At 40.1% G+C, this 288,358-nt stretch overlaps 1 protein-coding gene and 2 pseudogenes across 2 annotated transcripts; 2 read left to right on the forward strand and 1 right to left on the reverse strand.

Moving 5' to 3' along the window:
• Positions 1-65,968: 65,968 nt before the first annotated feature.
• On the forward strand, positions 65,969-220,590 carry EFHC2 (EF-hand domain containing 2). Its single transcript, XM_089904599.1, is given in 17 exon segments — positions 65,969-67,315; positions 99,604-99,776; positions 110,273-110,496; positions 113,365-113,616; positions 115,771-115,884; positions 116,270-116,415; positions 121,482-121,656; positions 122,470-122,630; positions 130,956-130,983; positions 130,985-131,099; positions 133,964-134,160; positions 136,787-136,917; positions 171,340-171,345; positions 187,480-187,671; positions 189,394-189,486; positions 201,062-201,167; positions 219,204-220,590. Coding segments are annotated over 17 exon segments (2,409 nt in total). The 5' UTR covers positions 65,969-67,121; the 3' UTR covers positions 219,306-220,590.
• Positions 85,067-89,792, reverse strand: LOC111165575 (3'-5' RNA nuclease TATDN2 pseudogene; annotated as a pseudogene).
• Positions 213,428-220,590, forward strand: LOC111165586 (protein FAM3C pseudogene; annotated as a pseudogene). The gene is made up of 2 exons (XR_016391379.1): positions 213,428-214,933; positions 219,204-220,590. The product of XR_016391379.1 is annotated as a protein FAM3C pseudogene (transcript).
• Positions 220,591-288,358: the final 67,768 nt, after the last annotated feature.

Raw genomic sequence — 288,358 nt, forward strand, 5'->3', positions numbered from 1 at the left:
CATTGCTGTAGATCCAGTACCTAGATCAGTCTCTGATATATGGTCAAAATTCAATATGTATTTGTTGAATGATTTCTATTATGTGTAGGAAAAGTAAGATTTGCATGATTTACAACTGTAACTGGAAGAGTGAGATCATCCTTTTTCTTCCTACTGGACTGAGAATGGGGTCAAAGGCAACCATTGGTTAAGAAGGTAAATAAATCTTTCCAACTGACTGTTTCAAAAGTTTTGATCAGGCCCTTGTGTAAGTAATCTGGGAAGCAGCCACCAAGATGAGCCACCAAGGACTCATCAACAGGGTAGGCAGACACTTTTGTTTGCTCCTCTTCTCTTCAGAGAGCAGCAGATGAATGGAGAAGTTGAGGGTCAAGAAAGTGACTAAGTATTAGTATTACTACTGAAGGGGAACAGAATTTGCTACCCCAAACTATGCCTCTTTGGCATAAGGATTATCTTGAGCTGATTATTTTTAAGAAAGAGAAGACATAGGAGAAAATCTGAAAACCAAGTAGAAACTAACCTCTGAAAGAGACATTTACATTTATAAGGGAAATCACCATTTGTCAAGGTGTCTCCATCTTTGTACCAGGAAGAGAGGGATGACTAAATCTCTAGAACGCTTATCAATGGAGAAGGCAAGGACCTAAATCTGCATAACAACCTTATCCTTGTTAACTGTGCTTTTCCTGATAACCTCCCACAGGCTTGTTAAAGATAGTAAGGAAGACTCTTCAACAGGGACCACTGCTTGCCGGTTTTCAGTAGGGGTGAGAGATTGGGCTCCAATCTGAATACAATTGGTCAAGTGGAGATTTATAGCCAAGGAGCAGGGTGGGGGTCTGTGGATAGAAAATTACTAGGAGGAAGCATGGGGTAAAGGAGGATTCTGGCTAAATTGACTTGAAAGGATTCCTGCCTTCAGAAAGGCCAGAGGGATAAGATATTGAAGGTGGGGGATGAGGCATTTGGTCAGATATCAAGAGTGAGGATTTTTGCTAAGCTGACCCAGCAGGATTCTTGCTAACACTGAACTAAGTAGGCCAAGGACAGAACCGAAGGTTGGGGCCTAGTTGAGAAGAGGACTCAGGGGAGCCTGACTCAAGTTTGGTTAAGGAGAGGGTCTTGGTCAGAAGTAGGCTGACATGTTGGGGGTTACATACAACTTGGTACAATTTTCATATAGCTTCTCATGCCAAAAAGAAGGATAATCTATTGTCTCTAATTTAAGTGCAACTAAATGCTTTAACTAGAATGAAGGTTTGCTTTAAGAAATGTGCTAAGTCTGTCTTTATGTGTAATTCAAATCTATGTCTAAGTGACTCATTCCTGGTGAAAACGGAGAGCAGCTGTTGGTGATGATGGTGATGATGATGGTGTTTCCTGTGCTTGGAAGCTATTTTTAAAAATATCCCCAACTTCCATTTTTCTCTCTTCTTAGATAATTACTCCCCATTTCTAAAGTTTAGTCCTTTCTTTAAAATCTTGGGCCTTTGAATTCTAGTAAAGTGTGTTGACCCTTTAGGTTAAAGTTTCTTTTTCAAGGAAGTTACACAAAGATTCAATTGCTTGTCTGAAAATTGTTAAAGGGGTTAAACAGTCTTTTTGCCTTTTATGTCCAATTTCAGGTTCCTATCTTATTGAGAGCAACCTCATTGTTTTGTCTATTTATTTATTTTTTCCCCCAAAATATTAACATTCTATTTGAGGAGCTTTTAGGACAGTCTCCTGGAATATGGGGTCGGGATAAGGATGAAGCAATTGAGGCACTTAGGCCCTAAGTGGTTAAATATGGTTTTGACTAGAGGCCTGGAGATGAAATAGAAAAACTCTTGGGTTCCCTCCTGCTTTGTAGACCATCACTGACCTATTCTTTTGAACCGGGAAGTGTTCACATTAAACGATGTTGACTCTGGGGAAAAAAAGAGTTGCTTCTTGAAGAATACAGGGCCTGCAAATATTAAAGGAACATTTTCTCTCACAGGGATTGTGGCCAACACAGATCTCTCCAGTGGAAAATGAATTAACTCAGAGCATCAGTCCCCTAATTAGAAGAGCTAAAGCAATGGTCCTCAAGAGACGGAGGTATGGAAAAAATCACCCAGGGAACTACACATATCACTTCTCCCCCTTTCTCTACCCCCTGGAATCTGATGGGGGTGTGCATGTCAGGATGGCCCAGGTGGTTTTGACAAGTTTCCCAGGCAACACAGAGGGGCAACTCTCTCTCACCCAGCTGGGAATCACTGGGCAAAAGAGACCCAATGTTATTTATGAAAGTTTGAAATACACATTATTGACTCTACTTCTAGGAACCTATTACTCAGAAATACTTGTATGCTCGTTCAAAGATAAATACACAAGGATGGAAATTACAGCACATTTTAATAGCAATGATAGTAATAATAAAAATAATAATAGCAACAACAACTTGAAAGTCCATCAGTAGGGGACTGGTTAAATGTATGATTTAGCCATACTATGAAATTATATGCCTTGGTGAGAAAGAACAAGGTAGTTCCTCATGTGCTAACATGGAGTCATCTCCAAGGAATACATCTGGGTGGAGAAAGCAAGCTGTACAACAATAGGTATAATGTGATATTTTTAAAAACAAAACAAACAAAGAACAACCAACTCATACGCATACCTGTTAAAGTGTATTAAAAAAATTCCGAAAAGAGACATGCAAATTCTTAACACTGGTTACTTATGAAGATGGGAGTAGAATAGGGTAGGATTTCCAGGGTTTTTTTTATTTTTTTGCGGTACGCGGGCTCTCACTGTTGTGGCCTCTCCCGTTGTGGAGCACAGGCTCCGGACGCGCAGGCTCAGCAGCCATGGCTCACGGGCCCAGCCGCTCCGCGGCATGTGGGATCTTCGCGGACCGGGGTACGAACCCGTGTCCCCTGCATCGGCAGGCGGACTCTCAACCACTGCACCACCAGGGAAGCCCGATATTCTGTTTTGATGACAAGACACCTAAGTCACTTTTCTAAAAAGTGAGATTTCCTTTTCTCTCTTTTGCACTTGGCAAGTCCTTGCTCAGCCTTCAAGATTTAGTTCAAATGTCACCTCCTTAGTGTAGCTTCTAAATTCCTCCAGGCTAAGTGGGTCATTCCTTTGTCAGTTTGCACATTGTATTTTGTGCTCACTGCTTCCATAGATTGATTGGCTTACATTAAGATTGTTTACCTCTCTCTCCTGAACTTTGAGGTTCAGGACTAGGTCAAACCATCCACCAATTCCCAGACCACACCTTAGCATATTACAAAAAGCAGGTACCCAGAAACCGTTTGTCCCATAATATTAAATGAATCACTAGGCATCTATTTGATTCATAGATGAAGTTAAATATATTTATGTTTGCAGGACCTTTCATTCACTGAGGTACTCTGAGATATAACTGAGATCTCGGTTTTGAAAATTTCTGAAAAGTATATTTTATAGCACTACATTACTCATTATTATGAATCATCATCATCGAGAGTTCATATTATTATAAAATATACAAGTCCTGGCATTTTGAAAATGTGACGTTAAGAATCACTGTTCTAGCTCTTGCTGGAGCCAGTATGGAGCCAGACACTATCTCATTACACAGTATTTCATCTTTTAAGAAACTGACCAAATATAATCACAGAGGAAGTGACAAGTGGCTAACAGTTGTACTAATTCAAATATCAAATATCAAATTCAGATAACAAGAAAGCAATATTGGCCAGTGGTGCTGGTCTCTTAAAGATGAGCGAGGACCTCCTACTTCCCCAATACAATGACCTTTGCTCCTCAAACCGCAGGGTCTGAAGCTGATGCCTTCCTGTTTCTGGAGACTCTGTCTTTCCTTGCTTTCTAGGGCACCACAATCTGTTACCTACCTTCCAGTTCTTCTGTCCTTTCTCTACTTTCCTCTCTGGCTTTCCATCCCCCTCCTACCCCTTAAGTGTGCTCACCCACTCATATTCTATCCATGGGTCTCTTTTCTTTCTGTTCCCTCACTTGAAGCATAAGATAGTTAACAATTACGAAGCATCTGCTATTCAATTTAAGCCTCAAACTATTATATAGGTAGTATGATTATCCCCATTTTAAAGATGAGGAAGCTGAGGCACAAAGAGATTTAGTAAGTAGTCCACGATCACATAGCTCACCAGGGGAAGAGGCTGGGATTGAAATCAGACAGCCTGCTTCCAGAGTCCAGACTCTTGACCACTCCATCACTCTTTTTTAATTTTTTTAAAACTTTTTATTGGAGTATAGCTGTTTATATTGTTGTGTTAGTTTCAGGTGTACAGCGAAGTGATTCAGTTATATATATACCTATAGCCACTCTTTTTTAGATTCTTTTCCCATATAGGTCATTACGGAGTATTGAGTAGACTTCCCTGTGCTATACAGTAGGTCCTTATTAGTTATCTATTTTATATACAGTAGTGTCCATCACTCTTTTTAGAAAGCATCTACAAAGCAAGACCCTTAGGTTCAGGGACTGGAAACAAGTGCAGTAGAGTGCTGAGTCTGGAAGAACTGAGGATTGACTGTTTTCTTGTGAGTTCCTCAAAGGGATCTCAAAGTCAGTTTACTTAAAACAGATACCATTTGCTCTGAAGCTGTGAGACCAGGCAACTGAAAAAATCTTGGTAACACTGACCCCAAACTCACTACCTTTATGACTTTCCTATCTCTGGAACTGATACTACCATAATGGTGGAGACTGCACCAATGAGATACTTTTCTGTGACTGTATCAGTCCAAAGTGATCTCCTCCCTCGTCATTTACCCCTGGTGTGACGTAAACATCACAACCACTGTGTATTGCACAGTGCTGGGCACGTTGTCATCTTTTGTGAAAAGTATTTGCAGAACGAATGAACACATTTCTACCAGATTGTAAGTTCCAGAAAAGTAGGAGCAGTGACTCTCCTACATTGTATTCTGTAGGGAAGTACAGAATCTCACTAAGTAATCCTTCAATTAGGTGTATCTGTTAAATTCCATTGATTGGAATCAACCTTTTCAGATGGGCACATTTGAATGCAGTGGAAAGCTTATTTCAGGATTTAAGAAATAGTTGCATCACTTTTAAGGAGCTTATTAAATTCTAAAAAGAGCCAATTTAAAAGCCTTTTTATTGAACCAAGAGCGAAAGTAATGAAAACCAATTTTGCAAAGTTAAAAAAAAAGTGAAGCTCTTAATAATAATTGTTTTTGAGCTCCCCATTGCTTAACTCAATACATTTGTTTCTGAGTAAAACTTTTCTTTCCTCTTGGGAACTCCTTAACCAGTCCCAAAGTTACACAGTAATTGAAGTTGTTAACTACTCTGCCAAATGCAGATCATCTGCCTGGGAGTCTGAATCACTTTTAAAAGCTCACTAATACTGCTTGTGGTGTGGAAACATTCATGGATGGTTCAGAAAATTCCTGCAGATTCACTTCAGGTTTTTTTCTCAAGTTAAATTAAAGTATTATTAAATTTCATATGTTTTATTAGATCTAACATGTCTAGTCCAACTGTATTCTTATTAAATTATTTCAGAGTATCTGGACTGTTATATTCTCTGTCTCCATCATTGGATCTGTAGATGCTGGATCTTGCCAGGGACTCTGGGGGATTTGCAGCTTTCTTCTTTGTACTTTGATATATTCCTTGACCATTTTTTTTTATAAAGAGCATTTCTCATTTTTATAAAATCAATATGTCATTACTTGATTTAAAAATTTTACTTTCTGTGTTTCAGGTTCAGTTCAGACAATAAAGGTCTATCGAGCTTCTACTGTATGCTAAGATGCATATGGGTCAGATGGGGTTTCTTCCCTTACGGAGCTTTCAGCTCAGTTGGAGAAAGAAAAACATATATGGACAAAAGCATGTATGCTGCTGGTCTGTGCAGGAGACTATGGGAATGGAGGAGTTCTCTTGGAAGAGAGAGCCTGGGTATGACAAGGACAAGTAGTAACTGACCAGGAGGCTGGGGGCAGGAAGGGCAGAGGCCTAGAGATAAGAGAACCCTCTTACACTGCTGGTGTATGGAAAACAGTGTGGAGGTTCCTCCAAAAATTAAAACTGGAGTTGCCATATGATCCAGCAATCCCACTCCTGGGCGTATATCCAGACAAAACTGCAATTCAAAAAGATACATGCACCCCTACATTCATAGCAGCACTATTCACAATAGCCAAAACATGGAAGCAACCTAAATGTCCATCAACAGAGGAATGGATAAAGAAGATGTGGTACATATATACAATGGAATACTGCTTAGCCATAAAAAGAATGAAATAATGCGATTTGCAGTAACATGGATGGACTTAGAGATTATCATACTAAGTGAAGTATGTCAGAAAGAGAAAGACAAATACCATACCATATCACTTCTATGTGGAATCTAAAATATGACACAAATGAACATATCTACAAGACAAAAACAAACTCACAGATATAGAGAACAGACTTGTGGTTGACAAGGGGGAGATGGGGTGGGGGAGGGAAGGATTGGGGAAAAAAAAAGAAACATTGGGGTTTTTGTGTCTTGCTGCAAGCCTCACTTGAGACCAGCTCAAGAAAAGCTTCCTTCCTATTCTACGACTTTACACACATCCAGGCTTTATATATGTCCCCTAGTGGTGAATTTTAAAGAATATCTACTGTCTAATATTGTCAGAAATGGAAACACAGGTCTTTTTCTGTACATTTAGATACACTGCATGTACAAGCATCTTCCCTTAGCCTCACAGCTGTCTTACTTCGTGGCTTTATCAACTTACCTTGAGCTTTTGTTTTATTGAGTTCCTCTAAAGCCTAAAATATCCTTTGGGAATTTTCTTCTCTTCCTTGTCATGGTGTATCATTTGTTCAATATGTTGCTAGGTTCAATTTTCTAAGATTTTATTTAGGATTTTAGCAACTATGTTCATAAGTGAGATTCACCCATAGTTTTTTCTTGCTCTCTCCTCCTTTCCCTTCCTCCTTTCCTCTTTCCCTTCTTTCTTTCCTAGCACTCTTTTTGTCTGATATCAGTATTAGGGTTTTGCTAGTTAGCATAACAGAAGGAGAGTTGGAAACAATATTTTTAGAAGTTCTTGATCAGTGTAACGAGGAGAACATCTGTTCTTTGAAGGGTTAAGAGACATCGTCCATTAAACCCCCTGGGCCTGGTGGCTTTTTAGCAGTAATCTTGGATTGTCTTATTTATTTCTTCCAAGGTTATTGATTTATTCATGTTTTCCACTTTTAATTTTTGAAATTATCATACCGTAACTTTGACTTTTTCATTTGATGTGTGGTTCTGTGAATTTTAAAACATGTAGATTTGTGTTACCCTTACCACAGTCAGCATATAGAGCAGTTGCAACGTCCCAAAACTTTCTCGTGCTCCCCTTTATAGTCATACTCTGCCCCACCTCTAACCCCTGGCAACCACAGATCTGTTTTCCATCACTACAGTTTTGTCTTTTCAAGAAAGTCATATAAATGCAATCATACAGTATGGATCCTTATGTCAGATTTCCTTTACTTAGCAGAATGCGTTTGAGATTTATCCACGGTGTTGCTTGTATTGGTAGTTCATTTTTATAGCTGAGTAGTATTCAATTCTATGGAAGTATCACAGTTTGTTTATCCATTCTCTCATTGAAGGACATTTGTGTTGTTTCCAGTTCTGGGCTATTACAGCTAAAACAGTTATAAATATTTGCACACAAATTTTTTAATGCACACTGTTTTTGAGCATATAAGTTTATTTCTTTAGGGTAAATACCCAGGAGAGGGATTTTTGGGTCACATGATAAGTGTATGTTTAATTTTATAAGAAACTGCTAAACCACTTTCCAGAGCAGCTATACCATTTTGCATTCCCACCAACAATGTATGAGAGTTCCAGCATCACTCATTTTTGTTCACTTGACTTGTTTTTAACTGTATTTCTCTATAATGTTGATGGTGGCTTGTTTTTTGTTTTTTGGGTTTTTTTTTTTTTTGATGGTGGCGTGTTAACTGCATATATTTGCAGTTTTCATGGTGAGCTTTTGTGGCTGAAATTTATTTATATTTATTTGGATTGCGATCTGTTGTTTTTCCTGTAACTAAGCATTCATGTCTCTCAAGCACTGTGGAGAATCATTAGTCATTATCCCTTTCAAGGTTGTTTTTTTCCACATTTTCTTTAATTTCTCTTTCTGGAACTCTATTATGTATATGTTGGACTCTCTATTAAGTATATGTTGAACTCTATTAAGTATATGTTGGATGCTTTTCTACATGCCTCTTTCTTTGTCCCTCATTCATATTTTCCAGCTCTTAATCTCTTTGTGTTGCATTCTGGGAAATATCCCAAGAAATGTCTTTCAAGTCACCAGTCCTCTCTTCAAATATATCTAATTCCTTAAAATGCCCACTGAGGTTTTAATTTTAGCGATAACATTTATCATTTCTAGAATTCATATTGCAATTATTCCTTATCCTTTTTGGTAGTATACTGTCCTTTTCTCAAATTTGTATCTTTTTATTTTAAAAATAACTTTAACACATGTATTTTACAGTGTTTATTTGTGATATGCTTCTCAGATATGCTCTGTTTCCTTGTTTTCTTGTGCCTATGATTCTCTCACTTAGAGAAGAAAAGAAAGAAAAAAAGAAAGAAAGGGTACCTCTACTTAGAAGGGAAATAGATCAAAGTAATGAGTAAAGTGATGCGAAGTTTGGTAACTGGGAGGCAAGGGAGAGATTAGCTTCTCCTAAGAAATGGAGGACTTTTATAAAAACATCAGGAAGAAGAACATTTCTTTAGAGTTTCAACAAATATGTTTACGTGCCTAAATACTACTTTCTCAGTCTCTGCTCTTCCTGTTTCTAATACAAAATTAAAAATAAAGTGGCACTTATTGAGCACCCATTATATGGCTGCTACAATACTAAGTACTTTACATACAGTTTCATGTAATTCTCATGACCATCTATTTTACAGATGAGATACTGCCACACAGAGAAGTTAAGCGGTTTTCCCTGAGGTCACCCAGCTAGTAAGTAGCAGAGGTGGGATTTGAACACGTCTTTCTCTAATTCTTGTCACTTCTATCAAGTCACTTAACTTTGTTAAGATAATAGCAGTAGTAAAGGGGTCTGTTTTCCAAGATTTATTCTTCAGTTCTCTTCTTTGCATCATTTGTAATCTCCTATCAGATAACTCATTTTCAGTTTTCACAGCTATCTCTATGTAGTGTACTCCCAATTATTCTGTCCTTGGTACTAACATCTCCTTTAAACTCCCTAACCACTAATATCAAAGAAGTGGAACTGGATATTGCCTAATGGATAGCAAGAGGTGCACCTGTATAGCAGTTAAGCGCAAAGGCCTTGGCTGTGGAGAGCTGGGATTTGAATTCCACTTCTATCACTTGTCAGCTGAGAAACTTGGACAAGTTGCTCAAAGTCTCTGTGCCTATATTCTCATTTATAAAAAGAGAACGAGGTAAGTTTGCTATTATGTCTCAGACATATAATTTCTACCTCCCCCTGAAAGCATAACTTCCCTTTCTCGCCACCCCTTAGATGTAGGCACTTTCTTGTCTCATTGCCCCTAGAGCCCTTCCATGAAGTGTTTTGAATCTAGCCCTTTCTTTACAGTTCCTGGTCACCACACTTTACCCCATCTTTGAATTACTTTAAGACCCCCTCCCCTGTTTTTGCTTTGCTCTCAGGTTTTTCTCTTTTAATTCATCCAGTCTTTTCTCCATATAATATACCTTGAATATTTCCTGCAAGTCTATGATTCTTTGTTATTAAAATTTTTTCTGTTTTCTTTTTTTTTTTTTCTGATAGTGAATTGCAAAAAATCCAACTCCTATACAACAGAGAAAATTAAAGACAGCCAAACTTTCCCTAGGACATAACCACTGTTAATTTGGCGCACATTTTACTTAATATTATATATAACCATTATTAAAATCAGCGGCGTATTTTATTTAATATTATACATAACCACCATTAACATTTTGGTGCTTATTTCCACTATTAAAAATTTGTGCATATTCTATGTAATATTTTACACAGCCACTATTAATATTTTGGTACATATCTTAATTAATATTGTGTATAAGGGTTTTCAACATTATCACTTGACCGTATATGTTTTTGACATATTGTCATGGCAGTGTTATAGATGTATATCATTATTTTTAAAAAATTTGTCTTTATTAAATATTGATTGAACACAAAACACTATTTATAAAGCATGTGTAAGGTATAAAGGATTTTCATATGATGAACACTCATGTTCACATCACTCTGTTTAAGAAATAAAACATTATCGTCACCTTTGAATTCCTGTTCCCTTCCTACTCAATTGTAGCTCTTATCATGTATTTCCACTTATCGTATTCTTACTTTTCATTCTAGTTTGCATATATGTTTGTATAGCTAAACAATATATTGTTTGCTTTTGTGTGTTTTTGAAATTGATATAAATAGATCATTCTGTATGTTGTCTTCTGCAGCTTGGTTTTTTTCCCCCTCCACTTTATGTCTCTTTCGGGATTGTGACTGGAATGACATTAAGGAGAATTGATATCTTCATGATATTGAATCTTCCAGCCCATGAATGTAATATATTTCTCCATTTATTTAGATCTTCTTTAATGTCTTTCAATGTAGTTTATCATTTTCTCCCTAAATGTTTTGCTTATCTTCTGTTAGCTTTATTCCTAGATAGATATTACTTTTTGATTTATTCTAAATGGTCTTTTTAAAAGTTAGTTTTCTAGCTGTTTGTTGTTGGTAGACAGAAGTGCAATTGATTTTTTAAAAAATGAAACTGCTTATTTAACATCTGGAAACAGGAAAAAACATTTATTGTTTATGAATACATACAGCTGTAGTGAAATTCTATAAATTTGGTTGGAAAGATGGATGGAAACTTCAGGATAGTGTTATTTGGAGAGGCAGAGGGAATGGGATTAAGGAGAGGCAGAAAGAGGACATTAATGGTATCCATAACATTTTATTTCTTTGTGAAGCAAATATGGCTAAATATTAAGATTTGTTAAGGCTGCATAGCAGGTATATGAGTGATTATTTTATTATTCTTTGTACCTTTTTGAAATAGGTCATAATTTTTAAAAATGAGATACACAATATTAATTATATGCTCAAAATAAATCACTTTCATGATGGATGACCTCAGAATCCATTAATTCTATTGATTATTCTAAACTGGATCTTGTAGAGTGGGGGCTGTTTACTGAACCCAGGCTCCAGATGTGATTGTTTTTTTGTGCTCTATAATTAAACAAATGAACCAGCAATGAAATGCCAGAGATTTTACATAAGAATCTGGATTTCTGAATTCTCTTAAAACGTTAGAAAATCTGACAACACTATATTTTCATGAGGTAATTGTCAATTAGATACGAATAAGTAGTGGCTGCCTGTTTGTTTATTGACTGTTTATTACGAAAAATTTCCAACATTTTCAAAGATAGAGAGAAGGGCACAATGAGCTCCCAGACACCCATTGTTGAAATTCAACAGTTATTGACTCATGGACAATTTTGTTATATCTATTTGTGCTGATCTCCCGATCCCAGGGTTATTTTGAAGCAAATCCCAGACATTGTATCATTTCATCCATAAGTACTTTAGTATTTATCTCTAAAAGATAAGTACCTTCAGAAGGCGTAACCATGATTTTATTGTCATACCTAAAACATTTAACAGTAATTCCTAATATAACCAAATATCCAATCAATATTCAAAATTTCCCCATCTTCTCAACTTTATTTTACTGTTTGTCCAAGTAAGAATGCAAATAAGGCCCTTACACTGCGTGGGTTTGATATATTTCTTAAATCTCTGGGATCTTGTAGTGAGACTTAGATCAACGCTGTTCAATAAAGTTTTCTGTGATAACCCAAAATGTTCTATATCTGTGTACTCAATGTGATAGCACTTGAAGTGTGACTAGTGCAACTGAGGAAATGAATTTTTAATTTTATTTAATTTTAATGAATTAAAAATATTTTCTTATAGCTTTATTGAAAGAAAATTCACATACCACAAAGTTCACCTTTTAAAGTGTACAATTCAGTGGCTTTTAATATATTTACAAGTAGTACATTGATCATCATTTATTCTAGAACATTTATGTCATCCCTAAAAGAAACCCATTAGCAATCACTTCCCATTTCTCCTGCCCCCAGCCCCCAGCAACCACTGACCTACAGCCTTTCTCTATGGATTTGCCTATTTGGATATTTCATATGAGGAACTTATACAATATATAGCCTTTGGTATATTGCATTTTTCACTTCACATAATGTTTTCAAGGTTGATCAACTGATACATTAGTATGAATCAGTTAATTTATATAATTTTATGGCCAAATAATGCTCCATTGTATGCATATACCATAGTTTGCCTATCCATTCATCAATTGATGGACACTTGGGTTATTTCCACTTTTTAACTCTTATGAATAATGTTACTATAAACATTCATGTACAAGTTTTTGTGTGGACATATGTTTTCAATTCTACTGAGCATATACCTAAAGATGGAATTTCTGGGTCATATGGTAACTCTGTGTTTAACTTTTATAGAAACTGTCAAATGGTTTTCCGAAGCAGATGCAATATTTTACATCCCATTAGGAATGTATGCAGGTTCCAAATTCTCCACATCTGCACCAATACTTATTATTGTCCATCTTTTTGAGTATAACCAATCTAGTGGGTGTGAAGTAGTGTCTCATTGTGGTTTTGATGTCCATTTCCCAAACGACTAATGATATTGAACATCTTCTCATATGTTTACTGGCCATTTGTATATCTTCTTTGGAGAAATGTCTATTCAAATCCTTTGTCCATTTTAAAATTGGGTCACTTGTCTTTTTTGTTGACTTGTACGAGTTCTTTATAAATTCTAGATACAAGTCCCTTAGAAGATATGTGATTTCAGATATTTTCTCCCTTGCTGTGAGTTCTCTTTTCATTTCTTGATGGTGTCCTCTGAAGCATGAAAGTTTTTAAATTTGATGAAATCAATTTGTCCATTTTTCTTTTGTTGCTTGTGCTTTAGGTGTCATACCAAGAAAATCATTGCCTAAACTAAGTTCAAGATTTACTTCTATATTTTCTTCCAAGAGTTTTACAGTTTTAGCTCTTACATATAGGTCTCTGGTCCATTTCAACTTAATTTTTGTTTATGGTATGATGACCGTGTATTGGTGTGTAGCAGGAGTACAAATTCATTCTTAGGATATGGATATGCAGTTGTTGCAGCACTATTTGTTGAAAAGATTATTCTTTCCCCCACTGAATTATCTTGGCACCCTTGTCAAAAATCAATTGACTGTAAATGCAAGAGTTTACTTCTGGACTGTCAATTTTATTCCATTGATCTGTATGTGACCTTTATACCAGTAACACACTGCCTTGATTATGGTAGCTCTGTAGTAAGTTTTGAAACTGGGAAGCACAAATCCTCCAACTTTGTTCTTTTTCAAGACAGTTTTAACTATTTTGGGTCCCTCACGTTTCCATGTGAATTTTCAGATCAGGTTTTCTGCAAAACAGCATTTTAAATCATGATAGTGATTGCATTAAATTTTTAGATCAATATGAAAAACATTGCGATCTTACCAATATTAAGTCTCCCAATCCATGAAATGGATATCTTTCCATTTTTTTTAGGTATTTTTTTAGTTTCTTTCACTGATGTTTTGTAGTTTTCATGTACGAGTGTTTTAGTTTTGGCTAAATTGATTCCTTAGTATTTTATTCTTTTCGATGCTATTGTAAATATTAATTTAGCTTTCAAATTGTTCATTGTTAATGTACAGAAATACAATTTATTTCTATGTATTGGTCATGTATCCCTGAGAGCATTGTTGAACAGAGTGGCAAGAGTGAACATTCTTGTCTTGTTTCTGATCTTAGGAAGAGTATCCTATATTTCACTATCAGATGTGATGTTACCTGTGTGTGTGTGTTTTAATTTTATTTTTGTTGTTGTTGTTTTTTTTTGGTGTGTAAGGCTTTTATTAGGTTGAGGAAGTTCCCTCCTATTCTCAGTTTGTTGAGTGTTTTTATCAAAACACAGTGTTGGATTTTGTCAAATGCTTTTTCTGTGTCTATTGAGATGATCATGTGGTTTTTGTCCTTCATTCTATTAATATGATATATTACATCAATTAATTTTTGGATGCTAAACCAACTCTGCATTCTTGGAATAAATCCCACTTGGTCATGGTGTATACTCTTTTTTATATATAGCTGGATCTCACTTGCTAGTATTTTGTTGAGGATTTCTGTATCTCTGTTCTTAAGGGGTATTCATAACTTTTCTTTTCTTGTGATACTAGCCTAATAGAATGAGTTAGGGAGTGCTCCCTTCTCGTCTATATTTTGGAAGAGTTTGTGAAGGTTGGTGCTAATTCTTCTTTTAAATGCTCAGGATGAGGACTTGAAATGTGGATGTAACCCAAGTGAGCACAAAATAATGAAGAGAATCAATTTTCAGGAGCTCAGAGGAATGGGGCAGTGATATTTATGAGGACATCAGGACAAGGGAGGCTTGAGAGGCAAGGCTTCAATGGAGGAGAAAAGGAAGTTCCAGCAGAAATACTGTCAAAGGCACTCCCTCCTGCTGCCAAGGGCTCTTGTATCCTGTCAAAAGGCTCTAGATTGCAGGATGACCTCATTCCTCAAAAGAAATTCTCCAACCAGGCAAATATTTCCTTGCTCATAGGCTAGTTTGGGCTTGCTCAGAAGTGTTAGCTCTGCTGGCCTCCCCTGCGCTTTCTTCATCCACGGGTGTGTGTAACATAGATTCTTTGAACATCAATAACAGCGCTTCCCAGCACTGGTCCTGACATGTCCCAAAGTGTTTTCAGTTATTTCCAGGGGTGTCTTGCAATTCTCAGAACTAGTTTACTTTCAATTTACTTTAAAGAGAGATACACACCATTTCAGATGTTCCTTTGTGGTAGATGTGTCAGAGCAGAAGGAATGGGAAGATAGGTGTCATGGAAGGAAAACAAAGCAAGAAGAAAAGTTGCAAGTTGCAGAAGACTGAGAATCTCCGATCTGGGGTATTTAGAAGTGTTCACTCTGTCCTAATCACTGATTAATCCCAATGTTTGGAAGCGGTCCTGGCACATCAGAGTAGATGCTCAATATTTGCTAAATGGAAAACGATTGAATCAATGAATGTAACACTGTGTGTGAAGTATCTACAGCAGTACAAAAGTGGAGGTATCAGTGTGCTCAAAGGAGATAGCATGTGTGAACAGCCAGGGCAATAGATGTGTGTGGCGGACTCAGGCCCTAGATTTTTCGGACAGCTCTAATTTATTTTGTTCTGTTACTCCCTTAAGAAAGTCATTCTTATTAGAACTGCTTTTCTGTTTGGAAAATATCCTCCTTGTAGAAGGCAGAGGCCTTCTGTGTGTGGAGTGTGTGAGTTGTGACATATTGAAGAGGACACTGGACTTGGAATCAGAAGGTGGGAGTCCCAGCTCTACTACTTGCCCCATAGATGGGATGACCAGAAACATTTATAAACACACAAGGGAGCAATCTGCCACAAAGAAGAGTCAGCCAACACAGGAAAGAGGGAAGGTGAACATCAGAGGGTAGAATTGTTGGTTAAGGACCCTAAACTAAGTATTTTAAAAGTGATTAAAGAGAAAATAAGCAAGAGAAATTATAAGAGCAGGATCCCACTTAAAAGAAAGAACGTATAGACTTAAAAAGAACAAGGGAAACTTCTAGGAATAAAAGTATATTTATTGAAATGAAAATTTCAATGTATTGGCTATAACCACTTTTAAAACATTTAATATTATTTGGTAAAACTGAAGACATTCAATTGTCTTAAAGAAGTTATAAGTACAGAAATAAACCCTAGAACAAAAACACAAGCCTCCTTGAACACCAAGAGAATTTATAAATTACAATAGCAAAGAAAACACATCATGAGGAAAAAGAAGCAGTAAACGTACATAGTTTATATGGTGATTACAATATAAAATAATATATCAGAGTTGAGATTAAAAAAATATGTCCTATCAAGAAGTGTGAATGGGCTTAACTCACCTACTAAAAGAAAAATATTTTCAGTATGGCTCACCAAGCAAGACCCAAATATGTGGTGCATGCAGATACATTCAAATCAAAATGAGTCAGACAGGCTAAAAATCAAGGCATGGGCAAATGAGAATAACAAATAAGTGGGGACTGTGAGATCAAGGATATCAAACAAATTAGAATTCAGGCCAAAAATAATTAAATGTGACAAAAAAGCGTATCTTATTCCAATTTCACAGTGTAGGTATAACAGTTATGAAAACCTATGCACCAAGTCTCTAAAAATCTTTAAAAAGCAGAAACTATAGATGCAATGTGATACAGATAGAAACAGATTGCTAATAGGAGACTTTAATAGGTCATTCCTAGTGCAGAGCAGATCAAGTGGCAGAAATATAAGTAAGGATACAGAAGAAGTAAACAACATAATCAATAAAATAGATCTCATTTACATATAACGAACTTTAGAACTGAATAATAGGGAGTACGCCTTCCTTCTCAGCTGTGCATAGCATAGTTACAAAAATCCATGAAATATTAGGTCACAAAGAAATCGACAATAAGTTTTATACAATGGAAATATTACAAACAATACTTTATTATCACAGTGAAATAGAACTAAATTGAAAAATTTTTTCCATCTAGAAATTTAAAAGTCTTCTATTAAACAACTGGAGTGAAATGGAAAATGCAAGCCAACATTACAGAATATCTTTAAAAACAAAGAAACGAGTATGAAAACACTACATATCAGACACTATTGGATACATTTAAAGTAGAACTCAGAGGAAAAATTCATACACTTAAACACTTAAATCAACAAAAATGAATGAATTATATCAACTTAAAAAGTGAGAGAAAGAACAACAAATGAGCCACAAGAAAGGACAAAGAAGAAAAAAATAAAGGTAAAAGCAGAAAAATAATGAAGATTAGGAATAGAAAACAGTAGGTCAGAGTAATAAATCAAAATTCTGGTTCTTTGAAAAAAGTAACAAAATATATAAACCACTAGCTAAATTAATCAAATGGAAAAGGGAGAAACACAACTACAAAATAAGAAAGACAAAGGAGAAACAGACAAGGATGGAGCAAAAATCTGAGCGAGAGCTACAAATGGGAAAAGAATGAACCAGACTTTTTTTCAAATGAGTAACATAATCACTCTAAACAGGGAGGAGAGGACAAGAGTCGGGAAACACACCCAACTCATTTTGGAACACAGTATTTTGACTAAATACATTAAGACTAAAGAAAAAAACCCTGAAAACATATACTGAACTTTAGTTAGTAGGTTTGTTTTCACAATGACATGAGTTAGCTATTCTGAAACTGCTTTGGGAGTCTTTTAGTATTGAGCAAATAAGTAAATATTTTGAGGGTAACTGGAATCAGATTTCTTACAGTTTGAGAAGGGCATTATAGATGTGGAAAGGGGAACTCGACCACATACTCTATTGTGTTGACTGAAATTGGACATATCAGTATAAACTCAAGGGTTTTGCTATGTCTTTATATCTATCTATCTATCTATCCGAAGACAGAAATGGAAAGAGACATAGCTATCAGTGCCTATCTATGTCTACCTATACTATAGATATCTTGAATATCTTGTAGTGAGAGTACAAGGAAGCACTTGAAAAATGGTAGGGAAAATCAAAAGAACAGAGGAGTCAGCTTAGAGGGACTCCCACTGACCAAATGTAGGACCATTTTAACATCAAAATAAATAATAATAGTAACAGATTATAATGCACGGAATAAAACAAGAGTCTGTAGACCATTCTGATGTAAATGAATGAATAAATAAATAAATGGAGAGAAATGAAAGTTCTTCCTTGTAGAAGAATGCCAACTAATATATGTAGAAAGAATGGTAGAGTTAAGAAATCATCCTTTGGCAATCACAGTGGTAATAAATGATTTGGGCAAAATCATCATTGATGCTAGTAGTTTAATGAGGAACTTGGTATTTACATAGTTCCAAACGATCACCTCGCAGAATTCTTATTAATAAGAAAGGCAAAAAAAAGTCACTACAGTGGAGAAACTTGGCATGCACCACTTAACCAGTGATCAAAGTTAACTTCAGTATTGATGGTTAAAATACACGTTATGTACCTGCTCCTTTGATGAATGAGAAGGACACAGCGTTCCTCTTGTGGTGTTCCTGCTAAAATGCCATGAACAAAAAGACAGTAATTTACTCAGGAGAAAACACTGGTCAAACCGAAACTGAAGAACATTCTACCAAATAATGTTCTTATTTTTGTTGAAGAAGCCTATTCTCTTCAACAATATAAAGGTCAGGAAAGACAAAGAAAGATGGAAGAACTGTTCCAGATCAAAGGAGAATAAAGAGATGTGACAACTAATTTGTGATGTTAGATGAGATTCTGGACCAGATTTTTTAAACTAATTTTTTTGCTAAAAAGAACGTTTTGGGGACAATTGACAAAATTTGAATTAAATATTTTAGATTAGGAAATAGTACTCAATTAATACCAATTTTCTGATTTTGATTATTGTACTCCAGTTATGTAAGAGAATGCCCTTGTTATTAGGAAATATACACTGTAGTATTTAGGGGTAAAGGGACATGATGTCTGGTATTTACTCTAAAAGGGAAAATTTGTATATACAGAAGGAATGATAAAACACAAATGGTAAAATATAAAACAATTGGGGGAATCTGGGTGAAGGGCAAACAGGAGTTCTTTGTATTATTCTTGCTACTTTTCTATTAGTTTGAAATTATTTCAATTTAAAAAGTAAGAAAAAAGAAACATTTAAAAATATTTGTAAGAACATGTAGGAGAATAATTTTCTTCTATAGGATTTTTTGAATTTACATACAAAGCACAAGCCATAATGGGAAAGAATGATCCAAGTAAAATGACATTCATGTACAATAAAGAAATCTATAAATGGAGAAGACAAACCACAAATGATGAGAAGATATTTGCTATGCCTAAGATTAGTATCCAGAATATATATTAAAAATTACAAATGATCAAATAGAGAAATCAGCAAAGGATAGGAATGGATGAGTCACAGAAGAGGGTAACAAGCCTGTGAAAGGATGACCAACTGCACTAGGAATTAGGGAGAAACAAATTAAAATAACAATGGCATACCATTTCACATTTATTCAGATGATTGTTCAAAAGTATACAATTTGATAATACCTATTGTTGAAAGGATGAAGGTGAAAGGGGAACTTTCTTAATTGGTTCAAAGATTCTGGAGATCTAGTACAGATGAAGGTGTGAACAATTCTACCTTTAGGTATATAGCCTAGATAATCTCCAAAGAAACAGGAGAGGGTTGTTCTTTGCAGCATTGTTGATAACTACTGAAAAATTGGAAACAACCTCATCGTCATCAACAGATGACATCAACAGATGACAACAGAGGCATCAGTGATTTGTGGTATAATCATACAATTTGTTTAAAATGAATGAAATAGATCTACATGTGTTAACATGTAGAAATCTCAAAACCAAAATCTTAGGTGAAAAAAGCAGGTAGCAGAAATTTATAGTGTAGGGCTTCCCTGGCGGTGCAGTGGTTAAGAATCCACCTGCCAATGCAGGGGACACGGGTTCGAGCCCTGGTCCGGGAAGATCCCACATGCCGCAGAGCAACTAAGCCCGTGAGCCACAACTACTGAGCCTGCGCTCTAGAGCCAGGGATCCACAACTACTGAGCCCATGTGCCACAACTACTGAAGCTCGCACGCCTAGAGCCTGTGCTCTGCAACAAGAGAAGCCACTGCAATGAGAAGCCCGCGCACCGCAACGAAGAGTAGCCCCCACTAGCCGCAACTAGAGAAAGCCCACGCGTAGCAACGAAGACCCAACACAGCCAAAGATAAATAAATAAAATAAATAAATTTTAAAAAAGAAATTTATAGTGTAAAATTTATAAACATAGAAAACCAATAATGTATGCTTTCAATGAATAAAAAAGGAGATAGAGTCCCTGCCCTGGAAGAACTTGGGGGCATTTGAAGAGAGTCAAGTAAAACCATGATTACAATGCAGTACCACAAAAGCCACCATTAGAATGGGCACCTAATACAGATGGGGAAGTTGGAGAGGGTGGAGGAAGTTTTCCCAGAAATGACGAAGTCTTCCACACCTCTCTCCCACACTTAACCAAGTCCTGAAAGACAAGAAGGGGTTACCCAGGTTAAAGGTAGGAAGGAAGGGTGTTTTCTAGCAGATAGTAACATTTGCAAAATCTCAGAGGGGAGAAACTGCAGAGCCCGGTTTGGAAACTGCCAGTGGTTTCTCGGAGCTGGAGTAGAGGAGCGGGGCAAAGAAAGGGGTGGAGGGAGTTCGTGGGCGCCTCCTGACATAGGCTCTGACTGGGCTAAGGAGCTGGCCTGCCTCGTGAAGGATAGAAGAATATTGAAGCAGAAGAGTTAACAGGTGCATCATGAATTATATAAGAGGATGGCTCTGGAGGCAAGATTATTTAGTTGTTTTCTTTGTTGTTGTTTGCTTGTTTTAAAAGAAAACCAGACAAGAAATAATGGGGTCTCGATTGAGACAGAAGGGGTGGTGGCTGAGAGATACCCAGCATGTCCAAACAGTAGAGCAGGACTCAGGGAGGGATTAGCTGTAGGCGTGGGGAGAGGAGCTTCTGGCTTGGGCATCTTGGGTGCATGATGGACTGACAGAGGTTGCATTTTGTGCCAACTCACGCGGCCCCTGGCCACTATGATTGCACCAGGAACGAGCATCTTACAAATGTTTAGTTCAAATATAAAAAGATACAGAGAAAGGACGGAGGATGGTGGTTACCGCTGAATGGGTTTTCTCCGGTGCTGGTGATCGCGCGGGTGGGGGTGGGGAGACAGATGAGGGTATGTGTGGCTTTGGATTCATCTGGAACGTTTTAATTACAAAATTAAAGCTGATGTAAATGTAACATTCACTGGTGTTACATTTCTGTGAGCACCCGGGTGTCATCTTATTTTCTGCACTTTTCTGTGTGTTTGAACTAAATTTAATAACCAAAAGGCAAGAAATGTGCAAGCAACAGAGGAGCTTCAGTACATGAAAGGCTTTGAGCCCTATCCAAGGGTTAAACCAGCGAGCCCCGGGGGCGGGGAATGGTGCGGTCGTCAGCCTTTGTGTTTGCACAATGTGTGTAGAGAGAAAAGCCTCGGGAGACCCGTACCCGGCTGAGTGGGTGGGGTGGGCGGGGGGGAGGTGCGGGCGGGGAGCTTTTCCCCTAGCCCCGCCCCGGCCCCGCCCCGAGCTCCCGGCCTGTCGAAGCCCCTTCTCCTTTCGTGAGACCTATTTCGGTCTCGAGGTAACGTGGGGTCGGGGGGTCAAACAGCGCGGCTGCAGGGTGGCAGCTGCCTGCCGGCCCCTCTTCTCGGCCCCTTCACCCTCGGACGCTCAGAGCCATGGCGCTGCCGCTGCTGCCGGGCCACAGCTTCAACCGCAACGTGAGTAGTGAGGGCGCCCGAGGTCAGAGGTCCCGGCCAGAGTCTGGGGTCCAGGTGTGGACACTCCCCCGGCCCCTACTGGAGGCCTCGTGACGCTGCTTCGCCTTCTGTGGACTGGGCGCAGCTTGGACCAAAATTTGTAGGCTGGTGGAACCCTTACTCTCTACCTCCCCTTCCCCCTCTCCCCAACTGCATCTGGATACTTTTCCTGCGTTAGATACAGAAGTAGAGTCCTTATAGGTGTTAGGACCCTCGAAGGTAGCCGATGGTAGGTTAATGATGATAATCATCGTTGAGCGTTGAAGGTGTGCCAGGAGCTGTGCTTTAATCACCTTACACAGCATTAGATGTTCCCAGCAGCCCTTTGTAGTAGCTACTATTTTTAATTCCCATTTTGCAGCGGAGGAAACTGAGGCACAGAGTGATGAGTCAGTCACTCACTGGCCAGAGCTACTCAATCTCAGTGGTGAAGCTGGGTTCCCTCCAGGCAACCAGTCTCCACAGCCCAGGAGCCTAATCACGATCCTTAATACCCTTTGTGAAAGAGTTTGCTATTAGAGTGAAGAAACCTGGCACTCTCAAGGCTGGTAGGGGGCAGATAAGGGTTCCACCTGCCTTTAAAGTTTGATCCTAAACTTTATAGTGAACGATCCAAAGTTGGAGGAGTTCTTTCTTCATTTAGAATTGGGAATGGTTCATTTCAAAACAAGATGAAAGTACCAAACGACACAACACAACAACATTAAAAACCCTGAGCATGCAAGAACTTTTGCCAGTAAATAGCATCTTATTTAAACCACAGCAGAAAAATGATTCAGGTTTTTGTTTGCACTGGTCACTACTCTTTACTTGGGTTTTCCATTAGTGTCTGTAGGAAGTAGGTAAGTAATACACTGATGGGAGGGAACTTGCTGGAGCCACTCAAGGTATTTGTGTAAACCTCTGTTAAGTTTAGAAAGCAGGCAGCAGATTGAAGCATTCGACTTTATGGATCCTGAACAGTGTCTGCATCCAAGTTGTTGGCCCTAAAGTACCACTTATCTTTATAGCTTCAGGCCACTGCATTCTGACCCCCACAGGTTAGCTGGCCAGTTCAACTTGTTTCTTGAACACTGGTTTGTGCATTTCTTGGCTGATGTGTAGAGGCTGGCCTTCCAACCTAACGTTGCCCTTTGGTAAGATTAAGCTCACACAGATTAAGTAAGACCCCTGAAAGGCAGGGCATGAAAAAAGATTCCAGAAGTAAAGAAGCATGCTGTGTAAAAGTAATCAAAATTGAATGTAGAGCCCACAGCTTTGGGCCTAGCAACACTTCAGATCCACAGCTCTCACATGCAGTGATTAAGGGTGGGAAGGAAGAACAGTGGTTGAATGAGATATTTTAAAATCTGCAAGGCTGCACTGAGTGTACTTTTGCTTTTTTAAAAAATTGTGAAGTATAACACATATACAGAAAAGTGCACAATGGATGATCACAGAATGAACATCAAAATAGAAAATATTACCAGGACTCCCAAAGCATCAACGTTGACTAGGGTTGCCGGATTTACCAAGTAAAAATACATGTCCCAAATATTGCATGGGACCTACATATATTAAAAGATTCTTTGTTGTTTATCTGAAATTCAAATTTAACTGAGCAGCTTGTATTTTACATGGCAACCCCACCTATGACCCTTTCTGGTCTTTACCCCTTCTCTATTCTCCAAAGGCAACCCCTCTCCTGGCTGCTACCACTATAGTTCGGTTTGGCTTGCTTTTGAAATTTCTATCAATGCAAATGTCCGGTTTTTATTCTTTTGTGACTGGCTTTTTTTTTTTTTTTTAAGCTCAACATTGTTTGTGGGATTTGTTCATGTGGCTGTCTTTAGAGATAGTTTGTATGTTTTCATTGCTCTAGAGTATTCCACTGTATGACATCATTTATATACACATTTTACTCTTGATAGAGATTTGGTTTGTTTGGGGTTATTAAGAATACTTTGCTGTGACTATTCCTGTTCATGTCTCTCAGTACAATTGCCAGATCAAATGGTATTCTTTTTTTTTTTTTAGTAAAGTTCTTTTTTTAATTTTTAATTTTTCAAATGGCATTCTTATGTTCAGCTTTGGTGGATGCTGTCACAGCGCTTATACCAATTTAAATTCCCACCAGCATTTTATGTTCCTGTTGCTCCATAGCCTTTCTAACACTTGATATTGTTAGTCTCTTAAATTTTAGTTGTTTTGGTCAGTGGGCGTAGTGTGACTCTGTCGTTTTAATCCACGATTCTCTGATTCCTAACGAAATTGAGCACATTTCACACATTTATTGGTCATTTGGATATTCTCTTTTGTGTGGTGTCTATTTGTCGTTTGTCTAATCTCTGGTGGGTTGCCTGCCCTTTTCTTAGTGATTTGTAGGAGTTCTACATAGATTTTGGACATGACTCCTTTGTCAGATATTTGTGTTGTAAGTGTCTTTTAGTCTGTGGTTGGCCTTTTTACTCTCTTAATGATGTTTTTGATGAAGAATTTTTCCTTTAAATTAGTGCTTTTGGTTTCCTATTTAAGAAATAGTTCCTTACACCAAGTTCATGATGATATTTTCCTGTGTCATCTGGAAATTTCGTTGTTTTTACCTTTCATGTTTAGATCTATAATCTAACTAGAATACATTTTCGTGTGTGTGTATGAAAAGAGGTAGAGGGGTCAGGTTGTATTTTTCCCCATGTGGATATTCAGTTAACCCAGAACCATTTGTTAAAGAACACAATTCTGAGTAAATTTTGAAGAGCTTTACTGGCTTTATTCAGTGATTAATGAATCAGGCAGATGGAAAGGAGCTCTTAAGAGCTATACAAGGCAAGAGATTTTGTAGGGAAGTTGTACTAGGCAAAAAATCGGATTGGTTATTGTAAGGTTACTTTCCTTATAGGGAATGGCAGGGGTTTCTCAGGCAGATTACCTAACTAATGCTGATCAGGAGATTCATGGTTGATTGGTTTAAGATTCTATTTCTGGGAGAGCTGAAACTGTAACTAAGTTGAATTTCAGTTTGGTAACATGGGGCTTAGCATAAGCAACTCCATTTGGGTTCTGTTGTCCTTAATACATTTTTTAGAAATGGCCACCTTTTCTCCACTTCTCTGCAGAGCTACTTTTGTCATAAGTCAAGTATCCAAAATATGTGTGGGTCTGCTTCTAGACTTGTGAGTGTATTTAAAAAAATATTTATTTACTTCATGCCTCAGACCAATAGGAGGGTGTGTGTGTGTGAGAACTAGAGAATGACAGTATACTTATTAGATACCTTGGGCTGTCATTCAACAAATCGGTATTTATATACTGAGTGTCCTAGTATGTGCCCAAAGCAGGTGGCTGCATTAAAAAAAATTGTTACACTAGCCTTGGGGCTAAAGGTGCTATGTGTTGCCAAAAAATTGATATTTTTAAAACCTTGCACTTAAAAGATTGGATGTTCTCTGGCACAGAATGGTCAGAGTCAGTAAAGCCAAATCTGGCCTTTCTATCCCCGCCTCCCTCCTGCCTATTACAGAGCTTTGTCTGCTTAATTAAATTATTGAGAGAAAAACCTTGGCCTCCTGGAGATAGCATAATTACTGGCTGTTTGGGTTTAAAATTATAACACAAGCTAACTAACTTTTACGCTTTTTCTTAGAAATTAAAAAAAGAACTTGCTCCCCCCCTTAATTAGCTGCTGGTAGTCAGTCAGGAGCGATAGATTGGTTTCTGTCCACAGCTAGGTGATGTGCAACCTCTCCTTCTATATCTGAAATACAAGAAGTATTGTGCTTTCTAAAATATAAGCATTTGTATCACTGATGACGTTAAAATTATTCTGATGTGAATTAATTGCAAACCTTAGGGAAAGATCACAATTCCAGACCCGAAGTATCTTTTTTCCAAGAATTTACATGCTGGATTTGTATTGAGCTAAGAGAATCTCAGGCATATTGTCAAGAATGATAGGATATTAAAGTTAAAAGGGACACTTCCAGCCAAAGCTGAAAATCCTTTCTACAGCATTTTAGACAGATGGTTGTGTAGCTGATCCTGAATGTCTCTAATGAATAATGAGGAGCACACTTTCTGTTTTTTATGAAGCTACCTCGCCACCATCTTAGGAGGGTTTGTCGTAAATAGTCCATCCTCTAATTTATAGTGAAGCAACTGTTTCCTTAAGAAGAAAAAGAAATTTTTTGAATTCACAACAGTAAAATAAAACATATTTAGAAACTGTCTCTCTTACAGAAATACCTTGAAATTTATTTTTATCTAGATTAATATAAGCCTATATATTAATGTAGGAAAAATCACTCTTTGGGAAATTTACCAGCAATTTAAATGATAAACAACTGAGAGAGAAAAACTGTGAGTAATACATAGTACACATATTGATTTCATTGTGTGGTGTTAGCTAAGCCAATTTAAGTTTAGCTCAGTGACAAATATAATCGTAAAACAATCACTTTATTCACAAGGTAGAGGGTTTTCCAGCCTAAAATTCTGCCGGCAGATTCCTGACTATGTTCTTAGTGGTCAATTCCATGGCCTTAAAATAACCTGCATCAGGTCCAAAGCCCTTAACCTGAGACCCCAGGCCATTAGAGTTTGTCACTCATTTTGTGAGATCAATTTAATGAATCATGACCAGGATTTAGGAAAAAGAAAAAGGAAAAGAAAAAAAAAAACAGAATACGGTAGAATAGAATAAAAGAATCAGTGTATTATGCTTGGGAAGAGTAAGTATTGTTTCATGAACTTTTGTTTCTGTCACGTGTGTACGTGAACTGGGTTGCGCTAAAATCTGTTTGTTATTGTGGCAGTCAGCGTTTGAAAAACACTCTCGTTAGAGCCATCTCCACCAATTCTTGCCTCTGATTTAAATTCTGATCTTCAACATCCTTCAAGGCCAAGTCTAGTCTCTTACCCTTCAGGAAGTCTCAACTGATCCTAGTCAGCCTTTCTCAGTGTTTTTTTGTTTTTGTTTTTTATTAAGGTACAATTCACATAACATAAAGTCAACCATTAACCATTTCAAAGTGTACAATTCAGTGGCATTTAGTACATTCACAGTGTTTTGCAGCTGTCACCTCTATCTAACTAGTTCCAACATATTTTCATCATCCCACAATCTTTTTACCCCAGAGGAAACTTTGAAATGATTTTCAGGTCTTGGGGAACTCCTGCATAAAGATGATTTCTATAGCCCATGGTACCTTAGCATGATCCATGAGCTGTAGATGTAGTGATCCAATAATAATTGTCTTTTTGAGTAAAGAGTAATAGTTTTCTGTGGATTTGTTGATTTCAGCAAATTAATTAACCTAGTCTGTGTGGTTTCCTTTTCTCACAAGGGATCTCAACTCTAACACCAGTGGGAGTGTACTAGGGGAAACGTCAAGGGTTTCTTTCTTGTTGTATTGTAAAATTTCCTACTTGATTTCTCCTCTTTTCTCCTTATTCAAGTAGGCCTAAAAATCCTCTCAGAGTTTCTACTGTAGAGGGTGCCGTAAGGTATGAAATGTGGTATAATGGTATGAGCAAGAGTAGTTTTCTCCCTTATTTAAAACAAAAAATGACTTTTAGCCAGGTTTTCTTGAGAAACAAACAGGTAGTTAAGCTTAGCTTTCCTTTGTTTCCTTTTCATACATTAAAAAAATTCATAAGGCAGCATCATACATTTCTGTTAAATAACTGTTTTAATCCAAGGTGGGATTTACTTTTTCAAAAAGTAGGTTCAGTTGATTTAATTTAAATTAAGGTTATAAATTCATTTTAATTAATGCTGTTTACAACATGAAAATATAGACAGTGTTAAATAAGCAAAGCTACTAAAATCATATTGACAAAGCAATATGAATAAAAATAGAGCCTAAGACACAATTTTATGTGAGACCTAAAAATTAAGGTTTTTTTACTGACTGGCATGATCAGGCTCAAATATAGGCAGTTATACAATCATTATAATCTTAATCTCCTTGTAGACCTATATACACAAGAATATGATTTTTTAAACTAAAAATAAAGAATAAAAATTAGCTCTTCAGTGTGAAACCGATGCTTGTATTTTGCCACATAGACACGTAATTCTGAGTCAAATTTGAGATAAGCACTCACAGATTTCATTTTCAACTGAAATGAGAAGATTTCTCACCTTTCTCTTGATACTTGTTAAACAAGGAAAGCTTTGCTTATATATGTGAGAAGTTGAAAACTGCAGCAAAATGCTCACTGCTTTCCTATGAATGGCAGGATCCTTGATTTTCATGTAAATTTGGAACTGGCCATAGGTGTATGTTTAATTTTATAAGAAATTGCTGAACAGTCTTCCAAAGTGGCTGTACCATTTTGCGTTTTCACCAGCAACAAATGAGAGTTCCTGTTCTTCCGGATTCTTGAGAGCATTTGGCATGGGCAGTGTTTTGGATTCTAGCCAATCTCATAGGTGTATAGTGGTAACTCATCCTGATTTAAACTTTTGTTTCCCTAATGGCTTAGGAATGATGTTGAACATCTTTTCATGTGCTTATTTGCCATCCGTATATCCTCTTTGGTGAAATGTCTGTTTGTGTCTTTTGCCCATCTTTAATTGAGTTGTTTCCTTACTGTTGAGTTTTGAGAGTTCTTTATATATTCCGGATACAAGTCCGTTGTTGGATATGTGGTTTACAAATATTCTCTCCCAGTCTGTGGCTTGAAGTTTCATTCTCTTAAAACAAGGCTAGAAAATGTGTGTACATTTTTAAAGATAAAACACCACATGAATCCACACTGATATTTGAAATGCTAAGTAAGGATTATAGGAATTTTATTTAACTTCTTTGATTCTTTACTTATCTTTTACTTACATTGAAAATCTTGATTCATAAGGACATTAACATAATTACTTGCTTTATCCTACCATAAATAAAAATATATATCCATATAATAGTTTTTGAGTAATAATAACGTTATTATTAACAATTTGAGTTTTGAAAATAGGTTAAGATTTCTTTGTATTTCTTATTGTTTTTAGGATTTATCCCCCTAGGAATGTATGGTCAAATTATTGGGTTTTAATTTCATTTAAGTATGGTTAAGTCACCAACTCAATACCCAGTTAGGTTGATTGTTGCATTTTGCTTTTCATTTTTAACTTAAAATTTTTTGTTTTATTATAATGTAAAAGTAAAACATTTCTGTGGTTTCAAAGTCAAATTTACAAAGTGAGGTGCATTCAGACAAGTCCTAGCTTTTCTCCCTGTCCCTTCAGTCTTGTTCCCTCCCTCACTCACTCTAGAAGTAACATTAAAAAAAAAAACTGTTTAGCTTGGGTTATCCTTCCTTTTTTGGTTTTGTTTTTTAAAATAGCAAATTCTTAACTATATTTACATGGCCTCTTATTAAATAAATGATAGCATACTCTACGTATTCTCTTGCACCTTCCATTTTTCATTTTAACAGGTATATCTTGGAGATTTCTTAATAGTCGTATGCAGAGCTATACTCATTCCATTGGAATGTGTATTCCGTTTGTAGCTACATAGTACTCCATTGTGTGGACATACCATAGTTTGTTTAACTCATCCCCTCTTGATGTATAGTTTTATCATTTCCAGGCTTTTGCTATTATAAATAATGCTGAAATAAATAGCCAAAGTTGTGCTTCAGAAGAAACCATCAAAAAACTGAAAAGGCAACTACAGTTATTTTACAGGGCGAAAATAGTTGCAAAGCATATATATGATGACGGATTTATATCCAGTATATATAAAGAACTCTAAAAACTCAACAATAAAGAGATAAATAATCCAGTTAAAAATGGGCAAAAGATCTGAGTAGGCATTACTCCAAAGACGCTCAAATATCCAATAAACACATGAAAAGATGCTCAATATCATTAGTCATTAGAGAGATGGAAATTAAAACCACAATGAGACATTACTTCACACTCACTAGAATGGCTATAACAAAACAGACAATACCAAGTGTTGCCAAGGATGTGTAGTATTTGAAACCCTCTCATGTTGCTGGTAGGAATGTATAATAGTGCTGCTGCTATGGAAAAGTCTGCAGTTCCACGAAAGTTTAAACATAGAGTTACTATATGATACAGCACTCCTAGGTATAGACCCAAGAGAAAAGAAAACATATGTCCACAAAAAATGTGTACATAACAGCATTATTCATATTCATTATTCATCATTCATATTCATTCATATTCATATTCATTATTCATCATTCATTATTCAATATTCATATTCATTATTCATTATTCATAATAGCCAAAAAGTAGAAACAACCCAAATGTCCATCAGCTGGCGAATGGACAAACAAAATGTGGTATATCAATACAATGGAATATTATTTAGCCAGAACAAGGAATGAAATATTGATACATACCACAACATAGATGAACCTCAAAAACATTATACCACAAGCGATATGCAAAAGACTATATATTGTATGATCCCATTTATGTGAAATGTACAGAATAGGCAAATCTATAGTGACGGAAAGATTAATCGTTGCCTAGACCTGTGTGGGGGAAGGGAGGAAGTGGAGAGCGACTGCTAATGGGTATGGGGTTTCTTTTTGGGATGATGAAAGTGTTCTGAAATTAGATTATGGTGAAGATTGTGCAACTTTGTAATCATAGTAAACTCCTTTGTATTGTATATTTTAAATGATTGAAATTTATGATAGACACAGTTTGCTTCTACATCTTGACTATTGTAAATAATGCTGCTATGAACATTAGGGTGCATGTATCTTTTTGAATTAGTGTTTTCATTTTCTTTGGCTCTATACTCAGTTAAGGGACTAATATCCAAAATACATAAACAGCTCGTGTAACTCAATATCAAAAAAACAAATAACCCAATTTAAAAATGGGCAGAATAGACATAAATAGACATTTTTCCAAAGAGGACATACAGATGGCCAACAGGCACATGAAAAATATGCTAAACATTGCTGATCATCAGAGAAATGCAAGTCAAAACTACAATGAGATATCACCTCACACCTCTTAGAATGCTATCATCAAATAGAACACAAGTAACAAATGTTGGCAAGGATATGGAGAAAAGGGAACCCTTTGTACACTCTTGGTGGGAATGTAAGCCACTATGGAAAACAGTACGGAGGTTCCTCAAAAAAACTAAAATTAGAACTACCATATGATATATAAATTATACCTCAGTGAAACTGTTAAAAAAATAAATAGCCAAAGAAAGGAGTTGGTGGTGGGGAATTGCTGGACAAACAATAGGTGTTTACTGTGCCAGATCACAGGATGGTTTTGATTTAGTTTTCTGTTACTTGTTCCTGGTAACTATTGAAATGTCCTTGAAATCCCATGATTTAAGACTGGGCCACTTTTTTTTTTTTTTTTTTTTTTTGCGGTACGCGGGCCTCTCACTGTTGTGGCCTCTCCAGTTGCGGAGCACAGGCTCCGGACGCGCAGGCTCAGCGGCCATGGCTCACGGGCCCAGCTGCTCCACGGTACGTGGGATCTTCCCGGACCGGGGCATGAACCCGTGTCCCCTGCATCGGCAGGCGGACTCCCAACCACTGCGCCACCAGGGAAGCCCGGGCCACTTTTTTTTTTTTTTTTTTTGGCAGTACGCGGGCCTCTCACTGTTTGTGGCCTCTCCCGTTGAGGAGCACAGGCTCTGGACGCGCAGGCTCAGCGGCCATGGCTCATGGTCCCAGCCGCTCTGCGGCATGTGGGATCTTCCCGGACCGGGGCACGAACCCGTGTCCCCTGCATCGGCAGGCGGACTCTCAACCACTGTGCCACCAGAGAAGCCCTGGGCCACTTCTTGAAGCTGCTATTCATAACTTTGGAAATGACATAAAACTCCATTGCTATTCCTAAATGTTAATTTGCATTTCAGAAATTAGAGTCACTTTGCCTATTCAGGGATCAAACACCTAACTTTGGTCATTTTTGTATTCTGTCCTGAACTTTATAGCTATGTCACTTAGGACACTCAGAATCTTTTTCTCTCTCCATTTTGCCATCTTCAGAATGTTGGCTTTACTTTCTTAGGCTTGTGACCTCATGGTTGCAAGATGGTTGCCTCAGTTCCGGACATCACAACTTCTTACAACAGTGTTCAAGACAAGCAGGAAGGAGGGGTGGGGGAAGGCTCTTATATCAGAAAACAAAATGTTTCTCAGTCCCCCATTAGGTTTCTACCCTACACCTTATTGGCTAAACTTGTCACATGGCTATCCTTTGCTACAAGGGACATTGGGAGCTTGATTTTTCACCATCTATTTTTGGAGCTGGGAAAGAGAAAAGGGAGCAATTAATGGCTGCTGGGAGCCAGGAAACTTTGTTTGCCACACCAGCCACAGACTCAAACCTGTGAGTCTAGATGCTCTCCTCAGCCTTAGCATCCCTTTCTTTAAAACTTTTTAGTGTTTTTTTTTTTTTGTCCCACATTTGCCAGATGGTGGAGATTTTTTTTAAAATTTACTTTATTTATTTATTTTTTACATCTTTCTTGGAGTATAATTGCTTTACAATGGTTTTGTTAGTTTCTGCTATATAACAAAGTGAATCAGTTATACATATACATATGTTCCCATATCTCTTACCTTTTGCGACTCCCTCCCTCCCACCCTCCCTATCCCACCCCTCCAGGTGATCACAAAGCACCGAGCTGATCTCCCAGTGCTATGCGACTGCTTCCCACTAGCTATCTACCTTACGTTTGGTAGTGTATATATGTCCATGCCTCTCCCTCGCTTTGTCACAGCTTACCCTTCCTGCTCCCCATATCCTCAAGTCCATTCTCTAGTAGGTCTGTGTCTTTATTCCTGTCTTACCCCTAGGTTCTTCATGACATTTTTTTTTCTTAAATTCCATATATATGTGTTAGCATTCGATATTTGTCTCTCTCTTTCTGACTTACTTCACTCAGTATGACACACTCTAGGTCTATCCACCTCATTACAAATAGCTCCATTTCGTTTCTTTTTATGGCTGAGTAATATTCCATTGTATATATGTGCCACATCTTCTTTATCCATTCATCCGATGATGGACACTTAGGTTGTTTCCATCTCCGGGCTATTGTAAATAGAGCTGCAATGAATATTTTGGTACATGACTCTTTTTGAATTATGGTTTTCTCAGGGTATATGCCCAGTAGTGGGATTGCTGGGTCATATGGTAGTTCTATTTGTAGTTTTTTAAGGAACCTCCATACTGTTCTCCACAGTGGCTGTATCAATTTACATTCCGGCCAACAGTGCAAGAGGGTTCCCTTTTCTCCACACCCTCTCCAGCATTTATTGTTTCTAGATTTTTTGATGATGGCCATTCTGACTGGTGTGAGATGATATCTCATTGTAGTTTTGATTTGCATTTCTCTAATGATTAGTGATGTTGAGCATTCTTTCATGTGTTTGTTGGCAGTCTGTATATCTTCTTTGGAGAAATGTCTATTTAGGTCTTCTGCCCATTTTTGGATTGGGTTGTTTGTTTTTTTGTTATTAAGCTGCATGAGCTGCTTATAAATTTTGGAAATTAATCCTTTGTCAGTTGCTTCATTTGCAAATATTTTCTCCCATTCTGAGGGTTGTCTTTTGGTCTTGTTTATGGTTTCCTTTGCTGTGCAAAAGCTTTGAAGTTTCATTAGGTCCCATTTGTTTATTTTTGTTTTTATTTCCATTTCTCTAGGAGGTGGGTCAAAAAGGATCTTGTTGTGATTTATGTCATAGAGTGTTCTGCCTATGTTTTCCTCTAAGAGTTTGATAGTTTCTGGCCTTACATTGAGGTCTTTAATCCATTTTGAGCTTATTTTTGTGTATGGTGTTAGGGAGTGATCTAATCTCATACTTTTACATGAACCTGTCCAGTTTTCCCAGCACCGCTTATTGAAGAGGCTGTCCTTTCTCCACTGTACATTCCTGCCTCCTTTATCAAAGATAAGGTGACCATAGGTGTGTGGGTTTATCTCTGGGCTTTCTATCCTGTTCCCTTGATCTATCTTTCTGTTTTTGTGCCACTACCATACTGTCTTGATTACTGTAGCTTTGTAGTATAGTCTGAAGTCAGGGAGCCTGATTCCTCCAGCTCCATTTTTCGTTCTCAAGATTGCTTTGGCTATTCAGGGTCTTCTGTGTTTCCATACAAATTGTGAAATCTTTTGTTCTAGTTCTGTGAAAAATGCCAGTGGTAGTTTGATAGGGATTGCATTGAATCTGTAGATTGCTTTGGGTAGTAGAGTCACTTTCACAATGTTGATTCTTCCAATCCAAGAACATGGTATATCTCTCCATCTATTTGTATCATCTTTAATTTCGTTCATCAGTGTCTTATAATTTTCTGCATACAGGTCTTTTGTCTCCTTAGGTAGGTTTATTCCTAGATATTTTATTCTTTTTGTTGCAATGGTAAATGGGAGTGTTTTCTTGATTTCACTTTCAGATTTTTCATCATTAGTGTACAGGAATGCCAGACATTTCTGTGCATTAATTTTGTATCCTGCTACTTTACCACATTCATTGATTAGCTCTAGTAGTTTTCTGGTAGCATCTTTAGGATTCTCTATGTATAGTATCATGTCATCTGCAAACAGTGACAGCTTTACTTCTTCTTTTCCGATTTGGATTCCTTTTATTTCCTTTTCTTCTCTGGTTGCTGTGGCTAAAACTTCCAAAACTATGTTGAATACGAGTGGTGAGAGTGGGCAACCTTGTCTTGTTCCTGATCTTAGTGGAAATGCTTTCAGTTTTTCACCATTGAGGACGATGTTGGCTGTGGGTTTTTCATATATGGCCTTTGTTATGTCGAGGAAAGTTCCCTCTATGCCTACTTTCTGCAGGGTTTTTATCATAAATGGGTGTTGAATTTTGTCGAAAGCTTTCTCTGCATCTATTGAGATGATCATATGGTTTTTCTCCTTCAATTTGTTAATATGGTTTATCACATTGATTGACTTGCGTATATTGAAGAATCCTTGCATTCCTGGAATAAACCCCACTTGATCATGGTGTATGATCCTTTTAATGTGCTGTTGGATTCTGTTTGCTAGTATTTTGTTGAGGATTTTTGCATCTATGTTCATCAGTGATATTGGCCTGTAGTTTTCTTTCTTTGTGACATCCTTGTCTGGTTTTGGCATCAGGGTGATGGTGGCCTCGTAGAGTGAGTTTGGGAGTGTTCCTCCCTCTGCTATATTTTGGAAGAGTTTGAGAAGGATAGGTGTTAGCTCTTCTCTAAATGTTTGGTAGAATGCGCCTGTGAAGCCATCTGGTCCTGGGCTTTTGTTTGTTGGAAGATTTTTAATCAGAGTTTCAATTTCAGTGCTTGTGATTGGTCTGTTCATATTTTCTATTTCTTCCTGATTCAGTCTTGGCAGGTTGTGCATTTCTAAGAATTTGTCCATTTCTCCCAGGTTGTCCATTTTAGTGGCATAGAGTTGCTTGTAGTAATTTCTCATGATCATTTGTATTTGTGCAGTGTCAGTTGTTACTTCTCCTTTTTCATTTCTAATTCTATTGATTTGAGTCTTTTCCCTTTTTTTCTTGATGAGTCTGGCTAATGGTTTATCTGTTTTGTTTATCTTCTCAAAGAACCAGCTTTTAGTTTTATTGATCTTTGCTATCATTTCCTTCATTTCTTTTTCATTTATTTCTGATCTGATTTTTATGATTTCTTTCTTCTGGTAACGTTGGGATTTTTTTGTTCTTCTTTCTGTAATTGCTTTAGGTGCAAGGTTAGGTTGTTTATTCGAGATGTTTCCTGTTTCTAAAGGTGGGCTTGTATTGCTATAAACTTCTCTCTTAGAACTGCTTTTGCTGCATCCCGTAGATTTTGGGTAGTCGTGTCTCCATTGTCATTTGTTTCTAGGTATTTTTTTATTTCCTCTTTGATTTCTTCAGTGTTCACTTCATTATTAAGTAGTGTATTGTTTAGCCTCCACGTGTTTGTATTTTTTACAGATCTTTTCCTGTAATTGATATCTAGTGTCATAGTGTTGTGGTCGGAAAAGATACTTGATACAATTTCAATTTTCTTAAATTTACCAAGGCTTGATTTGTGACCCAAGATATGATCTATCCTGGAGAATGTTCCATGAGCACTAGAGAAAAATGTGTATTGTGTTGTTTTTGGATGGAATGTCCTATAAATATCAATTAAGTCCATCTTGTTTAATGTATCATGTAAAGCTTGTGTTTCCTTATTTATTTTCATTTTGGATGATCTGTCCATTGGTGAAAGTAGGGTGATAAAGTCCCCTACTATGAATGTGTTACTGTCGATTTCCCCTTTTATGGCTGTTAGTATTTGCCTTATGTACTGAGGTGCTCCTATGTTGGGTGCATAAGTATTTACAATTGTTGTATCTTCTTCTTTAATCGATCCCTTGATCATTATGTAGTGTCCTTCTTTGCCTCTTCTAATAGTCTTTATTTTTAAGTCTATTTTGTCTGATATGAGAATTGCTTCTCCAGCTTTCTTTTGGTTTCCATTTGCATGAAATATCTTTTTCCATCCCCTGCCTTTCAGTCTGTATGTGTCTCTAGGTCTGAAGTGGGTCTCTTCTAGACAGCAAATATATGGGTCTTGTTTTTGTATCCATTCAGCCAATCTGTGTCTTTTGGTGTGAGCATTTAGTCCATTTACATTTAAGGTAATTATTGATATGTATGTTCCTATTCCCATTTTCTTAATTGTTTTGAGTTCGTTATTGTGTAGGTCTTTTCCTTCTCTTGTGTTTCTTGCCTAGAGAAGTTCCTTTAGCAGTTGTTGTAGAGCTGGTTTGGTGGTGCTAAACTCTCTCAGGTTTTGCTTGTCTGTAAAGGTTTTAATTTCTCCATCAAATCTGAATGAGATCCTTGCTGGGTAGAGTAATCTTGGTTGCAGGTTTTTCTCCTTCATCACTTTAAATATGTCCTGCCAGTCCCTTGTGGCTTGCAGAGTTTCTGCTGAAAGATCAGCTGTTAACCTTATGGGGATTCCCTTGTGTGTTACTTGTTTTTTTCTTGCTGCTTTTAATATGTTTTCTTTGTATTTAATTTTTGACAGTTTGATTAATATGTGTCTTGGCGTATTTCTCCTTGGATTTATCCTGTATGGGCCTCTCTGTGCTTCCTGGACTTGATTAACTATTTCCTTTCCCATATTAGGGAAGTTTTCAAGTATAATCTCTTCAAATATTTTCTCAGTCCCTTTCTTTTTCTCTTCTTCTTCTGGAACCCCTATAATTCGAATGTTGGTGCGTTTAATGTTGTCCCAGAGGTCTCTGAGACTGTCCTCCGTTCTTTTCATTCTTTTTTCTTTTTTCTGCTCTGCAGTAGTTATTTCCACTATTTTATCTTCCAGGTCACTTATCCGTTCTTCTGCCTCAGTTATTCTGCTATCGATCCCATCTAGAGTATTTTTAATTTCATTTATTGTGTTGTTCATCGTTGTTTGTTTCATCTTTAGTTTTTCTAGGTCCTTGTTAAATGTTTCTTGCATTTTGTCTATTCTTTTGCCAAGATTTTGGATCATCTTTACTATCATTATTCTGAATTCTTTTTCAGGTAGACTGCCTATTTCCTCTTCATTTGTTAGGTCTGGTGGGTTTTTATCTTGCTCCTTCTTCTGCTGTGTGTTTTCCTGTCTTCTCATTTTGCTTATCTTACTGTTTGGGGTCTCCTTTTTGCAGGCTGCAGGTTCGAAGTTCCCGTTCTTTTTGGTGTCTGTCCCCTGTGGCTAAGGTTGGTTCAGTGGGTTGTGTAGGCTTCCTGGTGGAGGGGACTAGTGCCTGTGTTCTGGTGGATGAGGCTGGATCTTGTCTTTCTGGTGAGCAGGTCCACGTCTGGTGGTGTGTTTTGGGGTGTCTGTGGACTTATTATGATTTTAGGCAGCCTCTCTGCTAACGGGTGGGGTAGTGTTCCTGTCTTGCTAGTTGTTTGGCATAGGATGTCCAGCACTGTAGCTTGCTGGTCGTTGAGTGAAGCTGGGTGCTGGTGTTGAGATGGAGATCTCTGGGAGATTTTTGCCATTTGATATTATGTGGAGCTGGGAGGTCTCTTGTGGACCAGTGTCCTGAAGTTGGCTCTCCCACCTCAGAGGCAGAGCACTGACTCCTGGCTGCAGCACCAAGAGCCTTTCATCCACACGGCTCAGAATAAAAGGGAGAAAAAGTAGAAAGAAAGAATTAGTAGAAGAAAGAAGGAAGGAAGGAAGGAAGGAAGGAAGGAAGGAAGGAAGGAAGAAAGGAGGGAGGGAGGGAGGGAGGAAGGAGGGAAGGAAGGAAACAAAGAAGGAAAGAAGATAAAGTAAAATAAAGTTATTAAAATAAAAAATGATTATTAAGAGAAAAAATAAAATAAAAAAAAAACGGACGGATAGAACCCTAGGACAAATGGTGGAAGCAAAGCCATACAAACAAAATCTCACACAGAAGCATACACATACACACTCACAAAAAGAGGAAAAGGAGAAAAAATCATAAATCTTGCTCTCAAAGTCCACTTCCTCAATTTGGGATGATCCGTTGTCTATTCATGTATTACACAGATGCAGCGTGCATCAAGTTGATTGTGGAGCTTTAATCTGGTGCTTTTGAGGCTGCTGGGAGAGATTTCCCTTTCTCTTCTTTGTTCTCACAGCTCCCAGGGGCTCAGCTTTGGATTTGGCCCCGCCTCTGCGTGTAGGTCGCCGGATGGCGTCTGTTCTTCGCTCAGACGGGGCAGGGTTAAAGGAGCCGCTGATTCGGGGATTCTGGCTCACTCAGGCCGGGGTGGAGGGAGGGGCGCGGAGTGCTGGGTGAGCCTTAGGCGGCAGAGGCTGGCGTGACGTTGCACCAGCCTGAGGCGTGCCGTGCGTTCTCCTGGGGGAGTTGTTCCTGGATCCCGGGACCCTGGCAGTGGCGGGCTGCACAAGCTCCCCGGAAGGGGGTTGTGGACAGTGACCTGTGCTCGCACACAGGCTTCTTGGTGGCGGCAGCAGCAGCCTTAGCGCCTCATGCCTGTCTCTGGGGTCCATGCTTTTAGCCGCGGCTCGCGCCTGTCTCTGGAGCTCCTTTAAGCGACACTCTTAATCCCCTCTCCTCGCGCACCAGGAAACAAAGAGGGAAGAAAAAGTCTCTTACCTCTTCAGCAGGTCCATACTTTTCTCCGGACTCCCTCCGGGCCAGCCGTGGCGCACTAATCCCCTCAGGCTGTGTTCACGCCGCCAACCACAGTCCTCTCCCAGCGCTCCTACCGAAGCCCGAGCCTCAGCTCCCAGCCCTGCCCGCGCCGGCCGGTGAGCAGACAAGCCTCTCGGACTGGTGAGTGCCGGTCGGCCCTGATCCTCTGTGCGGGAATCTCCCCGCTTTGCCCTCCGCACCCCTGTTGCTGTGCTCTCCTCCACGGCTCCGAAGCTTCCCCCTCCGCCACCCGCAGTCTCCGCCCGTGAAGGGGCTTTCTAGTGTGTGGAAACCTTTCCTCCTTGACGACTCCCTCCCACTGGTGCGGGTCCCGTCCCTATTCTTTTGTCTCTGTTTACTCTTTTTTCTTTTGCCCTACCCAGGTACGTGGGGAGAGTCTTGCCGTTTGGGAGGTCTGAGGTTTTTTACTGGCGTTCAGTAGGTGTTCTGTAGGAGCTGTTGCACGTGTAGATGTATTTCTGGTGTATCTGTGGGGAGGAAGGTGATCTCCGTGTCTTACTCTTCTGCCATCTTGGAAATTCTCCTGTGTATTTTAATTATACAAGTAAAACGAGTATATTATCATTGTAAAAATTCAAACAGTACCATTCTTTCTTAACAATCTTCTTTTTCATAATGGAAAGCAAACCTAACACTCCAGTTAAACCATAAGCTCACTGTCTGTCCTTTGAATATATTTTGGACTTTTCCACTCAACTATTTGTTTACTTGCCCCCTTCCCCAACAGCATTCTCATACCTCTTTCTCTTCCCATCCAGATCCTAGTCTTCCCTCGAAACCTGGCTCTAATTCCCCCTCCTCATTAAAGCCTTCCCTGATCATTTCAGCAGGAGCCATCTCTCTGGCTCCATAACCCTGAATACTCATATTGTCCAGACCACTCATTTACTGGCTTATTGGCTGTGTTGTGTTTTTCATTCTTTATGTGTGGTTGTAACATTCCTCAGCTGACTGGGAAACTAGGATTGATGCCCTTTGGGTTGCCCTTCCTTACCCAGGGCAGGCCGTGAATAGGTGCCTGTCGATTGCCCCTGTCTACCTGTAGCAGCCATGCCTAGAAACTAGCGGTGATAGACACAGTTTGGGAGAATCATCTTTGGAATGCTACTCACTAGTGTTTTCCACCACCCCTGCAGGAAAAAATATTTATTTTAGCAAGAGTGAATATAAAGGAGGAAGAAAGGCATTTGCTTTTGTGACTTAAATCGGCGATAAGCCTCTCAGGATACGTGGTTTATACAAAGCAGCCAGGACAGCCTGAAGATGTCACCATGCAAGTTGTGACTCAAAGCCTCTCTGTGGCCTGTTGTGCCATGCAGTGGGAAGCTTCTCTTTTCCTTGTTGGCATCCAGTTTGGCTTTTTCTGGAGGCAGCAGATTTTTCTCTGTGCATTCATCAGGCAGGACCCTTTAGCAGACCAGTCTCCCAAGAACAGGATTCCAGATACGCACTAGTGCAAATGTAAAGGGACTTCTTGGGTCATTTCCTGAGTTTATCCTGTTCCTACAGTTGTAGAAAGGGCAGAGCCAGCTTTGTGTGTGTGTGTGGGGGGGGGTTCCGCAAAGCAAAAAGAAGGGAGAGGTAGGCATTTTCACTCCCTCATTAACCAGGCCCCAGGATGCCGGAATTTGACCTGGGAACTCCACTGTGACAAAGTGACAAGCTTGGCCAGTTGAAGGCCAAATTCTTTGCTTTCCTAACTATGTATTTGGCATTCCAAAGAAGAGAATGGTAACAAACTGCTAGAGTTTGGGGGGAGACCAGGTCAGTTCACATGGCTTAATGGTTAACTTAGACCACCTTTTCTTCTTCACTTGTGTTTGATAATTGAAACAGAGATGTTTGTTTTGTCATTTATAGGACTATCTTCCATCTCATTTCTGTGAGACTTCAGTCATTCATTGCTCATCTGTATTCATGTTCATACTTAATACCTTATAAAAGGCACCTGAGTAGAACCTCTCCTAGTTACTGAGGAAAGTAAACCCTCTCTTTCCTTTTATTGTTAATTGAAATTTTTATGGAGATACTTGTACATTTACATGCAGCTATAAGAAATAATACAGAGAGAGATCCTGTGTACCCTTTACCCACCTTCCCATTGGTAACATTGCAAAACTATAGTATAATAGTGCAACCAGGATATTAACATTAATGTAACATACTGATCAGATTTTCCCAGTTTTACCTGTACTCATTTGCGTGTGTGCATTTCGTCTATACAGTTCATTACATGTGTAGGTTACTGTGACCACCATGACAGTAAAGATATGAAACAGTCCCATTATCACAAGGATCCCTCCTGTTGCCCTTTTATAACCACACTTACCTCCTTCCCATCAACCTCTGCACCTCCCCCCACCCCATCTTGCCGTTCCTCACCACATCCTAATTCCTGTTCTCTATATCTAAAATTTTATTACTTTGAAAATATTATATAAATGGAATCATAAAGTATGTACCGCTTGGGATTTTTTTTTCACTTGGCATAATTCTCTGGAGATTTATCCAGGTAGTTGTGTTTATCAGTTGTTCATTTTATCACTGAGTAGTATTCTGTGTATGTACCACAGTTTCTTTAACCATTTACCTGTTAAAGGATATCTGGGATATTTCCAGCGTTTGGTTGTTAAGAATAAAGCTGCTAACAAAAATTCATGTACAGGTTTTGGTGTGGACATGTGTTTTCATTTTCTGGGATAGATGCCCAAGAGTGCAATTGCTGGATTTTAAGATAATTGCATGTTTAGTTTTATTAAAAAAACTACCAAACTGTTTTTTTTTAAACATCTTTATTGGAGTATAATTGCTTTACAATGGTGTGTTAGTTTCTGCTTTACAACAAAATGAACCAGTTATATATATACATATGTTCCCGTATCTCTTGCCTCTTGCGTCTCCCTCCTCCCACCCTCCCTATCCCACCCCTCCAGGTGATCACAAAGCACTGAGCTGATCTCCCTGTGCTATGCGGCTGCTTCCCACTCGCTATCTACCTTACGTTTGGTAGTGTATATATGTCCATGCCTCTCTCTCACTTTGTCACTGCTTACCCTACCCCTCCCCATATCCTCAAGTCCATTCTCTAGTAGGTCTGTGTCTTCATTCCTGTCTTACCCCAGGTTCTTCATGACATTTTTTTTTCTTAAATTCCATATATATGTGTTAGCATTCGATATTTGTCTCTCTCTTTCTGACTTACTTCACCCTGTATGACAAACTCTAGGTCTATCCACCTCATTACAAATAGCTCCATTTCGTTTCTTTTTACGGCTGAGTAATATTCCATTGTATATATGTGCCACATCTTCTTTATCCATTCATCCGATGATGGACACTTAGGTTGTTTCCATCTCCGGGCTATTGTAAATAGAGCTGCAATGAACCGTTTGGCACATGACTCTTTTTGAATTATGGTTTTCTCAGGGTATATGCCCAGTAGTGGGATTGCTGGGTCATATGGTAGTTCTATTTGTAGTTTTTTAAGGAACCTCCATACTGTTCTCCATAGTGGCTGTACCAAATCACATTCCCACCAGCAGTGCAAGAGTGTTCCCTTTTCTGCACACCCACTCTAGCATTTATTGTTTCTAGATTTTTTGATGATGGCCATTCTGACTGGTGTGAGATGATATCTCATTGTAGTTTTGATTTGCATTTCTCTAATGATGAATGATGTTGAGCTTTCTTTCACGTGTTGGTTGGCAGTCTGTATATCTTCTTTGGAGAAATGTCTATTTAGGTCTTCTGCCCATTTTTGGATGGGGTTGTTTGTTTTTTTGTTATTAAGCTGCATGTGCTACTTATAAATTTTGGAAATTAATCCTTTGTCAGCTGCTTCATTTGCAAATATTTTCTCCCATTCTGAGGGTTGTCTTTTGGTCTTGTTTATGGTTTCCTTTGCTGTGCAAAAGCTTTGAAGTTTCATTAGGTCCCATTTGTTTATTTTTGTTTTTATTTCCATTTCTCTAGGAGGTGGGTCAAAAAGAATCTTGCTGTGATTTATGTCATAGTGTTCTGCCTATGTTTTCCTCTTAGAGTTTGATAGTTTCTGGCCTTACATTTAGGTCTTTAATCCATTTTGAGCTTATTTTTGTGTATGGTGTTAGGGAGTGATCTAATCTCATACTTTTACATGTACCTGTCCAGTTTTCCCAGCACCACTTATTGAAGAGGCTGTCCTTTCTCCACTGTACATTCCTGCCGCCTTTATCAAAGATAAGGTGACCATATGCGCGTGGGTTTATCTCTAGGCTTTCTATCCTGTTCCCTTGATCTATCTTTCTGTTTTTGTGCCACTACCATACTGTCTTGATTACTGTAGCTTTGTAGTATAGTCTGAAGTCAGGGAGCCTGATTCCTCCAGCTCCATTTTTCGTTCTCAAGATTGCTTTGGCTATTCGGGGTCTTCTGTGTTTCCATACAAATTGTGAAATCTTTTGTTCTAGTTCTGTGAAAAATGCCAGTGGTAGTTTGATAGGGATTGCATTGAATCTGTAGATTGCTTTGGGTAGTAGAGTCACTTTCACAATGTTGATTCTTCCAATCCAAGAACATGGTATATCTCTCCATCTATTTGTATCATCTTTAATTTCGTTCATCAGTGTCTTATAATTTTCTGCATACAGGTCTTTTGTCTCCTTAGGTAGGTTTATTCCTAGATATTTTATTCTTTTTGTTGCAATGGTAAATGGGAGTGTTTTCTTGATTTCACTTTCAGATTTTTCATCATTAGTGTACAGGAATGCCAGACATTTCTGTGCATTAATTTTGTATCCTGCTACTTTACCACATTCATTGATTAGCTCTAGTAGTTTTCTGGTAGCATCTTTAGGATTCTCTATGTATAGTATCATGTCATCTGCAGACAGTGACAGCTTTACTTCTTCTTTTCCGATTTGGATTCCTTTTATTTCCTTTTCTTCTCTGATTGCTGTGGCTAAAACTTCCAAAACTATGTTGAATACGAGTGGTGAGAGTGGGCAACCTTGCCTTGGTCCTGATCTTAGTGGAAATGCTTTCAGTTTTTCACCATTGAGGACGATGTTGGCTGTGGGTTTGTCACATATGGCCTTTGTTATGTTGAGGAAAGTTCCCTCTATGCCTACTTTCTGCAGGGTTTTTATCATAAATGGGTGTTGAATTGTGTCAAAAGCTTTCTCTGCATCTATTGAGATGATCATATGGTTTTTCTCCTTCAATTTGTTAATATGGTGTATCACGTTGATTGATTTGCGTATATTGAAGAATCCTTGCATTCCTGGAATAAACCCCACTTGATCATGGTGTATGATCCTTTTAATGTGCTGTTGGATTCTGTTTGCTAGTATTTTGTTGAGGATTTTTGCATCTATGTTCATCAGTGATATTGGCCTGTAGTTTTCTTTCTTTGTGACATCCTTGTCTGGTTTTGGCATCAGGGTGATGGTGGCCTCGTAGAGTGAGTTTGGGAGTGTTCCTCCCTCTGCTATATTTTGGAAGAGTTTGAGAAGGATAGGTGTTAGCTCTTCTCTAAATGTTTGGTAGAATGCGCCTGTGAAGCCATCTGGTCCTGGGCTTTTGTTTGTTGGAAGATTTTTAATCAGAGTTTCAATTTCAGTGCTTGTGATTGGTCTGTTCATATTTTCTATTTCTTCCTGATTCAGTCTTGGCAGGTTGTGCATTTCTAAGAATTTGTCCATTTCTCCCAGGTTGTCCATTTTATTGGCATAGACTTGCTTGTAGTAATCTCTCATGATCTTTTGTATTTCTGTAGTGTCAGTTGTTACTTCTCCTTTTTCATTTCTAATTCTATTGATTTGAGTCGTCTCCTTTTTTTTCTTGATGAGTCTGGCTAATGGTTTATCTGTTTTGTTTATCTTCTCAAAGAACCAGCTTTTAGTTTTATTGATCTTTGCTATCATTTCCTTCATTTCTTTTTCATTTATTTCTGATCTGATTTTTATGATTTCTTTCCTTCTGCTAACTTTGGGGTTTTTTGTTCTTGTTTCTCTAATTGCTTTCGGTGCAAGGTTAGGTTGTTTATTCGAGATGTTTCCTGTTTCTAAAGGTGGGCTTGTATTGCTATAAACTTCCCTCTTAGAACTGCTTTTGGTGCATCCCATAGGTTTTGGGTCATCGTGTCTCCATTGTCATTTGTTTCTAGGTATTTTTTTATTTCCTCTTTGATTTCTTCAGTGGACACTTCATTATTAAGTAGTGTATTGTTTAGCCTCCATGTGTTTGTATTTTTTACAGATCTTTTCCTGTAATTGATATCTAGTTTCATAGCGTTGTGGTCGGAAAAGATACTTGATACAATTTCAATTTTCTTAAATTTACCAAGGCTTGATTTGTGACCCAAGATATGATCTATCCTGGAGAATGTTCCATGAGCACTGGAGAAAAATGTGTATTGTGTTGTTTTTGGATGGAATGTCCTATAAATATCAATTAAGTCTATCTTGTTTAATGTATCATTTAAAGCTTGTGTTTCCTTATTTATTTTCATTTTGGATGATCTGTCCATTGGTGAAAGTGGGGTGTTAAAGTCCCCTACTATGAATGTGTTACTGTCAATTTCCCCTTTTATGGCTGTTAGTATTTGCCTTATGTATTGAGATGCTCCTATGTTGGGTGCATAAATATTTACAATTGTTATATCTTCTCCTTGGATCGATCCCTTGATCATTATGTAGTGTCCTTCTTTGTCTCTTGTCATAGTCTTTAAAGTCTATTTTGTGTGATATGAGAATTGCTACTCCAGCTTTCTTTTGGTTTCCATTTGCATAAAATATCTTTTTCCATCCCCTTACTTTCAGTCTGTATGTGTCTCTAGGTCTGAAGTGGGTCTCTTCTAGACAGCAAATATATGGGTCTTGTTTCTGTATCCATTCAGCCAATCTATGTCTTTTGGTGGGAGCATTTAGTCCATTTACATTTAAGGTAATTATTGATATGTATGTTCCTATTCCCATTTTCTTAATTGTTTTGGGTCTGTTATTGTAGGTCTTTTCCTTCTCTTGTGTTTCTTGCCTAGAGAAGTTTCTTTAGCAGTTGTTGTGGAGCTGGTTTGGTGGTGCTGAACTCTCTCAGATTTTGCTTGTCTGTAAAGGTTTTAATTTCTCCATCAAATCTGAATGAGATCCTTGCTGGGTAGAGTAATCTTGGTTGCAGGTTTTTCTCCTTCATCACTTTAAATATGTCCTGCCAGTCCCTTGTGGCTTGCAGAGTTTCTGCTGAAAGATCAGCTGTTAACCTTATGGGGATTCCCTTGTGTGTTATTTGTTGGTTTTCCCTTGCTGCTTTTAATATGTTTTCTTTGTATTTAATTTTTGAGTTTGATTAATATGTGTCGTGGTGTATTTCTCCTTGGATTTATCCTGTATGGGCCTCTCTGTGCTTCCTGGACTTGATTAACTGTTTCCTTTCCCATATTAGGGAAGTTTTCAACTATAATCTCTTCAAATATTTTGTCAGTCCCTTTCTTTTTCTCTTCTTCTTCTGGAACCCCTATAATTCGAATGTTGGTGCGTTTAATGTTGTCCCAGAGGTCTCTGAGACTGTCCTCCGTTCTTTTCATTCTTTTTTCTTTATTCTGCTCTGCAGTAGTTATTTCCACTATTTTATCTTCCAGGTCACTTATCCGTTCTTCTGCCTCAGTTATTCTGCTATGGATCCCATCTAGAGTATTTTTCATTTCATTTATTGTGTTGTTTATCATTGCTTGTTTCATCTTTAGTTCTTCTAGGTCCTTGTTAAATGTTTCTTGCATTTTGTCTATTCTTTTGCCAAGATTTTGGATCATCTTTACTATCATTATTCTGAATTCCTTTTCAGGTAGACTGCCTATTTCCTCTTCATTTGTTAGGTCTGGTGGGTTTTTATCTTGCTCCTTCTTCTGCTGTGTGTTTTCCTGTCTTCTCATTTTGCTTATCTTACTGTTTGGGGTCTCCTTTTTGCAGGCTGCAGGTTCGAAGTTCACGTTCTTTTTGGTGTCTGTCCCCTGTGGCTAAGGTTGGTTCAGTGGGTTGTGTAGGCTTCCTGGTGGAGGGGACTAGTGCCTGTGTTCTGGTGGATGAGGCTGGATCTTGTCTTTCTGGTGAGCAGGTCCACGTCTGGTGGTGTGTTTTGGGGTGTCTGTGGACTTATTACGATTTTAGGCAGCCTCTCTGCTAATTGGTGGGGTTGTGTTCCTGTCTTGCTAGTTGTTTGGCATAGGATGTCCAGCACTGTAGCTTGCTGGTCGTTGAGTGAAGCTGGGTGCTGGTGTTGAGATGGAGATCTCTGGGAGATTTTCTCCGTTTGATATTATGTGGAGCTGGGAGGTCTCTTGTGGACCAGTGTCCTGAAGTTGGCTCTCCCACCTCAGAGGCAGAGCACTGACTCCTGGCTGCAGCACCAAGAGCCTTTCATCCACACGGCTCAGAATAAAAGGGAGAAAAAGTAGAAAGAAGGAATTAGTAGAAGTAGAAAGAAGGAAAGAACGAAAGAGAGAAAGAAAGAAAGGAGGGGGGGAGGGAGGGAGCGAGGGAGGAAGGAAGGAAGGAGGGAAGGAAGGAAAAAAGAAAGGAAGAAGATAAAGTAAAATAAAATAAAGATAAAATATAATAAAATTATTAAAATAAAATAATTATTGAGAAAAAAAATTTTTTTAAATGGACAGATAGAGTCCTATGACAAGTGGTGGAAGCAAAGCTATACAGACAAAATCTCACAGAGAAGCATACACATACACACTCACAAAAAGAGGAAAAGGGGAAAAAATCATAAATCTTGCTCTCATAGTCCACCTCCTCAATTTGGGATGATTCCTTGTCTATTCATGTATTCCACAGATGCAGGGTACATCAAGCTGATTGTGGAGCTTTAATCCGCTGCTTCTGAGGCTGCTGGGAGAGATTTCCCTTTCTCTTCTTTGTTCTCACAGCTCCCGGGGTTCAGCTTTGAATTTGGCCCCGCCTCTGCGTGTAGGTCGCCGGAGGGCGTCTGTTCTTCCCTCAGACAGGACGGCGTTAAAGGAGCCGCTGATTTGGGGGCTCTGGCTCACTCAGGCCGGGGATGAGGGAGGGGCCCGGCGTGCGGGGCGGGCCTGCGGCGGCAGAGGCCGGCGTGACGTTGCACCAGCCTGAGGCGTGCCGTGCGTTCTCCCGGGGAAGTTGTCCCTGGATCCCGGGACCCTGGCCGTGGCGGGCTGCACAGGCTTCCCGGAAGCGGGGTGTGGACAGTGACCTGTGCTGGCTGACAGGCTTCTTGGTGGCGGCAGCAGCAGCCTTAGCGCCTCATGCCTGTCTCTGGGGTCCGCGCTTTTAGCCGCGGCTCGCGCCCGTCTCTGGAATTCCTTTAACCAGTGCTCTGAATCCCCTCCAGGTACGTGGGGGGTTTCTTGCCTTTTGGGAGGTCTGAGTTCTTAGGCCAGCGTTCAATAGGTGTTCTGTAGTTGTTCCACGTGTAGATGTATTTCTGGTGTATCTGTGGGGAAGAAGGTGATCTCCGCGTCTTACTCTTCCGCCATCTTCTCGGAAGCCTCCACTTATGCTGTCCGATTTTACCCCAGGCTAATGAGCAGGTTCTCTGCACTCTCGTTGCTCTTCAGAGATTTTAGGGGAAACAGCTATCCTCTGACCTCTGGCGTGAGTCCCCGGGAAAGAAATGGGAATTAGAATGTCATCAGACTTTTCAACACCAGGGAAAGCTTGAAGATAATAGAAGAAAGTCCATAAAATTCTGGGTGAAAATAGTTTTCAACTTCCCAAACTATTTTTGAGAGCAAATGTACCATTTTACAGTCCCAGCAACAGTGTATGAGTGATCTAGCTTCTCTGCATCCTAGTCAGCATTTAGTGTTGTCACTATTTTTCATTTTAGCTGTCTGATAGGTGTGTAATGATATCTTATTGTGGGTTTAGTTGTTACCTCTGTGATGGCTAATGAGTTGAGTATCTTTTCATGTGCTTATTTGCCATCTGCATATCCACCTTAGTGAAATGTCTTTTTATGGCTTTTGCCTGTTTCTAATTGGGTTGTTTTTTTAACTGTTGAGTTTTGAGAATTCTTTATACATTCTAGATACTAGCCCTTTGTCTAAGATGTGGTTTGCACATATTTTCTTCCATTCTGTAGCTTTTCATTTTGTCCTGTTAACTGTCTTCTGTGGAACAAAAAAATTTCAAATTTTGATGAGCTCCAACTTATCAATCTTTTTCCTTTTATGGATCATGCTTTGATACTAAGTCTCTGCTCAGCCCTAGATCCTGAAGAATTTTTCCTGTCTTTTTTCCTAAAGTTTTGTAGTTTTACACTTTCCGTTCAAGTTTGTGATCTGTTTTGAGTTAATTTTTGTATAAAGTGTGAGCTTTAGGTCAGGGCTCATTTGATTTTGCCTATGGATATTCAATTACTCCAGCACCATTTGTTGAAAAGAGTATCTTTCCTCCACTGAATTGCTTTTACACCTTCGGAAAAAATCATTTGAGCATATTTGTGTGGGTTTCTTTCCGTGTTCTCTATTCTGTTCCATTGGTCTATGTCTATCCCTCTGCCAATGCCACACTGCTTTTATTACTGTAGTAATAAAGTAAACCTTAATATCAGGTATAGTGATTTTTCCCACTTTATTTTTCTTTGTCAAGATTCTTCTTTGTCTAGGGCCTGCACCTTTCCATATGAATTTTAGAATAAGTTCATCTAAGTCTACAAATAACTTCGCTGGAATTTTGATAGGAGTTGTATTAAACCTTAGATCGATTAGTGGAGCATTGGCATCTTTACTATGTCGAGTCTTCCAATTCATGAACATGATATGTCTCTCCATTTCTTTAGGTCATCTTTGATTTTTTTCATCAGCATTTTGTAATTTTCAGCTCACAGATCCTGTACATGCTTTGTGTTTTGTTTTCTTTGGAGTGATTGTAAATGACATTATGTTTTAAATTTCAGTTTCCTGTGTTCATTGTTAGTATATAGAAGTGTGATTGATTTTTTATGTTGATCTTGTATCCTGTGGCCCTGATGAACTCAATATTAGTTTTAAGAATTTTGGGGGTGAATTCTGTGGGATTTTTAAAATATAGACAATCTTGTCACCTACAAATAGAGACAGTTATATTTCTTCCATTCCAGTCTGTATCCCTTTTACTTGTTTTTCTTGCCTTATTGCAGTGGGTAGAACTTCTCGTAATATGTTGAATAAGAGTATTGAAAGCAGATATTTTTGCCTTGTTCCTGATCTTAGGGGAAGTACATTTAGTCTTTTCTATTAAGTATGATGTGAGCTGTAGGTTTCTTGTAGATGCTTATTATCAAGTAATTCCCCTCTGTTCCTAACTTGCTGAGAGTTTTTTAAAAAATCTTGAATGGGTGTTGGATTTTGTCAAATGTGTTTACCTGTATCAATTGATATGGTCATTTGAATTTTCTTCTTTACTTGTTGATATGGTGGATTACATTGATTGCTTTTTGAATGTTGATCCAGCCTTGCATAATAAATCCCCCTTGGTCATAGTATATAATTCTTTGTACACATAGCTGGACTTAAATTGCTAGTTTTTTGGTGGAGGATTTTTGCATCTATGTTCATGAGAGATACTGGTCTGTAGTTTTCTTTGATTGAACTGTGTTATCTAGTTTTGGTACCAAGATAATACTGACTTAATGAAATGAAGTAGGAAGAGTTCTTTCCTGTTTTATTTTCTGGAAGAGATTGCATAAAATTGGTGTTAATTCTTGTTTAAATATTTGGTGAAATTCTCCAGTAAAGCCAGCTGGGCATAGGAGTTTCTTTTTGGATTTTAGTTAAAAATCCAGGCTCTTTAAAAGTTATAGGACTATTTAGATTATTTCATCTTGATTGAGTTTTGTTAGTTTGTGGTTTTGAGAAATTTATCAATTTTTTTCTAAGTGTTTGAATTTACATATGTAACATTGGTCAAAATGTTCCCTCATTATCTTTTTAATGGCTCTAGGATCTGTGAGGATAACCCCTGTTTCATTTCTGGTATTGGTGATTTGTATCTTATCTCTTTAAAAATTTTTTTCAGTCTTGCTAGAGATTTGTCAATTTTATTGATATATTTTTTGAAGAACAAGCTTTGTATTTGATTTTCTCTGTTGTTTTCATCAATTTCATTGATTTCTGCTCTAATTTTTGTTATTTCCTTATTTATGCTTGCTTTTAGGGTATTTTACTCATCTTTTTCTAATTTCTTGAAGTAGGAACTTAGGCTATTGATTTGAGATCTTTCCTCATTTCTAATATAATTATTTAATGTTATAAATTTCCCTCTCAACACTGCTTTAGCTGCATTCCACATATTTTGGTATGTTGTATTTTCATTCTTTCAGTTATATCTGTTTTTAAAAGTTCCTTCTGCAATTTCCTCTTTGACCCATAGACTATTTAGAAGTGTGTTGTTTAATTTCCAAGCATTTGGAGATTTTCCTGCTATCTTTCTGTTATTGATTTCTAGTTTCATTCCATTATCAAAAGAATATAATCTATATGATTTTCATTCTTTTAAATTTGTTGACATTTCTTTTATGGCCCTGAATATGGTCTGTCTTGGTGAATGTTTCATGCACACTAGAAAAGAGTTTGTATTCTGCCGTTGTTGGGTGGAGTGTTGTATATATATTAATTAGGTTCTGTTGGTTGCTGAGAGGATTGTAGAAGTCCCCAACTATAATTGTGGGTTTGTCTATTTCTCCTTTTAGCTCTGTTGGTTTTGCTTCATATATTTTGAGGTTCTGTTGTTTTGGTTTTGCTTCATATATTTTGAGGTTCTGTTGTTTTGTGCATACACATTTTTTTAAAATGAATTTAATTATTTATTTATTTTTGGCTGCATTGGGTCTTCATTGCTGCGTGTGGGCTTTCTCTAGTTGCGGTGAGCGGGGGCTACTCTTCGTTGTGGTGCACAGGCTTCTTATTGCAGTGGCTTCTCTTGTTGCAGAGCACGGGCTCTAGGCACACAGGCTTCAGTAGTTGTGGCGTGTGGGCTCAGTAGTTGTGGCGCATGGGCTTAGTTGCTCCACAGCATGTGGGATCTTCCCGGACCAGGGCTTGAACCCGTGTCTTCTGCATTGGCAGGTGGGTTCTTAACCAGTGGGCCACCAGGGAAGTCCTGTGCATACACATTTAAGTTTGTTGTGTCTTCCTGGTGGATTGATTCTTTTATCATTATGTAATGTCCCTCTTTTCTCTAGTAATTTTCTTTGCTCTGAAGTCTAGGTTATCAGATCCTGATATAGCCATTCTTGCTTTTTTAAAATTAGTGTTTCCCTGGTGTATTTTTTTCCATCCTTTTACTTCCAACTGACCTATATATTGAATTTGAAATGAGTTTCCTGTGTACAGCATGTAGTTTGTCATGCTTTTAAAATCTACTCTGCAAATCTCTATCTTTTGATTAATGTATTTATATCATTTACATTTAAGGTGATTGATTTGTTAATGCTTATGTCAGATATATTATTATCTGTTTTCTGTTTCTTTGTTTCTCTTTTTTTACCTTCCTGTGGGTTACTGGGACTTTTTTTAGGATTCTATTTTGATTTATTTATAGTGTTTTTGAGTATATCTCTTAGTATAATTTTCATAGTGGTTGTTCTGGATATTGCAGTATATATGTGCAACTTATATAGACTTTGGTCTATTGCTATCAGTGTTTTACCACTTCAAATGAAGTATGGAAACCTCACTTTCATTTAGGTACCTTTAATGTTTCCCACTTTTAAATATCATTGTCATGAGTATCAGATTATAATTTTTGTTTTAATCCTTGATCTTGTGGCATCACGGACTGTTGATGCAGATGTTCAGATTCCAGTCCTAAAACACACCCAGCACAATTACACAGTCACCACCCCCTCCTACCATTGGGCTTCCATCATCCACTTACCTCACAGCTATGGGAAAAGGCTGCCTCTGTCCCTGAAAGTCTTTAGCAATTCATGAAGTATAGTTGGAAGCTGTGCTGCCCCTCTATCTCACCCCTCCACTCTGACCCAAGATTTTTTAATCCATAGGTCTTACCCTGAGTGGCCCATGGTTCCTAAAGCCCACAGAGGGAGGGAGAGGGAGGTCAGATGTGCCTGTTGTACTGTGTTGCAGGTGCTTTGTTTCTTGGTGCCACTTCCTTTGACCATCAACTTGCATCAGATGCTAGTATAGCCAGTATGTTATTACAGGAGTGCTGAACTTGGGTGTTACAAGGAGCTTACTTCAGCCTACATACTCCCAATGCGCGTGTATGTGCACACACACACACACTCATGAACCTCCATCCCATGAACAACTCTCTGGTTTTACCTTGACGTAGACTTTCCTCCATAATATTCATAAGGCAGGTATTGGGACAGATCATGAACTTGTGGTTTCGTACTGCTCATGTGTATACAACTCACAGCTGCCTTTAGCTTTTCTATTCTTCTGGTCTTATCAGTAGAATCAGTTGTCCCTCTCCATAAATTCTAGAATTAATCTCAAACATATCCCTTAAGTCAGTGAAGGTAATAAACTTTACTAATATTTGTTGTGCTCAAAGTTTGAGAAGATATTTATTTTTCTCAATGTATAAAGAAAATTACACTTTAGATAGGTCACTTAATAATCTTATTCTGTTTTTTAAAAAAGGCATTAAAGGGCTTCCCTGGTGGCACAGTGGTTGAGAGTCCGCCTGCCGATTCAGGGGACGCGGGTTCGTGCCCCAGTCTGGGAAGATCCCACATGCCGCAGAGAGGCTGGGCCCGTGAGCCATGGCCGCTGAGCCTGCGCGTCCGGAGCCTGTGCTCCGCAACGGGAGAGGCCACAACAGTGAGAGGCCCGTGTACCGCAAAAAAAAAAAAAAAAAAAAAAAAAAGGCATTAAAGCACAGCTTTTAAAGACTAAATGCATTAATTTGTAATGCTTTATACTGCAAGTAATGGAATACCTGACCAATAGAGGCTTAAACAAGCAGGGATTTATTTTTTTTAACCAAGCAGGAAGTCTGGAGGTAGGTGGCTGCTGGCATACATTTAAAGGCTCAACTTTGAGCCAGCATCTCTGCAATCCTCCTCACCTTCCTGCCATGATCCCAGGGTGGCCGCTGCAGCTCCAGGCATTATGTATACATCTCAAGGCAAGAAAAGGTGAGCTAGGGGCAGCATCACCTGCAGTTGTCCCGTGGCTCAGGAGGACAAAAGCCTTTTCTAGAATCCCAGAACAGAATTCTGAAAAGGAGGCTGAGGAAACAAGTGGAGTATTTAGCCTTTTCTAGCTTCTAAATGTAGACCAGCAAGAGAGAAGGAATTTGGAAATGGATGTACTAATCAGCTACAATGAGCCAGTGATGTTAACTGACTTTGGGGAACGTCTTTAGAATTCTTTTGATTGGTACTTTGAGTTGAATTATTTAGAGGAAAAAAACAGGACAGTGTTTTCTGAGGAAGGGGCTGCACATCTTTCTAGATCTTATCGATTTAATTTTATTTTTTACTCTACTGATTTTTTTTTTTTTTTTTGCGGTACGCGGGCTTCTCACTGTTGTGGCCTCTCCCGTTGCGGAGCACAGGCTGCGGACACGCAGGCTTAGCGGCCATGGCTCACGGGCCCAGTCGCTTCGCGGGATGTGGCATCTTCCCGGACCAGGGCACGAACCCGTGTCCCCTGCATCGGCAGGCGGACTCTCAACCACTGCACCACCAGGGAAGCCCCCTACTCTACTGATTTAAATACATTATTAATATATAAAACCAATCTTGTTATATTGACTTGAATGGCTAAGATTCATGAGCACAGCATTTTTTCAAGTTAGGTTTGGAAAGAGAGGAAAATTAGCTTAGAAATGTTGGAAGTTTTCTTTGACATGACTTTTTATTTTTACATTTAGGGTTTCTTTTTGAGTGATTTAGCTTTATTAATAAGTAATGATAGCTTTCATGTTCTTATGGTCCTAAGCTCTACCCAAGGCAATTTTGTTGTTATTTTCTCTGGGAGGTTCACGGTATTTGCTGAATGACTTCTTTTTCTCTATAAAAGTACAGAAAAGAAGAAAAGAGAAAATGAATTTCTGAAATAAATATGCTATGAAGGGAGAGAAAAAAACCTGTTCATGGAGCAGAAGCAAACTAGTCTCAAACCTGATCAGGCAGGAATATCTAAGAGTGATAGTTTTAGATGATTCATAATTTCCATAAGCCGCAAAAAGTAGTTAGAAAAGTGTTGTTAATATATAGTAAAATATTAAATATTAACTGGCTTTCTTCAGGCCCCAAAGTTTTAGTAACTTCTGGTGACTATAAAAGGGTATCTACAGTACTCTCTAATACCTGTTCTGCTCTTAAGGGATTGAGCCCAGGTCCAATTATCTGATCTGTTTCCTCTCTTCCATGTCATGGTGGTCATTCTCATTATTATGTTTGTCAAAAGCAAAAGTAGTAATTCTACCCTGATGACTTAAACAAGAGGAGATCTATTCCTTTTCTCTAAGAGAGCTCAGACAATGCAAGGCCTAATGCCTAAGGGCTCAGGCACTGAGTTTTCATCCTGGTTTCACTATAGTAGTTGACTGATCTTGGACAAATTATGTAAACTCTGTTCCTGAGTATCCCCATCTATAAAATGGGGATAATGATAAAGCATACTCAGAGATTTGCTCTGAAAATTAAAAGAATTTAGTGCTTCTCAAGTACTTAGCGCACTGCTACACATGTCAACTTTTATGGCTATGATAATGATATTCACATCTGCAAAGGTAGGCTTCTAGCTAATGGTGGCCCTAATGAGCTATCAGGTTCTTACCAAGCACCTTATTCTTCTTGCCTTTGTCATGTGGTTGTCAAGCATCTGGGCTTTGGACGCAGTCTAAATAGAAACAAAGAGACTGATGTGCTGAAGCTCTAAAAGAGAGATTATAAATGGATAAACAACTCCTGATACTGATGACTATAACCTGCTTCTCAGTTTGGGTTAGCTTTACGGTTTCTGTAGTCGCCCTGGCAACTTACTGATTATTTATTAATCAATCTAGTCATGTGATAAAATTGCTCTTCCAGTCTTTAGCAACAAGGAAGGGATGGTGGTACCAGCTATTAATTTGATGTGAAACATCAAGGAGAGTCCGGATTTGGCTGCTGCCTTTCCAGTAGTGGTGCCGTAAGTGGGATGGGACCCAAGGAGTTGAGATAGCAAGGAACACTGGATCTGTGGATAGTATGTTCCTGATTTTATCATTTGCTAAGACATTTGCCTAATTTCTTTGGACTGAGACTGAGCACCATTTCACAGTTACTAGGGCAAAGGGCAGGGTGACATGTGATCCTAAGAGATTATAATGGCAAATCTCAAGTGTGTGTGTGTGTGTGTGTGTGTGTGTGTGTGTGTGTGTATTGGGAGGGGCAAACATTTGAAACAGGTGCCCTATGGGCTTTTACATCATACCAAACAAATCCTCAAGCAATTAGTTTCTGAGGTATAGAATTTTGAATTGAAATTTCAAGTTAGAAATGGAATTTTGTATGCTATGCTGGTGAGAATAACAATAGAAATTGACATTACTGAACTTTAAAGAAGCATATGTGTATTGTTGATTTTGGGGGTTTGAATGTGTTACACAAACCAAGAGTTTTGGGAAGGATTTAGTAATAGTTCTTTTCATGTTAAAAAAATATTTAAGAATTTGGTCTGGCTGATTTGATTTTATTTAGCAAAAGAATTGGAAATATTTAACAAGTATCCAGCTAATACTCTGCATAGAGAAATTGCTCATCAATTTAGCAGGAACTTGATCGAACTACCTTCTGAATTTTACACATTGTGGTTTCTCTTCAATTTTCATAGCATTGATAGATCTTATGTTTAAAGAAAAAGGCCCCATTGTACGGTATACTTAGTCATTGTCACTAGCTGGACAAAAATGTACTGACAAGAGTTCATAGCAGTTGTGTATGTGTATGGTTGGTGGGGGAGAATCCCTTTACTTCTTCCAGTCCCTTCTCTTTCCCTTGCTGCTGTGAGGGTGACCAGGAAAGGGAAGGCCATCCTTGCTGAGGGCTCTTCAAGTTCAGTCCACTGTTTTAGTTTCAGAAATTTCAGAAGTGAGAAATTCAGCCAGTGCTGTTATGGCCATGCTTGGGAGCTGTAGCAATATATAGGCTAAGGAGCCAGGTGCAAGAAGTACTTCGTCCCCCTTATTGCTTTTTCTGCTCTCCTCCCTACCCCTTCCAAAGTGGAAGTGAGGCTGGCATGAAACTTGCAAGTCACCTCCCACCATTCTTCCTTTCTTTTTTTTTTTTTTTTTTTGCGGTACACGGGCCTCTCACTGTTGTGGTCTCTCCCATTGCGGAGCACAGGCTCCAGACGCACAGGCTCCATGGCCATGGCTCATGGGCCCAGCCGCTCCGCGGCATGTGGGATCTTCCCGGACCGGGGCACGAACCCATGTCCCCTGCATCGGCAGGCAGACTCTCAACCACTGCACCACCAGGGAAGCCCATTCTTCCTTTCTTAACACATCCAATCACAGATGTTGGTTTCTTTACCTGCTGTCTACTGTAGCAGTGCTACTCCAAGTATGGTGTTTGTTTGTGACATTGGGAGCCTTTAGAAACTTATATAGCAATATGACCTTGCCATGATATCCAAGGGTGTGATTTAGTGGGCTTGTAAGTTTTTATGTCTTTGTTTCAGTTTTTTATAATGAATTTTATTGTATCTTATAAAAGTGTGGGTCTGAAATGATTTGGGAAAAGAAACAATCAAACTTGCCCTTCCTCAATAATAGTTTGCATGTCCTTGTCCTATAGGATGTCCCTTCCTTCCCATTCCCATTGTCTTCACACTTGTGCAGGCCTTTCTCACCTTGTGCCTGCTCAGCTGCACTAGCAGCTTGCCTCGTCTGCCTACTTCTCACCTCTCATTCAAATCCATCATTTTTTTAATGCGAGGTGCGAAGAGGTGAATTAATTATATTCCTCCATTTATGGCCCAATATCATCATTGATCTGTGCAAGATCTCTCTCTTATTTTATGTGTTTTTGTTCCTCATCATTCCCAACCCCTAGTCTCATTCCCTTTCCACTTTATACAGGCTTCCATACAGATGTCTTTGATGTGCATTCTTGAATCTGCATGTGTTCTTAAAAAATATGTAGCATTATTTTTTGTTTTTAAAAGATGTATAAATGATATTGTATGCTACAGATACCATTTTTCACCCAATGATATGTTTTAAGGATCTGTTTTGCTATATGTACATCTGGTGCTATATGTCCTCCCCAAATCCATATATAGAAGCCCTAACCCTGCAGCGTGATGGTATTTGGAGATGGGACCTTAGGAGGTCATTAGGTTTAGATGAGGTCATGACGGTGGGGCTCCCATGATGAAATTCATGCCCTTATGAAAAGGACACCAGAGAGCTTGCTCGCTCTCTCACTGCCCTGTGAGGACACAGTGAGAAATTGGCAGTCTGCAAACCAAGAATAGAACCCTCACTGGGCAACTGAATTGGCCTGGCCAGCACCTTTATCTTGAACTGTGAGAACTGTGAGAAATCAGTTTATGTTGTTTCAGCCTCCTAGTCTATGATATTTTGTTACGGCAGCCTAAGCTAATACATCTGGTTTATTGCTTCAAAGCAGTGAAGTGAAGTGAAGTGAAAATCCACCATAGAGTACTTATCCATTAAACCATATATATATGTATTTTTTTTACATCTTTATTGGAGTATAATTGCTTTACAATGGTGTGTTAGTTTCTGCTTTATAACAAAGTGAATCAGTTATACATATACATATATTCCCGTATCTCTTCCCTCTTGCATCTCCCTCCCTCCCACCCTCCCTATCCCACCCCTCCAGGCGGTCACAAAGCACAAAGCACCGAGCTAATCTCCCTGTGCTATGCGGCTGCTTCCCACTAGCTATCTACCTTACGTTTCGTAGTGTATGTATGTCCATGCCTCTCTCTTGCTTTGTTACATCTTACCCTTCCCGCTCCCCATATCCTCAAGTCCATTCTCTAGTAGGTCTGTGTCTTTATTCCTGTCTTACCCCTAGGTTCTTCATGACATATTTTTTTCTTAAATTCCATATATATGTGTTAGCATACGGTATTTGTCTTTCTCTTTCTGACTTACTTCACTCTGGATGACAGACTCTAGGTCTATCCACTTCATTACAAATAGCTCCATTTCGTTTCTTTTTATGGCTGAGTAATATTCCATTGTATATATGTGCCACATCTTCTTTATCCGTTCGTCCGATGATGGACACTTAGGTTGTTTCCATCTCCGGGCTATTGTAAATAGAGCTGCAGTGAACATTTTGGTACATGATTCCTTTTGCATTATGGTTTTCTCAGGGTATATGCCCAGTAGTGGGATTGCTGGGTCATATGGTGGTTCTTTTTGTAGTTGTTTAAGGAACCTCCATACTGTTCTCCACAGTGGCTGTACCAATTCACATTCCCACCAGCAGTGCAGGAGTGTTCCCTTTTGTCCACACCCTCTCCAGCATTTATTGTTTCTAGATTTTTTGATGATGGCCATTCTGACTGGTCTGAGATGATATTTCATTGTAGTTTTGATTTGCATTTCCCTAATGATTAATGATGTTGAGCATTCTTTCATGTGTTTTTTTGTTATTGAGCTGCATGAGCTGCTTATAAATTTTGGAAATTAATCCTTTGTCAGTTGCTTCATTTGCAAATATTTTCTCCCATTCTGAGGGTTGTCTTTTGGTCTTGGTTATGGTTTCCTTTGCTGTGCAAAAGCTTTGAAGTTTCATTAGGTCCCATTTGTTTATTTTTGTTTTTATTTCCATTTCTCTAGGAAGTGGGTCAAAAAGGATCTTGCTGTGATGTATGTCATAGAGTGTTCTGCCTATGTTTTCCTCTAAGAGTTTGATAGTTTCTGGCCTTACATTTAGGTCTTTAATCCATTTTGAGCTTATTTTTGTGTATGGTGTTAGGGAGTGATCTAATCTCATACTTTTACATGTACCTGTCCAGTTTTCCCAGCACCACTTATTGAAGAGGCTGTCCTTTCTCCACTGTACATTCCTGCCTCCTTTATCAAAGATAAGGTGACCATATATGCGTGGGTTTATCTCTAGGCTTTCTATCCTGTTCCCTTGATCTATCTTTCTGTTTTTGTGCCAGTACCATACTGTCTTGATTACTGTAGCTTTGTAATATAGTCTGAAGTCAGGGAGCCTGATTCCTCCAGCTCCATTTTTCGTTCTCAAGATTGCTTTGGCTATTCGGGGTCTTTTGTGTTTCCATACAAATTGTGAAATCTTTTGTTCTAGTTCTGTGAAAAATGCCAGTGGTAGTTTGATAGGGATTGCATTGAATCTGTAGATTGCTTTGGGTAGTAGAGTCATTTTCACAATGTTGATTCTTCCAATCCAAGAACATGGTATATCTCTCCATCTATTTGTATCATCTTTAATTTCGTTCATCAGTGTCTTATAATTTTCTGCATATGGGTGTTTTGTCTCCTTAGGTAGGTTTATTCCTAGATATTTTATTCTTTTTGTTGCAGTGGTAAATGGGAGTGTTTTCTTGATTTCACTTTCAGATTTTTCATCATTAGTGTATAGGAATGCAAGAGATTTCTGTGCATTAATTTTGTATCCTGCTACTTTACCACATTCATTGATTAGCTCTAGTAGTTTTCTGGTAGCATCTTTAGGATTCTCTATGTATGGTATCATGTCATCTGCAAACAGTGACGGCTTTACTTCTTTTCCGATTTGGATTCCTTTTATTTCCTTTTCTTCTCTGATTGCTGTGGCTAAAACTTCCAGAACTATGTTGAATAAGAGCGGTGATAGTGGGCAACCTTGTCTTGGTCCTGATCTTAGTGGAAATGCTTTCAGTTTTTCACCATTGAGGACGATGTTGGCTGTGGGTTTGTCACATATGGCCTTTATTATGTTGAGGAAAGTTCCCTCTATGCCTACTTTCTGCAGGGTTTTTATCATAAATGGGTGTTGAATTTTGTCAAAAGCTTTCTCTGCATCTATTGAGATGATCATATGGTTTTTCTCCTTGAATTTGTTAATATGGTGTATCACGTTGATTGATTTGCGTATATTGAAGAATCCTTGCATTCTTGGAATAACCCCACTTGATCATGGTGTATGATCCTTTTAATGCGCCGTTGGATTCTGTTTGCTAGTATTTTGTTGAGGATTTTTGCATCTATGTTCATCAGTGATATTGGCCTGTAGTTTTCTTTCTTTGTGACATCCTTGTCTGGTTTTGGTATCAAGGTGATGGTGGCCTCGTAGAATGAGTTTGGGAGTGTTCCTCCCTCTGCTATATTTTGGAAGAGTTTGAGAAGGATAGGTGTTAGCTCTTCTCTAAATGTTTGATAGAATGCACCTGTGAAGCTATCTGGTCCTGGGCTTTTGTTTGTTGGAAGATTTTTTAATCACAGTTTCAATTTCAGTGCTTGTGATTGGTCTGTTTATATTTTCTATTTCTTCCTGATTCAGTCTTGGCAGGTTGTGCATTTCTAAGAATTTGTCCATTTCTTCCAGGTTGTCCTTTTTAGTGGCATAGAGTTGCTTGTAGTAATCTCTCATGATCTTTTGTATTTCTGCAGTGTTAGTTGTTACTTCTCCTTTTTCATTTCTAATTCTATTGATTTGAGTCTTCTTTTTTTTCTTGATGAGTCTGGCTAATGGTTTATCAATTTTGTTTTGTTTATCTTCTCAAAGAACCAGCTTTTAGTTTTATTGATCTTTGCTATCGTTTCCTTCATTTCTTTTTCATTTATTTCTGATCTGATTTTTATGATTTATTTCCTTCTGCTAACTTTGGGGTATTTTTGTTCTTCTTTCTCTAATTGCTTTAGGTGCAAGGTTTGTTTGTTTATTCGAGATGTTTCCTGTTTCTAAAGGTGGGCTTGTATTGCTATAAACTTCCCTCTTAGAACTGCTTTTGCTGCATCCCATAGGTTTTGGGATACATACACAGAAGCATACATATACACAGTCACAAAAAGAGGAAAAGGGGAAAAAATCATAAATCTTGCTCTCAGAGTCCACCTCCTCAATTTGAGATGATTCGTTGTCTATTCATGTGTTCCACAGATTCAGGGTACCTCAAGTTGATTGTGAAGCTTTAATCCACTGCTTCTGAGGCTGCTGGGAGAGATTTCCCTTTCTCTTCTTTGTTCGCACAGCTCCCGGGGCTCAGCTTTGGATTTGGCCCCGCCTTTGCATGTAGGTCGCCGGAGGGCGTCTGTTCTTCGCTCAGACAGTATGGGTTTAAAGGAGCAGCTGCTTCGGGGGCTCTGGCTCACTCAGGCCGGGGGGAGGGAGGGGCACGGAGTGCAGGGTGGGCCTGCGGCGGCAGAGGTCGGCATGACGTTGCACCAGCCTGAGACGCGCCGTGCGTTCTCCCGGGCAAGTTGTCCCTGGATCCTGGGACCCTGGCAGTGGCGGGCTGCACAGGCTCCCCTGAAGGGGGGCGTGGACAGTGACCCGTGCTTGCACACTGTCCTCTTGGAGGCGGCAGCAACAGGCCTAGCATCCCATGCCCGTCTCTGGGGTCCGCGCTTTTAGCCGCAGCTTGCACCCGTCTCTGGAGCTCCTCCAAGCAGCGCCCTCAATCCCCTCCCCATGCGCACCAGGAAACCAAGAGGGAAGAAAAAGTCTCTTCCTTCTTCGGCAGCTCTAGACCCTTCCCCCGACTCCCTCCCAGCCAGCCGCAGTGCACTAACCCCCTGGAGGCTGTGTTCACGCCGCCAGCCCTAGTCCTCTCCAGGCGCTCCAACTGAATCCCAAGCCCCAGCTTCCAGCCCCGCCCGCCCTGGCAGGCGAGCAGACAAGCGTCTCGGGCTGGTGAGTGCGGGTCGGCACCGATCCTCTGTGCGGGAATCTCTCCGCTTTGCCTTCCGCACCCCGGTTGCTGTGCTCTCCCCCGAGGCCCCGAAGCTCCCCCCCTTCACCACCCGCAGTCTCCGCCCACGAAGGGGCTTCCTAGTGTGTGGAATCCTTTCCTCCTTCACAGCTCCCTCCCACTGGTGCAGGTCCCATCCCTATTCTTTTGTCTCTGTTTATTCTTTTTTCTTTTGCCCTACCCAGGTACGTGGGGAGTTTCTTGCCTTTTGGGAGGTCTGAGGTCTTCTGCCAGCATTCAGTAGGTGTTCTGTAGGAGTTAGTTGTTCCACGTGTAGATGTATTTCTGGTGTATCTGTGGGGAGGAAGGTGATCTCCGCGTCTTACTCTTCCTCCATCTTCCCATAAGCCCCTAAACCATATTTTCTTATCCATTTCCTCCACATGAATATCTAGCTTGCCTGCCTCCAACTTTCCCAAAATATTGGGTTGGCCAAAAAGTTCATTTGGGTTTTTCCACAATGTTACAGAAAAACCTGAATGAAATTTTTGGCCAACCCAATACCATTGCACATTCTCATATATGTCCATTTACTGGCTACTGTGAGAATTTCTCTGAGATACATATCCAGGAGTGGGATTCGTGAATCATAGGGAATACACATCCTTAGTTTTGCCAAGTAGTACCACATTGCTTTCCAGAATGGCAGTTAACTCTCCCATCAGCAAAACATTAGGGTTCCTATTTCCCTCCTCTCCTGTCTAATTCATCCCATTCCTCCAGGCCCAAGGCAGTATCCAACTACCTGCAGGACCTCAACACTACTTCTTCAGCCCATCAGTTTATGGCTCTAGGTAGATAAACTTACCAGAGCTTAGGGTCAATGAGCTTAGATTCAGATGCAGGCTCCACTAGTTACCATATAACCGTGGGTGTGCTAGCCTACTTGTCTCTGCCTTGGTTTCCTCATTGGTAAAATGGCAGTGATAATGCATATCAAATAGATTTGTGATGGTAAAATCAGGTAATGTATATAAAGCCCTTAGTAAAGGGTCTAGGTCATAGTAACTGGTCGAAAATGGTAGCTGTACTGCTTCCTAGTTGTTTTATATATATCTAAATCTTGGCTCATCAGCAAGAGAGTGGGTTTCCTCTTCAAGGCAGGGGTGGACTTTTATGCTTGTTTTATAGTAGCATATCTGGGGACTTCCCTGGTGGCGCAGTTCTTAAGAATCTGCCTGCCAATGCAGGGGACACGGGTTCGAGCCCTGGTCCGGGAAGATCCCACATGCCGTGGAGCAACTAAGCCCGTGCACCACAACTACTGAGCCTGTGCTCTAGAGCCCGTGAGCCACAACGACTGAGCCCACGTGCCACAACTACTGAGCCCACGTGCCACAACTACTAACCACTGCCTCTAGCTTTCCTCCCACAGCCTTCAAGCTGGGCTGTTCCTCTGCCCAGGGCAGCTGTAGTGGCCCCGGCTCTCCTGGGCAAGGCTGCTCAGGCTCTTCCCCATTCTTCCAGGCTGTCTTCACTATAAGAGGAAAGGAGGTCTTGTCTTTTCCTCTTAATATTGAGTATTTAATTTTTAGTTTTATTGAGGTGTAATTGACATATAACATTATATGAGTTGCAGGTGTGCAATGTAATGATTCGATAGTTGTATATATTGCAAAATGATCACAGTAAGTCTAGTTAGGTCCACCACCACACATAGTTACAAGTTTTTTTTTTCTGGTGATGAGAACTTTTCAGATTTACTCTCTTAGCCACTTTCAAATATACAGTAATTATTACCTATAGTCACCATGCTGTGCATTACATCCCGAGGACTTACTTATTTTATAACTGGAAGTTTGTACCTTTTGATCCCCTTCACCCATTTTGCCCACTCCCCACCCTCCACCTCTGACAACCACCAATCTGTTTTCTGTATCTATGAGCTTGCTTTCTGGAATTTTTTAATTTGATTTTTTTTTTAAGATTCCACATATAAGTGAGATCGTATGATATTTGTCTTTTTCTGTCTGTCTTATTTCACTTAGCATAATGCCCTCGAGGTCCGTCCATGTTGTGGCAGGATTTCATTTTTTTATGGCTGAATAATATCCATTGTATATACATATATACACCACATTTTCTTTATTCATTCATCGTCAGTGGCCACTTAGGTTGTTTCTGTGTTTTGGCTATTGTAAAGAATGCTGCAGATGGACATGTGGTACACATATCATTTCAAATTAGTGTTTCAGTTTTCTTTGGGTAAATACCCAGAAGTGGAATTGCTGAGTCATATGGTAGTTCTATTTTTAATTGTTTAAAGAACTTCCATACACACCAATTTATATTCCCACCAACAGTGCACAAGGATTCCCTTTTCTCCACATCCTTGCCAACACTTGTTATTTCTTATCTTTTTGACAGTAACCATCCCAACAGGTGTGTGGTGATAATCTCATTGTGGGTTTGCTTTGCATTTCCCTGATGACTAGTGATGTTGAGCATCTTTTCATGTACCTGTTGGCCATTTGTATGTCTTCTTTGGAAAAACGTGTATTCAGATCCTCTGTCCATTTTTTAATCACACTTTTTTTTTGCCATTGAGTTGTATGAGTTCTTTATATATTTTGGATATTAACTCGTTATCAGATATATTATTTGCAAATATTTTACCTCATTTCATAGGTTGCCTTGAAACAAAGTATTTTCAAACGTCCTTTCAGAATTCCTGCCAATGCGTCATGCTTTGCAGGAGGCTATCGCTCTGGCGTATATAATCCTGGCAAAGTATAAAGTTCAAGAAGCAAATTCAGGATACTGGTTACCTCTGGAGAGGGAGGCAAGGGGCATGAACTCTGAGAGAGGGCTTTATTTGTTTCTTTTTTTAATATTTTAATTTCATTGGAGTGTAGTTGATTTACAATGTTGTGTTAGTTTCAGGTATACAGCAAAGTGGTTCAGATTCTTTTCTCATATAGGTTATCACAGAATATTGAGTAGAGTTCCCTGTGCTATTTATACAGTAGGTCCTTGTTGGTTATCTGTCTTATATATAGTAGTATTTGTATGTTCATCTACAAGTATCATATATCACTCATATGTGGAATTTAATTTAAAAAAGATACAAATGAACTTATTTACAAAACAGAAACAGACACAGATATCGAAATCCGGAGCTTGGGATAAGAGAGTGCTTTAATTGTATCTGAAATGTTTTATATTTTATACAGGGCTGTGGTGTACATGGATGTTCATGATATGATATGCATATGATACAACAAATATCATATATCATAATAAATGTATACGATCTTTATTGTATCATATATCATATATTACCTTAGATATTATATTAACTTGAATATGCTGCTTATTTACATGCTTATATTATCCATAAATAATACTGTATTTTTGAATGTTTTCAGACTTTATGTAAGTGAAATGATCAAATTTTGTGTGCCTTTCTACTACCTTTTTTTTGCTTGACATTTTTTTGAGATTTGTCCGTATTGATGCATATAATTTTAGACCTCTGTATTAATATTAATTGAGGTATCTTTTTTGCTATTGATGGACATTTAGATTGTTTCCTATTTTTCACTCTTACCAACACTGCTGTAACAAATAATCTGATCTATAGCTCCCCATGCACGGTGCAAAAGATATTTAGAGGCTTTCCTGGTGGCACAGTGGTTGAGAGTCCGCCTGCCGATGCGGGGGACACGGGTTCGTGCCCCGGTCCGGGAAGATCCCACATGCCGCGGAGCGGCTGGGCCCGTGAGCCATGGCCTCTGAGCCTGCGCGTCCGGAGCCTGTGCTCAGCAACGGGAGAGGCCACAGCAGTGAGAGGCCCGCATACCGCAAAAAAAAAAAAAAAAAAAATTTAGGAGTGGACTTGCTAGGCCTCAGGGCATATACACCTTTCACTTTGCTAGGTATTGCCATGTCTTTCCTCAGAGGGATTTTTCTGTTTTACTTTCCTACTAGCAGTGCCTGCATGTTGGTGTTGGCCCACATTTTGCCAATCCTTGGTAGCATTATCTAGGCTTTGCCCTCTCTGCCCAGATCCTCAGAAAAGATGGGAGGGGAGTGGAGAAGAGGGAGAGCAAGGTTCTACAATTAGGAGGAGAATGTCAGCTCTGACGAATTTCCTGTGACATTTACTTTAATGAGGAAAAGATTATATTCTCTGTTTTGATGAAAATAATATTTAGACTTCTGTGGGAAAACTGTTACATTTTTACTCTGAAGTAGAGGAGTTTTTTTTTTTTTCCTGTTTACATTCTTGGCAAATAAGTAGAATAGACCAATTAGCAAGCTAATGTCCTAAATGTTCACTTACAGTAATAATTTTTAAATGTTTTAAAGTAGCATGGAGCATTGGGTTTATTCTTATTGCTTTTCAAGGTTTTGAATTTGTTAAAATGAATTGAATTTAAAATGAGACACAACTTTATGATGAAGATTGATCATAATTATTTGCCACTCTCATTTGCATTTTGTAATGGGAACATAAATGATGGGAAATGTGTTTACCTTTTCAAACAAATAAGAAAAGTCACAAAGAGTAACTTTGGCCATTTTATGTTGTCTCTTGTGTTCACAGATGGGAAAAGAGAAATTCCACAAATCTCAACATTGGGGCTTTTGCAACAATGTTAGGATGCTGGTGAGTGAAGATAAACCAGGAACAGGTGGAGAACTGCTTCTCGGACAAAAGATAAAGCCAAAACATAGTGTATTTCCTAAAGGAATGGGAACTGATTCACCATCCTGGGTGGCTTTTGATAAACAGGGTAAGTCACATGACACTGGGAGAAATGCAGTCTTAAAATGTTACATGTACTAAATATTAAGTAGATGTGAGAAAATAAGAGTCCTCAATGTAAATGTATATGTTCATCTGAAATGACACATTCTAGAACAAAAGTACCCTAAACAAAGAAAACTTATCCCTGCTCCTGTTTCTGACTAGGTACATTGGCTGCAGGATGCTTAATGTTCATCACCTTTCTTGGCTAGTGTTATCAACCTTTCTCTCATCTCCTGCCCTGGACAGGATAATGTCCTTCTACAGACTAAGAGTCTGGTCAGACTGCCACTTTTGCTTAGTGATTGCCATTAACTAAAGACTTTTGTTTGATTCTGAATGTGCCATTGAATACAACGGGAAAATGCCTTCTCTTCTTTTCTCCATACTAATTATGGTTCCTCATCCCTGAGGACCATAGGGTGACATGGCATGAATTGTAGAAGTGAAGGAAAGAGGTGCCATTATTAGAGAAGAGTCTGAACATTTTAGTGATATGTGTTTGTATACATAACACATGCACGTATACTGGCATATTGACAGTTGTAGAAGGCGATCCTTTTGAGTATCTTAAAAAGAGACTAAGATCAAAGGGAAAAAACCCAAGGTGACCAGTTATTTTCCACAAGGCAGCTATATGGATATGCTCTGTTTATCACACAACCTTGTATCACGGCCCCATGGTCTGTTCTCCAAAAAAGAACTTGTTATTAGATTATTTAGGTCCTGTAATCAAAAAATAACTCAGGACTAAAGAATTCAAACTGTAGTATGCTAAGTTTACCAGGAAGTTTTTAGCAGCCTTAGCATGGATTGGTTGGCAATACTTTGATTCCAATTAAAATGTCTTCAAATTTGGTAGAAGTGACATATCCCATGTCATCTGAGTTAGGGTCAATCAATTAGAGCACATATTTCTTTTGAAGCCCCACTCTGACACTTATGGAGATCTAACAGACCACGGGAAAGCTTCTTTCCTCGGAAACCATCTCTACTTTGAACGTGGACCAATATTTTTCTTTTTTTTGATTATTTTCAGTACCTGGCTTAGTGCTGGACCCAGAGTTCAGAAGCAATCTCTGGGCTGACTGACTTGGGTAGATCATGCATGACTTCCTGTTAACATCAATCTTATAGGTGTTTGCACATCATCACTCTAGAATATTTAATTTTCAAGGGTCAAACAAAAGATTCTATTTTTACTTCTTGTGTCAAAAAGAGGGTATTGACAATAGCGTAATCCACCACGGAATAATGTAGGCCACCATATATTAAACTATTCTCTTGCATTTAAAGTTGAAAATTCATTTTATTTCATGTTTTTCTCAGTATTTAATATGTGCCTTTCGAGCCTATTTTATAGCCCTTTAATTACTTATAAAATTATATAGAATATTTCATGAAGTTGGAATAATTTTAGCTTTAAACTACTTGAGAAAATGAAGAGCTTGCTCATTTCAGGCCTAACTAAATGCGACATAATTCTTTCAGTTATTTTGTTGGTCAACTTCAATTAAATATTCATTGAGCTTTAAATGAGACACTAAGACTATGAAATATTTACGTGCTCTGATGAGATTGTGAACTTCAGATTGGATCCTGGTTAATACCCAGAGCAAATTATAAAGCACTTTCTGCATTTGTGGTTCAACAAAACAAGTCAACACCTGTTAATCATTTTTCTTGAAAATGAGACACTTTCAACTCGTTGCCAGTTTTTCCAACAGCTTTTAATCGTAACAATATACCTAGGGTTCCATTCTCAAACAATACAAAGTAGAAATAAAGGCAGTTCTTTGGAAAGTGCATCAAAATTAATATTTGCAGTAGATGCTCTTGGTGCCCACCCAGACCCGTGATAGGGGTGGGGCACCCCTCCCCAACAGCTGTAGCAAGTGCTTTGGCAAACAACTCACACCTGTAACCCTCCATGGAGTGTTGCTCTTGGCCAATGGGCATTGCATCACCCAGAGAGGTAACCTGGGAGGTTACACTGGCCCCCTCATCACAGGACCGGGTAGCAAATGGCTGACTGATTTGTCAAGGGTAAAAGGCTGAGCTTCTTTAAGGTGAGACAACTCTGTGTTGTGATGTAGGCTCGTAGCCCCTTGTGGCATTAAGCCTCGGCAAAGCTTCATGTGAGAATGCATCCTCGCTTGGATCATTTCTCTTCCTTTGGCTGTTCCCCTCACTCCCTTACAGGTTTCTCCCAAGGGTACGCCCTTAATAAATCACATGCACCTAAATCCCTGTTTTAGGTTCTGCTTCTATGGAGCCCAACCTAAGACAATGTTCCAGTTTCTATCCATAATTCTAAAAGTGACCATCAAAATGCTCTGCTCAGGCAGACCATCAAATTACAAGCAGAAAAGATGCTATTTGCAGTCACGCAGAAGAGCCAGCATTTATCATCCTGCCTGGCCCTCATGGCAGACATTTCTAGCTATTTATCTTTTCTTCACTCTCCCCTTCATTCTCATGGAGAGAACACTAGTTTTATTCAGGCTGGAGACGTGCCCACTTACAGGTGTTCACCTCCCCCAGGCTCCCTGCAGCTAGGGCTGGCCACTTGGCTCACTTCTAGCCAATGATATGTGAGTTAAGGTTTATTGGGTGGGGCTCCTGGGAAAGGTATTTTTCTAATTAAAGGAGTCAGGCTCAGCTGGTATGTTTTTCCTGCCCTTCGCCCTGCCTTGTTTTCCTCTCTGGAACTAGGACATAATTCCTTGGGGGCACATCAGCCATCTTGTGACTGCAGCAGAGATACAGGGAATCTAGGGCCCCGATGGCATCATGCAGCCACTGTTTCAGGCCTGGGCTGTGTCTCTCCGGACTTGTTAAATGAGAAAAATCAGCCCCTATTTCAGAGGTTCTCAACCCAGGGAGGCGTCTAGAAATGTGTGGAGGTGTTTTAAGTTGTCGCAATGACGGGAAGCAGCACTGGACTAGGATAAAGCAAGTGAGGCACTTGTCTTGGGTACAGAATTTAAGGGGCACCCCAAAACTCAGTAACCCGCCAGATAATATTTTAATGAAATCTCTTAAAAATTAATGCAAAAAATTCAGGTTGAATAAAATGCCAGCATGTTATAATAAAGACAGGATCAGTAACTGTCATGCTGAGCCATACTGGAGCCTGAGGCAAAAAGAAAAGTCAGTAGCACTGATTCCATATTTGTTTAACATGGTGGTATTTTGTTCATTATGGATTTCTGGCATTAGTTTTGATGTTTTAAATTGCCTCGCCCTAGGGCCAGACCTGACCCAGAGGTGCTGCTGCTATTTGAGTAGCTGGGGGCCAGCCTTGTATTTTACATCCTGCACCGTGGGGAGGGCAACCCCCCACCGGGCAGAGTATTCTGCCTAAAATGCCAGTACTGCTCCCATTGAGAAACACAGTCCTAACTTGCTTAAAACCCTTGGCAGTGGGAGGAGTTATGCAAATAGCCAAACATAATTTTGCCTGATACTGCACCTACTGCCCAAAGACTAGTTATTTCGTTGAATTCATTTAAATACAAGCAAGCACATATTCATTCAACCAGTTAGTTCCAGTCATCATCCCAGCACCTCTATCAGGAAGAAGCAAACGTGGATGATTGTTCTCATTTTATAAATGAGGAATCATTGGCAAGAAGTGGGGCAGGGGCAGGGTTCTGATTGTGGCTTATTCACCTTATGCATCTGAGCCTGAGTTTCCTTGACCCTGACGTGGGGCTTGGCTAGCTGGTTGCTAATACCCCTTTACCTCTAGCAGTTTGCCTAAGTCTTGAGTCTCAGTCTGTGGCATGTAGTCTATGACTACAGGGAAATTCATCCTAGAACTGAGCCCAGACCCTGAATCTCCTGGCCTGGGGCTCTTTCTAATTACATCAGGCACCTACTGCTTCATTGTTGATTGAAGTTGGGCACTTGGTAGTTTATAATGTGCCGCCGTTGCTATCGTTACCTGCTTTTATAAAAAAGTCAGACTAGTTAGAAATACTCAAATGACTGAATGTTTTTTCATGACTTTTATCTGGATGTTAAGCATCATTTACATAGACTCTACAATTATACACTCATTTCTCTTCATTTGTCAATGGCTCCTAGTTAGCCTAATTTGTTGGCTGATTTGCAAATGACTCTATTATAGTAGTAAGTGGCAGGATAAAGGTTGATCCTATGGGGTATTATGCATGCATTTAGAAATATTTCATTTTTTCCATCTACTGTATACATAATAATTATAATCAAAACTACTGACCACAGAATTAGAATTTTAATAACTGCATTCATTGACATTGAGTTTATGATGAGCTGATTATTTAGTACTGTTTGGATCTCTATGCTTTGAACAATATGAAAACAAAAATTTAAAGTATAATTTGATCTCTTGGGTCACCTTGATGTATTTTTTTAATTGAACAAGTTGGTTTATTATTCCTTGCAGTGAGGGAAAACATATACCCTGAGTAACTGTGGGATGTCTAAGTAAGCAGGTGTTAGAAAAGACTTACCATAAGATTTGGGCTTGTGTTAGGTAATTTTGGAGAGGATCGAAGGAAGTGAGGCCTTGCTCTGGATTGGGTGCTCTCAGGAAGCGGGGGTACTTCTATGACTGTGTATCTTTTTTAAAAATTGAAGTATAGTTGCTGTACAATATTATGTAAGTTACAGGTGTACAATATAGTGAGTCACAATTTTTAAAGGTTGTATTCCATCCATTTACAGTTATTATAAAATATTGGCTATATTCCCTATGTTGTACAATATATTCTGGCAGCTTATTTTATACCTAATAGTTTGTGCCTCTTAGTCCCCTACTCCCAGTGCCCCTCCCCCCTTCCGTCTCCCCACTGGTAACCACTAGTTTGTTCTCTATATCTGTGAGTCTGCTTCTTTTTTGTAATAGTCACTAGTTTATTGTGTTTTTTAGATTCCACCTATAAGTGATATCATACAGTGTTTGTCTTTCTCTGTCTGACTTACCTTACTTAGCATAATGCCCTCCAAGTTCATCCATGTTGCTGCAAATGGCAAAAATTTTCATTCTTTTTTATGGCTGAGTAGTATTACATTGTGTGTGTGTGTGTGTGTGTGTGTGTGTACACACCACTTCTTCTTTATCCATTTATCTGCTGATGGACACTTAGGTTGCTTCCATAGCTTGGCAATTGTAAATAATGCCACTGTGAACATTGGGGTGCGTGTAACTTTTCGAATTAGTGGTTTTGGGTTTTTTTCAGATACATATTCAGGAGTGGAATTGCTGGGTCCTATGGTAGTTCTGTTTTTAGTTTTTGAGAACCCTCCATACTATTTCCACAGTGGCTGCACCAGTTTACATTCCCACCAAAAGTATACGAGGGTTCCCTTTTCTCCACACCCTCACCAACACTTGTTATTTGTTGTCTTTGTGATAGTAGCCATTCTGATAGATTTGAGTTGATGTCTTATTGTGGTTTTGCATTACCCTGATGATTAGTGACGTTGAGCATCTTTTCATGTGCCTGTTGGCCATCTGCATTCCTCTTTGGAAAAATGTCTATTCAGTTCTTCTGCCCATTTTTTATGACTGTGTATCTTAATAAATCTCATTTATGGGGACAGCAGACTAGAGTGAGGCTACATCTGTAATTGGGAGATAAGCAGCCGTCACTCCCATGAGCTAGGACAGGAGGATATTTGGCATTTTGTGGCTTGGACAATGTTTATGTTCTGTCTGTGTTTAGATGTAGCTATGGAGTGGTCTGTTTTTTTGGTCTTGATCCACTGTGGTCACAGAGCAGCCTTGTCTGAGGATGGTATTTTCTGGAAGTGTTCATGTTCAGTGGGAGAACACCAAGGCTTTGCTGTGGCTGCCAGACCAGCCTGTAGCAGCACCAAGGCCAGCTGATAGTGCCAGGCTGGCTCCTGCATGTCAGGGGCTGCTTTTCTCCTTACCCAATACCAGCCAAAATTTTTAGTTTTCCCACAGGGGATCAAGGAGCGATCAAGTAGGCTAGAATTTTGAATTGGCAAAGAACAATACATGACTACAGATCCTTGAAGTTTTGCCTAAAGCCAATTAGGAATGTTACAAAATATAATCAGCGTATATAAAAATAAAATACAATTAAAAATTTAAAAATAACTAGAAAATGTGTCAGATACTATACCTTTAAACCATACCCAAAAGGTCAAATGAAAAATTTCCATAGGTTTATGTGACTGTCAGATTATCTGAAACCTGTTAGAATCATTTCATAAAAGACACCGATATGTATAATTATAACACAATGTGCTTGTAATACATTGCCGTTTAAGTCCCATGTTTTAGGTCACAGTTACATAACCTTTAGCTACTGAGCTTTAAAGATGAAATCAAAAGGCTTGCCTGGGGCTGCCCTGTGGCGCAGTGGTTGAGAGCCCGCCTGCCGATGCGGGGGACGCGGGTTCGTGCCCCGGTCCGGGAGGATCCCACATGCCGCGGAGCGGCTGGGCCCGTGAGCCATGGCCGCTGAGCCTGCGCGTCCGGAGCCTGTGCTCCGCAACGGGAGAGGCCACAGCGGTGAGATGCCCGCGTACCGCAAAAAAACAAAACAAAAGGCTTGCCTGAAATCAAACATGTCATACCCCAAATTCTCAACTGTATATTCTGCATCTATTTCTAAAACACAAAATTACCTTCTTTAAATTTATGTTAAACTGATAAAGTTTCTAATTTCATCATGCATTATGGCTTTCTCTAATCTTTTGAAATTCAGAAGGCGTTTAATAAAAACTCCCAAATCTGGAATAAATGTTTTTCGAATAAAAAGAATGAGGTTCATAAATGAGTCTCTGACTGAAGAAGAGAGAGTTCTTCCTCCCCTCTTTTCTAAAACCTAGAGTGTGGTTACCAGGCAAAATTTTAAGACCCTCCCCTCAGGGTTATACTTTTTATCAGTAAGTAGGCCTGTGGCTTATTCTCATTAGCCCAAAGTTAAAATTGTCTTTTTGAGCTTAAACCTGAGTAGATACCACTACACACCCATTAGAATGGCTATAACTTAAAAAGACTGACAATACCAAGTGCTGACAAGGATGTTAAGAAACTGAAACTTCTGTATATTCCTGGAAGGAATGTAAAATGGTACTGCCATTTTGGAAGACAGTTTGGGAGTTTCTTAAATAGTTAAATATATGCTAACACATGACTCAGTTAATTCCACTCCTACATATATTTCTAAGAGAAATTAAAACATATGTTCACACAAAAACTTGTATGTGAATGATTATAGCATCATTATTCATAATAGCCAAAAACAGGGAACAACCCAAATGTCCATCAACTGATGAATGGATGAACAAAATGTGGTATAGCCATACAATGGAAACTATTTGCCAATAAAAAGAAACTACTGGTATATAGTACAATACGGATAAACCTCAGAAACATACTAAGTAAAAGAAAGCAGACACAGAAGGCTTCATATTGTATGATTCCATCTATCTGAAATTCTAAAAAAGGCAAATATATCAGAGAAAGCAGATCAGTAGTTGCCTGGGGTTGGCAGTGGGAGAGGGAATGTTTTGGGGGGGATAGAAGTGTTCTAAACTGGATTGTGGTGATGATCACACAGGTCTATAAATTTATGAAAAGTCATTGAACTGTATACTGACAAGAGGTGAGTTTATGGCATATAAATTACAGTTTAATATATTAGTCTAGGACTGCCATAACAAAATACCATAGACTGGGTGCCTTGAACCACAGAAATTTATTTTCTCATAGTTCTGGGTGTTAGAAGTCCAAGATCACGGTGCTGGCAGGGTTGGTTTCTCTTAAGGCCTCTCTCCTGGGGTTGCAGATGGCCGCCCTCTTGCTGCCTCTTCACATGGCTATTCTCTGTACATACTGATTTTTTTTTTTTTGAACACAAAAATCTTTGTCATGTATAACATTTTAGATCACAAATTAGGAACTGATGGTTACTGTTTGATTTGTTGACTTATATTTTAGGCTGATTTATATTTTGATCTGAATTTTTAATCTATACAGTAATGTTTATTTATTAAAAACTACTTCCCTCTCTGAATTCAGACCAGCCACAGGTTTATTGGAAACATTTAAAAGATTATTTACCTTCCTGAATTTTGTATTTTCAGGATTCTACCCTATAGTAAGCTCACCCTTTTTTAACACTGATGGTGGGTGATGGTACAAATACTGACTATATAATCTATGTTCTTTTTTAAAAAAATATTTTTGAAATAATTTTGTACTTATAGGAAATCACAAAAATGGCACAAGACAGTTCCTGTGTCTCTTTTCCCAGCTTTCCCCAACAACAGCATCTTATACAATTATAGTACATTATCAAAACCAGGAAATTGACATTAGTATAATACTAAACTTGCAGACCTTAATTGAATTTCACCAGTTTTTACATGCACTCATATTTCCCCTTTAGTTTCTAGTTCTGTGAAATTTTATCACAGGTACGGATTCATGTAACCACCACCACAATCAGGACACAGAAAACTGTATTCCTCTAGGATTTTGTTGTTTGAGTCTTTATTTTAATCAACTTTACTGAGGTATAACTTGTATATGATAAAATGTACCCATTTTAAGCATACAGTCCCATGAGTTCTAACAAATGTATACACAGGTAACCACACCCCAGACACCATATAGAACATCTCTTCCACCCTAGACAGTTCCCTCATGCCCCCTTCCATTCAGCCCTCCTCCATGGCTCTGACTTGCATCACTATAGTTTTGCCTATTCTTGAACTTCATATAAATGGAATCTTATAGTGTGTCTTCTCTGGAGTCTGGCTCACTGTTTGGGATTTAAGATTTGAGACACAGCTTTATGCTGTGTATGTATATAAAGAAAGTGCAGCCAATTCATATGTAATAATTCACCATGGCAGATTTCTGCGTTACTTTTATAATTGTTTTTCATTCTCTGGATTGATATTCCTTTATTTTTAAACATGCTGGTTTTTATTTTTTTCAAATAAATTGCTCTCCTAACTCCCTTCAGAGGTTTAAAAACATTTAGCATTGTTAATTTCTAAATTTAAACATGTTAGAATTGTTCATATCCTTCTACTTATTTTAATTATGGTCCTCTATTTAAATACCTATTCTGAGTATGAAATTCATTGTGGTGTTTAGTGTGGTAATAGTTCTTTTAATAAAGAGGATTCATCAGGGACACATGTCATTATCATAAACCTTTTATCAGAGGTACAAATAATTGAGGGCGCATGGCTGTTCATTCTAGGACATCAGAAATGGGGAGGTGGCAGGGAGGGCATGAATTCCACATTATTGAAAGGGGGACAGAAATACTTATCTCCATTCTTTTTTCAGTGTTGTCCCATTTCCTTTTCTTATATCCCATCTCTCAACCTCCTTAATCTTTCCCCTTCCATTCTTTTGACCTCTTTCTCTATTTCTTTTTCTCTCTTATTGGACGTCGTCTGTCTCTTCATCCTCATTCTCTTTCCTTTCATGCATTTTTATTCGTCTTCCATAAAGTGTGCCCTATTTAACTTTCTTCCCTTTGCCCACTTTGTCTTCCTCTGTCCCAGGCCTTGCAATTGCTGACTTCTCTTCTTAGGAAAGTAGAATTATCACCATCATCACCATCATCATTATTGCCAGGGTCTTTTCCTTTCCCTTTCCCTGTAGGATTGAACCCAGGGTATGTATGTCTCCCCAAATGGAGCATTGTTTGAATGAACTCTGTGTACATTGGTTGGGGTATCCCTTGGGAACATGGTCCTCCTGCAACACCCCTGTAATAGGAGGCTCTCTGGTGTAGGGGAGAGGGCAAGGGTTTCAGTCAGACAGATGGGTTCAAAACCTGGATTTACCATTTATTACCTATTTCATCTGGGCTATGTTTTTAACCTCTCTTGGTCTTAATTCCCTCATCTGTCAAGTAAGAGTAACAAACCTATCTTAGAATTGCCGTGAGCATCAGATGGACAATGCACATCAAGTGCCCAGCTCATCGCATGTAGTCCTGAAGAATTAACTCTCCTCCTTTGTTTAAGGCCTGGCTTATTTTCTTACGTGGGGTAGGGAGGACGGTGTTCCTAGGGGAAGTGAAGCATAAGCTCGGACTATCCCAGTCATCACCTGTGCTGCGGAATTCTTGCATTTTTCTTTGGCACAAATTCTGCCATATTCCAGAAGAATCCGTTTGGAGATGCCACCATTGAGACCAGTGAATTCTAAAAAGTAGCCATTAAGCTATCGATGCATTGCTCTTTCCAGTTGTTCCCCAGTGTTCCATTTATTCTGTGGGTATTAAGGTAGTTTAAAAAGTCTTCTGTTGTTTAATAAGAGAGTTTGTCATGTGTCTTCTATTTTAGCAAATTCACTTAATGGTCTTTTAGGGGAAAGGTGATAAATAACTACATTTATTATTGTTTTACTTTTTCACTATTCTGAACTAATAGCAGTCAGTAATAGACTACTACAATTGTATTTACATTCCGATTATTCTAAACTCAAAGATTTTACACCATTGTCAACTAGGTTCTAGAAACTTCATGTAGGCCCTTTTGTGTTTAATCAAAATTTTACTTCCTTCGTAGTCTACTCTGTTGTTTCCCTCCTTTTTAGCCTAAAATATAAAATCTGTTTTTGAGTGTATTTTATTCTGTCTCTCGTTCTACTTGTTGATTTTTTTCATCTGGTGTTTCAGGGCATTTATTTATTTTTTTATTTTAAACTTTTTATTGAAATATAGTTGATTTATAATATTGTATTAGTTTCAGGTATATAACATAGGGATTCAATACTTTTATAGATTGAATTGCCATTTCAAGTTACTATAAAATAAATAATGGCTATATTTCCCTGTGCTATATAATATATCCTAGTTGCTTATTTATTTTATAGATAGGTGTTTGTATCTCTTAAAACCTACCCTTATCTTGCCCCCGCCCCCCACTGGTAACCAGTAGTTTGTTCTCTATATCTGTGAGTCTGTTTGTGATATTAATTCATTTTATTTTTTAGATTCCACATATCAGTGATAACATACGGTATTTGTCTTTTTTTGGACTTACTTCACTAAGCCTCATACCCTCTAGGTCTATCCACATTGTTGCAAATGGCAACATTATGGCTGAGTAGTATTCCATTGTGTGTCTGTATATATCACATCTTCTTTATCCATTCATATGTTGATAAACACTTGGATTGCTTCCATATTTTGGCTATTGTAAATAATTCTACTGTTAACATTGGGGTGCATGTATCTTTTTGAATTAGTGTTTTTGTTTTTTATCAGATACATACCCAGGAGTGGAATTTCTGGATCATGTGATAGTTCTATTTTTAGTTTTTAGGTTTTTGAGGAACCTCCTTAATTTCTTCCATAGTGGCTGCTCCAATTTACACTCCCACCAGCAGTGTACAAGGGTTCCCCTTTCTCTGCATCCTTGCCAACATTTGTTATTTGTAGACTTTTTTGATGATAGCCATTCTGACAGGTATGAGGTGATGTCTCATTGTGGTTTTGGTTTGCATTTCTCTGATGATTATCAGAGCATTTATTTTGACATTTGTGTTTGAATTTCAAAAATAAAGCTGTTTTTCAATTCTGGTCTAGTTGGCTTTTACAGTCAGCTTTATTAATTGAAGCTTTGGTTCTTACTGATATGTAATGGGGATAATATTATTAATGTGTGTTCCCAGCTTTGTCCTTTTCCCCACACCCTGCCTGCTGAACAAAAATTTGTCTTTGCTCATTCCACTCCCCTGCCACCCCGCTCCATCCTCTAAGGATTCTTCTGAGTTTTTCAGTAAGATTCTCAGGCTTTGGGGGATGCAGAAAAGGGAGAAGGGCTGGAAAGAGCTGGGGGGAGGAGAGAGAGAGGGAGAGAGATGTCTTAGTGCTGATGGTGAGGAAATGTGAGACTGACAAGACTTGAAAAAGAGAGGAAAGGCATTTTTGTGAGAAGTGGAGATGTGGAGCATGAATTGGATCACCTTTAGAGTTTCTTCAGGGAGCTAAGGTGAGACAGAGTTTTCAATTGCTGTTGGTTGCCCAGCCTTTTCTTGGACTGTATTACCATGCTGGGCCTGGTCCACATTGGCTCATTATTTGAGTTACATCTAAATGTTAAGTCACTAAATTATATATTTTTGTTTATATTTAAACAAGTAAGAGAGCCACCATTACCCTCTGTCACTGATCAGCTGACCCCGGTCCTCTCTTGTTTCCCTCTGAAATCTCCCTTTCATCAGTCTCCTTTTGAAGGCCACTGCTGCTATCCTATTTCATATCTTTCATCCAGAGAGTAGCCTCTTCAGCGCCATCCCTGCCTTCAGTCTGATTCCCCTTTCAACTGCCCACTCTGCTACAGGGTTAACTTTCTAAAATATTTAGAATCCTTTGACTTAGCTTTGCATGGCCTGGGGACCACCTGTCTTTTGGCTCTTGTACCTTACTCATCTCATCTCCTCTGCCACCCCTTCCCCACTCAGCCCTCAGCCACACAAAATGACTCACAGGACCCCACATACCATATATTACCATGCTCTTGTAACTTTGTACATGCTGTTCCCTCCACAGAGAATGCCCTTACCCACCTGTCCACGCATGCAGTTCTTCTTTCATCTCTCAGCCTTGAAGGCTCATTTCACTTGTCACCTCCACTGTGATGCGTTCTTCTTGATGCTCTCTCAGGTGGTTCGCACTTCCCCCTCCTACTGGAGCATTTTCAAACCCCTGTTAGAATCGCCCTGTTACTCTTCTCTGTGTCCTTCACTGAGCTGGAGTGTGGTGGGGATTTTGTGGCAGTTCAGGACATAATGCTTAACCTCTGAAGGTGGCCTCTGAAGCTAGGCAGTGTGAGTTCTAACCCCAGCTGTCCTATTCTCTTATCTCGAGACCTTGGGTAAATTATTTAACTTCCTAAACCTTGACTTCTGTAAAACAAGGATCACGATATTACCTATTTTAGAGCTGTGTTGTGAGGAGTAAAGGAGATAGAGTGTAAAAGAACTTAACACATTGCCTGACCCATTATAACTACTTAATCAGAGTTGGCTATTTTCATTTATCTTTGAATTCTCAGAGCCTAGCACAGTGCCTGACACATCACAGGTGCTCAGCGATGAATGGCTTTGTAGGAATATTATTTTGTCTCTCCTAATGACTTTATCTCCAGCGCATTACAATTATTTGGTGGTACCATTCCCTGTTTTGCAATTATTTGCATACAGTCTAATCTCCCTTACTTGACTGTGTAATCCTTGTAGCTGGAGAGATTGTTTTATTGAATGCTGTACGCTCCGCATAGAGCTTTGAACTTAGCAGGTGCTCTGTAACTGGGTTGGTCTATGTTACTTTGCTTTTGATACAGGAGCCTTTCCATATGAAGTATCCATTTTGTGATCTCAGCTGTTGATGCACTTGTGGGAAGTAAGTGACATACTTTGAAACCAGTAGGACAATCTAATGTACAGGGGAATCCAGTTTATTGAGTAATTATTAGAAGTATAGAATAGATTCTTTCGATTGGAGGAGAACATAAAAGGCATCTTATCTAAGCATCTTTCTTCTTACTCTTTTGGGAGGAATCCAGCCTTTTAAAGTACATAATATCTCCAAATGATGGCAAGAAAGAGTGTTTTTGCCTCAGGTCCCATTATTATTCCCTCTGAAAAAATATATATAAAATACTTGGTAAATTATATATATATATATATATATATATATATATATATATATATTTACCAAATATTTTTCTTTGTCTTTTATATTGTAGGTGCTGTTTTTCTTTTGTATCTTTAATATTGAATATTTGAATATTCATTTTTCTCTATTCAGTTTATGAAACCCCATGACTAGAAATGGGATTTGTGTTGGATAGGGTTACCCCCTTCTTCTCAACCTAATTATTTTTCCAGGAAGACTTATTTTTAAGCAGTGGGTCTGAACCTCTTCTCTTAGTAATATCAAGTGTTTTTAAATTGCTTTGCCCAATAGATTCCATAAGGATGTGAAAAGACAATTTTAGATGTGGTTTTGACAGTATTTTTAAGCTTCTAGCTTTGCATCCTACACTGATTTATATATTATTCAGTATTTTTATACATTCATTTTCTCTCCAAAGTGCTGTTATATATACATAATTTTCTTAATCCTTTAAATAGTGCTGCACTGTCCTGTGGTGAGCAAGTGTTGATTTTCTAATTTTTGCTAAAAGGTTAACCAGGGAACAAAGACTTTAAGTGGTTTGCACCAGTTATATGGTTAATTAGTGATACAGCTACAAGAATAATATTCGAGCGTTCTAGTCACATCTTTTTCCCCTTTTATAAACCATAAAATCAGGTCTTAAGAAGAAGCAGACAAGTAAAAATAAATTTGATGAATGCTTATACTGTCCATATAGGTTAGGTGCATTTCATCTTAAACCCACCCTAGATTTAGTCATGAAAATTGGAGCATAAATTATAAATGGATTCATGATGATAATATTTTTATAATACGAAAAATTTCTGGAAATCATCTTTCTATAGTTTGTATTTTTTGTCATTTTTTTATTGAATTTACCTTTATTGACCATCTCTTATGTTCAACAAGCTAAATGAGATTCAGATTTGTATAACTTGAATTTTCTAAAATGATATGCCTATTTAAACACAGTATCCATAGGAACATAAATTTATCAAAAAAAAGTGAGGAAAAGAGAATTTGGAGTGAGATTATAACTTAGGCACTGATACTTAGATGAACCTCTCCACCTTCACAATCCCAATTAAATGACTTCAAAATTTTTAAATACGGAGAAACCATAATAGTGTTGGAGGCCAGGGAGGAGGTCCATCTTCTTGTTGCAAACTGTGAAGAATTTCCACTAGATACAGTGCAGATGAAATCATATTGAAGAATTATACCAAAACCAACATGCAATTTCACTTCCTAAGAAAGTGACAAGAATTGAGTTGGGGGGTTAGGACAACCTGTAGGGGCTTCCACTTGGCTTACTTTCACAGCTATTGATGGATTAAGAGTGTCACTAGGAGGCCCAGGAATAGTCACACTGAGGGAAAAAGCAGACCCTGCATTAGGGCGTTTCTCTGATGCGACAGGCAATGCACACGAAGGACTGGTTATATTCGCTCTGTTCCCGGAGTGGAGGTCAGGTCAATTTATAAAATTTTTGTGTGGAAAAATCTGAAGTTTTTCCTTAAGGGGACTCTCCATGGCCCCAATTCCCCCCCTGCTTCCCTTAACATGCTGTATATGAATTTCTATCAACCAGCTTCCCACTGAGAGGAGGAATCAGAACATTGGAATGGACGCTGAAGGAAGGAAAGAAGACCTGCCCACCCTATTTTTAGAAAAACATCAGCCTGGATAGACTGCTCTTTGTTCAAGAATGAACAAAGAAACCCAACAGAAGGTTTCTGAAAAGGCTCTGCAGTGTAAATGGAGGAGAACATAGTATTTAAGAGGCAGAGGAAAAACAATATTTATTTTAAAAATACGCCTTCTATAGGAAAATGAATATTTTTGATAATGATTTGCTTTGTGCTTTCTATTGAGTGCAAAGAAGTATACAAAACAAAGTAAGCATTTAAAGCAAACTGAAGTGAAGTCTAGAAGGAGAAAAGAGAATACGTTTAAAATATTGTTGAATGAGACTGTAGGTGAAAAGGAAAGGGAACTTGCTGAAGGAGGAAGAAATGTGAGGAAACTAAAAAGCATTATATGTAGTAAAATTAAAAAAAAAAGAAACTGGAGAAAATGAGATGAGTAATGGAAAAGGCAAACTTGAGAAATTCTCCCAGAATGCAGAGGAAAAGGTCAGATATGAGAGCTTGAGATAGGTAATGAAAGGTTGGACAGAGGATGGAGCTCTTATAATATATAGACAATTGTTCCTAAAGAATTAGAAGCTAGATTAAAAGCAACCAAATCAGTTAAGCATGCCATAAAAAAACAATAAAAACAAAACCAACTTTCTGGACTATAAAAACACACAGATCTACAGATCAAATGCTTACCATGTACCAGAGAAAACAACAAAAAAAGAGACCAATAATTAGATATAGTCTGGCGTTTTTTATGTTAATGTCAAGGATAAAACAAATTAATTACCTAGCATCCTGAGAGAAAAAGTAGTTTAACCCCCAAAGAAGGAGAAGTTGACATCAGAATTCTCTGCAGTCTTAAATGCCAGAAGACAGGGAAGCAATGTCTATAACTTTTAGGGGAGAATGTTTGTGACCCACAAATTCTAGACTCAGCCAAGGTGGTATTAGTGAAAGCCACAGAAGGATGTTCTCAGATATATGATTTCTCACAAATATGCCATCCACATACTTTTCCTGAGAAAGTTGCTTGAACATGTACTCCAGCCAGTTGTAAAGCAAATTAAACAGTTCAACCATGAGGGAAGTCATGAAATAAAAGGGTTAGTGGTGAGCAATGGAAACAAACTTATAAGTAATTATGAAATATAAATAAAGTTGAAAACAGTGTAAACATTTTAAACGTTTATTGGAAGATAAAAGCACAATAAATAATAATAAAATGACAAATGCAAGATAGGGATATAAAAAGAAAAAATACAGTATTTTTCGCCATTCAAGGGAGTTGTTCCAATAGATGTTAATTTTTTGCTATTCACACTTGAACTGACAATTCTTTACAAATTAAAAGTAACAATGAATAGAGTTGAAATCTCTCTCAATCAATGGGGAAAAAGGCTTCTTATATCATCTTTCTCTAGGACCTGTAAATATTCCTTCTTTAACTCTGCTTAATAAACATATATACTTTGTGTTTTTAACTACATTAAAAAAGAAAAAAGACTTTTAAAGTAAAAATACACCAGAACATGAAAATTGTATATAGATTGGTGGCGGGATTTTGTGGCACATAAATCTTCAGTGAGTATGGGCATGAAAATATAATCATTTTTTTAAAGTATATATAATTTGGCATAATGAAAATACGAATTTCTTAAAAGTGTACACAATTTGACACTGAATCACAATTATGTTAAGGAAAGACATTAACAAAACAGTGGGTTCTAGGTAGTAGAAATATCCAACACTTCTTTCTGTTCCTATTTTCATATTTTTGTAATGCATATGTATTAATTTTTATAGTGAGAAAATGAACTTCATTAAAACAAAAAGTCCTATAGATACAGCAGAGTTATAAGTAAGGCAGATTTATAATATTGAATGCTTTGTTCTTTCCCCTCCAAATTAAAAATAAACCAAGCATTTAATTAAGGCACTAGAAAAAGCATAACACAAAAAATTACATCCGAGAACTGAAGGAAAAAATTAATAAATTTAAAAGCAGAATTTTGTAAATCAGTAAACAGAATAGATTTGAACAAGAAGTCAAAGAGTTGAGTCTTAAAAACAACAGAATTAACAAACTTCTAGCTTATTTACTCAGGAAAGCAAACAAAAATACACAAAATAATGTATTTAAATCACAAATTCATAGGAAATAAAATGCACTGCTTATGCTAATTATAAAGTGAAGTGAATATTATAGTAAATATTAAGTAGCAAAGTTGACTCAAGGAGTACAACACTGGAATTGGCCAATAACTAGGGAAATATTAGAGAAAACCTCCAAAGAGCTACTCCAGTTGTTAAAGTGATTGTCTCTAAGTAGTAGGATTGTGGACTTTTCCCCCCACTTTGTGCTCTTTGGTAGTCTCAAAGCCGCATAGCACAGGGAGATCAGCTCCGTGCTCTGTGACTGCCTAGAGGGGTGGGATAGGGAGGGTGGGAGGGAGGGAGGGACATCTGGATCACGAGTTGTTTTTTTGTTTGTTTTTGTGGGTTTTTTGTGTTTTTTTGGTGTTTTTTTTTTTGTGGTTTCTTTGGTTCTTGTTTTTTGTGTTTTTTTTCTTTTTGTTTTTTACTAGTAACATGAATAGATGAAACAAGTGTTCTTTACTGTATTCAAGAAATAAGTAAAGGAAGATTGTGAGTTTTGACTTAGGCCACTCTGGATGTACTACACTCAGAAAATATATTGCTCACTCCCTTTCCTAAAGAAATAAAGCTGAATTATGGCAAGGTTCTCTCCTGCACGTTAGAAACACTGCAGAGTGTGGTCTGTGCATTTGCCATCAAAATTGTAGAGGGAGAGGAGCAGGTAAGGAACATATTTTCTCCATATAAGAAGGAGATCATTTTTTTTTTGGAAAGGAAACTTACTTTAATTATAATATGTGTATATCCTGTTTATCTTGTTGATTGTGTGCTTACAAAAGCAACCGTTCATTCACACCCATTTTTAAAATGCTCACTTGGTAATGTCACTTTGCTAGAATCAGATGAATAACATTGTGTTCTCCACAGATCTTATGTTGTGAGAAAGGAATGTGATGAGTGGAGATATGCACAAAATGTGATAAGGGCATCACAACAGCAAGAGTGTGACTAAGGTCGTGTTTCCAAAGAACTTGAGCTCATTGAATTGTACCTCAAGTTAATCAAATTAATCTAGAAGTAACTTTGAGAAACACCTTCTTGGGTATTTGTGGCTCACATTAGCATATCACAGGAAATGTGAAATGAAAAAAATATCTGAGGAACTTTGTACAACTCATCATTTACCAAAAGTGTGTGCCCATGGAACCCTCTTCCCTAAAATTGTTTATCACAAGCTCAGGGCTCCAGTGGGTTGAGGGACACACTGTGAACAATGTCTATTTAAAGTGTACATTAAATGGAAAAAAACCTTCCTAACTCAAAACATTAGCTTAATTTTTGAACGTCTTCTGTCTTGAAAAATATAATCAAGTTGCACCTTTAACACTGCATCAGCTTCTTTTGTTCTACTAAGGAAAGTGAAGCACTTCAGCTACAGCTTTCTTCTTCTCAAAAGACTGGATTCCCAACAAAGGGGAAATCTATGCTATACTCAGTGTTATTTATAGGAAATATGAACTGTCAAGTTCCTGGTAGAGCTTGATCTTTTTCATTTATTTCTTTTATTATGGATGACATCTACCGGCAGAATATAGGTGGCCTTTCAACCTTGCCTTGCCTTGTAAATTAAAGAGGAATGCTAGAACTAGGATGGCTTATTACTCTAGTCTCTTACTAATATCTGCCACCTCGCCCAAATACTATCATTAACTGCCAGGTGTTAACGAAGTTAGTTATTCATTCATATGTTAATCCAAGAAATCTTTGCTGAGTGCCTGCTCTGTTCCAGGCACTCTTCTAACATCGGGTGTATGTACAGTGTGAACGAGACTAACAAGCTTGGAAACTTACAATATAGTGGGGAAGATAACCAATGAACACATATCTATTAACAACACAATCTCAGACAGGGCTAAGTGCTAGGATTAAATCAAAATAGTAAGTCCAGGATTTTTTTTCCTCCCAGGTGAGGTGAACACTTACAGATTGGTGGTCAGGGAGGGCTTCTCTGTGGAGGAGACTTCTGAGCTGAGAACCAGATGGTGAGGAGCCAGCTGATTTTTCTGGATCCTCATAAATAGGCACAAAGGAAACTAGAGAAGTCTGAAGTATGCTGGGCCTCTTTTCATTGATTTAGTTTTCAAGAGTAAAAGAGATTTTCCATTTTAAAAATGGAATTTCTCATCCAGTAATCGGACTCCTAGACTTAGGTGTGTGCCTTGGATGGCAAAGCTAAATTTCCTAACTCAAATGTTTTCCTTAAAATGTGGGTTCATTTTAATTACTCAAGGAGGAAGGCTGTTTGCCAAATGGGCAGCTGAAGCTCTTCTCTGTTTCTGCCCTTGTGGAGAATGGTATTTCTAAATGATATACATTTGGGCCTTGTTAAGAATCAGAGCAATTTGAATGAAGAGTTGCTATTACTAGTATGCTAGTTATCTGAAGAGCTTTGGAATTATCCAAGTGTGGGGAGGGAGTTCAGTTCAGATTCAAAACTGATCTCCTCAGTGGTTGTAAAATTCAACCGATTTGGCTCCCATCAATTCTAAGGTCCCCCACAGCCCTCCCTGGCACCTTATGACTATTAACTAATTTTTATCTAAATTGATTTCCTCTTAGACGAAATGCTACTGTTGGTTTATCTTTAGAAATAAGAAATTGCAAGTTGAACAGTCACTGAATTTACAAATTTAACAACAACCCATATGGACTATAGAATTCCTATAATAACAAATACATTTTGGGAATAAACGGAACAAATCACCTAGCTCACTTCTAAAATTCAACATTCCTTGCTTTGTTTTTTTTTTAAAGACAAGTAGGTGGGTGACTTTAGTCACCAACTGCTCAGAAACACAGGCTGCAGAGAACAGGGATTTGGATTAGCAAACCAGAACCTTATGGAACTCTTTCTTCTCTACTGACTACCCTGGCACAACTGGGCTGGAAGGAAACCCCTAATAACATCAAGGGCAGTTCCCCTTAGTCTTCCTCCCATCCCACTGCACCCCACCCTACCAGCCGGAAGCAGAAGTCTTATGAAGAAGTTTTGTGGAGAACATCCTGTCCTGGTTTCTTCTGTTCCAGTGGGCTTGCCAGACACATCCTTGACCTGGGACACAGGCGGAGTTCAAACCAAGTCTATGTTGTCAGCCTGCTGGTCTCCCTTTTCTGGAAGACTCCTGACTGTGCCCTCTCTGCTTAAATATTGTAGAGGCGACTAGTGTTCTCTCGTAAGGTGGCCAAGGTGTGGGAGAGTGGCTGACCTTTGATTCTGGCAATCTCTCGAACCGTGTGCAGGGCCAGGCCTGGGTGGGCAAATGGGCAAAGGCTTTTGGGAACCCCACGAGGGAAGAAGTAGGGAGCATCGGTTTCCACGACGATTCTCTCCAGTGGGATCTTTCTCACAGCATCATGGACCTCCCAGGCAGAAGGGTAAGTCAGGACTCCAGTGAAGCCCACAGACATGTTGGGGAAGTAGTCCAGAAGGGGCTCGATGACTGCGTAACTGCCAATGAAGCAATGCCAATGGATCTTGTAGTCAGAGGGCACAATTTTTTTCAGGATGCCCATCAGATCTTTCTCAGCTTCTCGGCAGTGGATCAGCACGGGCTTGTTTAGAGTCACGGCCAGCTGCAGCTGTCTCTCAAATATCTTGTGCTGCTGTGGGACAGGTGTGCTGCACTTGTGGGAGTAATCCAAGCCGATTTCTCCATATGCTACAGCCTTGGGGTGCCGTAAGGCTTGCACAATATCTGCTTCGTAACTCATACGGTAGTAACGTGCAAAATGGGGGTGACAGCCAAAGGCCCCCCAGACCAGATCCTCTTTCAACAGCTCCACCCATATACCATCCTTCAGTGTGCGAGGATCACAGAAATCAGAGATGCAGCCGTGAAATTCCTTAGGGAAGGAGCTGCTATAAACTTCTCTGAACTTGTTAAACGTCCCTGTGAAAGACAGCCTGGAATAGAGCATGTCCAGGTGACAATGGGTATCAATGAAACCCTCCTGTAGGCTTTTTTTCCAGTGGCTCCTTGGCAGGGAATGAGATGCATGTCCTCCCCAAGAACGTGATGGTGTCTCCTCTTGGAGATGGTGTCTCCTCTCCTTCATCCTGGCTTCTGAACTTCTGGAGAAATGAAATGAATGAGAATTCGGAGACTGATCTTCTTCTGATGACTTCAGTTCTCTGGACCAGGTTGGCGAGTACACTGGAAAATTGAAGGTATAACCACTCAAGAAACTCTGGCTGCTCTTCCCAGCCTGGGATATGTTGCTGCTGCTGCTGCCGCCGCCCATGAAGAGAGAGCAAGGAGGCTTGGGACTACTGGGCCAGTAGCTGGCAGAATCATGCCAAGGACCACTATACAAATTAGGCCAGTAGGTGACAGGCTCAGCTGTGAAGGTTGGAGGCCTTGAAATTCTTGCGGCACTGAGTGAGATTGGCTCCTCCTGAGGGAATCTGAAGGCAGAAATCTCATCCACGTCAGACCAGCCACCTCCTGAAGAAGGGTGCTCAGTTACCATACTCTTATCTTGATGCTTTTGGATTTGTGAATGACAGTCAGGTCTGCCTAGAAATTTTAGGGCTGGAGAGCTGCCTTCAAAAATGAGTGCCCTTGGGTCACCAAGTGGCTTCTCACGATGTACCATCATTCTCCTGTCACAGAAGTCGCTGATGTCTATCTTCTCTCTGACCTCTGAGGCAGACACTATTCTTTGAGGAGCAGAGAAGGGGACATCTGTGGCTGATCTTCCTCCAGAGCTGGGCTGCTGTCTTGTGCTCCAATTTGTATTAGTGGCAGCCTCTCCTTCTGCCATCAATGTTCCCAGCATGCCCCGGATCGCCTTCACATATATCATTGAAGAGCCTTGGTCTTGCTGTCTACCCCAGCTTCTCTGGCCCTTGTCTGCTTCCTCAGTCTCATTATTCTGACCCTCAGCTATGGCTGCGAATTCAGGGTTTACGGAGCTATAGAAACTATGTTTGGAATTACCCGTAAGGTTGTAGACATCCTTTGAAGAAGCCATTTCTTCTAGAACGGGGCTGGCAAAGCACAAAGGGGATGGCGCTGAGGCGATTCCACGGACGAGAGGAACCCGGAGTGCTCCAAATCAGGTAGTCTTTGGAGGCTGCTCCACCCACACACGAACCTGAGGAATGGGAAGAGTATAAAGAGAAGTAAGATGAGGAGGTGGAATTTCCCTGACAGGATGAACCCCAGGAAACCTCGGCTTGAAGGCCACAAGGACCTCCTTCTGAGCTTTCAGGCACCCGGGCGGCTAGGCTCCCCTGAACGTAATGCAGAGCCCTAAGCTGGCTGGCTGGAGGAGGCCACGTCACTAGGCTCCCAGAGGCATCCGCGTTTGCTGGGGGATCCTTGTGGTCCTTCACCTTGCGCCGCTCCCACCCCCGCGGCTTAGGGAACTTACTCCTTTCTTTCACTCGCCCATCACAGTTCTCCGTGTTCAGAGATGTCAAAGTCCTTCCACTGAGTTTGTGATCTCAAAACTATTCGGAAAAGTCACAAAGATCCAGGATCGACTGAAGGCTTGGCTCCGCCTCGAAGCCCTCAGCGAGCTCCCGAGAAAAATGGCGGCAACTTTTTTTTTTTACACAGTTACTTCCGGGGCGTCAAGGCACTTCTGGGGCGTCAAGGCACTTCTGGGATTAGAAAGCGTTTCTATTTGGTTTGGAATGCAAGGCCCTTGTGCGATGTCAGAGCCCTCGAAAAGGCTGCAAGGTAATTTAGGGACCCCACACAGGGGCCCCTGAGCTGGGCTGCTGGCCTAGAGGTCCAGGCTGCCGAGGGAGTACAGGAGGGCGGGGCTGAACCCAGCGCTGGAGGAGGTGGGGGGAGGGCACAGCTCCTTCCACCCCCCTGCCCTGGCCACCGGAAGTACTCCCGCCACACAGGGTGCTCGCCCCCATTCTTCTACCTCAGGTCTGTTCCCTCCTCTCCACAGCTGTCCCTCGCACCCGCTCGCCCCTGCCTCGTGTGCATCGCAGCCAGCCCGCTACTGGAGTTGCCGCCATTGCTTGCTTTTTGTTACTGCCCCCCGCCCCTCGTGTGCGTCGCAGCCAGCCCGTCTCTGGAGTTGCCGCCATTGCTTGCTTTTTGTTACTGCCCCCCGCCCCTCGTGTGCGTCGCAGCCAGCCCGTCACTGGAGTTGCCGCCATTGCTTGCTTTTTGTTACTTTCCCCCCACCCCCCCACCAGTGTTTTTGAAAAGCATAATTATGGTTTATAAAGCATAGTTTAAATATACATGGTTTTGAAAACATAGTTGTAGTATGTTACCATTTTCAGTCCTGTGGTTTTTTTTCACTCAACATTTGTGCATATCCTAAGCATTTCTCTTATTGCTGCATCGTTTTAAAAATCATACTACTGCCTTCATAATATGCCATAGAATACATACATGTGCCATAATTCACCAGATCCTTCCTGTCTTGTTAGATCTTTATTTTACCCCACTCTAATTTTTTTGTGTAATAAAAAAAATGCTGCAAAGAACATCTTTGCACATATGTTTCTCCATATTTTGGTTTGTTTCTTTGGGCTGCGTGCCCAGAAATGGAGTTCCTGAGAAGGAGTATAGGAATTTTAAAATGGCTCCTCAGAGCCTCACACTACCTCAGAAGAACTGCAATAATTTGAAATACCATGGGTAATGAATAACCTACCAGGCTCATTTAATAGGAGAAACAAACAAAACCGGCACCTCACTGTTATTTTAATTTGTACTTACCTGATACTTTTTTAGAGTGAATATTTTCCTTTTTTAAATTGAACCTCTCCTGCATTTTAAGTTCTGTTTTTATTTCTTTTTTAAGATCCTTTAAGAATTAATTAAAATTTTTTTATAAATTAAGCTTTTGTCATATGTTCTAAATTCCTTATTTGTATGTTGCTTGTTTTTATATTTTAGCCTATTGAAGTTATAACTTGTTTTTGTAGTTAAATTTTAATATTTTCTTTCATAATTTTGTCTTTTTCTCTTAAATCTGGAATGGTCATCCTCCCTTTCAGGGCTTTGCCACATATATAATTTTTTTGGAGGCTAAAAGGGATTGATTTGTTATATTTAAGCTGATAATCCATCTGGTATTTATTTTGGGTTATAATTTATTTTAGGTGGAGATATACATTGATGGTTTTCCAAGTTAGTACTTTTTTCACTTGCTGACATGATTCCGCTTTCATCATGTGTTAAATTCCTATATGTAATATAGCGTATTTCCAGACTATTCTTTTCCACACACTAGTGTGTCTCTTATTACTCTGGTTTTGCACTGTTTTAATAATTGAAGCATAATAGTAAGTAAGGTATAAAATCTAGGACAGTTAGGTCTTCTACATTACTCTTAATTTTCATAATTATCTTTAATAGTCTGACTGTTTATCAGATGAAATTAGAATTATTTTTTCAAGTCCTTCCAAAACATCAATGAAATATCCATTTGAAATATGTTATTTTAGTCTGCTTATCCAGAATATACTTTGCCTGTCCTATTATTTGTCAAGTTTTCATATATCTTCTAGTAAATACTTTTAGAGTTTTATCTGGGTCACAGAGTTTTCATTAAAACTATTTTTAAGTGTTTTGTAATTTTTTATTCTATTGTGAACATACCTTTTTCTTCCACTGTATTTTCAGGTGGTTATTGCTAGTACATAAGAATATTTTTGATTCAGTTGTGGTTATGCTGAAATCTTTTATTTATTCTTAGTTTTTCAGCGTTTCCCTATGCCATTATTTTGTCTATCTATAATGATAGCTTTTGTCTCTTTCTTGCTAATATTTTTACTTCTTACGTTGTCCAGAACTCCTAAAAAATATTAAATCATGATGTTGGTAGGGGCATTTTTGTTCTGTTCCTGATTGTAGCAGACACATAGTTCAATTACATATAATACTGGATATGTAGGCTGTTGTTTTAAAGCAGATGCTTTTTTATCCTGTTAAGGAATTACTCTTGAATTTTAAAACGTATGTGGTAGGAAACAGTTTGAGATCATTATATATTTGCTCTTACTTCCTAATTTAGAAACATCTTTGCATCTGTGAGGAAAATGCTGCTTTTTGTGTAGTTTGCTTATGACTGTTATGGACTCTTGAATTTCGTTTGCTTGTATTTTAGTTAGGATCTTTGCTCTATAAATCATAAATAGTGAAATTGCTCTGGAACAGTAGTTCTCAACCTAGGCTTGCACATTGTAATCACTTGGGGAGCTTTAAAATCACTGATACCTGAGCCTGACCTGAGGGATTCTGATTTCATTGTGTGTGGGTGTGTATAGGTGTGGATGTGGCCCAAACATCACGATTTTATAAAGCTCTACAGGTGATTCTAATGTGAAGCCAGGGTGAAAACTATTGCTCCATAGTTTTCTTTTTTTTTTTGATACCTTGTGTATTAGGCATTGGAATTCACCTTTATAGCTTTCCATCTTTTTTGGTATCCTGGGGGAGTTATATAAAGTGGTGCTTTTCTTTTCCTTGAAAGCTTGAAAGAATCTATTAGTAAATCATCCTGGTTGGAGCCTTTGTTGGGGCAATACTTTGGTAATTTTTTTACTTCTTACTTGGTTATTAGTTTATTCATTGTGTTTTGATACTTCACAGTTGTTACAGAAAATCACTTATTTAATTGTGGTTTTAAAATTTATGTTCATAAAAGCTTGAATAATTTATTATAATAAGATAATTTACATCTTATAATTTATTACATCTCTATGTCGTGCACTATCTCGTTTCTGATTTTGTTTATTTACATTCTTTGATTATCTTTGCTAGTGCAGGGGAGCAAAATTTGCCACCCCAAATAGTGTCTCTTAGACATGTGGATTATCCTGAGCTGAAAACAGTCAAGGCCCAAAAGACTAAGGAAGAGCCTTTGACTTTCTCCCTAACTGCCTAAAAGAATTTAGATACAGGACCTGTTCCATGAAGGGAGACGGGGAGGAACCTAGCAAAGTGTCGGTTAAAATTCCTGTCTTTCTCCCATTGCTTCTGTATGGCCCAGCAAACGTTTGTTTACCAAACATTTGCTTTTTTTCATCTTCTTGTGAATTGCCTTCCTCCCCTTTGAAGTCGCAACCCCTACCCACTTCCCCTTCTCTCAGATGGCATATAAGCTTCAATTGCCTAACTTGTCTTTGGGCTTCATATTCTTATGGAGCCCCTATACTACATAATGAAATTTGGTTTTTCTGCTGTTAATCTGTCTCACGTCAGTTTAATTCAGTTAGACCAGTCAGAAGAACCTAGAAGGGTAGAGGAAAGTTTTTTCCCTCCCCAATGCTAGACTCTTACTTATTTTATTTATTAATAAAAACTCTTGAATTTATTTATTGCAGTTGTTTTTCTCCTTTCAAATTTATCTATTTGTGCTTTTATCCTTTTTGCTTTAGACTTGTTTTCCTTATGACAAATTTTTGCACTTTCAAAACTTTTTGTTCAATCCATTGCTCACTGTGACTGCATTTCAGAATTACTTGTGGAGCTTTAAAAAAAATACTAATGCCCCTCTTAACTGCCTCCAAGATTCCTGTTTAATTTATTTAGGCTTGGGTATGTTTTTTTTTGTTTTTTAAGTTCCTAATGTGAAGCCGAGAAGGCTGAGAATCACTGAGTTAGTACATTTACCTGTGTCGGCTGTCTTTAACTCTAAATTCTCATATGTTATAATCTAAATCCAGTAATTTACCCAAGAGTACAGATTTGCTTGTATCTTATAGGTTTGTACCTCTTTAAATTTTATTAAATTCTCTACTTATTTTTTGTATTTTAAAATTTGCTCTCCTCACAATAACTATTAGGGGTGACAATATTTGTTTATAGTTACATGATACATTTTTAGTTGTATTGTTTGTGATTGATGGCTATGATTTCTGTAGTTTAAATTTATTAAAAAATTTTTTGTGTGTGTGAATTAGCCTATGTAGGGAAGGAAAGTAATTTTCCTTTTACCCTTCTAGGTTTTTGGCTGAGATGCCCCCTGTAATGAAAGACAGCTTAACAGGAGAAAAACAAACAAGTTTAATAGCATGTTTACCTCCTGTATACATGGGAGATACCAGGAAAACTGAGTAACTTTCCCAAATATCCCAAGCCACCACCTTAAATACTAGTTCCAGCTAAAGGCAAAAGATGTTCGGGGTATGGGGAGCCAGTTATGGGAGGTTATCAGGCAAAGCACAATAAAGGTCGGTACAGTTATGCAGATTTAAGTTCATGCTTTCTCCATTGATGCATTTCTAGAGATATAGTTATTTTCCTTTTTCTGGCACAGAGAGGGAGAAACCCTTACCAATGGAGATTTCCATTAAAAATGTAAAAGTCTCTTACAAAAGGATAACTTTTACTCACATTTCAGAGCTTCTCCTTTCTCAGCTGTTTCTTAAAAATGATCAGCTCAAGATAATTCTTATACCAAAGAAGCATATTTTGGGGTGTTATATTGTGCTGCCCTTCACATATGATAATAATTCTGAGATTCCATAGTCATAAGAGAAACCATTGATTTAATAACACCTTGGGGACTTCCCTGGCAGTCCAGTGGTTAAGACTTCGCCTTCCAATGCAGGGGGTGCAGGTTCGTTCCCTGGTCGGGGAGCTAAGATCCCACATGCCTCATGGCCAGAAAACCAAAACATAAAACAGAAGCAGTATTGTAACAAATTCAATAAAGAGTTTAAAAGTGGTTCACATCAAAAAACAATAATAATAACATCTTTTTCCAGAAGAATAAACAACACTGCATTAAATGTACACAAATTTTTATTGTCTACTAACTAACCTATGATAGCATGCATTTATCCTTACTATTATGTACCTTCTTCTTTAGTACCTCGCAATTTAAATCTGAGCCTTTTTCATTAAATAGAACATAAACATTTTAAACTTAGACTTATGATGTTGATCTCTTCATAAAATGTTGAGCTTTATTGAACATTACTGGTGCTTCTTTCTTTCCTAACAGCTTCTCTAGGAATTCAGCTGTAAGCTTTTGACACTCAGATGTTTGGTTCCTGAGTAATAGTCTTTATGACTCATGCATTGGTCATACCAGCTTCACGATCTTTTAAAATTCTGTGATTTATTCTGAGAGATTAGACTTTTGTTTTTGCCTTATGATTGCATTGCCTAGCACATGATGGACAATCTTCTAGCGTTTTTATGTCAATGCTACATCAGACAGTAACATTTTGAAAACATTTTAAGTGAAAATTAGGATTCCAAATTGATGTTACAATCCAGCTATTTGGGATATGCAGTGCAAAGCAGAGAACTCAGTTGACGTGAAAACAGAACTAACTCCTTCCCCACAAGGCTAAATTTACACCTTACATCAAGTTACATCTATGTTCCTCGTTAAAATGCATTCCTGACTGCTTTGAGTTTCTTTTGGCTTTACATGTAAGAAGAATCTGATTTCAGAAATATTAACATTAATTTTTTTCCATTATATGAGGAAATATCACATATCTAGTATTTAAAGCTAATTGATTTCAGATTTTATATCCTCTTGGCTAGCATCAAAAATCTGAATGCCTTGGGGATCAGGCAGGTAACCTCATATAATACAGGGCTTGTAGAGGCCTGTGGGGAATGGAAGATCACACAACCTGCCAAATGACATTTACATTCCGTTTTCAAGAAAATTACAGCCAATTACATCCTTTAGGACCTTATTTATCTAGTCTCTGCTTGACATCATAAATTATGATGAAACCTTGTATCATAATTATGTTTCTATAAATTTTCATTTCTCTCAGTTTTTATTTTGGATTGTTCTCTCTGGATTCTCTGGTACATCAAGTTCCATTGCAATTAGGTCTTTCACCTTTGTGAGATCACTTTTAATCTACTTGGTATCTCTTCCCTCAAATGCCATTTTGCTACATTTTACAGTTTCCTCTCCCTCTTCTTTTTCTATCTTTCCATCTCTACTGCTCTGACTTGCTCTCTACCTTTCACGCTGGAGTTCATCAGCCCTGTATTCTCAGGGGACCAGAACATGAAATATCAGTCTGTCCCTCGTCTAGAAATATTGAAGTCCAACCTAAAATTATGTCTTTCTTTTTATTTCCACTGAGCATCGTTTATTCTCTTTCAGTGCATCATTTGCTTGATAAATATTTAATGATTATATGCTTGACAATATTGTCAGCTGATCTCTGGCCGTTTGGTCATGCACAAATTTATACCAGTAGCATTCACTACATAGAGGTAGGTGGGGTATGAACAGTCTCTCTACACTTTCCTACCCAATTACAAAGAAAAAAAATTCCAGATTGAATATTACTGTAGGAGCAGAAAACTTTTCCCTTCTTCCCTTTTAGATTCTTTCTCTGGAGTAATAGTTAAATTGACATAATACAGATTAATGGACGAAAAGGAAAATTTGTACATATCGGAGCCCCATAAAAATATGAGACTCTTTGGCAGTCGGGTACTTGAGGCTTATATACCATCCTGAGCTAAGTAGACGGGGGGGTAGAGGTCTGGGGCTTCAAAGATCATTCACAGGAAAATGAGAAGAGCAAGTGTTTGGTAAACAAATGTTTGCCGTGCCATGCTGGATAAGGCTTTCTGATATAAATAAGTTTTCTCTGGTAATAGCTCTCTTCCTGGTGCAGGTTTCGTGTCTAAGTTCTTTTAGGCAGTTAAGGGAGAGGTAAAAAGTTCTTCCTGGGTCTGCTGGGCTCTGTCTTCAGCTCAAAATAATCCACATTCTAAAGTGGCACCTTCTAGGGTGGCATATTTTCCTCTTCCTCACTACCTCTACTGAAAGCTTGATGGAACCCCAGCTCTCTTGTCCTTTTAGGTGTTCCAACAACATCTTTTTCCCCCCTACTTTAAAAAAATTGAGACAGTATTCATATAACATAACGTTTACTATTTTAGTGTTCAATATAATTCGGCATCCCACATCTTTTTTTAAAAATTGAGGTAAAATTTACACAACAAAATTAACCCTTAGGCATTTTAAAGCGTGCAGTTCAGTGGCATCTAATATGTTCACAGTGTTGTACAACCATCACCTCTATTTAGTTCCAAGACATTTTCATCACCCCAGAAGGAAACCCTGTACCCATCCAACAGCATCTTACCGGAAATGTTCACTAAACACAAATATGACAACATTCTGGTAGTGAGTTTAGCTAACTTTCTAACTGGAATCAGGCCGGATAAATTCCCCAAGAAAGCAGCTGAGCATAGGACCGTTTTGGAATGAAGACAAAGGTGCCATTTTGAAGGTATAGGTCTCTGGGCTCACTAGATTCCTAGAACCTGTTCTGGTAAAGACAGTGGCTGGTCAATATTTGTAACTTATCCATTCATTTTGAATACAGTTATTTCACTAGCTAAAACTCATTTCTAATATTCTTTTTTTTTTTTTTTTTTTTTTTTGCGGTACGCAGGCCTCTCACTGTTGTAGCCTCTCCCGTTGCGGAGCACAGGCTCCGGACGCGCAGGCTCAGCAGCCATGGCTCACGGGCCCAGCCGCTCCGCGGCACGTGGGATCTTCCCAGACCGGGGCACGAACCCGTGTCCCCTGCATCGGCAGGCGGACTCTCAACCACTGCGCCACCAAGGAAGCCCTAATTACCATATTCTTTATGGTAATTAGCAAAACCTCTTCTGTTGATCAGAGATAAACTACTGAGGCATTTTGTCAGCCACTTCTGAAGCATGGGCTTCCGATAGAAATTTGCCAAACAATCCTGGAGCATATATTCCTAATTAGGGTAACTGACCACCCCTAGAGGTTAGATTGTGCCTAACAGCCTCACTCACATATATATTGTCTATGTTGAATTAACTTGATGTTACAACAGATGTACAGTTAACTTTTGCAACTTTAATTATAAAAATTGAACAAAAATGAGAGCAAAGGAAGTATTAGAATGGAGCTCTGAAGGAGCCTGTGCCCCAGGCCAAGCTTGAAATGGTAGCCTGAATCTACTGTTCCTTCAATTGTCCTCAATTACCATGTCTTTCTTAGTGTGTGTAAGCAGGTCGTTGTGTTGAGAGTGATTCTAATGGTGAAAGGTATGTATGATTCATACAACATGGCACCTAAACCTAAGGAAGCTATTTCAACTGCTCTTCAACTGAAGAGGCAGTCAGTCTTCTGCTTCAACATGGGAGAAAAACAGGCTGTGTTGTACTTCCTGAGAGGCACAGTTTTCCAAAGTAGTTAAGGATTTTTCAAGGGTAGTTTTTACTCTCTCTGATTTTTACTATAACTACTTTAGAATCCACCTCTCCTACCCATGTCTACCCCCCACCCGCACCCCGACACACACAATAAGATGAGGCTGGGTCTAGCATTGAGCTAGGCTCTTTGAGGTTCCTGAAGAAGTGTAGGGTGGGGTCTCCAGTGCATTGGAAGAATTTCAGCTCCGCCTGTTTGAATTGCCTCAAGGCAAGCAATCAGCAGGACCAGAGATGAAAATAATTTTATCCTAGAACCAAGGTAGCTTTGTGGTATTTTTAATGAGAAAAAAATGACAAAACTTATATTCGTCTTGTGGGAAAGAATATTATTTTGTCTGTAACACATACATATGGAATCCCACTGTGAAATTCCAAAGACAGACGCTAGTTCAATTTATGGTGGAGCTGAATGATGGATTTATTGCTTGAATATCATTTCCTCATTCTAACCAGACAGTGATGAAAATATAAAATAATCTTTATATACTGTAACCTAGAGTGTATATCCATTCTCATAGCTGATGTGTAGAATGTCTTCTTGCAAAAATTTCCTCAAATTTTTTCTTTACGTTAACAAAAACTATACAGGCAGTAGCTTTATTGATTTTAAGTTCGCTGAATTTTTTTCATTTCTTAGTTTCTAATTATGATTCCAACAGGTATTACCTTTTGATGCCTATTTAGAAGATGAAGTGCCTGATAAAATTCAAGAAAACTATAGAATAAGATGCTATAAACTCTACTTCTACCTTGAAGATGACACAATTCAAGTTAATGAACCAGCATTGAAAAATAACGGACTGCCTCAAAGTATCTATTTAAAGCAGAGTTATGGTTCTTTCACTTCTAACTACTGCCTTTATATACTTTCTCTCGCTTTTTAAAAGACCCCATGCTACTGCGTAGGTATCTAACTTGTTGGCAATGGTGAATGTAAACATGCTGATAGCTTGTAGTTATTGATGCTGACTTACCAGCTTTCTACCCTCCTCACCTCAACACTGGCCATTTCACTCACTGTTCTGTGTTATCCCTGTATCTTTCACATGCTGCTCTAGTATGAGCAAACTCTCCTGTGTCTTTGACTTTTTTCTTCAAACTCTTTTTTGTCTTTTTGCTATGACCACATTACTTCCTTCATAACACCCTCAGGGGTAGAGGGAAGACTGGTCTCCACTGCCACTTCCAGATTGGGCTTCTCTCTCCTTTCTTGAATTCACTGCTGTTTTCTTCAACCACTCTCTCTTCATCTTCATACCTGTTAACTACAGACTTTCATAGTGCTTCAAGAGAAGGCCATTGCTCCTTCGCCCCACGTATGCCAGTCATCTTTACCCATACTGCACTTCAGCCAGACAAGAGTTAGCTCTGCAACGTGGCCAGTGGAGAAGCTAATCCTAGGTTGCATTAGTAGAAGCATGGCAGAGGTCAAGGGAGGTAATCGATTTCTTCTGTGTGTGCTGTAAGTCCTTTACTTTGGACAATGCCAAGTTCCGGATGCCTTCAAGGGACAGCAACCATGTTGGTGAAAGGACTGAAAATTTATCATGTGTAAGGGAGAATAGTGAAAAGGGATATTTGTCTGTAAAGGGAAGATTCAGATGTGCCTGATAAATGTCTTAAGGAATCTAAAGGGCTGTCACGTGGGAGAGGGGTGACCTAATTTTCTGTATCCTCAAGGACAGGACCTAGGGGGTCAGAACTCAGGTCAGTAAGAGGAATAATTTTTTGGCAGAGAGGTTCACATACTTAGGACAAGGTACAAGTGGGTGGAAGGACCACCCTGCCTGAATCCTGGGGTAGGCAATGGTCCTCTCTCTCTTTTTCCGTTGCATCAGGCTTTTCTGACAATAGTATTGTTTGGAGACCAGAGTTAAAGTTCAAGGAAGACCACAGACAGAAGGGACCTTAGGCTAATGGCACACACTTACTCTGTTGGAAAGATGTAGGGACAAGTGGGCCTGGCCACAGCTGTAGCTTGCCAGTCGGCCTGCTGAATAGTCATGGGTTTTATTTGTGTTTCTTGGGCAAAGGACACATGGGGCTAGAATGGGTGTCACCAATCAATGAGTGGCCAAATTAAGGCCTCATGAATATTGAGTATCCATGAATATTTAGTGCCTCTTGTATATTTAGTGTATCATGAATATTCAGAGCCCAGGTACCTCATGTATATTTAATACATACTGAAAAGTAGTTGTCTCTTGGTCCTTCCATCCCTTTCATTCTGTGTTTAACATATACATGCTCTACTTACTATCAAATTATCGTTATTTAACACATCTTATGATTTTCTGCCTATGTTGAATAAACTTTTTGCTTACTAAATACTTATCTGGGCCCAGTGCCTCCATATTGATATACCACAATGGGTTCCATGGGGGAGAAACAGAGAAGTTTTAGGACCATAGGCCTCTGAGCATAATGTTATGACGAGTCAGTATGCGAAGGACTTCCTTCAGTGCTCATGAGATTGAGATTGTTCTTAGAGCAAGGCTTCGTTATGTCTGGATGATTAATTTGGAGCCAGTCAGCATTGTCATGAAGTGTTTGTTGAGTGTCTACTCCATGCTAGGCACTGTGCTGGGTTTTGGGAAAATGGACAAAAGGAATGACTCATTATATCCCTATCTCATGGAGCTTGTAGGCAAGCAGGTTGGAGAGGAAAGGGAGCAAGGTGACTAGTCCAGGAGTTTTGCAGTTGTTCAGGGTAGAAGTGCTGAGTATCCAAACCAGGACAATGATGGTAGGAAGAGGACATAGGGGAAAGATTGTAGACACATTTGATTGGCAGTTAATAGGCCTTGACCAGCGATTAAATATAGAGAGTGAGGAAGGGGAATATCTAATGATAAGGTACCTACTTTATCATTATCTCATTTAATCACCCCAGTGACCATCTACAGTAGGTTATCATCAGCTTTTACAGAAAGGAAACAGGCTTAGAGAAGTAATTTGCTCCATCTGAATCTTAACCGCTTGTCTCAGAGCTCATGCTGTGGTTGAGAGGATGGTGATGCGTTAGTAGAGCCCAGGAACATGGAGCAAGGAGTGGCATTGGAGTTGGAGCTGGGGTGTGTTTGGGTCATGAGGCTTTTAAAGTTGTGTTGGAACATCTGTATGGTGTTGCCCACAAGGCAGGTAGAGCCTTAGGATGTGTTCTCAGGAAAAAAGTCGACACTGGAGTTGTGGATTGGGAATCAGGGGTGCCCAGATCATGAGCAGAATCAGGCTATTGTACCACGTTGGGAGAGAGCCACTGTTGAGGTGGTGGAAAGAGGAAGAAGATTTGATTTAGTGTTGTGCTTGGTTTTACTGGTGGGAGGAGCAGGTGAGGATTGGTATGGGGAGGCAGTATGAACTGTCCTCATGATTCTTTGTGTTCCAGCTGATACAATATCTACTCCCTGGCTTTTATTTGGAGAATTTGTGGCTTAATGATAAATCTTTTAGGAAATATGGAAATGCTTTGATATTTAAGGAAAGATTTTCACTTTTAAAGTTGGAACTTTAAAGTTAAAGTTAAAAACTTTTAAAGTTGGAAATGTGATATTTTATTTTGTAGAGGGACAAGAGGTCTTTATACTTTTTAAAAAAGTTTTTATTGGAGTCTAGTTGATTTACAATGTTGTGTTAGTTTCAGGTATACAGCAAAGTGAATCAGTTATACATATACATATATCCACTCTTTTGTAGATTCTTTTCCCATGTAGGTCATTATGGAGTATTGAGTAGAGTTCCATGTGCTGTCCTTATTAGTTATCTCTTTTATATATAGTAGTGTGTATATGTCAATCCCAATCTCCCAATTTATCCCTTCCCCCCCTTTCCCCGCTGCTAACCATAAGATTGTTTTCTATATCTGTGACTCTATTTCTGTTTTGTAAATAAGTTCATTTGTACCATTTTTTAAGATTCCACATATAAGCAGTATCATATGATATTTGTAGGTCTTTATACTCTTTAGGGTCATTTTAAACATACATAATGCAGTTTTTAAATATTGACAGTAATGTATTAGAAAATGTTTAAAGAATTATTTCAAAACATTAAGAAAATTGACAACTTTTAATTTCTATGAACATCTGTTTTGCCTAAGTGCATTTGTTTAGGTAAGTGACATTACTGCTTTAGCAAAAAAATATTTTTTTATACATTTTCACTTAAATGCTTTACTCTGATATTCCCTAACTAAGCTTTGCTTATTTTTTGTTTTGTTTTGTTTTGTTTTTTTGCGGTACGCGGGCCTCTCACTGTTGTGGCCTCTCCCGTTGCGGAGCACAGGCTCCGGATGCGCAGGCTCAGCGGCCATGGCTCACGGGCCCAGCCGCTCCGCGGCACGTGGCATCTTCCCAGACCGGGGCACGAACCCACGTCCCCTGCATCGGCAGGCGGACTCTCAACCACTGCGCCACCAGGGAAGCCCGGCTTTGCTTATTTTTTGATTACCTTCCCCACATGACATCAGATTTACACAAGTGATGGACTGGAGGTCATACGACATCCTGAACCTGCATTAGTGACTTGCATTATGTTTTTATTTTTATTACTTTTAAGGCAAAAGTTCATATTCCTGTAGCTCACTGGCCCCTGTCCAGTGAATCTTAGTTTTATTAAACTCCAAGAAGAAAAATGAAATACCTCCTCTATGAGGATCTTGGAAAGGCTTTTATTAAGACTTCTTGATTCTTTCAGCCTCTTGATTTCAAATCTCACATAGGCAGATTCCAAAGGCAGATTGAAGATAGTTATAATGATTTACTTGAAAATAATTTTTATGTAAGTAGGAGGGAATGTTATTCATAAAGACTCAGGGGGAAAAAAACCTTAGGAGAAGACAATTTTAAAGTCTCTTTTGAAATTTTCAGAATTTCTGATGGGCTCACTCTGATCCGGACATTTCCTTGAGTGAGACACAGCTCAGGGGGTATGTACAGAATACATTAGTAATCACGATATGTAATGAGACTGAATTTGTCAGCAGAGTGGAGATACTTGGCAGGCTCTAGCAGTTCCTGTGGAAAGCAAACACAAATAACCACTCTACCATCAAGTTTTGTTTAGAGAGAAACCGGTCCCTCTTGAAATATTAATTAATTAATTAATATGATGAGTCTTGTTAAGGAAGGTCTGTTAGGACAGAGGAAACTTTGGAAGTTCATTGAAATGCCTTCTTCAGGCTTTCCTAAATTAAACGATTGGGAAAAAAGAAATGAGCTTACTGAGCCAGGGGCTCAGACCTCATTGGGATGGGGACACTCAGTTGTGTCTTGAGTGGCCTGGGACTGCTTTTCATGTGCCTGTGGGCCCTCAGAAGGGGTTAGGGGTCACATTTAGGTGCTGGGCACTGATGGCACTCCTGTTACTTCCATAGGGTTTTGATATTTTCCCAATGAACTGGAAGGTCGGGTGCACCTGTTTTTTGTTTTTTTTTTTTTTGTAGAGCTGACCATTCAGAAATTAGTGCACCTGGATGAATTATAGCCTCCCTTCTTAGTTGCCTCTCCTATCATGTAATTTTTTTAGGGAGGGGGAGTTTGGAATAAGCCAGAAATAAAAGAGGCATCCCTTAGCGTGGTGCCAAAATAGGCATTCAGTTCTGTGTAGCTTCTCATCAGAACAACATATTCACGAATCCTTGTTGGCAGAGAGATATATGTGTGTGAAAAGTCAAGTCACTGATGTATGTCGAGGCTTGCTTTCATTTCTTGCCAGGACATCATTCTCTTTTGGGTTAGATGTGTTATATTCATAGAATTTGTTGCTGTTCTACTGGAATATAGTTAAAACGATGTTATGCCAAGCCAGGAATGTCAGAGGTTAATCCTAGTAGTTTTACCTCCGATTGTCTAACAGAACAACTGTTTGTCAAATGCTGCCAAGTCCCAACTAAGCTATACTAAAGAAAGGATAGCCGTTAGAAACATGCCATGATTTTCTGGTAAGGTCTGTACCAGTTGTTCTCAGTGGAGAGCAATCATCAGAATCTCCTGGCCCACCCGCAGAATTTCTGATTCTGTAGGCCTGGGGTCAAGAAATGGCTTCTGGGACTTCCCTGGCAGTCCAGTGGTTAAGACTCCATGCTCCCAATGCAGGGGGCCTGGATTTGATCCCTGGTCAGGGAACTAAGATCCCACATGCTGCGAGGTGCGGCCAAACAAAAAAAAAAAAAAAGGAAGGAAGGAAGAAAAAGAAATGGCTTCTACTTGATTTTCAGTGCATCCTTGGTTAAGAATACTGATCTCCACTAGTGACTTGTTTTGGCCCCTCAACGGGGTAGTATTTCATATATATATAAAATCACAAAATAGAAGTCATTTATTTATATTGGGCATATGCTATATCTAATAAGTATGCATCCCATAAAGTGGAATTGTGGGATGGTAGTAGAGTTACCAGATAAAATACAGGATACCTGGTTAAATTTGAAGTTCTTAGTATAACTGTGCCCCAAATATGACATGGGACATACTTATACTAAAAATTATTCATTGTTTATCTGGAATTCAAATTTAACCAGGCATCTCGCTTTTCAGTTCGGTAAATCTGGCAACCCCAGAGGGTGGACTTTGCGGAGAGAACTGTCGCTGAATGGAGCAGAGTGGAGTATAGGAGTGGAGGTAAGTCACTGTGAAGATAGGTGCTTGGTGCATGATGGCTGCTCAGTAAATTTGATGAAGAAAGGAAGAAGGAGGGAGGGAGGGAGGAAAAAAGGAAAGGAATATGACAGACAATGTCCATAACACAGTGTAGTCATCATGAATGCTATGAGGTACTTTGAGGGATCAGAGGAAGAAATGCCAGTATCCATTAGAGAATAAGGCATTTGAGTGGTACCTCAAAAGTTCCTCCAGATAAAGTTGGAAGAGGTAGGCACATTAGTCAAAAGGAACAGCATGAGGTAAAGAGGTAGGAAAGTGGTGAGGCGAGGAGTTGGGAGGTACTGGGAGCAGATCATAGAGTGTATAAGGAAAACTAGGCAAGAAGGTGGTAGTGCAAGAGCAAGAGGACAGAATACCCAACAGGCTGTCATTTGGGACTCATTCAGTGGGTAGGGGGAGATGCATAGGATTATTGTTTCTTACTGTGATCAGAGATATGGAATTCAAAAATTTTTATTCTTTTGCTGCAAGGCAAGTGTCAAGTTAGCTATATTTAAAAAGTTATTCTCATTAAATCAAACTCCACAAAGATGACATTTTATAAAAATAGAAATGGAATAGTAATTTTAGTGAAGGAATTATAGTGAGCATAAGAGGAAAAGATACTCTATCATGGCTGATCACAGTGAATGGTCTTAGTATTTTTAGGATACACATGATGACAAGTGGCAATTCCACTCGTATATTCATTCACCTAAGAAATACCTGCCTCTAGACTTGGATGTACCCTAGGTCTGCAGTGTTACTAAAATGAACTAAACATACTTAAGATAGAAGTAAGAGGTTGGAGTCTTAATTCTTGAAGGTGAATTCCTAAAAACTAAATTTAGTGGTATGAGCAAAGATCTAAAGCAATTCCGAACTGAATGAAATGAAAACGCATTAAACATAAATGGATATATCATCATTTTGATCTAAACCACAGGGGAGTGTTAGAAAGTTAAAGCTTGCAGAGTATAATCAGATAACAGGGCCTTTAAAAAGAAAGAGAGATGAGAAATATGAAGATAAAGAAGAGCTTAAAAGCAGACACCTGATGCCTGGACATCTGCCCAAATTGTCTTTATGGACCAATTAAGAAGATAAATATCTGAACATTTCAAGGGCAGATATAGTGCTCTTGTTATTGTTTCTCCATTTTGTAATGTTATTTTTATTTATATATCTTGATGGTCTTGGGTGCTCTTCAATGTGTGCCAGAGACATGGCATCCTGCATATTTCTTTGATATTCCAGAACAAACTTCTGCTGGTAGAGTTTCTGCCACTTATCATGGAAAACTATAAGCATACAAATACCAATAAAGAGACATTTTAATTCCCAAAGGGCACAGTTGAGAGGTCCCACAGATGTATTTTTGAAAACTCTCATGTGTAACTACATTTCAAATGCCCACGTTACTTTTCTGATTAACATGGGATTGTGACTTTGGATTTCTCGTTATTAAAATTTTCTTGTTTAGTGTTAGACCTGCCTTCTCTTTCCAATCCATGAATGGTCAGGACTCTCTTCTGTTACCACAAAGAACTTCCCTGGCCTCTTCTGAGAACCATCTAGTGAGAGGAGTGTGGGACCTAAGATAAGGAAGAGTGTGGACGTTGCAGATATGCAGGCTCCTGGGGGGGGGCGGGGACAGGTGACAGTGGTGTTGACCCTGGTGGGGGATTGCTGCCGCTGGCAAGTGGGCCCTCTCCAGAAATTTACTCTTAGAGAAGAGAGAGGCTGTTCTTTTGGAAGAGCAGCTCCATCATCTCTGTTTCACGGTATCTGGCCGCTCTTCTCCCCATTTCTATCCTGTTTTGCCTAAGACACTCCCTCCCCTCCTTCACTTAAGTAATTTGTGGCTGTCATACAGTGAGATACAGTTCAGTGCAAACTGTGGAAAGTAATGGTATTTACTTAGAGCTTGAAAACCCCAGGTTCGAGATCTTTTTCTGCTATTTGTGAGTGCATGACCTTGGGCACGTCACTTAACCATCCTGAGCTTTGGTTTTCTCATCCATAAACTGAATATTTGTATTTCATGCATTATCTGCCTGGTGGGATTATTGAAGATTAAATGAGAAAAATATATGAAAGCATATCCTAGGGCTATGATGATGATTACTATTTAAAAGCTCAGTGGGTGGGCCAGTTCTTCCCACCTAGAAAAATATAGGATTTCTATTTGAAGTCTTACTGAACAGAAATCAGCACTAATTTGCTTATTTGAATTTTTATAGTGAAGTACAAATGCAAGATAGATGGAATTCCTAAAGAAGCTCTTGGCTGTTGAATAAATTTCATATATTTTAAAAACTGTCACAATATAAGTTTTTTTATTTTTTATTTTTTTTGCCATATGTGGGCCTCTCACTGTTGTGGCCTCTCCCGTTGCGGAGCACAGGCTCCGGACGCGCAGGCTCAGCGGCCATGGCTCACGGGCCCAGCTGCTCCGCGGCACGTGGGATCCTCCCGGACCCGGGCACGAACCCGTGTCCCCTGCATCGGCAGGTGGACCCCCCCAACCACTGCGCCACCAGGGAAGCCCAATATAAGTATTTTTAACGAGATATATAATGGTTCGTGAAAAATACCTGAAATGCCCATGCTTTTATGGGTGTTTAGTATGCAATTTGTTCTAAATGTCTCATCTTGAATGATTAAATAATTTGCATACTGTTTTCAGTGGCATGAATTAAGGGCTAATTGAAGTATAATTTTTTGCCGTAAAGTTATATCATCTTTTATGTAGTACATTTTAAAATATTCTAGGCCAGTTCTAATTTTATAGTTTTATTATTTTACTTTAATGTACCGAGTAATTAAAAATTGCTACAAAGAAAAGAAGATGAAAAGGATTTTAGTTAATTTCCCCTCAACAGAGTGAAAAGATGATTAGTAGAATAATGGAACAGAGCTCAACACAGTTCCTGGCACATAAAGATATTCATTAACTATTCCTTAATGAATAAGGAATGAATAATTTCGAAGTATTTCTAGACTTTGGGAAAAGGCACCATTCTCAGTGTTATACAAAATGTGAAGAAGATTGCTTGACATCTTTATACTAAAATGCCTCCATACACAGGTCACACAAGCCAATTTTTCTTGAACCATTAGACCCTCAGTTTGCTCTGCTTGTCTTTTCTCCTTTTGTCTTTGCTCCTGGAGTAGATTCTCAGGCTTAAGTCAGTTTACAGAGGTTGAGAGACAATTCTCCACAGGTATCTTGCATTTCTGTGGATCTTGCAAGCAGAGACACTGTCTGCTCTTTGTTCTGGATTATCTTTTCAAGGATGTTTATATAGCACACAGCTTTGGAAGACAAAGATAGTCTCTCCTTCTGGAGCAAAGTGCAGGTTTGCTCACAGCCTTGGAACATAGAGGTGGTGTCTCCCTCTAGAACAAAAGGCAGACATGTTTACTGTCCAGTCCAACAAAGTTCATTTCTCCCTCTGAGACAAAAGGGAGGGATGCTTATTGCCCTTATAATAGATTCAGGTTCTCTCATCTCAGGGTTTCTGTCCTATAATGTGTAACCTACTGCATGTGCAGAAGTTACCTGGCCCTTGTTGTGTCACCCTGTGGGAATCGGGGCTCAGGAAACTGGTACAAAAATGCTGATGTTCTGGGTACTGTTATTACTGTGAGTAATAAACTGCCCTTTGTCTCTAACCAAAGCATCTCATGTCTTCTGCCAGCATCCATGAAATTGTGGCAGGCTAACTTGCTAGCTTGAAAGTAGGATAAACTCTCAAACCCTAAACACTTCTTGACAACAGGTTTCAGCAGTGCTTGGGTAAGTTGGCTGGTATGGTGTGGTGTAGTTGGTACCTTCATCTAGTTAGCGAGCCTTTTTACCTCCAGTGGCTAATTGCCATTTGGGTGTACTTGGCAACCCTGAGTCCATATTCTAAAGAGGAGAAGTGAATGGGCATCATAGGGTTGGAAGTAGAAGAGGGGATGGGATCCAGAACCTTTAGCCCAGAGCACTGGTTAAAACTATGAAGCCTGTGATAACTCTCACTTTGGGGGAGTGGATGGGTGGTGGTGGACAGAGTCTATAGAGGAAGAAGGTGGGAGAAGAGGTTGGTAGAGGGAAGAAGATTCCAAGAAGCTTCAAAGCAGCATAAAGTTATTCATGCTTATAGAAGCTGTAAATCATGGTGTCGGCATCTACCACAGTGAAGCTCATTAGATTACTTTTTTCAACCAAGAGTGTGCATTTTTGTGAGTACTCTGCTTTGGGGTCTTAGTTCCTTGCGTACTGTGCTCACGTTGAGTGCTAGTGGGTGAAAGTGAGCATGCTTGTTTTGGGAAAAGACATGATGGTAGTGTCTGGCACATTAGGTCACTCTGTTCATACCCGCTCCTCCTTCCCCCTGCCCTAGTCTTTATGGTTTACTTTAATAGAGTAAACCCTAGTACCACTTAGGCAACTCTAACAACATGCAAGGCTGGTCAAATTACCCTGGGCCTCAGAAGTCTCAGCTCCCTCTGGCACCCTGAGAGTTTGAACATACTGATGCTACTTCTCCAAGAACCAACCCTTTGCCCGCTTCACTGTGGTGGGAAAGCATTCAGAGTTGTTATAAAGATGTACTGTGATGTCTTTCTGGTGAGCCACCCGATGAAACAATTGTGTTTTATTTCACACCGTAGGAATTTTTATCCGGCGTCATCGGATTTCTCTGCCGCCTCCTGATGAGGATCGGTTTTATTCTGTGCATCGTTTTAATATCAACATAGACATTGTCTTTTATGGTCGGACATTCAAGATTTATGACTGTGATACATTCACAAAAAACTTTTTGAAGAAAATAGGAGTCAGATTAAACCCCCCGGGACAGTGTCCAGAAGATCCTTACCTGAAGACACGGAGAGAGGTAAGTTGATTCATCCATGAACTCTTATCTTCAAGATGAGAATCCCTTCAAAGTCAGTAAAGGGTATTGGTACTCCTGATGCAGATGTGAAAGAACTTTGGGGACCATGGTCACTGGAGTTGTCCTGTTTTCCTCTGGGCTGGAGGGAAGGCTGGGTGTTGGCTTCGGTGCAGGAGATGCTCACTTTGTGCCCCTGCCCCCACTTCTCTCCACGGAGACTCTCCCTCCCAGGCAGTAGGAGTCTTCAGCGAGCTGCCCGCATGGGATGGTTTCTTAGAGCCCGTGATTGGCTTTGTGGTCACTGACAGTGAAAGAGTTGGGTCCACACTTACCTGGCTTTTCTTTTCCCATTTTAGTTGCCTAACTCTGGGAAAATCTTTGCTCCTGTGCTACCGATTTACTGAACCCTTTGGGTATGCCTTTTTCCTTCTTCCTTGGGACTCCCAGCTCCCTTTATGGTATTATCAGATGCAGAGGTGTTCAGGAGTGAGTAAGGCCATGATTTCGACATACTCCTATGATGACAGGATGCTTGTTTTCGAAGACTGACCCCAGCTAGTGTAGGGAGGAAAGAATCAGTGTTAGTAGTGTTACTGTAGTCTTTCCAAAGTTTTTTTTAATGATCCCCTGGCCCAAATTTTATGTTTTACAGAGAAATCTGAATACCCAAAAGGGCAAGTGTCATGTGGAAGGTCACATACCTCACCAATCTTCTTGCTGGGCCTTGAACTCAAATCTCTTGCTTCTTATCCTGATTTTCATTATTGTCATTTGTGTCTCTTCTTATTGAAGTATGATTATACACAGGAAAATACACAGAAATTAAGTATACAGCTTGATGGGTCTTAACAAATGCATACACCCATGTAATCCACATCCGAAATCATGGTATAGATTTCCATCCCCCCAGAAAGTTCCCGCATGCCTTTTTCCAATCTATCCTTCTCCCTACCCAGGGATGAGCACAGTTCTCATTTCTATCCCTATAGATTAGTCTCATTTTTATTGTTTCTAAAACTTGTAATTAACTTCTTTGCAGAAAGATAACATAAAATTTAGAATAAAAATCTCCTTTGATTCTGCTTTGATCTCTTGTTAAAAGCCGCATGTAGGATCATTCATCTATTCCTGCCTCCTAGCCCCAGCAGAATTACCCTCTAATGCTGTAGGCATACAACCCTCCTGAGAAATATATATTGTTGATCCTGGAATATCTAAGGTGAAATCCCTGTGGCATTATACTTGTGTGTATTGGCGTGCAAGGAGATTTATGGTTTGGGTTCATTTCTACTTTTTCCAAATGCCCTAGAAGAAGGAGTCTAGATAAATACAAAAGTCTTTAGAACCAGAAGAGAGAACCTAAAAGAAATGGATCTATATGATTTACCACCCTTTTCTTCTGGCTACACTCATTCACTAACAGCTGGTATTATGTGATAGTGCTTGTGAATGATGATGCATTATATGAAATACTTAGAACACTGTGTTATTTCATAAGTTTATAAGGAAAAAAATCTTTTGTTCCAGGAATCAGGAATAAATACCAAGAACAGCCAAGAAATGTTTTAAATAATTTCCTTTCAGATTGGGAGAATCGTTTTAGCATTTATTCCCTCAGGGAGAAAGCTCTTCAATAAATATAGAAATCTGTGGAAAATTAGGAGTTTAGTAAGAGGCTTTTATATTGACTTTAATGCATTTACTTCTCCAGTGTTTGCTGCCTTGAAATGTAAAGTTAAAATTAAACAATTTAACTTGAACTGAAAAGAGCCTTGATGGTATATAATCAATAATGCATTTCTTAGAGGCCTTCTAATGCCAAAGAAAGATTTTTCAATCGTTGAAAGTAGAGATCTTGTAATTTCATTTAAATATCAAGGATAAGACTGAAGAGCCTCTGGAAAGGCCATCATGTCTCCCCCACTATCTTGGGATAAGTCTGCACCTAGACTGCCCTGGACAGATACAAAATTTTGAGAACTTACAAGTAAGATTACATAACCTGATGTGGGACTACATCTCCCTTGCTAGTGAGCACTTCCTTATATAACCATCCTATTAGGCTACATTAGATAGAATGGGAGCGGTTTGCTCCAAGACAGGGCTGAGACTCTGCAAATAGAGGAGTTGGGCTGAGAAGACTGCCGAGCTAGTGCTTCCTGATTTGGGGGCCAGAGCCCGCGCAGTAGTTCTGTACAGATTGGGAAGTTCTCCATTTGCTCTGCTCCTGTTTCCATGGCCTTTCAGATCTTCACTATCTAAAGCTTTTGAGCAAAATAAAACTGTGAATATATTTCTTCTCTTTTACCTTCACAAAAATCTTTGGATGAGTAAGAAGCATATACAGATATGAATTTTCAGTGAAAAGAATTTTTTGGTTGAAATATAATTAACATAGACTTGGATGTACAAATCTTAAGCATACCCGTTGACAAGTTTTTAAAAATGTATACAATTTAGTAACCAACACGAAAATCAAGATAGAGAATATTTCCATCACCCCAGAGAGTTCCCTTGTCCCCCTTTCCAGTCAGTCCTCTCCTCAGAGGCAATAACTGTTCTAATTTCTGTCACCATATATTAGTTTTGTCTGTTCTTAAACAAGAATTTTAAGTCTTTGAGAAAAGTCAGTTTTCAAAAACATTATAGAAGTATATTTTAGTGTGTTAAAATAATAACGAAAGGCTTCCTAATACTTGATTGTCTGTATTTCTAAGGTTGAAACTGGTTATATATGTATATCATGTATGTTGTTAGTTGAAACTGAATAGTCTATAGAAAAGATACCTTTATATTCTTTGATTGCTTGCATCCCAGAAGCAACTACGGAAAAACTTCCACTCTCATTAACCTTTTCTCCATTGGCAGAAGCTAGACTGCATGGAGCCCTTACGTCCCTATGAGTCCTTTGACACTCTGAAACAGTTCCTTGAGTATGATAGGAAGGTTTTGCGTTTCTTCTGCCTGTGGGACGACTCAGGCTCAGTGTTTGGGGACCATAGAGAACTCATCCTGCATTACTTTCTGTCTGATGATACCATCGAAATCAAAGGAGTATTGCCACATAACTCAGGAAGAGATGCTACGTCATTGTTCCTCCAGAGGAGAAAGGTACCTAAGGTGAGCAATGGACTGCTTTCCGAGTTTGCTTGTGGGCTGAAGACTCTAGTCACTCACTGTCTGGAATGTCATGTGTTATGACTGTGTGATGACAAGTCACCATGTATTAGTGCAAGTGTTTAGAAAACTTACACTTTGTGCCCTCTATTAATGTACATCTATGAAAGTAATAGAGGATATGACAAATTGGAGTTGGAATATTCAGGGCTTGAGGCAAGTAAAGGAAAAATGTCAAATGCAAGAGAACTACCTATTCATCATTGAGTTCACTACGAGTCTTATGAAGGTAAATGACTCTCTAGTAAAAGGATTGCTCGTGGCCTTGGGCAGGGCACTGGCCTCTGGCCTCTGTAGCCTACTGAGGAGATCCCATTGTATTGGTCTGGGTTGTGAATACACACACACACACAAGTACACACACACACACACACACACACACACAAGAGTGACTCTTCTGAGAGTAGCCACCAGTCAGCAACTAGCCACTGGCTAGCAACAATGATAGCTTTTGCATTTTTACTATTAAAAAAGAGTTGTCCAAGTGATTTGTACACATGTTTATGGCCATTTGAGAGCTAATGTAACCTGGGTGCAGCAGAAATGGCACAGAGACCGAAGACCTGGGTTAGAATTGTGAGTCTGCCACTTAACAGCTATGTGACCTTGGGCAAGTCATTAACCTCTCTGAGCATATTTCCCTATCTCTAAAGTGCAGTTAACTAGGCTTCCCTCCTGAGATAACTGTAAAGACTGAATGAGATAATATAGTAAAAAGCATTATCTAAGGACCTATAGGACACGTGAAAGTATCAAGGCTTATTCACAGCTCTATGTTATATTTTATTTCTTATTTGGATAAAGTATTTTGAAACTTAACTCTTAGTGCTACTGAAAAGATTACTGTAATGCTCATTTCTGATGCAAACAACCACTGGTTATTTGCTTATCACAGGAGACTCTTCCAGATTCTCTGAGTCTCCTGCCAGAAGTCCTGCTGTGTTGCTTCTTGGGGCGGGGGCAGGATTTGTCCCAGAGCGAACTCTGGGCGTATGCACAGCAGGTGGCCAGGAGGTGCCAGGGAAGCCTGTTTTTAGAATGGCTTTGAAAAATAGGCTAAATATAAAATAATAATGACATACCTGACATTTGCAGTGTTCCTTGACATCACTTGCTTCATTTATTCGTTCATTCAACAAATACTTAGTAAGTGTCAGCTGTGTGCCAGCTCTGGGGTTACAGTGAGAAAGAAAATGGATAAAATCCTGCTTTGTGGAGCTTCCATTCTCAGGAGAGATACAGTAGCAGTGGGTGTTCCCTTGACACTCACAGCATCCTTTGAGAAAGCAAGGAGTAAGTACTGTTGCTGCGGTTAGATGACACAACTGAAGTTCTGAGAAGATAAATGCCTGGCCCCCTGTCCTGTAGCTAGGAAGCAGCGAAGAGAGAGTTTGCATCTAAATGTACTGTTTTTTCTTTGTTACGTGGCTTACTGACACCCCACACATCATAAGTTCACACATTGAAACTTAAACATTTTATATCACACAGATCTGGCATGATTCAGATTTCTCATGTGTATGGGATAAACGGATCACTATCAATTTCTATAAGTTAGTTCAGATATTTCCTGCCTGGACCACCTCCAGTGCGGGTGGAACTGAGGAGTGCCCTCCTTGGCTTGCTCCGGGCCACAGTTTCTGTTAGAGGCTGACTGCACTCCATTGCCAACGAGTGCGTCCTTGCTCAGGATCAGGCAGGGTGCTAAGCAAGTAAAGAAGGCAAGGCAGGGTTTCTCCATCAGGGCGTTTTGGAGTTTAAAGATGACTCTGCCGATGAAGTGATTAGAGAGCAACAAAAAGTGGTTTAACCCTGAGGTCGGTGCTACGGAAGTTTGAATTGGGGACAGGCCAGTAGGATGGGAGAGGTCAGGGGGAAAGATGGGACTTTATCAGGGCCTTGAAGGAGGGGGAGAGTGTAGACCAGCCTTCAGCGGGTGGGGAAGCATGGGGAAAGGTGGCTGGAGTCTGTGTCCTGTCTTCCTCGGGATGGCAGAGAAGAACCATACGGTGCCTCTTCCCGCCTGAGTCCCTCAAAAGGAGCATGTTTGTGTTTAGAGGCCATCCACTACGTCTTGATTTGACTTTTATCTTCCAGTATGGCCCCCCTGGAGTCTATCAACCAGGCCAGATAACAGACCGGACAGTTCTCAATGTAGATGGTGGCTTGTCAGAGAACCGAGTGTATGGCTGTCTGTTGGATAAATACAAGGTAAGTCATGTTTTATTACTGTTTCCAGTGTGACTTCCCTGGAACCTGGAATGCGGGGTGAGTTACGTGTTCTGCTTCTGGGAGATTGATTGTGAATGAAATCGATGAGTATATAAATGTATGTGTTGCACTGCTGTTTATCAATAATAAACATGCTTAAGTGCATGTATAAATATATGCATTGCACTGCCATTTGGTAGCACTACATTGCTAAAAGACTGTTTTAAAATGTTAATATTGAGCGGTTGTCTTTTGATTTGATTTAAACATTTTGGTTATGAATGATATAATTGATTTTTTTAAATTTCTTTTTCCCTTTGGGGGTGGGTGCCAATGTCTTTGGTGGGTCTGTGGTGTCAATGTCACGTTCCTTTGTTTTAATTAGCTAGGAAAAGTAGACCAAGAGTTTTACAAAGGTAGTGACCTGTCCATAGGAACCACCATCAATGTGTGGGGAAGGAAAGTGCTCCTTTGTGACTGTGATGAATTCATGAAGACTTATTGTAAGACTAAATATGGAATTGGTAAGTGATACATCTGTCAGTTAGAAAATAATATTTAAAACTTAGAGTCTTTGTTCCCTAGTTAGGCTTGATCTGACTTTTGAGTTTCAAATTCTAAGCTCATAATAGCTACCGTTTATTGAGCATTTGCTAACTGCTGGGCATCTGTTGTCTTATTTATTCCTAACAACAATTCTAGAAGGGTAGGCTCATTATCCCCATTTTAGAGGTGAAGAAACTATGGCGTACAAGGGGCTTACTTGTCGAAGGTCATGCAGCAAGTAAAGGGTGAGCCAAGACTTGAACTTGTCTGCCTGATGCCAAAGGCCTTCCATTTGCCCATATAGCCCCCTGCCTCACTAGAGTATGGGGGAAATGCTTTGGTTAAGCAACTGAAATGGAAATCCAAACACTTTTCTTTTCACTGAATTCTTGCTTACCACAGAGGATATACTTATTTGAGTTCTCTGGGGAATTGTGCCAATCTGCTCTAGCTTTCCTGGTGAGGCTCAGCCAGGCTTCCAGCTTCTCTCTTCTTAGATATCCATTCCATTCAGGTCAGGTTAGCGCAGTTCAGAATGAAAACCGGTGATTTATTAAGCACCTACCACATGCAGGTCATTGCAGTAGACAGAGGAGCTGCAGAGTTGTGTAAGGAGTTTCTAGGCTTGTAGGGGGGGAGAGACCTACTGCATGTTACACGGTGTTATAAGAGTCACAGAAGCAGGTGGAGGATCTGAGGTGAAACCTGAAAAACAAGCCCCTCCATTTGTTAAACCTGCTGGCCAGCTCTGCCCCCACCTGGGCCCTCTACCCCAGGCTCCAGGTACCTACCGGTGCTTGGCGAAGCGGGGTGGTGGAAGTTGCCAACCTCCCAGACTGGGGTTTGGAGCTCTGATGGGGGATGTTTACCCCTCTCTGAACCTTGGAGTATTCATGTGAGCTCACTTCCTGAGCGATGAGTTGGAAGCCAGAAGCAACCACAGCTTCCTAAAAGACAAGGTGCTTTGTCTTTAGAATGAGACGATGCTCACCTTACGTGTCTTGGTGTCCCCACTGTGTCGTATTCCTGGCCTCCTGGGAATCTTTATATTATGGGAGAAGGCACACAGCATACAAAGGGGCTGGAATAAAAAAGAATTTCAATTTCCCTCCTCTGTGCATTAAGGGAACTTGTTCCACAGCATCCGCGTGCCAGATTAGTCAAAATGGAGCCAAATTGGTGGCCTCTTCTTATATTATTTTCTAAAATTAGTCCTGTTTAGTGGACACAGTTGAGCATATTTGTTTTAGGGACTGAGGACAAGAAGCTGCCAGGAATGTGCAGGTAGTGGCTGCTGTAGAGAAGCTGCTAGTGACCCTTAGATATTTGGGAAGGATAGTTTGCTTTTTAATAAATGTAAGTGCCTGTTCAGAATCAGCAAGTCTTCAGTGTAGACTTGGAAAATTTTTAAAAATGATATATATATGAAATGAGTCACTGAAGACATTTACCTGTGTCCTACTGAAAGATTGCCTTAATTTAAAGGACGTGGTAAAGGTTCAAAACATCATATGATCCCTTAAATGGCAAGTCCAACATTCGGTTGATGTTTGCCTGTCAGCTTGATTTTGAGAATATAAAGGTCGCGTTTGGGAAAATGAACGTTAATGCTGGAGAGACACGGGACCCTGTTAGTCTTTTAACGGGTTTGCGGGGAACTTTCAGAGGCAGAGTAAATCCACCGGTGCGCTCCAAATCTAGCCATCCTCGGCAAATGTATCAGCTTCAAATGCCCTATGGTCCATTTCAGTTGAGCCCTAGTGCTTAATTTCTTTCTGCTCACTTCTTTTGCTCACTCTATAGACTTACTTACTACGTTAAAAAAGTCATTTGTGCCTTTAAAGCTAATATAACGTGAGCATTATGCATTTAAACAGAAAATTATGCAAATGCAAAATTATGATGCATTTTATAGTCGTGCTGACTTTTTATATTTCTCATAACATATGTTAAAATACCCCATTTAACAGACACTATTATTACACAACATTTCTTGAGTAACAGCAGTGTACTTAATGTAACTAATGACTGGAAATTATATCCATGATTCAGGGTGGAGGGGAGTGAATCAATATTCTCTGATAATCTTTACATTTGCTTTTCCTGACTTTTGGTAACATTAAATTAATAGACTTAATGTTACTTAGATACAGTTACTTCTGACATTTTAATTTTCTTATAACTCATCTGGTTGTAAAAATTCATGAGACTGACCAAGTTTTATACATTATATTTTGGTATCCTTGAAGCCCAAACCAGGACAAAGTCCTGGCAATAACTGTGGTCACATTTCCTTCCTTGTCAGTAATTGTGGTCTCCACAGGAAGGAGCTGACAACTGCCAACGACACAGCTAGGGACCTAGGAAGCCAGGGGGAAATTTCTGGTGCAGTATACAGCCTGGGTGCTTCAGTACCTTCTCTTACCTAATGCCGCCCCAACATATTTTGGGGGAGAAAAAATGGCAGACAGACTAAGAGATGGAGTTGGCCACAGTCCCAAGAATTGTGCACGAGTAAGCTTTCTATTATGTGGAAGCAGAGGGCTTGATAGAATTCCAAGAGATATATGTAACCCCTGCATAAAACCCAATCTGACTCCTAAAAAGATGAGATTGTTTTGTGTATTTAAGGATTCTAAAGAGAAGGCAACTTCTTCCACAAAACAGTCCAGTGTGAGTCCCCCACTAGGCAGCTTGGCCATCCCGCTGGCCCTGGCTTGTCTGCCGGGCGGGAGCTTGTCACTCCCTCATTATTTCATGTGCATGAACACGGACTGGCAGATGGAGGCCTGTCGGACTTTCCCGTAGCCTGAAGGTTGGAAAAGGCTCCAGGGGCTCTAGCAGGTGTTTCTTTCACTGAAGAGACAGGGATTTGAATGTAAACTGTTCTTACCTAGAATTCCTGCCTTGGGTTATTATTTCTTTGTCTGTAAGAGGACTTTCTTATTATCGATTCTTAGTGGTTGGGACAGCCAAACTAGTAATAAGACCATTCATTCGCATTGTTCTCGAATGCTTATTAGGCTATACCGACATTAAGGATAAGCAAAAAACTTAAAGCACCTTTAATTTTGTGGAGTTGTTTATGGCCGCCTCTGAAGTCTTGGTGTTAGAAGCAGCAGGCATCCAAGATGAGAGTCTAATGATCGTTTGAGCAAATTAGCCATCCCAAGGTGCAGCGACAGAGGTAGAATTTGCTTCTAGTCTCTCCACGTGGCTTTGATAGAGCTAACAATTTCACCTTTTTTTTTTTAACCTCTCCTATGAAGTGAAGAGGGTTGAGGATTAGATGATTTCTAAGGGTTTTCTAGCTAGAGCTAGAAAATTATGTGATTCACTAATTATTTGACCCAAAAATGAACGTCCCACCAAAATCATTTGACCTGGGTATTGGGTACAAGCAGAGGTGGATTTACCTTGAAGTTAATGAAGCTTAAGCTTTAGGGTTCTTTCTTTGCAGGGGCCCCACTCCAAGGCCCTGGGCCTAATTTTGTCTTAATTATTTGACATTTTTAGTCTTAAAGAGCTTCTCCCAAATTATATAAGCTTTAAACCTGGGTCCATATCTGGGTTACTAGTACATCAGAGATGAACTTCGATGAAGGCTCTTTCCAGAATCGTTTCCAAATGAGATGATGAATCGTAAATCACTGTGAAGGAGCATTAAGACATATCCTTTAAAAAAATCTATCACCTCTCGGTAAATTTGTTGCAATCTGGTCAGTGTGGATGAACATTCAATATATGTTTTTACAAGTCTTTTGAAATTAGAGGAATCAGAATATTTGAAAGACAGATGTGTCTCAGGATCCATCAGAGTGTCAGTTTAAGGAGATATTTGGGAAGATGCTTTGTAAAAAAAAAGGTATACTTTTTCATTAAATATTTTTTTAACACCTGAAACATACAGGATGCTGGGGTGATGGAAAACCAAAGACAGAAAGTTATTCAGGTGCGAGTTCAAACCTTTGTGAATATATGCAATTACCCAGAAAAATGAGATCTTCAGTCAGGGTATCCAAAAAGACTGGGTTGTTAAAAAAGTCAGACATGGTGGAGTGGAACAGTTCTCGGCATTTATACACTAGATGGCACTGTGGGTGCAGAGGAAAGCTCTAAATTGATTCTTTTGTTACTTAAATCTGTGGCAAAAATTATGTAGTTGAGAAAACAACACTGTGTTATAAAACCTGTAATTTTGGGGGGAGGTGTAGAATGCATTCTTAATTACTGTGAGATTCAATATGTGTCCTCTTTTGGTTAGGCTGCGTAGATTAGTATATAGAGTTTTATGCGGATGTCCCATGTTAGAAGAAACCAATCATGCCCCAATTTTCTAATAATCATGTAGAGCTCTCCCTGCAATCCCTATGGTCCTTTTCCTAAAATGAAGGTACCAGTTAGTGAGTGGTGTGTTTCATGTAACAATTAGCAATGAAAGGGTCTACTGTAATTCTGCCTAATTCCAAGATTTGAACTTTCCTCTTTATTACCAAAGCTTCTCTTTAATTGCCACAAAAATAGCAATAGGAGAGGCTCACCAGTCACTTCCGTACCAGCAGTCTGGCTGCCCCCTTTCACTGAGTCAGTGAGAAAGATTTGATGGCATTCTCTTTGCCAATATGTCTTCTGTAAGCAGTTTCTGTTAGGATGGAACAATACTCTTTTGGGGATTATGCTTGAAGAGATTTCACACAAAGGCTGTTAGGAAGTCTAAGTAAATGTGAAAGTTGAAAATGTTTTCAAATCAGAGTTAGAAACAGCCTCAAACCCTTAGCCTTTTGATCAATCAGTACAAAAAAAACCTCCCTCAATTTTAAGAGTTAGGTTGCCTTGGATGACAAATTGATGCGAGAGGTATGCACTAAATCTGTACTCTTCCTTCTATTAGAACTCTGGCAATGGAAAAGGAAATCTTTGCTTATTGTGAACCTCCTTTCACGGACTAATGGAAACGCCTATGGGATAGTTAACCTTGGGGAAGAGGTAGAAATTAGATTCCATGGGTTGTTTTGTTTTGTTGCTTTGTTTTGTTTTGTTTTAAGAAAGACCCTGACATCTTCTTGTCCATTTGTGGTGTGACAAACTCAGGTGACTGGGATGTGTTGAGTCAATGTATTATTTGCTTTGGAGAACACACTTGCTTCTCAGAGATTGTACAGCCTCACAAATGAGTACCAACAGCTCCTAGGCTATTATAAATATGTCTCTCCTTCTTCACAGATGACAAACAAATAAAGAAAGTCAACAGTATTTACCACTTACAACTCCCTTTGAGAGTAGGCAGTGGCTGTTTTAAAGGTTTTGTTCGTTTGTTTGGTTTTGGTTTTATTCCTTATTTATTTATTTATTTATTTATTTATTTATTTATTTATTTATTTTTGCTTCATCACATTTCAGTACGATTGCAGTCTTTACTTGGGCAATAACAGAAGCACCCTGGAGTGGTGGTTGGTGAGAAGGAGTTTTGTTTTTGTTTTTGATCTAGACAGTGAAGTGTCATGGCCTGGAGCTGAGTTGGAAGAAAGGGGGAGAGGGTTTAAAAAGTGGGCACAAGAGGAGGGGACATCAGATGGGGAAGGTAAAGCAAAACACTTAGGAGTCAGTCCTGTTTGGAAAGGAATTTGATTAGTGACTGTTGACTAAAGATAAGACAGGGCTACATTACAGGTTAAAATATGGCATGGGTGGCATAAAGTTCCAAGTTTGAATTTTCCTATCATTGGAAAAATCAGGGAAGAACAAAAAATATTCTGAAATGGGGATGCGATGACAAAAGATAAATGTTTACTTATTCGACACAGTCTCTCTCTTTTTTTTTCTTTCTTTTGAACCAATGGCAACTATTGAGTGAGTTTTGTGGTTTTTGTAAACACGATTGAAACCTACCCTCCCAGGATTTTGCTGTGTTTTGTTTGAAAGAGTTTAAAATAGTCTACAAAGATCTCCATGTTCATCTTGAAAACATAACAAACCTTTCAAAACAGCCATAATCAGGGCAAAAAAAAATATTGATGTTTCATCTGCCTTTGTTTTGTTATAGAGAACTTTACCTCGATTTCATGCAAGGCCCCACCTCCTCCAAATATAGAAAGGAAATTTCCACGTTACACCGGCTTTGGCTCTGAAGAGGATTCTCTCTGCTCCTGCAGAGGCCTCGTGCCCACACCTCATCAGAGGAACTTCATGGAAAATGACAGGTGTTTGAGGGAACCACTGTTTTAGTCTGATCTTTCCCAAATGTGTTCAGGGTTTATAATATTGTCCTCATGACAAAACAGATGACACTTAATTTGTCTGATTTCAAGTCCAGGGACATGTTGTTATACCTTTTTAACGAAGTTGATTAATATGTAAGTATTAACAGGTTCTTACTTCAGTGGTTATTTTATTTTTTTCCAGCTTTTTGAGAAATAATTGACATATAACATTGTATAAGTTTAAGGTATGCAACATAATGATTTGATATATGTATGTATTGAAAAATGATCATCACAATAAGATTAGTTAACATTCATCATTCTCACATAGTTATAGTTTTTTTTCTTGCGATGAGAACTTTTAAGATTTACTCTCTCAGAAACTTACAAATATACATTAGCACTAACTCTAGTCATCATGTTGTATGTTATGTTCCCAGAACTTATTTATCTTATAGCTGGAAGTTAGTACCTTTTGGTCACCTTCACCCAATTCTCCCCTGCTCCGCACACCTCTGGCAATCACCAGTCTGATCTCTGTTTCTATGAATTTGGTTTTTGTAGATTCTACATAATCTACATATAAGTGAGATCATGCAGTATTTGTCTTTCTCTGTCTGACTTATTTTACTTAGCATAATATCCTCAAGGTCCATCCATGCCGTCGCAGATGTCAGGATTTCCTTCTTTTCTATGGCTGAATAATATTTCATTGTGTGTATGTATCTTATATAAATATAGATATATGTATACACACACACACACACATATATATATATATATATATATGCTTTTATTTATCCATTCATCTGTCAGTAGACACTTAGATTGTTTCTCTCTTTTAGCTATTGCAAAGGATACTGCATTGAACATGGGGGTGCAGATATCTTTTTGGGACAGTGGTTTCATTTCCTTTGCATATATATCCAAAAGTGAAATTGCTGGATGATATGGTAGTTCTCTTTTTAGTTTTTTGAGGAGCCTCCATACTGCTCTCCACAGTGACTGCACCAATTTACATCCCCACCAACAGTGCACAAGGGGTTCCCTTTTCTCCACACCCTCACGTTGAGTGGTTATTTTAATGTGTCATCTGGAAGCTACTAAAGCCATATTATCCACAATCTATATTGCCTTTCCATGTATATGTGTATATGTATGCCTTTCCATATATATATCTCCTCAAGATGGTCCCTAAGAAATGGTATAGAGTAGGGGTCAGCAAACTTTTTCTTAAAGGGTCAGGTAGCAAATATTTTCTGCTTTGCAGACCATGCGGCCTCTGTCACAACCACTGAGCTCTGTCATTGTAGCATGAAAACAGCCACAGACAATATGTAACTACACTCCGATAAAACTGTTTATGGACACTGACATTTGAATTTCATATGATTTTTACATATCACAAAATATTATTCTTTCGATTGTTTTCAATCATTTAAAAATATAAAAATCATTCTTTGCTCATAGGCCATACCAAAACAGGTGACTGGCTGTATTTGGCCCATAGGCTGTAGTGGCTTCAGTGATTTGTAAGTGTTTTTTAGCATGTTATTTGGCAACTAACGTGGTTTTAATTTGAGAGATTTGGTTGAGTTCAGTAACCATAGCTTGCTCGTGTGGTGGAATATGATTTCAAAAGGTGGACTTTCAGAAGTGTTCCTAATATATATGAGGAAAATTCTGCCTCTGAGTCATGTGTATAGCTGTGAGCACTGCCCATGGCTACTTTTTGCTTCTTCAGAGAATGGAGGCCCTGGAGAAAGAAGTCAGGGGGGAAGAGTGGTGGGGAAATGTTGCAGATGCTTGAATAGGATGCGGGCTAAACACCGAAGTCCTGGCATGAGGGAAATAGTGGGTCAGGAGAACCTGTGGAGAAAAATGATAAAGGGAACATGGAGTAAGAGCAGGAGGAGGAGAAGAACAAGACAGCACCCTGAATTTGATAAAATTTAATGGCATCAGATACCGTTGTAGAATATTTTGAGGTGGAGAGAATAGTTTTGCTCTAACTGTAAACGTGGTGAAAATATGTTACGAATTGTGTAGAATGTCTAAAAGGCTGCCTTTGCCCTGACACGATGTCCTTTGTCTTTTAAGAAATAATCTTTTATTTGTAAGGACTTGGGAGTTTTGTTTTTAAGTTTCAGAGTTGATGCTACTCAAGGTGTGGCCTCCACACTGGTTAGAAATACAAATTCCCGTGCTTCACCCCAGACCTATCGAGGCCCAATCTCTGTGCGTGGGGCCTGGTACTGTGTTTTAACAAGACTTCCAGGGGGTTCTGGTGATGGGCACCAGGGTTTGAGAACCACTGATTTCGATCATATAAGAGGGACACCAACTCATACTCCATCCTCCCTTATAGGTAGCAGTGTTTACAGTGAAGTTCGAGGGCTGGACTTTTGATGGATACTTTTCACTAACTGCTGTTTTGAAGGGCAGCCACCAAAGGAGGTGGGCAGAAAGAATGTCCCTATTGTAAAAGGAGAGAGGATTTTTCTTAAAAGTAAACAGGATGAAACACGATCCAGTGTGTTACTTCTGGAATCCAGGGGGAAAAGAGTTCCTTGTGGGTAGTTGCCTTAGTCTCTCTTTCTGTCTGCACCATGTCAACTTGCCCACAGAGCACTGACTGTAGACAGCATTCCACGTCCTTGTCATGCTGTTGTGGCCAGAGGATGGTGGTACAGGCACGAATGGGTCTAATTTCTTTTCTTTCTGTCCACTGCTTGTTCTGTGCCAGGAATACACTTCCCTCAAGCTCCTCCCACACAGTGACCTTGTTTCCATAGAAACTGGCACATTCAGCTGGAGACTTATACATGAGTTTGAATAACCCAAGGTTTTAAAACCGTGAGAACCTAAGGAAGATGATCTCACAAAGCATACAAAGAACAGTTTCTTAATGCAAATAAATAAACCGTGAATTGAGACGTGCAATAGTACATGACATATATTGATCATATATATTGCTATTAAAAATGTACTGGCTGCTTATTGTTGTATGAGGTTAATGGTGATCTACTGTGAGTCATTGGAGGAGATAGTTTCAAGTTAAAGCATATGAGGTTTTTGATGGAATGAAGACCTTTATTATTGTCTGGGTAAAAATTCACTGTGGTGGCCTGCTGGGCAGATTGTCTAGTCTGACTTGGAAAAACCAGAAGAATATCTTTCTCACTGCACCTGGCTGAATTAGGTACTTTGTTCTCTGTGTGCTCACAGTACTCTGCTGATCATGCCTCTAGCAATAATAATGTTACTAACAAAAAGAAGTTTACGGTTATGGTATGCTAACTACAGTACTTGATCTCATTTAATCCTCAAAACAACCTCATAAAGTCGGTAATATTATTGTACCCATTCTTCACATGAGGAAATTGAGGCTCAGAGAGGCTATACGATTTGCCCAAGCTCATACAGCTAATTTTTAGTTGAAGTAGGATGTGAACACAGGGAAGTCTGACTCCTAGGGTTCGCCTTTCTTGCCCCAGAATCTGTACTTATCACAGTGTGTGGCAGTTACTTGTTTATGTCGAGACCAAGCGCTCCTTGAGGGCAGGGACTGGCTTTATTGCTTCTCTTAGAGTCAGAACAGCGTTGGCTGTGTACTTGGGGTTCAATAGATATTTTGTCCGTAAGAGGACGAATGATGAATAAGTGAGTAAATAGAATGAACATTCACCCTTTTAGTTCTTAATGATGGTTAGAAGAGACGGATGACTTCCTACCCGGAAGGCTATTATCCCAGACTTGTGCTATTCATAATCATATAGCATCTAAAAATGCACGGTTTAATCTTAATCTCTGACTTGTTTCAGATACTGTTCATCTGCTGTCTCCATCAGTCATTTCTTTTCCTCTTTAAACAAGTTTTCCCCATCAATAACAATAAGCCTTCATGTCTCTTCTAACCATAAGACTATAGCTATAGCTATCTTTAAGGTTCTCAGCAGGTATGTAGCCCTGGGTGAGCCATTCATTTTCTTAGTCAGCAAATATTTACTGAGTACCCACTATGTGCCGAGCACTGATCTTGGGACACATCAGTGAACAAAACAGATACAAAGCCCTGCCCTCATAGAACTTACATTCTAGCTGGGCAGGCAGATAGTAAACAATTAAGGTAATACATAAGTACATTCTGTAGTATATAGAAGGTATTAAAGTGCCATGGAAAAAATAAAGAAGGTAGCTATGAAAAGAATAAAGGGGACTTGGAATGTGGGCCTGAAGAGCACCCCTGGTTTCAATTTTAAGCGGTGTGGTCTGGATGGACTTTACTGAGGAGAGGAAACATGTTCTAGGCAGAAGGAACAGGCAGTGTAAAGACCCTGAGCAAGGAGCAGGCTTGGGAGGCACAAGGAACAGGCAGGAGGCTGACAAGGATAGAACAGGTGAGTAATGGGCGGAGTAGACAGATTAAGAGAAGTAATGGGCGATCAGATAACATAGGGCCTTGCAGACCACTGTCAGGATTCTTTTGACTTCAAGTGATAAGGGGACTCATTGGGAGATTTGAGCAGAAGAAGAGTGACTTGATCTGATTTACATATTAAAAGAATGACTGCAGATGCAGTGTTGAGCAAAGACTGTAGAAGGGCAATGGTGGAAGTAAAGACCAGTTAAGAGGCTACTGCAGTAGTCCAAGAGAAAAGTTATGATGGCTCCATGAGGGCGAGTACCATGAAAATGATGAGATATAGCAGATTCTGGAAATATTTTGAAGGTTGTGCCAACAGGATTTCCTGGCAGATTGGATATGAGGTGTGAAAAAAGAGAGGAGATACAGATGACTCCCAAGATTTCTCCAGCTAGAAAGAAGGAGTTGCCATGTAGTGAGATGGGAAAGACTATAGTTAGAGTAGGTTTGGGGCAAGAGCAGAAGTTCAGTTTTGGAACAAGTTAAGTTTGAGATGTCAGATGTCAAGTAGAGATGTTAAGCTGGCCATTGGATATACGAGTCTGGGGTTCCGGGAGAGAGGTCTGAGCTAGAGATAGAACTTTGGAAATCATCAGCATGTAGGTAGTATTTAAAGCCTGAGACTAGAAGAGATCACCAAAGGAGTGAATATACACAGAGAAGTGGATGACCAAGTTATTCCTTGTTATCCCCAAATAAAGAGATTGAGGAAAAGAAGAGGAACCAGCAAAGGATACTGAAAAGGAAGAAGCAAAGAGGTAGGAGCAAAACCAAGAGAAAATACAGGATCCTGGAAGCCAAGTGAATCAAGAATGTCATGGAAGAAGGAGTGATCATTTGTACCAACTGCTGCTGATTGGTCAAGTTAGACGCAAAAATGAACCATTGGAATTGGCATTGTGGAGATAGATCATTGTTGACCTTGACAAGGGTAGTTTAGGTAGAGCTAACCTAATGGAAGTGGATTTAAGAGAGAATGGGAGAAGAAGTCAAGACAGTGATTATAGATAACTCTGGGCTGTGTGTAGGAAAAGTTAAGACATGGCTAACCTAATGGAAGTGGATTTAAGAGAGAATGGGAGAAGAAGTCAAGACAGTGATTATAGATAACTCTGGGCTGTGTGTAGGAAAAGTTAAGACATGGCTGGACCTAGGAATTTATCATTTGTTTTGAGACAACGGTATTCAGTAAACACATTTTAAAAAACCAGTCAAGAATACAAGTCTGTACAGTGCTAAATTGGGTGCCACGCATAACGGTCGGTGCAGGAGACGTGAATAGGTGGTCAGCTGGGTGGGCAGCCATGGTCAAAGAGAGCTCTACTGATTGGGGCCCAAATGGATGGACAGGACTCTGGACAGGCATAGGACAGGATGAGGGTGTACCCTGGGGGAGGGGATGACACCAGGCGAAGGCCTGGAAGTAGAAACAAGCACAGTGTGGGGCACGAAGTGAAGTGGCTTGTGTGACTTGAGGAGAGAGTGTATCATTGGCAGTCATGACAAATAGCTGTATGTGTAGGTATTTGAACCTGACTATCAGTGGCCCAGGAAGCCAGATTGAGCAGTATAGGTGGTATGATCAGAAGCAGGGAAAATGCTAAAATTTTTTTGAGTGCTGGGCATATTGTGATAAAAAAGAGTGTTTAGAAGAGTTTGATGATTAGCTTATTAGCCAAGGAAATGTCTGAAGCTACTTGCAAGTGTTTTTCAAAGTGTGCTCTGGGGATGACTTCATCAGAATCTCCTGGGGAGCTTATTAAAAATGCAGGTTTCTGGAGCTGCAAACTAACTACTGAATCCATACCTCTGGGGGTAGGACTCTGGATTCTGTATGTTTAACAAGCTCCCAGGTGACTTTCATACATGGCAAAGTTTGTGAATGACTGGTCTAAAGATTTTGAGTAGATTATATTCCTGATTGATAAGCTGTCCAGAACACTAGAATTAGGTTTAAAAAAAAAGGGCATATTAAACATGAAAAATCCATACTTAACATACACTCTTATACATTCATGTAAGTTCTAAGAAGCTAAATTTGCAGTTGTATTCATTTGGCCTGACATTAGACCTCATTCAGTTGTTCGAATGATATTTCAGGCATCTGTAAAAGTATGGGTCTTTCATGAGAGGGGATTACCAAATCTGTTTGTTACTTTTAAATCCAATTATGTACCAGAGAAGATGGTTGAGAAGGTATAGCTGCCCTCCTCCCCTATGCTGTATGAGGTCTGCCTGACACCTGGGAAACTAGGGACTAAGAAAACAGCTATGGAGACCTGGCTGTTTTGCCAGGGCTGCCCTGGGGGTAGCCTTCCAGATTGCTACTTGTCATCTCACTTGAGGCCTCAAGCTGTGAATCATGGCGCCATGCTTTTTCAGCCCTCCTTCCCTGGACAATCAAAGAAAGGAGCAGAGAAAAGCACCTTCTGCCTCTGCAAATCACAAATAAGTGTTCTTGTTTGTGTGTTTGTTTTTAAATCAGTGTGATCACAAGGAAAGAATGAATTTCAGCATACGAGACCGAAAGTGAGGACCTCTCTGCTTAGAGTTGTGACAGGGAAGGGATGAAGTACGTGGTTTATTTTACTCTCTGCCTCCTTGGGGTAATGATTTTGATTATCAGAGACCTCCCAAAGGGTTCAGTATTTGTCATGAGGTCCACCTTTCACTAGCTGATATCCACAGGCATGCTTCTGCTGGCAGACCATAAATAAATTTCTTCCAAGACCAGGCAATCAATTTTGGGAACTTCTGATTCTAGAACTCGATCCCATCTTCATTCTTCTAGACTATTCACGCGCAGAATTCTAAGTGCAAATTCCAATCTATACGGATCTTATAAAAACTTTCTACAAACATTTGAGCACTTAGAATGTAAAAAATGTTGTCTTAGACAATGATTAATAAGATGTAGTCCTTGCTTTCAGAAAACAGACTTGTAAGTAGTGGTGACTTATGATATGGGTGATAAGTGTTACGAAAGGCAGGTCTATCATGTTTAATATAGCATTTCAAAGGGAAAAGGTAAATTTTCCCTTGAAGGGAGTTAGGGGGCTGCTGAGGAACTGGGAGAGTGACTCAGCGAGGAGACGATATGGGGTTTGAAGAAAGAAGAGGAATGGGCATGAGAAAGTGGGCGGTGCAATGGGGAGGTGGCTCTGGGCACCAGCAGAGCACAGCCTCTGGCCTACTCAGGCAGTGAGGCCCAGGTGCTGTGCTTCTTTTGCTGACATGATTGTGATTGTTGACCAGCCTTGTGAGTAGGGAACAACCATGCAATGCAGATGGTTTGAGCAGTGTGTTTATGACATCTGTTTTGGGTACATTTTCCCAATGTGTTACCCTGGACATCAAAAGAGTAAGAGATATTTTAATAAACTGAGAAAATGCCTCTGCATGTAGATTTAGAGCCTTAGTAAGAAGATGGTAGAACTTTTTCAACCTCTGAGAGTTTATGCTACTATCTTAAAACCATAGCGCACCTGGGGGATGGGAGGTGGGTGAAATGGGTGAAGGGGGTCAAAGGTACAAACTTCCAGTTATAAAATAAATAAGTCACGGGGTTGTAATGTATAGCATGATGGCTATAGTTAATAATACTATAGTACGTATTTCAAAGTTGCTGAGAGAATAGATCTTAAAAGCTATCATGACAAGAAAAAAATTTTTGTGACTAAGTGTGGTGACGGGTATTAACTAGACTTATTGTGGTGATCATTTCACAATATATACAAATATCAGATCATTGTGTTGTACACCTGAAGCTAATATAATGTTATATGTCAATTACATCTCAATAAAAAAAACATAGCATACCTTTTGCAGGTTTTTTTGCACGCATAATATGTGGAAGATTACTTGTATAATGCTATAACCCTCGTTTTTCTTCCATTTAGCTACAGCAACATAAGCAATACACTCCGTTTTTTTTGCAAAACTAATCACACACAAATGTGCCGATGTGGAAGGGACGTTTGCTATTTCATATTTTCTCGGTGATGACACAATTTCAGTGTTTGAACCTATGGAGAGGAATTCAGGTAAGAGACATAAGTCTCGTGGCAGTTTCCTCAGAATAATTAACTGTCTCTTCATGTTGAAAGGGACTGTGGTCTGATTTTTATAGCCTAGATGATCTAAGAGAGTGGCTTTCTTTTTTTTTTTTAACCACTAACGTTCATTTTACAAAGATCTCTTAAATGCGAACTCAGACATATAAAATGATAAAAGAGGAACAGTTTTGGTTGGCTCAGGACTGGGGGACTTGGGACATCTCCTTTTGGACACTCTCCCTACTTCCTCCGTGGCCTCTGAGGCACCTCTGTGGCTTCAAAATCATGGTCTGGCTACCACCAGTTCCATGCACAGCTAGCAAGACAAGAAGAACTCTGTATTCTTGATAGTACCACGTACGAAATTTTTGTCTAGCCCTAGGACAAGAATCCCAGATTAACAAATTTAATCTTCAGAGTCTATTTCCCTCCGGCTGTTGAGGCTGCTGCCAAGGTTCCAGCTGCAGGGCCCACGGAGTGCCTCTCTGCAGTAGACTGATAGGGTGGCCATTGCTGAAGAGAGCCATTGATTTTGACTTAACAAATTATGGAACTGTAGGGCTCTCTTCTTTGTCCCAACACGTTCAACATTTTTATCTGTGCCAAAGACACACGTTTGAGAAGAATAATCAATGGTGTGCTGGTTAACCGGCTCTCTGAAAAAATTTTAAAAGCTCTATTTTGTACTGTTTGTCAATTTCCATGAGGCAAGTACCCAAACCATGGCCAATTTCAAGCAACCAACAGTTTTAACAACTGGCTTGCAAAATCCCTTGAAAATTTAACAACCAGCCCTTATGAGCTGGTATGAGCCACTCAGCACACCAATGAATAATGAATAATTTGTATAACTAAGTCAGGGTCCACGGTGATTTGAATAATGAATCAAATCTTAGAATATGAAATCAAATAGGGATGAATATAAAGTCATGCTCTTGAAGGTCAAAAAATCAACTCTCTACATCTAGAATGGGGACGATATGGCCAAACCAATTGCAGCATTCATAAAACAGAAAGGGTGACGGCAGTCAACTATAAGCTTGCTGGTAATAATAGCAGTCCTGATTGAGCACCTACTATTATACTTAGAAGACCTTTATGAGGTTACGTTTTGTGTTAGTTCAGGTCCTCCAAGAGGCAAAACCCCAAGATGAGATTAAATGTACAAGAGATTTATTAGGGGAAATGCTGGTGAGGGAAAATGTGGCAGGAGCCAGAAGAGGCCAGGAGAGCCGTCAGACTGCAGGGCACGTCTGACTCCTGTGAAGGACAGAGGAAAGGGAAAAAGGGGAAGGTGAAAAGGGAATGGTGACTGCAGTGAAACTCTGAGAAAGTTTTGCCAAGGCTGACTGGGAGTCCTGGGGCCAAAGTCACCAGTCGGAGGAGCTCCCATCTTGCAGGAATGGGCCTGCCTTAGTATCCCTGCCTTGCTCAGTCATGTGTTGGCAGCAGCCTCTGGGAAGCGTGACCTCGGCACAAATCTGGGGATGGATTTCAGAACATAGCAGTTGGAGCCTTCTGTCAACTTTGTTCCCCACAGCAGGCAATCTGAGAAGTACATTTTCATGGCCCCCCACAAATATTATTCCCATTTACCAATGAGAATTCAGAGGGGTTCAGAGAGGTTAAATGACTCCTAAAGATCATCCAGCAAGCAAGTGACAGAGCCAGGAGGGACTCCAGCTCTGTTTGGCTGCAAAGGCTATGTCTTTCCACCACCCCTGGTTTCTGCAAGTGGTAGGAGTGTGATGAAGCTGATCCCCAAAGCTCATCTGGTCTCAGCTTTGAAGATTTCAGTTCATTTTCGGTTAGAAGGTAATGGAGTCCCACATTCAACTCTGCTCACTGCTTTCCAAGAGCTCAAAAACCAAATAATACCCAGAAAAGAGCAGAGGAAATGGTGAGAATTCTGGAAAGTAAGAAAAATGAGGCATCGCTAAAAGAAGCAAAGATATTTTGCCTGTAGAAAAAAAGAGTTCAGGGGACTCCCGTAGTTAATCTTCAAATAATTAAGTAAGCTCCTTTCCGGAAATAGTGCATCTTACATTTCATCTGTATGTCAGCAGAAGTATAAGGACAAATAGGTGGAGATAAGCTCAGGTGAGAAATTTTCTACCTGGTACTGTTCAGGCAGGCTCTAAAGATGGTCCTGATGTCCCAGTTTCCAGGATGCTGCTGGGCATATAGCAAGTCCTCGCTAAGTGTTTATTTAAGTGTTTGGACTGGGAAGGGAGTGGGGCGAGAAAAGAAAAGGCTGGAATGCCATGCCACTTTTCTTCTTTACACACTCATCTAGGAAGTCTCATTTCTTCACCCACTGCCTCATTCTTCCCTTAAGTACCATACGCAGTATGAGTTCACAAGTTCACAGCTAAGTTGTATGGTCTGTGTTTGAGCATGAAGTAACTCTAAAGGCAAGTTGTACTGTTCTTTTTTTTTTTTTAAGTCATTTATTTAATTTGTTTGATTTTTGGCTGCGTTGGGTCTTCCTTGCTGCACGTGGGGTTTTCTCTGGTTGCAGCAAGCAGGGGCTACTCTTCGTTGTGATGCACAGGCTTCTCATTGCTGTGGCTTCTCTTGTTGCAGAGCACGGGCTCTAGGCGTGCGGGCTTCAGTAGTTGTGGCACACGGGCTCAGTCGTTGTGGCTCGCGGGCTCTAGAGCGCAGGCTCAGTAGTTGTGGCGCACGGGCTTAGTTGCTCCATGGCATGTGGGATCTTCCCAGACCAGGGCTCGAACCCGTGTCCCCTGCATTGGCAGGCGGATTGTTAACCACTGCGCCACCAGGGAAGCCCTGTATGGTTCTTTTAAGAACAAGACCTACTCATTAACTTTTTTTCTCTTTTTCTATAGGGAATACTGGTGGGATGTTCTTAAAAAGAATTCGTGTTAAGAAGCCTGGACAAGAAGTCTTTAAAAGTAAACTCTCAGAATATATCAAGGCTGAGGAGCTGTATGTTGGAGCCAAAGTGAACGTGAATGGCTACCTATTTCTTTTGGTCAGTGCTGATGTGTATACCTTAAACTACATGGAGAGGAATTCAGATAAGGTGAACTCACTTGGTATAATTCTTGACTCACCTCTCAGCACTCTGCAGTCTGTGTTTTTCTTACTCCAGGCCTTTTCTTCTTCATCTTGCCACCAGTTTTACATTGTGCTTTCACACATGTGGGCATGAATAATGGATCTGCACGACTTGGCCACAGGTCCCGTCACAGAGGCCAGGGCCTGGTCTCCTCTGTTTATATGCTGGGTTTTCCACTGCCCAGCATCATGGATGCCAGGCACAGGCAGGAGGCAGGCCCAAGGTTGAATCAAGTTTCCTGGGTTTTCTGCTGACGTTAACAATGTTTTCAGAAAAAAATTCAGCAATGATCAGAAAGGAAGACAATCTGGTGCCACACACTGTGCTGTCCCAGTTAATTGGCACAGGCCTGCAGAGAAGGCCAAGACCTAAACAAACAGAAACCCCAAGGGAACCTGATAGTTGCTGGGATTGCAGCTTCCCATAACAGGAGCCACCTGAGGCCTAAATGGGACTCCAAGGACAAATTGGCAACAGTGAGCGCCAAGAGTTTTTTCATTTGCAATAGTATGGCACGTGGGTACTATCACTAAAAGTTCCATTATGGCAGTGCCGTTCAGTAAAAATAACATGTTGACAAAATCTTGATTTTTAAGTGTGGACTAGTCCGGTGTGCAAACACGTATATTTCAGAACCATTGCCTACTATTGAAGAATCTATCTAGAAATGATGTATTTAAAAAGTCTGCCTGAAAATAATAATATTTATGTGCCATTTATATAGATATAGTACCAATTCCGTTTCATTTATATGTAAAATGCTCGGGGTAAGTTGCTAAGATCAGTGTCAACTGTGTATAGCACGTTACCCGGATCAGTTTGGGTCCTCTGAGAAGCAGATACCAAGGCAGACTTGGACATGTGAGAGATGTCTTGGGGGAAATGCGTATGAAGGATAAAGGGGGAGGGAACAGGAGTAGGTGGGGAGACTGGGATGTCGGTCTGATCCCTGAGAAAGGACAGGGAAGGAAGGAGGATGGGGTGGGAAGAGCCTCAGACACAGCATAGCTCTGAGAAAGTCTGCACCAGGCCAATGGGGAGCACTGGAGCAAACTAGCTATCGGAGAAATCCCATGTCAGGCAGGAATGGCCCAGCTCTGGTGCCTCCTTCCTGCTCAGTCACTGGATGGTAAGAGTCTGGGGAGAGTGTGGCCTCCGTGGGGTCTCTGAAAGCTGCAGCGCTGCAGTGATCACGAAGGTGCAGCAGCTGGGGGCTGTCCGCTGTCCGCTAACAGTGCTCTTCTCTGCGTGGTCCCTCTTGAGGGCAGGCCTGGGCAGCACCCTCTGGGGCTGCCACGCCATCTCTTCATTTGCAGCGTTAGGAACTTGGGTTAGCGTGACACCAAGAGCCGGTAGCTCTTCAAAAGCACTGAAGTCAGGTGAGATGCTCAATAATAGGGCAGTTAGATTCCTGGAGACCAGCAGGCTTGGCTAGGAAGCCTGACTCCTTAAAAGCTGAGGGGCCTTAGACGTGTATCTTCCCTGAGCTTTGTTTTCCACATCTGTAAAATGGGAGTACCAACAGTGCCTATTTCAGAGAGTTACTATGAAGATCGGATGCGAAAATGTTTTAAGTGCTTAGCTCTGTGTGCCCCATAGCAAGCTCAGTCGGTGTACAATTTACAATAGCTATTGTAACTAGAGCTCCATTTTCAAACACAGTGCAAACCTGTACTTTAATATAAAAAATATATACCATGAATACACACACACACATATATATCTCATATATATATGAGACATAAAGGGCTATTCTCCTTTCAGAAAGATAAAAGCAGTGTAGGACATTATCTAGTATCAGCATCCCAAGTGAAAACTGCATTATCTTAAAACTACCCTTAACAAAGACATTCTAAGCAGAGAAAGATTAATATCAGTCCGAGGAGTCTTTTCAAAAGAGCTAATAGATCCTATCATGGAAACAGATTAAAGGAAATGCAAAAAAGGGAGGGAATGCCTCCCCCTTCCCGGGGCAGAGATGAACTTTATTCTAAGTTACCATCAATGTTTTTCTTTTTGTATTTAGTCTTCTCCTTTTCTAGCTCTTTGCTGTAGTTATTTACAAGCTTATGCTTTAGTGGACTGAATAAGAAGTATTCTTACAGAGTCAGAAGCCAAATCACAGTGTAGGAGACAGGAACTGGAGCCTGCCTGGAGAGTGAGTGTAAGGGGACTGCAGTGCGTGTATCACCTGGTGGCTGACAGTTCTGGGGGCGCACTCTTAAAGATCTGGGGAAGATGAGGGTCCATTTATTTAATTTTGAATCCCCATGCTCTCCATTAGGGTCTCCCAACACGTTGGGTCAATGTCCAAGGGTTAAAGGGAGGAGGCTGAGGTCGGAGTAGTGGTTCTTTTCTGATTCCTGTGGCCCACTGTCCCTTAAGTGCATTTCTCTCAGATCTGGCCCTGTACTAATGTCACTTCTTGTCCTAGAGCCATAGCTGAAGAAATCTTGTCATGTCTTCTCTGTGTTGGTCTCTATGGAAAGACATAGCCAGCTAAGTCAAGGTTCACAGTATGAAGTCTCTTTGCTGGCCACCAGGAAGATTGGACTCCCTATCTTAAATACCTTTCTCTTCTCCTTTCCAGTTTCTTATGAGCAACATTGAACTTGCCCTACAAAAGACGAAACAAGAAGAATCACAATCCAGAGAGCTCAAGCAGGTGTTTACAGCTGCTGATTGCATGCACACGAAGATGGTGGCTTATAATACACTCAGGTAAGCCATATTCTGCTAGCAGTAATCTGTTTTCTCCTCAAGATTGTCCAAAGAACAGAAAGAACAATTTCTTCCCTAGTGTTTCTTTCTTCATTAATTCCCTACCTACTTTTTTGTTTTTTACTAGGAATTGGTATTTCTTTACATTCGTATTACTTTGTGGTCAAGTTTTGCCCATTTCTAGTAAATTTTATGCATTTGCATATAAAAGAAGTTCCTAGGGGAGAACAGAGAGGCAAAGGCATAGTAAGTCAGTTGGGCACATTGTCTTGTGAATCATGCAGGGCATTGAAGGATCAGGGGAATGCCAGGAAGGCTGCATCTGAATGAGAAAGGCTGAAAACAGTGCAGCTAAGAGCACCCCTCTGAAATCTGAGGAATCTAGGAGGGACATCTCCTTAGGAATGCGATCCAGTTGGAAAAGATAGTGGAAACTTCGGCAATTATCAGAGGAAAGGTGCTATGTATGCATCTGTGTGTATGTGTGCTCACACACGTATGTATTTTGAAAGACACAAAAATGTAGAAATCAAGGGGAAAATATATGACAGAGGTTAGAAGTATTATAAGAAATCATGAACAATAAAGATTTTCTCTAAGGTTAAGCTGAATTCTAGGACTGTCCAGTGACTGACCTAGGCAAATTTCCAAACAGCAGAAACACAGGGAAATTCAAATTCAGGGTCTGGTACAATTGTGAGACTTCTTAGCCTGAAAACAAAGTGAATGGAGCGTTCAGGAGAATGTAAATTAAATCACAGATGGAGGACAAAGGGGACTTTCTCTTTAGGCTGAGAATGCTGGCTCCTAAAAACAATAGTGGCTGAAAGCTATATAGGAAACTCAGCTTGATACAGTCAAGATGTGGCTGAGAAATGAAGACGTGAGCCCAGGAGAGGGTGGCAGGGAGGTCTTTCTAACTTTGTGTCTGAAGTTGCCTGTTGCATCAATACCTGGTGACCCGAGCCCTCCATTTGGCCCAGAGTGTCCCCAAAGCTCATTTGTTATTTCAACAAACCTCTTCTGTGCCTCCAAAATATTCTTTTGAGAGCAGCAGTCAGAGGACATATTTTTATTGTTTAGAATTCCCGAGCTTCTGGGATCAATAAGAATTTAAAGTTCTTTGTTATTGTTCATAGCAGTACACGTGTTCATGGCCTCTTGGAAAATAAATGGAGACAGGGTAAAGAGCAGAGACAATTGCTCAGGCCATGGACTAATGGAAAGCAGTGGAGGGGAAAGCGAATTTCCATCAGAAATGAGGGAGTGGTTTCGTTTTATTATTTTGTGTTCTTTTACAAAAGCGTCCATTCTCCTAGTACTCTAGCAGTGTCTATTGGAAACACTTTAGTAAGTTTATGGGGCTTTGGGGGAAGCACTTAGGCCAGGCAGGAGATCCAAGGAGGAAAAGTTGCTCTGCGGCCTGACCCTAATTGTGGGCGGAATAAAGGTTGGCCACACTGTGTGATTGCAGGGTGACCTCAAGGCTCAGAAAGATGATCAGAAAGAACTAGCTCCCAATATTTAGGCCCTCCCCTGGCCAGAAATTCCTTAAGACAGAAATCAGATCAGGCTGTACCTGGTTTGAAAAACCCTTCAGTGGCTTCCAATAAGATCCAAACGTTTTATTGCAGCCGGCAGGGCCTTGAGCGATGCAACTCTATTTCCAGTGTCATCACTTCTTTTCCTCCAGCTCTGTCCTCTGGCCTTGCTGACCGTCAGTCACTTGCTTTCTCAAACACGTCAAGCTCTTTCCCTCCTCCAAGCCTATGCACACGCAGTTCTCTCTGCTCAGAACGTCCACACCACCATCCTTTTCGCGGCAAACCCTGGGACTCATTGTAAATGCTGCTTCCTCCTAGGGGATTTCTTTCTAGTCTACCTAAAGTAGATCACTCACTGTTTTTCTTAGCCCCTTGTTTATATTTTTCATAGCACTTAGCACAACTTGCAGTTAAGTTTATTTAAGTGTGTGTGTGCCTGGGTGTGTCTTCTCCTATTAGAATGTGAGCTTTCTGAGGAGCAGGGTCCTCGACAGCCCTGTTCACTGCCCTAAACCTGGCACCTCGTGCTGGGCTCACTACATATCACAGTTCCTGAACGGAATAATGAGATGCTAGGATTATTCTTGGGGGTTCTGTCTCCAGATGAGAGTGCAGAAGAGGCGTCAAGAGGTCCTGGTCCGTGTGATATGCTTGGTGTCGGGCACTGCGCCATCTGTGGGTCCCTAGTTCATGGTCTTCAGCCCTCTTTTTTGCTCTTCACGTTCTTTCCTGGGCAAAGGCAAAGAAAGTACATAGTCAGTTGTTATCACACCACATCCTAATTTAATTCTGTGCTTGGAGCTTTTACTAGCTAATATTTTTCTTTTATTTCTGTACGTATGTATGAGTGTATATTCTGGCTCCTCTCACCAGAACGTAACCTCTTTGAGGGCAAGGACCTTCTCTTTCTTGTTTTTTGCTTTAAGTTTATCACTTTTCACAGTGCCTGGGTGTGAATATTTGTTGAGTGGCTGCATTTTATCCAGCCCCCACTGCTTTGGCTGTCAGCTAAAGGCTGAGTTCTCCATTTAGTTCCTCATGCTCAGACCGTTTTCCTGAATTATAAATCTGGAAGTACGAATGCCTCCGAGACATCTCCCCTTTGGATGTCCCTAAGGCATCCCCAAATAACTTTCCCTAAATTGACCTCTTTTTCTTCTCCCATAAAGTTGTAGCCGGGGACCCTGTCTTGGTAAAGGCCACCATACTTGTCCCCAGGGCCTGGGCCAGGGTCTACCTTGTCTTTACCCTATCTTCTGAAACATTCTGTAGGTTTATGAATACACTTGTAAAATGTTCCCTTTTCAAATTTGTGCATCGAAGTAGTAGAGTGGGCAGGCAGAGGCAGGACTGCAGTGTAGGCCTCTGGGCTTCACCTCTGTGGCCCTCATTTTCTCCCCTGCTTACATACCTGGCCCTCTCAGTATGTACCTGGCGCCTCAGAGCTCAAGCTTGCTGCTTTGGGCAGCAGTCCAAGCCCCGGGCATTTTCTTTCTTCTCAGAGATTTGCACCGCTTCTCAGGGAAACCTTGCGGACAGGAGCTAATAAACTATCTCTGCATAAGGTACCATGGTTGATAATGGATTACTGGATTAACTTGTGGGCCTTCCTGAGATATTTGCCTCAAAATTGACCTGAAGGAATGCAGGGGCAGGTGGAAACAGAGGGCAGTTTGGGGAGGGAGTGTTTCTCTTCTGCCTTGTGGGGCTAGCTGGCTCTGCCTCTAGGCTGGACCTATTTCTCTGGGACACTTTTTTCATGGTCTGTCAGATTGGCCTGTGACAGCCATGGATTGTTATCGAAGAAAGTGCAGAGAGCCTTTCTCAGAGCCTCGATACCTGACGGGCAGGTTTCAGCAGGGAGCCAGGCAGGGACTAGGCTTGGCAGGGCTAGTGTTTCGTGCAGTTGGGAACATGGGCAGGGTGAGGCTTCCTGATGGGGGCCCTGGACTCAGAACCCTAGGCAACAGCAGCAGCGAGGGCCCTGTGCCAGGGAAGACGTGGCCAGCCCCTCCCTCCGGCCACCTCCCCGAGCCTTGATCTCTCCATCAGAGGTGACACCCGCCCCATGTAGCCTGCATGTATTTTGGTTTTCTGTGTGCTCAGTGCTCACCTCTTTTCCAAGGGCAGGGCACATGCCCAGTTCACCCTGGAGTCTTTCCTAGATACCTCCAGCACCCCGTGTCTCAGGCCTCAGTGAATGTAGTGAATTATTACACCATTCTTCCTCAGTCCCCCATTATCAACTGTGGGATCAGGAGATTTCCTGTGAGCATCGATGTAATAAATTCCAAGATTTACAGCCTCGAGGAAATTTTCGTTCTTGTAAACTTAAAATTCTTCCTGAGAGAGGTAGTATAATGTAGTAAACAGATTCAATTTTAGACTTGTAGGCTTGCATCCAAATCTCAGCTCTGCCATTTGTCAACTTGGTGGCCTTGAGTAAGTTGCTGAGCAATGTTTTCACCTACAAAATGGGGATGGTAATAATACCTACTGCATAGAGCTGTTGTGATGAATAAATCTGATGACGTATGTAAAGTTCTTATTGTAGCACACTGTAGTGCATGGCGGACACTAGAAAATGAAAACCCTTTATCCCAATAGTTGGAATAGTTTGAAATAGTCACCGAAAATAGTAGTAGGAATCTATGTCCTGTTTTCGATATTTCAGTAAGTTCTGTATTTACTCTTGATGAGGTCATTGAAAGCATTCTTTAATAAATGAGGTTGGAAGAAGCCCTTTAAAAACTTGGAGGCCATGAAGGTGGAAAATAAACATCACCGTTGGTGGACCAAGGTTGGGAAACATTAATATAATCCACCCCGTTACTGTCCTTTACTTCAAGGAAGAAGATTATAAATTTAGTGCTTAGAAAATTGTAATGATCTCATCCTGATTAATCTCAGACAGTTATCTCTCCTTTTATGTGGTTTTGCTCTATCTTTTTTTGAACAACTCTGTGTACATTGGTGTTTTTATTGTAAGCCTAACTAACATCTTTTAAGGAAGCCACTAGCCTATGAATCTATATGAACAGAAGGAAAAACCAAGACAAATTCCAAAAGCACTCAAACATGTACTCTCATCTTGAACCAAATAGACACTTTGACAGTGTCCATACCATATCTTTGAGATACGAGCCTCAGCATACATTTTTGAAAACAGCATTTTGAACCTTCCTAAAAGCATTAAATATAAATAAATGTGATGTCATAGAAAAAATGCTGGCCTGGGAATCAAAGAGACCGAGATCTTTGATTTGATTCTGTCACTGCCTGATGGTGTTGTGTGTACTGGTGAGGGCTTAGTTTTTAAAAAGCAGAATCCTCTCTGGCTAGTTAAGCAGAAAAGGAATTTTTAAAAAGGATCCTGGGTGGTTCACAGTATCTTTGGAAGGGCTGGAGCAACAAGCTTGAGGCTCAGTTCTAGGAACAGTGCCCAGAACTGGGCTGTAGAACTTGTCTGATGAGAAAATGGCCTCTGTTCCTACTGCACCACCCACACTCGTTGCTACATTTGCGCTGCTGCCAAGAACTTGATTTTACCACAACCATCACTGCCACTACTTTTGGCAACCTTGTGTCCTTTGCTACCACTGAAAGCTGGACCCCTCTGACACCAAAGGTGGCCACGCCTAGCTGGTTTTCTCTTGTTAATCCCTTCCAAGTCAAGGTCTCATGTAAGCTTCCCCGATTGGCAGAGCCTGGGTCACCAGCATGTTTCTAACTGCAAGGAAGCCTGGGAAATTGAGCTCTGACTTCCATGTTGGGGTGACGGAGAAAATAACATGGTAATTTCCCCAAATATAGATGGGCGATTTAAAAGGTACCCTCTTCATTTGCTATGACGGCAAATCCAAGCCAAGATGAGCCAAACAGGGGGCGTAAAATGTCAACATTAGGAACTGAACTCCTTGTTTGTAAACAAACCAAGCAAAACACTTGCCTGGTTTTAGCACTTCGCAAATACTGTTCTGATCCACCCCGGCAACTAAACAAAATACAGACTCCTCCCCTATATTCCACTACTTTTGCAATCTCTGACACACCTTTCTGAGTTTAAATTGCCCTCAGTGAAGGCATTGGGTTACTTTCAAGTTCATGGATTGATAGCTGGCAATCGTGTTTTGTTTGGTTTTTGTTTAATGTTTTTTAAAATTAAGAGTTTAAACATAAAAGTCTATATTTCTCTCTCCTCTTGAAAAATAGAAACTGGGCCTACATTTCCCCATGTCAACTGTCAGTTGGGGGTGAGTGGCAACTGTCCGCCTCAGACTGTACCTGGTCTCTGCACTCTTCCCCAGTCTCTCCAATTCCTTATTGTCGTATACCTTCTCCCATTTATCTTACCTGCATATCCCAGAAGGTACTTGACGAGGTAACCCTTGGATTAGATAATTTTAAGGTCCCTTCCAGCCATAAAATTCCATTATTTTGTACCCTAGGTATAGTGGAAATAGGCATTTAGGAACCAATTGTGTAAATAGCCCAAAATAGAACTGGAGACTGATTTTTAAATTAGAACCCAAATGTGATTTTATATCTAAAAATCCAAAAGACTCAATTTAAAAATGATTAGAAATATTAAGAATATTTAGGAAAGTAGCTAAATACAAGAAAACTACATAAAAAGCAATAGTTTTACTAGTAATAAACAGGAAATATTATGCAGTGGGGGGGTACTATTCACTATAGCAACAAAAATTATGAAATACCTGGGAATAAATTGGACAAGAAATGTGTAAGACTAAAATGAATACAATTTCAAAATTTTATCATATCTCTGAATGGGAAGACACTATTTTAAAAATTCTAATCTGTCCAAATTAATCTAGATTTGAAGCAATTCTAATCAGAATTTACAATGTGAGTTTTTGTTGTTGCTGTTGTTAGATTTGGTTTTGTTTTGCAGGGTTAGGGGAGAGAAATTGGCTCATTGATTTTGAGGTCCCTCAAGAAAAATCAGGGATTGAAAAAAATGTTGAAAAGGAAGAATATTACAGTCAAGATACTAGAATTTACGTAGTTTATAGATATTTGAAAACACTGTAATATACTAATAGAGGATTAAACTAAAATACCAGTGAAACAGAGTATAGAGCCCGTAAAAGATTCATTTTTATGGACTTTATTATAAGGTACAGAGAAATCCTCAATTCAGTGGACAATGAATGGATTAATAAAGGTTTTAGTGATAATTGATTAGGAAACATTTAATACATTTTAATTTTGTGGTAGGTAGGGCACAGTTTCCAAAAACCATAAAGGAAAAGTTGACTGTATTGACTACAGGAAAATTTTCTATTTCTCTAGGCAAAAAATACTGTAAACAAATTTAAAAGACAAGGGACAGACTGAGAGAAAATATTTACAACCAGTATAAGAACCAGGGGATTGACATTAAGGATTTATGAAAAACTGTAAAACCAACAGACAAAAATGGGTTAAGGACAGGAATAAACAATTCTCAGAAGCAATACAAGCAGCCTTTAAACCTATGAAAAGAAGCCCAATAATCACGCAAGCTGAAACAACAATGAAATATTTCCACCTATTGTATTGGTGACATTTAAAAAGAATAACATAACTGGCTCCAGATGAGCTGTGGGATAACAGGTACTTTCATTTTCTATTGATAGGAGTTTAAATTGGTTCAGCATTTTAGAGGGCAATTGGCAGTATCTAATACTTAGACCCTTTTACCTAGTCATTGCACGTTTAGAAACTTTTTACTCAGAAAAAATTTGACAAGTGGATTGTAATAGATATGTGTGTGTGTCTGTGTGTGTGTGCACACACAATATTTATTGCAGCAAGCTTTGTAATAGCAAAAATTTGGAAAAATCAAATGTCCAACGATAGGGGAGTAGGTGGATAAATTCTACTGCTTTGGTTTAAGACTGTACTATTTAGCCATTAGAAAGAATGAGATAGGCCAAATATGCATACTTGAGAAAATGTTCAATGTGTTAGTCAGGATTGGTTAAGTAATGCTGCAGTAATAGCGAACCCCCAAATCTCAGGGAACTAAATCAACAAAGGTTATTTCTTGTTTACTCTGTGTATCCATTGTTGTTGTCAGAGGGAGCTTTGTTCACAGTAGCCACTCAGGGACTGAATCTGACAGAACAGCCACTACCTTGAATATACCAGAGAGAGAAGAGAGCTTTGGAGGGTCAAGCCCAATAAGTCTCGGCTGGGAAGAAATACATATCATTTACACTCTCAATTCATTGGCCAGTACTAGTCACATGGCTCCACCCATATGTTCAGAGGAAAGAGGGAAACCAGATGTTAGGTAAACAGCACTAATGGCTACCATATATATATCATGCTGTTTTGTAGATAAAGCAAAATTCAGAAGTCTGTATAATATGATCCTATTTATGCCAAAAGTCTAACGGTTATATGTGCATGTATATTTATATAAATAGTTCAGGGACTGTGTATCCTTTGAAGAAATCCTAGCAGGCTGCACACCAAGCTGCCTCATTCTTTGATTTTTTTTTTTTTAACAATGAGCAATTGTAGAAAAAACATTAAAAAGATAAATAAAGCTCAAGCAAATAAAACCAAAAAGCCTGGGCAAAGAGCACTGAGCATTTTTCGTTTCTTGCTTCAGTTTCCAGAAAGAGCTAATGACAAATGCTGGCAGAATGCTTAGAGCAGAAGTCAAGAGTCTCATAATCATAGAGCAGGGTATGAGTTGTTCCACTTGATGCTCTACTCTGATTATTGATTAGAGTCAAATAATTTTAATGTGCTTACTTAAAATTCTTTTATTATGGGCCATAATATTTTATATTTATGTTACAGAATTCCAGAGCTTCGCAATTAAATTGGGGATGGAATCATTTTTATAATTTTCAAATTCTTGTCAAATTAGCAACAAATTCTTACCCATTTATTTTCCCCACTTAGATTGAATCATTAATATTTTACTATTATTTGCCTTATCATGCATCTCTCCATTCATACACCCCTCTCTCCATCCATCAATCCATCTTAACTTTGGTGCATTTCAAAGAAAATCACAGACATCAATTACTTCCCTCTAAATATATCAGCACGCTTACCATTTATTTACATTTTTTCCTTTTGATGTAAAATTTATATTCAATAAAATGCATCAACCTTAAGTATACATTTGCTTAATTTTGACAAATGCATACACCTGTGCAACACAAATCCCTATTAAGATGTACAACATTACCGTCACCCAGAAAGTTCCCTCACACCCCATCCTAGTCAGTCCCTGCCCACATCCCCCATTCAAGGGGCAGCCACTTTTCTGATTTTTTTCACAGTAAATGGCTTTTTCCCTGTTCTAGAATTTCATATAAATGAAATTATACAGCATATATTCTTTTGTGGATTCTCTTATTAAGTATGATTTTGAGAATTATCCATATTGTTGACTGTATCAGTAATTCATTCCTTCATATTGCTGAGTAGTGTTCCATTGTATGAGAATACCACAATTTGTTTATTCTTTCCCCTGCTGATAGACACCTGGGTTATTTCCAACTTTTGGCTAATATAAATAAACCTGCTCTGAACATTTTTGTACAAATATTTTTGTGAACATAGTTTTCTTTCTCTTGGTTACATAACTATGAATGGAATTGCTAGCACATAGGTGTATGTTTAGTTTTTTTAAGAAACTGGCAGACCTTTTACCAAAAGAGGTTATACCAGTTTACATTTCCCCTAACAACGTACACGGATTCAAATTGCTTCACAATCTTGCCAACGTTTGCTATTATTAGGCTTTTTAATTTAAGCAATCTGGTAGACATGTAGTACTATCCCATTGTAGTTAAATTTGCATTTTCGTGACAACCCATGATGTTGAGCACTTTTTTTCATGTGTTTATTGGCTGTTTGTATTTTGTGTGTGTGTGAAGTGTCTTTTCAGATCTTTTGCCAATTTTTATTGGTTGGTTGGTTGTATTATTATTGAGTTGTTGGAATTCTTTATATTTCCTGGATACAAGTCATTTGTCAGATACACGTTTTGCGAATGTTTTTCTCCCAGTCTCTGGCTTTCCTATTCACTTTCTCAGTGGTGTCCTTTGATGAATACTGTATATATTTTAAATTTTGATGAAGTCCAAATTGTCAGTCTTTTCTTTTAAGGTTATTGCTTTCTGCTTAAGATGTCTTTGGCTGCCTCAAAGTCACCAAGATAGACTCCTATGTTTTTCTCTAATAGCTTTATGATTTTAGCTTTTACTTTTAAGTCTATGATTCATCTCAAATTAAATTTTATATATGCTGTGGGATCAGTATGCAGGTTTATTTTACTTAAATTCTTAAAATGCTTATTCCAAAGTTTTCTATTATAAGCCAGAATATTTTATATTGAAGTAAAACAATTCCAGAGCTTTAAAATATAATTTTGAAATGGAAGAGTTTAAAATTTTTTTCAAATTTTTATTAAATTAGTGACAGTGTCTTCCCCATTCATTTTCTTCTTGTTCTGTGACTTAGTTTTGACTATTAAAATTGCAAATTCTCCTTTGCAAAAGAAACTGAAATGTTGATCTTTTATACCTCCACCAGTTTCCTTATGTAGTACATTCCCACTTCTTGAGGATTGAAATATTCTCACTACATTAATATCCCAGTTAACTGAGGAATGCTAGATACCAATGATCTTGTTAACTGAAGGAAACTGTATACTACACATGTATAACAGATTGTATTTTTCAAAGATGGCTGCAGCAGTGTCCAACATGTGAACTTGACACTCGCTCCACGGAGAGGTGGGGTCTATGCCATTTCCCTTTGAATCTTGAGTGGCTTTGTGCTTCACTTGTAACCAATAGAATGCGACAGAAGTGATGCTGTGTGAGACAGCTGAGGCCAGTTCAGAAAAGATGATGCAGCTTCTACATTGTATGACGTGACACTTACTTTTGGAACCCTGTACTACCGTGTAAGAAGTTCTACCACCTTGAGGTTGCCATGCTATGAAGAAGCCCAAGCTACATGGGGAAACCACTTGTAGATGGTAATTCAAGTGACAGCCCAAACTGAAATCTCAGCTGATGGCCCTTGCCATGCACTGGATTTATGAGCAAAGACACCTTCACATAATTCAAGCCCCCAGTTACAGAATCACCCAAGTTGAAATTCCAGACCTTCTTCTGTGCCCTGTCGGAATTCCTGACCCACAGAATTCATGAACATAACAAAAGAGTTGCTTTAAGCACTTGATTTTTAGGGTAATTTGTTAAACAACAATATTAACTGAAGCAGCATGCACCAACACATTTTGGGGAATTAGAATACTGAAAATATGCAGCCCTCAAATTAAGTATTCGATTTTTAATTTTTTGAGAAACAGTCTGATTTCTTTTAGTGCCTCAGAGTCCTGGCTTCCCAGTTCTTTAACTGCAGAGGTGGAGAAATGCTGTGCCACATCTTGGAAGTTGCTCCTGTGAAAAGACCTCCACATCAGTTAGAACACAGAATATGCTGGGTTGGGAAAAAAAAGTAAAGAAATAAGTCTTAGTATGTGTACCTTCCATCTGGAAGAATAGTAGTAAAATTTCCTTCTTCTACCCGAACTGAGCCAGGTGAGGTGGGGGTGGAGGCTTTTGTGAATTTAGATACGTTTTACATCCGAAGAAGATGTGGTCTCATTTTCCAAGAACACATTTGATTTTTTTAAGCACTAATTTATTTTTAAATTTACATTCACTCTTTTTGGTGTACAATTCTATGATTGTGACAGATTCCTAGAGTTGTGCAACTGCCACCGCAATAAAGTTACAGAACAGTTCCATCACACCTGCCCCCTCACACCTCCCCTACCCCCAAAACGGGAATAATGCTTTCTCTTGAGTAAATACCTAGGAGTGGAATGTGTGGACCATACGGTAGGCATATGTTTCACTTTTTGAGAAACTACCAAACTGGTATTTTTTGTTGTTGTTTTAGAGGTTTTTTTTACATCTTTTGTTACATTTTCCCCTGGATATTTCATACTTTGGGTGCCATTATAAATGGCATCTTTTTTAGTGGTTGCCCCAGAGTTTGCAATACTGTACACGTTTACAGTTATTCCAAGTCCACTTTTAAATAGCACTATACCACTTCATGAATAGTGAGGAAACCTTATAATAACATCATGGTCATTCATTTCACTTATACAGAAGCATCTATATGTTCATATACATGTATATGCACGTAATTGAATACATTGTTGCTATTATTTTGAACAAATTATATATGTTAGATCACTTAAGAAAAATAAGTTTTTTATCGACTTATTCCTTTTCTAATGCTCTTTCTTTTTTTAACTTTTTCTTTTATATTGGAGTATAGTTGATTAACAATGTCGTGATAGTTTTCAGGTGTACAGCAAAGTGATTCAGTTATACATATACATGTATCTATTCTTTTTCAAATTATTTTCCCATTTAGGTTGTTATGTAATACTGAATAGAGACCCCTGTGCTATACAGTAGGTCCTTATCCATTTTAATTTATTTATTTTTTGCAGTACGCGGGCCTCTCGCTGTTGTGGCCTCTCCCATTGCGGAGCACAGGCTCCGGACGTGCAGGCTCAGCGGCCATGGCTCACAGACCCAGCCGCTCCGCGGCATGTGGGATCTTCCCGGACCGGGGCACGAACCCGCGTCCCTTGCATCGGCATGCGGACTCTCAACCACTGCGCTACCAGGGAAGCCCTCCATTTTAAATATGGCAGTGTGTACACTTCAATCCCAAACTCCCTAACAATCCCTAATGCTCTTTCTTTATATAGATACAAGTTTCTGATCTATATCAATTTCCTTCTTTCTGAAGAACTTCTTTTAAACATTTCTTGGAGGGCAGGTCTACTGGCAACAAATTCCCTCAGTATGTGTTTGTCTGAGAAAATTTTTATTTCTCCTTCACTTTTGAGGGATAGTTTCACAGGATACAGAATTCTAGCTTGTTTTTTTTTCTCTCAACACTTTAAATATTTCACATCACCCTCTTCTTGCCTGCATGGTTTTTGAGGAGAAATAGGATGTAATTCTTATCTTTGCCTGTCTATAGGTAAGGTATTTTTTTCCCTTTAACTTCTTTCAAGATTTTTTTTCTTTATCTTTGACTGTCTACAGATTAAATATGATGTGCCTAGGTGTAATTTCGGGGGAGCATTTATCCTGCCTGGTGTTCGCTGGGCTCCTGGATCCATGGTTGGTGTCTGACATTAATTTGGGGAAATTTTCATTCGTATTGCTTCACGTATTTCAGCCGTCCCTTTCTCTCTTTCCTCTCCTTCTGGTATTCCCATTACACATATGCTATAACTTTTTGTAGTTTTCCAGAATTTCTCGGATATTCTGTTCCATTTTTTAAGTCTTTTTTCTCTTTGTTTTTCAGTTTTGGACGTTTCTATTGATGTTTCTATCCTCAAATGCAGAGATGCTTTCCTCAGCTATACACTAATGAGCCCATCAAAGGCATTCTTCATTTCTGGTAGTGTTTTTGAGATCTACCATTTCTTCTCGATTATTTCTTAGAATTTCCATCTCTCTGTTATCCATCTATTCTTACATGTTGTCTGCTTTTTGCATTAGAGCCCTTAGCATGTTAATCATAGTCGTTTTAAATTTGCAGATTGATAATTACAACATCCCTGCCATATCTGAGTCTGGTTCTGATGCTTGCTCTGTCTCTTCAAACTATGTTTTTTGCCTTTTAGTATGCCTTTTAACTCTTTGCTGAAACCAGACATGATGTACTAGATAAAAGAAACTCTGGTAAATAAGCCTTTGGTGATGTGGTGGTAAGGTGTCGGGGGAGAAGTGTTCTCTCTCGCTATGATTAGGCTTCAGTCTTTTTAGTGTGCCTGTGTCCCTCAACTGTGAACTTCATAAGTACATTTTAGTTTCCTCCCTCACCCCTCTACGTGGGATAGGATGGCCGGAGGGGGCTAGATTTGGGTATTTCCCTTCCCTTATGTGTAAGGCTCGAGGGGGCTGGAGTTGAGTACTTCCCTTTCCCCGGGTGGGTTAGGCTCTGATAAAACCCCATTGGTAAAATGGTTTCCCTTGAAGGCGGGCGTTGTTAAGAAGAACAGAATGCTCTTGCACATTTCAAACTGGTTACTTTTCTCCTCTCCTGCCAGAAGCCAGAGAGAATTTTTCCTTGATATTCACTGTGAGAACCTGGTAAAGCTCCTGGAGATAAAGCTCATACAAGTTTGGGGCTCCCTTGATGACTGGCCTCCCCAGGAGTTTTTATCTCTTAGACTTGTCCACATGGAGCCTCCAGAAATTCATCAGTTACAGTTCAGATTTTCCTACCCTGCTACTGGTTCCCACCGAGGTTTCTGCTTGTGGGTTTCTGCTCTGATAAGTCATGATTCTCCGTATCTGAGTGTCTATTTGTCTTTCCAGTTTGAGGGACAGTGGTTTGCCCAGTGACCTCCCTTCTCAGATGGATCTAAGAAGAATTGTTGATTTTTCAGTTTCTTCAGCTTTTTACTTCCCAAATTGTTTTTTTAAAGTGATTGTATCATCTTCATTTTTACCAAGAGTCTTTGAGAGTTCCAATTCCTCTACATGCTTACCACACGTGGTATGGTCCATTTGTTTAATTTTAGCCATCCTAATAGATGAGTAGTAGTATTTCATTGTTGTTTTTACTTGAGTTTTCCTAATGATTAATGATGTTAAACATATTTTCATGAGCTGCTTTGCCATCCATAAATCTTTGGTGAAGCCAGAGGAGATTTCAGGTCTTTTTCCCAAACATTTTTTGAGTTTTTTGTTTTCTTGTTCCTGTTTTGTGAGTTCTTTATTTATTCTGGATACAAGTCCCTTATCAGATATATGCTTGCCAAATATATTTGTCTGTGGCTTGTGATTTTATTCCCTTAAAAAAGTATCTTTTGAAGAGAAAAAGTTTTAAATTCTGATTAAGTTCAATTTATCAATATTTACTTTTATGGATCATGATTTTGGAATTAGATCTAAGAAATCTTTGACTAATTCAAGGTCACAGAAGTTTTCTTCTAGAGGCATTATAGTTTTACAATCAGGTCTATGATTCACTTTAAGTTAATTTTTTGTTTGTGGTGTGAAATAAGGATTGAAGTTTTATTTGTTGGTTTATATGTAGATATGCATTTTTTCAGCACCGTTTGTTGAAAAAAACACTATCATTTCTCCACTGAATTGCCTTAGAACTGTTGTTGAAAATCAGTGTCCATATATGATGAGCCTTTTTCTGTTCTGTTCCATTGATCTGTCTGTCTCGTCACTGATACCACTCTTTCTTGATTAATGAATCTCTATAATAAATGTTGAAATCAGGTAGTATTAGTTCTCCAACTTTGTTCTTCTCTTTCAAAGTTATTTTGGCTATACTAGGTTGTTGTATTTCCTTTGGTACTTTGAAATCAGCCTGTCAATTTATATAACAAGCCCTGCTGGGATTTTGACTGCAATAGCATTAAATCTATAGATAAACTTGTGGACAACATTGAGCCTTCTGACTCATGAACATGGTGTATCTCTCCATTTATTTGGAATTTAATTTGTCTCAGACATACTTTATAGTTTTCAGGGTACAGGGCTTGCACATCTCTTGTCAGATTTATCCCTGAACATTTCATATTTTTGATGCTTTTGTAAATTGTATTGTTTTTAATTTTAATTTCCAATTGTATATTGCTAGTATATATAAATAGGATTGATATTTGTGTATTGATCTTATATCCTGATACATTGCTGAACTCACCTATTTGTCCTAATAGCTTTCTTTTTTATTCCATCAGGTTTTTTATGTTGACAGTCATGTCATCTGAGAATAAAGGCAGTTTTACTTCTTTATTTCCAAACTGGATTCATTTGACATCATTCTCTTGTTCCTAAAATTAGTTCCTAAAATGTTAATCTTTTAACATTAGGTGTAATGTTAGTTAAGAGTTTTTGGTAATTGTCTTTTATCAGGTTGCGGAAGTTCCTTGTTATTCCTATATTGTTGAGTGTTAGATTTTGTCAAGTCCTTTTTCTGCATCTGTCGAAATGATCGGATTAGTTTTTTGTTTTAGTTTGTTAATTTAATAACTTACATTGATTGATTTTCAAATGTTAAAACTTGCATTTCTGGGATAAATTTCACTTGGTCATGATGTTGTTTGCCCTTTTATAGTTGTTGTATTTAATCTGTGAAAATTTTGTTTAGAGTGTTTGCCTGTATTTTCATGAAGCCTCACAGAATGAGTTCTGTGCCTGTAATGGTGACCAGGTCACTTTACCTGTTGGGATTTCATTTCCTTACTTGTAAAAGGAAGAGGCTGGATTGATGATCTATCTGTTATTTTCCATTCTAATGGAAAATGGTCTTTTCCATTATTCATATTTATTTTCCCATGATTTACATTTATCTTCATTTAGCCCTTTAAATTATTTTGCATATCTTTTATTATATATAAAAGTACGATAGCATAAGCATATTACTGTTAAGTGGTAAATTGAGGGTGACTGCTCAAAAACTTTTCAATGGTGTGGTGCTGCTCGATCAAACAATTTTGGAAACAATGCTGTATATAATTCTCCTGGCCATCAGGACTAGGCTTTCTCATAGGCCTCAGTCTTTTCCCACCTGGTATACTTTGCTATTAGTCTTTGAGGTTGTATTAGACAATTATATAAAACTCGTCTCATCCTTCAAATAACCCTGCAAGGCAGACTCATTAATCAGCTCAAGGTCACGGGGCAGAGCTGGGATTCAGACCTAAATCTGTTTGATTCCAAATCTGATATTTTCTCTTTCAAAACTTAAATGGAAGTGTAATTACTAAAATTTTAACTATACCAAAATGTGCTGAAAGACACTATATACCCACTACCCAGAATTAATAAAAGTTAACATTTTTTCTACATTTTCTTTTTATCTCTCTTTTTAAAAATTAAGTAAGAAGTGGATATACAGCTAATGCCTGCTCCCTCAGCATCTCTTTCCCTTCCCAGTATCAAGATGTATATATAATACCCATGCTTAATTTTTTCCACATATATATGTATCCATAAACAATTTACAATATCATTTGTGCATTTAAAAATGTACATAATGGTAAACACTGTATCCTTTTGTGACTTGCTATTTTCGATCAACGTATGATTTTGAGTTATTTCCGTGTCAATACATGTAGCTCTGGTTTATTTATTCTCATTGTTTTATAGTATTTCATTTTATGAATAAACTACAGTTTACCAATTTCTTATTATGTTAGTTTTCTGTGGCTACTGTAACAAAAGCAAACTAGGTGGCTTAAAACAACAGAAGTTTATTCTCTCACAGTTCTAGAGGCCAGAAGTCCCAAATCAGTATCACTGGGCTGAAATAAAGGAGCTGGCAGGGTGATGCTGCCTCTAGGAGAATCTGATCCCTTCTTCTTCAGTTTCTGTGGCTGCTGGCAGTCCTCGGCTTGTGGTATTACTCCAACCTCTGTCTTTGCCTTCACATCGCTTCCTCCTCGTGCGTGCGTGCGTGCATGAGAGAAATCTCTCTCTCTCTTATAAGGATACATGTGATGGCTGTTAAGGCCCACCTGGATAATCCAGGATAATCTCGGGTAATCTATTTCAAGATCTTAAATTAATCACATTAGCAAAGACCCTTTTTCCATGTACAGTCACATTCACGGGTTCCGGAGATTAGGACCTGATATCTTTGGGGATCATTCTTCAGTCTCCTGTACTTATGAACAGCCATTTTGCTATTACAGACAGCTGCAAGGGAACATCCTTGTGCATGTCTCTGTGGATTCTCTAGAATAGGAGCCTAGAAGTAGAATTGCTAGGCTATAAGCTGTATCTTCAACTTCACTAAGGATTGTTAAATTTTTCTTAGAAAGTGGAAGCATCAATTTATATTTTCATCCTTTGCACATTGCTCATTTTTTTGTTGAGATTTAAGTCTTTTTTAAAGTCTTTGTTCTTGATACATTTTGCATGCAAGTGCTCTCTTGGTTATGTGCATTGCAGATGTATTCTATGTCTGGCTTCTCTATTCACTTCCTGTATTGTGTCTTTTGTCATGTGGAAGTTTAAATTTTTAATTGTAGATAAATTTATGGGCTTTTTTCCATTATAGTTAGTGAATTTTGCATCCTCTTTAAGAAATTATGAATACCATATGAATTTCCAGTTGTTCCAGCACCATGCATTAAGTCTATCCTTTTTTCCCCAGTGGTTTGTACTGACACATCTGACATATTTCATAGTCCCATATCCATATGAATCTGTTTCTAAGCTCTCTATTTTGTTAAATTTGTCTACTTGTCTAGCCATAGGCTAGTACCACTTGTTTTAATTTGTTACTATGGCATCATAAGTTGTGATATAGAGCAGGGTTCTAATTTTTCTTCTTCTGACTATTCTTAGGCTTTTAATTTTCCATATCAATTTTATGACCACTTTCTAGTTCTTTAAAAAGCCAGATTGGATTTTGACTGGAATTGTGTTGAATTTATAGACTAACTAGGGGGCAGAACTGCTGTCACTATGAAATAGAGATTTCCCATCTTTGAATATAGTGTATCTTGTTTTATAATACTGTACAGTTTTGTTGTCATTGCAAATATTGCCTTTTAATTTTAGAATTACATTTTCCAGTTGGTTGTTGCTGGTGTATATGAATGCTATTGATTTTTGTATTTTATTTTATGTATGCTGGTCTCATTTTCCCTCTTGAGTCCTCAGAATATGTAGTGTCTTTTGGATATTATTTTGGACCGTATCATATAAACTGTAAATAATGACAGACCTGCTTCTTCCCTTTTAATCTATATGATTTCTTTCTATTTTTCTTATTATAATATTTTGGCTAACAGCTGCAATGTAATATGTAAGATAAGTAGTAATAGCAGGGATCCTTATCTTCTTCCTGATTTTAAAAGAGTTATTTCTAATATTTCACCATTAAGGTCATAGGTATTTTGGTAGATGAAGGTATTCTATTTAGGATTTTCCCATCTTTGTTCATATAGGAAACAGGCCTATACTTTTACTTTCTCATACTGTCTTTGTCCAGTTTAGATATCAGTGTTTTATAATAGTCTTATAAAATAAGTTTCAGAACATTCACTCTCTATAAAAAGTAGGTATTATTAGTTCTCTGAAGGTTTTGTAGAAGTTGCGTGTAAAACCATATAGCCATTCCTTTTTTTTCTGTGGGTGGATTTTTTAACTAATGGTTTGCTTTCTCTAAGGAGAGTACATGCTATTCTAGATTTCCATTTTTTCTTGAGTTGGTTTTGAAAATTATAAATATTTTCTAGAAACTTTTCCATTTCGTCTAATTTTTAAAATTTATCACCTTTTTAAGCCCTATTACTGTTGATTTGTGCCTTTTCTGTTTTTTTAAGTCAATTTTACTAGAGTTATTTGATTAATTTTAAAAAGAACCAGATTTCAATTTGTTAATCCCCCCCAATTTTTACCTTTAACTTCTATTTTATTAATTCCTACTTTTATTTTTATTATGTCCTTCTTTCTATTTTCTCTGTGTTTATTTTCTAATTTCTTGACTTGGACATTTGTTTCACTGATTATCAGTCTTTATTTTCTAAGAAATGCACTTGAGGCTTAATTTGCCTTGTAAATACTACTTTGGCTTTAGTGTGTTTAGTGTTTTTTGTCCTTCCTGTGTAAACATTTCCTAAAATTGGCCAATTAATTATTTGTTTGTTTTTAAATTTCCAGATGTGTATGATGTTAGCTTTATAGTTCTTTTTTCTCTTTTTGTTACATTTAGTTGGAGATATGGTTTGCATGATACCAATTCTTTGATATTTATTGAGACTTGCTTTGTAACTCTGGGAATGAATAAATTTATTTTCTGAAATGTATTTTTTCTCTTACTTTTGAAGTTTAACTGGGTAAATAATTCTAGATTTATAGTTATTTTCCCTTGACCTTTTGAAGACATTATTCTGTTGTCTTCTGTCCTCGACTGTGGTTGTTGGTAAGTCTCTTATTAATATAGTCGTTCCTTTGTAGTCATATGCCTTTTTTTTCCTCTCTGGTTGCCTTTTTCTTTGTTTTTGGTGTCCTGCAGTTTCATTACAGTGTATCTTGGAACTATTTGTAATTCTTCAATTTGACAATTATTCTCAGCCATTATCTCTTCAAATATCTTGTCCATTCTCTCTGTCTTTCTTCTCAAACTCTCAAGCTGTTTTCTGTTTTCCTCTTAACTACTTGTCAAACTTCTCTCTGTTTTCCATGTCTTTTAACCTCTCATTCATTCTTTTCATTGATTTTGTATTCTGTGCTGCATTCTTGGAATTTTCCTTAAATCCGTCATCCAGTTCATTGATTAAGTGACTTTACCTTCCAATTCCTTAAGTGCTATTTAGTTGTGTGTGCGTGTGTGTACACGCACTCATGTATGTTTTAAATGTTTCTGTTATTTTCCATGGCATCTGTGTTCTTTTCTTATGGTTTCTCTATTTTTTAATCTGTTTTGTAATTTTAAACATAATAATGTCATAGTCCATTACTGATTTTTGTACTGTTGTCCCAAATTCATGGGGTACTACTCCTTCTGTTACATCTGCTGACTCTCACTCATGGTGGATTATTTCCTTTTATGTTTTTTAAGCTCATCTTAAATTGGACTTTCTTCCCCCACTGCAGTGTTCCTTTGCTGCTTGGGTTGGCCTTTCAGAGTTGTTTTTGTTTCGTTTTGTTTTAAGCCCTTTTATTTTGAACTAATTGTAGACTTACAAAACAGTTCCAAAATAAAATGGAGAGTTCTCATATACCTCTCACTCAGTTTCTTCTAATGTTAGCATCTTACCATAGTGCTATTATCAAAACCAGGAAATTAACATTGGTACGATATACTAAACATCTTATTTGAATTTCACCAATGTCTTTTTTTCTTTCTCAGGATCCTGTTTAGGATCCTACACGGCATTAGTTGTTCTTTCTTCTTAGTCTTCTGTGATCTATAACAGATCCTTAGTCTATCCTTGTCTTTTATGACCCTGATATTTTTGAATAAGTTTTTTGAATCAGTTATTTTGTAGAATACCCCTCAATTTGGATTTTTTTTGATGTTTTCTCATGGTTGGTCTAAGATTATGCATTTTTGGCATAATCTTGGCAATTTTCTGTAAAAATTGTACAGAAATGATGCATCCTTCTTAGTGTATCACATCAAGGAGCTCATAATGTCAATATGTCTTATTACTAGTGATATTGACCTTGATCACTTTATTAAGATGGTGTTTGTCAGATTTCTCCATTGTAAAGTTACTATCGTTCCTTTTGTAGTGAATAAATACCTTGAGAGAGAAACTTTGAGACTATGCAAATCCTGCTTTTCCTCAAGCTTTCACCCACTAATTTTAGCATCCAGCAGTAGAACTTTCAGAGTATTGATTTTGCCTCTCCAGGCGGGCTTATAAACTGAACTTAATTTAATCTTAATTTTGATGTTAATTTATTGCCTTGGAGCTTTCTATAGTTAGTGGGTAAAATAAATTTGTACTACAAATTCTTATTAGGCAGAATATTGGCTTTGAGATCTATCAGGTAATCTATCCATCTTCCTCCCTACCTCCCTTTTTTCCTCTCTCCCTCCCTTTTATCCTCTCTCCCTCCCTTTTTATACAGAGACTCAGAAAAAAGGTCCATTGTCATCTCTCTAAGACAATGGTTAGAGTTTATTAATCCTTCTTTCACTTCAATTGCAGCCTTTTACAGTTCTAACTTTATATACAGGTTTTGTATGTAGGAGTTCCAAACTGCTACTCACCTTGGCCAGAGGCCTTGTTTCTTGTGCCTGAGTGAGCATTAAAATCCAGGCTCTTGGGGCTTCCCTGGTGGTGCAGTGGTTGAGAGTCTGCCTGCTAATGCAGGGGACACGGGTTCGAGCCCTGGTCTGGGAGGATCCCACATGCCGCGGAGCAGCTAGGCCCGTGAGCCACAACTACTGAGCCTGCGCGTCTGGAGCCTGTGCTCCGCAATAAGAGAGGCCGCGACAGTGAGAGGCCCGCGCACCGCAATGAAGAGTGGCCCCCGCTTGCCACAACTAGAGAAAGCCCTCACACAGAAACGAAGCCCCAACACAGCAAAAATAAATTAATTAATTAATAAACTCCTACCCCCAACATCTTCTAAAAAAAAAAAAAATCCAAGCTCTTACCTGTTAACAGTGTTCGATTCCCACCTCCCCTAGGTGCCACCCTGTTAGTTTGTACACCTTCCTCTCTGGCTGTACCAGCTACCTGTTTGCCTTGGTACCTGCGACATTTTCTCTCCTTTTTCACAAGCTCAGCCAGCAATTTGAGTTTCAATTGCTATCTCGTCTACCATTTTGCCACACATAATCTCTTTACCATGCCATACAGACTCTCAACTTACACTGGAGAAAATACAGACTAGACACATTACTGGGGAATGTAACATCATTATAAACACCTATGCTGAAGTGGATTTGGCTTTGCTTGTGTAGACCTAGTTAAAATCAGCTCCACTATTTAAAATCTTAATAACTCTCAGGCTTTTCTCTTTCTATTTTTGAAGCATATCCATTCTTATAGCCTTGAGTTTTATGGGATGCTAGAAAAAATTCTTGGCATTTTAGAATAAATAAACCATATAATGTTGTGCCAAAACAGATAGACTATTTCTTATGTTTCTAAAGAGTGGAAAAATGACCAACTCTTTTTCTGAGGTTTTATATATACATGTATATTTATACTGTGTTTCTCTTATTTCTTTTTCCATGATTATATTCTTGTGGGAGTGGGTAAATCATTAACAGTGAAACTACTATTTCATCCAAAATACAGTGTTCTAATGGTCTCTTTTCGAAGAATAAAAGCAAGGCAGCTGTGTGGCCACTAGTTGCTAACAAATGACCAGGTTAGCGCCACCCAGGCTTTCTCCTTTAATTAGAGTCCCAGTTTTGTTTTAAAAAATGAAAACAGTAACTGAATGCTAATTTTTAGTTCCTAAGAGGGAGAATTATGATGTAACAATTATGATGTAAAATGAGAGAATATTACAGAGCAGGAGGGGAATGACACTTAAGCCACCATAGGGCAAGCCCTACCTGGCTGTTTTTCATTCAAGTAAATTTTGCAACCCAAAGTACTGGGTGTGGAGGGTGTGCCTCTCAGTGTGCTGTTTAGCCATGTACATTTAGCATTCATTCAATAAACATATATTAGGCACCTACTCCTGTATCAGGTCCCATGGTGGGTTCAGAGATGAATGAGCTGCCCTCATCTTTGAACCTCGATCAATCACCATAGGACCTGGCACTGACGTTTCTGGGCCACCCAATTCATGTCATTCTCTTTCCACAGCATTTTGGAAGGGATCTCTCCTTTGCTGTCCAGCCTCATCTTTGAACCTCGGTCAATCACCATAGGACCTGGCACGTTTCTGGGCCACCCAATTCATGTCATTCTCTTTCCACACCATTTTGGAAGGGATCTCTCCTTTGCTGTCCAGCTTTCTCCTACCCTTAAAGATATTCCAGTTTACATTTTTTCTCTTAAGATGTTCCTGAACACCCCAGCTCACAGTGATCTCTGTCTCTTTGATCTCCTTGCATTTATGGCTGGTGCCACTCAGCACATCTTTTTATTCCCTCATGCATGTTAGTTGACGAATAAGTGAATGAATACAGGCATGAACAAAGGCAATGACCTTTGTTTGGATTCAACTTTCATTCACATAGTAGTTAGGATCCTATAGAAAGGGGATTCTTAACTGATTTTGGCCTTTCTTGAAGGAAAGTTCATTCTACTACCTACTAATAATTATAATAATAGCTAATACTTGCGTTTGGAGACTTGAATCAAGATGGTGGAGTAGGAGGATGTGGAACTCACCTCCCTGCACAAACACATCAAAAATACATCTACGTGTGGAACAATTCTCACTGAAAACTGAAAATAGCAGAAAGACTCCTGTACAACCAAGGCTATAAGAAAGATCTACACGGAATTGGGTAGGAAAGGAAAAGAAGCAATCAGGTCGGGACCTATGCCCCTGGGAGGGGACTCAGAGGAAAAGGGAGATTACACAGGTGGAGACCCTCCTTGGGAAGTGAGCATTTCAAGCCACATATTGAGTGCCTCAGTCCTGGGGCCTGACAAAGAGAAGATGAGCCCCCTTGGCTAGTTAGAGAGCCAGTGGGACTAATATGAAGGCTGTGGGAAGCCTGGACTCCACTCATGAGGAGCACACTAATGCTTGCTTGCTCCTGAAGCAGGGTGGAATGGGTGATTGAAACTACACAGGTGGCTGATTGGTTTCCTGTGACTGCCCTGGCACACGCCCCAGCCTGAGCCGAGTGAACACTCTAGCACTGTTTGCCTTGTGTTGTAGCTCCACACTGGAGTGAGGGCTGTTATGACTGAGGAGAGAGCCTGGCTAATAGACACTGAGGTGGCTCAAACCCTAAGCAGAGTCTGATCAAGGAAGGGGTAGCCACTTCTGGTGATCATGCAGGTGGTGCATCAGAGGGGGTCCTGATATCTGGCAGTGGCCAGACCACCACAGCCCATGCCGTGGCTCTCACCGAGTACCCACACCAGCCCTTTTTGCTCCAGCACTGCTCCCCTCTTGGGTGAAGGTGCTGGTGCTGGTGCTGGGAGGAGGAACAGCACACACTTAAATGGAACTGAGCCTGCTCAGCCCGGACCCTCAGGGCTTCTGCTTCAGCAACTTGGAACCTGACTCTACCCCTCATAGGGTGGTGATGGCCACTGAGCAGAGGGGAAGCCCCCCTCACACCTTGCTGTGCCCTAGCCCCTCCATCTCCAGCCCCATTGTCTACCTAGGTGATACCTGCCAGCACACCCTGAGGAAAGACATGACTTGTGTTCACATCAAATCCAGCTCTCTCACCAATGCCACTGGGCACATACAGACTGTATAGGGTTGCTCCCACATAAGGTTACCTCTTCAAGACCACCATAGGTAACTGTTTCACCTAATTTCATAGAGACAGAGAGAGAAGCAAAATGAGAAGACAGAGGAATTTGTCTCAATTGGAAGCGCAAGAGAAGACCTCTGAAAAAAACAACTTTTGAAACAGAAATAAACAATTTACCAGATAAAGAATTCAAAGGATTAGTAATAAGAATGCTAAATGAATTAGGGAAAAAAATAGATGAACACAGTGAGAATTTTAACAAGGAAATAGAATATATAGTCGAAAGGAACACAAATGATAAGTGTTGGTGAGGATGTGGAGAAAAGGGAACCCTCGACATCATTGGTGGGAATGTAAATTGGTGCAGCCACTGTGGAAAACAGTATGGAGGTTCCTCAAAAAACTAAAAATAGGGCTACCATATGACCCAGCAATTCCACTCCTGTATATATATCCAAAAAAACCCCAAAAGTCTCATTTGAAAAGTTACATGCATCCCAGTATTCATAGCAGCATTATTTACAATTGCTAAAGTATGGAAGCCACCTAAGTGTCCATCAAGAGATGAATGGATGAAGATGTGGTGTGTGTGTGTGTGTGTGTGTGTGTGTGTGTATACACACACACACACACACACACAAATAGATATAGTTATACATTAACTTATATGAACCCCATGGTAACCACATATCAAAAGCCTACAACAAATACACAAAAACAAGAAAGAAAGGAACATAAGCATAGCACTAAAGAAAATCATCAGACCACAAAGGGAGAAAGTAAATGAAGAAGAAAAGAACAGGGAAGAACTACAAAAGCAACCAGAAAACAAGTAGTAAAATGGCAATAAGTACATACATATCAATAATTTATTTAAGTGTCAATGGACTAAATACTCCAATCAAAAGACATTGGGTGGCTGATTGGGTTAAAAAACAAGACCCATCTATATGCTGCTTACAAGAGGCTCACTTCAGAACTAAAGACACACAGACTGAAAGTTAGGGGATGGAAAAAGATATTTCATGCAAATGGAAATGACAAGAAAGCAATATTTATATCAGACAAAATGGACTTTAAAACAAAGTCTATAACAAAAGGCAAAGAAGGGCATTATATAATGATAAAGGGATCAGTATAAGAAGAGGATATTTTACTTGTTAACATGTATGCATCCAATATAGGAGCACCTAAATATATAAAACAAATACTAACAGACCTAATCAGAGAAATTGAGAACAATACAATAATAGTAGGGGACTTAAACATCCCACTTACATCAATAGACAGATCATCCAGACAGAAAATCACCAAGACAACAATGATCTTAAATGAAAATAGACCAGTTGGACTTAATAGATATCTCCAGGACATTCCATCCAAAAATAACAGAATGCACATTCTTCTCAATTGCACATGGAATGTTCTCCAGGATAGATCACATGCTAGGCCACAAAACAAGTCTCAACAAATTTAAGAAGATAAAAATTATATCAAGCATTTTTTCTAACTACAACAGTATGAAACTAGAAATAACTTACAGGAAGAAAAATGGGAAAAGCACAAACATGTGGAGACTAAACAACATTGGTGGTTTTTTTAAGTAAAAACAAATGCGTCCATGAAGAAATCAAAGAAGAAATCAGGAAATACCTTGCAACAAATGAAAATGGAAGCATAACTTTCCAAAATCTATGGGATGCAGTAAAAGCAGTTCTAAGAGGGAAGTTTATAGCAATACAGGCCTACCTCAAGAAACAAGAAAAATCTCATATAAACAACTTAGCTTTCCATCTAAAGGAATTAGAAAAAGGAGAATAAACAAAGCCCAAAGTCAGCAGAAGGAAGGAAATATAATAAATATCAGAGAGGAAATAAATAAAATAGAGACCAAAAAAAAATAGAAAAGATGAAACCAGGAGCCAGTTCTTTGAAAAGAAAAACAAAATTAATAAACCTTTAACCAGAATCCTCAAGAAAAGAGAGAGGACCCAAATAAAAAGATAAGAAATGAAAGAGGAGAAATAACAACCAATACCACAGAGATACAGAAAATCATAAAAGAATACTATGAACAGTTACATGCCAACAAATTGGACAACCTAGAAGAAATGGACAAATTTCTAGAAACATACAACCTTCCAAGACTGAATCAGGAACAAACAGACAATCTGAACAGACCGAATACTAGTAGTGAAATTGAATTTTTAATAATAAAAACTCCCAACAAATTAAAGTCCGGGACTAGACAGCTTCACAGGGGAATTCTACCGAACATATAAACAAGAGCTAATACCTGTTCTTCTTAAACTATTACAAAAAATTGAAGAGGATGGAACACTCCTAAATTCATTCTACGAGGCCACCATTACCTGGATACCAAAACCAGACAAAGACACTATAAAAAAAAATCATATGCCAACATCTCTGATGAATATAGATGCAAAATTCCTCAACACAATATTAGTAAATGGAATTCAACAGTATATAAAAAAGATCATATACCATGATCAAGTGAGATTTATTCCAGGGATGCAAAAATGGTTCAATTATTTGCAAATCAACCAGTGTGATACACCACATTACTAAAAGGAAGGATTAAAAATCACATGATAATCTCAATAGATGCAGAAAAAGCATTTGACAAAATTCAACATCCATTCATGGTAAAAACTCTCATCAAAGTTGATTTAGAGAGAACATGTCTCAACATAATAAAAGCCATTTATGACAAACCCACAGCTAACACCATACTCAATGGTGAAAAACTGAAAGCTTTTCCTCCAAAGTCAGGAACAAGACAAGGATGCACACTCTTGCCACTTCTATTTAAAATAGTATTGGAAGTACTAACCACAGTAATCAGACAAGAAAGAGAAATAAAAGGCATCAAAATTGGAAGGTAAAAAGTAAAACTGTCACTATTTGCATATGACATGATACTACATATAGAAAATCCTAAAGTCTTCACCCAAAAACTATTAGAACTAATAAATAAATGGATAAAGAAGATGTGGTATAGATATACAATGGAATATTACTCAGCTATAAAAAGAATGAAATTCTGCCATTTGTGACAATGTGGGTGGACCTAGAGGGTATTACGCTTAGTGAAATAAGTCAGATAGAGAAAAACAAATACTCTATGCTGTCACTTATGTGTGGAATATAAAAAATAAAACAACGGAATGTATATAAAAAAGCAGAAACAGACTCTCAGATACAGAGAAGAAACTAGTGGTTACCAGTGGGGAGAGGGAGGCGGGAGGAGATAAGGGTATGGGATTAAAAGACACAAACTAGTATGTATAAAATAAATAAGCAACAAGGCTATATTGTCCTGCATAGGAAAATATACCCATTATTTCGTAATAACTTTAAATGAAGGATAATCTATAATAATATTTAATCACTGTTGTGCAACTGAAAGTAATATAATATTGTAAATCAACTACACTTCACTTAAAAAAAAAAAAGCTAATACTTACATGCTACTTACCCCGTGATGGGTGCTGTACTAAATGCTTTCTATATATTAACTCACTTAATCCTCACAGCAATCCTAAAATGTACATACTATTCTTATACCCATTTTGTAGATGAGGAAACTGAGGCACAGAGAGCTTAAGGAAGCTACCCAAGATCACATACTAAGTTGTAGAGCTGGGATTTGCACCCGGCAGTCTAGCAGTTTCATCACGAGTTCTAAGATTTAGAATAAAACTAGGTAAGTTTGACTCCTCATTGTGCCTCTCTAATGCCTTATGGTCTTCATCTGTGAAATGAGAATAATTCAGGAGATGACTGAGGGGATAAAATAAGTTAATATATGTTAAACACCAAGCCCGTAAATGCCCAGTTACATTCATTCCATTCACGTCCCCTCACCACTGGCCACATGGAACTTATACTTTCTGGTTCTAGAAGGCATGTGTGTGCTTCCAGATGGTCCAGCAGCTGTCTGTACAAACCTTGAGACCTTTGCTCTCATTGAAATTTTCTTTCTTGACTTTACCCTTTCTGGATGGCTCTCTTCTGAAAGGAGTGCAGTTGAGGTGGGATTTAAAAAACTTCCTGGGCATATACCCCTTCAGTTTTTCTTCTATTATATGTGGTTTTATACTTATTTCTATTTTGCCTTGTTTCAGAAATGGGGTTAAGTTGAGTTACTAAGATGCAAACAATTCTATAACACACGATGGATATACAAATAATAAAAGTGAGAGAAATGCCACTGTCCACCTTCCCACCCGCTTCCGGCCCCAGCCTTGTGTTTGTAAATAAAGTTCCTGTGGTTGTGCCGATGGCTGGCTCCCAGGTCTTCTGGGGTTGGGATGGGGGAGAGGGCAGCTCTAGGACTCAAGATGGGATGGGGTTCACCTCCTCATTCATGCCTTCATGCATTGATTCATTGATGGATTCATTCAACAACCGTTTATGAACGTCTGCCATGTCAGAGGCACCACTTTAAGTGTTTTACACAGTCACGCTTTGGACAGACATTGTGGAGCACCTCTGTGCGCCGGGACCTGTTCTAGGCACTGAGGGTACAAGCTGTGACTTAAACTGACAGGAATGGCTGCCCTCGTGGAGCTTACGTTCTAGCGGAGGCAGGTAGATAATAGACAAATATATATAACAGGTCAGCTAAAGCTGAGCGTTGTGAGGAAAAAGGGCAGGGGATAGAGTGCAGGAGTGAGGGGAGGGTTAGGCTCTTTTTGGTGTTCTGATCAGGGAAGATGTTCCTGACAGTGTGAAATTTATTTTTCTTTAATTTTTATTTTATATTGGAGTATTACATTAGGTCCTTGTTGATTATCTTTTTTATGTATAGAAGTGTGTATATGTTAATCCCAAACTCCTAATTTATCCCTCCCCTACTTTCCCCTTTGGTAACCATAAGTTTGTTTTCTATGTTTGTGGGTCTATTTCTATTTTGTACATAAGTTCATTTGTTTTCTGTTTTTAGATTCCACATATAAGCAATATCATATGATATTTGTCTTTCTCTGTCTGACTTAACTTCAGTTGGTCTGATAATGTCCAGGTCCATCCATGTTGCTGCAAATGGCATTATTTCATTCATTTTTATGGCTGAGTAATACTCTATTGTATATATGTACCACATCTTCTTTATCCATTCATCTGTCCGTGGACATTTAGGTTGCTTCCATGTCTTGGCTATTGTAAATAGTGCTGCTATGAACATTGGGGTGGGTGTATCTTTTTGAATTTGAGTTTTCTCTGGGTATGAGACCCTTCCCTGTTCTGGTTGTACCTGCTGCCACCATGTGGGTTAATTCGGCCTGCAGGAGGCTTAGGCCTGACGTCACTGTGACCGTGACTAGTCACTGTTGCTGCAAGTCAGCTCTGGGCAAACTTGACCCTGGGAGTGACCACTGTGTGGCTTAGGAGGGACTGTGCTCCAGCACCTGCTAGAGAATCTCCCTCCTTCCCAGAGTGGAGAACATGGCTTCTGAAATGGCAGGGAAGTTAGGTTTGTGACTGACAACCAGCTTCCCTATTTTGTTTTATCTTAATTCATTCCTGCTCATTTTCCCTTTATTTTTTATAGAAATGTCAAACTCTTAATAGATGAGCATATTTACTTTATTTTTGATTTAGAGCCATTTATGCTTTATAGATGAGGTATCAGCATATGGATTTCTGAATTACTTTTAAAACTGCTGTTTTTAGGTCTGATGTTCTGTGGTTACACGCTAGGATTCATTACATAATTTAAGCACAGGGTGTTTAGAACAAGGAGCCAGGAACAAGTTCTCATTATATTATCTGGACTGAAAATGATTTCTCACTGACATTGTGAAGTTTAATAGTTCCAGCCACTGTCAGAGTGTAGTCCGGTCGATTGCCTAGGTTGTGTCTATGACTTCTGATTCAGATAAGTGATTTAATTCTCATTTCAGTGCTGCCCTCTCCCAAGCTCAGAATTCTTCATAGAAGACCAAAACAAATAAAAAAATAGGACATGACAGTAAAATGTAATAAATTTTCCTACTTCAGATTCTGATAAGGAAGTAAATCATTGTATTCATCAATGGACTTATATTTCTTCCTCTTCTGATTTATTTCCTGGCATAGGAGACCCAGTTGCCTTAATGACGATCTGTCAATTGAGCGTAAGCCAAAGAGTCTATCTTGGGGCTTCTATGTCATTAAGTGGTCCTAGGGAAGGGCCACTGTAAGGGTTGTACAGACTGTGGACTGCACAATTCTGGGGACACCAAGCATGGAGAGGCTCTTTTCTAGTCCCTCTATCAGTGGTTGGGGTACCGGGACAAGGCTCCCAGCCTCTTCTCTGCTACTTAATCTTTTGTTCCCTACCAACACCCCACCCCAAATTTGGCTTCTTGGTCTCCAAATCAAAAGCTTGTCTCTCCCTCTGTCTTTCATGTTGACTTGGGCACATTTATTGAGGATGGACATGATTGGATCCCTCCTTTCCTTAACGCGCCCCCCACAGATACACATACGCCCCATCTGTGACAGATCCTATGGAATTTGGTTAAGTGCAGCCCCACACCAATGCCCAGACTGCTCTATAAACCTCTTTGTAAGGTTGCACAAACAGAGAGAAACTAAACCGTGCAGTGTAGGAGGTTCCATGCAGATTCCGAAAGTGATTTATCGTATGAAAAATTGGTTTTTGTTTATTTGTTTTTAGAACCTAGTTAATGGTCACAACCAGATGTATGATGGTCTCAGCAAGAGCAGACCATTTTGAGAAGCAAACAGACCAAAATAGGGAAAGAGTTGTATTAAAATGTGCAAAACACATATTTTCTGAATTAAAAATTAAACAGGAGGCACTAATAGGAGACTGGACACTGCAGAAAACTCAGTAGTAAACCAGAGAACTATCTTTAGAAACACTCTCAAACAGCAAAACAAGAAAGAGATTAAAATGTTGAGAAAGAAGGAGCAGAAATGGAGGTAGAGAGGGAACTGGACAAGTGGAACTATGGTAATAATCAATGATAATTTTTAAAGAAAAATCCTTTTCTAAGTGAAAAAAAAAAACGTCTGGAAATTGAGAGATTTCACTCTGTTCCAAGCAAAAGATATGAAAAGGGATCACCAGATACACCTTGGTGAAAATTTAAAGGTCATATATGAGGAAAGAATCTTATAAGGAGCATCAAAGCAAAACAAACACACAAAATAAAGCTTGAAAACACCACCACCACCAGCAGAACCAGTGACCTAAAAACCACAAAGATGTGGCTTCAGGTAACGCAAGGAGAAAATGGATCAAATCTTCAGTGCTCTGAGAGTAAGCAAATTGGGGACAAGTTGTTTTTCGTACATGGAGACAATAGAAATGTTTTTAAATCTTCAAGAAAATGGACTATAATATAGTTTCTTTGATACATTACTCAAAGTAGCCCATTACTTTCATAAACTACTCCAGAACATGAAGAGAAAATCAAAATTAAGAACTCAAGGAGGACATCTTATCTTGAAAGACTGGACCAGCATTGAATACTAAAACAGGTTTCACACACACACGCACACACACACACACACACACACGGTTATACAGCTAAATTCAAGGATAAAACATTATTTCAAGAAGTGAATATTGTTAGAAAAATTGAAAAGGAAGATGACGTGGTTTGTACCACAGATAAAATAGCCAAATAAAGAGAGTTGGAAAACTAAGGGCTGAATTATTCATATTTGATCTTGAGAGTAAAATCATATTTCATGCTTACCTTTGAAAATCATGTAGTTATAAGTTTAAAATATTTTAGGGAAATTTCAACTTAACCAAGATAAAATTCCAAATAGAATTGCAGAGTCTAATAATCATTTCACAATGTATATGTATATCAAATCATCACATTGTACACTTTAAATGTATATAATTTTGTCATTTATATGCCAATAAAGCTGAGTGAAAAAAGAATTCTGGGGAGTGGGACTGGAGCTTGAGGTGGTGAGGAGATCATTATATAACTTTTTATATTTTTTGAATTTGATGACATTTTATTATTTTAAAACCTATTATTAGGAAACAAAGACAAGCATAAGGCATAGTGTTCCTTTCTAGAAAAGTAAATTGCAGAATCTAAGAGCAAACCTAGTGTAGTCTTTATGGCAAAAGACAAGTAGCAATAGAAGGTAATGGCAACAGTACATAAAAAACTGAAAACAAAACCAGAAGACAGGGGGAAAAAAAGTCCTAGGAGAAGTCTTGACCATAAATGTGAACTCCCTGATGGCCCCTGCAGCCATTATGACACATTCTGTCTTCTTGAGGTTGGCATATGATCATCTCTCTTTTACTTTCCTGTTGAATTCCTTGAGCTCCCATGGGCCATATTATCAGGAATTCCTCTTGAGGAATAATCAATATATTCCTCCGGAGGCCTCTTCCCTTCCCCTTCCCCCTTAGTTGTCCAGGAACCCCAGGAGGGTGGCTTTGTCCAAGGAGGGTCAGACCACTGCCCAACACCACTGCTGTGGCTCCTTGCTTCACAAAGCTGCTGTGGGAGACTGGTCCTGCCAGGCTGATGGTTGCCACTGGGATGACTTCGCTGGCCAGAAGATCAGCGGCTAGGTTTTGCTGTTGTTTTAAGTTGGGAGAGACATGAACATGTCTACAAGCTGAAGAGAAAGGATCAATAGGGACCAAGAAATCGAAGGCATAGATGACAGACTGGATAGTTGATGGATCAGTGGGCAGTTAAGGGATGAAGAAGCAGTTAAGGATGGTTAAAGGCATAGTTATGCCTTCGCCCATTCTCCACCATGGATGGCAGAAAACCTCATCTCCAGGTTAACAGAGAATATAGAGGTCCCGAGATACAAACCTCCCCCATGCCCCTGCATCCACAGCTTCGCATTCGTCCCTTCTCACCTCAGTAGAAAAGGCGTCCCCTCTGCTGTCCAAAGCTAGCTTCCATGATGGTCCTGTTTCCCAGACAGTGAACAAGAAAGAGACTGGGACCCATCCTCAGCCAAGCACATCCAACCCTAGTTGATGCCTCAGCTCACCCTCTTGCCCTGTTTCCTCTGCCCCAGCAGCCCTTACTGGTATGCCTACACTCACATTGCTTCCTGAGTGCCCCGACGTCCAACTCTCTGTTCATAGTGCTCGCTTGCTTGACATCCTTCAAGAGATTCCCTTCACCTGTGGAAGAAAACCCAGATGCCCCATGTGTGCCTTTCATGATTGGGCCCCACCTGCCAACTCTCTAACTTATCTCTTGCTTCATTTCCCTATGTTCTAGTCATCCTAAGAATCCTGACCGTCTGGGTTCAAATCGTGGCTCCACCGCGTACTAGCCATGTGCCCTTGGGCAATTTGATGGAGCTCTCTGGGCCTTGGTTCTTCATCTGTAAAATGGGGATAGTCCAAGTTCCTACTTAAAGGGTTGTTGTGAGCTTAAATGAGTTCATACATGTGAAGCAGTTAGATTGCTATCTGGCGTACACTAAGCACGTGATAAATCGTAGCTCCTGTTATTAGTACTTTGTACAGCTCCTGAGATGTACCATCCTCTTGCTCTCCTTGTATCTTTGAGGATATGGTTTTCTCCCATTCCTCCCAACCTTCTTCCCCTCCCCACCCTACTTTTCTGACTAGCAAATTGTCCTTCATCTGCAGGGTCCGTCTGCTCTATTGACACCTCGACTGTGGAGCATTCCTAGGTTTCCCCCTTGATGTGTATACATGCCAGACTGGATGAGGAGTACTTTTTCTGAGCTGGACATATCTTTATTATAGCCCTTTTTCTACTTTGTTGACTTGGCCTTCCTCTTGGTCTGTGATTAACTGTAGGGTGCAGGCATGGAGGGCTGGGAGTCAAATCTAGTCCATTCTTCTCTTATTTTCCATCAGTTGATGTGGCCTGACATGAACTAAGTACTCATTTAGTGTTTGTTGAATGAATGAATGAATGAATGAATGAATCAATACATAGGTAAGGGACATGTGCAGACAGAACACTGTAGAAGAAATATAATTTCCAAGCAAATAAGAGATGTTCAAGTTTATTAGTAATCAAATCACTGTTGATTAAAATGAGACATCATTTTTACCTGATGAGTTTGGAAACACTTTTAAAAATGATAGTATCTATTTCTGTGGCCTCTTTCTTGTTGCTGGTGGGAGGGTAAAAGCAATTTAACACAATGTATCAAGATCCTTTAAAATGTCCTTTTCTTTTGCCCACCTAATTGTACTTCTGGGACAGTAACAGAAATAATTTTAAATACAAGCAAACGTTTATGCGTAAATATGTACATTATGACATTATTTATATAAAAATTTGAGAAAAGCGCACAAAATATCCAATAATAGAAGAATGGATTAGCATTTTGGCTTCAGAAGAATGTGTGATGATAAGAAATGTATTAGTTAAAGGAAAAAAGCAGACTATAGAATATGTTCACAACTATTAAGAAAAAAAAGACAAGTAGATACCCATGCATAGAAAAGAGAGTGTGAGGAAGTATACCAGAATGATTACTTGGTTATATTTGGATGGTGGGAGCGTGTATGGGTTTTTTTCCTGCTTTTATATATTATCCAAATTCTCTATATTTAGAAATGTGTTCCTTTTACAATGGAGTAAAACCAATAAATTTTATATTTTAAAGTGTGTGCTCAGAAACAATTAAGAATCTGATTATATTTTGTTTGATATGTTTTTGACATTAGTAAGTCTTAAATTACGAAGTTGATTTTAAGTACCGGAAGGCACAGATCTGGTCTTGTGTTCAGCCGATCATGTGACTAGTAAATAACCTGTGGGCTTATATGAGGTCACCCTCCATGTAAGAACCCACAGTTGTCACAGGGCTTAGCATGGCCTCTAAAACATCACATCTGGCCACCAATGAGAAAGAGTTAAAAACAAAAAGCCAAACAAGTGAGGTTTGCTTGGAGACAAATAATCCCTGAACACAGGATGGGTGTTAATGAAAAGGAAGGTGGTAGAAAACGAATCACTTTGCTTGTAAATGAAATGCATATTCATTCTTCTCTGCCCACATCGCAAGTTAAGCACCATCATCCCTGCGTCCACTTGCTGGATGCAAAAATCTTGCAAAAATCTTGACATGATTTAAAAAACAAAAAACAAAAGAAACCTCACTGTTGTCTTAGCTTGCTTAAATGCATATTGTACCAAATTGTAGAAGAATTATAGATGAGCGTTTTTAAGGGTTTCTAAAATTGTACCCCTATGAAGAATATTGCTAATAATATACAGCAATTACTGTTAACTGCATGAGAATATCTCATTTTGTTTGGCTACACTTAAACAACCCCAAAGTTGAGTGCACCAAGACATACTGGATTTCAAACTAAATAAATCAAAATTACCATGTACATTCCACTACATGTCAAAACAGGAAAAGCCATAGTATTTGATGTGAAATGAAGATTAGAGCAGTAATAGAAAACTAGAAGCTGCTTACATTTATTTGGAATAAGAAAACAAGCCCAATGATTTTCAATGCAGATGTACTTCTCTTTGAGAAAATACATCAGAAAATCAATTTACAAAGCAGAGAAATTTGGCAGTAATTATTATACTGTCAAAAGATTCTTTAGTTTCTGAAGAACTTATTTTCAGAGTTCAGTGTGCTTGCTTGTCGTTAACAACTTGACAGATATTAGAGGAATTTAAAGCTAAGGTGTTAGGTGCCATTGCCAATTAAAAATGACCAAAATGAAGATAGAGTATCTTTATATGTAATAGAGAGTGAAAGGGGGCATCTAATTTGAATTCTAAGAGTTAAGCATTTATGCAGTGTCTCAAATCTATCCATTATATAAAGGAAGGCACACCTGGAGCTTATTACTTGATCACTTCAGACTTAAATCCTGAATTTGACTATTTAAAACAAGTGTACCATCTTCCATTTACATTCTGTGATAAATTCCATGATTTCACTCATCAAAGACATTTCACATTTTTCCAAGATAAACTTGCTTAAAGGAGGTAACTCATCCAGTTTAATACAACATGAAACTGTCCTCATTTTGGGATGATGAGAATAAAAATTGCTATTGTTTATTGAGCATTCATACAGTTCCAGGCACTATAGAAAGCTAAATGCTTTTCATACCTTGCAAACTTAACCCTCATTTTTCATTTATTCAGAAAACTATTTATTACAGAGTGCTTACTATGTGTCAGGGACTATTGAATGTGTCGGGGATTCAGCAATGAACAAAACAGACAAATAGCCCTGCCCTCTGTGGAGTTTACGTTCTGGCAGGGGAATAAAGATGATATACAGAATAAGAAAATAAATGATATACTAGGTTGGCGTACGATGAATGCCACTGAGGAAAAGAGAGCAGAGAAGGGGTTAGGGAATGCCAGGCTTATAGGGGGAGGGGTCACACTTTTGAAAAGGATGGTTAGAGAAGGCCTCATGGAGAAGATGACACCCAAACAGATGTGCCTGTCTTGTTTGAGGAAGAGCAAGGAGTGCAGTATGGTGGGTGCAGAGAGAAAGAGAGGGGACAAGGTCTGAGAGAGAGAGTAGAAGAGGGGCCGCATCATGTCGGGCCTGGTAGGCCATCATGAGGCTTTTGGGTGCAACTTCAGGAGAGATGGTAAGCCCTCAGAGGCTTTTGAACAGAGGCATGATATGATCTGACTTAACGTTTTCACAGGATCATCCTGGCTCCTTTGGTAACATAAAATTCTGTGAAGCAGGTGGTCTTGTCCAATTTCACAGATAAGGAACAGAGCCTCAGAAAAGTTAAAAATTTGCCAAAGTTCCCATTTATTAGCGAATTTGTGGGGCTGCAATTTTAATCCAGGTCTGTGTAATTTGGAAGCTCCCATTTTCCCCACTAAACCACACTGCCTCCCAATTGCAAACAGGTTGTGACCCAGGTTGGGGTAGATGATTTTCTTATAGTCTGTGGTGACCTCTTTTTTTCTTTTTTCTCCGGAGTCCCTTGGCTTCTCTGGCGAGGCCACCATGTCACACAACTCCAGGGGACACAATTTACACCATAAGTCTATAAATGTTCTCCCTGGAGGTGGGCAGTACCCAGCCAACATGGCCATGTGTAACGGCTTTGTTCTCCAGTGAGACTGAAGAGCTCTGTAAATGGTTTTGAGCTATAGTTAGGCTGGTAGCAAAATCTGGTAAGACGTTTGTACTGGCTCCATTTGATCTGTCTTTCCATTCCTCCTTCCTCTGACACATATTCTACCAGCTGTCCCTACTACTGTCTGCGGCCTGGCAACACACTAGTCCAGCACTATGGCAGGCTAGGACGTAAGTTATAGGAAGGCAGGGTGTTCTACTCTGTATGGGCAGCTTAGGCCCACAAGTAACAGAAAACCTGAGGGAATGTAAGATGTGAGCAGGTGTGCCTGGCTTCTGATTAGACAAAGTGAAACACATTTTATTTGTTGAATATCAAATTGAAGGAGATGATAGGGTGCTATCTAACTGTCATTAAAATTGCTGCTTGGTTTAATTTAGGCTCAACCAGATTTTCTTGTAAGCCTTAGGGCCCAAGGCTTAGACTCTTGAGCCCTTGTTTACATTGAAACTAGTTTTTTTAGTTTGTTTGAAAGACATTGCTTACACTTTAACAATTCGATATGTAAGAAAATACCCCGAGATTCAGACCTTTAAAATGAAGTTTTGGGGCTTCCCTGGTGGTGCAGTGGTTGAGAGTCCACCTGCCGATGCAGGGGACACAGGTTCGTGCCCTGGTCTGGGAAGATCCCACGTGCCGCGGAGCGGCTGGGCCCGTGAGCCATGGCCGCAGAGCCTGCGCGTCCGGAGCCTGTGCTCCACAACGGGAGAGGCCACAACAGTGAGAGGCCCGCGTACCGAAAAAAAAAAAAATGAAGTTTTGATACACCATTACTTGACTGGGTGACTTTAATGGAATTATGTCTTGTAAAACTGTTTAGCATTTCAAGTTTCAGAATTCTGCATAGTTACCTCAATACCTTAGAGCAGTTTGGCTTTTCTTTTAGTCTTATGGCTTTAATTAAAAAAATGGAGAGAAAATCATGGCAGCATCCCTTATAAGATTAATTAAATATTACTGTAATGATCTGTATAAAATATTAGTGCCAGAAGCATAGTACAATGTTGAGTAAAGGCAAAGGTGACTGCCATTTGAGTCTTTAAGATGAACAATAGTAATCACAGAATACCAGATCACTAAAATTATGGCTACTTTTTAAAGTGCGTTTTTATTTCCCTTAAATGATGGGGCAGGAAGTACCAAGATGAGACTTTGCTCTCAGCTCGTATTTGAGGTTCACTCTGAAGGTTTAAGTGAGAAAGGGCTATGTGTGATGGAAGTTGGACCTTTGTTTTTGTGACTGCTGCTAGCAAAAATGGAGTATGCAGAAAACATTTTGGTGGGTCCTCAATAAGTTAAACATAAAATTACTATATGACCCAGTGATTCTACTCCTAGGCATATACCTAAAGAATTGAAAACAGGTGTTCAAGCAAAAACTTGTACATGAATGTTCATAGCAGCACTATTCACAGTAACCAAAAGGGGGAAACAACCCCAGATGTCCACTGATGCATGAATAGATAAGCAAAATGTGGTACATTCGAACAATGGACTATTATTCAGCCATAAAAAGGAAGGAAGTACTGATACCTGTTGCAACATGTATGAACATGAATACATTATGCTAAGCGAGAAAAGCCACACCCAAAAGACCATACTGCATAACTCCATTAATATGAAATATCCAGATAGGTAGTCTGCAGAGATAGAAAGCAGATTAGTGGTGGCCAGGTGGGGAGAGGGCTGGGGGAAGGAAGAAACTGGAGTGATTGCTTCTTTGGGGTGATAGAAATATTTTGGAACAAATAGAGGTGTGGTTGCATGACGTTATGAATGCACTAAATGCCACTAATGGCAGATTTTGTGTTCTGTGTATTTCACCACAATAAAAAGAAACGGAATGTGCTACTTTTGAAAAGATTCCTCATTCTTGGTGAAGCCCACTAAAGTTTGACAGGGTGAGGTGGGTCCTAAAGAAGGGACACGTGGCAAACACAGGGCAAAGGGTTTAGTAGGGCGAGGCTTGCACTGCCTGACTGGGCTCGCCGGTGCCAGGACCTGGCTCGTGTGGGTGCAGCAGCCACCCTGGCCGCCACTCAGGGGCCCCTGGTGTCCTGCACGACTGAGGGCGGCTTTAAGTGTGGGGCAGCTTGTTTGGAATCCTCACATAAAGACATGGAAAGCGAGATAGCTTCAAGATGGCGGAGGAGTAAGACGTGGAGATCACCTTCCTCCCTACAAATACATCAGAAACACATCTACATGTGGAACAACTCCTACAGAACACCTACTGAATACTGGCAGAAGACCTCAGACTTCCACACAGGCAAGAAACTCCCCACGTACCTGGGTAGGGCAAAAGAAAAAAGAAAAAACAGACAAAAGAATAGGGATGGGACCTGCACCAGTGGGAGGAAGCTGTGAAAGAGGAAAGGTTTCCACACACTAGGAAGCCCCTTCGCGGGCGGAGACTGCGGGTGGTGGAGGGGGGAAGCATCGGAGCCATGGTAGCGCAGCAACAGGGGTGTGGAGGGCAAAGCAGAGAGATTCCCACACAGAGGATCGATGCTGACCGGTACTCATCAGCCCGAGAGGCTTGTCTGCTCACCCGCCGGGGCGGGTGGGGCTGGGAGCTGAGGCTTGGGTTTTGGTCGGATCCCAGGGAGAGGACTGGGGTTGGCGGCGTGAACACAGCCTGAAGGGGGCTAGTCACCACAGCTAGCCAGAAGGGAGTCTGGGAAAAAGTCTGGACCTGCCTAAGAGGCAAGAGACTATTGTTTCAGGGTGTGCGACAAGAGGGGATTCAGAGCACTGCCTAAATGAGCTCCAGAGACGGGCACGAGCTGTGGCTATCAGCACGAACCCCAGAGACGGGCGTGAGACGCTAAGGCTGCTGCTGCGGCCACCAAGAAGCCTGTGTGCAAGCACAGGTCACTCTCTGCAACTCCCCTCCCGGGAGCCTGTGCAGCCCGCCACTGCCAGGGTCCCGGGATCCAGGGACAACTTCCCCGGGAGAACACACGGCACGCCTCAGGCTGGTGCAACGTCATGCTGACCTCTGCTGCTGCAGGCTTGCCCCGCATGTGTACCCCTCCTTCCCCCCAGCCTGAGTGAGCCAGAGCCCCCAAATCAGCTGCTCCTTTAACCCCGTCCTGTCTGAGTGAAGAACAGACGCCCTCCCACAACCTACACTCAGAGGTGGGGCCAAATCCAAAGCTGAACCGCAGGAGCTGTGAGAACAAAGAAGAGAAATGGAAATCTCTCCCAGTAGCCTCAGGAGCAGTGGATTAAATCTCCACAAACAACTTGATGTACCCTGCATCTGTGGAATACCTGAATAGACAACGTGTATCATCCCAAATTGAGGAGGTGGACTTTGGGAGCAACTGTAGACTTGGGATTTGCTTTCTGCATCGAATTTGTTTCTGGTTTTATGTTTATCTTAGTTTAGTATTTAGAGCTTATTATCATTGGTAGATTTGTTTACTGATTTGGTTGCTCTCTTCCTTTTTTTAATATATATATATATTTTTTTCCTTTTTCTCCTTTTGTGAGTATGTGTGTGTATGCTTCTTTGTGTGATTTTGTCTGTATACCTTTGCTTTTACCATTTTTCCTAGGGTTCTATCGGTTTTTTTTGCTTTTTTTGGAGTTTTTTTACAGATCATTGAAATTACTTTATTATTTATAACACTTCTAACACTTAAACAAATTATTATTTTATGGTTATTCATTCCCCAAGAAGAAAATGGGTACGGGATCTTTCAGTAACAAAGTTGGAACATTGTAAAAGTAAATACAGCATTTGATAAGGAAGATGACATAAGTCTGTCCTGTCATTTGATGTAGAAACAAATGCTGCTTAACGAGGTTGAGTCTCTGGTATTATTTATCTCTACTAACACTTCTTAGAAGTCTTGTGCCTTAACAAAATGCTGCGTGATGACAGGTTATAATATAATCCCAAGATTAAAGCTATTTTGCTTATACTTATCTATTTCCATAATGTATTATTTTTTTTAATTTATTTTTTATACCGCAGGTTCTTATTAGTCATCCATTTTATGCACATCAGTGTATACATGTCAATCCCGATCGCCCAATTCATCACACCGTGACCCCCACCCCCCACTGTTTTTTTTTTAAGTATACTTTTCAGCTCTTTTTATCATTGGTGGACTTGTGTTTTGGTTTGATTGCTCTCTCTTTCTTTCTTTTTTTTATTACTTTTATAATTTTTCATTTTTAATAATTTTTAATGTTTTAATTGTTTATTTTAATTATTTTATTTTACTTACTTTCTTTCTTTCTTTTTTTATTCCCTCCTTTTTCTTCTGAGCTGGTGGCTGACAGAGCCTTGGTGCTCCAGCCAGGCATCAGGCCTGAGCCTCTGAGGGGGTAAGAGCCGAGTTCAGGACACTGGCCCACCAAAACCTCCCGGCCCCATGTAATATCAAACGGCGAAAGCTCTCTCAGAGATCTCCATCTCAACGCTATGACCCAGCTCCACTCAACGTCCAGCAAGCTACAGTGCTGAACACCCTATGCCAAACAACTAGCAAGACAGGGACACAACCCTGCCCATTAGCAGAGAGGCTGCCTAAAATCATAATAAGTTCACAGACACCCCAAAACACACCAACAGACACAGTCCTGCCCACCAGAAGGACAAGATCCAGCCTCACCCACCAGAACTCAGGCACCAGTCCCCTCCACCAGGAAGCCTACACAACCCACTGAATGAACCTTACCCACTGGGGGTAGACACCAAAAACAACAGGAACTATGAACCTGCAGCCTGAGAAAAGGAGACCCCAAACACAGTAAGTTAAGCAAAAGGAGAAGACAGGAAAACACACAGCAGATGAAGGAGCAAGGTAAAAACCCACCAGACCACACACATGAAGAAGAAATAGGCAGTCTACCTGAAAAAGAATTCAGAGTAATGATAGTAAAGATGATGCAAAATATTGGAAATAGAATAGAGAAAACACAAGAAACATTTAACAAGGACCTAGAAGAACTAAAGAGCAAACAATGATGAACAACAAAATAAATGAAATTAAAAATTCTCTAGAAGGAATCAATAGCAGAATAACTGAGGCAGAAGAACGGATAAGTGACCTGGAAGGTAAAATAGTGGAAATAACTACTGCGCAGCAGAATAAAGAAAAAAGAATGAAAAGAATTGAGGACCATCTCAGAGACCTCTGGGACAACATTAAACACACCAACATTCAAATTATAGGTGTCCCAGAAGAAGGAGAGAAAAAGACAGGGACTGAGAAAATATTTGAAGAGATTACAGTTGAAAACTTCCCTAATATGGGAATGGAAATAGTTAATCAAGTCCAGGAAACACAGAGTCCCATACAGGATAAATCCAAGGAGAAACACACCAAGACACATATTAACCAAACTATCAAAAATTAAATGCAAAGAAAAAGTATTAAAATCAGCAAGGTAAAAGTAACAAATAACATACAAGGGACTCCCCATAAGGTTAACAGCTGATCTTTCAGCAGACACTCTGCAAGCCAGAAGGGAGTGGCAGGACATATTTAAAGTGATGAAAGAGAAAAACCTACAACCAAGACTGGTCTACCCAGCAAGGACCTCATTCAGATTCAATGGAGAAATTAAAACCTTTACAGACAAGCAAAAGCTAAGAGAATTCAGAACCACCAAACCAGCTTTACAACAAATGCTAAAGGAACTTCTCTAGGCAGGAAACACAAGAGAAGGAAAAGACCTACAATAACAAACCCAGAACAATTAAGAAAATGGTAATAGGAACACACATATCAGTAACTACCTTAAATGTAAATGGATTAAATGCTCCAACCAAAAGACACAGACTGGCTGAATGGATACAAAAACAAGACCCGCGGCTTCCCTGGTGGCGCAGTGGTTGAGAGTCCGCCTGCCGAAGCAGGGGACACGGGTTCGTGCCCCGGTCCAGGAAGATCACACATGCCGGAGAGCGGCTAGGCCTTTGAGCCATGGCCACTGAGCCTGTGCGTCCGGAGCCTGTGCTCTGCAACAGTCGAGGCCACAATGGTGAGAGGCCCGCGTACCGCAAAAAAAATAAATAAACAAGACCCGTATATACGCTATCTACAAGAGACCCACTTCAGAACGAGGGACACATACAGACTGAAAGTGAAGGGATGGAAAAAGATATTCCATGCAAATGTAAATCAAAAGAAAGCTGGAGTAGCAATTCTCATATCAGACAAAATAGACGTTAAAACAAAGACTATTACAAGAGACAAAGAAGGATACTACATAATGATCAAGGGATCAATCCAAGAAGAAGATATGACAATTGTAAATATTTATGCACCCAACATAGGAGCACCTCAATACTTAAGGCAAATGCTAACAGCCATAAAAGGGGAAATCAACAGTAACAAAATCATAGCAGGGGACTTTAACACCCCACTTTCACCATGGACAAATCATCCAAAATGAAAATAAATAAGGAAACACAAGCTTTAAATGATACATTAAACAAGATGGACTTAATTGATATTGATAGGACATTCCATCCAAGACAACAGAATACACTTTCTTCTCAAGTGCTCATGGAACCTTCTCCAGGATAGATCATCTCTTGGGTCAGAAACTAAGCCTTGGTAAATTTACGAAAATTGAAATCATATCAAGTATCTTTTCTGACCTCAATGCTATGAGACTAGATATCAATTACAGGAAAAAATCTGCAAAAAATACAAACACATGGAGGCTAAACAAAACACTACTAAGTAACCAAGAGATCACTGAAGAAATCAAAGAGGAAATCAAAAAATACCCAGAAACAAATGACAATGAAAACACGATGACCCAAAACCTATGGGATGCAGGAAAAGCAGTTGTAAGAGGGAAGTCTATAGCCATACAATCCTACCTCAAGAAACAAGAAACATCTCAAATAAACAACCTAACCTTACAGCTAAAGCAATTAGAGAAAGAAGAACAAAAAACCCCCAAAGTTAGCAGAAGGAAAGAAATCATAAAGATCAGATCAGAAATAAATGAAAGAGAAATGAAGGAAACAATAGCTAAGATCAATGAAACTAAAAGCTGGTTCTTTGAGAAGATAAACAAAATTGATAAACCATTAACCAGACTCATCAAGAAAATAAGGGAGAAGACTCAAATCCATAGAATTAGAAATGAAAAAGAAGTAACAACTGACACTGCAGAAATACAAAGGATCATGAGAGATTACTACAAGCAAGTATATGCCAATAAAATGGACTACCTGGAAGAAATGGACAAATTCTTAGAAAAACACAACCTCCTGAGACTGAACCAGGAAGAAATAGAAAATATAAACAGACCAATCACAAGCACTGAAATTGAGACTGTGATTAAAAATCTTCCAACAAAAACCCAGGACCAGCTGGATTCACAAATGAATTCTATCAAACATTTAGTGAAGAGCTAACACCTATCCTTCTCAAACTCTTCCAAAGTATAGCAGAGGGAGGAACACTCCCAAACTCATTCTACGAGGCCACCATCACCCTTATACCAAAGCCAGGCAAAGATTTCACAAAAAAAGAAAACTACCTACCAATATCACTGATGAACATAGATGCAAAAATCCTCAACAAAATACTAGCAAACAGAATCCAACAGCACAGTAAAAGGATCATACACCATGATCAACTGGGATTTATCCCAGGAATGCAAGGATTCTTCAATATATGCAAATCAATCAATGTGATAAACCATATTAACAAGTTGAATGAGAAAAACCATATGATCATCTCAATAGATGCAGAAAAAGCTTTCAAGAAAATTCAACACTCATGATAAAAACCCTCCAGAAAGTAGGCATAGAGGGAACTTACCTCAACATAATAAAGGCCATATATGACAAACCCACAGCCAACATCATTCTCAATGGTGAAAAACTGAAACCATTTCCACTAAGATCAGGAACAAGACAAAGTTGCCCACTCTCATCACTATTATTCAACATAGTTTTGGAAGTTTTAGCCACAGCAATCAGAGGAGACAAAGAAATAAGAGGAATCCAAATTGGAAAAGAAGATGTAAACAGTCACTGTTTGCAGATGACATGATGCTATACCTAGAGTATCCCAAAGATGCTACCAGAAAACTACTAGAGCTAATCAATGAATTTGGTAAAGTAGCAGGATATAAAATTAATGCACAGAAATCTCTTGCAGTCCTATACACTAATGATGAAACATCTGAAAGAGAAATTAAGGAAACACTCCCATTTGCCATTGCAACAAAAAGAATAAAATACCTAGGAATAAACCTACCTAAGGAGAAAAAAGACCTGTATGCAGAAAATTATAAGACACTGATGAAGTAAATTAAAGATGATACAGACAGTTGGAAAGATATACCATGTTCTTGGATTGGAAGAATCAACATTCTGAAAATGACTATACTACCCAAAGCAATCTACAGATTCAATGCAATCCCTATCAAACTACCACTGGCATTTTTCACAGAACTAGAACAAAAAATTTCACAATTTGTATGGAAACACAAAAGACCCTGAGTAGCCAAAGCAATCTTGAGAGCAAAAAATGGAGCTGGAGGAATCAGGCTCCCTGACTTCAGACTATACTACAAAGCTCCAGTAATTAAGGCAGTATGGTACTGGCACAAAAACAGAAATATAGATCAGTGGAGCAAGATAGAAAGCCTAGAGATGAACCCACACACATATGGTCACCTTATCTTTGCTAAAGGATGCAAGAATATACAATGGAGAAAAGACAGCCTCTTCAGTAAGTGGTGCTGGGAAAACTGGACAGCTACATGTAAAAGAATGAAATTAATTAGAACACTCCCTAACACCATACACAAATATAAACTCAAAATGGATTAAAGACCTAAATGTAATGCCAGACACTCTAAAACTCCTAGAGGAAAGCATAGGCAGAACACTCTATGACATACATCACAGCAAGATCCTTTTTGACCCACCTCCTATAGAAATGGAAATAAAAACAAAAATAAACAAATGGGACCTAATGAAACTTCAAAGCTTTTGCACAGCAAAGGAAACCATAAACAAGACAAAAAGACAACCCTCAGAATGGGAGAAAATATTTGCAAATGAAGCAACTGACAAAGGGTTAATCTCCAAAATATACAAGCAGCTCATGCAGCTCAATATCAAAAAAACAAACAACCCAATCCAAAAATGGGCCGAAGACCTAAATAGACATTTCTCCAAAGAAGATATACAGATTGCCAACAAACACATGAAAGGATGCTCAACATCACTAATCATTAGAGAAATGCAAATCAAAGCTGCAATGAGGTATCACCTCTCACTGGTCAGAATGGCCATCAAAAACTCTAGAAACAATAAATGCTGGAGAAGGTGTGGAGAAAAGGGAGCCGTCTTGCACTGTTGGTGGGAATGTAAATTGATACAGCCACTATGGAGAACAGCATGGAGCTTCCTTAAAAAGCTAAAAATAGAACTACCATATGACCCAGCAATCCCACTACTGGGCATATACCCTGAGAAAACCATAATTCAAAAAGAGTCATGTACAGCAATGTTCATTGCAGCTCTATTTACGATAGCCAGGACGTGGAAGCAACCTAAGTGTCCATCAACAGCTGAATGGTTAAAGAAGATGTAGCACATATATACAATGGAATATTACTCAGCCATAAAAAAGAAACGAAATTGAGTTATTTGTAGTGAGGTGGATGGACCTAGAGACTGTCATACAGAGTGAAGTAAGTCAGAAAGAGAAAAACCAATACCATATGCTAACACATATATATGGAGTCTAAAGAAAAAAAATGGTTCTGAAGAACCTAGGGGCAGGACAGGAATAAAGACACAGATGTAGAGAATGGACTTGAGTACATGGGGAGGGGGAAGGGTAAGCTGGCACGAAGTGAGAGAGTAGCATGGACATACATATATACTACCAAATGTAAAATAGACAGCCAGTGGGAAGCAGCCACATAGCACAGGGAGATCAGCTCCGTGCTTTGTGGCCACCTAGAGGGGTAGGATAGGGAGAGTGGGAGGGAGACGCAAGAGGGAGGAGATATGGGGATATATGTATATGTATAGCTGATTCACTTTGTTATAAAGCAGAAACTAACACACCATTGTAAAGCAATTATACTCCAATAAAGTTGTTAAAAAATAATAAAATTTAAAAAGAAAAGACATGGAAAGCAGTGGAATACTGAGGTGTTTAAAACCCAGGCATGCAGAACACAGCAGATATAAATTTTCACTGCAGTGAGGTCAGGATAATTTCAGTTTATCCAATGAAAAGGAAAATAAACTTTTTTTTAAGCATCTTTATTGGAGTATAATTGCTTTACAATGGTGTGTTAGTTTCTGCTTTATAACAAAATGAATCAGCTATGCATATACATATATCCCCATACGTCCTCCCTCTTGCATCTTCCTCCCACCCTCCCTATCCCACTCCTCTAGAGGAAAATAAACTTTTATGACCTGGTGGGGCTAGAGCAGGTTTAGTTAAAGGTACGTGGTAAGTTTCTAGTTATTGCTGCAGACGCTCTTTTCCCTCGTCCTTGGGAGTGTGCCAACTTCTTCTTCATGCCGTTTTCTATCCTCAAAAAGAAAAAGATTTCAAATGGGTATTTTTCTGACGATAAAAGTAATATTTGGGGCTTCCCTGGTGGCGCAGTGGTTGAGAGTCTGCCTGCCAATGCAGGGGACACGGGTTCGTGCCCCAGTCCGGGAAGATCCCACATGCCATGGAGCAGCTAGGCCCGTGAGCCATGGCCGCTGAGCCTGCGCGTCCGGAGCCTGTGCTCTGCAATGGGAGAAGCCACAACAGTGAGGGGCCCACGTACCGCAAAAAGAAAAAAAAAAAAAGTAATATTTGATAATTATAAAAATTCAGAAAAAGCAGACATTTTATATATAGGTATAAAATCATTTTTATACCTATATATAAAGAAAGCTCAGCAATCAGGGATGATGCTATAGATGTTTTGGTATGTATCCTTCCAGTCTTTTTTTCTGTGCATATATATGTCAATATGTACCGGTATCTTTAGTTTCGTTGGGGTCATACTACATTTATCAACATAGCATGGATGTCTTTCATACCAGTTAATACCAGTCAACAGCCTACTTTTCATGGTTGCATAGTGTTCAATTCCGTGCATGTGTCATGACTGATTATTCCATGACCAGTGTTGTAAATGAGCCAGGGGCTTCCCTTGGAGTGGTTCCTCCGTGGTCGCTTGGCTCTCTGTCAGAGATGGTTGGTGACTCAGGGTTTCTGAAATTACTTTCTCTTACTTATTTATGCGGGTTAGTGATAGCCCTCAAAGCACAGGTCATGGACGGAAAAGGGAATAGAGAGGTCTGTTAAAAAAATCAGCTCAAAAGCCACTGTCTTCAGCTTTCCCTGAATGAGCCCCACTCCATGCGGTCACTCTTTCTTCTGTGTCCCAACAGAAGAGGGACAGAATAGTATGCAGGAGCATGGGCTCTGGAGCCAGGCTGCAGGGGTTTGCATTCTGACTTCGTGACACTGGACATATTACTTCACATTTCTCTGCCTCAGTGTTCTCATCTGTAACATGGGGCTAATACTAGTATCTACCTTCTGGGCCAGATGAGATGATCCGTGCCAAAAGGACCCAGCAGCACAGGACCTGGCACACAGCAAGAACTCAACAAGTAGTGAGGGTTATTATTATTACTCAGTTCATTCAAGTGGCCCTCCCAGTTAGTAGCTAGGGAGCTCATCTGGATGCCTGGACAGCCCAAATAGATTATAGACTCTAAAAAGTTCAGATGCCAAAGTGACTACAGTTTTTTCCAGATAGTGAGCCCCCGGCCAATGTTACTGATTGATCGTCTAATCCAAACTGACTTGCTGCAATGGTGGGGTCCTCTTGGTTGAATTTGGCCTCCATTTCCCGTTAAAAAAACAAAAGCAAAGCAAAACAAAACAAAAACCCCAGAGACCCTAATAAGTGGATGTAGGTGAAATACAGTTCCTTCAGGTAGGTCAACATCATAGCTGTGGGCTTTCCTACACTCTTATCTAAGGAAATTCTTGACCAGAAGAACCTATAGATCTCTTAAATGATAGTGAAAATGACAAGAAATATTTAAAAGAACTAAAAACCATATTATTCCAAAAGACCAGTCTATAACAGAAGAACAAATCTTGTATTCCCTCATTTATCTGGGATTCTTGGGAACTGAATTTTTTTCCAGTAAGTAGATTTTCTAGATGGTGGAAGCTTATTCATTTAACCACCATAACAGTTTGCATTTTAACCATTTTGATGTAATTCTTTCTCATGCCTGTTGCATGGGTTATGGCTTTCATATAGCGAATATATTGAAAACATGTCAGCCAATTTGTTAAGCTTTGAGGCCTCATTGTGAATGTGTTGCTGTCATTTGTGTTTTTTTGTTGTTATTTGTTTGCTCTGCCAAATGATATCAGTGCCATTTGCCTTCTAAAGACTCAGACAACTGTACCTTTACACAGTTCTTTTCACTTTTCACTTTTTTCTCTCACTGGAGGGGTGTGTCAGTTTTTACTTTTTACTACAGAAATGTGCATAATCGCTTTCCCCATCTCCAAAACACCTCTCTGACTTATGATTTATAAGCTTTATACCCTGGGAAAACAGAACCCCAAGTCTGTTACTATTTTGTATACAGCAAGATTAATAGGTATTGAATGAAATCATGTATTTAGTCACAGGATTTTTGACCATTCGAGGACTTTAAGAATTTACTTCCTGGTTGTAGGCTGTTATGTGGTAGAAGTTTGACTCTGGGCAAAGTGCCATTTTATTTATAAGTTGTTGTGCTTATTGTTTTCCATTCTAGCACGAGTGCCTTCCTGTTGCTCATAGGTAGAGAAATTAAATTAAAGAAAAATAATAACCTGTCTCTGGGAAGCTGGTAAAGTTTTGTAAAATGGGATTTGGATATTTTTAATAGAAAGAAAGGTAAAATAGTCTTAGATATAATTTCTTGAGTGTTTTTCCATTTTCTTTACAGAGAAATACTGATGCGTCTGTCGGGAAACTCACAGACTAAGAAGTCATAACCATTGCACATCACTACCAGGTGCCTGAGGATCCCCGTCCAGATACGAATGTCCTAATTGCACAGGCCCATGAACAGCTCAAGAAAAATACTTTTGAGAATTTTGAAAGACTCATTGCTACCTGTGTATACCAAGATCGGGAAAAGTAAGCTTTTATTTTATTGATTCTAATAAATCATTTACGTTTCTGTGAACCTAATGAAGGAATTTGTATTTTATCAAAAAGGGCAAAAAGAAAATTGACATGTCTTCTCATACTCCACCATGTAGCAAAGCCACCTTAAATCATTTTTGGAGATTATCTGGGTACAGATATTTCACAGTGATGGATGGTGAGCTTTGCTTGTTGATGGAATAGGGGAGGCCCTGTATCTTCAAAATAATAGGATTGCCCCTTTGCATTTTCTTTTAATTGGTTTCTAGAGGTTTTCAATTGAAACATAGTAAATCAATGTTAGAAGGTTTAATTCTGAGATGTCGTCTCTTTACATTATTTTAGTGATAAGTGGGATTTATAAGTGTGACTTTTATAATACACAGAACAGGGGATTTGCAAGTATACTTTCTATAGAATTTCTTTGAAATTATTTCTCCTTGAAGATAATGAAGCTCAGCATAATCTATTTCGAATACATTTATCATGTTTGCATTGAGCTTTATTAAGTCACTGTTACAAACAACTGGAGCTCCATCTTAATATGTTTTGGTGTTCATCTTATCCACAGACTGATATAGTTGAGGGGGGCGGAATACTCAACTGGAGTTAGAAAACCTTAGATCAAACTCTAGCCTCTGATTTTATTACTACAGACCACTACCATCTCTTTTCCCCATGACCCCTTCCTTCATCCCCAAACCTGAAGTCTGCACCCCAAGTGGCTACCTACATACCCTAAATATCGTTGAAGGTCCCATAGTTTATTTTAGTTGTGAATGTTTTTTTTCCTAATCCATAATACACCCTTGTTGAGTTGTTATAAAGATGGTATTTTTCCTTGAATCTTTAAGCTTCTCTGAGCCTCCTGGAGGATGTGTGGCCTGAGCTTTGCATGACCCTGGCCTTGCCTTCCACCCTAGTGGTACCCCTTCCCAGGGTGAGAATTGTGACCCTCCTTCACTAAAGGAACACCTTCTGGGAAAATGGGGCTAGTTGATCAGACAACTCTGAGGTTCTCCAGATCCAACAAGCTCCAATTCTAGACATAAACATTCTCCTATCATTTTATAAACTACTGCAAAGAAAGAAGCCCACTTTCTTTCCTGTTGGTTCTAATTTTGCCTGATGCCTGGAAGAACACTGTCTGAGTTAGAACATTGGACAAGCATTTCTGTGCCCTCAGCAGGCTGGGGAAAATGACTGTTGGGCTGGTCTGGAGAAAAAATTGAGGTGAACGTTAAGGTCCCGGTTGGGACTTCTAGGTTATAAGGTTTGGGTCCAAGGAAAAGACTAGAAAAACACCCTCCAGTCATATAATACTTGTGTTGGAGGCTCTAGATGCCTGTCAGATTAAGAGATGTTTTCAAATATCAGAACCATTTTTGACTAGTGGTCAAGAATGCAGATCGATTACTTAGAGCAATACTCGTGGCTACAGCCTTAATAGGCTGTACTATCTCCAACCAAGAATCTGAATCTTGATGGAAAGGCCTTTGTAAGGACAGAATCTAGTGACTTGTGAAATGAAAAACAGTTGGTGAAATGCAGTATTACTGTTTTTTTTCCTTACTGTGATTCCAGTACCAGTTTTCATACTTATTTCCAGGTGCATGCTTTTAGGACACATCTGTGTTTTCTTTCCTATAGAGTGTAATTGTTACTCAAGAGACACAAAGTATATACAAGTCCACTTACTTTGTTTTAATGCAGGGAAAAATTATTACCCAGCAAAGACATCAAAAGGCTGTGCAGGTCCTCCTGATTACCTTTGAATGATGATCTTCTGGGATCCTTACTCTCCAGGTAAGTGAGAACTCCACCCTCATGGGCAATGTCCTGCATATTTTTGTTTCGGAGACTATTCCCTGGTTTTTTGTTTGTTTGTTTTTTGTTTTTTTTTGCGGTACGCGGGCCTCTCACTGTTGTGGCCTCTCCCGTTGCGGAGCACAGGCTCCGGACGCGCAGGCTCGGCGGCCATGGCTCACAAGCCCAGCCGCTCCGTGGCGTGTGGGATCTTCCCGGACCGGGGCACGAACCCGTGTCACCTGCATCGGCAGGCGGACTCTCAACCACTGCACCACCAGGGAAGCCCTATTCCTGGTTTTACATCTGCCTTTAATTGCCCTTGATTTACCCTTGACTTTTTATTTATTACCGATGACACATCTCCATTTAAGTGTTAAAAAGGAAAACTGAGTCATGATTTTGAATGTTAGGGAGCCTATTATGAAGTATCATTTTATCTTTTTAACATTAAGATATACTTATATGCACACAGATTCCTGGGACAAAATGAAAATGTACAAACTCATTGGTTATGAGAGTCTTAGATGTAAAATTTAGGGCAGATTTTTCAAAGCAGTAGTTTCTAATGGCCACAGACACGCAGTAAGAGCACCTCGTGTTATTAGCACAGAGCTCTGTCCTGCTAGAACACTAGATGTAAAGTGCAGAGATTCTGATGTTGCAAAAGGGAAGCACAGTCAACTGCTTTCTGAAACACCTCACTTCTTGTACTGAACCTGACTCTTGACTTCCTGGCACCACCCTCCTAGCCACCCAGACTCTGGTCATCTTTTATGCTTACCATGGCATGACTCCAGCCCCCCCCTCTAGCATACTTATCTTGATAATTCTGACATTTGGGGCTGTGTTCTAGGCATTGTTATCATTGCTTTGAATACATTACCTCATTTACTTTGTGAGGACAACTTGGTGAGGTCAGAGCAATTATCCTATCTTACAAGAGGATGCTGAGGTCTAGAGAGAGAAAATTTTGCCTAAAGTCACGTAGTCTAGAAAAAGAAGAGCTGTGACTTAACCCCTGAACCTTTAAAATGCACATCTTCTGCTTCTAACCATTTTGAATTATTGTCTACAACTAGCCAGTAGATTAGAATGTCTTGACAGTCCTACCTCCTTTCTACTACTTGCATCTACTCTCTCCCCTCCATTCCCGCCATCTTCACTCTTGTTCTGACCCACCTTTCTTCTTGACTGTTGGCAGGGCTTCCACATTGGTCTTTCTTCCAATGGCCTCTAAATTTTTAAATCCATCTTTACATCTTGCAGCTAAGTACCTTCTAAGAGCAAGAATATCATAGTGTCACTCTTCTATTCATAAGCCTTCTGTACCATTTCTTTGTTCTCTGAGGAATGACCAAACTCCTTAGCTTTGAGCTCCTTCTCCCCCTTCTCCATTGTGGGGCTTAGGGTTGTCACTAGGGCATTATTCTCAAGCAGGGGCTGGAGTGGGGAGTCCTCATCTGAGACAAAAAAAGAAACAAAAGGAAGCAGACAAAACTAAATCCCATGTGGGAGAACTAGAGTCCAAGGTATCAGGAGGGGAATCAAGAAGAGGCCAATTCAGTTGGATGTGTGTATATGCATTGGATTGACCTGGGGTTATCTTCTAGACTATCAGCTCTATTTGCTTTCATTTGCTAGCAGCAGTATGAGGGATAAATAGGCCATCCCAGTGTAAAGGACCTGAGATGAAATAGGCAGGCTTAGGAGCCCGGTTTCTCCACAGTTATCACATTCCCAAAGCTCGTCTTCTCATTCCCAACAGTCCGGCCAAATGGCTCATTTAGCATTTCACATGTATTCCTCCTGCATTCCCACTTTTTTGCCTTTTCTCTTGCTGTTTCTTCAGTAGGAACTAGCTTCCAATTTTCTTCACCCGCTGAAAGCTTGTTCTTTATGACCCGTTTCAAATAGCACCGTATCCATGAAGCCCTCTTGGATTTGCTTGCCTGGCGGTGATTATCTCCTCCTAAGGATTCTCACCGCACTATTTATGTTTCCTTTTTTGTCTCTTACCTTGTAATGAAGACTTGTGACTAGACATTTGATCCACTTAGATACAGAGACCTGCTTCTAACCTGTTTGATTTACTGCCTAAAAATAAGCAGTGGCTTGTCACATCTTGACAGTTTTACCCCTACCTTGTCTCCTATATTCTTTGAATCTGCTTGCTAGCTGTGTAATCTTGTGCAAGATTTTTGACCTGCCTGAACCCCAGATTCCTTACCTCTAGAATGAGATAACACTACCTACTTCCTCGCGGTTCTCAGAGTGACTTGAGATAACATACATAAATTCCCCAGTGCCATGGCACCTGGTACTAAGTACTGACTGGGGACTAGGAGAGGAGTTTCCATCAGGGACCGTAGACCACACACTCTGACTTAGAAATGAACTGGAAGAGACCTGCATCCTTCCACATAGAGGAAGCCTTGTTTTTAAACAGTTGGATCTGAATGCCTTTCACACATTAAGCTGTCTTCTAGTCAGGAAGCTGCGGATGTTTATTAGATTATCTCTTGATGGCCTCGAGGATGAGTTGTCCTGGAAAGTCCAGTAATGTGGGAGCCTGGCCTCCGGGGGACCTAGATGTTTCCTATCCAGCACTGAGGCCACCAAGTCATCATCCTCTCATCCTCTCAGCAGACTGTTTTGTCTTTGCCTTGACGATTTGACATTAAAGGCAGAAAGACGATTCCCCAACTCGTTGCGAAGCCGGTTCAGTCTCAGATCACATCCGCCTCTGAGCCCGGCTTAGCTCTGAGGAGGTCATCCCTCTGAGCCGCTAAGCAGTCTAACTTTGCCTCTAATTGTGCACTGACCCTTCTCCACACTCAGGGGAAACTTCAGACTAATCAGATTAGAAAATGTCTCATTCCCATTCCCCTCTCCCTCCAATATGCCCTGCCACGATTTGGGTCACATGCTTGGTGTTTTGCATCATCTCCGCAGATTCCTTTCAAAGACTGCCCTAATTCCTAATGGGCCCATCAGCCTGCAGCTTACATTTATATTCTGCATTCTTATTGTTCCCCACAGACTCCACAGGGCTTTCCAGAGCCTTGACCAGACTCTCTTTCTACACAGCCCTCCTGTGGCACGCTAAGCCAGAGCCCCTCTGACGTCTGCAGCCTCCCGTGGGAGACAGGCCCGGAGTTTGTTGACTTGGTTCAGCACACACTCTGCCCAGGGGCAGTTTTACCTGCCTTGGGATGGAGCTGGGCAGCTGTTGAGCATCTGTAGAGCCCTGCTGCTGTGTGAATTCAGATCAGGAGATGAAAACCTACGTGGCTAAAGATTGGATGATTTCTTTCACCCACTCCAGATTGTTACCTGTGAATTTCTCCTGACCCGGCATGTGGGTACGAAGATTTCCCCTCTACTCCATTTCCATTTTTCTTGTGATTCAGTTAGGTCTTTTCCTTATGAGCACAAGTCCTGCTGGAATCAGCACTTCAAAATCTCTTCACATCTGGTTACCCCGCCCCTGTCAGTTTGTGCTGTGGTAGCTGGTATGAGGTCACTTTACTTGCCAAATGAAGTCAGAAATCATTTCACTAATGCACAGAGCATCAGACTTAAATGCTCGATGTAGTGGTAGCTACTACCCATTCATAATAGGAGTAGCACTCTGTATTGACATAGTGCCTAGGGCCCTAGAATGTTTTGTAAATCCTTGAGCCCATTAAAAGGTACATTTTAGTGGATGGTAGGCACGATACCTCATTTCATGAGTGCAAACGTTGAGGTATAAGGAGACTCTCTCACTCAAAGAGCTTGCTTCAGGCCTGAATGGATCTGTAATGGAATTAAAATGACAGCTCCCTAAGATACCCTAAACCTTTGTTTCTATCTGAGCTCCTAGGGGTAGGAACGATATCTCATTCACCTTTGCAATCCCGGAGGCTTGTCCTGTGCTGGTACACTGGGCAGCGGGGAGAGACACATGGGCTTGATTTCTAGCAGAGCTGCTTCTGAAGTCCAGCCCTACGGCCTTCTGCCCAGGTGATCCCTGTAAATGGAGTCAACCCCTCTCCGCCTTCATTAGGGTATTAATATGTCCTCAGTACTAATAAGCAAGAAATCCTCGTTCTCAAACCATAAGAGGTAGGGAGTTTTCTGAGGTCATTCCATACTGTGTTCCTGATGGGACTGGGGAGTAAAGAGGCAGCCTCCTCCCCTAATTGTAGCCTTCCGAATTGGGACTTGGAATAGCTGGAAATTCAAGTGCGACTCTTTCCCCAGCAGCTCTGCCCCAAGCTAGTCTTTTACAGCTGTCTTTGGGCTCCATGGAATGCCTTAGAACTGGCCTCCCAAGAGAGCTGGTGCCTCATCCAGAAATATCAGTTAAAATGGAAAAAGTTAACAGGGCTTTAAAATCATCTCATTATACTCTACCCAGCCTCTCCCTCTGCCCCCCTCCCAGAGGCATGGTTGGGGCTCAAGTGATTTCACCCAACAATACGTGGCAGTGAAGCTGAGGGGCAAGGGTTGAACCATGTGCTTGCTAATGTTGCAGAGTGTTTGGCGCACTGGGAAGTTTTCAGAGAGAAACCCTCTTCTGTCCCTCTCCTTCTCTCTCTCTCTCTCTCTCTCTCTCTCTCTCTCTCTCTCTCTCTCTCTCACACACACACACACACACACACACACACACACACAGAGATGCTTTCTACCTTTTCAAATATAAGGTGATTTGGTCCCTAAGGAGATCTGTGCTGGGCTCACAATTGGAATTTAGAGGTCTGGAGATTTGAGATCACAGGAGTTAACTCATTGGCAACTTGGGCAGTGCCATCTTGCCGACTCCTAAGTTTTTGTGGCCAACGGGGTAGGGTGGCCTAGAGCTCCACTTCTTTGCCTTAAGCGTCTGGTCTTTAAGACTCTCACCAGGTGTTTCAGTGTGCACCCCTGGGTTTGTTGGGTAACGAACTGAAACCAAACACAACCAAGTGAGTCAAATGTGTCTTCACTACCCTCCCTCCCTTTCAGCCCTGGTCCTGCCGCCAGCCCGTTCCGCTAAGTTATGAGATGGCCTTTGCGGCAGAGGGGGACCCATGTTACTCTTCAGCAGAACACAGCTGCTGCGCCTATTACCTCCACAGGTGGTGGAAATAAAGCAGATCAGGGTCATTCCCCACAGCAAGGAGATGGATGGCTTCTGCGGTTTTCAAGCCATTCATCATTTTTGGGAGGGGGACCAGGAGTACCTGTCAAATGACACGTTAGACTCACTTCTTAGAACTCCCACCTAGCAAGGCATCGGGAAGCCTGCTTGCGGTTCATTATTATCTAGAGGAGAACCGGAGAAATCGGCTTCCCTCCCTCTTCTTCCACGAACACGTCCTTTAGTTTGTGTAGGGAAGGAAATGGTGGCTTGCCCAAGTATCAAAGGGAAAGAAGAATTTATGGAGGTTTTAGGAAAACACTTTAGCACTGTGAGCTGGCACTTTAAAGTAAGGAGGCTGACTTTTTAACAAGCATCGACACACTTGAAAGCCAGAATTAGTGTTGCCCTTTAGGGCAGTCCCCCTGGAAGGCTGTGCGCTGATTCCAACAATGTCGCCATAGAAAGCTCTTCTTTGGAATCGCCTTCACAGCCTTTTCAAAAGAATTTCCTCCATAGTGGCAAGTCTTTGTCCTTTGACCATGAATCAGAGTCTAAGCAAGAGTCAAATGTCATTTGGCAAGGAGCGAAGTAGGGGATTCAGGTGGAAAACCAGGATGCTAACATTTTTGATCAGAAGCACAGCACGACCCTGAAGTAAGGAGATCCATTTTCTATACGATTCATGGGCTTTTCCAAAATACTTTGAAAGGATGGAGAGGATTTGGTGAATGATTACCTGTAGTCATGAGGCAGGAGGGACGGCTGGGGAGATAGTATTCAGGGGAAATTGACCTACTTGTCCTCACTCCCCTAATAGTCAAGCGTTTCTCCGTCTCCAAACTTCTCCCTCTCAGCTCCTTCTCCAACCTGGACTGTTTTTAGAGCTGCAACACTCCTTTGTATCCTAGTCTTTTCTCTCTCACAACCTGATCTAACAGTAGCGTATAGTAGATGTAGTGTATAGTAGCAAATGAGGGCGTGAAAAATCTCACTGTATCAGTGGTCCAGGGGAGGAAGCTCTGTGCTGAGTTTTGGAGCATGGAGGAAAACCGGGACATGCTCCCAACGAGTGGTGTTCCTGCCTTGCCAAGTCTGACTTGTATGAGTTCACCACCTTGGAAATCACGCTTCAAGGTCTCTCGTCTGCTTTTTACACTTCTTACATTTTTATTTATGCCAAACGGATACATGCTTATAGTAAAAAAAAAATAAAATAAAATCATTCTAAAAAGCTTATTCCGACAACAGCAGTTTCCAGCCACATCTCTCCCCACCTCCCAGACCCGTTCTCAAGAAACAGCCTTTCAGTCCTTCTAGCTGTTTCTGCAGACCTTTAAATAGCATGTACGTACTGCTATTTCTGGATTTCTCATTTTTAGATACTGCTACTACTTCCTGTTACGATGCTTGAGAATTTAGCATAATATTGATTCCCATTACTGGTGTTCTTTCTGGATGTTCTTAGGATCGTCTTTTTATTCCTGGTGCTCTGGAAGTTCATGATGGGGCTTGTGGTGTGTGTGTGTGTGTGTGTGTGTGTGTGTGTGTGTGTGTGTGTGTGTGTGTGTGTCTGTATATAGATTCATTGTGCTTAACAGTTTATGGGCCCTTCCGGTCTGGAGACTCTGTCCTTTGGCTCTGATAAATTTTCCATTAATTTTAAAATAATTTCCTTTCCTCCATTTTTATTTTTCTCTTGTGAGAACTCCTATCATTAAGATTTTGGCTCTCTTGAATTTGGATCGTTCTGTCCCCAATTTTTCTTTGTCATTATGATGTCCTTACTAAGGGGTTTCCTCAACTTTACATTCCACCCCTTCTTCTGCATCTATTTACTACTATCATGTTTTTTATTCCAAGAGCACACTTTTGGTTCCTATTTTTAGTCTTCTGTTCTTTTTTTGTGGGTGTAATATATCCTCTTATCTCACATCTTTCCCTCTGCTACCTGAATTATCTTTGTTGCTTGATACCTTTTCTTTTTTCCTGTTGCCATTTTGACTTCTGTCCTTAATGTTGGAAGCTTTGGGGGGTGGGTCTTGTTGATTAGTGGGTTTCACTGCATGAGTCATCTCCTAGCCCACATTTTCATTAGGTAATCCCCAGAAGCCACAATTTGGGGCCATTCAGAGTATTGAGAGGAGAATCCTATCTTCTCCTGTGGGGCTAGGAGGGAGGGTGGGATAGGGGAAAGGAAGAGAATTTAAGTATGGCCACTGGTGTTCTGGAAACAGAAAAGGAGAAGGAAGGGGGCTGAGAGACCCAAGTTCAGTATAGTGTGTAATGTTCTTCTCTACCCTCCATTATGCTTCCTCTCCCCAAGACTAGAACTGCTTTCGTTGAATTTCTCTGGAGAACAAGCCTCACTCCCCTGTAGGGAAGAGTACAGTGTACAAGGAGATACTTGAGGGTTCAGCTGCTCTTGCTTTATTTAGGCTTTCAAACAGTCCTGTTTTCCGGCCCCCACCGTATCCCTGCCTTTATTGGCACCTGGAGTCTGTAATCGCTGAGCCTCTCAGAAGTTTTGTGGGCCACGCTGGCTAATCTCTAAGTGCCCCCTGCCTCTGCCATGGACATTTCGAGTTCAGCTTCCCTTCCTCAGCTCTGCTGAGCCAGTTACCAATCCTTAGTCTGATTTCCATCTTGCAAACGATTTTGAAATCTCTTGTCCACTGTTGCCTTGTTTTCCAGCTATCTTTGCCATTGGGGGTTATCACCTATTTTTATTTCTTTGTTGTCATTTTGGTGAGATTTTGGTGGGAAAGGGAGATAAATATTTGTGAGTGACCCATCGTGATTTACTGCAACTCTATCCACTTCCCAAGAGCAAAGAATTCTTCCAAGAAGCATTGGCTAATTTTATCCCTTTTAATTGAAAGATTCTTTGTTCTTTTCTCCCTTGCTCCTTTTGGGGGGATTCCCATATCCATTGAAATCCTCCAAGACAGAACTGAAAAGAGAAACTTGGAGTATTTTACCACATTAACTCAACTCTTCCCTGAGGCCTGGCTTTGGGACTTTGGAAAGATTAAATCTTTCAAACATTTTTCCTCAAAAAGATTTTATACATCATTTCTAAGCTGTGTACTCTTTCATTTACAGCCTTTGATCCTTCCCGAATATCATTTGATTCAGGAATATCCTTCCCAAATATCTTTTGAGATGGGTAAATTGTTAGATGTGTTGAGTCTGACATATCATGAGTTGGGCAGGAAAGAGTGCTGGGGGCCCAGGGTTAACAGGTGAGCATGAGTAAATATAAGACGAATTGTTAAGGAGGTGTGATAATAGGACTTCCAGTGGTGACTTCCAGAAGTTTTCCTGTACCATCCAGTGCCATCATCCAGGGCAAATGCAGACTTAGGCATGGGGACTCGGTTAGGTAAGGGGAACTGCAGGAAGGCCTTTCTGAGGCCTTTGAATTGAGACTTTGGAATTGAGACTTTCCAGACAAAGGAACCAGAAGGTGCAAATGCCTTGCATTGCTGGGAACGATCTTGGTATGCTCAGAGAGCAAGAAGAAAGCTGGTGTACCTGGAACATTGTGAACAGGAGAGAGTTTTCAGAGGAGGTCAGAGAGGTCAGCAGGGACCAGATTATGTGCGGTTTTATAAACCCTGGTAAGGAGTTCAGCTTGCGTTCTAAGTGGATTGGAAAGCCATTGCACAGTTGTAAACAAGGAAGTAATTGATCACATCTATGTTTTAGAAAGATCATTCTGGTGGAGGATGGTTTGCAGCAAGGTAAGAATAGAAGCAGCAAGACCAAGATACAAAAGCTATTCCTGTAATCCAGGTGAGAGACGATGGTGGCTTCGAATTAGTGAATCGTAGAAAAGATGGAGAGAAAGAGACTTGTGATATGCTATGGTGGTAGAACCTTCAGGACTGGTTAGTGGACTGTGTATGAGGGATGGTGTAATTCTAAATCTGTTTGGTGGTCTTTTGACTGGTTCCCAAATTACTGGGATATTATACTTCTGAAACCTCTAGGATTCAATACGTGCCTCCTGTCATTGATGTGATGGGAATTTACCAACAATTAAATTCTGTATTGTAGGAACAGATGAAGAAATTTTGTTCATGGGTGACCTCATTCAGTCTTCCAGTCTGGTGGCTTTAAATATCATCTATATGCTAATGACTCCCACGTTTCTATCTCTAACTCAGACATCTTCCCTGAACTACAGACTCATATACCCAACTGCTCGCTTCCCATCAAAATGTAACACATCCAAAACCAAACTCCCAGTCTTTCCTCCCAACCTGTAGCTCCTGCAGTCCTTCCCATCTCAGTTCGGGCAACTCTGTTTTTCCAGTTGCTCAAGTAAAACCCTGGGAGTTGTTCTGAATCCGTTCCTATTCATTCTCCCCCTCACCTCCCCTATACACTATATGCAATCCTTCAGGAGTCTTACACTCAAAATATATTCAGGCTTCACCACTCCTCACTGCCCTCCCTCCACTGCCACCACTGTCACCTAAGCCACCATTATCTCTTGTCCGGATTACTGCAGAAGACCGCTAACTGCCCTTGCCACTTTGGCCTTGCCCCTACATTGTAGTTGCAATATATCAGCTAGAGTGATCTTCAGAAAATATAACTTAGATCTGGTAACTGTTCTATACAATATACTCCAATGGCTCTTAGCTGTCCTTAGTATGAAAGTCAAAGGCCCTCCATGATCTCATTCTGTGACCTCAGCTCCTATTCAGAGTATTAGGGAATACTTTTCTTCGAGGCACCATGCTAAAGGAGTTTCTTACAAAATATCTTTAATTGATTGAGTTTTAGTTCTTCTCCCTAAACACATGCAAATAAAAGACATAATGGTCCTGCATTTTGGCTACAAATATTTCCATAAACAGAACATGTCCTTTCAAAGAGTTCAAATGATGAGTGAGCCAAAATTCAAAGGATAAACAGTGGTAGGGGGCAGCATACTGGAGTTGTATCCCAGAATCCTTGGCCAAAGAAAATGTACACAAAAGAATGACTGAATTCCCTTTCCCCTCTTCTGATCACTCTGTTTATTCTACTTTGTTTAGCTTAATGAGTCTATGTAACTTCATCACGTAACACTTAATTTATTGCTGCTAATTGTTATTAGTTTATAAATATGAGCTATTATTTTCTTCATGCTTTGATTAAAAAAAAGAGAAAAGCCTTTTGACTGATTATGAGTAGGTTTTTTTTTCCTGCTTCTGTTATCACTGAGTTTTCTTATAATTAATTACCCTCTGTTCATCTTGCAGTAGTAACTTTGCGCACCTCACTTGCTGGTTGGAGGGGCGTGTTGAGTTAGAGGTCCTGAGAGAAGGGCAGGAGCCTGGAGCAGGGTGCTTGTAACAGTGCCTTAGTGACCACCTTTGTCTTTTTCTTCAAAAAAATCGTGTTACATAACCAGTATGTATTTAGCCTTAGAAATTGCCAGAGGTGGTCAAATTCAGAATAGAAAAATAGCATTGAGGTATTACAGTAAGAAGTATTTTGTCTGTGTTTAGGTCATTATAGCAATTGTCTTGAAATTTGGGGGTCTTAATTGCCAAAACTCTATTATGGTTAAGGATAAATTTATGTCAGTTTCCATAATTAGGAAATAGCAGTCAAACAGATTAGTTATTTTTGACCTACAGTTTTATGGTGCAGGGTAATCATTTGTTGTTGTTGTTGTTTTTCAAAATGAAAATGGGCTTAATATCTTCTGATTATGAATTTAAAACTATTCAGATGATACAGAAGAGTCTAAAGAAAAAGCAAAAATTATAATCTCTCTTGCTACAGGTAGCTGTTCTTAATAATTCCGTGTATTGTTGCTAGACTTTTTAAATGTTGTTTTGTACAAATATAAACCTAAAGTGAGACCATAACTCTGCATTCTATTTTATAACCTCCTTTCCACTCAACAATATATTATTAACACATTTCCATGACAACATATATGGATCTACATAACCCCTTTTAATGGCTACATGATAAATGATTAAAGTGCCTTTTATTTTTCCTAAAAATATATTAGGAGACAGAATGAATCTAGGCTTGCTTTAAAGATTTAAAAGGCATACAATTTAAGAAAAATGGAGACGTTTTAAAATTTTTACTGACATAGTATCAACCTGTTAAACTAAGAGGAGCTTCAGTACTGTTAACAAAATATAACAATAGCTGCTGAATAAATTAATTTGTTTCTATGGCAACTGCAACAAGTATTTGTTGAACACCTACTGTGTGCCAGCATTGATCTAGGTCCTGGGGATACTTCGGTGAATTAGATGTGTGAGGTCTCTGCTCTCAAAGAATTTACATTCTGGAGGGTTAGAAACAGAAAACAAGGTAATAAGAAATAAGAAAAATATCAGTATTGAAGCACATCTAGTAGTATGTTTTCATGGTGGATTTAAGCTGACAGTTTGGTCCTGAAATCTGCAGACTGAGTCAAATCGAATGTTATAATTATATTTTTAGGTTTGAAGACAGTGAAAAACAAATAAATTACGAGTCATTTTTCTGTGCCCTGAACTGGAGAGTGAATCCGATGCCCGAATTGGAAGCAGTATGGTACATTAAAGAGGTAAAAGTAACACCTGTTTTAAAAACCAGCTGTGGCTACCTCCCTTGCGTTTTTAATATCCTTTATCTTAAAATTATTTTTCAATGTAAAATAGTAACATCAGTGCTTTCGGAAAGAGGACTATGTATTTCTGGGTATTTGCGTTAAAGCCTAATTCACTTTCCATACTGAGTGAACATCTGCTGTATAAGAGCGTGATTTTTCTTATGCAGCTGAATGTTTTTTAACCCAAGTCGTACCCAATTATATGGAAAATAGGATAATAGGTTACAGTTATAAATAGATACAAACACTGTTATCAAGGGATTCTGGTAATATCATCATAAGCTACAAGAGCAAGTCTCAAATCGTGCATATGTCAAGAATCCCCAGTGTGTTTGCGGCTGTGCACGCAGGTTTGCCTTGGGTGAAACATTATAGTATGGACATGTATATTTCATAGTGGGGCCAAATTTAAAATAAAAATTCAGTAGGAAAATGCTTGGTTAGGGAAAACAGAGTTCATGTGATCGGATGATGCTCTCAACATTGTGGAATTGTCTGAATTCTCTAAGATCTCTTTGGACCAATTGTCTTTAAGGAGTGGGTGGGTGGGTGGTGGTTTGTTTATATTTTAACATGCTCCAGAAATTGATTTTCTTGGGAAAGTCCCTTGATAAAGCAAATGTCATGTGGTTGATACTCCCAGAAAGGAGGCATTTATTCCTCCCGGTCTCTGATAACCAGCTCATTCTGGCCTGAACTGGTCTAGTGCCCTTGGGGAGTTCCCTCAGGCATGCAGCTACTCTGGAGTGTCAGGCAGCCTTAGAACTTCCAGATGATTGGGAGACACTGATGGCCTTTGGAGTCAAACAGAGCTGGGGCCGAATTCTGGCTCTGCCACTTACGTAGCTGAGTGACTTTGGGGCAATTACTTAACTCATTCATTTATAAATTTAATTCTCAGACAAATCATGTTTAAGTATCCACTCTCAGCAGTTTCTATGCTCTGCGCTGGGGTCTAGAGACAGTCATTATTGCTACCTTAAGGAGGGTTGGGGGGCACAGGAAGTGTTAGGGGAGGTGATGCTTGAAATTTCAGTGATGAATAGTAAGAGCTAGGTAGGAAAAGTGGCATGGTATGCCCAGAGGCATTCCCAACAGAGGCTCTAGGGCATGGGACAACGCGGCTCTTGTGCAGAACCGGAAAGAATTGGTGTGGCTGGGATGGAGGCACAGAGGGAGGAGTGGAGATGAATGAAGCTGGAGACAGCTGCACAGGTGAGGTCTGAGTATCGTCCTACAAAGTCTGCAGACCGTGGACAAATTTCAAGGAAGAGAGTGACATGATCAGGTATGCCCTTTAAAGGGAGCTTGCTCTGGTTGGGTGGTGGGTAGATTGGAGAGAGGACAAAGAGACAAGTAGACCCCGTAGGAGGCTCTTGACGACCCTTCGTCACCATAACAACAGCAACCACTTTAAAGCAGTTACTATGTGTCAAGCACTGTTCTAAGACCTCAAAATCTATTCGCTCATTTAATCCTCAGAGCAACTTTCTGAGGGTAGATTTTTTTTTTTAACATCTTTATTGGAGTATAATTGCCTTACAATGATGTGTTAGTTTCTACTTTATAACAAAGTGAATCAGTTATACATATACATATGCTCCCGTGTCCCTTCCCTCTTGCGTCTCCCTCCCTCCCACCCTCCCTATCCCATCCCTCCAGGCGTCCACAAAGCACCGAGCCTTTCTCCCTGCGCTATGCGGCTGCCTCCCACCAGCCATCCATTTCACGTTTGGTAGTGTATATATGTCCATGCCACTCTCCCACCCTGTCACAGTAGATACTTTGTTGTTGTTGTTGTTGTTGTTGCGGTACGCGGGCCTCTCACTGTTGCAGCCTCTCCCGTTGCGGAGCACAGGCTCCGGACGCGCAGGCCCAGCGGCCATGGCTCACGGGCCCAGCCGCTCCACGGCATGTGGGATCTTCCCGGACCGGGGCATGAACCTGCGTTCCCCGCGTCGGCAGGCGGACTCTCAACCACTGCGCCACCAGGGAAGCCCACAGTAGATACTTTTATCATTCCCATTTTAGAGATGAGGAAGTTAGGGGAACAGCCAGGGTATGGTAGAGTTAGAATCTTAGCTCAGGTCTGTTTTACCGCAAAGCATGAAAAAGGAAAAAATCATTTAAGTACAATCGTACTGAAGATATTGGAGTTAATTAACTAAAGTCCAAGATACTATCACAAAAACAAATAAATACTGTCATTTGGTAACCTTTTAATTCTTATCCATGCAAATATGTAATTTTTACATGTAAAAAGAACAATGATAGATGGAGTTTGTATTCCACCTTTTCATTTAATGTTACAGTATTCTGTGTCGGATATCATCCATTTGTCCCATTGGGACTTCTCTCCAACCCCATCTACCCTGCTCTGAATCCTAGACAGCTGATCTTTGTGGGCTTCATCAATGGGGCCCCTAGCCCTCTGGCCTCCAGTTGGGGGAGCCAATGGGACGCACCAGCAGGAGAGTGGAGGGTGGGACGAGACAGAAGTCATCTCCCTCCCTGACAGTCACAGGAGATTGACTGCCTCCTCCTGCCCAGGGCCACAGTACCTGTCTGGAGGGTCTCTCCACATAGCTGTCTACTCCGGGCTCTGGCAGCCACCCTCACGTGCCCCTTCAGCCCCAGGTGGTGGCAACAGTCCCTGAGGGTCTGGAGGATCCCTTGTTGCTTTTCCTAAACACTTGCCACAACTTTGTAAATAGTCTCTTTATTAAACTCTTCTCAATTTACACAGTTTGCATATGTCTGCTATTTCTTCTGGGATCCTGAAAGATACACATACTTATTTTTGCTAGTTAGCAACGGCCTTTGTTGTGTTTTTTTCCTTACTTCCTCCTTCTCTCCTTTTCCATTCCACCCAATCCACCACCCAAATGTTTACCTATGGGTTGGGGGTTTCATCATTTCATGCACAAAAATATAATCATACCACAGGCGTTTATCTGCAGTGTGTTTTTCCTAATAGTACACCATGGGGCATTTCTCTAGTTTAATATGTGTAGACCTAAGCCATTCTTTAATACTGTAGTATGAATATGGAATCATTTATTCATCCATTTCTCTATTGATAGGCATTCAAGTTATTTTTACATTTTTTGCCTTTGAAAACATGCGGTATCTCGTTACTTGAATTTTTATTTTCCTGATGACTATTGAGCTTGAATGAAATTTAATTACCTTTTGGTACTACAACCTACAGTAAGAAAGACATTTTTCCCTAGCAACCCAGCATGCACATATACAATGGCCCAAACGTCTCATGAAACAATACTATTCTAACTGCATGTGATGATGTATGATTTTTTTCTTTCCTTCCTCTTTTCTCTTCTCTCCTCCCGCCTTCTTTCTTTCTTTTGAATATACTTCATTACCCATTAAATTGACTTAAGGACCTACAAAAGGATCACCACCCATGTTGGAAGAAGAGTCAGTGCATGGAAAGGCCAGAGATCCACTTTCCCTTTAGCCACCCCTCCCCCATTTCATCTCTTACCTACTCTGTCAACTGGGGCAGTTACTGAGCCATGGACCTCAGGTTCTTTAGAGAGATAGTGTAGAGCAGAAGGTCTGGAATCACATGAAGCTGAGCTCAAATCCTTAGCTCTATGATTGACTCACTGGGTGACTGTGTAAGTTATTCAACCTTTCACATTGCCCCATCTCAAAAATGGAGATAAAAGTAGTGCTTCTGTCAGGTTGCTTGTAAGGATTGAATTGATACACGTGAGACACTTATCACAGTACCTGTCCCATAGTAACAGCTTAAATGTTAGCTATTACTGTTGTTCGTAAAATGGAGATGTCTTACGTCCTCAAGTCAGTGGGCTGGGCCTTGAGGACTAAGATCAGTGATTCTATCGTTAAACGTAAGAGTTAGAACAGCTGGGCTTCCCTGGTGGCGCAGTGGTTGAGAGTCCGCCTGCCGATGCAGGGGACACGAGTTCGTGCCCCGGTCCGGGAAGATCCCACATGCCGCGAGCGGCTGGGCCCGTGAACCATGGCCACTGAGCCTGCGTGTCCGGAGCCTGTGCTCCGCAACGGGAGAGGCCACAACAGTGAGAGGCCCGCGTACCCCCCAAAAAAAAAAAGAGTTAGAACAGCAGTGTAGCATCAGATAGGGCCTGTGCTTTAGCAGTAAGTCAGCTCTTTCAATTGTTACTCATTTATGGTGAGAAGAACTTTAGTCTTAGGGCCTCTTGTCAATTCTGATGACCAAGTCTAGAAGCAGTTCAGTCTGTGGGAGACATTTGGATAGGGCTGTTCTTTTTCAGCCAGTTTTTTTTTTTAAAAAAAGGAAGAACATAGTTATCAAATGGTACCTAATCAATTTAACCAATAATGAGAATTTAACTAAATTCCAGAGTCTGAAGCACTCTGGTACTCCTGAGCTTGCTATTGTTCCATTAAAGAGGATATAAGATAGTTTGGGAATGGTATCAGTGAGTCTGTAATCTTTGTGAAAATATTTAGTGTAAATGGGTTGAGCGTAATATTGCATAGTTCAGAGAGTAGAATGAGTAATGAAAAGTATAGTATCTCCTGAACCATGTAAGTGTACCTAAATGTTAGTATCTAATAATGCCCTGAGACACTCTGGGTCAGAGCCTGTCACAGGTTGGGTTCCCCAGGAAGCAGATGGGGTTTAATGTGCAGTATATTTATTTGGGAGTGTCCTTGGGATCAATACCTGTGGAAGGGAGGGGAGGGACATAGGAGTGGGCAGAGGGAGAAGTTGAGCTTCGATGCAGGTCCAAAGACAGCCTTGGCTGTTCCGAAGGGAACTCTGGAGCTAGAATGGCCTTTCAGAGCTGTCCTGAGTTGGGCCAAAATGGCCTGGACTTTATCCCTGTGGGTTGGTTTAGAAAGGGGTATGACCTGCGGTAATGTGGCTCTTTGCAGCCAAGACAGCTCTGTAGCTGAGGTAATCCCTGAAGGGGTCTCCCAGCAACTGGGCCACCAAGTCCTTCCTCAAGGGGATTCTGGCTGGTATATCATGTCTTGGCAACCAACCACTCTTGATTATTCTTGGTATGAACTGGAGGCCTGGCCTGTGGCACAGCCTTCTCCACACACCTGCTCCTCTATTATTGTCTGAGCTTTCACCCGTGGCAGGGAACTGACAAGAAAGAGGTTATGCCAGAAGAGGCCGTGATTATGGCAGAAGAGGAAGTGGTCGAGGAGTTGGACCAGGTGCGTAGGTCTGTGGGGCCCAGTTGGGCAAAGAAAACCTATCACTTCGAGCTTTGGGGATTGCCAACACTTAGGGATTCTGCTGTAGCCCAAAAATCATATGTGGGACTTCAGGACAAGATCCACCAGGTTGTGAAAGTGACCCAGCCTTGAATGTGACGTGACAGGTTAAAGTTCTGTTGAGAACAAGGAATGGCAGGCTGAGCTCCTGTGTGGAAGTATGGCCCAGGTGGAAGCCAGCAGTGGGGCGGCTGCGTGCTTCCTCCAGTGTATGAGCTGGACAAGCTGTCTCTGGCTGAAGTTCCAGGAGTCACCAGCCTCCACTCGGGACCTGGGTATCCTTACTCTCGGTCTGAATGTTGTCCTCAGCAGGCTCTCTTCCCTGAACTAGGGATCTTACTGAGAAATGAAAAGAGACCGCTTAGCTGTGGGCTTTAGCCAACCACAGGCTGAGTAGGGGGGTGGTCTGGTACATAGTACTTGGGATTGGAAGGGCAGTGCCACAGGGAGTTCTAGCAGGGAGTCTCTCCAAAACAGGGAGCACAGTGATGGGGAGTCCTGAAGTTAGCACTATTCAGCAACCAGAGGGGGCCAGTCAGCAGGCTTGAACCAAGCCTTCAGCCACGACCAGGGGACAGAGCAGGCTGAGTCCCTATACCAGTGAGGTTCTAGCAGGAGACACACAACCCGCTCAGAGGAGTCGGGATATGGATTTAATGCAGGGACTATTGACAGAGGAGAGGGTAGGGTTAAGGGAACCAATCAGGGCAGTGGAGTGCCCAGGGCCTAGCTAGAGTGGGAAGCCTTTACCATCCCTGGGTCTGCAGAAGCAGGGAGGGGACTTGTATTACTGGAGCCCAGTGGAAGAGCGTGGTTGGGCAGGAAAGAAGCAGGGAGAGGGGAAGTGGAATCAATACCCTGACCTCTCGCTGCTTCCCATTGGCTGGACCCATTTGGAAGCCAGAGAACCAAGGAAGCTCGAGAAGTGATGCGGTCCACAGAGGTCAGTCTCCCAGGGCAGAGAGCTTGGTGAGAAGGGCAAAAGATGGATCTTGAGGGGCAAATGGAGGATGAGCCAGTACAGTCTGTTACCAGAGTAAAGACTGGGGCTCCAGTGAGCAAGCCTCACAGCCAGCTTTTAAGATTAACAGCTCCTGAAGCTGGGTCTACTGGATGTTAGGACTGGTCCTTCTGACTCCGATGGGGCTCCACCTACATGTGATTGCTACATGGCATCAGCTAGTAGGCCTGGGGACCAACAACAAAGAAGCAAAATTCACAGAGAGGACTGTGGTTGTAGCGAGTCCAGCTTTGAGTTGGTGAGAGGTTTCCCTATGTGGATGGGTGGAAGCTGACTGTCACCCACCAGGATTGTTGACTGTGGCCTGTAGCCTGGATTCTCAGGAGCTCCCTTGGCTGGGCCTCTGCCTGTCCTCCACAGCAGCCCATGGTGAGCCACTGGGGCTGTAATTTAATTCTCACTCCATTATGTGACTGTCTGTGGTCTCAGCATGTCGCCCTGGTGCTGTCACGGCCTAGAGACCCCAGTTCCATTCTATTGTGCTTGCTCACAGATGGTAGCTGTAAAACTGGCAAAAGAGGTCCCGCTGTTTAGAGCCTGCCTGGTTAATCTCAGAAGTCACGTTTTTAAAAATAACACGAAATCGGTTCTCATATAAACTTTATAACTTGCACTGTGTGACTGGCATCTTATCCTTTGACGTTTCTGAGGAAAATTGGATGTGGCTTCATTTTACGAGCACGAGAGCTGCAGAAGCATTAACAGTTGGCTCTAAAGTTTCCTCTTGTCACAACAGGATGATATATAGCCTGGGCACTGGGGAGTAGAGGACAGTGGCGTACACCTTGGGATATATCTTTGGGCACCCCACTTGTCGAGGATCTCCTTTTGGTATTTAGAGGGTGGAATACCCTGTGACACTTTATTGTCCCAACCATTTTGTGAGAATAAGTATCATTCCCAATTTATAGATAGGAAGCTGAGACTCAAGGCATTCCTAAAGGTCAAGATTATATAGTTAGGGGCTAGTGCCAACTCTTTAAGTAACCGAAGTTATTTCTAATATTTCAAGTTGAATTAAACAGTTGAAATAAAAGATTATTAATCATTCTCATAAGACTTAAAAAAATAACTGGTAAACACATACTGATTACGTAACACAAAGCGGTGACCTAGTAGGAAACTTCCAGAGTCTACTGTGATTTAAAGGGTTGGATGATGTCTACTTGAATTGTATGAATAAGGCTATCACTAAAGCTAAAAAATATCCATGTCTACTTGAAAACTTTACTTGCCCCATAATGCAATTTCAAGGAAAGATTTCTTGTTTAAAAGTTACAACTGTGTTTTAGCTGCAGTCACACAGATGACAACTCTACTGAAGCTTTGTCTAGGGCAAAGAGAAGCAATCGTGAAATACTGGCATTACAGTAAAGACAGAAATGGATAGGCATATACGCAAATCTCCTGGCTTTGAGTTTTTCCTTATGTCATCAGAAGGTTCTTGATTATCTCAACAAGTATCTGTAAAATTTCTTCCCCAAATTAATTTCCATTTGATTTTACTGAAATTTAATTGTTTTTATGATTTCTGTCAACTTAATTTGATTATTTCCAAGGTCATGTCAACCTAGTAGAAGGAAGAAAATCCAAGAAAACCACAATTTTAATTCCATACACAGTACTGGATTTTTCTACAGATTCATGGATAAAAACATCCTTTTTTTGATTGAGCGGAGGGGGAGTAACAGAGTGAAATCACTAACATGACTCTATCAGCCTTACATTTGGGACGAATAAAAATAACCTTGTTTCAGTGAAGCGTGGAATTTAATTGGCTCCCAATCTTTTCCCCGCATGCATCTGGTGGCCAGTACTACAGTAGAAAATTTTAAACTAGAAGGAGACATAATCCAATTAAATTTCCTTTTAAAAATGTCAAAGCAAATAAATCCAGGGCCTATGAGCTCACACACAGCTTTGCTGTTCTCACTGGGCAGCTGCTGTTTACTGGGTTTCCATCCAGTGCCATCTTTGCTTCCCATTTCAAGGATATGTGGTTTTACAGATCGGCAGCTACATTTTTTTTCACCATTGATGAATAAGTAATTTATTGCCAACTTCTCTGACATCTTAAGTAGCTCTAGTGACAGCCAGATTGAAAGCTGTCATGGGGCCCTCTTGTAGGCAATGATTTCCAGCCATTTTAGAGTCATGATTTTGCATTATTGCTGAATTTCACTCTGCATTTCATAGTTCTTCCTTCTTCCAGAAAATGCTACGTGGCACATGCTGTTTATGCTCCAGATTAAACTGAATTTTGTTTTGAGATTTGGGTACTGTCTCTGGAATTACCTGGAAATCACACTGGAGACTTTGGATCCGTCCACGTTTGTCAAGAAGTTGCTTTGTTCCGAGCTATACTGTGACTTTCATAGACATTTTATTAATTTTGAAAAATGCAAAGTTGCGTAGTATCTTTGACTTCCTCTGGAAGCTGACTCAGAGACAAGCATTTGAGTATAAATGGTTTTTTGGACGAAGTGAAGGGAATAACTAGCAAGGGAGTAGGGAAGTGAGAAATAGAAGAGAAGGAGTTAATACAGGGCATATTATCAAACCAGTAAAAATGTGAATGACTAGAGCGTCATGCCTCTGGGAAACACAGGGATCCAGTGGCTGATAGGTGCCTCAGCGTTATCCCATCCATCAACTCCTGTCATTGTTTGAGAGCTGCTCCTGAAGTGGGTGAAAATAATGAATTCCCAGGTACTTGTGGCATGTTACAGGGACAGCCAAATCAGGCCTCAGAGGCCAAAGGGAAGGTCTCAGGAGAAGGAGTGCAGGTGCTGATGGCTGGAAGTTAGGTTGGTGTGCGCCAAAGTGGAAAGGGTGAGAGGATCAGGAGAGGTGCAGGCAGAACCCGATACACACAGATATTTAAGATTCTGATCATGCACCTTTAGGCGGGGTGTTTTACAGAAATACAAGCAGGCTCGTCCTCGTCTAAAACAGGAGGGACTGACTGCTGTGGATGAGCTCACCTGTTGTAAAATCACCATGCAGTTATTTCCACTTAAAATTTATGTGCACTGCTGGGAAACAACATGATCTGGAGTTTTCTTCGAATTTTGTAGTGTGGGATGAATAAAAGGTCAGTGAGGACAAAGAATATTTTAACTCACTGCCCAGTCATAAATATTATGTAACGTTTGGAGCATTTGCAGATTTATTAGAACAATTAGGCAGTGGTAGTGAGGGGATTTCTCATGTTAGCAAAGACCTCTTTATCTTACAAAGAGATTGGCCATGTGATTCCTTTAGGTGGACCCAATTACAGGCAAAATTATGAGGAAGATACTTTTTCCCTCTACTTTATCGATGCCCCATCCCCCTGAGTTTCTTAACTCTTATCTCCTGCTTCCTCCTTCCTTTAGATCCCAATTTGATTCCTGTTAGTTCATTTAAACGAATACCTGTGAAAATCTCCCTAAAACTGAGGGCTAGCTACAATTCTGGTGTCAATTCCAGTGTGTATTTTTTCCCCCGTACCAAGCAATTCTCAACAGCAGCTGAGTGTCCTGCAAGTCAACTCAGTTCTGGCACTATCTACCTGGAGATAACCTCAGATCCCCACAGGTTACGGGCTCAGTTCCACAAGACTACCTCCCCTCCTTCAGATGCCATTCGCAAGTCCAGATTGTCGCCTGTGCTTCTGACCAACTGGCTGTGGATTGGAGGTTCCCATGACCTCCTCCTTGGGAGGGGCTGCTCATAGGACTCAGAGAAACACTTTACTTACTAGATAACCTGTTTATTATAAAAGGCTATAACTCAGGAACAGCCAGATGGTAGAGATGCATAGGGCAAGGTATGGTGGAAAGGGCACAGAGCTTCCATGCCCTCTCTGGGCTCACCATTCTCCCCACATCTCCACGTGTTTGCCAACTCAGAAGCTCTCCAAACCCTGTCATTTTTGGTGTTCACAGGGGCTTCTTTATAGAGACACGATTGATTAAATCATTGGCCGTTGGTGAATAAACTCAAATTCCCGCCCCTCTCCCCTCCCGGGAGATGTGGGAATGGGGAGTGGAGGCGGGGGACTGAAAGTTCCAACCCTCTAATCACGTGGTTGGCTCCACTGGCAACCAGCCCCCATCCTGGTGCTTTTCAATCATGTTTCATTAACGTAACAAAAGAGACCTTATCGCTCTCATCACTTAGGAAATTCTAAGAGTTTTAAGAACTCTGTGCCAGAAATGGAGACAAAAACCAAATATATATTTCTTATTATAAATCACCATATCATATTGCCAGTGTACAGACCTTGGGTTCCTCAAGCACTGCAAATATACCTGTGGCATTTATCAGATATTTAGGCAGAAAAAGTCATTCCCACCTAGAACCTGGAGAAAAGTGACAAAGGGAAATAAATTTGAGGGAAGCGGTATTGATTTTAGAGAGAGAGTATAGGGGGGCTGGAGCAGTCAGGAAGGTATTGTGTGAGCCATGGGATTTAAAGTGATCAGGGTTAAAAGAAATGCATTATTGTTACTTTTTGGGGGGGGCGTAATTTCCTCCCACCCTTCTAGGTTCTTTTGGCTGGTTGAATAATTAAAATGAGATTAAGACAGCTTAACAGGAGAAAAAAACAAAATTTAGTTACATATGTATAGGGAATCCATATAAACATGGGTGATTCCAAAGACAGGCAAAATGAGGTTTATCTGTCATTCTTGACTAAGGGGCTAAGGAGAAGGGGCTAGGGGTCTGGGACTGCAAAGGGAAGGAAAGCAATTCACAGGAAGATGAAAAGAGCAAATGTTCGGTAAATAAATGTTTGCAGGGCCATGCAGAAACAATGGGACACAGTGAGGAATTTTAACAAACAGACTTTGCTAGGTTCCTCCCTGTCTACGTCACATGTAGTTATCTAACGGTGATAGCTCCCTTCTTGGTACGGGCCCTGTATCTAAATTCTTTTAGGCAGTTAAGGGGGAGGTAAAAGTGCCTCCTGAGTCATTTGTTTCTTAAAAATAATCAACTCTATATGACAGTCTCTAGGTACAGATGAACTGGTTTGCAAGGCAGAAATAGAGACACAGATGTGGAGAACAAACGTATGGACACCAAAGGGGAAAGGGGGGTTGGGATGAATTGGGAGATTGGGATTAACATATATACACTAATATGTATAAAATAGATAACTAATGAGAACCTGCTGTATAGCACAGGGAACTCCACTTCGCTGTACAGTAGAAACTAACACAACATTGTAAAACAACTATACCCCAATAAAAAAAAATAATCAACTTAAAATAATCTTCATGCCAGAGAGACACATTTTGGGGTGGCAGATTTTGCTCCCCTACATTATTTTTTCATCTTAAATTATCCTTAATTTCAAATCTCGGGGTATTTACTTGAGTTTCATTTACCCAAGTTTGGCTTGTTGCTAATAAATTTAATTCTCATCTCCAGATTCTTGAGTTATCATTATTCCAGTATAAGTTCTTCTATTTCTTTTTCTTTTGTTGTTAGGATTTAAATCATGATTCCTTGCTCAAAAAACAAACAAACAAAAAACCAGACAAACCAAAAGTTTTGCTGCCTAATAAGGTATGAGGAAGGATCTACTAGTATTGACCTGTTTCATGAGAGAATCCTTTACCCAAATAATTTCATTGTAATGTTATGAGTTGAATAATGTATTTCTTTTTGTATTGAAAACTTGTGTTTAAAAAAACCTATCAGGGGCTTCCCTGGTGGCACAGTGGTTGAGAGTCCGCCTGCCGATGCAGGGAACACGGGTTCGTGCCCCGGTCCGGGAAGATCCCACATGCCGCGGAGCTGCTGGGCCCGTGAGCCATGGCCGCTGAGCCTGTGCGTCCGGAGCCTGTGCTCCGCAATGGGAGAGGCCACAACAGTGAGAGGCCCGCGTACCGCAAAAAAAAACCCAAACACCTATCAGGGAATAGTGATTCTGAATGTATATATTTGTTCTATATTCTTCTATAACATGGTAAAATTTAAAAATAAAGTCAGCCCTCCATATCCATGGGTTCTGCATTCACAGATTCAACCAACCGTGGATCAACAGTATTTGGAAAAAAAATTCCAGAGAGTTCCAAAAAGCAAAACTTGAATTTGCCACACACCAACTATTTACATAGTATTTATATTTAGGTATTATATTTAGTATTTATATTTACAACTATTTACATAGCATTTACATTGTGTTAGGTATTATAAGTAATCTAGAGATGATTTAAAGTATACAGGAGGATGTTCATAAGTTATATGCAAATACTACACCATTTTATGTGAGGGACTTGAGCATCCTCAGATTTTTGTATGCGCAGGGGGTCTCAGAACCAATAAGATACTGAGGGACTACTGTGCTACTTAAGAGTGAAAATTGCTTTAAGTTTCATAATGAAATTTTTGAGGACATGTTGAATAGTCGAACTGAATGCCTATTGATCTCAGACTTCATTGATTAAAAAGAAATATATAGCAGTCCTCCGGCTCCGCGGAGGACGGGGTGGCGCGGCGCCTGGCGCTCAGGCCAGTGGCTGGCACGTGGGGCACGCGGGGGTTCCAGCTCGTGTCGGAAATGGGGGCCGAGTGCTCTAAAGAGGCGGGATGGAGTTGTATGTTGCATTTGAACTCTGTGGAGGGCGGTCTTGGCTCACTTGTAAAGCTTTGGTGTCTTCTAAGTTGGAGGAGCTTATTTAATGAAAAGTGCCATAGGCCGAAAAAGCAAACATGAGGGTAGCAGGTGCTGCAAAGTTGGTGGTAGCTGTGGCAGTATTTTTGCTGACATTCTATGTTATTTCTCAAGTATTTGAAATAAAAATGGATGCAAGTTTAGGAAATCTATTTGCAAGGTCAGCATTGGACGCAGTTGCACGTTCTACAGAACCTCCCAGATATAAATGTGGGATCTCAAAAGCTTGCCCTGAGAAGCATTTTGCTTTTAAAATGGCAAGTGGAGCAGCCTCTGCCTGGAGGACAATGTTTTAATGAGTGGTGTTAAGAATAATGTTGGAAGAGGGATCAATGTTGCCTTGGTAAATGGAAAAACAGGAGATCTAATAGACACCAGATATTTTGACATGTGGGGAGGAAATGTGGCCCAGTTTATTGAGTTTCTGAAGGCCATACAAGATGAAACAATAGTCTTAATGGGAACATATGGTGATGGAGCAATCAAACTCAATGATGAGGCCCGGCAGCTCATTGCTGAATTGGGGAGTACATCTATTACTCATCTTGGTTTTAGAGACAACTGGGTCTTCTGTGGTGGATAAGGCATTAAGACAAAGCCCTTTTGAGCAGCACATAAAGAACAATAAGGACACAAACAAATATGAAGGATGGCCCGAAGTTGTAGAAATGGAAGGATGCATCCCCCAGAAGCCAGACCGATGTGGAGAAAATTGAAGGGAGCACACTTTCACTTGCTAATGGGAAAGCCCTAACCGAAAAACTACATGTAAGTATTTTAAGAGCATGCAGGCATCTCGGTGTGTGCATGCCCATTATCTCTTTTGATATCAGGATTATTTATTGCTAATGTAAATAGGCATCTTTGTAAATAGTCATCATAATGAGCAAATCACTGAACCATTTCTAAGCACATCTCCCTAATGGTACAATGTTCAGACTGTGATGATAATGGCATCTTTTAATTCTAAAAGCATTACCCAATAGATAACTGAACAGATTTGAAAAATATATTGATATATATAGTAGTCGCTGTGAAAATCTATCATGGAATAACGTGGATTTCAGGAAGGAGACTTTGTTTTATATATATATATATATATATATATATATATATATATATATATAATATATGGCCTTTTGATGATAGTATCTTTTAAATTAAAAAGATATTGCGCTAAAAATATATATGTGTGTGTGTGTACATGTATATATACACACACATGAAATACACACACATTTTGTATATGCACACACACAGACGCACAACGATTTACTGCTTTGGGGCATAGGAAGCATATTTCACTAAGATCCATGTAGCATGAATTGCACAGAACACACCCTAGGAGTTGGTTTAGCCATCATCCATCTGAATGGTCATTTCCTTCTTTACACAGCTGGTTGGCAGTTTGGGCTCAACCTCCAACATCCAACAGGAGGCATTCTTGAAAGAGAAGTGTAGTGTCACTTCAAGAATCACGTTTTTTTTTTTTTTACTTAACTTTTCTTGTTGAAAGTGGTAGGACCAAATGTAGCCATGTCGGATGAGAGCCAGCTGCTTCTGAATAGGCCCACTCCTTTCCTGGGTTTTGGAGGGTAGCCCAGCAGATAAGCAGAGCTCTGGAGCCCTAATACTGGGGTTACGGTCCAGGCTCCTCCACTTACCGGCAGTTTGACTTTGGACAAACTACTTAACCCTTCTCTTGCCTCAGTTTCCTTTTCTGTGGATGGGTATCATAATACTACCTACCTCTTAGGGTTTTCTGCTACTGACCTAAAAATAAATAGGCTGCCAGATATTTCTCCAGCAGATATGGATTTATTTGGGATCAGCAGAGAACTGCATTTTGGGGTCTGCAACCATGGTAAGCCATGTGCAAGTTCCTTCATGGCAAAGGAAGGAGAACACTTTTATAGAGAGGAAAAGGAAGTTGGGAGAGCGATAATAAAGAGTCCATGGCTTTTCATTGGCTGAGTCCTTACCAGGAAAGAAGAGGAGTCTTTTTCTTCCTGTTGTGCTCTGCTATCATTGCAGGGCATGAAAGCTTCCCCTTCTGGTCTCCTGGCTCTATTTAATTGAAGTTTCTGTTTATTAATTTTTTAAACTGCAGTAATTAAATAGTTCAGTATTTGTAAAACGCTTAAAAGAATACCTGTCGTATAGTAAATATCCAATAAATTTATTATTATTACCATCATCACCACTACTAGGTAATTATGATGCCTATAATCCTGAGAAAGTCTGCTGTTAGTTCATCATCATCATAAATCATCACTTAAACTAAGGCTTTATGCTTTAGTTACAGATGCCAGTTCTTGGTGCTCTTCTGATTCTGCATTAGTGTTATTAATTACCATAGTTTTACATATCACCCATATTTAAGTGACTTCCACATCTTTGCACAGTTCTGGACTCTAGGTCTGTGCTATACAGAACCCTATTTACAGGTGTTTACCAGAATCTTTACTTTGATGTCCTATGGGTACCTCAAATAAAAATGCCCCAAATTGAACTTAGTTTCTCCCTCTGATCCTTATTTTCCCAGTTAAAAATGTTTAAAACTCTTCTTCTTCTTGCTTTCCTTATTTTGCTTATAATGTTGCCCTGGGTTGAACATTATCCCGCACAGATTCATGTCTACCCAGAACCTCAGAATGTGAACTTATTTGGAAATAGGGTCTTTGCAGATATAATTAAAACATCTACTAAAAGTTAAAATGAGGTCATACTGGATTAGAGTGGCCCCTAAATCCAGTAATTGGTGTTATTATAAGAAGGCCATGTGAAGCCACACACACACACACACACACACACACACACACACACACACACGCACGCACACACACAGAGAGAGAGAGAGAGAGAGAGAGAGAGAGAACAAGATATAGGCAGAGATTGGGGTGATGTATCTACAAACCAAAGAAATCAAAGGATAGCCATCAACCACCAGAAGCTGGGAGAGGAGCATGGGACAGTCTCCCTTAGAGCCTCCAGAAAGAACCAGCCCTGCCAACACCTGGATTTTGGACATCTGGCCTCCTGCACGGTGACAGAATAAATTTTGTTGCTTTAAGCCTCTCAGTTTGTGGTAATTTGTTATGGCAGCCCTAGGAAACTAATACAGACATCGTCAGCTGTAACTAAATTTAGAAGTCTTAGAACCATCCTTATCTGTATTAGTTTATAAGGTCACCAGTCATATTGAGTTAGGGGGCCTACCCTACTCCAGTATGACTGCATCTTAGCTAATTATACCTGCAATGACCTTATTTCCAAATAAGGTCACATTCTGAGATATCAGGGGGTTAGGACTTCAACATATCTTTTTTGAGGGGACACAGTTCAACCCATAACATGACCCCCTTCTTTGATCACCACTTCACATCAGTCACCTTCCAGGTATTGTATGTTCTACTGCAGCAAAACCTTTCAGATGTAGCCCTCGTTCACCCCAGGCTCAGCTGCCCTGGTTATGGCACAGTCATCTCTCCCCAGGATTATTGCAGTAACCTCCAGAGTGATTTTCCTCCTTCATTTCATTCTTCATACATCCGATGAGTTATCTAATAAACTTCCAATCCGATTTCACTGAGACCCACCAGTGCCTTTCCCTAGCCACAGCATAAAGTATCAACTAGCATAGAAGCCCTCAAGTTCAGCCCCACCTTTTCCTTCCAACTGCCTCTCTTTCCACTTTGTACCGTGTGCCCCAAACCCGCTGGGCTGGTCAGCCTTTCTTGAAAACAGATTTTTAGGTCTCTAGGCCTTTGCTTATGCTGTTCGCTATGCCTAGAACACCTTTCATCACTTTAACCCCCTGCTGAACTGCTCCGCACCCCATAAAGCCCAAGTGAGATATCACTGGCTCAGGTTGCTTCCACAATTCCATCGCATAGAATTATTGAGCCCTTTCCTGTGTTTCTGTGACATCTTGTGACTCTGGATACTAATTTGGCACTAGGAAAGATTTAACACCTCTTATATGCAACAATTAACCTTGACAGTAAAAATAAAAGCAGCCGTACTTATGGACTCACCCCCCACCACCATTGATATTAATATTAATTCACCACTGCAGCATAAGTAAAAAGTGTGTATGCGTATATGTGTATAGATTTATATATACAAGATTTTTGAAATCTCCTTGATGTTACTCATATAATTACATTTTGTTGCAACCCACCTTATCAAAATAATTCTTAAACCTCTTTAGAGTGAAGGTATTTATTTTTTCTGAAATTAACAAATATATACACACATATATGTACCATATATACTATATATATATATATAAAGCATATGTGTATATGTATTTATACACACGTATTTAAAGTAGCTTACCCCCAAGAACATACCTTGAATGACCTAGTGCTCATTTCACTGTTAGATTGAAGAAACAGTAACCAAGCAGCCAGTATAATACGCTAGCAGTTTGGATTTTAAAAATTGAGTTCTTAATAAAGTATAGGAGGAGCTATCACTGCAATAATGCTGCATAACAACCCCCCCAAATTTCAGTAGTTCACAACAGCAGATGTTTATTTTTCTTGTCCATGGGCCCGTAGATCTGCTGGGCTTGGCTCCAGCTGGGCTCTCTCCACCTGTGTCATTCTGGAACCAGCAGCATCTTGGGCCATGTTCTTCTCATGGTGATGGCAGAGGCACAGAGGGCCAAGCCAAATCATGCCAGCACATTAGGGCCTCTGGCTGTGGTATGTCTGCTAACATTACATAGACCAAAGCCAGCCATGTGGTCAAGTTCATGTCAAAGGGGCAGGAAAAAGGACTCCATAGGAGGTGCTGCAAATTCACATGGCAAAGAGCACAGTGTATAATTCTAATACAGGACGAAGGATTGAGGGCAAGAATCCAATCTACCACAGAGTCCTTATGATCTGAAAGTCGATGGTAGAAACATCTGCTTTGGAAATAAACTACTTAGCCAAGAGCTTGACAAGGAACAATTTGATGTTGCATTTGCAAAGCTGCACTTTGAAATGTAGTTCTAATTATATCCATCTTTGGGTTTTTTTCCCAGACATGTGAAGATGAGTGGCTTGGGATGCCATCACCTATTCCTGTGAAATACATTTACTATTTAAACCTTTTAAAGGATGTGTTTGGCTTAGAGGAGGAGTAACCATGCAGTTTTGGTTGGTTAACTCCCTTTGATTTCCTGATTTCCTGCTCTAATTTTGCCAAGTTTATTTCAGTAGATATGATTCCATTAAAAACAAAAAGAACAAGGTGTTCATATTGAATTAAAATCCATATTCCAAAATTAATCTCCTTTTGTCATTTCAGTTTTTCAGAACATCATATTATATTGCTGATGTACCAGCACTATTAAAAATGCCATTTAAAGAAACGTTGAGCATTCTTATTATACATATGATTTATTAATACCAAGTATCTTATGGCAATTTTCTATCCAACATAATTTGGTTCATTACAACACAAAAAGAAAATGACTTTTGACAGCTATATATGACAATATAAAATCAAATTATATCAGAGCAATAAGTTGTGATTCTATTAAACATTTTTTGAAATCTTTTTGACACACGCTTATTACTTATATAATTAAACTTTGTAGCAACTCACCTTTTCAAAATAATCCTTAAACCTCTGCAGAGTGAAGGTATTTATTTTCTGAAATTAGCAAAGCTATGAGAAGAAAAAACCCTCCCTCACAACACATACACACACGAAAAACTGGGGAGAGAAATTAAAACATATGCAGTGTTTATGTTTTTAATGCTCTTTTAATCTCTGAAGTTAGCTTGTTAACTTAGGAATATATGCATGTGTATATAATTATAGCATGACCAAAAATGTATTATGTCTGAAATATTTAAGGATGTGAACGCTGAAGATCTTCAGAGGTCTGTTTTGGTTCATTCTCCACATATACATAACCGCCTACCCCAGAGGTTTTAATATTCTAAGACTACAGCATGTTTCCCTTTTGCTTTTCTCTAGTCCTATTTTTAGTTTTCTTCTAGGACTATACATTATGAGTCTCAGCAGAACTTTTGTCATGTAGCGTATGTTCGATTACAAGTCATAACCACGGACCTCTGGGAATTCAGTGTGAGAAGTTTGTCTCAGTGTACCCCATTCTTCAGTGCTGGGTGCTAGGTATCATAAATCCGATTGTCTGGTGTTCTCAGAGACGACGGAGGCCTATGGAGAAGGGTCCTCGACATTGACGTTCAGGGACTGCTCTGAGGGGAGGAAGAGGAACTGATGACATCTCAAGGGCCCCTTCTATCTTCTTCTTCTTTCACTCCACATTTGCAGCGTTTTGCCTAGAAATGAGCTGGCTTCTTGGCACTCAGATGTACCAATTCACTTGACAGCAACGGCTCCTTCATTTTTTAAATTTGAAGTTCATCAATAAACCATTTCTATATATAAACCTAGGATAATTCCACATGTGCCATTGTTAAAATAGATCCCATAGGATTTTCCAATAAACTAGAATACTCAATTTATATACTAGAACCATTTACTCATAAAGTCTAATTTTGACTTCTTGATTTTTTTTTTCCAAAGACAACTGACAGTGCCAAGGCATTTTGTCACTTTAAGATTTTCCATTCCCCAAAGAGCAAGCTTTAAGAAGGATGACACTTTCCTGGAACTTTTCAGGCTGACACATTCGTCAGTTACCTATTCAACTCTTCAGTCAGTTGTCTTTCCCTCAAGATTTTAAATATGTAGATAATTTAGCCCTTGTATAGGCTCGTAATATAGTTCATTTGAGAAGTAGGAGGAGAAAAGGAAAGGAAGCAAGCCAGTGATATGCTCCTGAGTTTGTAGGATGACAACTGCTTGTTCTGTTACATAGATGTGTGTCACTGCCCTGGTTATTCACAGTACAAGCCCACAATTAGCAATTAAACGGCCATTATAGGAATCGTGCCGATAAACATGATACATTGCAGTCATACAGACACTTTAAATAATTATTCTTTTTATAACTAAGCCATATACTGAAGGAGATTTATAATTTAGAGATAATATGCCCATTAGTAAAGTTTATGACCCAATAAACAGCTCCCACTAGTTAATAAATGCCAAAGCCATAAAAACAAAGACTATTAATGTAATAGAATTTCTGTACCTCCCTCTTTTGCTGGTGGTCTCAAGACACTGAAGGGAAATGCTATCTTAGGAAAAACATTTATTCTCGTTATGTAAATATCAATGAATTGTCTTACAATCCATCTGGAAATCTCCCAGCCCTCACCTCCTTGGTCCCAGGTGGTCCTGAAATGCTGATGCAGTCTGCTTAGGTTTCAAGCAGTAGATAACTCTGGTTTTCAGCACAAATAAACCCTGTGACTCAAATCTTTGGGGGATGTGGGGAAGATGGCCATAATTTCTGTGTCTCCTCTACCCTCTGAAAAAGAGAAATCCCAACTATTGCCATTATTCCAGAGTAATAACTTTTAAACGTTTCACCACCTTTGCGTACACTTAGATTTTTAGCTGCCTCTTCTCTTTCCTCTAAAAAAGAGAAATCTCAACTATTGTCATTGTTCCTGGGTAATAAATTTTAAAGAAGTTTCACAACCTTTGCATATACTTGTATTTTTAGCTGCTAATATTTCCCATTTTGATGGAAAAGCAGGTGCTGCCTGTGGATGTCTGGGTGAGTTGAAGGTTAATATAGGCAAACCTTTTGTACTAAGAACATTGTTTTTCAGTGTTCCTGGAACCGTGGGAATGATTGATAAAGTCATTTGAAAGCCCAAATCAAATCATGTCTTTGCATAGGGAACTGATTAAAAGCTGTTGAAGTTCACATTAAATGGTTTGCTGAGTCACTGTTGTAAAGTATGGATGTTGTCAGCAGATTACTCATGTTCAGTGTTTATTTACCTTTTTCCCCCTTTTTAACCTAACTGAACCGTTTGGACCTAACCGTTTGAAGAGCAATGTGGATATGTCTATTGGTTGAGTTTATTTATTTATTTTTATTGAAGTATAGTTGATTTACAGTGTTGTGTTAGTTTCTGCTGTACAGCAAAGTAACTCAGTTATACATATATATTCTTTTTCATATTCTTTTCCATTATGGTTTACCACAGGATATTGAATATAGCTCCCTGTGCTCTGCAGTAGGACCTTGTTGTTGATCCATTCTGCATATAATGCTTTGCATCTGCTAACTCCAAACTCCCAGTCCATTCCTCCCCCCCCACCTCTCCCCCTTGGCAACCACAAGTCTGTTCTCTATGTCTGTGATTCTCTTTCTGTTTCGTAGGTAAGTTCATTTGTGTCATATTTTAGCTTCCACATATAAGTGATATCATACGGTATTTGTCTTTCTCTTTCTGACTTCATTTAGTATGATAATCTCTAGGTCCATCCATGTTGCTGCTAATGGCGTTATGTCATTCTTTTTTTGGTTGAGTAGTATTCCATTGTGTATGTATATCACACCTCCTTTATCCGTTCATCTGTCGATGGACATTTAGGTTGTTTCCACGCCTTGGCTATTGTGAATCGTGCTGCTGTGAACATAGCGGGGTGCACGTATCTTTTTGAATTATAGTTTTGTCCGGGTATATGCCCAGGAGTGGGATTGCTGGATCATATGGCAACTCTATTTTTAGTTTTCTTGAGGAACCTCCATATTGTTTTCCATAGTTGCTGCATCTATTGGTTGACTTGAGTGCTTACTAAGTAGTTAAAATTTTAGACAATAGAGAGGAGATAAAGAGCATTGTACTTTTAAGTATTACAGTAGTTTAGACATTTGGCCTACTTTAGTCTATGTATTGCCTCTGATCCAATTAATGTCAAACATACCATTCTTGGTCTTTGTTTGAAGTTGCTTTTTTCGGAGGTTGTATTGCTTCCAGGCTTTACGGATACCTCAGTCATGAGTTTAGGATATTTAAATTGCCCTTCCTTCTTTCAAATAGTAGGGACTTATTGAACAAAATGAAATCTCTCCAAATTAAAAAAAAAAACAAAAACTCTTGCCTTTCCAACTTGGATTTATTTATCTCACTTTGAGTGAGGACTGCTTCATCATCATAGCCTTTTCCACTTGTTCCTCATTTCCCCGACCCCTTCTTCCATACATTCTGATTTTGCTATAAGTTGGCAGTTGGAGTCTTCACTAGTAGCTTAATGAAACAGTAGGGTTTTCCACAAAATATTTATGTTGCTTCATAGTTCAGAATCCACTGAATAATGAATAGTCATGTTCCCAATTATATGTATATTCCTTTTAGTTAAGAATATAGATTCCTGAATTTTTGAATACCCTTTAGAATTGGTCTGTAAATGGTCCTTCAGAAAAACAGCTTCCAAATGATGATATTAAACATATACTCAAGTAGTGAGTCTCTGCCCTAATACTTGTTTGGGCAAAGTTTGAATTGCTTCCAGTGGAAAGCAGGTTAAGACTTTCTCAAAAATGAGTCTCTTCAAGTTGACTGAGCGTCTTCAGAAGCACAGTGCTTTTCAGTTCCCAAGAGAATGTGATGTGTAAAAATGGAAAACCTACTGAGGCAAGTTCAGTGAAGCTATTTAACAAATAAACCTGGAGTGATAATGGAGCAGACATCATTATTACAAAAGGTAACGCTGACTGTGCAATTAGTTTAAAAGAAATTGGAATTCACGCCCACTAGCCTTCTTCTACCAGGTTATATATTGGTTTAAATAAACATTTTCACTTCGTGTTCAATTAAGTTCCCCCAAACTAAGAGTTCTAACACTAGAATGTGCATCTTCTTTGCATTTGTTCCTGGCCGCCAGTAAAATTCCTTCCAAGGGGACTGCCGAGCCCATTATGTGTCTGGTGCATGGCACAGGAAGCCAAGGGTCAGCACTGCTGCTCAGAAGCAACTGGAAACGGCTGAAAAATGTGACTGATGAAAAACTCCACAGTGGCTCTGCAAGCAGAGAATTAATGACTGGCTAGAATCAGTAGGAGCCTTTACTTCTAAATACTCATTAGTTTAAGCAGTGAGGCCTGATGTTATGCAAGTTATAGAGGGAAAAGGGGACCGCCCCTCCCCATTGTCTATTTTGAACAGAATATGCACATTTAACTCAAAGTGGTGAATGGTTCAAACACATCAAACCAACTATTCATCAGTCTCCCAGCTTCCTGAGCAACTGCTTTGCTTCTGTATAAAGCCAACAATAGAGGAAATGCTTGTTATGACCCCACTATAATATTAAAATCCAGAGGGGCTGATGGCTTGGTGAAAAACACAAAATACATTCTCCTTTAGAAATAGTTCCACCAAAGTCATCTTTGTTTTTACTTTTTCATACTTTGCCTGTACAAGAAAAGCTGACTGAAAAAGGAACTTGATAAAATTACTTTTGCCTGGTTTTTCTCCCTTGCTACCACCGTTCTTCCTTCTCGTTGTGAAGCCACTCCCTGCATACAGAACCGGAGCTGACAAGCCATTTCAGGCTGCGGCAGATAGCGCTAGTCTGAACTATGACCAGAGAGTGGAGAGAGAGAAGGGGAGGGCCAAGAGATGACAACTGCAGAGGGGAGCCAGATGAGAATAGGGACCACCTTGTGCGTGTCACGTCACATGTTAAAGCGTTCGAACTTCATCCTAAGGGCATGAGAAGTTACTGAAGGATTTTAATCTGGAGAATGAAAAGATCACGTCTGCATTTAAAAATCTCTGGCTGCTTTGTGTGTGTGAACTACAAGAGTGAGTTTGGCAGTGAGAAGGCTCACTAGGAGGCTGTTGCCAGAGAAGTGATGGCTGGTTTGGATTAATGTAACGTCAGTGAGGTTGTGAGGTTGCTGAGAAGTGGATAGATTCAGGACATGTTCAGGATGTTGAAGATAAGAGAGAAGAAGAAGTCAAAATTAGGATTGGGTCATTTTGGCAGCTGGGCAGGTGGAGTTGCCATTCATTGTACTGGGTTATACCAGGAAAAAATCAGGTTTGAGGGGGAATCAAGAATTCTGCCTTGGGCATGCGAAATTAAAATTAGGGTGCCTGTGGGACAGAGAAGTGGAGATGTTGATAAGGCAACTAGATGAACAGGTCTAAATCTCAGCAGAATGACCAGCGCTGGAGATGCACGTTTGATGGTAATTGTGAGCTTAGGTAAGATTGGCTAGGGGGAGCCTGTTGTCTGAGAATCACAGTGCCTTGTGTATTACTTACTAATTTTTTTAAAAAAGAGCTTTTTTGTGTCATACAATGAACTGCACATATTAAAGTGTACAATCTGATAAACTAACACATCTATGTACCCGTGAAATGTCATCCCAATCAAGATATAATGAACCTATTCCCCCCAAATTTCCTCATGCTCCTTTGAAATCCCTCCCTTCTACACAGCCCCATTGTAGGGAAGGAAAAATAATTTTCCCTCTACCGTTCTGAGTTCTTGGATGAGACCCCCTGTAATAAAAGACGGATTAACAAGAGAAAAAACCCAGAAGGTATACATGGGAGATATCCAGAAAAAAGCAGTAACTCTCCAACGTGACCTAAGCCACCACCTTGAATGCCATCTTCAGCTGAAGACAGAAGAAAGGTGTGTGTTGTGGAGGAAGGGAAGATGACCAGGAAACGCAAGGTAAGCAAGGGTAAGATTTGTTTTGCAGGTAGAAGTCAGCGCCTTCTTCATTAATAGGAGCTTCTTGTGATTTTGCGCCATCCTGACTTCCTGGTACAGAGAGGATGACATTCTTACAAATGGAGATTTCCATTATAGATATAAACGTCCCTTATGAAAGGATAGCTTCTGTTTTCAGAGCTTCTCCTGTGTCTGCTGTGATTATTCCTCAAAATGGGCAGCTCAGAATAATCCTTATGCCAAAGAGGAGTATTTGGGGGTGGCATATTCTGCTAGTCTTCAACATCCCCCATGCCACTTAGCTGCTTTCTGTCACTATAGAAAAGTTAGCATTCTCTAGAATTTTATATAAATGGAATTATACAGTAGATACTTTTTTTTTTTTTTTGGTCTGCTCTCTTTCACTCAGCATAATTATTTTGAGATTCATCCATGTTTTTGCATATACCAGTATTTCATTTCATTTTATTGCTCAGTAGTATTCCATTGTATGGATATACCACAGTTTAATTCATTCACGCATTGATGGAAATTTGGGTTATTTCCAGTTATTACCTATTACAAATAAAGCTGCTGTGAACATTTGTGTACAGGTTTATATGTGGATATATGCTTTCATTTCTCTTAGGTAAATACCTAGCAGTAGAATGGCTGGATCCAATGGTTGATATATATTGTTAAGTAACAAAAATTCAACAAAATGAGTAAATTTAAAGATCAAATTGGCTTTATTAAATGACTCATGAATGGGGCAGCATCTCATCTAGAAAATAGAAAGGAGCTCTGCTGAGCTGTAGAAAAGGTAAACTTTTTGAAGGTGAAAAGGGGGCAGAAAAAGAAAATTATGAGCAAAGGATGCATTGTTTCAGGGACAGTCACCCTCCTAAGGGGAATGGAAGAAGCCTATTTGGGGGACGGGGCAGGGGAGATTACCTCACCAGTGCTGACTAGGTAATTCCAGGTTGACCGGTTAAATGTTACATTCCTGGGCGGGGTGGGGGTGTTGAGGTTGCAATTAGGCTAGGTATTAAGTCTTGGTTTGATGACATGGGGTTTAGCACATCATTTTGGGCCTGCTGTCTCCTTTTTAACAATGTTTATTTAACTTTTTCAGTAACTGACAAACTATTTTCCAAAGTGATTGAATCATTTTATTTTCCCTTCCAGCACTGTATGAAGTCCTAGTTCCTCCAGGTTTTTGCAATTACTTGGTATGACCAACCCTTTTAATTTTAACCATTCTAATAGATGTGTGGTAGTGTTGCAGGAAGGGGGACCCCTTCCAGGGCCGAAGAGTGGGTTCTTGTCTAACACTCGGAAATGAGTTGTCCAAGGAGACTTACGTGCTGGCAAAGCAAGAGACTTTATTGGGAAGGGGCGCCGGGCCAAGAGCAGGAGGGTAAGGGAACCCAGGAGAACTGCTCTGTCACGTGGCTCACAGTCTGGGGTTTTATGGTAATGGGGTTAGTTTTCGGGTTGTCTCTGGCCACTCATTCTGACTCAGGGTCCTTCCTGGTGGCGCGTGCATGGCTCAGCCGAGATGGATTCCAGCGAGAAGGATTCTGGGAGGACGGTAGGACAGACGGACTGGCGTCTCCTCTCCCCTTTTGACCTTTCCTGAATTCTTCCAGTTGGTGGTAGCTTGTTAGTTCCGCATTCCCTACCAGGACCTCCTGCTGTAAGATAACTCATGCAAGTGGTTAACTATGGTGCCTGGCCAGGGCGGGCGGTTTCAGTCAGTGGTTCCCCTAACAGTAGTATCTTATTATGGTTGCCTATTTTCTAATTATTGAGTTTTGAGAGTACCTTGTATGTTCTAGATATAAGCCCTTTATCAGATCTGTTATTTCTAAATATTTTCTCCCAAACTCTGGTAGTCTTTTCATTCTCTTGACAGGGCCTTTTGGAGAGCAAAAGTTTTAAATTCTGATTGAGTCTATTTTATCAATTCATTTTTTAATGGATTGTGCTGTTGGTGTTATATCTAATAAATCTTTACTAAACCAAGGTCACAAGGGTTTTCTTTTATGTTTTCTTCTAGAAGTTTTATAGTGTTAGGCTTTTCACTTAGTTTTGTAATCCATTTCTAGTTAATTTTTGTTATGATGTGAGGTATGGCTCCAACTTCATTTTTTTCAAATGGGTATCCAATTATTACAGTACCATTTGTTGAAAAGATCATTGCTTCTCCACTGAATTGCCTTTGTACCTTTGCTGAAAGTCAGTTGTTGATATATGTGTAGATCTATGTGTAGGTCTGGACCTTCTGTTCCATTGATTTGTGTGTTTGTCTTTACACCAATACCACACTGTCTTGATTACTGTAACTTTATAATAAGTCTTGAAATCAGTAGTTTTCATTGTCCGATTTTGCTCTTCTTTGCATAGTTTAATGTGTACAACATGTTAATTTGATACATTTATATATTGCAAAATGATTACCACTGCAGTGTTAGCTAACACCTCCATCATGTCACGTAATTACCATTTCTTTTTTGTGGTGAAAACATTTAAGATCTACTCTCAGCAAATTTCAAGTATACAATACAACATTTTTGACTATAATCACCATGCTGTACACTAGATTCCCCAGAACTTATTCATCTTATAACTAGAAGTTTGTACCCTTTGACCAACATCTTCCCATTTCCTCCACCCCAAGCCCTTGGTAACCATTACTCTACTCTCTGTTCTTCTGAGTTCAGCCTTTCTAGATTCTACATAAATGAGATCATACAGTATTTGCTTTCTCTGTCTGACTTATTACATTTAGCATAATGCCCTCAAGGTTCATCCATATTTTTACAAAATGACAGGGTTTCCTTCTTTCTCATAGCTGAATAATATTCCATTGTATATATGTATATCTTTACCCATTCATCCATTGATAGAAACTTAGGTTGTTTCCATATATTGGCTATTGTGAATAATGCTGCAGTGAATGTGGGAATACAGATATCTCTTCGAGATCTCACTTTTATGTTGGAGTAATAATTTTAAAAATTATTACTGTTAGAGTTCTGCTTCTGGCCAAGACGTAGTAACAGGGTCCAGATTTACCTTTCTCCCTGAAAGAACTGGAAAAACAGGCAAAATATATCAAACAATGCTTTTTAAGACACTGGATTTCAGGTAGAGAAGGAGAGTAATCCATGAGAGACAGGAAACATATGTGGCGAACCCCACTATTGCCGCAGATTACTGCCTTGAGAAAGTTTCTGGCCTATGGCACAAGAAGAGGGAAACAAAATAGAATATGGTGGCCTCTCTGACTAGAAGAGATGGGACTGAGAGTCTAGGAATACCAAGGTTGCTAGAGTTCAAAAGGACATATTACTTGAGAGAAGAGAACTGCACAGAGATAGAGCTTCAGAGATCTTCAGAAGGCTCCTTGAGTATTCAGTGGAGTACTGAGCAGTGCATGTGTGTGAGGAAACTACCCAAGACTGGGGAACCACCTGAAAGGATTAGAGAGAATGGTACTTAGTGTCTGCACAAAGCTGATAATAGTGCCTACTCTCAACAACCTGACTGTAAAGTCTCTCATGGAGAATTGTACTCAGAAAGTTCTTGCCCCGATAATAAGGAATAATGAACGTTAGATTAAACATGGTTCTTATCCCACTTGACACATTTAAAAAGCAATACCTAAAAGGATCAAACTGTTTCCAAATAATTTAGATATGTCTCACCAAAAAAAAGCTTAAGCATATTGATAGAAATACATAAATATTCAGCAACCAAAAAGGTAAAACTCACAAGGTCTTGCCTCCAATAAAAAATTACCAGGCATGCAAAGAAAAGGAAACTTCAACTTACAATGAGGAAAAAAAAAGAAATCAATAGAAACGGACCCAGACTGACACAGATGTTACAATTAGCAGAAATGGACAATCAAACAGCTATTAAAACCGTTTTCCAGGGCTTCCCTGGTGGCACAGTGGTTGAGAGTCCGCCTGCCGATGCAGGGGACATGGGTTCGTGCCCCGGTCCGGGAAGATCCCACATGCCGCGGAGCGACTAGGCCCGTGAGCCATGGCCGCTGAGCCTGTGCGTCCCGCAACGGGAGAGGCCACAACAGTGAGAGGCCCGCGTACCGCAAAAAAAAAAAAAAAAAAAAAACCCGTTTTCCATATAGTCAAAAAGTTAAGGAGAGACATGGAAGATTTAAAAAGATACAACTCAAACTTCTGTTGATAAAAACTACAATGTATGAGGTGAGATGAAAAATATAATGAATGGGATTAATGGCAGATTAGACTTTTCAGAAGAAAAAGATGAATGAACTTGAAGACATACTAATAGAAATTATCTGAAATGAAACACAAAGAGTAAAAAATTGGAAAAAAGTGAACAGGACATTGGGGAGCTGCAGGACAACTTAAAGCACTCTAATATGCAATTATTATAACAGAGGGAGAAGAAAGACAGGGAAATAATGGCCTAAAAATTTCCAAATTTTATGAAAATAAGTAACATATGGATGTAAGAATCTCAACCCAAGCACAAGAAATATGAACAAAACTACACCAAGGAATATCATAAACATCTCAAAGCTAGATATAGAATGAAAATCTTAAAACCAGCCACAGAAAAATGACATGTTATGCACAGAGGAACAAAAATAAGGATTTCAGCAGATTTTTCATCAGGAAAAATGCAAGGAAGAAGATAATGGAGCAACGTCTTTAAAGTACTGAAATAGTAAACTGATAATGTGGAATGTTATGCGCAGTAAAAATATCTTTCAAAAATGAAGGCAGAACAGGTACTCAAACAAATATTTATGCACAAATGTTCATAGCAGCATTATTCACAATAACTAAAAATGAAACAACTCAAATGTTTATCAACAGATAAATGGATAAACAAATTGTGGTATTAACATGCAGTGGAATGTTATACAGCTGTTAAAAGGAATGAGGTACTGATATATGCTACACAATGGATGAACGTCAAAAACATTATGCTGTGTGAAAGAAGGCAGACAGAAAAGATTCACATATTGTATGATTTCATTTACATGAAATGTCCAGAATAGCTAAATCTATAGAGACAAAGCAGAGTGGACTGGAAGGAGAGAGGAATGGGGAGCAATTGCTTAATGGATAGAGAGTTTTATTTTGGGCCAATGAAAATGTTTTGGAACTAGGTGGAGGTGATGGTTATACAAAATTGTGAATGTACTAATTGCTCCTAAAAGTTACACTTTAAAATAGTTAATGTTATGTGAATTTCACCTCAATAAAAATATATCAATTGAGCATGGTCTGGAAAACTCAATATACTAAAGGTGTGAATTCTCCCAAATTGGTATACAGATTTAATGCAATTTCTATCAAAATTTCAGTAAGAACTTTTGGAGATATAGACAACATTATTCTAAAATTTATATGGAAAAGTAAGGAACTAGCATAGTTGTAGCAATCTTGAAAAAGAAGAACAAAGTAGGAAGAATCAGTCTGTCTGATTTAAAGATTTATTATATATCTACAATCATCTAGATTGTTTGTCATTGGTGGAATGATAGACACATAAATCAATGGAAGGGAAGAGAGAACCCAGAAATAGACCCACACAAATGGTACAAACTGATCTTTGACAAATGAGCAACACTAAGTCAGTGGAGGAAAGGTAGCATTTCAACAAATGATACTGAAGTAATTGAACATCCATAAGTCAAAAAAAAAAAGAACTTAAACTTCACACTTTATACTATCACTTCAAGATGGATCATGGACTTACATGTAATATGGTAAGCCATAAGACTCTCAGAAAAATAAAACCCAGGAGAAAACATTCAGGACAAGGGGCAAGTGAAGAGTTCTTAGACTTGATATCAAAAGCATGATACATAAAAGAAAAAGAAAGATAAATTGGACTTCATCAAATTTAAATATTTGCAAAAGGCCCTGATAAGAAGATGAGAAGACAAGCTACAGACCAAGAGAAAATCTTTGCAAACCATATATCCAACAAAAGATACATGTAAAGAAATCTCAAAGCTCAATAGTAAACAATCAATTACAAAAGGAACAAAAGACGTGAACAGAAATTTCACCAAAAAATGAAAAATAAGCACATAAAAAGACACTCAATATCATTTATCCATTAAGGAAAGGCAAACAGTCACAATGCAATATTAGTACACATCTCTCAGAGTGCCTAAAAAAAAATAGTGACAACAACAAATACTGACTGGACGTGGAGAAGCTGAATCCCTTGCACTTTGCTGGTGGGGATGTAAAATGGTATAGCCACTCTATAAAACAACTTGGCACTTTCTTAAAAACTAAACATGTGTTGATGGGAATGTAAATTGATACAGCCACTATGGAGAACAGTATGGAGGTTCCTTAACAAACTAAAAACAGAACTACCATACAACCCAGCAATCCCACTACTGGGTGTATACCCTGAGAAAACCATAATTCAAAAAGAGTCATGTACCAAAATGTTCATTGCAGCTCTATTTACAATAGCCAGGACATGGAAGCAACCTAAGTGTCCATCAACAGATGAATGGATAAAGAAGATGTGGCACATATATACAATGGAATATTACTCAGCCATAAAAAGAAACAAAACTGAGTTATTTGTAGTGAGGTGGATGGACCTAGAGTCTGTCATACAGAGTGAAGTAAGTCAGAAAGAGGAAAACAAATACTGTATGCTAACACATATATATGGAATCTAAAAAAAAAAGAAAATGGTCAGAAGAACCTAGGGGCAAGACGGGAATAAAGATGCAGACCTACTAGAGAATGGACTTGAGGATACGGGGAGGGGGAAGGGTAAGCTGGGACAAAATGAGAGAGTGGCACGGACATATATACACTACCAAACGTAAAATAGATAGCTAGTGGGAAGCAGCCACATAGCACAGAGAGATCAGCTCGGTGCTTTGTGACCACCTAGAGGGGTGGGATAGAGAGGATGGGAGGGAGGGAGATGCAAGAGGGAAGAGATATGGGGACATATGTATATGTATAACTGATTCACTTTGTTATAAAGCAGAAACTAACACACCATTGTAAAGCAATTATACTCTAATAAAGATGTTTAAAAAAAAAAAACTAAACATGTACCTTTCATATGACCCAGCAACTTCACTCCTGGGCATTTAATCCAGAGAAATGCAAACATATGTTCATACAAAAACCTATATATGGATATTTATAGCATATAAATTGACTAATTGAACTTGATCAAACTGTAAAACTTCTGTTCTTCAAAAGATATAGTAAGAAAATTAAAAGGGAAGCCACAGACTGGGAGAAAAAATATTTGTAAATAGCATATCCAACAAAAGACTTGTATCCAGAATATATAAAGAACTTTCAAAACTCAAGATTAGGAAAACAAACAACCCAATTTAAAAAATGGGCGAAAGATTTGAAGAGACACTTCACCAGTGAAGGTATTCAAATGGCGAAGAAACACACAAAAAGGAGTTCAACATTATTTGCTGTTAAGGGAATGCAAATCAAAGCCACAATGTGCCACCATTACACACCCATTAGAATGGCTAGCATTTAAAAAAAATATTAATAATACCAAGTGCTGGCTAGGGTGCAGAGCAATTGGTGGGAATGCAAAATGGTCCACTCACTTTGCAAAATAGCTTGGGAGTCTCTTATAAAGTTAAGCATACCTACCATATGACCCATTGATCCCATGCCTAGGTATATACCCCAGAGAAATGAAAACATGTGTCCAAAGACTTGTATTCAAGTGTTCATAGCAGCTTTGTTAATAATATCCCCAAATTGAAAAGACGTCAGGGACTTCCCTAGTGGTCCAGTGGTTAAGACCCCACGCTTCCACTGCAGGAGGCACAGGTTCGATCCCTGGTCAGGGAACTCAGATCCCGCAAGCCATGGGTGCAGCCAAAAAAAAAGAAAGGAAAAAGAAGAGACTCCAAATGTCAATCAACTGGTGAATGAATAAACAAACTATGATGTATTGATACATACAACAACATGGATGAATCCAAAAGTATTATGTTAAGCGAAAGAAGACAGACAAGAGAAGTCTGTGTGATATATTCGTATGACATTCTAGAAAAGTCAAAACTATAGTGACAGAAAGCAGGTCAGTGGATGCCAAGATTGTGGGCAGGAGACTGATTGCAAAGGGCCACATGGGAGCCTTTTGGGATGTTGCAGGTGTTCTAAATCATGACTGAAGTGGTGGTTACATGACTATAAATTTGTCAATATCCATTCAATTTTACACTTAAAATTGGCTAATTTTAGTGCATGTACATTATATGTCAATTAAGCTGATTTAAAAAAAAATCAATAGGAGTCTCCTGATGTGATGCTCTGAGAAGACACAACACTACCTATGAAGTTTTTCTAACAAAAGTATTTAACTAGGATCTACTCTTGAATAAACTCTCAGGCTAGCCAGATTATGAGACAGTCTATAAGACAACCGGCCTGAAATACTGAAAAACTGTCAGTATCATGAGAGACAAAAGAAGGAGACTAAAGGGCCACAAGAACTAAATAACAATGTGTAATCCTTGATTGAATTCTGTATTAGGAAAAGGAAAACTATAAAGAATATAATTGGGACAATTGGGGAAATTTGAGTATGGACAATTTATTAGTTAATAGTACTACTGTATGAATGTTGTTTCCCAAGTATTTTGTTTATGTAAGAAGATGCTCTTGTTTTTAGGAGATACATGGTGAAGATTTTGGGGTGAAGTTCAAGTGTCAAAATGATTGCATCTATCAAGCGGTTCAGGAAAACAAAACAAAACAGAGAGGGGGAAGGGGAAGGGAGGGGAGGGAGAACGTATAAAAAGTTAAAGGAACTATAAACAATTGGTGAATATAGGTGGAGAGTATATGGGTATTCATTGTATTATTCTTTTAATTTTTCTGTAGTTTTGAAATTTTTCAAAGTGAAAATTTGAGAAATAAACTTGGTTTGAGACTTTGAGATTGCAAATTTTAAATCAAGATTTTAAAAAAATGATGCATGCTCAGTCATATGCTCTCGCTAGAAATATTAATAAACTAACAGAACAAAGTGTTTTTGTACCTTTAGCAAACAAAAGTTTTCAATGTAGAAAAATTCAGTGGGAGAAGATACACATTATTCAATACATTCGTTAGAAGAACAGCTCTTTGGAAAAGAAACCTATATAGCCCACCTGAACATTAATTATACGTGGATTAAAGTTCACTGTCAAAATTCAAACCATAAAAATTGAACATTTATTGACTAAGTATATCCTTTGTACTTGGAGAAGACTTTCCAAGTATAAAAGACATTGAAGGGAGCAGAAAAAGATTAATAGATTTGATAATGAAATTAAAACTTTTGGAACATTGAAAACATAACATTAGACAATAAATAGTTTAAGCAGATACAACAAATGATGGCTTATCAGATTTATCTCCAATATGTAAAAATAAATATACACATTTGATAAGGAATATTCTAGGACTAATGGAAAATAAGCCAAGAATTCAGTCACAAAACAGAAATAAAAACAGCTGACAAACCTAAAATTGTATTTAACCTTAAATGGAGTCAGAGAAATATAACTGGAATACTATAATGAGTCTGTTTCTATGAAATCAATGTCATAAATTTTTAAAAAGTGGTAATTTCCCTATTGCTGAGGAAAATGGGGAATCCATACTTTCTCTCATTTCTGGTGGTACAAGTTTTCTAAAAAGCAATTGGAGAATATCTATTTAGAGCCTTAAAATATCCATACTCTAGTAAGACAACCTAAGGAAATAATCAGAGACGCAGACCAAGATTTATGCACTAAGTTAATCTTTGTAACATTATATAAAGTAGTGAGGATATGGCAGTAGCAGGAATGGCTTGTGATTAGGGGTTGGTTAAATCCATTTCAGTACGTACAAGAAAACAATATGATGCAGTGATTAAGAAGCATTATGAAACATTTTTTAATGACATGAGGAATTACTTAAGATATAAATACTAAGGGAAAAAAATCAGAGTTCAAAATTTTATATCAAGAAAATCTCAACCGTTTAAAAATATATGCTTAGAAAAGAGTTTGAAGGAAATAGTCTATAATGTTCGTAGTAGTTATTTCTGGGTAATAGGACTTAACTGATTTTTCCTTTGCACTTTTATAAATTCATATTTTCTTCAGACTATGTGTTTGACCTATATTAGGAACACTGACAACATTATTAATAAGAAGAGACGTGGTTTCTGCTCTCAGTTGGAGAAGGAAAGACTGTACCTAAACCTTGCTGGATCGGCCCTGGGGCCATCTTGTCCAACTTGTCCCATTCAGGATTCCCTTCTGTGGTACCCCTGCCCATTGATCCCTCATCTGCCACGGAACACTTCCCGGGCTGGGGAAGGTGGGGAGGGCACAGATCATTTCAGGCAACCCACTTAACTGCATAAACAATTCTGATGGTTTGGGAGTCCCTCTCTATTGAGCTGAAATCAAAATCTTCTAAATGTAATATAACGTCCCCTCACTGCCCTGGGGCCAGCTAAGAGTCAGTGTACTACCCTTCACCTCCAAATATCCAAACCCGACCATAGAGGACTCCACCGCAACTATTCTTCCTGTGTCCCAGTTTTCAGACCCTTTGAGATCATGGACACCCTATCCACACGACTCAAAGTGTGGTCTGTGGACCAGCAGCATGGACATCACTTGGAAGCTTGTAGGAAGTTAGACTTCTGAATGAAATCTGCATCTTAACAAGATCCTCAAGTGGTTTGTGGTCACATCGGACTTGAAGAAGCACTGACCTTGAGGAGAACACATTCTCATTTGTCAGCATTTCATTTAATAGGTTCTCTCCAGACTGAAGAATATTCCAATATTTTTGAGGCATACAAAGTGATTGTTAGCTCTTCTGATATGTCCATTCATCATGGAAACCAATATTTATAGAGCTTGTAGCTTTATGCAAGCCACTGTTGTCAGGCACTGTTAAGTGGAAGACAGATGTGAAAAATTAAATCGCTGTAAAGATCTAAGAGTTTCAGGCCCCAGTGGAAGAGTTGTTGTGAGACATAAGTGATAAATGGAAAAAAGATGATATGGACAACGATGGCTGTTAAGACTAAGAGATCTTCTGAGAACAGGGAGGTTACAGAGGAGTGAGCTTGTATCTGGGCTTGTAACGATTAAATGCCCCTGGTGAGGGGCCACACTGTGATCAGCTCATTTCTGGGTATCGTCATGTGGATTTGTGCTCTAGGACAGGGGTTCTCCAATTTTGAGGAGTATCAGCCTCACTGGAGGGCTTGTTAAGACACAAATTCCTGAGCTTCTCAAATTGTCTGAGTTTCTCATCCAGTGGATCTAGAGCAAGGCCCGAGAATGTGTATTTCTAACAAGTTCTCAGGTGATGCTGATGCTGCTGGTCTGGGGAATGACACATTTGAGAACCACTAATTTGGAGGAAATAGCATGGGTCTTGGAGCCAGTTTTTGTTCTGCTACTTAATTTAGGTGGCAAGTAACTTTTTCTTTTTCAGGTTTCTCTTTGAGTAGAGAATTATAATGCCGATTTTACAAGTGTTTGGGGCAAGTAAAGGAAGTAAAGGTCTATGAAAGCACCTTAATACATTGCCTGGTATATTGCAGGTACTACTAGTTTAACTTAGTTTCCATTCCCTTCCCCAAAGTAATCTTAATTGATGGTGTTAACTGCAACATCTTTGGGAGCAAAGGAATAGTGGGGTTTTTTGTTTGTTTGTTTTGTGGTAGGCGGACCTCTCACTGTCGGGGCCCCTCCCGTTGCGGAGCACAGGCTCCGGACACGCAGGCTCAGCGGCCATGGCTCACGGGCCCAGCCGCTCCGCGGCATGTGGGATCTTCCCGGACCGGGGCACGAACCCGTGTCCCCTGCATCGGCAGGCGGACTCTCAACCACTGCGCCACCAGGGAAGCCCCAGGAATAGTGTTTTGGGTGTGAAGGGCACCTGGCAGTGGGCACATGCCCTTTGTGGAGAACCTGGGGGTGAGCCTTTATACCACTGGCACAAATTGGTTAGTGTCTTTTGTGTGGCTGTTCTGGCTGTCTGTTACTCTGATGGCATTCATATTGCCTGGCAGTGCGTAAAAACGAAGATATGTCAGGACTTAGAGAGACCAGTGCCATTCCAGGTAGTACAGTGCCTAAAGGAATGATTTGAGAAATTGGAAACTAGAACTTACATTTCACCAGGGAAAGGTAAAAATCTATTTCTAGCTTATTAGAACTGAAAATTCTAAGGTAACTTCCTTAGACCTTTTTATTTTTAGGAAATTCAAGCAAGCCTATGTATTTGGAAGAATGTGAATGTAGACCTTTCTCCTTTCTCTAATAGGGATCCTCAAATGTCAACACCATGACCAAAATGATTTGGCAACTGAACCTATGCATCCCCATCACAACTTCTTTGGGAAGTACTAGAATTCTTAAAACCCTGAGGTGTTTTTATTCGGGTGCATTTATTCATTTGAATTTTATTGTTCACACTAACAGGACGCATTAAGAAAAAGAAGACCTCTCTGTGTGATCCCCAAATTGACATGGGAAATTGATGGATTCTCCCTGTGCCACCATTTGTCCTTGAGTCTCTATGGGAATTTGTGTATTAGGTTATAGATGACAGCTAATTAATCACATAGCAAACTTTTGAAGATTAAGACATAGAACAGGTACATTTTGGTGGATGTGGAGGAAAGAAAGGATCATTCTAAAGCAGAAGTCATTGCCCAGTTGAGTTTGGGACACTTAGGGGTCATCTTCAGGACATCTGAAGGAAGGACATCAAGCAGGAGAATGAGGTAGGAGAGGGGGCAAAGTTTTTCCACGCTGCAGTCTCACTTGAGACTAGACTAGGGCCTGTTCTTGTTTCTTTACCGTCTCAATAGCTGTACTTTAACAGAGAAAACATGTCACCTCCCAGATTATGTGTCTTTACTGGCTCCACTGGTTGCCTTCTGGATCAAATTTAAACTGCCTATTTCAAGAGCAGCCAGGATCCCTTCACTCCAGTGGTGCATTGTATAAATAGCCATCATGGGCAATTAGTGTCTCTGACTTTATTCTCTCTAAATAACGTGGTTGAGTGATGTTTAATATATTTCAGTTTTTCCCTCCCCAAATCATGTCAAGTAAATTATGTTTTCTTATGCCTTGCAAAGTTCATGCATATATCACTTCAACTGTGCTTAAAAAGGATAAAGGGGTTAAAAAAAAAAAGGATATGAACCAGCCACTCAATAACATTTCATGAGCTTAAGACTGTTTCGGTCAGAAGATTTCCTTAGGAAAAAATTTCTATTTTTTTTTTTTTTTACAGAAGACATTTTATTTTTATATAGTGAATATTAAGTTACTATATAACATTAAATGGGAATTTTTGATTGTTTATTATTCTTGTCTTTCTTGCCCACCCACACACACCAGTGTTACAGATCCTTGTTGCCCGGAATCACTTTAAGCCATCCATAACTCTGCACTCCCATAACCCCAATGGCCGAACAAGAAGTCTGAAAATCAAGGGAGAGAATATTCTCACCTTGTTGGGTACTCAAGAAATTAACAATATCTGAGGCTCAGTGCCTGAGGCAAAGACTGACTGAGAAGGAGGGGGTTCTAACAGCACTTGGAAGGGGCAGCATGTCACCTAAGTGCCAGGGTATGGTCACAGTAACCACACCCACGAGTGCTGTGCAAACCCTTCTTTACCAGCCTGTGCTCTAAGACTTACCATTTGGGCAACAGGATGATGTAATTCCACTATTTCGTCTTGCATTCGATTGTGTTTCATAATCACTGCAGGGCAGGTGGCCACCACAGGCCTAAAGGCCAAAAGGCTCAAAATTTGTCCCAAAGGATGACTTCAAAATACTGCCTGCGGACACCCCCTCAGCTGCTTTGTCAGCACCCCATGCCACCACCCCACCCTGCAGCGTCTTTCCTTAGTGCTCATGGCCCTCTTGGTGTTGCTGTTTCTACTCACCACCTGCCCCTGGGCTCCTTAACTTTGTCTGCTCATACAGACTTGTGTGCTACTGGGCTGATGATCACCCAGCCTACTGCCAACCTAAGCCCTGAAGGGTCATCTCAGCCCCATCCCAAACTCTGTCTTCCAGAGAGCCAGAGCAGGAGAAGGCAGGCTTGGGCCCTTCTGCACAGGAGAAGAGATGTGTGAAAGAACTGGGCATGAAGAGGACTTGTAGAGTAGAAGCTGATGGTGGCTCATCAAAGAACACTCAGCAGTCACCATTTGCATGTACTCTGACCTGATGGCTTCCTACTTCAAGTACCTAGGGCTCTGCCTGAGTGCTTTCTCTGGCCTCCACAGTGACCTAGATTTGCCTAGGGGCGCGCCGGAAGTGACAGGCAGTTGATGGGTCTAGAGGTAGCCCTCAACGAAAGACCGACAGAAATTGGTGGATAATTCCCCAGGTACTTCAGCTCTTGGGCAGGATAGCTCTGAGGTGTTCTCTATGCAGTCCTCCAGAGGCCCCCAGTGAGATTGGACCCCAGTTGCCCACAGCAGTAATCTTCTCTTTAACTAACTCTGTATTGGTTTCCTTTTTTTCCCTGTCTTACTTACTGCCTCCTACGCTATTGCTTCCTGGCATTACCCTTCAAATCCTTGTCTCTGGGTTTGCTTCTGAGGGAACCCAAGATAAAAGCTAAAACATGGGATGTGTGAGGTTGTGACTGCACACATCAGCTGGGACCCCGGTGGGGAGGCCCTAAATGTCATGTTGAGTTGAGACTTTATTCCATGGTGACTGGGTGGTGAGTGCTTGATCAGACTCCTATGCTAGAGGATCATTCTGGAAACAGGGAGAAGAATGGATAAGAGCAGTGGTTCTCAAAGTGTGGTCCCTGGTTCATGAATATAAGAATCATCTGGAAACTTTTGATACTGCAAATTCTTGCTTCCGCCTCAGACCTGCTGTATCATACAATCTGAGAGTGAGGCCCAGAAACCTGTGCTTTAATAATCATCCCCCCCAGGTAAATCTGGTGCCCCTAAAGTTTGAGAACCCCTGGATTAGAGTCTGGAGGAGAAGCTAGCAGCATGAAGACCATGTATCAGGCTGAAGTGAGAGTCCTACTGAAAGACTGTTAAGGCCTGAACTATAAGTTTTGATTCCCTTCTCCCCATTCTTTTTGCCTTGGACTTTGTTCTGCATTCAGAGTGTGCTTAATAAATATTTTGGTCTGATGTCTCCCATCCGATTATCAAATAAGTGGGAGCAACAATGAGAGGGGCAAGGATGGAGAGAGGGGGGGTCAGGTGATGTGTGGTTCATATGAGGTTCAACCACCACTGACCACATGGCATTTCCAGCATTATCCCTTTCTCAGTTCTAGGGACAAAGTCTTCCCCTAAAGAAGTTGGGGCATTGGCCAAAGCTGATGTCTTCTTTAAGATATCAGTAGCTACTCCCTCTTCAGAAATCAAGATCCCATGACTTGTATGTATGCAGCCTGAGAAGTATTGTAAATCCGAGTATGAAATCCCCATAAACTGAGCAATAAAAGTTTTTTAACAGAAATTACTTCCTGAGAAAGGGAACATTGTGTGTGGACAACAGGGAGGGATAGAGTTCTGGGAACATGAATGGGAGGTTTCCTGCTAAGTGGCCTCAAATCCTAAACTAGTTTGTGTTAGTTTGAGACCTAATCCATATTATTATTATTTGTTATTGCTTGAAAACCTTTTTTTTTTCTTTTATTTTCAGAGTCAGCTTGACCAGTGTCTTTATAAGTCATATGAGTTTCAGAACCCCTTAATTATGCCCTGCCACCTTGTCCAAAGGCATCCCAGACCCTCAGTGCCTGCTTATGGAGCTGTGGGAACTCAAAGTCCCCCAGTAGTCCCCAGGGCTGGGGTGGGTGAGGGAGACGTGGCTGGCAATGGCCCATCCCACTGGGGTACCACCTCCCAGAACAACAAGGCCTTTGACTGAGGCCTTCACTGGAAACTGGATGACATTCTTTGGGCCAAAAGGAGCAATTGGAAAGGTAGTTTTGTGGGTTGGATTCTAAGCCAGAGTTAAAACTAGGCTGTAGCAAGGCTGAAAGAAACCTGGCAGAGGAGGAAAAGGCCCTCCCTGTGCCAGGAACTGCATGAACCCAAGACCAATCAAACAGAACCAGTGTGGTGAGGAAATATTTCTGACTGGCAAAGATGGCTCCACTGTCTAGTGATTTACCATAAGTGGTAACGGCCAACCTCCTGCTTGGTGGAGTGTGGCCTGTTGAAGGAGAGCCTGGCTGGAAGGATTGCTGTGTTATTTCTCTTTGACCTGGAAAAAAAGTATGCCTCTTCAAGAGGAACTATAGAGGGGAAATCTTTTGCGATTGTAAAACCTTAAAAGGGCATTGTATGCCCTTCTTAACCAGACAGATTGACTTATTGCTTGAGCTATGTTTCATAAAATTAATGAAAATAAAGATGTATGCGGACAAGAATTTACCAGGCATATGGATACTTTTTCATTAACAAAGAAAAATAATTAGCTTAAAGAGCAGGCTACGGTTGGCTACACCAAGGGATTTTTCAGGGTTGCTTTGTAGATTAAATACAAAGCTGTTGTAAAATGACTAAGTGCAAAACCTCATATCAGATAGAAAGACTAATGGGGCCAGTGTTGGCCCTGGGCTGGAGAGAACAAATCCACAGGGCCAACTTGGCCCTTTGAAAGCTCCCATAGCAGAGGGGCCACTGGTTGTGACCATTTCTCTCCACTGAGTCCTTGGCTTTTGCAGCATTGTTTCTGGTTGTCATAACAACCAGCTGTGGAATGATCTATCTGGATACTGAGTAGCCTACTCAGTTCAGTCATTAAAAGCTAACTCAGGTTTTAACTATTTCAGTGAGTTTCATGACAGACATGAACAAATCTGACAGACATTGGCTTGATTGCTTAGTTATCAACGGGAGGGGCCGGTCAAAGAACCAAGGAAAGGGCCCCAGAGATTGGCTAGTCCAACTTCTTCTTTTTCCAGAACTGAGGCCCAGAGGGGGTCAAGTAACACCCAGGTCACCTGGCTAGTATAAGGTAGAAACAGAATGAGACTCCCAGGCCAGAGCGCCCCACCTCTTTCTACCATCTGGTCAACCCAAAGCACCTACTCTTTATTCACAGAAACAAAACAAAGCTATTTTTTAAAATTCTGCGCTTTTTTTCCAACAGAAGTTAATCCTCCAAAGACATCTTAATTAAGGTAGCATAAGAAAAATAGCAACAATAACTCTAAAAATGATGCAAGATAAATATGGGCATACTTTGCAGCTTAATTTATTGTGACTTTAAAAGGGTTGCAAGAGCTCGCCTTGCTTCTGTGAAACATAGTGCATTTCTGCAATTCCCCTCAGTTATAAATTAATATAGGCCATTAGGGATGAGGCTAATGGTGGATGAAGACTAGCTCATGGGGAATATGCAGCACCTGAGAAAATGAACAGCTGTGGTGTATGGACCCCCAACCAGTTCTGCAAATGACACAACGTGTCACAAAACTAGTCCCCACAGAGGCATATTAATTTCTAATAAATAAACCCAGCCACTTAAAAGAAAAATTTTCTTTCCTCTATAAGCATGTTCCCATGTCGCTTTATCCAGAGGAGTTTTGGTATAGGTATCAAGGAGCTGTATAGGCCCATCTTAAGCCAATCTGGGTGAATGCTCTGTGCTGACACTTGGCTCTTCCCTCTTGGAAAGTCTAAATTCCCAGCTGAGACTATGTACTAATGAGAAGAAAAGCTAACGTATTTGCAGGCTGGCTACCCATTATGAGCATACCCCCAAAGTTTCCCTTTCAGAAATATAAGAGAGCCTCAGAAACTTTCTAACTCCGGGTGCAACAAAGTAAAATCTGGGGAGTTTTGGGGGTAATAGCATTAGTTGAAACAATATATCAGTTTTGTTTTTCTCCCTTGTACAGGCATACAAGGTTGCTGAGAGAGGATTGAGGGAGTTTAGCAATTTACTGGGAGAGGCTTGAGATAAAAGACAAACCTCATGCCCCTACAGATTTCTCGTTAGAAACGTAATCACATTGACACTGAAAAACCAAGACCAAATCTTAGACTTACAATGGCTTTATGGACTCAGAAAAGCAAGGTCACCGCACGTCTGAGGACTGAATATGCGTGCTCTTTTCCTGCATACTGAATCAATCTCTGGGCAAGCCATACCTGGGTGAGCTGCTGACTTCAAAGCCTCCATCCCCCACCGCCATCCCCAACCCTAGCGTAGCTTCACTCTTCTTTAGTACTTTTTAGGTTTAAATGTCCAGTCCTGCCTTTCCACACCTAGGAAAGTAAATGTAGCCTCCCTTTGTGTGAATAATAATAATAATAGTATCCCACAATAATTTAACACAGAAGGATGAACATGCATCTGGTGTTAAGAATTTTGACTTATTGCATCAGTCCTGGCCTCCCAAATAACTCTCGTTGCCTGCTTACACACACACACACACACACACACACACACACACTCTCATGGCCAAAGACAAGCACTGAATGATTGGAGGTGGATGTGCCCTTGGAGAGCCACATTGTACCTGCTAGGCAGCTGTGTGTATCACATCATACCAGGTGATCATCTGGGCTGCCTGGAGTCTCTTGAGTGTAGAAGGAACTGCCATTTGTAATACCTTCCATTGAATGGAAAGTTAGTTTGATTTTTCTCACATCATTTCAATAAGAGAACAATTGACTAGGTAATCAGCTAATGATAAATCACAGTAATGGCCGATGCACCAAAGCTTGGTCCAGTCCAGAGGTGAGGCTGATGTAGGATAAAAACAAAGCATACAGCTTGTTTACTATAAATTAATTTCTTCCTAAAAATCGTCAACGTCTCTCCGAAGGCATCTCCCTTTTATTAGAACAACCGTGACACAGTTTTCAGAAAATGGGATCAGGACCATAAATAAGCTAGTAAGCCACCATTTGTGACCCCAAGAAATACAGGATGGTGTCGTGTCTTTCACAGGTAATTCAACATAGAGGGTGGTTTTCTCCAAGTGAGAGGAAGAATAGGTAAGAAGGAGTCTGTTCCTTCAAATTCATTGCAATTTTGTATTGGTCATGCAGGAAGTTGGCTACTGTAGGATCAATGGTTGAAATAGGAAACAATCTTGACTGATCATTGATTTCCTTATCTTAATTGAGAGGATATCATATATGGAATTGTAAGGGAGGAAAAGTAATTTTCCCTCTACCCTTTTAGTTCTTGGATAAGACCATCGTTTTATTAAAAGACAGATTAACAGGAGAAAAACAAACAAGTTTAATAACATGTATACCTCTTATATAAATAGAAGATACCCAGGAGAACTGAGTAACTCTCCAAAATGGCCCAAGCCACCACCTTAAATACCATCTCCAGCTAAAGCAAAAGAAGACGTTGTGTGTTTGGGGGTGTGGGGGGAGGGGGGGTGCAGGGGCCAGGTATGGGTGGTTATCAGGAAAAGCATAGTAAACGAGGGTAAGGTTGTTATACACATTCAAGTCAGTTGCCATCTTCATTGATAAGAGTTTCTAGAGATTTAGTCATCCTTCTCTTCCTGGTACATAGAGGGAGACACCCCTACAAATGGAGATTTGCCTTATAAATATCTCTTACAAAATAGTAACTTTTATTGGTTTTCAAAGCTTCTCCCATGTCTGCTGGTTTTTAAAAAATAACCAGCTCAATTTGAGTTTATTTTTGTATATGGTTTGAGAAAGTAGTCCAGTATGATTCTTCTGCATTTGGCTGTCCAGTTTTCCCAACACCATTTATTGAAGAGGCTGTCTTTTCCCCAATGTATATTCTTGCCTCCTTTGCCATCAATTAATTAACCATGTAAGCATGGGTTTATTTCTGGGCTTTCTGTCTTGTTCGATGACCTATGTGTCTGTTTTTATGCCAGTACCATACTATTTTGATTACTATAGCTTTGTAGTATAGTCTGAAGTCAAGGAGCATGAGTCCTCCAGCTCCATTCTTTCTCAAGATTGTTTTGGTTATTTGGTGTCTTTTGTGTTTCCATATAAATTTTAAAATTATTTGTTCTAGTTCTCTGAAAAATGGCCTTGGTATTTTGAAAGGGATTGCATTGAATTTGTTCTACTTAGCATCTCACTTAATTCCCCCCACAACCATAGGAATTATCCAAAGGCAAATTCTCAGTCTTCATATTACTTATTGCCAGTAATTGACCCAATGGATCACTTCCTCCTACTTGAAACACTGTTATTAGCATCCAGGACACTCGGTTCTCTGAGTTTTCATCTTATCTCTGGTCTTCTCATTCTTCCTCATTTACCTGACTTCTAATTGTTGGAGTGCCCCAGGCCTCAGTTCTTGGACCCCTTCTCTTTTCAATCTAAACCCACTCCTTTGGTGATCTCATTTAATCTGAATAACTGTTTCAATATCATAACTATCCAATCTAAATGGTTGAAATATCATAAATATCATGCATGCACACACACATAAAATTCCCAGAACTTCCAGGGCCGACCAAGATAGAGTAAGCTTACTTAGTCTATCGCTCCCACTAATGACAACTGAAAACTCTGGGCAGAATATACAAAGCAACTACCTGATGACTCTGGTAAGTAAACAATAGCAATCAAAACTGGAAGAACGACCAGTACCAGGGATATTCCTTTTCTTTTTTTCTTCTTGTGTCTCTGGACTTGATATGAGGGTGGCCTGGAGATCTGAGTCACAGAATTTTGAAATGCGGGTGGGCACCCAAAACTCCGATAGAAATCCCACTCTTTCTGGCCAGAGGATTGGAGAAAGAGATCCCTGAGAGCCAACAGTAAGTTGGGGGGGCGGGAATCCTCATTTTTTGCTTTTTTCTCTTTTTGTCTCTCCTGGCTTTGTCTTGGATGCCAACCCCAGTTGTGGATCTGTACTGCTGTGGTGACAATGTTGGTCACCACATTGTGGTGGTGCACCAACAGGTGGTGCAGATACCTGAACCTTGTCTGTCTGACTAGTGGAACCAGAAAAAGGAATCCCTGTGTGTGAAGGGTGTAGGAGGAAACCCCATTATTTTTTTTCTTGCTGCTTCACCCTGAGGGTGGCTCCAGTGACATAGAATTGTAAGACAGTGTGGTGGGGGAGGGCGGGCTAAAAGTCTGAGAAAAATCCATTTTTCTGGCCAAAGGAATTGGAAAAGGGGGATCTTGGGAGCCAGAGAATGTGGAGAAAATCCCAGAGAGGAAAGAATTGGAAAAAGGAATCCCTCTAATTCTGTGTATGAACTAACACAAATCCTGGGCTCACCACCAAGCTGTGCATGAGCAGCACAGACCCAAAAGGAGCAGAGTAAAATCTCTGAGAACTGAGCTGTGATACAAACCACTCCCAAGTCCCAAACACACTCCTGAGTCACATATACTGGGCAGTAGAAACAATGGCATTGAATCCTGAAATGATATTTGAACCACTGCCCACAGAAAGCAGGACAAAACTTATGGTCTTAACCTAAGGTGTTTACTTCCTGCTAAAACAACAACAAATCTATTGACATTCCATTCTCAAGAGGATTTTAGCAGGATCCAGTCTCAGAATATAATAGTCAATATGTCCAGAAAGAAATCTAAAATTATTTAACATACAAAGAGCCAGAAAAATCTGACCAATTCTCAAGAGAAAGAACAATAAACAGATGCCAACACCGTGATGATCCAGATGTTTGAATTAGCAAAGACTTTCAAGCAGCTATCATAACCATGTTCCATGAAGTAAGGGTGAACATTCTTGAAATGAATGGAAAGATAAAAACTCTCAAGAAGGAAATAGAAACTATTAAGGAAGGAACCAAATTGAAATTTAGGACTGAAAAATATTATACCTTAAAATTAAAAGAAAATCACTGGATAACTTCATAGAGGAAAAAGTAAGTGGACTTAAATATAGGTAATTAGAAATTATCCAATCTGGAGAACTAAAAGAGGATTAAAATTTAAAAGAAAGTAGAGATTCAACAAATGCTGTTGGAAAAATTGGGCACCCAATATGCAAAAGAGAATGTACCTTGACTGTACCTCAAGGCTTGTAAAAAATTAACTAAAAATGGTTCAGAGACCTAAATATAAAACATAAATCCATCAGACTTTTAAAAGGAGATAAAGGAGAATATCTTTGTGACCTTGATTTAGGCAATGAGTTCTTGGATATGAAACCGAAATCATGATCTGTAAAAGAAAAAAAATGATAAACTGGGATTCATCAACATTTAAAACTTTTGGGACTTCCCTGGTGGTCCAGTGGTTAAGACTTCACCTTCAAACTCAGGGGGTGCAGGTTCGATCCCTGGTCGGGGACCTAAGATCCCACATGGCTCGTGGCCAAAAAACCAAAACATAAAACAGAAGCAATATTGTAACAAATTCAATAAAGACTTTAAAAATGGTCCACATTTTTTAAAAATCTTAAAAACTATTTAAAATTTTGCTCTGCCAAAAACACTTTTAAGAGAATAAAAAAACGAGCTACAGACTTGGAAAATATATTTACAAATCACATATCTGACAAAGGACTTGTAAGCAAATTATATAAAGAATTTTCCATACTCAACAGTATGAAAACAAATAACCCAATTAAAAATGGGCACAGATTTTAATGGATACCTCACCAAAGAAGAAATTTGTATGGAAAATAAGCACATGAAAAGACACTCAACATCATTATTCATTAGGGAAAGGCAAATGAAAACCACAATGAGATACTATTACACACCTGTTAGAGTGGTTAAAAATAAATTTAAAAAATAATTTGAAATCCGATATTGCTGCGGGAAACACAAAATGGTACAACCACTTTGGAAAACAGTAGGCAGTTTTGAAAACATATACTTACTGGATGACCCAGCAATCCTACTCCTCATTATATACTCAAGAAATTTGAAAACTTTCGTTTACACAAAAGACCATGAATGTTTATACTAGCTTTATCATAAATGCTAATAAGGGGAGACAACCCAGATGTCCTTCAACGGGTCAATGGATGAACAAACTATGGTACATCCATACAGTGGAATTGATAAACACGACATGGATGCATCTCAAATACATCGTGCTGAAAAAAGAAACCAGATTCAAAATGCTACATACCGTATGATTTTATTTATATGAATTATGGAAGAGGCAAAACTCTAGGTTTGGAGAATAGATCAGTGGTTGCCAAGGGCTGGAGATGAGGGGTGAGTCTGAGTACAAAAGGGTGACATAAGGGATTTTATTAGGATAATGGAACAGTTCTGTATCTTAACTGTGGTGGTGGTTATATGACTATGTATTTTTCGAAGCTCATAAAACTGTACAACAGAAAGCAAGAATTTTTCTGTAAGTTAAGAAATAAAGTAAAAAATTTTTCCATATGTATATCTCCAGATCAGAAATGTCCCCTTCAGTCATATATCTATCTGATATCTGCACTTGGATGTTTAACAAGCATCTTAAATCTAACGTGTCCTAAAGCAAACTCTTGATCTTTTCCCCAAAACCGGTTCCATCTACAGCCTTCCCCAACTCAGTTGATGGCAGTTCCATTCTTCTAGTTGCTCAGGCCAAAATGCTCAGAGCCATTCTTGACCTCCCTCTTTATCTTATATCCCATATCCAATCTACCATAAATCCACTTGTTTCCATGCCTCAAAAACATATTCAGAATCTCATTTCTTCCACTCCTATCAGCCTGGTCCAAGCCATCATTGTTTTACAATGACATTACCCCTAGACTCACTGCTTGTGTTGGGCACAGAGATGTGCCACCCAGTTGCCTCTTCCAGGAAAGACTTGCTGTTCCTCTGTGGGAAGCGCCATCAGCAGAGAGCCTTCAGCTGTTAACTCCTTCAGAGTCGGCTTCAGCTGCAGACTCCCATCACTCCTGCCACCCCAAAGACACAAGCTTCCTGGCTCTTTTCCAAGCAGACAGGCAAAAGACCTGCCTCAGAGCCTTTGCACCTGCTGTTCTCTTGCTTAACCACTTCTTCGATACCCTCTGTATTAATCTCCTAGGGCTGCCATGAAAAACGCCACGAGCTTGGTGGCTTAAAACAAAAGAAATTGATTCTCTCATAGTTCTGGAGCCAGAAGTCTGAAATCCAGGTGCCACAAGGCCATGGTCCCTCTGAAGGCTCTAAGAGAGAATCCTTCCTTGCCTGTTCCAGCTTCTTTGGTCCAGGTGTTTCTTGGCTTGTGGCTGTATCACTCCAATCTTTGCCTCCATCTTCTCATGGCTTCTCTGTGTCTGTCTTCCCCCCTTCTCTCTTACAAGGACACATGCCATTAGATTTAGGGCCCACCCGGATAATCCAGGATGATCTCATCTCAAGAACTTTAACTTAATCACATCTGCAAAGACCATTTTTCCAAATAAAGTCACATTCATAGGTTCCTGGATTAGAACATGGACATAACATTTTGGGGGCCACCATTCAACCCACTCCACCCTGTTAGCTCACTCCTTCACTTCCTTCAAATCTTTCCTCAGTGTACGACCTCCCCACCCCCAACCCTACTTAAAGTGGAAAACTTCCCTACTGCCATCCCCTTCCCTCCTTAATTTATCTCCATAGCACTTATCACCATCTGATATGTTGTATATTTTACTTCTTTATTCTTTATTATTATATTAAGCCTCCCTCTCCATTAGAATCAGCAAGGGTTCTTAAATCTATTGTATTCACTGCTGTACCCCCATCCCCTAGAACAGTGCCTGCTGCAGTAATAGTGTTGAATGAGTAATTATCCCTATTTTACAAATGCTTAAGCAGGCATAGAGAGACCAAGTAATTTGTCCAAATGTGGCATGTCAAAGCAGGTTTCTCACACCAAAACCCATGCCTCTAATGTGATGACAAACCATCAAGACCAGGACAATTTCCTACTGTGGCAGTGACCTCCAGGGACATCTATTTTCTCAGGGTTGAGGAAATATTGAATTGACTTCTTACCCTTCGACTATCTGGAACACATGAAGTACTTCCCACATCTAAAGGTCTTTTCTGCTCTCCGTTTCTCTCAATAACATTCCCTGTTAAAGAAGTTTTCCCTTCTAACTAGCCTAACTCTTTCATGTGGCAGTGGAGGTTCATTTCTTCTTCTGTCCTGAGTGGCAAGAGAGAGCAGCTGCTCTTTCCAGTCCCCTTGCATTTGGAGATTATTATTAAGTCGCCCTGTGGGCATTACTTGTCCAGACAAAACATGCCAGACAAGTTCTTTTAGCTTTTTCCAGAAATCTCATTTTATAGTTTCCCTCCATCTCCCTTCTCCCCTTCCCTGCAATGGGTTTCTGATAAAATGCAGGATGAGATTTTTGGCTTGTAGTATGCACTGCCCTTAGGTGATGTTCTATAAATAATGAATGGAACAGAACAACATTTGCAAAAATGCATGTTTTGGCACAAATTCAGTTAATGGTATTGGCACTTGCTAACTTAGCAAATAAATGCATTTTCCCTGGCACCCAACGCTGGTTTCCAGCTCTTAATGCTTATTTTCTGGGAGTTCTATTTACAAACTGTACTTTCATAAATAGCAGAGAATGTTCAGAGGGAGAAGGGAGAGGCAAGTGATTGCCCCACCCAATTCCCAGGTAGGGAGACTGAGGTGGGAAGGGACTCTGCCCCTCCAGGATGGATGGACAGCCTGGGGCTTCCCATAGTGGGTCACACTGATTCATAAAGCTCCAGAGGCCAAAGGCATTTGCTCATTCCATCATGCAAGCTGCTCTGGAAAGCAAGGCCAGATAAAATCCAAGCCGATGTTTGGATGGACATTATTCTGTGCTCCGTCAGCCAGATTCTCAGCCTATGAAGCTTTGTGGCAATGTGTGTGGAGCCTCATCTCAGGCTAGTTGATGGGAATTTCTACAATAAGTGAAGCTGAAGCCAAATTCTCAACCAATATAACTCTGTGAATTCCCATAGAATTACATCAGTTGAGAATCTGGCCTATGTGTACATGCATGTATATAACTCACATTATTTTGTGAGGTCAATCATAAAGATGACCATAAAAGTAGAGATGACCATAAAAGTCTCTTCATTACATTACCATCTTAGACTGAGATTCCATAGTGGGATAAAAGGAAAATTATATGTGTGTCTGTGTATATGTGTATATACGTATATATATATGTGTGTGTGTGTGTGTGTGTGTGTGTGTAAATAAACACATACATATATACACACATGCACATATATACATATATATACTGGATTCTGTACAAGAATAAGGAGACTCCATGCTATTCAGATCCACTGGGGGCAGTTGTGACTTTTTTATTTTATTTTATTTTGTTTCTGTCTTCCCAGGAAGTTTTGTTTTCCTCCATTTTTTGTTTGATTGAGGTATGATGAGCCCAGTTTGGGACGGTTCTAATCAACCCTGGACAGATGAGTTCTTTAAATTGCTCAGAAAGCGCTTGAGAATTCCATTCAGGAAGTTCCAAACACTAGAGCAATTTAGAGTTGGCTGTCGGTGCTTCCCCCAATGCAGGTGGCTTTATCTTTATTATGGATTGTTCAGTGAAACATTTTGGTCATTTGAGTTTATTTTCAGTGTAACATTTAAACCTGTAAAGAATAATTCCCATATGTGCAAGAGGGAACAACGGCAGAAAAGGAGACATGGGAATTTTCACCTTCTCCCTCCAGCCATTTGTTCAGGGCCGACCCGGGTCTGCACTGGCAGAACATACCAGCCTTTCAATGAATGCCATGTCTTGTGCTGTGTAAAAAAGGTTGGTGGTCTTGGTCTGGTGGGTCTATGTGGGTAACTGCCTACATCACTGGCCTGAGCCCAACAGATCTGACTCCAGGGCACAGAAGCTGAAGAGTGGTTGGTCCCAATGGAAAGCGTCTCCCATGTCTCTGGGTTGAGGCTGATGTGAGACATTCTTAGACAATCTTTGATGGCTTTTCAGTGCCTCCTCTCATCTGACTGTATAGACAGCTCTTCTTCCCAAGGGTGTGGGTGGTGTCTCTTCTCTATGGCTTCAAGCTTCTCTCACTCTGAATTTTAAAGGCATTCAATTCAGCCAATTACTGAGCAGATTCTACATTCTCTGGAACCTGGGTTGGGCTCTAACCTGAAAGAGAGAGTCCAAGCCTTAAGGAGCTCATAGCCTGGCAGGAAAGGGGGAAGCCAAGGCCATAGCCAGCTCATGGCATCCTGGAGCTGAGCGGCAATGAGTTGCAGTCAACTATGGCTTGGGGGGCAGAGAATGATACCAAAACTTGGCCTTTGTGCACTGGTGCCAAACTGAATCTCAGAGTCGGAGTTTTGGGTGAAGTAGAATAGAATAGCTTTATTGCTTTGCCAGGCAAAGGGGGACACAGTGGGCTTGTGCCCTTCAAAACTGTGTGACCCTGGGAATTCCCTGGTGGTCCAGTGGTTAGGACTCTGCGCTTCCACTGCAAGGGGCCCAGGTTCAATCCCTGGTCAGGGAACTAAGATCCCCACAACCCACAAGGTGCGGCCAAATTTAAAAAAATAAAAAGGAAGCCTTCTCCATGAGGCTTTCTCCAAAACTGTGTGTCCCTACCCGGGGGTGGGGGGTGGGGCTTGGTAAGGAGTTTTACAGCAGTGGTTCAAGGGTGGGGTTGCTGATAAGGATCAGGGTGTGTGCAGGGCCTGCATTCCTTTAATCTGGCCTCAGTTGGTCTCCTGATGTTCTCTCTGGAACGAAGAATGCTTCATCAAGTAGTTAACATCTTCCATTTGTTGGAGGTTTTAGTTCTGCAGAAAAGCTCAAAGATATTGTGATGTGTATCCCTTGAGGCCGAACCAGGACCCTGCCTCAAGGCTGTGCTATTGTTTCTTGACTGCTCCTCCCTTGTCTCTGCATCCCCTCCCTTCCCTAATTAGTGGCTGTTTGAACATGCCCTTTGGAACTCAGGGAAGGTCATGGAGGCTGAACAGAAAGGCTCCCATGCCCAGGAACCCCACAGGGTCCTGCTCGGTTTCAAGAGGGATCCAACAGAGAGAGGATAGCCAAAGACTAAGACCTTAAAAGATGAGTAGGACTTTGTCAGGAGTTGGGGACGGGGGAGAATGTTCCAGGCTGAGGAAACCCCATGTACAAAAGCACAAAATAGTCAAATATTTGTATGGTTTGGGGAATCCCTTCAGTGGCTCCCCTTAGCTGTTATGCTAAAGGGCAAACATGGCAGCATTCCTACAAAGCCCTTCACTTGGCTGGCCTTTCTGCCTCTGAAATTTTTCTTTCATTCTTTCCCTTCCTTTACCTTCTCCCTAAGCATTCTTTTTTTTTTTTTTTTTTTTTTTGCGGTACTCGGGCCTCTCACTGTTGTGGCCTCTCCCGTTGCGGAGCACAGGCTCCAGACGCGCAGGCTCAGCGGCCATGGCTCACGGGCCCAGCCGCTCCGCGGCATGTGGGATCTTCCCAGACCGGGGCACGAACCCGTGTCCCCTGCATCGGCAGGCGGACTCTCAACCACTGCGCCACCAGGGGAGCCCCTCCCTAAGCATTCTTAATTCCTTGGACCAAGCCTTCTCACATTGCTGCATATTTGCATTTGCTACCTTAATCACCTTTTCCCTGCTCCCTTTTTCTGAGTAAGTCTCTCACCCTTTAAACTCCTCCTAAGCTTTTCCAGGATTCCCTCCCTGACTCCTATCCTCCCCAGAGGTGACATTTCATGTCCCTTGGTATTTTCATGGTTCCACAATACTGTCATTGCTGAGCCCCTTGTGGCAAAGACTGGGCCTCTCAGACCTGTGTCCAAAGCACTTAATACATTGCCTAGTGTTGAGGAGGAAAAACTTTTCCTCTATCCTCTTAGGTTCAGTAATTGGAGGTCTGCAAATTAAAGTGACAAAAGACAGATTAGCAAGAGGGGGGAAAAACAGATTTAATTAAGTACCTATGCTCAGAAGTTCAGAAAAAAGTGTGACCCAAGGAGGTGGTTACAGTTTTTACATATCACCTTAATAGGAGATGGGGAGGGGCAGAGGAGTACTTCTGGGAGAACAAATGACTTTTAGGAAAGACAAATGGGCACTTAAGAGAATAGATGGGAGATATGATAGTTTTATGACAATATCTGTTTGAAGTGACTTCTTATCCAAATGCTGACTTGTGTTTACTTCTCCTCTTCATTGATAAGAGTCAGTTGTCCCTGGTTGTGAAACTCCTGGGAGGATATTTATGAGTGTTGAATTATTTGGGGAGGCTTTGCTTTTAGGAAGATAAGGGGAAGGCTAGAAAAAGTCTCTTCCTGCCGCTGTTGAATCTTGAATATCTTCAGTTCAAAATAACCCTTATGTCACTGTGGCATATTCTGAACCCCTTCATTGGCACATGGTAGATGCTCCAAAAACATTTGATGAGCAAATTAAGTATTCCAAACTTGCTCCTTTTCCAATGTTCTCCTTCTCAGTAAAAGGCACCATCACTGGCTAGTTTGCCCAAGCCCTAAACCTAGAATTCAGCCTTGATTTGTCTCTTGTGCCACATCCAATTCAGTAGCTGTTCTCGTCAGCTCTGCCTCCAAGATATACCATGAACCTATCCACTCCTCCATCTCCAGTACCATCCCTTCCTCTCAGGAGCCATCATCTTTTGCCTGGACAACTGCAAGAACCTCTTCATGTGTCTCTCCCGACTTCCACACTAGTCTCTGCATAATCACCACCCACACAGAAATCAGAGCGACCTTTGTAAAAGGCAAATCTGCATATGTCTATTTTAGCCCCAGATACTCCCAGAAAATAGAGTCTGTGGGAAAGCTCACGTGGTCCTATGACATTAGGATGTGCAATCCCAGGAAACTGGGGTGAGGGACGAGGGAAGTGAGGCAGAAAAGGGTGGTGAGCCAATGGAGCGTGTATTACAGATTTAGTATCAAGTGAAACCGATTGCTTGAGCTGATGGGCTGGCTTCCAAGAAGCCATGTAAGGATTGCATCTCAAGACAGTCTGTCCAAGGGGAGAAAGGTGGAGGAATATACCAACTTCTGTCTCCTGTGGGTCAAAAGACATCAACTCCACATAAGACATCAACTCCCTGCACTTAGGGGTATACATGCCTCCGGGGGAAAATCCCAAGGGGAGGTGAGAGGCACAGGGAAGAGATAGGAGGTGAAGTGATGTTGGATTCTGTCTATTTGAAGTTAATCACAAACTCATACAGAGCTGGTCACCATCGTACCAGGGCAGACAACCTTGCCAAAGGCACCATCAGCAGGTGAGGCTGAGAAGATCTTAAGTGATGTCTGAGAGGCAAAAAAAAGGTCCCCTCTTCAGAGAGCCCTTCAGTGATCACCTACCTCTACCCAGTCACTCTCTACCAGCTCACTTGGCTTTATTTCCCCATACACTAATCTCCATCCATAATGACCCCAGTCACTCCTTCACTTCCTATTGTCTTTCTCCCTTGACTAGAATGGAAATGCCATGTAGGCTTAGAGCTGGGAGTTCTGAATGCTGGACTCAGGAAGAAAATGTATGTTCTTATCTCACCTCATGACCAGGCTTCCTGAGGCTTCCAGGTATTGATTGGTGAATCTGTCATTGGAGATAAAAAGAGAGAGCTAGAAGAGATCTGCCCCCTTCCCCCAGTCCATGATGGTACCTTTATTTCCATTAATCATAGTAATTCCTGAATTTGGTTACTCCTCCTCCCCATTTAAAATCCTATGGCAGTTTCCCATTGTCTCCAGGATCAATTCCCAAGCCCTCAGGATCTTGTAGAAGACTGTTCTTGATCTGAGCTCTGACGACCTAGTCTCTGAGCACTTCATCTCCCTGCTTTTTCCCCCCACTCCCTGCCCCCGCCCTGTTCTTTCACAGAACCGCTGAAGATGGATGAGCGGGTCGGACACAGCGCCATTGTGGAGGGCGCCATTGCCGTCTTGTGAGTGGTGTCCTCTAGAGCTCAGAGTGCACAGCCTGAACCAGGCAGCCCTGCCCTACCCTTGTCAGCAGCTCTCCAAAACACCCTGCTCACTTTTGTCCCCAGGGACCTTATGCTTCCTGCTCTCTCTGCCCGGAAGGCAGAGTTGACAGTGTTTGCCTACCTAAAACCCATCACCTCCTCCAGGAAGCCTTTCCCCCTCCCCTGTGCCTCATAGCATTCTATGGTATTCTAATCATAATACCCACCCCACTGTCCTATAACTGAGTTGACCGGGCTCTGTCGTCCTCTAGTGTGGTAGATTGGCTCAGAAATGGCCACAACACATGGTCAATGCATACAACGGAATATTATTCAGCCTGAAAAAGGAAGGGGATTCTGACACGTGCTACAACATGGATGAACCTTGAGGACATTGTGCTAAGTGAAATAAGTCAGTCACAAAAGGACGAATACTGTGTGGTTCCAATTATCCGAGGTACCTAGTGGAGTCAAATTCATAGAAACAGAAAGTCGAATGGTGGTTGCCAGGGCCTGAGGGGAAGAGGAATGGGGAGTTAGTGTTTAACTGGCATAGAATTTCAGTTTTGCAACATGAAAGGAGTTCTGGAGATTGGTTGTACAACAATGTGAACGTAATTAATGCCATTAAACTATACACTTAAAAATGGCTAAGATAATAAATTTTATGTTTTGTGTATTTTACCACAATTAAAAAACTTTAAAAGGGGCTACAACAATACGTTGTACGCGCATATGTTCTGGTCAATCCACCACCACATGACGGAGTCTCTCTCTATTCCCTCGGAACCTGGGAAGGCCCGCGTTAACTGCCATGGTAACATAGAATGTGGAAGAGGTGCTGCTACATTGCTTTAAGAGGCTGGGTCATCAAAGAGAACACAGCTTCTGCCTGGCTTTCTTGGGAAAGGGGCTTTGGGATTCTGGAGCTACCATGTAGGAAGTCTGGCTACCTGGGGGCCACCATGCCAGAGAGGCCACAAAGAGAGACCACAGAAGATAGAGAGATGCCCAAGAAGCAACAGCTGACCCAGCCCACAGCTGTGTGAGTCTCCCCAGCGTCAACTGCCAGATTTTGAATGAACCTAGGATGGGTCCAACCCCCAGCTTTTCAGGTGCCCCGGCCAATGAGTAGAGCAGATATGAGCTGTCTCCTCTGAGCCCTACCCATGTTACAGAGCAAAAGAAATATTTTTTTAGGATGACAAATGTGTCCCAGCTTGCCTGGGTCTTTCCTGAGTTTAGCACTGAAGGTCTTGCATCCCAGGAATCCCCTCAGTCCTGGGCAAACCAAGATGGTTGGTGTTAACGGGCTGAGTTGTGTCCCCCCAAATTCATCTGTTGAAGTCCTAACCCTCAGGACCTCAGAATGTGGCTGTATTTGACGACAGGGTCTTTAAAAATATGATTAAGGTAAAATGAGATCGTTAGGGTGGACCCTAATCCATTCTGACTGGTATCCTTCTAAGAAGAGGAGATTAGGACACAAACAACACACAGACTGAGGGGTGACTATGTGGGGACGCAGTAAGAGGACAGCCATCTGCAAGACAAGGAGAGAGGATGAGAAGAAACCAAGCTTGCTGACACATTGATCTCAGACTTATCTCCAGAACTGTGAGAAAATAAATTTCTGTTGCTTAAGCCACCTGGCCTGTGATATTTGTTATGGCAGCCGGAGCAAACTAGTATAGCTGGTCATTGTTGTGGACTAAATGTTTGAGTCTCCCCACCCCAATTCATATGTTGAAGCCATAACCACCCAATGTGATGGTATTTGGAGGTGGGGCCTTTGGGAGGTAATTAGGTTTAGATGGGGTCATGAGGGTGGGGCCCTTATGATGAGATTAGTCCCCTTATAAGAAGATGAAGAGGGTGAGATCTCTTTTTCCGAACACACACAGAAGAAAAGCCATGTGAGGACACAGTGCAAGCCAGTAAGAGGGTCCTCATCAGGAACCAAATCTACTGGCACTTTGATCTTGAACTTCCAGTTTCTAGAACTATGAGAAAGAAATTTCTGTTGTTTAAGCCTCCCAGTGTATGGTATTCGTTAGGGCAGCCTGAGCTGACTAAGATAGTCACCCTGGCTGTTATTATATTGAAACCCTAAGTTTTGGGGTGGCTTCTTATGTAACAGCCAATAACCAGGCCACCCTGATGATGAACTCCTTGAGGGGAGGGGTCACGTTTTCCATTATTATATTCCCAGTTCTTCACTCCATGCATAAATATTCTTTTTTTTTTAATTTTCAGACATCAGAAGGACTGGCTGAACAACTGAATACATTGGGGTGGGGGACAGTAACTGTCCCAGATGGGCAGCATCTTAGGTGGATTATGTAACTGGGTTTGAGAGTGTCTGAGTACATAAAGCTATGTGACAAGTCGATTGCCTTTAGCAGGTCAACCCCATCCTTTTCCTTCTGGCAAGCACAGGCAATGTGATTGCTTCTACCTCTGCAATTGCTCAGTGGCCCAAATGTAGTTACCAATCAGACCTTTTGCTTATTTCATCTCCCACCCGGCAGGGGCTATCGGAACATATAAAAATCATCCTGGCTTACATCTGCTTCCCCAGTCATCACTGGCTGGGATTTTGGACCATTATCTGTCTGTAATGATGTCTCTCTTCTCTCAATAGTGTCCAGATTTATTGAATTGGAAAGTCTTGGATCCTTCTGGCTAAGGATGAACCTCCCGGGTTTACGACTCCTCACCTAGGTCTCAATTCAGAGTCACCAACAGCTGCTCAGCACACGCTATTTAGGCTGCAGGTGTAGTTCACTAGTAAAATAAACACCTGATTCACATATGCGAGCGGTCCAGAATATTATCCAGATGTTGGGACAAATACAATGGTATCATCTGTGGGAAAAACACATTCGCTGCCGCGAGGGGCAGAGGCCCTGGACAGAGTTGATGTGCAGCCTGGAGTGTGACGCGCTGGGGTGGTGCATGCCAAAAGGCCACACCAGTGGATCCCACCCTCGAGCTGCAGCCCGATTCTGTCATTGCTGCAAGATTGTTGATTTAGGGATAAACAATCTAGACTAAAAGAAAAAAAAATCGCACAGCTCTCTGCCCAGTTTGGAGCTGGACTCTGTTTGTGGTCTCAGGAGGTTGATCGTCAGTAGAACTGTCTTGGTTCCAGCAGACAGGCCATGGGACACTGAGTCCCCTCACTTCTAGGCTATCTGCTTCCAGCCTATGCATGACTACCTGAGTGGAGGGCAGCAGTGTAGGGGTGGGGATGATGACAAGGATAAGAGGGGTTATCTGGGACTTGCCCAGCTCCCGACTCACCAGTGTTGTGTCAAAGCCCCCAATCTCCCAGCTTGGGAGGGAAGAGGCAGCAGCTGAGAAACAGAAGGTAATTTTTAAATTCTAAATATTTTTATTGAAGTATAGACAAGCAGAAAAGTACATAAATTATAAATGTACACATCGATACATTTTCTCAAACCAAACACACTCACATAACCAATACCCAGATCAAGAAACGAAGTGTGACCTGAAACATCCCAGAAGCCCCTTTATGCTCTCCACTTGTTATCCCCATTCCTGAGGGTGGCCCCTATCCTAACATCTAACAGTACCAATAAGTTTCGTCTGTTTTGGGGGAACTTATATAAATTAAATCATCAATATAAACCCTTTTTGGGGTCTGGTTTCTATGGCTCGACATTTTATCTGTGAAATTCATCAGTGTGTTGTGTGAAGTTATAGCCCGTTCATTCTCATGGCTGTGTAGTATTCCCTTGTGTGAATACATCACAATTTATTTATCCATCCCACTGTTGATGGGCATCTGGATAATTCCTAGTTGTGACTATTATGGCGAGTGCTGCTATGAACATTATAGTACTTATCTTTTGGTAATATAAGTAAACATTTCTGTTGGATGGAGAGCTAGGAGCAGAGTTCCTAGATCGGAGGATATGGGTCAGTAGGTTGTAGCTGTCCTAATTCATTCAGGAGAAGTTTGGTTGAAAGCAGTGGAAGCACGGATGCTCATTATTTTGGTGTGTTGCCATTCCAGGGCTAGTCTGAGAAAATTCCAAGAGGAGAAATTGTGGTCTTTCCCCCTTTGCTTTACTTCGTGTGCTTTCTCCTGAGCACATACCCGGGCACGCACACGTGGCCTCCGTTCTCACAAGATGGGTTGCAAAGAGAAGCCTTCTTATTGAGGTGTTTTGTGGGAATGTCACAAAGACCCCTTGACCCCAAAATGTCCCCCATTGGCCTGATGTCGATGTCTGAATTTCCTTGGTAAAACATATAAATGGAAGACAAATAGTTGTGGAAAAGGCAATGTTCTAACCTGAAAAACCAAAGCCAACACTGAGCCAATAAGCCAGGAGGATGCAGGCTGCGGTAATCACGAGGCCAACATGGCATTGGACATGCGATTTGCGAGGGGGTCCGTGTCAGAGTCAGAATTTGTGGGTAAATCTGAGATGAACCCTGGTCCACAATGAAATTCCTTGGGAAGTGTTTAAAAACCCTACAATGCAGGCCACCCCCAGACCAATCAAATAAGACACTCTGGGGGAGAGTCCCAGGCACCAGTACTTTCTAAATCTCCTCTGGTGGTTCCAGTGTGCAGCCCAGATGTGATTTTGTTCCCCAGGATAATTGTTGACCACTTCCGCCAGAGGACATTTGGCAACATCTGGAGACATATTTTGGTTGTCACAACTGGGGGCGGGTGCTACTGGTATTTATTGGGTAGAGGCCAGGGATGCTGCTAGACTTCCTCCAGTGCACAGAACAGCCCCCCACAGCAAAGAATTATCCAGCCCCAAGTGGTGATCATGCCTAAGTTGAGAAACTCTACTCTGGGCAAATTCTCATGGATGATCTCTGTAGAAGTCTGAGGCTTTGTCTCAGCAGACTCTCTTGATCAGGATGATGAATGATAATTTTGAGCAAGGAAATTTCCCCTCTCTCCTACCTTCTGGAGACTGACAATGATATCTCCTTCATCTCTTCACCTCCCCAGAGAAGTAACCTGCATGAAAGGAACCAGAAGAAATGAGATGGAAAAATTTACTTCCTTGAAACTAACACGACTTTGTAAATCAACTGTACTTCAATAAAAAAAAAAAGAAAAAGAAAGTTTCCATAGCCTCAAAAAAATTGAATGTAAATCAACCTCATAAAATCGTAACATTATGTAAATGATGAATATTATGCATAAACAATATTAAAAACAAATAAACGTTATTTCAGTCAAAATTAAAAAAAGGAAATTCACTTCGCTACCTATGTCGATGTCCAACCTGTGTCAGAACCTTAGAATAGAAACTGGGTGACATGCCATTGTCCTCATCCCTGAGTTGGGGTCAGGTCCCACAGCGTGGAAAATTAAGCATAATCCCCTTGAATCAAGATCTCCTTTCATATAAAATTTGAAAAACATTTTTATTCTCACTGTATCATAGGGCTCATTTATGACCTGCTGTTGGACTTTTGTGTGACTGTTTCCTAGATAGAGAGGTAGTGAAGAAGGTCTACACACAGCATAATGAAATGCCTTGAAAGTGATCTGGACTGTCCCGGACAGCCTGACACCTCTGCCCCAGAATTTTATAGCACACAGCCTTTGAATCACTCACCTGATTGAGATGTGGCTTATAATAACATTTAAATGTGTCACATGTTTATATTTTACACCCCAAGGAGAATGTTCCTTAAGAGTAGGGATTCTGCCTCCTCCATATTTTAGGAGCTCGGGAAATGATGGTAGAAGGAAAGAGAAAGACATGGAGAGAAGGAGGAAGCAAGGAAGGGAAGGAGGGAAAGGGGGAGGGAGGGAAGGAAGGAAGGAGGGAAGCGAGGGAAGGAGGCTTGATGTGGGCCCTGATATATCAGAATCATGTAACTACAGTGATGTATTGACGTTCTACAAGGTGTCTGAATGTCCGGGAAACACAGGATACATTTATTATCAAGCAGTATGTTAGCTACATTTTCAGATGTTTCTAGACTTTATGGACACTCTGGAGTGTATTTATTTATAAATGACAAATGTGTATTTATAAATACACTCTTTTCTCTGTGTTTCCAGACATTTTAGGCTTTCTGTAATATAGTGATTGTCCTATATTTAATATATTATATAGAACTTTTTTTCATATTAACTCTTGGACCCATTGCTTTAAATTTAGAGGTATTTCACCTTAGGAGATTTCTGAAGTTGGAAAAAAATGTACAGAGCATATTATTTGAAATAGAAACTAACATTATTGTTTAAATATACATTTATCCTGGAGGTTCTTGATTTTTTTGGATATTCTGTGTCAAAGAATTAGAAAAAAATCCACTCCAGTTATTTGAGTAATCAGTGGTGATGTCAAGGTTTGGGTGGTGTTTGTCTTAAGGAGACCACCTGCTGAAACAGATCTTCCAGGGACCCCTGCATTGGAGCTTCCTGGGGAGGCTTATTAAAAGAGCATGTTTCTGGGCCCTACTCCAGACTGGCTAAAGCAGAGCCTTAGCATCTTCATTTTTAGCAAGCTTCCCTGGTGATCCTTTTGCACCCAAGAGTCATTGTGTAAAAAGCAACAGATTTTACAAGTCCCCAATGGCACACATGATATGTGCAGATGCGTGGTGAGTAGCAAACTCAATAAGACCCCTTGTAACTAAGGCCAATAAAAAAAAAGCCTAGTGGAGAGAAGTGCCATGGGCACTGTCAACAGCTGGCTCAGAGCCAGGAGCATCCTTTTGGAGCTGCTTTTATGAGAAGGGGGAATTTGCAGTTTGGTTCCTGGAGGAATTGCCTTGTAATAATAATAATAGCAGTAACAACAACAATAATCAAATAGCTAGCAGCCATTGAGTGCCTACTAAATGTTAAATGATGTACTAAGCATATTACACATACATGTATTTAATCCTCCCAATGCTTCTAAAAGGTAGGTACAACTATTATCTCCATTTTACAGATGAGAAAAATGAGGCCCAGAAAGGCATTTAGCTCACCTAAGATCACACAGCCAGAAAGAAGCAGAGCTGGGCTTCACATTCTGGCAGACCAGCCTCAAAGCCCACCTGTGTGACCACCGAGCCTTGCACTAGACAATACTTGTTCTTCTGAGCCAAGTGAAGAGCAGAATTTGGATTTATTAACACAGTAATTGAAAGGCTTTGCTTAGAGTGCTCCATTTATAAATAAGTAAGGTGAAATAATTGGGCTTCTACATATGCCAGGCGCTGTTTTAAGCCCTGGATATATAGAAATGAACAAAGCAGTGTGTCTCTGACCTCAAGTTGTTCACAGGCCTTAAGGAGAAAGGCAGGAAGCACATCACCGCATGCATCCATGTGAACCTGCAGCTCCCGTTCGTGCTGCTCTGAGCAGGTGTGAAGCACAGAGTCTTTTCTGGATGAGGAAGGCTGGGAGTTTAGACAAGGCATGGCGAGAATGGCTTGTCTCTGCTCCCTGATGTCTGGGCTTCACCTGGGATGGCTTCAAGCCTGGGGCTGCAGACATCTGGAGATGACTCATCCAGTTGGAGCCTGGGCTGGGATGCCTTGAAGGCTGGGCTCAGCAGGGTCTGTTAACCGAGGCCCCTACGTGTGGCCTCTCCATGTGGCTCGGGCTCAACAGATCAGGGCAGCTCAATTCCAAGAGGGAGCATTCCAAGAGGGCCATCAAAGAGTGAATGCTTCAGGAGAACTAAACACAAGCTGTGTTGCCTTTTTGACCCAGAGTTGGAAATTACCCAGTCTTACATTCACCTAGTCCATTGGTCTAGACAGTCATCAGCCTAGCCAGACTCAAGGGGAGGGGGCCATAGATGTCACTCCTCAATGAGTTGCATTCCATGAATAGTCATAGTTTAAAGGGGAAGTTTATTAACCAAGGGGAAGGACTCTTTAACTCCGGACATTTACTTGCTATAGTTGCTGGAAGAGAGGGGTTGGTTTGTCTGTTCGTTTTTTAGTGTCTCACGTCATACCCATCAGCCACTTTCAACTGTCCAATAGATTTGACTGGTAGAGGAAAACACCTCACGGCTTGTGTCACTTCTTCAGGTGAATCAGAATTCTGGAGGTGAGACCCAGCAATGTGTATTTTAACAAGCCCTCCAGGTAATTTTTATGTGAGCTAAAGTTTGAGAAACACATTATGCTCTACAGCATAGAACTCCAGAAAGGCTGAAGAATTGAAGATCCCATGCTCCGTCGTGAGACCCCCACCTCTTTTCTCTCTGTATCCCACACCAAGAGTGCTGCCCTCCAGGCTTATGTTTCTCCACTCTTTTTCCCACTCTTTACTACCTTTGCCTTAAGGGTGGAAAATGAAAATATTCTTTCTCAGGAAACCGAGTGATCCTAGAGCAAAGTTCTTTAGTAAAACCAATGAAACAGCTCGTTTTTTTGCCAGGTTTCCCTTCAGTGAAGGCTACCAGTTGACAAGGGTTACCCTCACACACACAACCTCCAATCAGCTTAGCTCTGTTAAATATGATAGACAGCCAAAGGTCAGCAGACATTTGGAGAAAGCCATCACACAAAAGACAGAGATCAAACAAGTAAATTCATGAAATGAAGGGACCTAGAGAAAATTCAGGGGACAGAGAAAACTTCAACAATAACAGCAAAGAAGAAATCCAATAATAATTAATCCTCCTAAATTTGTAAGAGAAGACACTGAATTCGTGAATCAAGAACATGACATGATAAAGCAGAACAAATGGAAGATAAGTACAAATTCTTGGAAGTTAAAATAGGGTGTTTACAAGTTTGGGTAGAGGGTTGCAAGATAATGTTGAAAATACTTTTCCCAGGGAATTCCCTGGTGGTCCAGTAGTTGAGACTCTACACTTTCACTGCTGAGGGCCTGGGTTTGATCCCTGGTAGGGGAACTAAGGCCCCACAAGCCATGCACTGTGGCCGAAAAAAAGAAAATAATTTTCCCAGAAAATACAAAAAAAGACTAAGAAATGAAACACAGGGGAGAAAAATTAGAAAATCAGATGGAAGACACATTTCACCAGCCTTGCCACTTTCCCCCAAGGCAGGCCTGGTATTCAGCAAACTTTAAGGTGAGAGCGACCTTTGTCCAGTGCCTATATGTGCCATGCATCAAGCTTGCACTGTATGTGTCTGACTGATGTAGGGCTCTAATACAGTGATCTGAACCACTGAGACAGAAATCCCTGAGAGTGAGGAATTGTGCTTCCCTAGAAGAGCACATTGAAGAGTCAATGAGATGTCAAGACTCAGGTTCAAGGTGGGCTCCCAAAAGTAAGGTCAGTGCCAATCGGGAGCTAAACCGATATGAGTAAGGGGATGCTAGAGATTCTAGGTTTCGTTTTATTGCCTCCTCCCACTGACCCAAGAAGAAGGGGAAGAGAAAGAGACAGAGAGAAGGCCAAAAGAGGGCCAAGTCACGTGTTCGACAACAGGAGTCATAGTTAACACAAATGGCGTTGTAAGCTTGTAAATGCAGGGTGGTAAATATTTGATTCTAAGTGTGTGATTGCTGCAAGGTAAACCTCCCCTTTATCCCCAGTAATAAAATCTGCTACACACACATGACCTTGCATGAGTGGCTTGATTTAGGGATGGGTGCTAATACACTGGCAAGAGCAGGGGTGACCTATGTCGTACATAGAGTGGGGAATCCAGAACAGGACTAATTCAGAAGGTAGAAGAGCTTGTGGCCAGCCATGGCCAGGACAAACATTAACCATCCCCATCCCTGTATCCCCAATCCCTCCTCAAGTCCCCAGAGAGACTGGGAGAGATTGGATGCAAACAGTGGATGCAGTTTGAACAAATGTTTGAAACTCAAGTTCCGGGTTACCTTAGTTGACATGTTTTTTTTCATAAACCCGATTTCATTTACATTCATGGTAAATCTGCAAGTTAGCCATTATTGCCGTGATTTTACAGAAAATGAAGCTTAAAGCGTTTAAAATGGAGGTTAGAAAACTTAGCCCACGCACCCCAGTTTTAAGAGCCAGGCCCCATTGGTTCCAAAGCTTATGCTTCTCCCATTACACCAGGCCCCATAGCAATGAATAATGTGCCAAGTTCAAGTCCTTCAACCCTTCACTGAAGGCATTGTATAATACTACCGAACTGGTAGCTTTCATAGGGCTGAAAAAACTCTAGCGTGGAGTAGCTTTTGGTCTAAGGTAAGCATTTATCACTATCTATAATATTTCCTGATTGCTTGAGGAAGCTTTATTTTCTTCCCCCCGCCCTTCTCTTCTTCAATTCCAAAACCTACTCTTTTTCCTTCCATAAGCAAGAAAGCAAAGGATATAGACAGCCTCATTTATTGTAACTATAAAGGAAGAGCCCTGGGAAGTTAATCAGACTGCCAGGAATCTGGAATTTGCTGCTGAATGGACGTTTGGCTGAGCATAGTAAATTCTCAGCTAATTGAAAGCAGATAACAACAGTAATGCATCCACCTTGAAAAACATCACGTTCCTAATAAATAATTGGAAATGGCAATCTTTTGACATATGAACTGAGGGGATAAAGTCTTAAATAAATTCCGGACTAATTCCTGTCACATATATTATACTGTATTTAGCAGTTGTGCCATATGAGAAGATTAAAAGCTATAAATCTCTTTGCAACACCATCTATGGCAGTGTTTTAAACCCAGAGTAAACAGAAGTGAGGTTCTTAGAATGGCTCATAGAATATTGACTTCCATGGTTTTAAAGGTGTGTGTGCGCGTACGTGTGTGTGTGTGTCTTGGGGGTTGTTCCCCTCTCTCTTCATCTGAGCTCAGAGTCAGAGGAAACAGATAATTGAAGAGTTCCGGGAGTCATCCCGGTCACCTGGGTGCTGCCACACAGTGCATCTCCTAGGAGGTTCTTGGTAATCCCAGTAATCCATGGATATCACCTGGGAACTTGTTAGAAATGCAGAATTTCAGGCGTCATCCTAGATCTACTGAATCAGAATCTGCATTTCAACAGGATCCCCAGGTGATTCATGTGCACGTTAACCTTTGAGAAGTGTTGCTCTAGCGTTCATCCCAGGACAGTTCTAGACAACTTGAGTGGTAGCAGAGTCAACTGGATTCACCCAGGATTGATTTCACCGCAGGCTCCAGGGTAAGCCTAATCCTCAGAAAGACCTTTATTTTCCTCCTCGCTTGTCCTAGAAGGTGGACCCAGCCTCCTGCCCAGGCCCTGTCTTGACACTGAGTTCCAGAAGCCAGGTCCTTGCCCTGCCCCTTCGTTCCTACTCCCTAGTTCAGTCTCTGGGGCCCCAGACTGGGATTCATTTCCTCTGGATTGGGAATCCCTCCCTCGCCAGTCCCCTCCTTAGCCTCCTGGGACTGCAGCCCTGCCCAGGGCCATCTCAGACCCATGCACCTACGGGTCCTTGCCTGCTGTCAGCTTCCTTGAACAGTACTCACCTGCCTGCTCGGTGAGGCCAAGGTGCTGTGCTGCTGGGAGACCACAATAGGCTATAGGAGGGAGAAAATCTCTAATATCCACCCCACTCTGGAATCCTCTGGGATTTCTGGATTATGCAGACTAATTAAGATTTCTGAGGTCAGTTACTCTTTTTTTCATATTTATACCATCACATTATTTTTTAATCAAAGTATAGTTAATTTACAATGTTGTGTTAGTTTCAAGTGTACAGCAACTTGATTCAGTTATACATACATATATATGTACATATATTTTTTTCAGATTCTTTTCCATTGTAGGTTATTACAAGATATTGAATATGGTTCCCTGTGCTATACAGTACGTCTTTGTTGTTTATCTATTTTATATATGGTAGTGTGTATCTGTTAATCCCAAACTCTTAATTTATCTCTCCCCCCTTTCCCCTTTGGTAACCATAACTTTGTTTTCTATGTCTGTGAGTCTATATCTGTTTTGTAAATAAGTTCATTTGTACCATTTTTTTAGATTCCACATATAAGTGATATCATATGACATTTGTCTTTCTCTGGCTTACTTCACTTAGTATGATAATGTCTAGGTCCATCCATGTTACTGCAAATGGCATTATTTCATTCTTTTTTATGGCTGAGTAATATTCCAGTGTGTGTGTGTGTGTGTGTGTGTGTGTGTATACCACATCTTTGTTATCCATTCCTCTGTCGGTGGACATTTAGGTTGCTTCCATGTCTTGGCTATTGTAAATAGTGCTGCTATGAACACTGGGGTGCATGTATCTTTTTGAATTAGAGTTTTCATCTTTTCCAGATACATGCCCAAGACTGGGATTGCTGGATCATATGGTAGCTCTACTTTTAGTTTTTTAAGGAACCTCCATACTATTCTCCATAGTGACTGCACCAACTTACATACATTCCCACCAACAGTGTACGAGGAGCCCACCAACAGTATAGGATAATCTCTAGGTCCATCCAGGTTGCTGCAAATGACATTATTTCACTCTTTTTTATGGCTGAGTAATATTCCATTGTGTATATATTCCACATCTTTATCCATTCATCTGTTGATGGACATTTAGTTGGTTACTTTTAAGAAAGATGTTTTAGCCATCATTTCTTGATGTGTGTTTAAGTACTCCACCAGAAGATATTTTTCTTATATTATCTCATTCATCCCTCACAACAGCCCAACGAGATATGCATTTTTTGGAAATTTTATTGAAATATACTATATAGTAAAATGCATAGGTTTTAAGCATCCAGGTAAATGAATTTTGATGCACATATACACCTGTGTAGCCCGCACCACAGTCAAGATGCAGGCCATTTTCATCACCACAGTGGGTTCTCTTCTGCTCCTTTTCAGTCAATTCTCTCCACTCCAGAGGCTAGTACTATTCTGACTTCTATCCCCATAGGTTCATTTTGGCTCTTCTGAGAGTTCATATAAATGGAATTATGCAGTGTGTTATTGTTTTGTGTCTGTCTTTTTTCACTCCACATGAGGTCTGTGGGAGGCTGTTATTGTGTTTATTAGCAGTTCCTGGTGAGATATTTTAATCCCCATGCTACCTGTGAGTAAACGGAAGATTGGAGAGATTAGCGAACTTGCCCTGGTCATATGAGAAGGGTCAGAGCTGGTAGTAGAATCTCTGCATTTGGAGAGTCTCTTTAATTCTCACTGATGGCTACCCTGTCCTGACTTTTGTTAATGGGTCTCTGTTTTCACATGGTTAGGTTTCTGGTGTCCAGCATTGCATGAGATCTTCAGAGGGGATTTCATCCAGGCCTCCTTGGGAGGAAATGTCTTGAGGTGGCCAGCAGGGTAGAGCAAATGTGGAGCCCCTCAGAGGTGGAAACTACCTCCTTGAGATGAGATTAGGGGACGTGATGATTAATGTTATATGCCAACTTGACTGGGCCGTAGGGTACTCAGATATTTGGCTAAACATGATTTCTGAGTATGTCTGTGAGGGTGTTTCTGGTAGAGACCAACATTTGAATCTGTAGACTGAGTAAAGCGGATTGCCCTCCCCATTGTGGGTGGGCCTCACCCAATCTGTTGAGGGTCCGAAAAAAACAAAAAGGTGGAGGAAGGGAGTATTCACCTCTTCTGTCTGAGTTCAGACATCAGTCTTCTTGCCCTCAAATTGGGATTATACCATTGGCTGTCTGTCAGGCCTTCAGACCTGGGCAGGAACTTATGCCATCAGCCCTCATGGGCCTCCAGCTTACCAACTGTAGATCTTGGGACTTCTCAGCCTCCATAATCTAATGAACCAATCCTTTAAAATAAATCTCCTTTTATCTCTATATCAATAGGTATAGGTATAGGTATAGATATATCTCCTATTTCCTATTGGTTCTGCTTCTCTGGAGAATCCTAATGCAGGGGACAATTGAATGTCTTATTAGTTCTATCCCAACCATTTTGCCAACAGTTTCTGAGACGAGAGGGCCTTTCTCTGCCAGAAGAGAACCAAAATTCCCACACCATCTCTCTCACAGAGTTTGCTGGCTGATCAAATGGGAAAAGAATGCAAAAATGATTTATAAACTGTAAAGTTCTTTATAAAACTAAACTGTTGCACTTCTTCACTCTGGGTTGCTTCAAAGTGAAACTTAAGCCGAAAGGATAAATTAGAACCAATCACCCATCTGGAAAGAACAATTTGACTACAGTGCTGGTGCTGTGTGATTGATTTTACTCTTGGGCCTTTCTTTTATGAATAGAAATACCCACATTTTATTACTTTTAGTTCCTACAGAACTCTCCCCCAAGATGGCCTAGCCAATTAGTTAGTTTCAGGTTTTTCTTTGAACATTTAAAATGGAAAGGCCAGATTATATTAAAATAATTATTAAAGAATTAGCTACACAAAAGTTGCTTTCTCACACCATTCCAGGGAAAGAAAGGAATAAGAAAATCTGGAATTTGGGTTGAGTAGAAGAAAAACTTCCCTGATAGAGCTAATTATTTCATTACAATGGATTCATATTAAGATCATGCCTAGCAAATTTTTTCAGTTTGCTACAGTTGAATATCTCCAGCAAGATTAAATCTGTAATTTCCTTAGAGCCCATGATTAAATTATTCCTATTTTTCTTTTTTGGCTATTGTAAAACTCCTAGTTTCTTTCACTTTCTTTTGTAGATTTTATAGTAGGACTGTTCAATCATCTCTACAACTTTTCATGCAGACTTTCTGAATTTTCAAATGGTGGAAATCAGAAGGGGATACCCTACAGTGACAAAATTCTTTTAGCCCCTGTATGCAATATTCCTGCTTATATGTCTCTCTTGGATCTTTGTTAAATAATAGAGCTACTTAGCTAACATGTTTAGGAATTAAGTCTGCAGGTATTTTAGTCATATATGGGCATGGCTGTTGAATTTTATTGTATTGAATCCTAGCGATTACCTTTACTGATCTCTTTCCTCTTGCTTTATAGCTGTTTCCTGAGTTTTACTAGGGGTTTTAAATACTGTAGTCCCTAGATTCCAGGGCAGCTTCTTCCCTGGGATTCCCCATGTCCAGAATGCCATTATGTGTAAACATGTTGATCAGACTTGTTCTGTCCCCCAGGTCACTTTTGTAATGGACTTAAGACTGACCTACAGGGTCATCGTTCAAGTGTGAGGTCTCATACTACCTTCCCGTTGGTGGTAGAGTATAGCTGTTAAGAGCACTGTGTTTATTTGTTGATCTTTGGGCAAGCTAAGTGGTGGCCCTTGATGGGCAATTTAGATGAAGACGCTCTATAAATGTCATGTCCTTGTGCTGTTTCCAAAATGTCATGAGGCAGAGTAGTATGAGGCTTGGACGGACAGACCTAGGGTTTAAAAGCAGGCTCTGCCACTTACTGGCTGAGGGACCTTGGACAAGCCACTTAGCCTCTTTGAGCCTCAATTTCCTCGTCAATAAAGTAGAGATAATAATAGCAACCTCCCAAAGTTGTCAGGATTATTGGAGTTTGTAAAGCGCTTGGCATAGCCAAGAGATTGCTGTTTGGTGACCGCTCCATTCATAATGAGTCTCTGGGTATGAACTTCTGCCCTTCCCCAAAACTGTGTGGTTTGGACTGCATGGATTTTTCTAGTTTGCTAGTGAATCTGTTGTTCCAAACAAAATCAAAGGCTCTTTAACGTCAAGAGCAAGTACGCATATTGTCTATGCAGTGATTTAAGATGGGAAATTCTGTTGAGTTAATTCCTTACAAAGCTATGAAGATTACTTTCCTGAATCCATTTTATGCTTAGAACTTAACACTTTATCTTGCTTCAGTTATTCCTGTATTTTCCAAAAAACAGAAATGACATGTGTTGTTCTGTAATTTCTGGGGCCATTCCTCTTCAGTTTTTGTTATGTAAGATTTGCACAGGCATTTATTTTTATCATTCTCACACACCTTTTTCAGTCCAGATCTCCTCCCAGGTGGCAGACCAGTTGCTTTCCTACATATCCCGGAGTGAAGAAACAGGTCTGGCCCATTCCCCGGACCATTATACAAAGGACTTGTTCATACACGACGTCACAACACATTGCTATTTTCCTCTCCATTTCAGGTGTGACCTGTCCTTATTTCCAGGTCAGTGGTCACTCACTCATGGGTAGTTTGATGTACTCTAGGTCATTAGTAAAGATGTTAAATAAGGACTTAGCTGATAGCAGAACCCCCCTCCCCCCACCGCCCCACTGCCACAGCTGGCTCAGTTAGAAAGCCCCAGAATGGTGAAAAAGGACACTTTATGTTATCACAATGAACTATTCCCTTTCAGTAACTTACAGAAATGGTACATTCAGAGAGTGTGGAGCATGTCACATGTTTGGTATTTAATGATTGATGAGTTTGTTCCAGAGCCTAAGGAGATGTTTGTAGGCAACACGCTAAATTTGATTTGAATCTGGACTTCAAACGAATTCAAGCAGATTGAAACATCATGAACAAAGGGATGTTGGGATAATGCAAAGTATCCTGCTTAAGTTCACCCTTCCACGGCTTTCCAATTTATGAAAGAGACATCTAACAGAGCTGCTGGGGGTCACTTTCAGATGAGTCCTTATCTAACATCTTTATTAAGGACCTAGAGTGTCAGTGTGCCACCCCTAGGAAATTAATGGATCTAGGCATTGATCATCAATGGCGGGTAACATCACAAAGAGACAATCATATATTATGTACTTCCTGATGGAAGGACACACTGCCATTTATGAAGCATTCTTCTCAAAAAGAGCAAACCTGAATCTGATCAAATCTCTAGATCCTGCGACCAATGTACAGGAAATACAAAGACAGAAAACCTATTAATTGACACCATGAAGATGCAATCCACAAAATCTAAACTTTAGGGAGTCTACAGGACAAACAATCCAGTGTCTTCACAAATTGAAAGAAAAAAAGAGATACAAGGGGTATCTACAGAATTAAAGATATTTAAAAGGCAGATTATTCCATCACAATGTGATGACTTTATTTAGATACTAGTTCAAACAAATAAATGCTTAAAAAAGATATATGAGATAAATGGAAATTTGAGCCCTGACTGGGTGTTTGATAATCTTAAGGAATTATTAATTTTTTAAGGTGTGATAATAGTATTGTCTTTATGTTTTTTTAAAGAGTCCTTATCATTTGGAGATGCGTATTGAAATCTTTTTGGATAAGGTGATCTTATGTTTGTGATTTGTTGCAAAATAATATGGGAGAGGAAGAAGTGAGTGAGGCTATAGATGAAAGAAAAGCAGTAGTTGTTGAAGTTGGGTAATAGGGGCTCATTATACTATTCTCTTTCTTTTGTATCCATTTAAACTTTCCCATAATTTAAGAAAAGATAATCCAAGACACTGTGAGATCCTCAATCTCAAGAGAGAAAATAAAATCAAGAAATAGATGCATGATGCAAGTGTGAAGTACAGTGATAGGTACCCTATTTAAATTATGTTCAATATTCTATATATGCTTAGATAAAGAGGTGGATTAATTAGCTAGAAAGAGATTCAACAAGACTTGAAAGATCTTGTTCAAGTTTCTGAAATTGGTACTTGACCGAGCCTGGCTCTGAAGTGTTTGTGTCTTAAGATTTATACTGTTAACCCCCAAGCTATATGACTACTGCATCGGGGTATGGGAGAGGCAAAGAATGAAAAAAGAAAACCACAAATCTTATTTATTGGTGGTGTCTTTGTGCCAGGCACTTTACACATATATCTGCTTTTAATCCTAACTTTAAACCTTGAGGTAGGCATTATTATCTCTAGTGTACAGCTGGTGAAACTGAGACTGAGAAAAAGAAAGTAACTTTCTCAGAGTCACATAGCCAGTAAGAAAAGGATCAGAGATATTCACCGAGTTCAGTCTGATGTCAGAACCTCATGGAACCCCTTTCAGGACAGTGGAAAGAAATATATGTGTAAACAGCAATAATAATTAGTGTAATAATGTCATTGACGTTTGCGTGGATGTGCTTCCTTTACAGGGTGAAGGGGGATCCTATCTTCATTTCAACAAACTAGGGATTCTCCAAACTTTTGTTTTAACATAGTCCTTGTAGCAAATGCTTTTGGTGTTCCACACCACATCGCTTGTGGTGGACAGCTTCCATACACATTTAGAGTCCCACCCCAAGTGTTAGTCACTTCTGTCTGCTTTCAGGAACTCATTCAGCCCACACAGGGCAGTGGGCTGGAGTTTAATGGAAGCATGTGTGGGTGGAGTTAACACTAGTGAGTGGGAGGGACCTTTCATCAGTGAGAGATGGGAGTCAGCAGATAAATGCTCCAGCTTCCCATCTTTGAAGGAACACTTCCAATTCCAAGGTACACTTGGTAGTTCTTCAGGGGGTTCCTAGTAGGACTGAGCTTCAGTTGCCCACAGAGGTAACCAGCTCAACCATGTATTGGCTTTGCCAGCTTCCCTGTCTCATGTTCCCTGTTCCTTCACTCTTGCTTCCAGGATCACCTACCAGATGAAATCCCTGCGCCAAGGTTTTGTCTTAGCTCTGTTTCTGGTGGAACTTGAATCCCTTTTAATAAAAAAATTCTGAGTCCACCCCTAATGTATGCATATTTGTTTATTTATAAATTATATTCATGATTATTTTATTATATATACTGTAAAATATACACTAAGAAGTTCTGAAAGGATGAAATAAACATAAACAATTATTATAAAAAATATATATATATTTTTTGCAGTACGCGGGCCTCTCACTGTTATGGCCTCTCCCGTTGCGGAGCACAGGCTCCAGACGCGCAGGCTCAGCGGCCATGGCTCACGGGCCCAGCCGCTCCGCGGCATGTGGGATCTTCCCGGACCGGGGCACGAACCCGCGTCCCCTGCATCGGCAGGCGGACTCTCAACCACTGCGCCACCAGGGAAGCCCCCTAAAAATAATTTTTGAATGTCTATTTTCAGTTTGTTATAGTGTGCACAATGTGTTAGTATAATCATAGTCACTACTTACAAAATTTATAAAATATAAATGGGCATTCACTGAGGAAGCATATGCTAAATATTTTACTGACGCGATGCATGTAAAACATTATATAGACCACTGCTATAGACTGTAGTCATTCTATTTTTTTTAATAAACTTTATTTTAATTTCAAATTCCACTTGTTCACTGCTGGCATTTAGGAAGGTGATTAATTTTTGTATAGTAACCTTGTATTCTGCAACCTTGCTAAAATCACTTATTAGTTCCAGGAGTTTTTTTGTTTGTTTATGCTTTCAGATTTTCTACATAGACAGTCATGTTTTCTATGAACAAAGACAGTTTTATTTCTTCTATCCCAATCGGTATACATTTTACTTACTTTTCTTTTCTTATTGCATTAGTTAGGACTTCCAGTACAGTGTTGAAGAGGAGTGGTAAGAGGGGACATCCTTGCCTTGTTCCTGATCTTAGTTGGAAAGCTTCAAGTTTCTCACCATTAAGTATGATATTAGCTGTAGGATTTTTGTAAATGTTCTGATTTTATCAAGTTGAGGAAGTTTCCCCCTATTCCTAGTTCACCGAGAGTTTTTAATTATGAACGGATGTTGGGTTTTGTCAAATGCTTTTTCTGCATCTATTGATATGATCATGCGATTTTTCTCCTTTAGCCTATTGATGTGACGGATTACATTAATTGATTTTTGAACATTGACCTAGTCTCGCATACCTGGAATAAATCCCGCTTGGTTAAAAAAATTTTTATTATTATTATTAACTAGAGGAGCAAAACGTCTTTTTGATCTTACTAAAATTCCTTTGTAAGTGAAAGCAATGTGATTGAATATGCTTTGTACTTTTGCAAAATCTCAGTTTAACACTTTGTAAAAATGTGATTTGAATGTCTGGTTCTAAGTTTCATTTATTTTGATGAAACTTGGTTGTAATGGCTTGACATGACTGGAAAAGACATTGACAAAGATGTAAATTCAAAAGGAAGAAGTGGATCATTGGCTGCACTGACTAATTGCAACAATCTTTTTTTCAAGCCATATACCAACTCTGCAAAGATTTTTGTTGAAAATTGACTAGTGAATTTCTATCTTTTAATGTCACATTGTTCTAATAAAAGAAGTAGAAGATGCAACATTTGGAAGATATCCTCATTTGGAAGATAGGTAAACAGGATTGAAAATTTCATTTCTATTTTTTTAATGCGTGAAGATATGAAAGTTTTTATAAGTGTCACCCATACACATTGTTTTCTGCAACAAAAATAACACAATGAAGCAATCTTCCAAATATCTATGCTCTCTCCATAGCGTAGATTTCTTTCAAAAAGTAGTTAATTTCTCATTCATTTAAAAAATTTCAATTTTTTAATCTCAAAGGGATAGATCGTGTGCTTTCTTTAGTTTATGCTAAATAACAAAAGTTAGGATCACTTGACATCCTAGTAAAGGTTAGAAAATTTGGAACCCTTATTTAGAGTAAAAAAAAAAAAATGCAGTAGTCATCTTTAAGTTTCACTACTTTTAAAATTTCTTTCCGACAAGACCTTCCCCGTATGGTGCAAGCGGAAGATGATTATTACCCATCCCACCAGGAAGTTTTATACAGATTCTGGTATTTAAGATAATATAATCCATAAACCATAAATCTACCTACATGAGCATTCAAACTTCAATCCCTCACAAGGCAGGTGGCAAGTGAACTTGTAAGGATGCCTTGGCCATCCCATTGTATTTAATTTTTTTTCTTTTAATCGAGATAAAATTCACATAACATAAAATTTACCATTTTAATCATTTAAAAATGTAGAATTCAGTGATTTTGGGCATATTTACATTGTTGTACAACCATCAACACTATCTAATTCCAGAATGTTTTCATCACCTCAAAAAGAAATTTTGTACTTTAAAACAGTCACTCCCCATTCTACCCTCTCCCCAGCCCCTGGCAATCCCCCCATCTGCTTTTGGTCCCCATTGTGTTTTGAAGCTCCCTCCTTTTTCTCAGAATAAGGTGCCTACTGTGTGTCTCCTGTGACCTCTGAGAGGATGCCAGTTCAACCAGCATACTAAATATCATCAAAGTCTATTTAATTTCTTATTGTTTAAAATTAAAAATATTATGGAAATTCTAGTTATTTCTTTCTGAAGACTGCACCAAACCTTTACTGAACACAGTTCCTAGAACGCTGTAGGTGTTCAGTAAATCACTGTTGGATGAACAAAGCAATTTCCTTCCCCACTTTGAATCTCTCCCTCTCTTCTCTCTCTCACATCCCTTTCTCTCTCTCTCTCTCTCTCTCTCTCTCACATACACACACACACACACACACACACACACAACTTTTACATATAAAGCAAATTGAATCAAATAATAACCTTTGTTACTTAAATTTCGGGTAGACAGAAAATTGAATTAGTCACCAAGATCCCTTCTGGGTCTAGAATTCTGTGAGGACACCAACTGGTAGAATGAACAGCAATCATCCTGTTTGCCTGGAATTGAGGGATTTCCCGGGATATGGGGGCAGTCTGGGGCAAACCAAGATGGGTTGTGCCCTTTGCCCCCTGAGCATCTATATATTTGCTGGATGCCATCATGTAGCCCCTCTTACCAGAGCCTCTGTCTTGCGGATGTGGGCCTGAAGCTCCAGCTACCAGACTTGCTGCATTCCCCTACTCACAGACACTGCTCCTGGAGCCGAGTCCTACTTGTGGGAGCCAGGGACAGTTATCATAAACAGGATTTGGGCACTCCTGGCTTCCTGGCCAAATATTATCAAAATCTCACAATTGTTTCTTTTCTTAAATTGAGGTATAGTTGACTTACAATATTATATTAGTTTCAGGTGTACAGCATAGTGATTCAATATTTTTATAGAGATTATACTCTGTTTAAAGTTATTATAAACTATTGGTTATATTGCTTGTGCTGTACATTACATCCTTGTATCTTATTTATTTTATACCTGGTTTGTACCTCTTAATTCCCTACCTGTACCTTGTCCCTCCCCCTTCCCTAGCCCCACTTCCCCACTGGAAACCACTAGTTTCTTCTCTGTATCTGTGAGTCTGTTTCTGTTTTGTTATATTTATTCTTCTGTTTTATTTTTTAGATTCCACATATAAGTAAAGCATATAGTTTGTGTCTTTCTCTGTCTGACTTATTTCACTAAGCATGATCCCCTCCAGGTCCATCCATGTTGTTGCAAATGGCAAAATTTCATTCTTTTTTGTGGCCGAGTAGTAGTCCATTGTGTATATATATATATCTTTGACATTTATTCTGTATGTCATGTATCTTAAATCTGTACCGCTGACCTAATTTATTATCATGTACTTTAGACTTGCCCATTCAACTGCTGGCCAGATATTTGCATTCTAATATTGCTTGGACATCTCAAAATATAAATAAGGAAACAAAAGCTTTAAATGACACATTAAACAAGATGGACTTAATTCATATTTATAGGACATTCCATCCAAAAATACACTTTCCTCTCAAGTGCTCATGGAACATTCTCCAGAATAGATCATATCTTGGGTCACAAAACAAGCCTTGGTAAATTTAAGAAAATTGAAATTGTATCAAGTATCTTTTCCAACCACAACGCTATGAGACTAGATACCAGTTGCAGGAAGAAAACTGTAAAAAATACAAGCACATGGAGGCGAAACAATACACTACTAAATAACCAAGAGATCACTGAAGAATTCAAAGAGGAAATCAAAAAATACCTAGAAACAAATGACAATGAAAACACGACGACCCAAAACCTATGGGTTGCAGCAAAAGCAGTTCTAAGAGGGAAGTTTATAGCAATACGGTCCTACCTCAAGAAACAAGAAAATCTTAAATAAACAACCTAACCTTACAGCTAAAGCAATTAGAGGAAGAACAAAAAAAAAAACCCCAAAGTTAGCAGAAGGAAAGAAATCATAAAGATCAGATCAGAAATAAATGAAAGAGAAATGAAGGAAACAATAGCTAAGATCAACGAAACTAAAAGCTGGTTCTTTGAGAAGATTAACAAAATTGATAAACCACTAGCCAGATGCACCAAGAAAAAAAGGGAGAAGACTAAAATCAGTAGAATTAGAAGTGAAAAAGGAGAAGTAACAACTGACCCTGCAGAAACACAAAGGATCATGAGAGATTACTACAAGCAACTATATGCCAATAAAATGGACTACCTGGAAGAAATGGACAAATCCTTAGAAGAGCACAACCTTCCAAGACTGAAGCAGGAAGAAATAGAAAATATAAACAGACCAATCACAAGCACTGAAATTGAAACTGTGATTAAAAATCTTCCAGCAAACAAAAGCCCAGGACCAGATGGATTCACAGGCAAATTCCATCAAACATTTAGAGAAGAGCTAACACCTATCCTTCTCAAACTCTTCCAAAGTATAGTAGAGGGAGGAACACTCCCAAACTCATTCTACAAGGCCACCATCACCCTGATACCAAAACCAGACAAGGATGTCACAAAGAAAGAAAACTACAGACCAATATCACTGATGAACATAGATGCAAAAATCCTCAACAAAATTCTAGCAAACGGAATCCAACAGCACATTAAAAGGATCATACACCATGATCAAGTGGGGTTTATCCCAGGAATGCAAGGATTCTTCAATATACACAAATCAATCAATGTGATATACCATATTAACAAATTGAAGGATAAAAACCATGTGATAGTCTCAATAGATGCAGAAAAAGCTTTTGACAAAATTCAACACCCATTTATGATAAAAACTCCAGAAAGTAGGCATGGAGGGAGCTTACCTCAACATAATAAAGGCCATATATGACAAACCCACAGCTAACATCATTCTCCATGGTGAAAAATTGAAACCATTTCCACTAAGATCAGGAACAAGACAAGGTTGCCCACTCTCACCACAATTAGTCAACATAGTTTTGGAAGTTTCAGCCACAGCAGAGAAGAAAAAGAAATAAAAAGAATCCAAATTGGAAAAGAAGAAGTAAAGCTGTCACTGTTTGCAGATGACATGATACCATACATAGAGAATCCTAAAGACGCTACCAGAAAACTACTAGAGCTAATCAATGAATTTGGTAAAGTAGCAGGATACAAAATTAATGCACAGAAATCTCTGGCATTCCTATACACTAATGATGAAAAATCTGAAAGAGAAATTAAGGAAACACTCCCATTTACCATTGCAACAAAAAGAATAAAATACCTAGGAATAAACCTACCTAAGGAGACAAAAGACCTGTATGCAGAAAACTATAAGACACTGATGAAAGAAATAAAAGATGATACAAACAGATGGAGAGATATACCATGTTCTTGGATTGGAAGAATCAACATTGTGAAAATGACTCTACTACCCAAAGCAATCTACAGATTCAGAGCAATCCCTATCAAACTACCAATGGCATTTTTCACAGAACTAGAACAAAAAAATTTCACAATTTGTATGGAAACACAAAAGACCCCAAATAGTCAAAGAAATCTTGAGAAAGAAAAGCGGAGCTGGAGGAATCAGGCTCCCTGACTTCAGACTATGCTACAGAGCTACAGTAATCAAGACAGTATGGTACTGGCACAAAAAAAGAAATATAGATCAATGGAACAAGATAGAATGTGCAGAGATAAACCCATGCACCTATGGTCACCTTATCTTTGATAAAGGAGGCAAGAATATACAATGCAGAAAAGACAGCCTCTTCAATAAGTGGTGCTGGGAAAACTGGACAGCTATATGTAAAAGAATGAAATTAGAACACTCCCTAACACCATATACAAAAATAAGCTCAAAATGGATTAAAGACCTAAATGTAAGGCCAGACACTATAAAACTCTTAGAGGAAATCATAGGCAGAACATTCTATGACATACATCACAGCAAGATCCCTTTTGACCTACCTCCTAGAGAAATGGAAATAAAAACAAAAGTAAACAAATGGGACCTAATGAAACTTCAAAGCTTTTGCACAGCAAAGGAAACCATAAACAAGACCAAAAGACAACCCTCAGAATGGGAGAAAATATTTGCAAATGAAGCAACTGACAAAGGATTAATCTGCAAAATTTACAAGCAGCTCATGCAGCTCAATATCAAAAAAACAAACAACCCAATACAAAAATGGGCAGAAGACCTAAATAGACTTTTCTCCAAAGATATACAGATTGCCAACAAACATATGAAAGAATGCTCAACATCACTAATCATTAGAGAAATGCAAATCAAAACTACAATGAGGTATCACCTCACACCGGTCAGAATGGCCATCATCAAAACATCTACAAACAATAAATGCTGGAGAGGGTGTGCAGAAAAGGGAACCCTCTTGCACTGTTGATGGGAATGTAAATTGATACAGCCACTATGGAGAACAGTATGGAGGTTCCTTAGTAAACTAAAAACGGAACTACCATACGACCCAGCAATCCCACTACTGGGCATATACCCTGAGAAAACCATAATTCAAAAAGAGTCATGTACCAAAATGTTCATTGCAGCTCTATTTACAATAGCCAGGACATGGAAGCAACCCAAGTGTCCATCAATGGATGAATGGATAAAGAAGATGTGGCACATATATACAATGGAATATTACTCAGCCATAAAAAGAAACGAAATGGAGTTATTTGTATTGAGGTGGATGGACCTAGAGTCTGTCATACAGAGTGAAGTAAGTCAGAAAGAGAAGAACAAATACCGTATGCTAACACATATATATGGAATCTAAGGAAAAAAAAAAGGTCATGAAGAACCTAGGGGCAAGACAGGAATAAAGACAGAGACCTACTAGAGAATGGACTTGAGGATATGGGGAGGGGGAAGGGTAAGCTGTGACAAAGTGAGAGAGTGGCATGGACATATATACACTACCAAACGTAAAATAGATAGCTAGTGGGAAGCAGCTGCATAGCACAGGGAGATCAGCTCGGTGCTTTGTGAGCACCTAGAGGGGTGGGATAGGGAGTGTGGGAGGGAGGGAGACGCAAGAGAGAAGAGATATGGGAACATATGTATATGTATAACTGATTCACTTTGTTATAAAGCAGAAACTAACACACCATTGTAAAGGAATTATACTCCAATGAAGATGTTAAAAAAGAAAAAAAGAAGATGTGGCACATATATACAATGGAATGTTACTCAGCCATATAAAGAAATGAAATTGAGTTATTTGTAATGAGGTGGATGGACCTACAACCTGTCATACAGAGTGAAGTAAGTCAGAAAGAGAAAAACAAATACCGTGTGCTAACACATATATATGGAATCTAAAAAAAAAAAAAAAGGTTCTGAAGGACCTCGGAGCAGGACAGGAATAAGGACGCAAACATAGAGAATGGACTTGAGGACATGGGGAAGTGGAAGCTGGGATGAAGTGAGAGAGTGGCACGGACATATATACACTACCAAATGTAAAATAGATAGCTAGTGGGAAGCAGCCGCATAGCACAGGGAGATCAGCTCGGTGCTTTGTGACCACCTAGAGGGGTGGGATAGGGAGGGTGGGAGGGAGACGCAAGAGGGAGGAGGTATGGGGATATATGTATATGTATAGCTGATTCACTTTGTTATACAGCAGAAACTAACACAACACTGTAAAGCAATACTCCAATAAAGATGTTTAAAAAAATGCTTTTGGCTATGTCAGCTTCATCCTCCTAGCAGTTTCTAGATTCCTCACAGGGTCTTTGAGGGTTTGGGGGTGGGGAAAGCAGAGGTACCTTCTCCATCTGTTACACAAGCCTCTTCACATCCAGAGCAATCTAGAATCCGACCCCCTGACAAAACCAGCCATGACGGGGGGTGTCTTAAGGATCACCTCAGAATTCTCCTGGCCTATAGGGCGAAGCATAAGAATATTAGAATTATTTGACAAGCATAGTGCAATTATTATTATTTTTTGGTAACTTGTATTTATGAGTTGTTTGTACAAAAAGATGTCTGGGGAAGAAAGTTTAAAAAAACTTTATATAAATCTCACTTTTTATATGATCTTGGTAGATAGTTTTAAAAAGTAAAGCATATACGTGGTTGGAAAATTCAAATAGTACATAAATGAACAAAATTGAAGGTAAACATTTCTCTCCTTGCACCTCTAGTCTCTCTCCCCAAAGGCAACTACTGTTAATACATTTCGTCTCTCCTGCCCCACCCCCCAAATTATTTAGGTATATACCAAGAAATCAATCAGTCTATCTGTCTATCCATTCAAATTTCTACCTTTATTTACACACAAAAAATCATTCCATACACATTCTTCTGCACCTTGATTCTTGGAGATATATTTTCAAAGTAACCCAGATAGAACTGACCATCCTTTCTTGGTATTTGCAAAGTGACAGACAAGGGGTATAGTGTAATGGTTAAGAGCATAAACCCTGAAGCCAAAGCAGGGAGAGAAGGAGGGGAGAAGGGAGGGAGGGAGGAAAGGTGGAGAAGAGAGAGAGAAAGAGAGAGAGAGAAGGGAGGCATGGAGCATAGAATGTGCATGTAGGAGCATAAAATGTATATGTACATCCTGGAGGATTCTACTCCAGAAAAGCTTTTATTCAGGTGAGGCTGTCTACCTCAGAGGGGCAGGCTTTACGCTGAGATCAATCTGAATACTAGGCCTGATATCCCCACTCTGGCCAAAACAGGTAAAGAAAGAAATATCTGGGGAGAGTAACAGGTATGACTCAGTAGATACTCTCAGGATTGTAGGAATATTGCAATTCTTAATTGTACTTAAATCAATTGCATTTATACTATGATCCCATCAGGCTGGATTGATAGGAAATCCAAAACTTTAGAAGCTCCCCCGACTCCTAGGGTGATGCAAACATCCTGTGGTTTTCCAAGTGACAAGACCACATACACGTATCTTTAAGTCTTTAGGTCAACTGCCACACTTGTTACTGTTGAGAAGTCCTTCCTCACAGCCCATACGCTCCCCTGCTCCCCAGGTGTGCTTGGAGCACAGCGCTCTGCTCTAGAATGGGAGCCCCTGTGGCCAGTGGAAGCTTCCCTAAGGAGTATCTCACAGTCCTTCCCCTATGACATTTGCTTGGCCCCCAGGGTGCAGATCTGCAGATCTCCTCTATTCTCAGAAGCCACAAAATGCGACCCCTCCTGGGTTTCCCTGGCTCTCTCTCCTCTAGACTCACTGCCTCAAGGCATCTCCTCTCTCTTCCTGTGGCCCCAGCGGCACTACACAATATCAACTTCAGTTGTCCCACTGCCAGTTTTCTCTGAGATGAGGAAGCCCAGAGTCCGGTTATCAGCTGGAAACAGGAAAAAGAAAAGGGAAAAATACATAGGGAGAGGGAGGACATCAATTAAGACCTCAAAAATTATCTTGTCACATTAAGATGGAACAGAATAGTCTTCCTGAGAGACCCATCCCTATTCAGGAATGTTGTAGTAAGTATACTATTTTTACTCTCCAGGTATGAAAATTAGTCTATCACTCTTAGATTTCTCTGGTTTCACCATCGAGCAATTATATCCACTGTGGAGGAGCCAGTGTTTAATTCTGACAGAACTGCCAATATGGGACAGAGCAGCTTTGAGTGTGAGAATGACACTGGGGCTGGGGGTGTGTAACACTCAGGCTTGGGCCAAAGAGGAAGTGAAGCCTCATGTACGTTGGTCCGGGTTTGAGTCTGGGAATCCAGGTAGAGATCTTATCACTCACACAGGATGACAGGGAGAAAAAAGTTCTAGACTAATTTCCACCAAACCTCTTTCCCTCTCAAACCACGAGGCAGTCAGAGAAATCTTTCTTGTTCAGTCCAAGCCAGATTCAGCTTTCCCTGTGGACTTATACTGCCCTGTGGTCTGGAGCGGCCTCTTGCACGGGCCATTCTGGAATAATCTAGAACCCAAAACTTTCAGACTATCATGCCTCTCTTTACTGAAAGCCCTTTGAAGGCAGGCCTGGGTCTTGGCCAGCACTGTAGTCACCCATGCTTTGCACAGCACTTGGCACATAGCTGGTGTGCAAACGGTCTTAGCTGAATGAACAAATGAAGAAAATAATGAACGAGCACGCAAGGGTGAAACAGAGAGCAAAAGTGTGTTAAAGGGGCTTCCCTGGTGGCACAGTGGTTGGGAGTCCACCTGCCGATGCAGGGGACACGGGTTCGTGCCCCGGTCCAGGAAGATCCCACATGCCACGGAGCGGCTGGGCCCGTGAGCCATGGCCGCTGAGCCTGCGCATCCGGAGCCTGTGCTCCTCAACGGGAGAGGACACAACAGTGAGAGGCCCGCGTACCGCAAAAAAAAAAAAAAAAAAGGTGTGTTAAAAACCACACCAATCAAGAAAATCTCCATGGGATGCTATTTATCACCAACAGCCCTCCCTCACCAGGAGCAGCAGAAAATTCAGTCCTGGGCTGGTTCTCATACAGGGCAACCCTGGAGCTGACCTGACCATGGGAGGAAGAAATTGGCATCCTCAGGGCGAGAAGAGCATCACCCAGCCTAGCGGGTCCCAGCTCTAAATTTCTGCCTCTTCCACAACCTGACAGTCTTGGCGGATTTATTCTCCTTTGGTTTTATGATCCAAGGCTTCTCACATTGCTAATCCATTACTCATTTTAGCAATATAGACAGCAGGGTCAAACAAGTGACCTATTGGAGCTCACAAGTGACTGACGGCCAGGTAGCCCTGGCTTCACTCAGAGGGGTCACCTGCTATCTCATTCACTTGGGTAAATTTATAACTTTGAAAATTCTAATTTCCACCTCACTCCGCCCCCCCCCAACCCCATGTCCCACCACGTCCAACCCTGGGGGCTCGGTAAATTATATTGCCTACTAATTGAGCCTTCCACTCCTACTGTTCATAATGAGTCAGAGGGATTTGGCTATGTCTGGTCTTCTGGCTTACCCCTCTCATAAACATGAGAGGGGTAAGCCAGAAGAGTGACAAACTTTTTCTTTGGCCTGGGGTCATAAAGAGAAAGAAAAAAACTCTTTAACTTTTTTCTTTCTTTTTTCCAACTTAAGACTTCAGTGAAATATTTTCCACCATCCTCAGCAAGACATAATACTTCATGCCACGAAGAAGTTAATGAGAAAAATATGGATGCCCCCCCATTCTCTGGGGGACCTGCTGGGCACTGTGCCCGTCTGAGGACCAGTTACTCTCTATGTCTTTTGGAGCTCACTGAGAAGTCTCTGGTTTGAGTCTGGGCCCAAGGTGCTGGGGATTGGCCTGTTGTTTTCAGAGGTCTGCTGTTGCATTTACCTTGAACTTGGACGCCCCTCCCTACTGAACCACACTTAGAACTCCCTGAGGAGCTGTCAAGTGGGTGAATGGCCTACAGCAAGCAGCTCCAAGTGCCAATTACCAAGTACTTCAATACGGCCAATTTCAGATTTTATTTCATCTCTGGGTCAAAAACATGCTTACCTAAAAGAAGAGTGCCCAGACTCTCAGCTTGGCATTCAGCTGGTTCCCCACCATCTGGCCACAACCTGCCTTGGCGACCTGACTTTCCACAACCTTCTTTCCAGCTCTAAGCAAACAGTACTGCCACCGTTGTCTGAACTCTCTTCCTGCCTAAAATACTCTTCAACCAGGCTAAACCGTTTTCCTTTAGAGAGAGGTGATGGGGACACTGGGATAATAGCTGTGTGCTTTTTCACACTGATATTCTATAAATGTTTATTCAACATTTTTAGTAGGTATGATGGAGGAAAAAGCTACCTTTTTCAAAATTTGGTTTTTATTGAAGTATAGTTGAATTACAGTGTTGTGTTAATTACTGCTGTACAACAAAGTGACTTAGTTATACATATATATATATATATATACATTCTTTTCCATTATGGTTTATCACAGGATATGGAATATAGTTCCCTGTGCTATACAGCAGGACCTTGCCATTTATCCATCCTATATATACCAGTTTGCATCTGCTAATCCCAAACTCCCAACAGTTTTTTTTAATTAATAAAAATAACATAAAGAAACAGATTCACTTTCTAATTCCCTTCCAAATGCTCAACACACACCTGCCCCTTTGGACCCTGGACTCAGTATACCTCCAAGTAGAGTTGTTGTACTAGAGGTATTTGCTGTGCTGTGAACTCAGTGGGGAACTGTAGGGGGGAGGGCTGGGTCCTACCCCCAACCCCGGCCTTGGGCCAAGGGCCGTTCCCCTTGATGCTCTGTCCCATCCCCCTCCCTCCAACTGCCCCTGGGCTTCTGTTTTGCCCAAGGCCAGCCACGATCTGCTGGGAAGGGAAGGGAATAAGGAGAAGGGAGAAGCAAGCAGTGTCTGAGCCTCAGGAACTTACCCCATCCCCTGTTTTCTCCCCTTCCCCCTGTCTGAGCCAAGAGCATTGACTGGGAGCTGAGAGGACTTGCAGTCCTTGTAATGAAACCTCCTTCTCCCTGACCTGGGAAGGCGAGGACCAGCAGATAATCCCACCGTTCTCTGCGTTGTGCCTGTATCCTGATGCTCTCAGACAGCTCAGGTTTCATAAAAGTGAATTAAAAACCTCCAAACGTGAAAAAAATCAACCAAATTCTTTGTCTTTTAAGTAGTTTCTGCTCTCTCTTCGGTTTTCTTTTATCATTTCCGAAGTCACATAACTTTTGTGGAAGCGTGTTATGAGGTTTAAAAGGCAGCTTATTAAGTCTATCACTCTTTTCTGGTAGGCACTTCCCACCAAATTTTACTCAGGTTCAGAAGTTCAGTTGACTGTAATTAGTCTTAGGTGGGTAGTAAGATCTTTGGAGGTTGTACTTGCGTGTTTGTGTCACAAAACATTCAATGGAAATAGATCAGCAAGGAATATGAATTTACACATATATAATATGTAAGTATATATATAAGTATATAA

Source organism: Delphinapterus leucas, chromosome X, assembly GCF_059928025.1.
Source record: "Delphinapterus leucas isolate spDelLeu-1000000601 "Yukka" chromosome X, BTC_Dleu_Yukka2, whole genome shotgun sequence".
Taxonomy (NCBI): Eukaryota; Metazoa; Chordata; class Mammalia; order Artiodactyla; family Monodontidae; genus Delphinapterus; species Delphinapterus leucas.